Raw genomic sequence first — 243,793 nt, forward strand, 5'->3', positions numbered from 1 at the left:
AAATACGAAGTTGTAAGCGGCGTAGCTCCTAGACAATCGCCCGATTGTGTTTGTTTTTTGAAACAAATTGAACCGTGTTGCAGAATGCATCGACATGGCGCGGTTACAAACTTTCGACTGTCAAATCTAGCTAACACCCGTAACGCCAACAAATAGACTGACAGTAACTGTTCTCAGATGATTAATTTTTGATCAGGTGACATATTTTCCTTGTTCTTGAGCAAGCAGTCTGCAGGTAGTTTGGGTTGATTTTTAGTGAAATTTGTGAATTTTTATCGATATTTTCCCTTGTTCTTCACAGGAAACCGTTCATTCAATATGGCTCTATTATCCGCTGTAAAGGGAAAGCTCATTTCCGTCATCGGCGATGAGGTAGGTTGAGATAGGTGGATTTATGATTTTTAGAGTCTGCGTTTTCACCAGAATGGGGGACTTGCGTAGTAGATTTTATGATTTAGGAAACAAATCGTTAAATTGGATTTTATTTCAGGACACTTGCGTTGGTTTTCTGCTGGGAGGCATTGGTGAGATCAATAAAAACCGTCACCCCAATTTCATGGTTTGTGATAAGAGTAAGTTTACATCGGATTTGGCTATCTCCTATGGATCATCTCTCAAACTAGTTCGTTAGCTTGGTTCTAAACAATTGAATTCCCCCGATTTGCCACAGACACTGCCGTCAGCGAGATCGAGGATTGCTTTAAGCGCTTCATCAAGCGTGACGACATCGACATCATCCTGATCAACCAGAACTACGCGGAAATGATCCGTCACGTGATCGATGCGCACACTTCGCCGACCCCGGCCGTGCTGGAGATTCCTTCCAAGGACCACCCGTATGACGCGACCAAGGATTCGATCCTGCGACGTGCTAAGGTATGTGTTTTGATGGTGCAATTTGAATTCCTGTGGAATTATATTTTGAATTTTATCCTTTCTCTACAGGGCATGTTCAGCCCAGATGATTTGATTGCCAACCGTGGTTAAGATCTTCCCCAATGGTATTAAGCTGATCGCTGTTTGTTGCTTATTTTTCGGTTCAAGTGTAACTGTTTAGATCAATAAAATCATTCCATGTAATGGTGTATTAGATGTAAGCGTTTGGATTCACTGATTTTCGAAACACGGATTTCTCACTTTTCTAGTAACGGAGATGTACGCAAAAGAACCTTTCTAGATTATGAGAGAGTAGTATGTATTACAATGAGACGAAGATATACACCCCTATTCTGTATTTCGTTTCGAACGAAATTCTCATACAAAAAAATATTTTTTTGTATGAGAATTTCGTTCGAAACGAAATACAGAATAAGGGTGATAAAGTAGAATGCATACCTTAAATATTTACTTAACCATCATGGATCGCTTTAGGAAAAGATTCTGCGCTTCGCGTTCCAGGTTGGCCAGTTCCTTGACAACCGGTGTCAGCTGTTCCACGTGATCCTTGTAACCGGTGCCGGTGTTCTTTCGTTTCTCACCGTAGGTCACCTTACCATCGAAATCATTCAACGGAACCTTCAAGTTCTTGTCGATCTGCTGGATGGTCACGTTCAGGTGGTCTTCGATTTCCGCCAGGTACATCTTCTCATCGTACCACATGCAGCATCCCTTCACATCGGTGAGATTGGTATTCCAGCAGCTCTTACCACGTGAACTACACCACTGACCATGGTACCAGACCTTTTCCGGTACGGTTGATACCAACGAGATGGCCAGACCCATACGCTCGGCACGGCCAACGCGACCAATCCGATGCACGTAGTTGCTCTTCTCATCCGGCAGTGTTACGTTGATTATGAACGGAAGGCCTGAGGAAAATTATCAAAACAATTAACCGTTGTTCAGATAATTGCAGCAAAGCTTATCGATCAACACCTACATATATGCTAAACATCCAAAAGGCAATAGAAATGCATCAAATTTACTTAAGCCTACCACTTACCAGAAACATCCAATCCACGCGCCGCCACGTCCGTGCAGATAAGGAACTTGACCTGCTTGTTCTTGAACTTCTCCAAATTGGCTTTCCGCTCCTGGGGTTTCCGGTCGCCGTGCAGACAAACGCACGAGTACTTGTTGCCGCCAACCTGCCGCAGATAGCGTTCCATGTTGTCACAGTCAAGCTTAGTGCGGCAGAATATGATCGCCCGGTCCATGTTGTGCTCATTGATTGCATTCAGCGTGTACTCTCCCTTGAGCATTTTGATCGCTTCGGATAGGGTTTCGGCCGTATTGGACCCCGGGCGAACGTTATCCTTGGCGTGAACCCCATCGGTCTGAATGTGCTGTCGCAACGATTGCCAACCGTTGTCCTTCTGCGGATCAACCATGCAAACTACGTGATGGACTGTTTCCGGAACGGCGTCCTCTCCCTTCAAGTCTACCCAAGTAGGGAAATGCATCAGCCGTTCGGCTAGCTTCTTGACTTCGAATGAATGCAAGGTGGCACTGCAAACAACCATCTGCAGTCGATGGCCATCGGCTGTAATTTTTGGAATTTGCTTATGCAATCGTTCGATCAGCTCCGTGTAACCCTGCTTCAGCAAACCGTCAGCTTCATCCAACACGAAGAAGCGGCAGCCACTCAACAACACATACCCATTGCTTATCAAATCCTCCAATCGACCCGGAGTTGCTACAATAATATCCACACCACGCTGCAGCACCTCCATCTGATCCTTGATGCTAACTCCTCCGATCACCAGCAATTCTCGAACTTCCGGATCTTTGAGATGTTTTTTGAACTTCTGAATCTGATTGAATGTCTGTTCTGCCAACTCTCTGGATGGTTCAATCACGATCGCTTGCGGTGCATTCGGCTTCGGTTTCGAATCCTGCGAAGCACTATCGCCTCCCGTATTCGGATTAACCGCCAAGTTGTCATGTGGCACCTTGCAAACCGCAACGAATCCATCCGGAATGGCATACTTGAAATCCGTTTCGCCAAAGTTAAAGGACATTTCGGCATTCTTCAGTACCACCGCTGGGTAGAAACTTGAGTTCTTCAAATTTCCATCGTTGATCTTGAACGCCAATCCCAGCATCGTTCCGTTCTTCGCGAAACTGATCTCTCCGCGGTCCAAATCCAGCATACACCCGATCGTGTCCATCTTTCCGAATGCCTCTCCATAGCTATCAAACTGCTTACTATTGGACTTCTTTCCGGTCCCGCCGAATCCAAATCCAAACTTGTCCGTTCCCAGATCCAAGCTCGCATGTTCCGTACTCCATCCCACACGGCACAGTCCCTCGTCCGTGACCGTAGCCTCGTAGTAGTACTTGCCCTTACCACGCACTCCAGTGGTCGCTCGGGATCCGTGCCATTCCTTAAACTCCCGCGACTGACAGCGCATTCCATCCGGGGTCACCGCCATTGCATGACCCCGATCCGTATAGGAGAGAGTCCATGGTTTTGTCTTATGTCCTACCGGTTTTCCAGCCTTTCCATCACGAATATCTCGTAACGTTTCCCAAACAATCTGCAGAATGGGCAAACAGAACGCACCCGTCTTGCCACTGCCGGTCTCCGCTGCCATCAGCACATCCCCACCGCCCAGAATCAACGGGATTGCTTCCGCCTGTACGTCCGTCGGTAGCATCCATTCCATTTCGTCGATCGCACTGCCAATCTCCGACATTACGCCGAACTCTAAATGGGAGCAGAACCACGATGTGTAAAAATCATTTAATAATGCAGTTTTGGCTTTAAACTTACCTTCGAAAGCAGTCATTTTCGCTGGGGAATGGTTGAGTTCACCGGGTACCGTAATGAGCGGTGCGTTTTTTACTGAATTTGCAGAGTAATTTCACAATTTTTCCGGAATTTTTCAATCAGAAAGCCGACCATAAAACTTGTAAATAAAAATGAGCTATTCTGTTATCAGGGCCGCAATCAGGAACATGTGATGTCAAATTGTTTGATAGAATGTAACAAGAGTAACGCTATGATGTTATCCCAAAAAAAAACAAAAGTTTTTATTTATTATACACTTATAAAACTTCAAAGGTTGTTTTTATGTGTCCCACACATGAATTTTTGCAATGTGATCAACCAATATGTGTATACATAAAGGCCATGTGTAACCACACATACTATTCATTTTAATCATAAATTTCATGTGTGCTTCTGGGTGGATTCTGTTTATGTGTGGTCACATGAAAAGCATGTGAAATTTCACATGGAAATTCTTCAATAAAAATGTGTGGAATTGTATTAAGTGGACCGTACACGACTGTTTGTATTGACAATAATCGTATTGTCAATACATTCTATATTGGCGTCAATACACCAGTGTTGACAATATTTCTGTATTCACATCATCAATATGATTGTCAATACTTGTAAGTATTGACCTCGGTATTGACAATATTTCTTACCGTGTGGGTTAGCTTTAGTGTAGAGGCTTTAAGCCAGAGACTGGTTCAACAATCACGCATTTCGGCGGAGCTCACATCAATGTGATGAATATACCCGCATAAACAATAACCATAAGAAGCGCCTAACCATCAATTGGGTTCTTTAAGGGTATTGAGGTAAATGCATATTCGTAATCTGCATTAAAAATGGAACCCAAGCCCAAAATTTCATCAATTTTGGTAGACTGGAACTATTTTAAATAACAACGATTAATTTTGCAAAAATCACCTTATTAGCGCCCCTCGGTGTCACTTTGTATGGGAGCGAGCTGTCATTTTGTCAGTTTAGTGTCAAACAGTGAAGTTATTATTTTGCTTTAAATCTTGGTTTAAAAATCGAGATGAAAGTTTGTGGGTTCGAAAAAAATATCGCTGTGCTCAGAAAACGAAGCTTTTTCAGATGATATATAAAAACCAATATATTTTTTCAAAATTAAAGAACCCAATTCGGGATATCATCCCAACTTTATGTGGGATAGTCGTACCATCTATGATTTCGTTAGAGTATGGTACCCGTTTATTAGGGTAGTGGTTGAAGATGACTGCAACAGACTACTCTTTCTATAGCATTCAGCACTGCGATACAAGTGTGAAAGAGTAAGCTGTTTTGTTCTGTCCTCGGTTCTGTCATACCTTCGTTTTAGGTTTTACTAGAGTCGGTGTATAATGAGACACGCTAAAGGCCGGCGTACAAAGCATATACGTTTTCGGGTTTTTTGACAGATAATGCATGGGCTTACTGTCAAAAAACCTGAAAACGTATCTATTGTGCTCCGGCCTTAAGAGCGAAGCCAAGTCTACCTATTTAACAGTCAAACCGGCTACCTATCTGTAGATAATGGATGGAAATGAACTCTTAAAGCGAGCCAAAGTTATTTCACTTTACTATAGCCCAGTTCCATTCATTCCCTACATACTATAGCCTAGTATACAGATCGAAGCGAAACGAAAATTGAAGCACGCGAAAAATCATGAAATTCCGCTAGCGAAAAAGGTTGTGAAAAAATGTTTGTGGAACATTTTCCAGTTTCCTTTTTTTCGCAGTTTACAGTTCATGTGAAACGAAATCGATCAGTTTACACCTCCGGTGAAGTGAAAATCAGACAGATACGCTCTTTCTCGCAACGTCAACTTTTCACTTAGATGCTGCTCTTTTCGCTAGCGCTGCATGCGCGAAAAAAATAAAAGTAAGCGAAAAAGATACGATCCACAAAATTAGATTTCGCTGGATCGTATCTGTTTACAGTTCAAAGCGAAACGAAATATTTGCCAATTGCGTTTTTCACGCAGGTGAAAAATGTAGTATTTTGTATGAGATTTTTGCTTCGCTTCGATCTCTATACAGGCCTTATCGTGCAAAGTATATAGACAAACATTACGATGCTATGAAAGGTCCATGAAAAGGTATTGTAATGAAATATGAAATATAATCGAAGAAATGATCATAAATAAACAGTGAGCATTGAATTGTCATGAGATACTTTTGGTAATGATAAATAATGAGAATTTATGCTATTTTCTGTTAAGATAATTTGACAAAATCACTGATATAATTCAAGGTTGCAAATACTCATTTCAGCTAAAATAATGTTTTTCGGAATAATAAAACCAAAAGATGGTATGATCACCGACAAACCGACATGACGCTTAATTCTGACTTATGCCCTAAAATCATACACGGCCGATTTAAATGTGCAGTGATCCGAACTGTCAAAACCATAGGAGTTTTTGATCTAGATCAAAATAATTTGTCCAGACACGAACCAATTCATAACTTTTACATGCGGGTTCATGGTTTAGCTAAATATTTCCCGCGAAAACGGAGCCAGATGTCAGTAGCGTACTTTGGTCAGAAATTTTATTGAATTAGCTATGGTCATTCATGTCGGTTTGTCGGTGGTATGATGACATGTTTTACTTGTAACTTACAAGAAGAGGTTACAAAGTATGCGTTTGAAACATAAAACCGATTTGCTGATCGCTGAGTGAGTGTGTGATCATAGCACTAGACTCGGACAGATGGATTTTCAGCTTCGCGCGGAAAGTTTGCCCGGATTCGGTACCGGTTCAAACCAACGTTCGTGATCGTCCGTCGGGTAATAACGAAATAGATTCCCCGTTTTCGATGGTGGAATTCTCACTTGCTCTCACTTCATGTAACAACTCAGCTCCCGGAATGGATAGAATCAAGTTCAACTTGCTCAAAAATCTCCCAAACGTCACGAAGAGACGCTTGTTGAACTTATTCAATCAATTTCTGGAGCACAACATTGTTCCGGATGACTGGAGGCAAGTAAGAGTTATCGCACAGAACAGAAGGGGAAGTGCAAACAAATCCGTGAATCAAAACGTGGTTCATTTTTCTGCTCAACAAGCGATGTGTTGTGGTAGCGTTCCACACGGGCATTCTATGTACACTCACACTATCATAGCATGCTGCCTATCTTAACTGCAGGCAGAAGATGCCTTCTACCGCTAGGTGCGCTAGTGTTCGCAAATGACAAATGGAGCCACTTTCTGATCCGAAATTCCACTCCTGTGGTTATCGCCATTCGAAAACCCGGTAAACCCGCGTCGGATTATAACTCGTTCCGTTCCATCGCAATGCTGTCCTGTATACGGAAATTGTTGGAGAAAATGATTGCAGCTTGCAGATGACGGGGTTGTGTCCGTTATAGGGCCAAGTGCACCGGACCTGCAAGGACCATTGCAAGATACCTTAGACAATTTGTCTACTTGGGCTAAATATGAAGCTGGGTATCGAATTCTCTCCGGAGAAAACTCAGCGTGTACTGGTTATGGATTGAGATTCGATCCGGAACTTGTGAGAAATGGAGGCCAACTCCCCTGCACTCGATCTCTCTAGGTCACGTCTCCTTGGTGGTTGAACGTCGTTGATAAGTTAATGCATTCTACTGGAGAGAATCGCCCATGAAATATGCTTCCACCTGAGAGTTCCTTCCTGACATCTTCAAGTGGTGGAATTTTTTAGTATTATATTGTATGATTATTGACTGCACGGAAAAGGTCTGCATTAAGCGGGATTTAGATGAGGCAGGTGAGTTGAATTCAACTCAAACCGATCTGGTCGTAGGCGTTCAATTGACTTGACAACGAATAGAGCAAGTCCGATATCGGTCAGATTTCTGGACGTTCATTTCGCAGTTCAAGTGAGTTGAACGCTGAATTGAACCATCTTAACCCAGCTTTAGAGAGGGTCTAGGATAAGAGATGAGCGGACGCGGATTGGCTGGTTTTGAGCCAAACGAACTGTCAAAGCCAGAGCCATACGAGCAGTGCCTATCTTGATTACATTGGCAGTGTTGCTGTCTCTAGTCTGCATGCTTCAATCAGATTTATTTTTATTGTTCGTGAGGTAACCCACAATGAAAACACACCAATATTTAATGTAACAACAATTTTTATTGTAATAGAGTTGTTCATTATTGTTCATGATCGAATCATGTTAACAATAAAATAAATGAAAAATACGATAAAAATCATTGTAACAACATTTTATTATGTACATTCATTGTACAGCTAGGTAGCAGTTTTGCCGTTTTCGGAAGAGTTCAATATTTTAACAATCATTTTTATTGTCGACAATAAAAATTAATGTTAGAGCATTGTTTCCACTGAAAATTTCACTGTAATTTTTTTTCGGGAAGCTATTAACAAATGAGCAGTGGGTATGTACAACCATAGAGGTAACTCTAAGACTAGTAGGTCCCGAAGAAACTGCTCTGGTACTATCTTCGGTCTCAAGTTAATCGATTCACCCCTCGAAACATAGTAAAATCCACGAACCCCTCATTTTATCTGTCAAACTTTCATAGCAAATCAAAACAAACATTGTGTAGTACTAGAATTTTGACTAGAATGGGGTTCGTTAATCGATTTACTTGGGACCAATAGGCTATAGTCAAGTAGTAAGCCAATTTAAAATCGTTAGTTTCGAATTGATTGTTGGTACAACCATAGAGGTAACTCTAAGACTAGAAGGTCCCGAAATAACGTGCTCAACTTTTAGGCTCAGATCTGGTACTCTCTTCGGTCCCAAGCTAATCGATTCACCCCTCGAAACATAGGAAAAACCAATCACCCCTCATTTTATCTGTCAAACTTTCATAGCGAATCAAAACAAACATTGCGTAGTACTGGAATTTATACTAGAATGGGATATGTTAACCGTTTGCTTGGGACCAATAGGCTAGTAAAGTAGTGAGCCAATTTAAAATCGTTAGTTTCGTATTGATTGTTGGTACAACTGTGTATGCCAAGCATGCTGTCGGATTTGATCGATTCTCTTCGTCGACATTTTCTTTCGTTAATAACTTTGCTGCAAAAACATTGCCTGATCACAGAGAACAGACATGGAGGCTCGAACAAAATTTCTCTGAAAACTTGTGTAAAGATTCCTATTTGACTTAAGCACCACTAACGGCGACTTCCCCACTTAAAAACCCTCATTGACAACATGATGGCGCTGGCGTTGCACAAATTACACTAGACACTAAGTGCTAGTAGCGCCAAGTGGCAATTTTCAACAGAAAATTTATCGATACTATAGCGCCAAATTGGTCGAAAGTGGAAAATTTAGAGAGAAAATCAGGAGATGCTAACACCACGTAACGGCGACGTTCCCACTTATTTTACACAAGTTTCTGACCGAGCTTCAACGTCTGTTCTCTGTGGCCTGATGTAGTATTTGACACGTCGACGAAGAGATTCGATCGAAGCAGATAGGACCTTTTGAAATGTTCGTCTTTCCATTATCCTCATCAGGCAAATGGAAACCTAGTTTTGTCTCAGTGTAAATATAGTGTACACACTGCAGAATCCACCTTCCAGCTTTGTTCCGCTTCTGTCAACAGCTGTCAACCAGACGTGAATGTGTGCGTGATTTGTGTTCGTTTTTGAATGTGGAAGCAGCAGGAGATCGTTCGCCTCTCCGCAATTCTCTCGTCGTGCACACACAACACAGAAGTTCAGCAGCCAAACCAGCCAGCCAGAGGAGGTTTTTACACCAACAGCGTTATCTTTTCAAATCGAGTTTGTGTCTAGGCAGGTTCACATCGTGTGTGCGTTTTGCGGGGATTATTCAATAAAAAAAAATCAATTTCTAGCAGCAGAAAATCCAGCTTTTCGGCTCGTTACCAATCTTCCCAACCGTTTTCTCTCCGGGTGTGTTCCATTGAGCCAAGTTCGGTGAAAATTCCGTCGCAGTTTTGCGCTAGCAGAGGTTTTCCGGTGACCAAAGGTGCAAAATCAATTACATCAGATTAGTGCAGAGCATAATCCAGCTATTTGGTTGTGGAGAAAGAAAAAAAAAAGTTGATTGGCGAAAAAAATAAGTGTTGCAAAGAAAGGCGAGTGAGCTGAGTGGAGGAGGAAGAAAAAAAAAAAGTCAGTTCCGAATAGTGGGGTGTTTCTTTTTGTGCGCTGGCAGCAGCATCGGTGGGTGCTGTATAGTAAAAGAGCAAGAGTAAAGTGAGGTTTTTCTCTTTTGGCAATATTATAAGCTGGTTGCGGACAGCTCCCTAAACTGCTAGAAAATTCCAAGTACTCCCATCCGACGATATCCGGCAGCAGCAGCAGCAGCATCAGCACCATCAGCGGCGATAGCAGATTCGGTCCTAGACGAGCAAAATAAAATAGCTTCACCCGCCCGGTATCTCTGCAGGGGAACACCACAGCGTAAGTAGCTTTGCATGGACCACACATAGCTCGTAATATGCCTTGTACACCGACTGTTATTATGTTCAAGGGAGGTGGAATGTTCTTGATCTCTAAACGATATTGTTGTTGGACGGTGTTTTGATTGGGAGTTTTCACTTTTAAAGAAATGTCAAAAATACTCCGGGTATGAATTTATGCAGGGAATCTGCAGGAGATGTACTTGGGAAGCGTCCAAGTTCCATGAACTACTATTCTTAGATTGCCTAACGTCCCCGAAGTCTCGCGTAACTATTAACTCGCGAGAAAAGGGCATTGATCGATTGAGCGACTGCAATTGCATTTTCGATCAAGTGTTGTTTTAGGCACAAGTAAACATCATCTTTTGTCGAACTGTCTTGCGAGCATAGCGAGAAATTCGTGTATGTTGCCGTGGTAAGCTAAAGAAAAAGTCGTTGAAGAGAATCGATCAACGAGGATAGGAACTTTTCAAATGTTATGCGAGAAGTATTTTAAATTTCTTTTAAGTTTTTTAAGGTACCCTGGAGTTCATTAACATTCTCTGAAGTTTCCTGAAAAGTAAAATTTCCTTGACGTTTTTTTGAACTTCCGTAAAACTTCTCTGAATGTTGCCTGAACTAACCTTCTGCGTTGTTGCGTTATCTAACCTTCTGTCACATTTAGAAGACTTCTAGAAAGTTTAATGAATTACAGGAAACTTTTGTAAACTTCAGAGATCTTCAATTTCAGTAAAAGTCACAAATTTTCTGCTTCTTTTTAAAGTAGTTTTTACTAATGACTACTTCGTAGTTCCTGCGGCAGACTTATTCGAGAAGATAGGTATGTTGAGCAAGATGGGTTATCTTATTGTTTTTTTTTGTGATTATGATCATCAACGGGCTCAATGTAGCCCCAATGATGGATTGAAAAAGCAAAGCATCATTGAGGTTGGTAGCATTGAACCTGTTGAATAGGACAAATAAATAAATCAATAATGTAGCTGTCCATCTTGCCCCGTGACGCATCTGGCTCCACCTTACCCTACTACAAAAGCATGAGCAGCATTCCTTCAAAATCGTGTTTAGTAGAATAGCCATTTCTTCGATTTACGAGGGTTATCAAAGTTTCCTGCTCGTAATTTTCAATCAGGATTCTAGCCAAAAAGTAAAGTAAATTTAAATAACTATTCAAAACTCTCCCTAATATGTTTTCAACCAGCTACAGAAACCGTATCTACATGAAAATATAGCAGTACGTGTAAGAAGCTTTCAGTGCCCTGCTGAAAAGCAAACTCCCCAGGTCAACGGGAACATAGAGCCGCTGCCATAGCAAAGCAAAGCCTTTCTCGTAAATTATTGTCCTTGGGCTGTGTTCTCCAGCTCCGGAGTAATACACAACGCCTAAACGTTCATTTATTTATGCACGGTCCACGGTGCAAAAGGATCGCAGCAAAACTTTGTCCACCTAGAAATTGTAGAGGCCAGCAAGCAACTCGACGTACCAACAAAGGCTTACCGAGCAAATAGGAAAGTTTCACTTGGATAAATCACACAGTTAACGGTCGGTGGTAGTGAGGGAGGAGGAATGCAAATAAAATACAGGTTGACATTTTTCGATTTTAAAGTTTTGCCTAGCTGGGAAATCTAAGCTTTGTTAGGAATCCTGGTATGTAGGGGAAATGGATGTAATGTCGGCCTAAATGCCCCTAATTTGGGCCCATTCATAAATTCAGCAATCGACTAAAATTTCAATAGCGACCAAAAATATCCATTAGTACCGTCCCAATGACGCGTTCAGTAGTAGTAAAATTACGGCTATTTTTGTTATTTGTGTTTTTACATTGTTTTAACATTTAAATTGGCTCTTCATATTTGTTCAATTTGTTATTCTAATTTACGTATTCACTTTTTTCTACTAGTCTACAGAGTACCCCTTGGGCGGAGTGTTATGTTTGAATTGAAAAAAATGTGATAACCTACCACCCTCCTCTAATTGTCACTGTTGAGGACAAACTCGTGCGTGATTTCGGCGACTATACTGCTACGGTTTCTTATGACTTCCGTAAAGCTGACCACCGTAGCATCATAGATGTATTGTCTAGCATGGTATGGGAGAACATCCTTGATCCAGATGACGTTGAGGCTGCAGCGCAAACCTTTTCACATGTCTTGGCATATGTCATTGACAGACACGTCCCGAAAAGAACTCACCACAAAGTGTCTCACCCTCCCTGGCAGACGAGAGAGCTACGTAGGTTGAAGTCAATCAAGAGAGCAGCATTGAGAAGATTTACGAATTATCGCACGCTTCCTCTGAAACTACATTATGTGAGGCTGAATCACATGTACCAGCGAGTCAGTCGTGAATGCTTTTCAAGTTTCCAACGAGGCATCCAGCGCAAACTTAAGCTACACCCGAAATCCTTTTGGAACTACGTGAACGAGCAACGCAGGGAATCCGGCCTCCCATCGTCTATGGAATTCAACGGAGAAGTTGCTGCCACTGTTCAGGATATATGTCACCATTTTTCCGAAAAGTTTGCCAGTGTATTCACTAATGAGACACTAACTGACGACCATATTAACCTGGCTGCCAGGAACGTTCCAGTAAACGATCAAACGCTGGGTGCAATTGATGTTAATGCAGAAATGATTTCTAAGGCCGCGACTCTGCTCAAGTCATCCTTCAATCCTGGACCTGATGGAGTTCCATCTGTATTTTTGAAGAGACATATTGCTAGCTTGTTAATTCCGCTTCTTCGCCTGTTCCGAATATCTCTCTCAGGTGGCATATTTCCATCTTGCTGGAAATTTGCGCACATGTTTCCCGTCTACAAAAAAGGAAGGAAACGAGCTGTGGATAACTATCGAGGAATTACATCGTTAAGTGCCGTTTCGAAGCTATTCGAGCTAGTGATTATGGAACCGTTGCTGTCCCATTGCAAGCAGTATTTGAGTGCTGATCAACATGGGTTTACTGTCGGCCGCTCTACAACTACCAATCTGCTGTTTCTCACATCGTATATAACCGAAAGCATGTCGGATCGGGTTCAAACGGACGTTATTTATTCAGACCTATCCGCAGCATTCGACAAGTTGAACCATGCTATTGCGATTGCTAAACTCGGCAGGCTCGGTGTATGCGGTAATCTTCTGAGTTGGTTTCGATCATATCTTACCGGTCGGCAACTAAAAGTTGCCATAGGAGATTGCAGATCAGCTAGCTTCTTCGCCACATCAGGGTATACCTCAGGGAAGCCACATGGGACCGTTAATTTTTATACTGTACTTCAACGACGTGCATCTGGTCATCGAAGCTCCTCGGTTATCATATGCAGATGACCTCAAAATCTTCCTACGAATCTGCTCCATTGCTAACTGTCACTTTCTTCAACGTCAACTGAATGTATTCGCTAGTTGGTGCAGGTTAAACAGAATGGTAGTGAACCCAGCCAAATGCTCCGCTATTACGTTCTCACGAAAACAACAACCGATAATATTTAGCTAAGACCTGCTTGGCTCGACAATGGAACGCGTGAATCAGGTGAAAGACTTGGGTGTGATCTTGGATTCACAGCTTTCATTCAAGCAACACATTGCATATGTTGTTGATAAGGCGTCAAGAACTTTTAAAAAGAACGTTTAGAACTGTCTAAAATCTCTCTATTGTTCGCTTGTTCGATCGACGCTTGAGTATTGTTCAGCGGTTTGGAACCCAAACTACAACAACGGTGCCGAGAGAATTGAATCTGTTCAACGTCGCTTTCTTCGTTTTGCGTTGCGTAGATTGCCTTGGAACGATCCGTTTCGATTACCAAGTTACGAAAGCCGTTGTCAACTTATCGACCTAGAACTTCTCCGGACTAGAAGAGACACAAACAGAGCCCTAACCGTGGCCGATATCCTACGACAGATTGTGAGGCTATCCTTAGGCAAATTGACCTGAATGTTCAACCCCGACCGCTTCCTAATAACCTTATGCTAAGACTGCCTCTACGTCGCACAAATTATGGAGCGTACGGTGCGATTTGCGGACTGCAGAGAACATTCAACAGAGTTGCATCTGTTTTCGACTTTCATCTCTCCCGTGATGCGCTTCGTCGAAAGTTTTCTTCTGTTTTTCGCCGACAGGAGTTAAGATATTGACTATAAGATATACGTTTTTTAATGTTTTTTTTATGTTATGACCATGCTTGAATGTATTTTTTTTACCATAGTTGATAAGGTTAAAATCATTGGGGCTTCATCCAGCCTGTTGATGTAAAACAACAATAAACAAACAATACTACGAGTATAACATAACCTAACGTGCTAGATCACGTATGATCTGATGATTTGATCTCAAACAGGTGTCTCTGAACCTTTCCCGGATAAAAACTCTACGTTCTTCTAATGTCTGAATTCCAGCCAGGAGGTGGATCTCAGAATTTCTAGTTCTCGGGGGACTGTTTAGGATCATCCTAAGGATTTTGTTCTGGATCCTTTGGAGTTTAAGGTGATGGCATTTGGCGCAACTCTCCCAGATTGGCATCCCGTATTCTATTACGGGAAGGATGATTTGTTTGTAGACAGCAAGCTTATTTTTCAGGGACAGGGTAGACCTTCTGTTGATGAGTGGATACAGTGATCCTATCAGAATGTTACACATGGTTTTCGTTTTATCAACGAGCAACCTGAAAATCAGCTTGCTGTCTAGTGTTAAGCCGAGGTAGACTACCTCTTTCGATCATTCCACCACTGTGCTGTTCAGGGAGATCTTATTATTCTCCGACGGAACAAGTCTGGGAGATTTAGAGTGTGGGTCTTTGCCGTGTTAATACGGATCTTTCAGCTGTTGAAATAATCAGACAGGACGTCCAGACCTCTCTGAAGTTTGGCAGTCAGAGCTCCGACGACCCTACCCTTGTAGAAGATGGATGTGTCATCTGCGAACAGAGACAACGATACACCACCAGGGAGAGCCGGCATATCGGAGGTGAACAGGTTGAATAGAATGGGGCCAATGATGCTTCCTCGTGGAACCCCGTTGAAAGCATCCGATGTGATGCCATTCAGAGAAACTCGGAACGTCCTTGCACGAGTACGGATTTCCGGATAAACTGACGCGATTGGTCAAGGCGACGATGGATCGAGTGATGTGCGTTGTTCGAGTATTAGGAACACTCTCGAGTCCCTTTGAATCTCAAAGAGGGTTACGGCAAAGCGATGTGATCAGAAGAGCTGGGTTAGACACGAGTGACACTATATTCAAGAAGGCCATCCAGCTCCTTGGCTTCGCCGATGACATTGACATCATGGCACGGAACTTTGAGACGATGGTGGAAACGTACATCAGACTGAAGGCTGAAGCTAGGCGGATTGGACTTACCATCAACGCATCAAAGACAAAATACATGAAAGGAAGAGGTTCTAGGGAAGACAATGTTAGCAGCCTCCCACCCCGAGTTCAGATTGACGGTGACGAAATCGAGGTGGTCGATGAGTTCGTGTATTTGGGCTCACATTGGACCGACGAAAATGATACCAGCAGAGAAATTCAAAGACGCATTATGGCAGGGAATCGTGCCTACTTTGAACTCCGGAGGACGCTCCGGTCGAATAAAATTCGCCGCCGCACGAAGTCGACTGTCTACAAGGCACTAATTAGACCGGTGGTCTTCTACGGCCACGAGACCTGAAGGTGTTGCGTACCATCTACGGTGGAGTGCAGATGGATGACGGAACGTGGAGGAGGCGAATGAACCACGAATTGCACCAGTTGCTGGGAGAACCATCCATCGTCCACATTGCAAAAAATGGGCGACTACGGTGAGGTGGGCACGTCGTAAGAATGCCGCACGACGACCAAGTGACAATAGTTTTCGAAAGCGACCCAACAGAAACAAAAAGAAGAGGCGCGCAGCAGGTAAAGTGGATCGACCAAGTAGAAGGCGACCTGCGGACCCTTCGCAGACTACGAGGCTGGCGAAGTGTGGCCATGGATCGAGTTGAGTGGAGACGAGTTTTTCGGACAGCAGAGGACAACAAGGCCTTAGCCTGATTGGTAAGTAAGGAACGTCCTTTCCGATAGATAGTTATTTATTATCTTCACTAGGAAGATTGGAAGATCGTAGTGCTGCAATTTGAACTCCAGGCCATCATGCCAGACATTGTCGAACGCTTTTTCAATGTCCAACAAAGTCATGGCAGATGTTTTCGAAACAGACTTGTCCCGTCTGAGAATATTTGTTATTCGAGTCAGCTGGTGGACGGTCGAACGACCTTTCCGAAAACCAAACTGTTCCTCGAGTAACAAGTTGTTTTCTTCGGCACATGTTAGGAGCCGGTGTTTCGAACAGTTTCGATAACCCTGAGAGAAGGCTGATTGGTCGATAACTTGAAAGAGAGGACGGATCCTTTCCAGGTTTCCAGATGGGTGTGACTTTAGCTGACTTCCAACACGAGGGGACGCAGCCAAGTTGGAAGCACAGATTAAAAACCAGTGGTTGGAGAATGTGGAACTCAAGTGTTTGAGTTCCAGATTTAGGATGTTGTCGAAACCTGGGACCTTCATGGTTTTAGATGATTTGATATAGGCAAACAGTTCGTCAGTCGTAATCTCGGATTCCTCGGGAATGGCGCGTTCATCTAGATAAAATTGATAAATAGCAGATTTTTAGCGATGGGCCCAATCTTAGATCCATAGGCCAACATTAGAGCCATTTCCCCTACTAGGGGAATTTACGTATTCTCGTCAATCTAAGCAGCGTCCACAGTTCTATTAGCAACCGTCACGCAAACGTTTTTACAACGCTCCAAACTTCTCAGATGAGTGTGACTATTGTTGGCAGTCTCTTTTTCTTCGGCAACCTTTCCATTTGAACTGCGTGTTAATCAGCTGTTCTATTATCGGCAACTCGAAATCAGCGGTATTTTGTAGTGCATATGTTTTATTTGAAGAAAAACCCCTAGCATAACAGGTTTGCTCAGTCGTAAAAACGTAACCAGATTGAAGCTGAAAGACTAATGAATCGTTTAAATACGCTCAGCGAAGTGTTTTAGTGAGCAAATACAGCGGAATAAACGTATTAATTTTGGCTGTCGAAAACAGTGAATGGGTGCCGAAGCCATAATTTACCCTATCAGAAATAAATTAGTATATCACCATGATTCAGATTGGCTTTCTTTAAGCAAGTTTAAGTGCGTTATAATTAGAGAACCTTCTGCCCCGTTTCCGCTTATCTTATCTCGAATTTGTGTCGTGGCGGCGAAGGCGACGATTTGGTTCTAGCGTTATAGCGCTTCTTCCAGCAGTTGTTTTTTCAGCTCTTCCTTGTTTGTTTGTTTGTTCAGATGGATATTTTGCTCGGTAAAACACTAAAACAGTGGTATGCGTGTGCAGTAGCCGGAATCATAATAGATACCGTTAAAGGGGGGCAATTTGGCATTGAAATCGAAAAATGAATACATTACATTGATTTAACGTTTCAATTGATTAGCCTACCTGACTCTTCATCTTGATTTCATTGGATATTTTAATTTAATATTTCAAGACCAACAATTGAAATGGCCCTAACTCCATTTTGTAAACAAACCTTTTAAGGCCATTTTCTCGCGAACCGAAGTCCGCAAAAGCAAACCAACATAATGAACATCATTGTGAAATGATTGACCTAAATATGCCCTCAACAGAATTAAAAATATATTTCAGAACCCTGCGAAGCCATAGAACATAAGTCCTAATGTTAATATGTAGTCTACGATTTGATTGATTGACGAATAAATAAATAAATAAATAAATAAACAAATTCTCCTCTACCCGATTGTGGTTTAGGTTTGCGAATGAAGGTTTCGGTTCGCGAGAAAATGGCCTTACAAGGTTTGTTAACAAAATGGAGTTAAGGCCATTTCAATTGTTGGTCTTGATTTGCGTTTTTCATCTACTACCAGAATACTGTTTTGTGTGTTCGTTCGGGTGTGTTTCGTTTTAATTGAAAAATGTGATAACCTACCTAGCAAAGTGTGTTGCGTGAATTTACTATTCGGATTTCACTGAAGCTACTCGTCTTTGTGATAAGATCAGCTCAAAGCTGCAAAAGATTATTATTTAGCAACATTTTAGGTAAATTTAGTTTAATTTACTCACAATTAGTCTCCTTTTAAGTATTTAATTGTAATTAGTTTTAATAATTATGATTTAATTAGGTATGAGAAAATATAATTTAATTCACTTTATCAATTCTTCACTACAACAATTGATGACAAATCGTTTTCTGATTGCTTACTGCTAATTGACAACCCATGTCCTCTTATCTGCTAAGTTAATTTATCTGCTAACTCTTCCTCATACACACACACTCTCATGTGGATTCGAGGAACTGTCCAGTGGCAACGTTCTCCCCCTCGTGACGCCCGGAATCCGTTTCGGCGTCACCATCAGGAACTACATCCAAAACCGCAAGTTTGCAAACCGGTCACCTCAATACGCCGCTAGATGTCTCTACGTCGGCTCGACGTTCTACTCCATCTTTGCCCGGTTATGTACGGATCACATGGACAAGTGTCCACTGGTTACGAACTCCTTCGTTTGCTATTACCACTATCGCTCCTTCCCTGACTGGTACCACGTCTTGAAACCACTTGGTTCTGGGGGAGATGATTGGTAAGTACTCAATAATACAACATCGCCAAAATGCATCCAGCATATGTTGCAGTAGCTTCCAACTCTCCAATAGAGCTTTTCTTTCATCCACGGGAGCCTTGACCGGCTGTCGAACTCCGCTCGACCTAAGTGCTGGACGAGCCAGACGGAAGAATTGACCTTCTTGACCACGTCCCGAATCGAAAGGTTCGGATTGCGCTTGAAGTAATCCCTAACCTTCCTTGCGTTCACGGGGTCGGTCGTCTTCGCTTTTCTTCCGCTGCCAGCTCGCCGCTGAGTCTTCTTCTTCTTCTTCTTCTTCTTCTTTCCTTTATTTAACGTCGGTCTCTGTTCCGCAATCTAGTACCAATCACCGACGGACATCGATTGCCATCCATTGACGGCAACCGAATGTGCAGGAAGGCAGCTTCCACACCACCGACCTCGGCTGGGATTGAACCCAGACCCATACATACATTTATTTGTACAACATCACATTTAAGATAAGACATAATCAACAATAGTACGCCACAATACTCGGTTTGCGGCTGCCGCTCTCCATCCTCGGTCATGCCATCGTGCTCTCTGCGCTCCACGCCTTCTTGTGCCAACCGGATCAGTAGCGAACACCAACTTTGCAGGGTTGTTGTCCGACATTCTTGCAACATGCCCTGCCCACCGCATCCTTCCGGCTTTGGCCACCTTCTGGATGCTGGGTTCGCCGTAGAGTGCAGCGAGCTCGTGGTTCATTCTTCGCCGCCACTCATCGTTCTCCTGCACACCGCCGAAGATCGTCCTTAGCACACGTCGCTCGAAAACTCCGAGTGCTTGCAGGTCCTCCTCGAGCATAGTCCATGTCTCGTGTCCATAGAGGACCACCGGTCTTATTAGCGTTCTGTACATGGTACATTTGGTACGGGGTGAATCTTTTTTGACCGTAGTTTCTTCTTGAGCCTGTAGTAGGCACGACTTCCACTGATGATGCGCCTTCGTATTTCACGACTCACATTGTTGTCAGCCGTCATTAAGGATCCAAGGTAAACGAATTCCTCCACTACCTCGAAAGTATCCCCGTCTATCGTGACATTACTTCCTAGACGAATCCTGTCATGTTCGGTTCCGCCTACTAGCATGTTCTTTGTTTTTGACGCACTCACCACCAGTCCTACCTTTGCTGCTTCGTGTTTCAGGCGGGTTGACCGGATTGACCGCATTTCGTGAAAATCGTACCCCGGCTGTTGAGCCCGGCTCGTCGCATTACACCTTCTAGAGCGATGATGAAGAGTAGGCATGAGAGCCCGTCACCTTGTCGCAGTCCCCGGCGAGATTCGAATGAACTGGATAGTTCACCCGAAACCCTTACGCAGTTTTGCACACCGTCCATCGTTGCTTTGATCAGTCTGATCAGCTTCCCAGGAAAGCCGTTCTCGTCCATGATTTTCCATAGCTCTGTGCGGTCGATACTGTCGTATGCCGCCTTAAAGTCGATGAACAAATGATGCGTTGGGACCTGGTATTCACGGCATTTCTGGAGGATTTGCCGTACGGTGAAGATCTGGTCCGTTGTCGATCGGCCGTCAATGAAGCCGGCTTGATAACTTCCCACGAACTCGGTCATTTTAGGTGATAGACGACGGAAGATGATCTGGGATAGCACTTTGTAGGCGGCATTCAAAATGGTGATCGCTCTGAAGTTCTCACATTCCAAATGGTCGCCTTTCTTGTGAATGGGGCAGATTACCCACTCCTCCGGTAGCTGTTCTGTTTCCCAGATCCTGACTATCATCCGGTGCAGGCAGGTGACCAACTTTTCTGGGCCCATCTTGATGAGTTCGGCTGCGATACCATCCTTACCAGCTGCTTTGTTGTTTTTGAGCTGCTGAATGGAGTCCTTAACTTCCCTCAGCGTGGGAGTTGGGTCAGTTCTGTCCTCTGCTGCACTGACGTAGTCGTTTCTCCATTGCGCTGGTCTCCCGTGCCTACGTTCTCCTCGCCATTCAGGTGCGCATCGAAGTGCTGCATCCACCTTTCAATCACCTCACGTCCGTCTTTCAAGAGGCTCCCGTCCTTATCCTTGCTTATTTCGGCTCGCGGCACGAAGCCGTTGCGGGATGCGTTGAGCTTCTGGTAGAACTTCCGTGTTTCTTGGGAACGGCACAGCAGTTCCATTTCCTCGCACCCCGCTTCTTCCAGGCGGCGTTTTTTCTCCCGAAAGATGCGGGTCTGCTGTTTCCGCTTCTGTTTATACCGTTCCACGTTCTGTCGGGTTCCATGCTGCAGCATTACCGCCCGCGCTGTGTTCTTCTCCTCCAAAATTGCTCTGCACTCCTCGTCGAACCATTCATTCCGTCGACTTTTTTCCACGTACCCGATGGTGCTCTCGGCTGCGTCGGTGATGGCTGCTTTTACTGTACTCCAGCAGTCCTCTAGAGGGGGCACATCGAGCTCGCCCTCCTCTGGCAACGCTGCCTCGAGATTCTGCGCGTATGCTAAGGCGACATCCGGTTGCTTCAGTCGCTCTAGGTTGTACCGTGGCGGGCGTCGGTACCGTACATTGTTGACGACGGAAAGTTTTGGGCGCAGTTTAAACATCACCAGGTAGTGGTCAGAGTCGATGATAGCGCCACGATAGGTCCTGACTTCAATAATGTCGGACAAGTGCCGTCCATCAATCAGAACGTGGTCGATTTGCGATTCCGTCTGCTGTGGTGATCTCCAGGTGTAACGATAGGGGAGGTGGTGTTGGAAGAAGGTGCTACGTATGGCAATGTTCTTGGAGGCGGCGAAATCGATGAGTCGTAGGCCGTTCCCGTTCGTCAGCTGATGGGCGCTGAACTTTCCAATCGTCGGTCTGAATTCCTCCTCCTGGCCTACCTGAGCGTTTAGGTCTCCTATGATGATCTTGACGTCGTGGCTTGGGCAGCGATCGTACTCGCGTTGCAATGCTTTTTTTACGGCTGGCTCGCAGGGCCTGACACCAACCCCCTAACTTTCCGGAGGACCAGGGTGCACAGTTGTGCTTAGAGTCCTTCACTGGCACTCGGACGTAGATCAGCCGCCCCTAACATGGGAACAGACGCTGTTGTGAGCCGCTCCTCCTGGAGAACAGACGCTCAGGCTTGCCGAAGCAAACCCCCCCCCCCTTCACTGTCAGCCTATGACCAAAGTTCCCACCGGGGTTGGTTACCCGATCTTCCCTAAGGTTGCTCACAGTTCCGGCCGGTACCATGGGGAGGTAGGGATAGGAGTTGCTGGGAAGAGGCTAGTGATCTCAATGGGATCTGTATTGCGCATTACCCAGCATTAACCGACCAATTGGGGTGTGAAAGCAGTAACGCTTACCACTACACCACCGGCGCCGGCCGCCGCTGAATCGTCTGGGTCTCCTTGAACGATTTTACCACACGGGACACGGTCGAATTGTCGATTCCAAACTGTTTCGCGATGCACATGTGGGACTGGCCTGGATTTTCCACGACCGCTCCCATATTTTTTTGTCGAAGCACTTCTTGCTTAAAAGCCATCTCGATAACCACTGGACAGATTGTAACGAAATTTTGCCCATGTAAACATTACACTCTAAACTAGTTTTACTCAAAATTTCGTAAATTTTACCTATGCAATATGCATTTTTTTTCGAGTACAATATTCACAGACATTGTCTCAGTCTCGGTTGATCTAGTAGATTAAATTATCTGAACTCCAGGACGATTCGAAGAATCTGGAACATCTGAAATAATCGGAAATAGGTTATGCATGATCTTATTTTGTCCTTATGACTACAATAATCATTACCATTGAAGTTCTTAAAACATAAATAGAAACGTTTTAATATAGTTCCCTTTTCGAAAATGTATGGAGATTGGTATGGTCCAGTTGCAATAAAAAAACAGAATAATTAAGTACAACTGTATCCCCTGAACGTTTATGTTTAAGTTCCATATCAGTTAAAGTTTAGCAGGGATTAGGTCTGTCCCGTACTTGCTTCTTTGATTTTGGTTTAAGTTTGCTGTAGCTTTCTGTAAGTTGCATTTTGTTGCTGTACAGAATCTTACAGAAAAGCAAGTATTGGAACAGACCTATTACAAACCATTTTAAAACATTTTTGGTAAGGTCAAGTTATGGTTCGCGTGTATGCGGGAGGCTCTTGAGCAGTTCCACACAGATTCGCAAATCGTTTCGGATCGACCTTCTACGGTTATGATGAAACTTTGCATAGTTGTTTGTTATTGCCCAACATGCTTACTTACTTAAGGGTCCTGTGCACCACCAGCGGTGCAAAGGGCCAACGTGAAAGACTTCCATGCTGGGCGGCTGCTCGCTTTTGCCTTGACCTGGGCCCAGGTCAGATTCCTATCGACTTGCTTAATTTCCTTATTGAGGCTCCGCCGCCATGAGCCCCTGGGTCTGCCTCTGCTGCGATGTCCTGCCGGATTCCAATCCAGCGCTTGCTTGCAGATTTCGTTTCCGCCCCGTCGAAGTGTGCGGCCGACCCACCTCCACTTTCGTTCTCGAATTTCTGTTGCTATCGGCTTCTGATGACATCGACGATGGAGCTCGGCATTCGAGATCCAGTTGTGAGGTCACCAGGCACGAATTATATACCGCAGGCATCGGTTGATGAAGACCTGCAGCTTTTGAGTGTTCTCCGCTGATACACACCACGTCTCGCTGGCGTATAACAGCACAGATTTCACGTTCGAGTTGAAAATTCGGATTTTGGTGCGTTGACTTATGTGGTTGGATCTCCATACGTTTCGTAAACTCGCAAAGGAAGCCCTAGCCTTCTTGATTTGTGCACGCTATGTCGCCGTCCGACGCTATTTGGCTGCCAAGATATTGGAAACTTTCGACCTTCTCCACTGCTTGCCCCGCTACCGTAAAGTTGGAAGGGTTGCCCGTGTTGATATCCAACGATTTGGTCTTGTTGACGTTGATGGTGAGACCCACCGCAGAGGAGCGTTCGGCTAGGTCATTGAGCTTACATCAGAGCGCCGTTGTGTTAGTAGAGCAACATCATCAGCCAAATCGAAGTCGTTGAGATGCTGCATGGTGATAGGCTGCCAAAGCAGCCGGGACTCCCTTGCGTCTTAGGGCGCCCCACAGATTCTCGTGATTGAGACGGTCGAAAGCTTTTTCGTAGTCAATGAATACCAAATAAAGGGACTCCTGTATCCGATTCAGGATAACTTTGCAGAGAATTTTGAGAACAATCCACAGTACATGATGCCTCGCCAATTGTCGCACACAGTCAGATCCCCCTTCTTTGGGACCTTCACTAAGACGTCCTGCATCCAGTCGGCCGGAAAATTCGCGGTGTCCCTGATATTACAGAATAGTTGATTTAAAATTTGAGCGGATAGCATGGGGTCAGCTTTGAGCATCTCTACTGATATGCGATCGACCCCTGGAGCCTTGTTGGATTTCATGCTTCGGATAGCTGCTTCAATATCCTGCAGTGATGGGGCCTCGGAATTGACGCGAGTGATGTGCCGCACCCTAGGCGGATCATGCCGAGATGTTGATGGCTGGTTGGCCGTCGAAACTTGAAGAAGTTGTTCGAAGTGCTCGAACCAGCGTTAAGCAATTGTCCAGTCGTGTCCTTCACTGTCATCCTCGGGTTCATCCTTGCTCCACTCAGGCGTCGTGAGATATCGTAGAGGAGGCGTATATCGCCAGTGTTTGCGGCTTTCTCCCCTTCGTCGGCCAGGGAGTTCACCCACGCTCGCTTGACTTCCTTCTCTAGAGTACCGTTGACGGGCTTCGTTCTTGGCTCCTCTGGTTATCGCCCGCTCTATCGCGGCTTTTGCTTCTCTACGCTCCTCAATCTTCCGCCATGTTTCATCTGTGATCCACTCTTTCCTCTGGGTGCGCAGCTCACCCAAGTTGTTCTCGCTTGTTTCTATAAAGGCATTCTTGATGGCCGTCCATTGTTCTTCTACGTTGCCACCTTCTGGAACGTACGCAGATCGAGACTCAAGTTCTTCAACAAAAGACCTATTTACCACTGGATCTTCAAGTCGGCGCCCGAGTCTCTCCTCACGTCGCTGGATCCGCCACATGCGTAGGCGGATTTCGACGATTAGAAGGTGATGGTCAGACGCGATGTCGGCGCTGCGTTTATTCCGGACATCAAGAAGGCTCCGACTCCATTTTCAGCTGATGCAGATGTGGTCGATCTGATTTTCGGTATGTCCATCACGGGAAGCCCACGTGATTTTGTGCACTGGCCGATGGGGGAAGAGCGAGCCCTCGATCACCATGTCGTTATTGCCACAAAATTCTGCAAACAGCTCACGCTCATAGTCCGTGTTGTCGGAGCCGATCTTCGCATTGAAGTCGCCAGTGTAGATCTTAATGTCGCCCTTTGGAACCTTATCCACGACGGCATTAAGTTGACTGTAAAAATTCTCCTTGTCCTGTAGCTCGGCAGCATCGGTTGGCGCATAACATTGGATTATGGTAAGATTACGAACCCGCGTTCTAAATCTGGCAACGATTATCCTCTCATTAACAGGCTCCCACTTGATGAGCGCAGCACTTGGCTGGACGCTAAGTAGGAGACCAACTCCACGATGGCGGGGAGCGTTTTCACCTCGAATACCAGAGTATAGTAGTACCTGTCCCGACGGCAGTTTGTGTTCTCCAAAGTTTGGCCAACGAACTTCACTCAGTCCCAGGATTTCTAGCTTCATGCGTCGCGCCTCGTTGGCGAGTTGTGCCAGTTTACCCTGCTGGGCTAACGTCAATACATTCCATGATCCAATTCGTGTCCGTTGTTTTGCGCTAAAAGTCGTTGCCGTTAAATCAGTTCGATGTCTTTCTCTGTTGGTTTCTGTAACAATTGTAAAGGTTTCAGAGACAGTAGGTGGTTGGCCAAAGGTCTCCTATCCGCCGTGATGGGGCTGCCATCTTAGGTGTAGCTTCCGGGGAAGAACATTTCTTATTCAGCCGCTGGATGCCAGTCAGACGCTGTTTGAGCCGCACCTCCATGGTGAACAGACGCTCGGGTTGGCGAAGCATTTCCTCTATCACCGTGCCCAACATGCCATTTTACATAAATGCATACTCGATGACCCTGGAGGGATCGTTTTTGCTTACTGAGCAGAAAATCATGGGTTTAATCCCAAGCTCTCCGTCATGACTCTTAAAATTCATGATCACTAAACAAAATGAATATTTTCTTTCGATAGCCGGCTATCGAGAGATTAAATAAACAACAAATAACCAACACATACTTTTGGTTGCATCGCCAACTTGAGGTGAATCCTAACCAAATACCCTACCCAACCATCCAACTCCGTAGCACTTATGAGGGTGTCGCTAAGTCGGTGGCCTCTCGTTAAGTAAGTACTACATCAACATTTCCTTCCCTATCCCTAGTTATGGTAAAGATGGGCGTGGCCGGGAATAGCGACACTAGCGTTGCCAGGTCATTTTCAGAAAAATCAGGACCAGTTAAAATAGAAAATCTGGAAAAATCTGGAATGCTCTGTTTTAAACTTAATGCTATTGAAATCAAATTGATGTGCCAATCTCCCGTAAAAATCGGTCAGTGTAATCATCTGAAATTTGTTGAAAGTACCAGAATGTTTATGAATTACATGTTTAAATAAATTATATAAAGCAAATAACTTGTTAGCATCAAAAAGTTAGGAAAAGTATTGTGCCCAAAAAGTTTAAATATCCATTACACAGAATTTAAAAAAAATTGAGTTAAATTTCGGGTAAAATACTGCAGAAAATATTTTTAAACTTTTTTTTTTTAAAAGTATGAGAAGCGAACAATTAAGCAACAGTTTTAAAATAATAGTCGATGTAGTCCTTACTATTTGATGCAGTACCAGAATATGTCTGAATTTTTTTATTAGTTCTAAATGGCTCAAATATTTCCCTGAGGTTGATCAGACTTACAATTTAGCTCTTGACAACATACAACATACAAAACCTAGTAGACCAGCAGGCAATTTAAATTTTATGAAAAATTCACCTGGCGAGAACCAAAGCCTCACATCGTGGTACTCATACACATTTTACCTAAACTACTCCACTATTGGCATGACCATTACGAATAATTTTATGTCAAAGAATAATTTTATTATATGACTCAAATGAAAGTCTGAAAGCTTCATTTTTTGAAGGCTTAGGATCTTGAAATGATTCTAAATTCTGGAATTTATATTTTTTCTGGGTCTCAGATCATGAAATTTTTTGTTAGTCTGAATTTACTTGGAACTTTTCACACGATATCTTCGTCATTTTTTCAGAGTTTCCTTTGAATCATCCTAGAATTCCATCATACTTCTTTTCTGGATTCCCCTAAAATAATCGTGATAATCTCCAAAATTTTTCCTCAGCATTCTAGAAGTTCTCAGAAAAACTCTCTTGATACGCATTATCTCTTGTAATTTCTTAGATATCATTCAATTCCATAATTCCCAATAATTCGCATTATTTTGTCTCCATTTTCTCGATGAATTTCCCTTAGAATATTGTTAAAAATTTAACTCTTCAGAATGACCGTCACACTCTTTCTTAAAATTTAATTAAAATGAATCTCCCTAGAAACCTTGGACAGAATTCCATTGGAATTATTCTCACGATTCGCATCAGCATACTCATTGTATTGCTCCCAGTAATTCAATTAAGTATCATCTTAATAATTTTCTGTGTCTTCTCTTCTGATTTATATTAAATTTCTTCACAAAATCGCCAAGCAATTTTCATCAAAGTCATGAAACTCTACTCAGAATAAGCTTGAAATCCTCTTATGATTTAACAAGGAATTCACTTCACACTATATTGTCAACTATTTTCAGAATTACCTTAAAATTATGAAATTCTAGAGCAATTCAGAATTCTAAAGTAATACAGACTGCTAAGATAACTCAATATCTACAGGTACTTCAAAAAGTGGTAAGAATTAGCAAATGTTTTTTTTTAATTCTTAAATAAAATCCTCAAAAATCTCAAGAACATACTTCAAAGTCCTGGTAGTTGTCTAGATTCAAAAGCCTTGCTAATTTTCCAAAGCTGAATTTATTGTTTTCAATCCCGAACAGTTTTCGATTTCTCGAAATTGCAAAATTATGAAAAGTCCCACATATTGAACTTTTGATTTTCTAATCCAGGATTAAAAAAAAAACAAATTATAGCCAAAATCAAAACAAAAATTACCAGGCCCGATATTTTAAAAAATTGAGGGTTTTTTCAGCAAATAATCTTTAGGAAATGTCTCAATTTTCATGATTCTGCAACCCATTAACATGCAAACATGTTGTAACAATTCCATGTACGATGCAATAATTTCCAGCGTTTATGGCCTTTAATAATTAGAGTAGCAAGTTTAACTTTTTTATTTTTTATTTTTTATTAGAAAGAAAATCAATTGCAGTGATATTTTAAAGCAATTTGCTTAAACAATCTGGGAAAATCTGGAAAATATTTTAAAAATCTGGAAATATACGTGGTCTGTCTGTGTATCTGGCAAGACGACTGAAAATCTGGAAAATCCAGATAAATCTGGAATACTGGCAACGCTGAGCGACAGTCATGCTTCTGTTACTCTTGTTTAGATTGGAACCAATGTTTACTCTCCAGCATTATTCTTGAAAGTAGTCTAACTGAGAATTTCAGAAGAGACGTGAGTGTCACTAGTATCCAATCTACGAAGTATATCATAACAACGCTAACGCTAACAAGCCATTTTACGTATATGGTTCCCTAGTTTTGGACACGACTAACACTTGCAAAAATGATACGCATCAATAGAAAAATATATATCTCGTGAACGATTTGTTTGATCAAGATGGTGTCTTGGGCGATGTTGCGGACAAGTATTGTGCCTTCCAAGAAAAGATATACACTGTAAAAAATTATTATTTTTATAAAGAAAAATTACCAAAAACTACTCAAATTGCATTTTTTTTAATTATTTTTTTTTTTATATTTATTTTGTAGTTTAGATAAAGTATTACCTACTGACACTGTACATTTGCTCGGTAAATCATGAACAAAAAAGTTATGAATTATTGAAAAAAATAAGCATTTTCCAAAATACCACCTACAGTTATCGAATATCTTTAAAATAGTGTTAATATTAAAACATAATAAATTTACAACAAAAATGCTCATAATGCTTAAATTGCCCAAAGTTGTTATTTTTGAGATATTCGTAGGTTAAAATACACTTATCGCATAATTTGAGCAATTTTCGCTCTTTTGAGATGTTATTCGTTAGTGTTCAATCTTGAAAATATTTTTAACAAAAAGCCCAATTAATTTCCTTAAACTTTGCTCCTCACAGTTTTTTAATCATACGCATGATTACTTGTCATACTTCAAAGTTTCCAAGTTTGCGGCACGAAGTGGCCCCCTCCAACGGTACACTGATAATTTTCCGCATTGTGCATAAATCTGTACGTATGCCTCCCACGCGCTTGCGATAATTCGGGATGGTTATTTCCGTAGCTTCCGTTCCACTCGTATGTCGCAGATGAGATTTTATATTTTCGCTCGAAATAATTTATGACGTCATCTAGAAGATGGTAAATAGGCATACTGATGATGAGATGAGCGGAAACCCTTTGGAAGGTCTAAAGGGCCTCTATTGACCTTGGATGATGACAGCATATACTACTAAGAATCTCATCTACGCTTCCCAGAATCCCATTTCCTGCTGCAGTTATGATGTTTCTTTCTCCCGCATTGTAGGAACAGTGCTGCGCTACTTGACGTGCTTCCAGAGAAACACTTAAGAAACACGATTAGCTAACCGCCAAGGCACCTATGCAGAAGAAGCAGGCTGCAAAAGCCCTTCGTGTACAAACATCATTTGCATTCCGTTGTCGTCGTCGTCATGAGATGAGAGAAGTCCTCACAAGTGCACAGTCATTCCGCCCACAAGCTCCACTCGAAAGCATCCAGAACCTACATCAGCTAGCATAGAAGAGCAGCAAGAGTAGTAAAAGCTTCCGCTTGTGGGGAACTGCTGTTGCTGTTGGTCCTTCGTAGTAGACTACCACCAACACATAGCCAGGGTGTTCTATGCCCGAACCCGAACCAATACCATCTCCCCCACAACGACACGTTCCAAGCTAGAGAGGTATATACAACAGAAAGTGACCGACGACGAGTGACGGTGAATGAAACGCGAACACTCGCTCGCGCAATGCCACCTCCAAACCTAAACGCTGACATGGTGGGGTAGGTATCCGATCGATAATTTAATTTTCACGCTCGCCCCGTTTCCAGCAGCAGCAGTGTTCGGATGATGGGAATGCCCTTTAACGACTTGTGCTGTATAATGAGAAATGAGACTGTGCGGGTAATCGTTATCTAGGTAGGGAATACCTACCCAGAGCGCCTTTGGTGTCGGGTACATCCGCCTACGCAAGCTTTCGTTGATTTTTCCGGTTGTCATTAACACGTCATGTAGGCAGACAACGGAACAGCTGGGGCCGCGGGTTTTTTTTTTCTATTTTTTCTTTATCTTTTGGGGTGGTTAAAAAAAGTTCTCGGGCAGTGGTTTTTTCATCACTCAATGCATTAATCTTCAAAATCAGGACGGATCAGTTAAAGTTTGATAGCAGTTGATGAGAATGGCACACCCAACATGTGATTAAGGATTGCTAGCAATAAAAGATGTTTTAAAAAGGATATGTATCATTAATCGAGGGTTGGGGGGGGGGGGGGGGGGGGGGGTTACTAGGGCGAACCTGCCTTGCTCAGAAGTAAAACGTAAACTTGCAAAAATATATACAATTGCTTCCCTTAAATACTCGATTAGGACAATCAAATAGCTTACAATAAATTCAATCATCAGAAAACAACAGTACAACAAAATTTTATGAACCATTTACAATACAGTGCGCACTTACAAATAAGAAGCAAACCGTCACACAGTGGACGATTTCGCCTGTGTTTTGAAGATCCTTTTGATTAGCCTGCTCACTCAGAGAAGGAGATGATTTGCCAACAATACGAATCACATCAGATTCAGAGGAATATTTTATGCGAAATTGGAGGTGCATTCGATAGGAGTTCAGAAAATATCTTCAAGGGAATACTGGGATTAATTTCATAGAAATCATAGAGTTCCATTTAAATGCCGAAGAGAATGTTAGAAAATTTATAGAAATATTCTAAGGGAGTGTGATTTCAAGGTAATTTTCTTGAGAATTTCAATATAATTGAGAGAAGACTTCTTAGGTTATTTTGAAGAGTATACCTAGGGATTTCTGAAGAATTTACAAAGGGAATTTAAAAAAGGATAATTGAAGAACTTTCACTTATGTAAAGTGCTGTTCGATATAACAGCAGCGCATGCAAATTTTCATATTTCTTCTTCTTTTTCTTCTTCGCATTTCAAGCTTATTGCGTATGGCATTATTAGCTTATTGCGTGCTCTCAACTTAGTGTTCTTGATGCACTTCCACAGTTATTAATTGAGAGTTTTTGATGCCTGTACCAATTTTTGCATTAGTATAATTGTGTGGCAAGTCCAATCATACTTTTATGCCCAGGGAAGTCGAGAAATGTTCCAACCCGAAAAATTCCTAGACCAGACCGGGAATTGAACCCAGCCACATCCAGCATGGTCTTGCTTTGTAGCTGCGCCTTTACCGACTGAGCTAAGGGAGGCCCCATCATGATCTTCTTATAGTAATTTATTTAAATTTGTACTAAAAATTAGCACATCCTAGAATGAGAAACTTTGCATAATTGTTCGCTATTAGCAATCATTCAAATTTGTGCTGAAAGTCGGACATTTTGACTCGCGCTTTATTTTATAATGTGTTGGATATTTTCAATAAATCATAGCACGAAAACGTCTCGTCTAATCGTAACAAATTTCCAAATTCTTGAGAGTCGGAGAGGGTGGTCTCTGATCGGTTCGTTCGTTGGCATGGAGCTGCTCTTTGGCGTTCCAATATGGCACAACATTTGTCGTTCGCGAGCCTATGCAAATTCTCGAACTGGGTCGCAATCAACGAAAGTCTGTTAATCGATGAACTAGGCACATTTCAGCTTCTTTTTGTTTTCAATGTATAAAAACTCCAGTAAACGCTGGTCTCCTATTATTCATTGTTTCGTTAAAGCCGTGAATATTCCTAGTGGAACAATACAATCAGACAAAGCCACCCACCGCACAGAGGAGTAGTTGGCACAAAAACATGGCCAACATTATTCAGTGAAGTTTGTAGAAATGTCCTGAAGAGTGGGCTCTAATAAACACATGGACTTTCTTTGAATGAAATAATACTGCTCTACATGAAAATATAACGAAATATACTTTATTCATTACATCAGTCTGGATGCATACTAGGGTGGGTCTCCGTTATGATAGTGCATGATAGTGGTCTTCCACCAATGGTAGGACGGAAACTATGTCCGATAGCAATGGGCTCTCTTCTCTGTTTGTCTTGATCAAGCTTAAGGCTCAAGACACCGTCACTCAATTCGCCTCTTAATAACCTCTGATTGTCCTCAAAATGTCGCTATATGAAGGGCCAAAAACGGATTAGGTCGATGTATAGGCAAAGTTGTCGATACGCATCTACGGGACAGTAATGAATCTCCTTCCAGCAAAATGATCGCACAATTGGTCAAAAAGACGAGCCCCCAAACAGGAAGATGTCCCAATGAGTGGGGAGAAGAGCCCGCCTTTTATCCACGAAATGTTATCCAACCAGTTAATGGAAGTAAAGCTTCAAACTGAAATAACTTCGGTGTTTGTCATATTGGCGGTATGTTATGATGTGTTATTCAAACAAATTGTCTCAATATTATAGGCGTATTTGGATAAGGTGGGGGGGGGGTGTGGCTTTCTGTAACTCCGGAGTTAATTCAGTCTGTAACTATACTTTCATTGATACAAGTGAGGAGACGGAAGGGATATAGTAAGCCTCCTTCCCCCTATACAACTACGCCTCTAAGTGCACTTATTTTTGAATAACGCATATCTAGGGTTCTGAACCAATTTTCCGAAATGCACTAAAAAGATGTATTAGCTAGCAAAAGCAACGCACCGAAAAATTGTAAATCTCCCAAAAGTATTAACAAAAAAGAAAATCAATGACGAGAATCGATCATCGTAGTTAGGCCCTATCATTCTCTTTCTTTCCTTTATTTAACGTCGGTCTCTGTTCTGCAATCTAGTGCCAATCACCGACGGACATCGGTTGCCATCCATTGACGGCAATCGAATGTGCAAGGAAGGCAGCTTCCACACCTGCGTAGGATATAGCACCCATTCAAACACACATGGGCCGGGACCAACGGCTTTACTTCCCTTCCGAAGGAAGGCGTGACCAGAGATTTTTATGCCTCAGAAAAAATCCCACCGACCTCGGCTGCGATTGAACCCAGAGCCATTGGGGTGAGAAAGCAGCCACGTTTTCTACTACACCACCGGCGCCGGCACCTTATCATTCTGAACGCTAGATCTCTACATACCAGCTCGATAAGATAAAAAAAAAAACACCGAAGTTATTTCACTTTACAGCTTTGCTTCAATATTAATATGAGTAAGGGGGCGGGGGTATAGTAAGCCCCCAGCTCTCTAACTACACTTGTTTTGAAGAGAAGTTGTTTTGGAATAATTCATCTGAACATACTAAATCGATAAGATAAGAAACTCTGAAATTATTTCAGAAATCTGGCTTTCATTGGTACACCGGCAGTGTTGGCAGGAAAAGTGATTTTTGGCAATTAATTCGAAATGTCGAACTTTGAACCGCTATAACTTTTTTAAGAGATATTCTAGCACCATACATCCTTCGGCAAAGTTGGACTATATTTTTACATAGTTCATGCAAAATTGTGGTCTCTAGGAATGAAAATGCAAATGTTTTCCCATACTAATTTCCATACAAATTTCAAACGCAATGCGGAAAGCCGGGCTACATCCAATCGTCGCCACATTTGGCACAGTTGTTTTGGTCTTTGAATGGGACCAAAAACACATTGATCTGAAAAAAATATCGCATTCGAATACGGAACGGATCAACGGATTCACCAGCAAAGGACGAGACAATTTTAGAAAATGACTGTATTAAAAATAGCGGCGCCGGTAATGTAGTGATAAGCGTGATTGCTTCTCACCCAAAGGGCCTGGGTTAAATCCCAGTCGGCGCTGCCGGGATTTTCTGAGGCATAAACCTCTAAAACCGTTGATCCCCGGTCCATGAGTTGATGGCTCGATAGGTAGGGTCAAGGTGTAGGTTCTGCATTTACGAAACAAAGAAAAGAAAATGAACTCTCCGCAAAATCGCTTCCTTTCGAGCAATATAATTTTCGTGTAAGTCATCATGTTTCTTGTTATCGAGTCACGATGAACATTCCTCTTTTCAAACATGACAGGACTATTACTTGTTTCGTTCGTCAAGTGCTTCAGTTCATTTCATTTGAAGCAAAGACTTGTTTCAATTGACGCAATGAATGACTCGAAAACTGCTTCCTTCGTTTTTTTCCACTTTCACTTCAATTCGGGGCTCATTCGACTTGTCACGACCTGACGACGCAGGCATCTAAATATAGTATCCGGATAGATAGGATCCGCACAATATAGGTTGTCGATAGGGAAGGCATCCAGATTAGGTGTAGTAATAATATATTATTTTATATTGAACGAAAATTAAATTAACGACGCCATTCTGGACTCCAAGATGGCGACCATCGGGGTCAGGGAAAGTCTCAAATACCCCACAATATGGGTATTTTAAGAACGAGGACGACATGAAGGTGCGGAAAATCGATATTGGACGTTATTTTGGAATCCAAAATGGTGGTAATCAAGTTTCCTAAAACGTGTCAAATACCCTAAGATATGGGTATTTTCGGAACGGAGACAACGCGTGGCTGCCAAAAATCGATATCCGATGCTATGTTGGACTCCAATGTGGCGTTCGTAGGGTTTCAGAAAAGGTGTCAAATACCCTACAATATGGTTGGTTTCAGAACAGGAACAACGCGTAGATGCCGAAAATCGAAATCAGATACCACTTTGGAATCCAATATGGCGGCCATAAGGGTTCAGAAAGTGTCAAATACCCTACAATATGGGTATTTTTGGAATGAGGACAACGTGTACATGCCAAAAATCGATATTTGATGCCATTTTGGAATCCAATATGGCGGCCATCGGGTTTCACAAAAATGTCAAATACCCTAAGATCTGGGTATTTTCGGAACGGGGACCACGCGTAGATGCCATTTGTAGGCTATTTGACACTTCTTCTTAAATTGAATTTCAAGATGGCGTCGCTCATCAATTTCTGGCTTCCAGATGTCAGCCCGATTCCAAAAAAGACGGTGTGACATCAATTTTCGGAATATATGTCTCATCCCCATCCTGAAAATACCCATATTTTAGGGTATTTGACACTTTTTCGCAAATCGGAAGCCGCCGTTTGGATTACAAAATGGCGTCGGATATCGATTCCCGGCTTCTAGGCGTTACCCGGATTCATAAAAAAAACCGTTTGTATGGGTATTTGTTGGATTACAAAATGGCGTCGGATATTGATTTCCAATCTCCAGACATCACCCCGATTCCAAAAATACCCATATTGATGGGACGGCATCAGCATTTCCCATTTTTTTTTCTGAAATAAGAAGCCGTCATATTGGATTTCAAAATGGTGTCGGATATCGATTTCCGGCCTCTAGACGTCATCGCGATTCCAAAAATACCTATATTGATGGGTATTTGACAATATTTCCCACTTGTTCTGAAATCGGAAGCCGCAATCTTGGATTTCGAATTGGCGTCGCATATCAATTTTCGATCTGTAGATTGATGAGTATTTGACTGTATTTCCACTTTTTCGTAAATCGGAAGCCGCCATCTTCGATTTCAAAATGGCGTCGGATATCGATTTTTATCCTCTAGAAATTATCCCGATTCCAAAAATACCTTTATTGATAAGTATTTGGCAGCATTTCCCACTTTTTCTTAAACTGGAAGCAGCCATCTTGGATTTAAAAATGGCGTCGAATATCAATTTTCGATCTCTAGACGTCACCCGATTCAAAAAGTACCCATATTGATGGGTAAACAAACCACCCAACAATAATAAATTTTACAACCACGTGCACAGATCTATGCGCATACGCTTAAATGAACCGAGTGAACAATCAACAAAAGTCATAAAAAACTGCGCGAATTTGGATCAAACAGCTTCGCTTCAATGCAAAAGTAAGTTCATTTGACAATGAAAGAAGAAATGAACACGAGTCAAGCCAAAACAAACAGCATGAAAACCGATCGAAAGTGGTTCTGTTGATGTTCACGGGGATCTGCTCGAAGAGAAGACAGAATGACTTTCAATTAAAAGTGATGGTTGAGAGCTTCATCGTCACTTGAAGATTTTCGATTGAAAGTGACTTTGTGGGGCCCTGGTAGGAGCTGCCTTCCTGGCGTCGATAGGTGTAAGAGATGAACTAGACATATGACTGAAAAAAAATGGCGTCGATAGCATTGGTACTCAGTCCGCAAAATAAGATCGACGGAAAACAAATCAAGGAATTTCTCGAGTAACATTTGAAATGGGCCTATGTCCAAAACGTAAACAAATCGGGTTTTAATACCATTCTTTAACATCGCTTGATAGCCACTAATCGTTTAGGAAAATTCCGCATAATCGAGAAAAATCATTTAAAATAACTCGATTTTCGAAACGGCCGATCAACGAAATTTTTCGATTCGCTAAAACGGTCAACCATTAATTTATTTCATTTCTTTGATGATTGAAAATTTTCATACCAATGCTAGGCCCTACTGGTTGAGGCAGGGCCGATGATTTGTTTTGAATTTATTTGACGTTGCGAAAAGGCTTAGCAAAGGGCGTACCATTCGTGAAGACAAGCACAACGGCTTAACAAAAAGGGCCTATCCATTGAAAGATTCACAAAAGGCTTATTAATTTATGAAATTAAATTGTTATCGATTTTCATATATTTTTGAAAGCTTTTCGCATATTTAGGAGGTTGTATACTGAGATACAGTTACTATTGTTATTGTGAACAATATAAATGCCTAAAATACTTCAATTTTCTTAAATATGAATTGAATAGCGGCGGAAACATTTAAAATTCATTTTCTGGTTTGTTTACGTTTTGGACATAGGCCCATTTCAAATGTTACTCTAGAAATGTATTTTTTCATTTTATTTTTTTCATAGGGGCTATCCTCAAATTATGCAAGGATTTCTTTTGATATTTTAAAGCCGCCCCCACCTGCTTCTGCATTGTAAGATTTTGTTAGTATATATTATCTCTTTTTGTATAGCATGTAAGAAAATCTAAATCGACTTTCCTTGCTTACATAGTTTGTGGATGATCCATTTTGTTTGTATTTAAATAACACTAAATTCTAATTGTGATTAGATCGTCATGCAGTTTTAAGACAAAATATATCACACAATTGCACTTAGTCCGGAATTCAGTTGTCAGACTTGGTCGGAAGATTTCTTCATTAAAATGTATTATATGGTTGCTGAACTATCTCGTAACGTCATCTAAACTACCTGACAACCCCCGACACATTAATTTTTTAACTACTAATTTGTTTTTTTTTTAATAATTACTTTATTTGTACAGTCTCAATCGAATAAACTTTACAGAACCGAGTTATCATTTTCGTTATACATTATTACTGTCTTATATTTAAAGTTAAAGGAACTGTACCGAGTTGTCTCGAGTACTAATTTGTAGTACTCAAACTTTTGATTAGGATTCGAAAATTTACAACTTTTGCTGTAGAGCTACGAAGCACCTTATTGACCATGAGAATAGTGAATATTTCTTAATAAATACTTGTTACTACGCATATTACACAAGTTCGACGCAAAAAAGGGAAAATATTATTTAAAATTGTTCCAATATTTCGTCAATTTCCATGAACTGAAAACTGAGGAAACAATTCCAAATTTGGCTCCATGTAATAGATTGAACTCTATAGAACAAAACATGGATTTCTCGATTTTTTCATTTTGAATTTTGACCACGTTTCTGTACCAGTTACTCCTACGTGCACCGTCCAGTGTATCCCGGCTCACTCCAATTTTCCATCATTCCGCTGAGCATAGCGACTGACGACAGCAACAAATGAGCTCTGGTTGGTCACAGGACTCATCACACCGATGCTAATGTGGTGGGAAGCACAGTAAGGCGCATAAATCTGCCCCACCTCCAATGAGATGCACATTGGCATGCTCGCTCGGTACGTTGCAATGTAGGTTACCCCCACAAAGTTTCAAGGTTGATTCCTGTGAAACCCATAAAGCGTGGTCCCTAGTGGAATGGTGCCAACCGGTTTTTTTTTACCTCGTCCTGCCCGATGACGACACATGCGTACTAATTTGCTTTCGTTCTCCTCCTGAAAGGGAACCGGGCTCTGCACTGCCTGGCTGATTTATGTGACATGCACACGCACACTCTTCTAACGATCTGGTTGCTACTCCACCGGAAACTGCAAAATCGATGGGGACTCTTGGTAGGTAGTTAGCTGAGCTGGGCATGTTGTTACCTTGTGCCTGATGGGAGATGTGCATTGTTCCCATTTATCCGGCAGCGGAAGCGAAGTAAATGTGATTCTCTGCCACCCTGGAGTAATCATGGCATCGTCGTCAACGCTGAGGCTGCAACGATCTATCGATTATGCCTAAGTGCACCCTTGCTTGACTTTCCGGCGTTTGCTGTGATTGTGACTTCTCATCTCCTGTTGCGAATGGCATATGATTTCAATAGTGATGAGCCACCCTCTCTCACAGGGAGAGTCAGCAGCATAAATTGGGCTTGACGCGTGCATCACCTTGACCTTTTGTTATCGTCTGTGTTCGTGTAGGTACATACCGAACATTCATCCATCCATCCGGTGCTAGTTGAATTGGAGCTCCGTCGTAGTCGTCGTCGTCGTTGTTCAGCTTCAGTTGCTCGGGATCGTTTCTCATAGCAGAGCAAACTCAGGTCGATTCGGTTGGCGTATGACGATATGGTTTATTAATATTTAACGCGTGCCAAGAGTCACCGTGCTCGAAATGTGATTCAACCGGGAGAATACGAAATGTCTATTGATCTCTGCGCTGCTGGAATGTACACATTGACACACGAACAGCGGAGCAGCTTGTTCCCATTAGTATTGATTTCTCTTCTTTTCGAGTACCTACATGCATAATCTTGTATGTATGTGCCATGTTTATTGGATAACGCTCCGTAGATTGTCCCCAAGGGGCTTATGTTGTTACAATACGACAAAGGACACGAAATTGGATTCATTTGAGAAAGGGTATTTTCGGAGTTTATTTCTGATAACTGCTTCGCCTGTGCACTGGTACAGTCAGGTACGATGGAAATCAAATTCTCATCTATATTTAATTTAAAAACTGCTGGGATTTAAAAGCTACTACAAGTCGACTGCCCTTCCACAACACTTTGCAATTCTAAAGCCCGAATCATCCCCAGATTGTGACCGATCAGCACACGTGCGAGCCAAACTTCACTTCCGATAAGGCGCAAACCTTCCATTACCAGCCAGCTACCTCAATTACATTGTTTACACCGAGCGAACAACCGTGTTCATCGAATTGATCAAGTACCTAGGATAGACAACTTTTATTTTCTTATCACACGGTTATGATACCTTACTAACTAGCAAACTGCCAGCTGTTTTGTTTTTCACAGCAAGCTCGCTGAGGGAGGACTTGACTTGGAAACAATCTCGCACATGGCCGCGGCAAAAGGCAGTAATTGGCCGTGATTTTTAACGGTGGCTGTCTACCGGCAATAACGCGCTGTGTAGATAGATTGTTTTCGCTTTGCTACATTCTATGCCTCCACATATTGGTGGTGTTGGTGGTGGTCAATTTGATTATCACCGTTTTACCCTTGTACGAGTGGTTCTAGTTGAAGTGCGTGTGCGTTTGTTATTGTTAGTAATTCCTAGCAGATTCACTGGGTCGAAGACTTTTTTTTAAACTCTTTATTTGTTCCAAATTCAACATAAATTACATTTCATTATAACCTCTAGGTGCTCCATTTACTACAGTAACATGTAGTAACTGTTATGATATTTACTTATTACTTGTTATGATATATATTTAAGTGTTTTTACATTGTTCCTGTCTTGGCAATTCAGCATTTTAAACAGGTTTTCTTTACCCGCATGTCAGTATAACAACTGAAATCTTAAAACTAAATCTTATCAGGTATAAAGGGAATTAATCATTGCAATTGAAGATTGCAGTGATTTCTGCCTGAAATTATTAATTATTTTGTTGGACATTTGTTCTAAAGTCTAAACATTCGATATTCTATGAACCTCGGTAGTACTGTACCAGGGAGGCAACTTCAAAATCATCTTCAGAACTTTGTTTTGAATCCTTTGTCGCAAAGCAGCGGTCCCGAAAGCAGGATACGAATCTGCTCACAAAGTTCGACTGTTTCGTCATGGACGACGAAACTTATGGGAAGGCGGATTTCAAGCAGCTTTCGGGACAGAAGTTTTATACCGCATCAGGAAAAGGGAAGGAGGCTGAAATTTTGAAAACCATCAAACTATCGAAGTTCCCGAAAAAATATCTCGTCTGGCAGGCCATATGCACGTGTGGTCTAAAAAGCGGCATTTTCATTACTACGGGAACCATCAATTAAGAGATCTACGTCCATGAGTACCTGGAAAAGCGGCTGGTACCATTCCTAAAGCAACATAATAGACCTGTGCTGTTCTGGCCGGACTTAGCGAGCTGCCACTATGGGAAAAAGGCAATCGAGTGGTACGATGCGAACAACGTTGTTGTGGTACCCAAAGACCACAACCCTCCCAACAGCCCAGAACTCCACCCCTCCGGCCTTGGTCAAACGGAATCTAAAAAAAACTAATAAATCCATGGAAAACGAGGAGCAGTTTAAATCTAACTGGCGTTCGACGGCGAATAAGGTCGATGGGACCACTGTGCAAAATTTAATGGAAGGGGTTAAGTGGGAGGCACGGCAGTTCGGATTTGGCAAACCAAAAGAATAAACGAACACTTTTTTTTCTTTAAATATATGAATTGAACTACAAAAAAAAAGATTTTTGTGATATGAAATTTGACTGAAAGAAACGATTTTTTGTCGACCAATTTTTGCGCGTTCCAGTCTTTATAAGAGGATACAAACATTTTATATATTTATTACATTTGGCTTGAATGCCCTCAATGTGATCTTTAAAAGTTAATTTTTGGTCAAGTACTAATCCTCGATATTTCATTTGGTTTAACCAGGAAATTGGAGCTCCGTTCATAGTGACTATGTGACTACTACTAGGTTTCAAAAAGGAAACTCTAGGCTTATGTGGAAATGTTATAAGTTGAGTTTTGGAAGCGTTGGGAGCAATCTTCCATTTTTGTAAATAAGAAGAGAAAATGTCTAAACTGTTATGAAAATGTTATACAATATAGGCCCAAGAATTCTTTCCTGAGGAACTCCTGCTCGAACAGGTAGTCATTAAGATTTGGAATTTTTATAATTAACCTGAGGAGTTATGTCAGTTAAATCCTTTTGAACCAATTTCATAATAGAGAGTGGCAAATTAAACCTTTTCAATTTAGTAATCAAACCTTCATGCCAAACACTGTATAATGCTTTTTCTATGTCTAGAAGAGCGACTCCAGTTGAGCAGTCTTCAGATTTTTTTTGAACGAATTAAATTGGTAACTCTTAAGAGTTGATGAGTAGTTGAATGCCCATGGCGAAATCCAAACTGCCCATCTGCAAAAAAATTGAGTTCGTATTGATGTGAAGCATCATTCTATTTAAAATTATCTTTTCAAAAAAGTTTACTTATTGAAGAAAGCAAACTTATTGGGCGGTAGATAGAAGCTTCAGCTGGATTTTTATCCGGCTTCAAAATTGGAACAACTTTTGATTTTTTTCATTTATCTGGAAAGTATGCCAAATGGAAACATCTGTTAAATAATTTTACCAAGAAAGACAAGGTACTCTCTGTGAGTTTTTTATGAGGATATAGAAAATGCCATCATCACCTGGAGCTTTCATATTATGAAACTTTTTAGTTATAGATCTTACGTCGTCCAAATCAGTCCCCCAGGAATCATCGAAAATATTTTCCCGAGAGAAAAACATTCAGATAATCCCGAGCAATTTGATTCTCAATTGGACTAGTAAGACTCAAACTGAAATTATCGGAACTCTCGAATTGCTTAGCATGTTTCTGAGCTTTTTCCGAATTTGTGATCAAAATTTTACCACCTCCTTTAAGCGCTGGAATAGGCTTTTGAGGTTTTCTCAAAACTGTTGAGAGTTTCCAAAAGGGTTTGGAACTCGGGTCCAATTTAGAAACATTATTTTCAAAAGTTTTGTTCCTCAGGGCAGAGAATCGCTTTTTAATTTGTTTTCGCAAATCCCGCCAGATAACTTTCATGACAGGATCGCGTGTTCTTTAATATTGTCTCCTACGGACATTTTTTAAGACGGATCAAGAGCTGAAGATCGTCGTCTACTATAATTGAATCGAATTTAACCTCGCATTTTGGTACTTAGGCAGCTTTTGCTTCAACTATAGAAGTAGTCAGAGATTCAAGAGCATAATTAATTTCATCTTTGGTTTTCAAAAAAATGTTTGGATCGAAGCTATATTCCATAAATGTTCGATATTGCTCCCAATCAGCTCTATGGTAATTGAAACTAGAGCTGTTGGGATTAGAAATTATTTCTTGGGATATTTCAAAAGTTACTGGAAGGTGATCAGAACCGAAGTCAGCATGGGTAACCAATTGGCTACATAGTTGACATGAATCAGTTAAGACCAAATCAATAGTGGAGGGATTTCTTGCTGAAGAAAAGCATGTTGGGCTGTTTGGATATTGAATAGTGCAGTAACCTGCAGAACAATCATCAAACAGAATATTACCATTGGAATTGCTTTGAGCATTATTCCATGAGCGGTGTTTTGCATTAAAATCACCAATAATGAAGAATTTAGACCTATGACGGGTAAGTTTCTGAAGGTCACCCTTGAGACAATTTTTTTGCTGGCCTACGCATTGGAATGGCAAATAGTGATGAAATAATTTGCGTCCCTTTCAACCTTATGGTCAGGTTTAAGGAACGTTTCTGTTATAACGGCAATATGCACGTTATGAACTTTCAAAAAGATAAATAGCTCGTCTTCATTATCTTTAAGAGATCGAGCATTCCAATTTAAAATATTTAATGATTTAAAATCCAATGCTGAATTTCAAAGTCATGGCAATATTGTTCGCAATTTTTACTCCAGTTTGACAAGCATCAAACCTGGAGTTAGATTTAAGCATATCAGTAATCATGCCAATTAATGATTTCTGTAAAAATTCAATTTTAGAAGCAGTAATGCTTCCTAAGTAATTTTTTTTTAATTTCTGTTCTAATTTCGTTGGCTAGTAGGGTAAATGTTGGCTTCGGCACCCATTGACTGTTTTCGGCAACCAAAATTTAAACGTTAATTTCACTATGTTTTCCCATCAACACACTTCCCTGAATGTATTCAAACGATTCTTTAGTCTTTCAGCTTCAATCTGATTATATTTGTATGACCGATCAATCCTGTAATGCCAGATTTTTCTTCAAATGAAGCATACGCACTACAAAATGGGGTTGATTTCGAGTTGCCGATAATAGAACAGCTGGTTAACACGCAGTTCTAATGGGAAGGTTGCCGAAGAAAAAGAGTCTGCAAACAATAGTCACACTCACCTGAGAAGTTTGGAGCGTTGTAAAAACGCTTTAAAACCGTTTTGAAAAATTCTATCGATTGGAATGGATAGAGAAGCAAGCAGCAAATGAATGTAAACAAACAGACACGTCATATATGAGCGTGACGCTGAGAAAATGCTAATAGAAGTGCGGACGCTGCTTAGATTGACGAGAATACGTAAATTCCCCTATTAAGATATCTACCCGTTGCAATAGCAGCATAGGTAGCGCCATTTACTCGCTGAACATTGTAAGCAGCAAGGGGAGCAGGTATAGGTGAAATTTGTACATACGGGTACAAATGTAGAATTTATTCCTCGCTGACCGTTGTTAACAGCAGAGGAATGTACCTGTTCGAAAACGTGGAGCGTTTCCTACCTGTCGCTTAGAACGAGATTGTAGGATCGCTTTGCGAGTCTTACATTCCCAAAAATTGGATTTGTGGTTTTCACCACAATTTGAACATTTAAATTTCTTAGGATCTTCCTTCACAGGACAGTCGTCATTTGCGTGAGAGGAATCACCACAATTCATGCATTTAGCTGGCATGTAGCAATTTTTAGTTCCGTGACCCCATCCCTGGCACTTACGGCACTGGGTGAGGTTTTGGAAATTTCCTCCAGTCTTCCTGAAGTGTTCCCATATCACTCGGACATGGAGCATAAGGCTAGCTTTTTCCAAGGCTTTAAGGTTGTTTAGTTCACTAGACTTGAAGTGAACTAAATAAAAATCATTAGAAATCCAGTTGCGCGAATCGCCAGGACGGGATTTCATTTTCATTTTGATTACTTGGAGTGACACAAGTCCAAGTAATTTTGCCAGTTCATCTTTGATGTGATCCAGGGATTCACCACTGGGCAGCCCTATCATGACAACCTTGAACACATGTTCATTTTTGGTGTCGTAAGTAGAAAATTTATGCTGCTTCTCAGTAAGATACTTGAGGAGACATTTGAATCCGTCCAAGGTTTCAGCCAATACGGCCAATTTTGCAATGAAAACTTAAATTTCACGAAGTTTAAAAGTTCCATGCGAAGAGCATGGAAATCGGAAGTGGTTATCTCAATAGGGGGAATCTTTTCCTTCTTGGCATTAAGCCGGGAAAGTTTACTAGAATGTTTCCTGGATGATGGATCATTCTCATCATCCGTGAGTAAATCAAATTGATTGCTCAAATTAATTTCATCAGAAGGTGGATCAAGAGATTGCCCTTTTCTTTTGCGCTTAGGCGCCATGGCGGCAGTAATTTTTTTTTATCCAAATCGACTGCCAAGCAGATTACTATAAGAATCTGAAGGATCGAAGAGGAATTTTCCAAATCGATATCCAAGAAGGATTACCTCGGGTAGGGTCCAAACAAGGATCGAAGAGGAATAAGCAACGATGCCAGATATACAGACTTTTGTACACGATAAAAGTGGACACTATCTTTTTTAAACCCTTGTAATTATAATTATAATGACGATTTTTCTAATCTCAATAAATATAAAAATAGTTACAAACATTAACTAGTGCAATACATTGTAGCTTCACGAAATACTTCATTTGATGTTTTTTGGATACAATTAAAAAAGGGTGACCACTTTTTTCGTGTACAGAAGTCTGTATATATGGCATCGTTGGGAATAAGAGTCAAACAAGGTAGAACCTAAGGTAGTAGTAACACTTCCTTCAGCAAAAAGCAAATAGATCCTCACGGCAGAGAGCACGATGCGGACACGAACTTGACTCCGTTCATAGTGACTATGTAACTACTGCTAGGCTTCAAAAAGGAAGCTCTATGCTTATGTGGAAATATTAAAGTTGAGTTTTGGAAGCGTTGGGAGAAATCTTCCATTTTTGTAAATAAGAAGAGACAATATTTAAACTTTTCTGCAGTCTGCTGCAAATAACATGAAGACTGCTTCCTTTAGCGGAAATGCCTGTGTCATCGGCGAACGAAGATTTGTGGCAACCCTGAGGCAAATCAGGGAGGTCCGAAGTGAAAATGTTACACAATATAGGCCCAAAAATGCCACCCTTAGGAACTCTTGCTTTAACAGGTAGTCGTTCAGATTTGGAATTTTGATAATTTACCTGCAGAGTTCTGTCAGTTAAATAATTTTGAACTAATTTCATAATTTAAAGTGGAACATTAAACTTTTTCAATTTAGCAATCAAACCTTCATGCCAAACACTATCGAATGCTTTTTCTATGTCTAGAAGAGCAGGAGTTTCCTTTGATACGATGGTTTGTTTAACGTTGTCTCGTTGATGCTTTTGGCAGACTCTGCCTGCAGGCGTCGAATATTTCCTGGACATCAGAAGTCATGCTTATCCAAAATAGGGACTGTTTCGCATGCTTTACACAACTATGTAGTCCGGGATGTCCGATATGGATAGCTGTTAGCATTTTTTTCACTGTGATCGTGGAACTATTACTTGATCAGTTTTGAACACTATTCTCGCTCATCGCGGAAACACCAGTATTTACGCAGGATAGGATTAACATCGTCTTGGTGTTGCATTTCATGATCAATCGTGACGTGATCTCGAAGCTTGGTAGCTGCTCGCTTAGACATAAGAGCTCTTCCTCAAACTCATCTTTATGTTGATTCAAGACGTCCCGACTGAGTATATCTGGGATTGGTATGTCCTTGCCTCTTACGCAGACGACACGTGGATTATAGGTGACTGGCTGACCACCTTGCAATAACACTGCTCCCATCGCTTTGGATCTGACATCTCGACAACATAACATGTGCATTGAGGTCGTAGAAGGCTGGTATGAGGGGAGAAATTTATTTTCAGAAAGGCATCTGTTGGTCTACATTACAATCCCATGCAACGTTCTTTGCTGAGAGCGTTCGAAGTAGACTTGTAACCTCTGACAGGTTTGAATGAATTTACCGAGGTACGCAATCATGCTTTCTGCAGCTGTGCATACTAGTAGGTATCTGAAGATTCCGTATTACGTCAAGTTTATCATCATCTGTTTTTAATTCGTCGGCCGACTCACGGTTCTTCGGCACTTCTCACGGTTCAACATTAGTCCTGCAGTATGAATCCGTTTCAATACGATGTTTGTAATTTCCTGCAACTCCCTTGAGCTCCTGGCGTGAATCAATATATTATCCATAGAGCATTCAACGCCATCGATACCCCCAATTACCTCTAGCATAATGCGTTGGAATACCTCGGGAGCCGATGCCAGGCCAAATGGTAGTCGTCTACAACAATAACGACCCCACGGCGTTCCAAACGTGAGGATTTTGATGCGCGGTCAGTCACTTTTATCTGCGGGAAAACATTTTTACATTTCAAGATTGTGAACCGACTAAAATGGTTAAGGCGTGCTGCGATTTCCTTAATCGTTGTTAGTGGGTGATGTCTTCTTAAGAGATTCTGGTTAACCTGCTATAGATCTATGCAGATCCACAATTTCCCCTTCTTTCGAACAATAACCATGACATTAACAACGGAGGATGGTTCATGTATCATTGCAATCACTCCTAATGTTGAGCATGAGCATGATTGACCGCCCACGGTTGCTACTCTGTTATTGCCAGACCAGCTGTAATTACACAGAGAACCAATAGACGATGCTTGGGACTAGCAATCATCCTCAATGTGTAAAAACTGCTGATCTCGAATTAGGCAATACCAGCACCAGCCGCGCCTGAACGTAGGTCAAGAAATGAATGGGTAGGAATGTGTTGACGTGACACTCGCTTTGATGGAAGCCGAGGAGTCCTCTGCACTTCCACGAGGAATCACAGGGATGTTGGGTAAGAGGGTTGGGTTAGCAGCAGGGTTCGTTTTGGTAAACGATAAGCTGAATTGATGTCCTAACGATCGTATAACGCGAAGGAGCTTGGTATTGAACCCACGGTCTTCTGCTCAGTAAGCAAAAACGTTTGCCACTAGGCAGACGAGCTCCTTTTTAATCATTGACGAATCTTGAATGTGGATGGGCTTGAGATTAGACTCATGATGTTCTGCTCAGTAAGCAAAAACGGTTTCTCTAAGGACACCGAGCCTCTCTTATCACATTATAGCGTTACTCAAGTTTTTATAACTATTCAAACCCGGCACCGACGACAACGAAAAGTTTTACAAAATACACGATAAACAAGCGATATTTTGATATGAAAGGATCTGGGACCGCGTTTTTCTCCTCAGTAAGCAAGCCACTGCAACCGACGATCTTTGAAATCCTAAAACTAAAAGCTACGAAAGAGTACTTAGGCCTTCATTAAGATCCACTTTCACGCGACGTTCAATGTTTCGATTTTCTCTTTACGCATTGCAATCACTCCTAATGTTTCCATACTAGAAAGTTCTTTCTTAACAACCTCTCTGATGCTGTGGGATACGTTTCTCGATGGGCGGATTTCCCATGCTGGATTATCAACGAGATCATAATCATAAAGGTAATTTCACAAACATCCCAGGTCTTCGTCCATATCACTTTCCTTTATTTCAACAGTGTTAGTCCTGGCTATCAGTTGAAGACAATGCAATGTATCCCTAAATCCCTAATTTTTCAAGTTCGAGATTTTAAGTTCTAGACGCATGCAGCATTTTTATGTCAGTGAAAATTCTCCTCGTTCCAGATTAATGAGATTTCGTCTTAGACTGCTATCTGGAAAAATTGTCTAGGTTCCAGAGTTATTAAAATTGGTCTATGTTTGAGGTGTTACTGAAATTTCTATATCCTAGATCTTTAAAATTGCCAAAATTTGTCTTAATCCGTGACTTTGAACATGTTTTACTTATATCGAGTTCAAATTGATGGGATTCTCAAAGGAAAGGGGACGTCATTAATGTTTGGAAATTCCAAAGCAGTTTTTACGTTTAAAACCGAAATTCTTTCAATAAAAATGTGCTCAGCAAAAAAGGTAATCTTCCATTTAATTCCACTTAATTAATTTTGGTATCCATGACAGATACATATTTAGACTAATGTGCAATCTTCATCAGTGTCATTCCTACTAAAGAACTTAACAAAATCTAATCTTTTTTGCTGTTTTATTTAAAACATTCCGCTAACAACCCTATTTCATTACTTCACTATGATGGCTACCAAGCCTTTGTGAATTTCCTTATTAGAGATTTGTATAGATTTGAATCCTTTAGTTTACTTAAATCTTTGGGTTTTCAGTTAGGTAGGTTCCGACTCTACACATTGTAGTTTCATTTTAATACCTGTAATCTTGACATTTGTACCTAGGGGATGAGTACTTAAGGGGGTTAGGTTTTGATAAGTTCTTTAGTGGGAATGACACTGATGAAAACTTCACATTGTAGCCCTGGCATAGCCCTTTTTACATCTTTTCTTCAATAATCGTAGAAGTTCAGAGCGATTTTGGCTTCTATTTAGCGAGTACCACACCCACATTTTACTTCCCTGTACGTAATTAACCTACATTTGGACGTGACCGGTCTTCTGTATTTGTAGTTCCATGGGATCATCAGTTATAAAGGAGTAGCAACTACGAGCGGTTTATCTAGCTCAAAATTACTCCAATCAGTTGTGGTACTCGCTCATAAAAAAAATAGCTCTCTTTGTTTTCAATAAATTGTCACAGACTTGAAACCCATTGAAACCATAAATTACGCACCCACAACGATCAAGCTTTCATTGTCTATTGGGATTTTATTTATTAGTTTCATCGTTATTTTTAGCTCGCATTCCACCATTAGACACATTTTTCCGTCTATTCTCCGTCTCGATTAGCCTCCAATCGTTTGCCAATAAAACAGATTCAATCATTGCGGTTGCCGAAAAAGAACAAATCGATGATATGCTGTATGCTCAAGTGAAACCCATTCAAGCTTACGCCACCACCGTCGGACGTTCATATAAATATATATATATATATATATATATATATATATATATATATATATATATATATGTGTGAGAAGATAGTTCATTGTTGTTTGTTTTCAAGTGAGCATACAATTTTGACCGCCCTCTATTTTTATACACGTTTCGATCATTTTTTTTTCTCTCGAAATCACATCACCGATCCTATCGGGTTTTCTGCGTGTACCTTCTCAAAACGAAACCACACGCCAAGGTTGAATATAAGTGTTTGGCACATACAACTTGTCAATTTTGCATCCTGACGGTCGCAATCAGCGAGCTTATCAATTTCATCAATTTTTATTTATTTTCTTTAACAGGTTTTTTGTGACAAATATATACTTTTAAACCTCTTCTTGTACCTTACAAGTAAATCATGTGATCATAGAGCAGTTCCACACCACATGACGAATCGATCAGACCCGACCTATTCCGGTTTGCATGAAGCTTTGCAAAATTGTTTGTTACGTATTTTAAATATTGTTTTATGTTGTTGCTTTTCATTGTTCCGAAAAAACATATTTTCATGCGAAATGAGCATTTGCAACCTTGCACACAACCATACCGCCAAAGCCAGTCAGCGGGCGTCGACGGAGATGCGATCCGATATGAAGATGCCGCTTCTCTTCTAAACGCAATGGATGCATCGCGTTCCGTTTTGTTTTGCTTTGCTTTTAGTTTGGCACCGGAGGAAAACGGTGGCTGGTTGCTGGGATGGGAACACGGAGATGACGCGAAATTGACGTGTCTCGCCGTTTACTCAATGCAGTCTATTTGTGATGACGACGATGACACGCAACGGTTGCGCAAACGAACAATTTCGAGTGCATCGAACCGGTAGTTTCATTCGAAAACTTTAACCCTTTCGGGATGCTGACAGTTGGAGGCCGTTTGATAATGTCATTACTTGATTTGGAATCGTAAATCGTGGATTTTTACCGGGAAATACTGGGAAGACCAATACATCCATACAGCGAAAACCTGAAATCTTTGTTGCAAAAAGTGCATCGCACTGGTGATGGGATTTTCCACCTATCTCACTTCGATAAAATTTTTGCCTGAGCGATACCGCTATCTACCTACAGGGCCTCTCCTCGTCAGACGGGGGTCGCTCGCGAAAAATTCGCAGGCAGCGTAGTGGGGTAGACAACGAGCTGCTGGCTGGCGGACGGAACTCGCGGCGAGTTTCGCATTCGCGAGAGGTGATGTCTAATCAAGGTCAATGTTGATGAGCACATTGCGAGTCACGCTCTCAGAGGCCTGCTGCTGCTTCTGTTTGTGTCTAGTCTGATGATGGTGGTGGTGTTGGTGGTGGTACTACGGTGATCAGTCAGAGCGTTTATTGTATTGATTTGTTGTGCTGTTGGCAGTTTGTATTGATGGTGATTGGTTGATTCCCTTACCGGTTCGCTTAAAATATCTGCTCAATGCTTGAACATAACACATCGGTTTTGCGCATTGAGGCGTGACAAAAGTACAGTGTCACCAACGGTCGTGAAATTGTTCGAATCGAGTTTGGATAGTACCGGTTATGGTAGCCAATAGATAGTGGCGGTTATCTTATCTGCGGATCGACAATGTCATGTTTTCGAACGTACAGCTGAGCCAACATAAATTCGATCCATAACGTTTAGAAGGTGACGGCGTGAGGTCAAACTTGATGTTTGGTGGATTTATCTAATCGAAAATTAGGATGCAACTAGAAGGCAAGTGATCGAAAAACACTCCTATAGGATTCTAAAATTGGATGCAGATACCCCATTCAACGGTCAAGGTTCCTAATGTATGTTTGATCCGTACGGTACTAAAGAGCCGGCATGAACGAATATTGGAATAATCCATAATTATCCGGATTATGAAACAGATCATAAAGCCTCGGTATTTTTTAAATGCTTCACACTTAATAAATCACGAGACGATCCGCCAGTAGGTCCGAAATAATCGGTCAAGTTATTCAGTTTACTGTTTTTAGAGCTCCACGTTAGTTAAAAATACTATGCACAGTACTCTGTGTATGTATGCGGCTAGGAATTAGCAACCTATTTTCATTGTGCAAACTACGGCGAATCTTACTTATGGGGAATGTAACCAGAAAAAAAACCCGGAAAAACTCAGGAATTTGAAAAAAAAGAACCAGGAAAATAAATAAACTTTAACATACGAACAAATTTCCATGTCAGAATTTCAGAACAGAAGAGTTTTTTTTTCCAAAAAAATGCTTTAACTTTTTGTTACATAATTTACACATGTTTTTTTTTTCAGTTTTTTAGGACTTAATAACTCAGAAATATTCAAAATTGATTTTTTTCTTATACTGTAACTGAAAAGTACCCATGAAGAATGGGTACAATTTCACCCATTTTGAAGTAAAGTAGGTTAACCCATTTTGAAGTAAAAAGGTTACCCACTCATGGGTAACTTGTATCCATAAATGAGTAATTGTACTCTTTAATGGGTACTTTAAAGTTAGAGTGTATTGTAAGTTCCGATGAAGAGAAGAAGAAAATATTGAAAATGTTTGACTTTGGAAAACATATTTGTAAAAACCGATACTGAACTTATGTGCATCAAACATGAGTCATAGAAGTAGTCGAATTGAACACAAAAAAAAAAATAAAAAGGAAAAACCGTGAAAATCGGGAAATATCCGGAAATTTGAAAAGAAGGCGAGAATTTGACGGGTGAACCGGGAAAAATCAATTTACCTTTACATATTCCAACATAACAGTTGAATAACAGCTTTAGCTTAATCAAGCAAACATATGTTTCTTCAAATCAAAAATGATTTATTTAGCTCCTTTAAATTATTTGACCTTTCGCAAAGCTCTCCTCGGAAATCATTTGGAATTCTCCTCAGAATACCTTGGAATTCTGTGCTGAATTTTCGTGAAACTTTCTTAAGAATTCAATTTAAAATTTTCAGCATTTTTCTTTATTTACCTCAGAACACGATTCCTTCGGCATATTTCTCGGATCTAGCTTAAAGTTGTCTAGTGAATCTTTCTCAGTATTTCTTTCAAATTATTATCAGAAAACCCTTTAAATTCTGTTTACATTTCTTGTTTAAATTCTCCTTAAAATTCATCTGCTATTCTCCTCACAATCCGCAAACAATTCTCTTCAAAATCACCTAGGAATTTTCCTTGAAGTTCTTCCCACAACCCAGTCAACATTTTGATCCGTATAGTTCCGGATATACACAGTGATATACTAACCAAACAAATCGTATAAGATGCGCAGATTTGCTATATACGTTCCAAAGTGGAGGCCATATACATACATTCTGGCTTTCCAATAACGATTTTGCCGATTTCAATACAACAGAAATACGATCATCCATATAAATAAAACAAAAAAAAACTATTCCTGCAGCTAGTTTCCATACCTCTACCTTTGTATCCAGAACCCAGAACTAAATCCATTACACCATATCAAGTCTTGTAAGTACAGAGGATTATACCAATGATAAGTTATACGCTTCAAAAAGCCTACTTGGACTTGGAAAGATTTCGATATTGATGAAAAGCATCAGATTATGTTAACGATTTTATCTTGAGTTGGTTGGTTTAGATTTCACGGCACCTTCTTGCACATCCTGTGACAATCATATTTATTACTATACAAATAGTCGCATATTTTGATGACACGCAATAGAGCGGTGTAACCATTTACGATCTTTTGATTTTGATCGTATTAGTTTTGCGTTAATTTCAACTTGAATTGCAACAGGATGGAATGCTCTTATAGTCTTATTGATCTTATCTTGAAGCAAACTCAAATGCTATCTAGTGTGCACATTCTTATGATATACGAGTTAATTGACATTTAATTTTCATCAATTTGATTAAACAAAATTTACGATCTAATCTGTAATAACAATTTCAGTTTCAAAAACCTTACAACTTCATCCGAGCTTATTTGTGATACGGTACGATACAAAAATGAATCATCGCCAAAAGGTTGAAAATTTGCATTCTTTGCGACTTAACCTAAACATTATACGACACATCTCATTCTTGTATGCAATGTTGACTTTATCAGTCGCATTTTACGATTCTATTTGTACGCTGGTATACGACTTCTGGTTGTCTGGGAACTCCCTTGTAATTCTTCTAAGAGTTCGTTAGGACTTAAACTAACCAGAAAACTCTCAACGAAATCAGAAACTTTAAATTTCATTTGAACTTTCTTTGGTAACCCTTCTAAAAATTATGAGAATTCTATTTGTTTGATTTTTTCTAAAATTCTAGTTAAAACTTTTTTCAATGGTCATTTTTATGACAGAGAAATTATTAATAATGAATCTTTTACTAATAATTGTAATCACAAGAAGCAAAAGTACATTATTTTCAAATACTTTTTGACTTACGGTTTAGCGACTTGCAGTCAATTTAATTTTTTGTAAGAAAGTTTGAACATACTGAGAGGTTAGCACATATCATCGGTAAGAGACGTGTGTGTGAGAATATTTGCGAAAAAATCTAAGGGCACCGGTGGGATTCGAACCCACAATTCCCATTCAGTACACGGGTGCATTGCCAATTATACAACGGTGGACCTATATGGTCTATGGATGTATTTGGCTAATAACATTTGAATCCGTGTATTGTGGATTTGAATCCCACCGGTGCCCTTAGATTTTTTCGCAAATTTTCTCACACACACGTCTCTTACCGATGATCTGTGCTAACCTCTCAGTATGTTCATACTTTCTTACCAATTATTCGTTCGGTTTTGGCACGGTGCCAAAATCAATTCTCGAGCCAAAAACAAACGGGTACTGTACTTCCTTTCATCACCAAAGAGTTTCATCTAACACTATCTTAGGACTTCATCTCAGAATAAATTGCAAAATTTTGCAGGAATTCTCCTCCTTTTGATATCGACACTTTAATCCACAATAATCCGGATACCTTAAAATCACATTGCTTTGAAATACACAGTTTGGGTACCGCAAGAGCAAAAGAACAAACTATTGTCTAGCGCTGCTTTCCACAGATATTCAACTGGCCTTTGCGCACAAGGAGCAGTTGGCTTCAGTATTCTTGGACATTAAGGGGGCTTTTGATTCAGTTTTCATCGAAATTCTGTTAGAAAATCTGAACACATGTCGACTTTCTGGAATTTTAAATAATTTATTGTACAGTTTGTTGTCAGAAAAGTAAATGGACTTTTCCCGTGGACAACTGACAACTTCCAGAATTAGTTACATGGGCCTGCCCCAAGGCTCATGTCTCAGCCCTCTTCTTTATAACTTTTATGTCAAAGATATCGACAACTGTTTGGCAGAACACTGCACGCTAAGACAACTTGCAGATGACGGTTTGGTTTCCGTAAGAGGTCTACATGCTGTGGACTTGCAAGGACCATTGCAAAGTTCCTTAGATAACTTGCCTTCTTGGGCTAGGAATCTAGGGATCGAATTCTCGCCGCAGAAAACTGAACTGGTAGTGTTTACTCTAAAGCGGTACCCAGCTCAAATGCAGCTTAATCTTTTGGGCAGAAACATTATTCAATCATTGTCTTTCAAGTACCTTGGGGTCTGGTTTGATTCAAAGTGCACTTCGAATACCCATATTACGTATTGGAAGCAAACATATCAATAGAGGATCAACTTTCTCCGTTCAATTTGCGGCACATGGTGGGGTGCTCATCCGGGAGACCTCATCACGCTTTATAAAACAACAATTCTCTCTGTTCTGGAATATAAGAATATAAGAATTTAATTCGTTTGTCTTTTGTATCTCTTTATTAGTTTTTGTTTGTCTTGTCCTCCGTCTCAATGAATCCCATCGTCGCCCACTGGTCACCATAGCTGATCTAACCCCAGACGAATCTAGAACCACACTACCGTTCATACTGGCGACATCGCTCTGATGAGACAACGAAACCCTACCCTCAAGCTCCTCCCCTTTTCCTATCCTTCGATAATGTACCCCTCTAATCTCGGGTAAGCCGCGAGTATTCGGCCCAACTCCTACTAGACATAGAATTAAGTGAATTTTGTTACAAACAAAAAACATTGAATTATCGACTCCGTATAGCTAACGCGATTGAGCCTTGCAAATAAATGAACTAGATAAAAAAAAACTTTAAAATCACTGCACGTAGAAGTGAAAAATTCACTGAGGTATAGCTGGGAGTCATTGATGAAAAAGACTATGATTAGTGTTCAAGATGGCGACGAATGAAAAGCACGTGCACGAGCGGATTTTGTACGGACGTAATGCAAATCAAGACTTTTCAATACGGGAACTTGCAAAAAAAAAATTGGATTTACCTAAATCCACTGTAGAGATAAATCATAAACCAATAGCGTCAAAAGTTAGATTTTTTAATTTCAAGAAATTTTCCCTAAAGACACCACATACTTACAATCAAGTTTTCCCACTCAAATTTGATACGATCGCATTTTTTTCGGTTTTCGACCACTGAGCATCGGCCACACAAGCTGTTAAACGGAGCCAGAATTTGACGTAAACTGACCAGAACACATAAGAATTATTTTCATTTTCTTCCCTGAATGCAGACTTGAGAAGTTTTGCCAGAATTAAAATAGAATCAGATCTCACCATGGGTTGATACATTCTGGACCAATCGAGTACCAGGGAGGCGACTTCACACTTGGAACCTATCGAAACCATCAACACGGAACCAACGGTTTTGCTTCCCTTCCGAAGAAAGACGAAATCAGAAATTTCTTCGCCTCAGAAAAATCCTAACGACCTTGGCTGGGATTAAACCCAGACACACTGGGATGGGAAAAGCAGTCGCGATTACCACTCAACCACCGGCACCGTCTGCTCAAACTTTTATAGTTGATAAATTTTGGAAAACATTTCTATTAGCACAAGCTGACAGCTAAAGCCTACTGCACGCCACTTTAGTTTTGATGGTCAAACGCAGTTCCCTATCCCAGTCTTGAATACCAAACTTATGGAACGTAATTTAAGTATGCCCCCTACTATCTATGTATCCAACATTCCCATTTCGAAACTAACATTGCTGGATCCCGCATGAACCGTTCTCATACCACACAAATCATTACCATAAGCACATAGTGCGCTTCAACACCTACTTCTGTGTGACACTATAAATAACCTTCAGCATGTATGCAAATTGAGCGCTAGGGGGTAACACTGAGTGCACATTTCTCCACATTCGTCAGAAAATAAAAAATCTGATGAGATGACGAAAATAGCATCCACTTCTGGCGCCCGGAGTGGTGCAGCAAGCATGCCAACCTTGAACGCAATCAACCGAGCACCGCCGATAAATCCTTTCGGATGCTGCACAAATTGTATTTCCGATTGCAGGTGTAGGTTGCACATTTTATTTTCCATCATACCTGACTAACTATGTGAGTTCCCATTTTTTTCCCCCGAAGGCAGATGCAGAAGAAAATGGTGCAAACAAACACCCCGATAATTAGCCCCTTATCGCGCGCAACCGCTGAATCCACCTTCGCAAAAAAGACGAATGGCGGTGTGTGGACGCAATTTGTAAAAAAGGAAATGTAGTCTTGTGGGGGGGAGGAAGTTGGGTACGAACGGGTGGATTATCATTCGTTGTAGCACTTTTTCCGGGTCGTGTTACGTCACACTGTCCCACTGCGATGAAGCAGGTAGCGCGTAGATCTTATTACTTGGGGTTATATTTGGAAACGAGTAGAATGATAGAAGAAAAGGGGCTGGAAAAAGGTACATGATGCATAATCTTTATGTATTACGACTGAACGATGAATTTTGGCGGGAACTGAGCCCACGCTACAGGGGTGTAGGGGACTGTAGCTTGTATTATACGTAGGACTACGTCTTTCGGGTAGGGTACCAATCCAGGGAAATGCAACGAAAATTGTTCAGACTTTAAATGCTAATAACTTTGCCAATAATCAATGGATTTTGATGATTTGTATGTCGAACGATTCGGCAGTTTTATAAGATTGTGTGGTATGTCACACATTATAAATGTTGAATTTTTAAATAGCTAAAAATTAAGAAATATGAAAACATTCAAATTGCTCATGCATTTACTTCGACCAAGGTGCTCACTAGACTGATGCAAAATTTGAAAATTTCGCTCCACAGTGCTCAAACGGTTTCAAATCAGGTCCTGATTAGCCTCCCAAAATTTAAACTCATTTGGTAAGAAACTGACTTGGCACAAACTATTCAAAGTTTATATGGAAATTACTATGGGAAAACCAAACTTTTTGTTCATTGTCTTATACTCATTTTCCATATTGCTTTTTCGAAAATTTCTATAACTATTCTTACGGGAAATTTTCTAAGCTACAACTTTACGCAATATCATTTTTCAGCCAAATGTCAGATTAAATTGTTATTAATTTTTTAAGAGATTGATAATCTTATTGCATGATCAAGCAGCTGTTCTGTGGGCAACACTGTATTCTGCAGTGTGACATAGTAGCCATGATATTTGTGTTCTATTCTTCACACCAGAAATACCAATGTTGCCTGCCGAACAGTTGAATGAGCATAATCATAAGACATTAGTGACTTGAATCATTAATAACTTTTGATCCTTACATTTGATTGAAAAGTGGTTTTCAACAAAGTTGTAGCTGAGAAAATTTGCTACAATCACTGCTATAATTTTTAAAAGCATAGTGATGTGGTGAATTGTTAGATAGATATGAACAAAAACATAAGTTTTCCCATAGTAATTCCTATATAAACTTGAAATGGTTTGTGCCAAGCCAGTTTCTTACTAAAGTAGTACAAATTTTGGGAGGCTAAGGAGGACCCAATTTGGAACCGTTTAAGCACTGTGGAGCGAAAATTTCAAATTTTGCATCAGTCTAGTGCTCACCCCTAACACAGCCATCAGAAATGTGGTCTCTAACAACACAAGCCGAAGCCGCATAATCATTCAGCGTTTCACGTTATACGGATCGACGTCGAACTTGTTCGCTGCAGCGTGGCATCGTAGCATTTATTCTATTAATTCACCTACATCTGCTAAATACAGAAAAAAGGAGGAGCATAGGATGATTAATTCAAATGCTTAAGTAAGCGAAACGTAGACAGTTTGACTGCAGTCATCGTTTGGCTGCCGATTGATAAACAGGGGTGTTCGTTGCGTTGCACACAGAAAACGAAACTAACTCAGAGAGTGGATAACTTTTACTCAGTTGTGAGTTATTTTTACTCATTCGTATGCAAAATTTTCTTAAAGCGTAGGTTATTCAACGCATGAGTAACCTACGATTTAAAAAATTCTCCATACGAATCAGTAAAAGAGACTCATTTTTTATTCGTTTTCAAAGAATTTAGCTTGAAATCTCGGCTAGAAATTGGATATCCATTGACTAGCCAAGGCCAGAAAGCAGGTTTCTGTTTTCAGTGAAGTTATGCGGATGGACAATACCTATCGCATGTTTGGCCTCTTAGTTCAGAATTCCCTCACCATGCAGCGCTAGTAACATTTGTTTCAAAAGGCTTGCTTAAGCGGTCTACATTCACTTTAAACGAATCTTATTCAGAGAGTGAGTCACTTTTATGTAGGTTACTCATGCGCTGAGTGACCAACGCTTTTAGAAACGTATCCTTACGAATGAGCAAAAGTTGCTCACTCTCTGAGTTAGTTTCGTTTTCTGCGTTTCGACTAGATAGGAGATTGCTGTCTCTAGTAATGTTATTCAGATGGACAAGACCTATTGTTTACTGGACACAGGGTGACCAGAGAACCTGGAATTATAAATCAAGTTCGTGAATTTCGATGATTTTGAGAGGAAATTTTAGAATGAATTCTAGAGTTAATAAGGTATGTAAGATACAAATTCCAATGGAGTTTTTCGAAGTATTTTTATAGAGTTTTGACTACAACGCCAAGTCAATTGTTTAAGATCAAAGTAGAATTGTTAGGTGGTTTTGTGTGAAATTACATGACGATTGTAAAGAGGATTACAAGTTAATTTCTAATGAATATTATAAATAAATTCCGAGAAGAATGTAAAGAGAATTATTATGAGAACTTCAAAAAAATTCCGAGAGTATTGAATTCTGATGGAATTAGAAAGATAATTTCAAGTGAATTCTAATGAAAGTTCTAAGGGGCATCCGTGAAAAATATCAAGAGTTTCGAATTTTCAATTAAATTTCTAAACCATTTATTTTGTCATCGATATATTATTGAATGTAACAGCAAAATAAGCTCGTAGTTCTACGTCAATAATGCGGTCATGCTTTAGACACAACCCTCATCTTTTTTTCAATAATCAGCTTAGGGTACGTCATATTTATCTTCTTTTCTTTCATGTTAATTGAAAGCAGAAAAAAGTAAAGGAAACGGGTAGTTCAATCGAATAAATGTAGATCCTTAGGACACAAAAAAGCAGCCCTACATCCCTGCCCACGTATGCTCTGATGTGCCAATTTGTTGGGTTATAAAAGGTTCGCCAAGATTTCGGTTCTTTGTTGCGTTTTATGACGCGTCGTTTGGTTGGCTGTTTTGGTGAAATTATGTCTTTCTGCTTACATCTCATCCGGTCGATTCAAACTAAACTGATGGAGTGGAGGAATTTTATGGAAGGAAACGATATCACGATGATTTTTCGTGCCAGAGATGGTGTGCATGTGTTGGTCGCATTGAACTGTGAGGTCGTCTGATGTCGTGTCTGATGTCATCAGTTCACGCTGGTTCTGTCTTGGGATGTTTGTGTTGAAGTAATTGCTCACCAATATGTGATTCAAGTCCAATGAATTTTTTGATATGGCAATTGTTATTAATCATAATTGTTTTTCTTTTCTTTGCAGGTTACGCAGGTATGATGCATTTAAATGTTGTCCAAATCGGGACTATAAGGTATGAGGTGTGATAAAAAAGAGTTAAGTTTAAAAACAATAAAATAAACTTAAAACGACGAAATAATCAAGATTCCTATGAAGAAGCCTATGATTTAACCCACAACCTTCAGCTTAGTAAGCAATACATTACTTACGATCGTGTTATTATTGTATCCATTCTAAACCGGTGACAGCGACGACGACGGTAAATGTCACACAACACACGACGAACAAGCAATGTGGCTCTAGAACTCTGCAATATGGTAGGACCTGGGATTGAACCACATACAATATGTGGAACTTCGAACTAGATGCCTTTCTTAACAGTGAAGTTATTTCACTCTCCTTACCTTTTTATAACTCGAATAACTGCAAATCGAAACGCTAAATTTGAAATAAATAACTGAACTAAAAGCAAGTTCGATAAGCTTAAATTTGATAACTGAACTGGTTATTTGAAGAAGGTTCTATCAGGCAAGCGAAATCAGAATTATTTTCCTATATCTGAAACTCGCGGACGATCAGAAACTATGTGTGATTGTGGAAGAGAAAGATTATGTTAACGTTTTTATTTCCTCTGTTCGGGACCTAACACCACTGCGAGCAGTAATTTGATCTATTGTAGTATATCTCGTGTCCTTAGTTTAGTGCATGTCGGATTACTCCATCACTATTGAGAAATGATGCAGTATTCGATTTTTTACAGTGCTCATTCTTGCATTTATCGCTATGATCCGTCTCTAATTGAAAGGTTCCGCTCTTTATACCCTTCGGAGTGTTGAAACACCCACCAAAGGCGCGCCCCTTTGTCAGATAAAATTGGATTCCTTAGCAACAAAATTAAGGAATGACACCGACCATGCATCAGAACCCTAGTCTTAATCACTTCGAACTAGGAACCAACGAATAGAAGTTTAGGAATCACATGGATGAAGACTAACTAACTCATTTTTCCTTGTTCCAAGATCATCCTCGGTCCAAGCAACTCCACTGATCTTCTCGGTGTCCGAGGACCACCACTTCTTCTTTCAGGACTTCAACCACTTCCTCGTTTAGTGATGCACCTCCAGTCAGTACATCAGCGTGGCTGCTTCCGATCCTTTCGCTTGGGGCAGGAATTAATCGGAAGTCCCTCCGTCTTACAAAGGAAACACACATTTTTTCCCTTTCGATTAGAAGCAGAGGAGGAAATGCAGCGAGTTTGTGATCTCCTTTTTTACATCCACATACTCCTGTGTGCATATCGAGGCCCAAGTCAGCTGGAAATTTCTCCCGAACTAAACGCTTCGCATCCCCGTATATTCCTAGTATCAATGCTTAATCGCTATCCGGGACTTCTGGTGGAAGGTTGTCCACTCGCACGTATTACACGGTGCATCCAGCAGGCGACATGCGGACCTCGACTGACAATGCTACCGAAGGAAGGCGTGATCAGAGATTTTATGCCTCAGAAAATCCCGACGGCACCGACTGGGATTGAACTCAGGCCCTTTGGAGTGTGAGGTTCCACCGGTGAAACGCTTCCGCTAACGAGATAAAACCGGAAAAACCAGGAGGTCAGACGGTAAGGTACCCGCTACAGTCATAATCGCTGGAATCAGGCTGGTGACGTACGCTCCAGAGGCGAGTCGGTCCGACGCAGCCTAGAGTCGCATGTAGTTTAAACTGTCTTGCAATGTTGTTTGAAAGTTAGTATCCAGTCGCGTCGGCTTCCGTACAACCACCCGATCGATGCAGATATCGTTGCTGGGCTCCCGGCGGGCGTTTGGACTGCAATAGAAAATGTTGGATTTTGTTGTGGAGCTTTTGAAACCGACACTATTAGCCCACTTGTCGACAGTTCTCACCGCAGCTGGCAGATCATGATACAGAAGTTGCTCCTTATTCCTCCGTACTACGAGCAAGGTATCATCTGCATACAGGAGTACGGGAACTGTATGCGGCACCACACTGGAGGTCGGTTGCACTGCTACCAGGAACAGGGTGACCGAAAGTACTGACCCTTGAGGAACGCCGTTATCCAATGGCATGAATGATCTGTCGGCGAGGAAACTGTTCAGTACGTTAAACATCCGTCCCGCGATCTGCCACTTTCGTAGAGTACCCAATATGCCGAATCTCCAAGCGGTGTCGTATCCCTTCGAGAGATCGAGAGATGTTATCCAACAATGTTCATCTCTGTTTAGCAGTGACCTATCAGACTCTGCCAAGCTAGTATCGGTGCCCCGACCAGCTCTGAAGGCGTGTTGCCTTTTGTCGAGCCGTCCGTTCTACTTTAGCTCGGTTGTTAATCTTCGGCTCCCGATACGCTCGAACACCTTCACAATACAGTTTGTCAGTGTGATGGGTCGGAAAGCGGCAGGGTCAAACTCTGTAGAATTCGGTTTCGGGATTGGTATTATTATTCCAGTTCGCCAGCCGGTCGGAAAAACGTAGGAAATGTTTTAATAACTAACACATTGAAAATATTATTCAGAGATCACGAAAATGGGAACATTTTCCGATGAGGAATATTTAGCTTTTGATTTTTCATAGAAGGATTCATGATGAATCTCTTCTTCACTTAAAAAAATTGGTTCGTAAATATCAGCTCCAACAATAAAAATATGAAAATTGATCCCAAAGTATACTTCAGTGTAGCAAACATGGAGTTGTATTTACAAAGCGTGAAGTTTATGCAGTTTCCGAGGTTTATACTCTGGAAGTGATAGTGCAATTCGGCCATATTTGGACTCCATCAAGTATGTCCTCAAATTGGAACAACGCAGATGACGAATAGTGAACAACTATAACAAAATCGGCCTAGTGAACCATTTGGTCTAATGGCCCATCACCTACAATCAGGGAATCAAGAAAATGCTATCTTCCTATGCTTACCGACGATAAAAATACTAGTTAATGGAATCATGATCAGTGTACAGTAAGATCATGGATTATCATTTGTGTTACACATCATGATCAGCAACAAAAACGATAATCTTCTGATAAGATAACAATCACTTTGTAATGTATCTCAAAATCTAGGAACTTGCTGTCTTCGGAAAACTTGTTCTAGAGGTCAAATACCCTACAATACGGATATTTTTGGAATCGGGATGACACATATATTTTGAAAATCAATGTAGGTCGCCATTTTGAAATCCGTCATCTCGGCCGTTGGTTTCGGGAAAAAAACGGTCAAATATCCTTCCAATATGGGTATTTCTGGAACTGGAATAATGTGTAGATGTTGAAAATCGATGTCAATCGCCATTTTGGAATTCAATTTGGCGGCCTTTGGTTTTAAATAGAACTGGCAAATACACTAGTCAACCTGGTGGCCGACATCAATTTTAGACATCCACACGTCATCCCGGTTTCAAAAATGCCCACATTGCAGGGAAAAGTTGTTTCTAAAATCAACAGCCACCATCTTGGATTCCCAAATAGCGGCAGATATTAATTTTCTACATCTGCATGCTATCCCTGTTCCGAAAATACCCACAATGCAAGATTTCCAAATGGTGGCCATCAATTTTCGACAGTTTTTCTTAAATCGATGGCAACCATCTTGGATTTCATAATGGTGGCAAACATCGATTTTCGATCTCTATACGTCATCCTCATTCCGAAAATTCACATATTATAGGGTATTTGATTAGCCTTGTCTTAAATTGGCAACTTTCAGTGACGAGAGCTGATGATGATGATCTGAGATTATCGCTATTTCATATGATCATGATCTGTTACACAAATGATAATCGCATTATCGTTTCCAGAACTGTCCATTGTGATTTATGGATTTGTACTAATCATGAGTGTAACCAAAATGAGAATTCCATTATCTTTATCTGAATCGTTCATTTTGATTCCCTGCCTACAATACACAACGAGCAAACAATGTTAGCATAAGTATACAGCATGATCATACATGATATATGATAGTACAATTTGCAGGCGCTGCTCAACGACTGACCAGATTCAACAATATCCACACAAAGAACCAAATAACCGGGGTTTGGGATTAGTAATTAATCCACAGTGTGAAAACTTCTGTTAATCAGTACTTTCAAGATCAATAACGGCGCCTGTCACGTTCTCACAGGGCAGTTTCCTGCCTCCTCTACCGCGTGCTGTTTTTGCCCACAAACTGAGTATATAAGAGAACCTTTTAAACTGGAAAAGTCTTGGATGTGACTCTTTCAACTCAGCAATGTAAATGGACCTAGGATAGAATTCATGATGTTCTGTTCAGTAAGCAAAAACGGTTGCCACTCAGCAACCGAGCCTCTTATACACAATAAACCAATACGATAAACGATCAAGCCCAAAGACATAAAGCTACAAAAATGCACTTGGATGATTAATCAACTTTTCCAAACACAACGAATTTATCATCAGACTAAGGTGACTTTTTATGCTAGAGAAGATGTTGAAATACAGAACGGGTATTTTCGTTCGGGTACGGCAGTAGGAAAATATTGCTCATTTTGCCCTATATACAATTTTCACACTGATGATGAAGATGATGATTGAGACTGCCACTCATGTAGCAAGGCGCTTGCACACATAGCAATGGGCAATCCAATCTGGACGGCTTGATCAAGTGCCACTGACAAATCATATTCAGCTTGGCGCTGTATGAAGTGCCAAAAACGGAGGGGTGGACCCGTAAACAGAACTCTCCACACGAAACCCACCGGGAACAGAATAAGAATCTGCTTCCAGCAACCAAGATCTTATAATTCGCAATGGAACAAGCCCTCGTCCTGAAGGATGCCCCATGAGTATGAAGAAGAGCCCGCCCTCTATCCACGAAATGTAAGCTACAGGAAGATGGCAATCCCACTCTCCCTATCCAAATCGCTTCAATCGGTTGCCCTGTTGGACCTTCCCTTCCTTTTTGTATAAGTATATAAATGTATATTTAAATTTATATGTTTTATATAATGATATAATGACTGTTATTTAAGTCACTTACCTTGATAGCAAAATTTTAGAACGATCTTACCATGTATAATTTTTTTTATTGAAACCATTTTGTTCTTCATTTCTCATAAGTAGTGTGCAGCCCAAGTCTATGTCTATTTTTCGTTTTAACTAGTATGAATTTCACATCAATTTGTTAATTTTACTTTTATCTCTACATATTTTTACTTGAATTTCGTGTTTATTGATCCTCTTTCATATCTCATTTCCTCTTGAATTTTCTTTTCCAATGTTTGTATTTATCTCTTTCAGTCTCGTTTTCATCCGTAGATTCCCCGTCTGATACTGCGCTTGAACTATCTTTATAAATTGTTTCACCTGCTTTTTTAAGTTTTTCTCTATATTTAACTAACTCTATCCAATCTATCTCTGCTAATTCTCTCTATATATTTTTATCTTACTCCAAAGAATCCTTCCAAGTTAAACTAGGTCTTCCTTCTTTCTTTTTATTGAAGTTTAATTGAAATGCTTTTCTAAGAGGATGTTCCCTTTCCCTGCACATAATGTGTCCGAAGTAGTTTAACCGCCCTATTCTTATTTTTCTGTTGATCGTTTTACCCTCCAATAGGTTTTTTTTTGCATTGAATCTAATATTATTTACTTTTTTACAATGATTAAATATATTTCTCAGTATTAGTTTTTCAAAATTTGCCATCGAAATTCTACTTTTCTTAGTCAAAACTAACACTTTTGTACCATATGTTAATGAAGGTGCTATAACAGTTTTATAAATAAGTTTTCCTAGTTCCCATACTGGTTTGATTTTTTTACAGAACACTTCTATATACAATTTTCACACTGCCGTAAAACCATGGCTCCTCACAATTGTTAGAGTCAGAGGAATTCTAAATCATAGGGGAAATGCAGGTAATGTCGGCCTAAGTGTCCCTAATTTGGGCCCATATATAAATTCAGCAATCAACTAAATTTTCATTAGCAACCAAAAATATCCATTAGTAACGTCCCAATAACGCGTTCATCTAGATAAAATTGATAAATAACTGACTTTTAGCGATGGGCCCAAATTAGGGACATGTAGGCTGACATCCCGAGCAAAGTCTGAGATCAAATTGAAATCTAAATTTGATGTTGTGATTTCGCTGATAATGATTACTCAGGTTGCTGTCGTTTTGGTCGTTTTAACGGTTAAAATATCAAAATTGAGAGCAAAAAAATCTTCCTGTGACATCACATTGAAAACTATTTCTGCTATCAGTGAGAGCAAACTGAAAACCAAATTTGATATCCATTTTTCCTGTTGATAGCAAAACAAGTATTCAATTTGATGTTATGCTAAGGCAATGAAAACAAACCCACAACAACATATTTCTGGACAGCAAATGTACAGCAAAATGAAAACAAAATTAGGTATCAAATTTGTCAATTGCGTAAACTGAAATCAAATTATGATTTCAGTTTGATGTTGATATCAAAACTTGATTTCAATTTGCTGTCATTTTGATGCTGTACTTTGCTCGGGATTACCTACATTTCCCCTATGTGTCTGGAAGCCACACTGAGCAATTCCACGCCAAATCAGGAATCGGAAAAACTCGACCTTCTCCGATTTGCATAAAACTTTGCATAATTGTGTGTTATGGGCAATCATTCAAATTTTGGCTAGTACGCTTTTTATATAATTTCTATACAGTAAACAATATTTGTGACTTTAGAATGTCGTTTTCTGTGCAAACATTACATAGAAAAGTTAGTTAACAAGAAGTTTAAAAATATGACCAAAAGTTGATGTTCTACGATTGTTGTCAATTTTCCAGTGTTCGTGGTTTTAAATACTCCTAAAGCTTGCGTTTCTCATGAGCTATATTCAAAAATTATAAATTATAAATATAGAAGATATAGGGGAAATGGCTCTAATGTTGGCTTATGGATCTAAGATTGGGACCATCGCTAAAAATCTGCTATTTATCAATTTTATCTATCATTGTGACGGTACTTATGGATATTTTTGGTCGCTATTGAAAATTTATTCGATTGCTGAATTTATGTATGGGCCTAAATTAGGGGCATTTAGGCCGACATTACATCCATTTCCCCTACTACTCTATGAGATACTTCACTTTTTATAACTTTTTTAAATTTTTATACTCCGACGTCATTTCGCATGTTACGCATTTGATCACAAACGTTTGGTTGCTGGGTACATTATCAAAGAGATTTGGGTATGATGTGGCTGGCAGCAAGGTTAGCGAACGTTCAATGAAAATTAACTCTTAAACAACAATAATTCATGGTGGTTCTAAAAAGAACACTTCTGTCGTTAGGAACCAAGGTGTTCAACACGAATGAGGCTGGCGAGCTGTATGTTGTTTGGAACGAGGGTGACGCGCGTGGCATAGATGGCCCACAGCGGCTCCCGACGAGCAACTGAATCCGATCAGTAGCGGTGCGGCTTCTTCCTCCTTCTTCGGTGAATCGAGGGCTCTTGAGGGCAGCCTTGATACACATAACATGTGTGGAATTCGATCATTAAAAGTTGACCTCATTTCAGTGATTTCAAGTGGTATAGAAGACATAAATCTGTCAAATTGATTATACCAGCTGTAAAATGAGAAAGGGAATCGAGGGGGTAGGGTCTAAAAGGACCCAGACTGCAACTCACTTTCAATAATCCATGTTTGAACCGATTCTTGGTCTATTGGCTTCAAAAGAAAGATAAAAGTTCCTATAATGGCACCCTGCCCAGGATTTTTCAAATTTGGCCATTTATGAAACCTGGCACCAGTTCCTATGGGGCACCAATGGACACTTCCAAAACGTCGTGTACTGGTACCGTCCGACGGCTCAAAATTTATGATTTTTCATCCAGAAGTAAAAAGACATCATGTCATGGACCGTAAGGTTAATCTGGCCACATTCGGATACCCAGAACCGGTTCCGATAGGGCTTAAATTGACACTTCCAAAACTTCATGTACTGGTACCGTCCGTACCGTAATTTTTCATCCAAAAGTAAATAGACATCGTGCCATGGACCGAAATGTGGATCAGGCCACATCTAGATACCTGGAACCGGTTCCGGTAGGGCGCCAAAAAGGACACTTCCAGATCCTCATGTACAGGAAGCGTCCAATGGCTCAACATTTATGATTTTTCATACAGAAGTAAATAGATATGATGCCACAAGCAAAAAATGAATGTTTCATTATTTTCGTTAAACTGTTTCTAATTGTTTGGAACCAACATTTAATTTTTTTTTGGATTCGTAGTAAGTCCAAAACTTTGCAACAAGTGACCCAGTTTATGCGGAAAATATGCAGTGTTTTGAGCTGACGCAATAATTTCGCAAGTAGAACGATAAATCATATCGAGCGCTTCGAAACCTGTCATACCCGAGGAGTCAACCCCCGATAAGTGTTTTAAACTACGGCCAATTGAATTTTTTTGATCTAATCCCAACACAAAGATCTACTCCAATTACTTTGTACTAAAAAACAAGGAGAGATTGATCTAAAAGGCAAATGATGGGCTAAACAGGATCCTAATAAGCTTTTTTCGACCACTGTGGCTAAGGTTCCAGGCTGAAACTTCCAGCTAGCTGCCTCAGTGTTACCAGGAACGACAGTAAGCACTATTTACAAATGAAAGTAATCGTTTGGATATATTTTACGTAGGGTTAGTGTACTATTGACACTAGTAGTCCTGTTTTTGACCCTAGGGCCTAAATCAAATTTGAAATAAATTGTCATGGTTTTATTTCCGTAGATTTTTGGCAAAACATATGTTAGAACCTTGCATCGAAAATAAAATTGAAAATAATGTAAAAATGTTTAATATAAGATTGAATCAATCCGAGGCCTAAAACTGGCACACTTACCCTAGTTTTATTTTAAACTTAAAAAAAAATCCAGTTTTTTATGTAAACGTTAATATTTATTAACAGAATATTTCGTGCAGAAATCCTAACATTCATAAGTTTGACTTACACAGTGAAATAATATTACTTGATAATAACGCTCTTGATTGGCTTCTTATCGACTTGAAAATACTAGTTTAAAAATCCATTGCTAAGCCCCCTGTAGAGCTAGTCGAAAAAAGAATTACCGCATTACCTTGACAATTTACAAATCGCCTTTTCGGCCACTCTGTAACTCTTTACTCCTATGGTAAAGTGAACGTCAGTATGTGCGTGAGACATGGTGGACATTTCCTTACCCTTTCACTCCTATGAAAATTCTATAAGATAATGTCAAGCTTTGCGTGCCTCATTAGTACCATTGAGGAGTGAAGAGATAAGACAAAGTTCGCTTGATTTCATGCACAGATTGTCAGATACTCGTGGAATTTTACCATAGGAATAAAGAGTTGCAGAGTCGTCGTCAACGTCAATGCTTACTGAGCATACAACCATATATCTGCTTCTCTTTCGTTAGAGCCAGTGTCGTAAACGTAAACAATGTTTTTCCGCGAATTTTTCGAGAATGAAGAACCACAATTAGAGGAAGAGAATTGCTTGCTATAGATTGACTTGGAACTACGAAAAATTTGCGAAAGAAGCCATTGTTTACGTTTTCAACGTTGATCCTTGTGAACGCTCAGTGTCGATATCATGAGAATTTTATTTTGACAGATGGATGGCCAACTATACTAGGCAATACAAAAAAGGGGTCAACTTATTTTGCATGAAGTAATTTATTTGTCAGTTATTTTGCATGAAGTTCCACATATGTTATGTGCTTGATAGCTAGCTGCTTGCGGGGAGCTATTCGCTGTGAGTTGGAAAAAATGTACAACGCCACGCGCCGAAAGCACTTCTACAGCTGCTGCTGATGTCAACTGACCGGACACCACCACGCACGGTGATTGAATAAGCACCGTTCGGTGAGACCGGATGGAATTCGATTTTGAAATCTGTGTTAGGGGAAGTGCTTTTTGCAGGGTGATCGGTGATAATTTCGATCACCATGGCATCAGTTGGACATTAGTGTAATTTTCAATAGTGACCTATTGGAAATTGATAAAGTGTTAATTTTAGCAGATCTGCTGAAAAATTTCCAATCGATTGGCTTGTTTAGAATTAAAATCCATCCGCTATTGACCAAGTTATAAGTGGTCAAAACCGGACCACTTTTCGTAACGCGATGGATTTTAATTTTTTGAAATTACGCTCCCAATATGTTGTCGAAAGACGTCAAAAATACAAGATCCAAAATGGTCGAATTTTTGCAAACATATGAATGATTGCCCATAACACATAATTATGCAAATAGGAGAAAATCGGGTCTTACACTTTTAAATTCATCCTATTTGGCCAGGAACTGGTCCACTATCATGTTACAATATAAGCGCAATAAAGAACCATGGGGGAAACCAATGAAAATATACATATTTTCCTTGATTTCAATCAAACAAAAGAAGACCAAAAAGGAAATCTCTGGGCGTAATTCTTCTCTCACAAAATTTGCGAACGATGAACCAAAGCGGAACAACAAACAAAAAATTCCGTGGGTGTATTTCCAAGGCGTATCACCAGTGTTGGCAGTTCAAAGGGTGGAAGCTCCGGTTGTAACAAAATGTAAGAAATTATCAGGGCGTATGATGTTTTCTTCTTAATTTCACGGCAAATAAAACACTTTTTTTTTAGTTTTTACTGATGCATGATGATAGATTACACTATTAAATATATGGTCCACAAAATGGAAAGTCGTGAAATAGGATTATTATTTAGGTCATCAAATTCAGAAGTGATTTTCTCGATATGGTGATTTTGGAATTCCGCCCTTTTCAAATGTTAGTCTAGAAATAATCATTAAAGTTCTCAATACACACGAAAATCACTGGTTTTGCCGGTATTGAATTTCTCACTCGTTTTCTCAAACCCGTTATCGAAAAATATACCCGGTAATGTTAACCCTAGTTGACTGTACACTGGAGTCGCTTTTTACGCGGTTTTTTTTACACGGTTTTTTTTACGCGGTTTTTTTTTACGCGGATTTCGGAATTTACGCGGTTTTTTTTACGCGGATTCCGGAATTTACGCGGATTTTGGTTTTTTTACGCGGATTTCAGAATTGACGTGGTATATCGCTTTTTACGCGGTCTTTTTTTACGCGGTCTTTTTTTACGCGGTTTTTTTTTACGCGGATTTCGGAATTTACGCGGTTTTTTTTTACGCGGATTCCGGAATTTACGCGGTTTTTTTTTACGCGTTTTTTTTTACGCGGGACGTATCACCCGCGTAAAAAGCGACTCCAGTGTACACCGTTTGAAAAATTCATGTAAATTTTTGCGATATACAGCGCACACAAAGTTAACGCTAAATTTGGCATTTATACGATATTTCATGTAAACTTAAGCGCAATATCGCATAAATTTGCAATATTGTATGCAAGGTTGTAAACGATTTCGATGTTTATGCCAGCTATAGCTGAACATTAAACAGGGGATATTTTAAGCGATAGCTAAAATTCTGAATTTTTTAATGTGTATCAATCGATGTAGTTGTCTGTAACAATAAAATGAATTTCCTATACAACTTTTATTAATAATGTTGGGGTGTAACCATTGTTTCCAATCTTAACAAGAATATATGATGATTCCCTTTTATGTACCCGTCGAAACTCAACCCCTCTTTGTTGATTTTGTCAATTTTGCCACTATTTCTGACGGTGCCCGTTCAACCTGTACCGGTGCACCAAACAAGAACTCATCCGATAATCTGTAATTCTTTTGCTTTGGTTTAAAGTTCCTGCTGCGTAACGGCGACTCGTCCTTGTATAATTTCTTCTTCTGTACTTCTTCCTCGCTGGATCGATCCTTCCTTACTACGGTAGTTTCAATCCCTCTGCAATCGTCTATTCGAATCTTCTTCGTCTGCCTTCTTATTGGGGATGCTGATCGCTTCCTTCCTGACTGCTCTTGCCGTGGAAATGACCCTCCTTGCCCAATATACGTCCTAAACTTGTTTGCAATTAGGTTTGTTTGTTGATTGAATCGGAACACGACATCCAGCGTTGGCAGACACACTTGACACGCTAACTGTGGGAAGCCTTGATCATTTTGGTGGAACAGTTCCATTAGGTCTTGCAGCTGAGGCATCTTTTGGAGATCGATGAGTTGATCCTGTCGCAGACAGAATCGGCAGATTTTTGCTTTTCGCAACTTTTTGATCCTTAGAATGCTGTCCATCTTGATTGGAGAGTTTATTAATTATGTAGAAGTATTTTTTCTCATTGATCTTAAATACCACAAGGTAGGTATTGATCTGTCTACCTTCGCATTTAGGTACGATACGACGGAGTAGGTAGAACATTCGAACGTATTTTTCCGCTTTCGACAAAGCCACGTGGTGTATGCCAATTTCCGATAGACGCAGTGTCTACTGTCTGCTTGATTTTTCCTCTGCCTTAACCGATCTGAAGTGGGCTAGCAGCAGCGACAATTCCGTTTTATTCGAGTCGATTCGCTCTGATTCAGATAAGCTTCTGATGCTGCAGGAAAAAAAAACTATAATGACAACAACCCAGCTACTAACTGCTATATCGTCACTAAAGGCGCTCCACATTTTAGACATGCAGACGCCTCGAGATCGGCTTGTGTTTTGTACATCCAGCTAGGCTGTATACATATGCAGTGGTAGGTTGGCTTCAGGATAAAACGCTTTCATCCACTATTTTTTGCTTGTTTATCTTGTTCTCGAAAATATCGATCCGGTTTCAAGCCATGGGACCAGTGTCATTCGGATTCAGCCACAAGCGTGGAACATTTTCCGCCAGTCGCCAGCTACGAACCAGGATACCAGGTGGAAGCGTTTGCTACTGGGAAGGTAGCTGAATCGTTAAATTCAATATCATGCTTATAAAATCATTATCCTAAGTGTTTTAAAACAAGCTACACAAAGAGCGAACCTTGTTTTCAGAGCTTCTTTTCGCTGAATTTAATCACTAATGAACTTTATAAACAAAGCCGCGTTTCATCTGATCATGCTAATTAGACACTTCTTATTCTTCTTAATTCCTTTATTTAACGTCGGTCTCTGTTCCACAATCGAATGCCAATCGCCGACGGGCATCGATTGCCATCCCTTGACGGCAATCGAATAGCCAACGGAGACAGCTTCCACACCTGGGACCAACAGCTTTACTTCCTTCCTTCCGAAGAAGTAAGACGTGACCACACATTTTTACGACTCAGGAAAATCCCAACGACCTCGGCTGGTATTTAACCCAGCCACTCTGGGGTGAGAAGCAGTCACGCTTACCACTACACCACCGGCACCGTCTACGTCGACACAAAAGCTGTAGTACCATGTAAACAAAGCTGCTACCCACGTTTGAAACCACATAGAAACGTGACAGCCAAATCGATCGAAAATAAATATATCGTCTTTGAACCAACAGAATGCCAACAGAACTTCCATTCACAAGTTTCTTCTACCATCGACATCCGTGGGCGGAATAGCTACGACAACGTCGTCGGTAGTCTCAATTTTATCAAACGAAGCCAAGCTTTTTTCTCATCACCTTGTTGGGTGGATGGTGGCCGTAAACGCCCACACGGGAAACGTCTACTTTTCCACCGTTCCACCAGAGTCACCACCTGAATACCGAGAATCCAGCTGCGAAAAAGTTCCATTCACATGTTTTCAGCTTGGTTGGTTCTAGTAGAGGACGATGAATTCTGCCTTCTTATATTGCCACTACACCCTACAATGCTAGCACGCCAACGCAATAATGTCCAGTCGAAAGTCGGTTTGAGGGTTGTGGAAGTTGTACTATTACTCTTCGGTTGGGGGTGGTCGTAGTATATTGGGCGGTCCGTCGCATCGCACTGTAGGAGCATGCAATCATCAATCATTTGTGCTTCATCAAGAATACACATGTGAGCGACGTCCTGGGAGTAGGTGAATGGTTTGTTGTTTGCGTAGGCCTTACTTGTAGTAAAAATCAGAGAATTACTCTCGACACGAATAAGCAGCTGCTAGAAAATTTCTTTTTCTTCTTCTTCGCATTTCAAGCTTAATGCTTATGGCATTTTAGCTTATTGAGCGATATCAACTTAGTGCTCTAGTTGCACTTCCACAGTTATTAATTGAGAGCTTTCGATGCCTTACTATTTTTGCATTGGTATAATTTTGTGGCAAGTACAACCATACTCTATACCAAGAAAATTCGAGAAAATTTCCTACCTGCAAAACTCCTAGACCGGACCGGGAATCGACACTACGCACCTTCAGCATGGTCTTGCTTTGTAGCTGCGCCTTTACCGACTGAGCTGAGGGAGGCCCCAGAAACTTTAAGAGATTTAAATGCCTACAGTACCGGTGATATGTTTGTGTTTTTTGTACTCCTAAATGGTACCGTACATCGGACTGTTTGAGCTTGGCCTTTGGCTGAACGGAGTGAATGACCAAGAAAATTTGAGAATGATATGAGCTTCTAAAATATGCTTCTAAAAGAAGCTTCTTTTGATAGCTCATTCTTGACGTTTCTCCGTCGCTCCGCTCCTCTGACTAAAAAAAAATCGAAGTTGCATTTTTCAATGGTTTAAGAAGTATGTTGTTTTTGTTTATTAATTTATTTGATAAGGCTTCAACGAATTAACTTTACAGAGCCGAGGATTCTTGGTCACTATACAATACATCTTACAACTATAGTCAAAAGGTACAACACAATAAACACTTCATCTACCGCTATCCAATAAGCCTCCTCCATCAGAACGAGAGCCGCTTCCAGTGGTTTCATTGTATGGCAGTTACGCCATCGGGGGGCAGAGCGCTTCCATTGTAGCAATGGACGCAAAACGTGGTCAGCACTCACACACTCATCACGAAACGGTTGCTTTCCAAAGTCGACGACGCATCGACCGAAAAAACTGCTGATGAAGAACAATGAAGAGGACCACACAATGCTTGCTGCCGAGAATGAAATGGCAGCTATAGAAACGTTATATTAAAACGATTAAATCCAGAGAACTTTGAGATTTGGGTGTAATTGCTTTTGTAAACAAACACGACAATCACTGATTTCTCGCGAATGAAAGCACAATCTCGCAAACAAACCATACCAAATGATAAAGGAATCATTCCTCTACCTGTTTGTGTTATTAGTTTTTTAAATTGAGCTTTAAATCGCGAGAAATCGGCAAATGACGTGTTTGTTTACAAAAGCAATTACGCCCGAATCTCAAAGTTCTCTGGATTTAATCGTTTTAATATAACGTTTCTATAGCTGCCATTTCAGGATTTTCAACTAAAGTTAAGTGCAGTCAACTTTCGCTCGTTGGGCTAAACTCAGAACCCACTTTATGAAAGGCTTGCGTTAGTTGGGCTCAGCTATCTAAGCCGAACATTTGTTGAGGGATACACCGATTGTTGATTATCATCAAAATCGTTCAGAAACTATCCAAATTGTTCATCCATGAGCCCCTAAAAAATCAGCGCTGTCAAAAATGAAGTTTGACTTCGATGTAGGGGCGCTACAGTCCAACTAACGGGAGCTCAACTAAAACGTAGTCCACTTAAAGATAGTCCAACGAGCGAAATTCGACTGTATACAACATGTACACTTAGATTATTTCCCCGTAGCGTGGGTAGATCACCTTTTCGTGGTACGTTACGGGATGTAAGATCTACCACCGATTCCTAGTCCTGACTACTTCAAACTAGGGGAACAGGATTTTTCAGTAATCCAAGGAACACATCTTAGTCCTTGTTACTTTTTATGCCTTGTTTGATAGTGACAAGACTAGGCTTTGTCTACCGAGGATGATCTTGAAACAAGGCAAAAAAAAAATGAGTTAGTTGTCTTCATCTATGTGATTCCAAATCTTCTCTTCGTTGTTCCCTAGTTTGAAGTGGTTAAGACTAGGGTTCTGATGCATGGTCATTATCGGTGTCATACCTTAATTTTGTTGCTAAGGAATCCAATTTTGACTGACAAAGGGTCGCGCCTTTGGAGGGTGTTTCAACACTCCGAAGGGTATAAATAGCGGGACCTTTCAATTAGACTCGGATCCTTGCGATAAATGCAAGAGTGGCAACTGTAAAAAAATCGAATACTTCATCATTTCTCAATAGTGATGGAGTAATACGACATGCAATAAACTAAGGACACGGGATATACTACAATAGATCAATTTACTGGTCGCAGTAGTGTTAGGTCCCGAACAGAGGAAAAAAAATAGATTATTTTACCGGAGTCAATCTATTTTAACTGGGTTTTTGAATTGCTGAAGTCGGTAAAATTTTAAACGACCGTTATCCGTAAAGAATCAACTAATCCGATTTTTTTTAATTTTATATCATTAAATGAAGTTAACAGAACTAAGTCTGCACAAGTTCGGAATAAGTTTCCTCATTACTGCTCTGCTTGTTTAGTACATAGTCAATTAAGCCATGCTTAAATAGTACATTCAATTCTGTCATAACACATTTTTTTGTTCGTATTTTTGATCGTGTGATCTTAAATCGCAACCAAATTTAGTGCAAGTTGTTTCGAATATTCAAGAAAAACAATGAAAATTATGATTTTTTTTTTTATTATTATAGCCACTTTAACACTCTTGGGTCATTCGTGACTTGTCCGGGGGTGAGATTTGAACTCGTGACTTTGGCGTGAGAGGTATGGATGTTAACCACTACGCCGGGGTCGCCCCCGAAAAATATGATGGTATTACAATTTATGTCAGTTAGGGCACTAGTGCTCCCCTAATTGGCCATACGGCCTAACTCATGTTCAAAATAAGTTTTTATATAGTTTTCATCATAAGCATACAGAAAAGCATGGAGACTAACTTCATGAGGAAGAAATTTTGCTTTTAATGTACAATTCAAGATTTTATGCCGTACGGTCAATTAGAGGAGGTTGTGGAACAAATGGTCGAAAAACAAAAAAAGAAAACATCAAATGACAAAACATCGAAAGGAGAAATGGTAGAATAGACAAAAGATCGAATAATGAGAAGGGGGTCAAAAGGTCGAATGAACAAAGGGTCGTATGATGTAAAGGGGGGCAACAAGTCGAATGGACAAAAGGTCGAATGATGAGAAGGAGGACAGAAGGTCGAATGAAGAAATGGTCGGATGGTTCCAAAAGGGACAAAAGGTCGAATAGACAAAAGGTTGAATGAACAATAGGTTGAATGGTTCAAAGAGGGACAAAAAGTCGAATGACCCAAAGAGGGACAAAATCTCGAATGTGTGTGTGTATTCCCTCTAATCCCCACTGGCCGGCAGTGTTATTATGGAAGAACTCTCTCTACAATGTCGCATTTATGGTCACAGCTTTAGTTCGGGAGTTAGAAAGTGATAACTCTATTGCAGATCCAGCAACCCATTTCAGAATGTCTGGAGAGTCATGCCCATTCCGAGGTTACTTTCACTTACAATAATGGATATTGGTCTTACATACACGCTTCCAAGTTCGGAAAATATTCTTTTCAAACCTGGCACGTATTTAGTTTATGTTTTTTAAATTGTAAAATGTACTTGGACTGGTCTCACCATGTTAATTTGATCCTCCAATCAATGGGTTTCGTAATTTTGATTTTCTCTAAGCTTTGCATCTAATTTCGTGATGCACCTTTGTCGTAATACTTCCTTTAACGAACACCAATTTTCTTGCATTGTCATGGTCATGTGGGAGGAGGTTCACGTGTAGTGCTTTCCCCAGGAACAGTTCGCGGCCACCAGCTGCCACCCGTCCAGTCTTGGGCGTATCCAGCGAGGCATCTTTCATATTGCTCGCAATCTCCGACACCGGCGAGAGACCAGCAGCCGAGCACTTTTGCAAGCGGAAAACTTGCTGATTCGCGGCAACATCGGCCACCGAATCACCACCAAAACTCGCGACGGACACATTATCAACACGTTCCCGGGCTAATTCACCAACCGGACCGATCTCTCAATAGAACTACATGCCGAAAGTGTAGCATCCGAACTCGGAGAATCGGGCTCCCGGGAGGCAATGAAAACAGACACCGATCAATGGAACTGAATCTGCGTTGTATGTTTTGGAGGTTAGATTTAAGTTCAACCGAGCCACTTAAGGCAAACCCAGGCAAAACACGATATATCACTAAATGATAGTTTTATCAACACTTGCAACTAAAATTCAGCACACAAATTGATAAATTTAAAGCCAAAATGTGTTTAATTCACTTAGAGGGACAAAATCTCAAATGATCCAAAGAGAGACAAAAGTTCGAATGAACAAATGGTCAAATAATTATAAGGGAGAAAAAAGGTCGAACGGTCCAAAGAGGGAAAAAAGGTCGAATGACAAAATGGTCGAATGGCACATAAAGGAAATACAATATAATAATACACACATATATCTGAAGAAAATAGATGAAAATATTATTTCTTACAAACAAGCACAGTTCTTTCGATCAATAATGTTGCTATGATTTATGACACTGGGTATTAAGATCCCATTAGAATCCCATTTGAAAAATTCTTTCAGCACTGGCCCTGACGAAATCGCTTCCGCGGTTATTAAGAACTGTATTGGAGTGCTGGCCGCACCTTTAGCATCCATCTTCAACCTCTTTTTGGATTCTGGGATCTTTCCCGACTGCTGAATTGCTGCTTTAGGTGCAGTCTTAAAACTTGTTGAACTATTGGTGCTAGATTATTTATTTGTCGTCCACTATAAATCTCGTTCAATACACATCATCAATCATAAGCGAGATGGAAATAGGTCATCAAATGGATGCTATCTACACCGATCTTTGTGCTGCTTTTGATAAAATCAATCACGAGATTGCAGTGGCCAAACTAGAGCGACTTGGCTTTCACGGTTCCCTTCTTGATTGGCTTCGCTCATACCTCACCGGTCGACATATGTCAGCGAAGATTGGAGATCATTTTTCTCAACCGTTCGCTGTTTCTTTTGGTGTACCTCAAGGCAGTCATCTGGGACCGTTCATATTTTTATTGTATCTGAATGGCGTTCACTTTTCGATCCGTTGCTGAAGCTGTCTTATGCTGAAGATTTCAGACTATACTTTGTCATCAAATATCGAAGTGATGCATTGTTTCTTCTGCAGAAGCTGGACGTTTTTGCTGTTTGGTGTGACAATAACAATATGGTATTAAATGCTTCTAAATGTGCCATTATAACGTTTTACAGCCTGCATGAGCAAATATTATGCCGTGAATCTACCATTAAAGACTTAGGCGTCCTACTTGATTCACAGCTAACCTTCAAGGACCATGTGGCTTATGTTTCCGCTAAGGCATCTTCTCAACTTGGTTTCATTTTTCGTTTCGCCAAAGACTTTAGGGACATTTTCTGTTTAAAAACACTCTATTGTTCGCAGTTCCGTAGTATGGGCTCCTTTTTACAGCAACGGGGTGAATCGCATTGAGGCCATTCAACAGATTTGTACGTTTCTCTCTTCGTTGGCTACCCTGGAGTGATCCTTTCAATCTCCCTAGTTATGAAGGTCGCTGTAATTTGATGTCCCTACAATTACTTAGTGTTCGCCGAGGCGTCTCTAAGGCTACCTTAATCGCTGATCTCCTACGATCGGACATTAATTGCGGTTCACTTCTGCAGCAGTTGAATGTCAATATCAGACGCGTAAATTTACGTTCTTATTATTTTGCAATATTCCGGCTTCCCGCACAAACTACGGAATGAGCCGTTAACTAGCATGTGCAAGATTTTCAACAAATGTTATAACTGATTTGAATTTAATATCTCCCGTGTGAGGCTTAAGAATCTGCTTTATAATGTGCTTCTAACTTTCTGACGGTTTCTGTTTTCTGTATTTAAACTAAGTTAATTGTGTTATCATTATTATCTTTTTATAAAAAAAAAAAATTGTCTACGTAGTTAACGAACAGCCTCTTATCATTATTTTCCTTTTTTCATATCTGCTCGTTCTTTCTCATAACCTCTGGATGAATCCTGTGGAAGAGTATTCCTATTGGAAGGACTTCATTATATTGCAGATTGTTGCACTATTTTTTTCCCTTGATTTGTTTTTCCGCCGATCTTTTTTTCCGTGCTGAGCAGGTAGACAGCACCCACACCTGGACCCTACATATCGACCCATCAACTCATGAACCGGGGACCAACGGCTTTGCCTCGCTTCCGAGGGAAAGCGTGATCAGAGATGTTATACCTCAGAACATCCCGGTGGCGCCGACTGGGATTGAACCCAGGCCAGCTGTGGTGAGATGTAATCACGATTACCACTACACTATCTGACAGAACTCTTTGATATTTGGAATGCATTCGAAATGTAATACCTAGTTGGGAAAATGCTTTTGGTCAGTCTACGTTGGTCTCTTCTCAAAATAGTAATACGACATACTAATAAAGCAATATAAAACGGGTAATATATCACAATCAAGGAATCAAACATATCTTTTTTTATGAATTGATTTAATTGTACAGGCTCAATCGAATAAACTTTACAGAGCGAAGTTATCAATTTTCGTTATTGTACATACTTAATCCTAATCTTAAATCTAGAGTTACAGGGATTGATAAACATATCTCCAAATGACAAAACGACAAACGATCAACACGAGCGATAACGCTTTGTCACAAATGGAAAGCAGTAATGAAATATTAATTTTACTTTTTTACATGACAAATAGCCTCTACAACACAGCTCGCTTGGGCCGATAGAAGGAAACGACCAAATAGTTGGTAAGTTGCTTCACGAAGTAAAGCCGAAGATGATATAGGGGAATTTACGTATTCTCGGCAACCTAAGCAGCGACCTTCTTTCTATAGCCTTTTTCTCTAAGGAACGCACACATATGCAGTATTGGTTTGTTTACAATCTTTTGCTGCCAGCTGCTCTAACAATTTCAGTCGAAAGAATGGTCAAAAACTGTTTTGAAACGCTTTTACAAAGCTCCAATCTTCTCTAGTGAGAGCGAGTATTGTCGGCAACCAGTTTTTCTTCGGCAACCGTTCCATTTGAACTGCATGTAAATCTACTGTTCTATTATCGGCAACTCGAAATCTGCTACAATTTGTAGTACGTGTGTTGCATTTCAAGAAAACCTTGCTAGATTGCTTTTTCTCAGTGGTAAAAATATAGTCAAATTGAAGCTGGAAGCATAAAGAATCGTTTGCATGCATTCAGCGAAGTGTTTTCGTAAGAAAATCCAGTGAAAATAGTGTTTCAATTTGCGTTGCCGAAAATAGTTTTTCATGCCGAAGCCGTCATTTCCCCTACGTGTTTTAATAGGATTTGTTTTATTATGTCTTTTCTCGATTCCGATTAAGCTATGTCCTCAACAATGTATATTGCAACAAAGCAGACAAGCAATATATCATTATCCTTCTACCACTCCGATCGAGCAGTGTTGCAGAGAGAGTTTGTCATCGTAGTCGTAGCAAGCGTTGGTTGCTTCATGTGTTTGGATTCGCCGATCACAGTAGATCAAAGTGGTCGCAGTGATGGATATACTCAACACGGAAAAAAAAGTCAATTATATAATAAACTTCGCAGATCCAAGCAACATCGAATCATAAAATATTTATATTCATTAGTTCTCCTGGGAGGTGACTTGAGCTTCACTTCTGCTTTCTACCGTGCATGCAACTCCCTTTTTTCTTCGTAACTTTTTTCACTCACCAGTGCCAGCCGCTTGACTTTCTCGTCCTTTAACCGCTCCTTACCGGTATAGTCTACTATCCCAAATTTGTAGAAATGAGACGCGTCGTTACGATGCTCAACTTCCTATCCACTGATCTTTTCAACCTACGGGGCCGTTACGTACATTACCACCACTTCTTGTTCCTCTGTTGTCCAACGATGTACCTCCAGTCAGTATACCAGCCCCTTCATGTTATGTAAGAAACACTTGTTCTTGATCCCGTCATAAAAAAATCGTTCCCATTCTGATTTTCAATTGAGGAACAAAAGAGAGCAAGAAATCTTCTTTTCCACGTCACCACGACGACCATGTAATGTCCCGAAAGCTAGATAGCTTTCCCAAGCTGTAGTATTTTGAAAATTTTCAAACATCACAATCTTGAATTGTTTTCAAAATCCGGTATTTTCGAATTGTTCATCTAAACATTTTCATCCATCAGATTTTCGGCAACCTAATTTTGATAAATAACTCAGACTAAAATTTTGTTTAAAAATATGTTAATGTACCGTAGTCTTATTTCATGTGCGCATCCAATCATACCCACTAAACCCACGTTTATCAAAAATCCAAAAGATCATGTATACAATTTATTTCGATAATCCTCTTCAGTTCCTTTCAGTTTTCTACGCAGTCATCTAAGAAAGAGTTACTGTTTCCGACGACGGGGTTGTGAAAAGTCCTAATCCCCGCCTCAGCGGACTCTATGAAGGACAAAAGAAGCGCAATTTAAAGGCCACTGTGTTGTGGAGTAATCGACCATCAACCCGGCCCGAATAATATGTGCGTAGTCATTCGCTCCGGATTGCCGTCTTTGGCGGCGGTGCTATCAATTTTAGTTATATTGTGCTGCCTATTCGTTCATGATGAGGTTGGAGGAGGAAGTCCGTACTGTTTTTCTCACGCAGAAAATGCTTGTGAGGGGACAGGCTGGCAGTGGGTTTGGGTTGATGAAGCAAACAGCTTACATCAGACGAAAAATATTAAACTATTCTTTATTGTCCAGTGTGACTGTCGTCGTCGTCCTCGGGTGGGAAGCTTTCAATGCCTTTCCTTAGTGCGCATGCGGCCATTTTTTGTTTGCTCTTTTCCGTTCCCTATATTAGGATTTCAGTGTGAGAATGGTGAGTGATGGTGGTAAGAAAGGCATTTCTCCCCCGAATCAGTCATCATTGTAATGGTGCAGACGACCGAGAGCTGGTTGCGGAAAAGGATTACATTTGTTACCGGGTGTTTATGGATGGCAATAATTCGGTTCAAGATGAGGCTGTTTGGCCCATTTTTCTAACTGTGCTGGTCTGTATTGTCTGTCATTGCTTTTAGAAAACCACTTAAAACGCAGTAGGATTTAAGTCGTTATTCGTTAAAAGAGGAACAACTATATCAATTAAAAATAAATTTAAATGTAAGCCCCAGAACCTTGATGATTTTTTGTCAGTCAATCAATCAATTTAAAAAGCATTATCTAATACGTATTATGTCTTTGTTCCTGATGAATGTGAGCGTCTAAAGTGAAATATCTGTATAAAGAAAAAGATAAGGATTAGTAATTTCTATTTCATTACACTACCTTAATTGCTTATCCTTGACAGATACGCATATTTCGTCTACAATGCACAAACTTCTTTAGTGTCTTGTACTAATACTCGACTACAAGACTACAAGAAGTCTGCACAAAGCAGATTGCATCTTTCAAATGTAAGCAATTAACATAGTAGAATTAAATGGAAATTACTAATCATTTTCTCTTTCTTTCTACATGTATTCCACTGTAGATGCTCAATTCATCAGGATTCCAGTGAATTATTTAGCGTATTCTGATATAAAGCCATGGTGTATATTTAAGGTTGATAAAATTCACCTTCGTGGTGGTAAATAGAAGAAAAAGCTTTTATTGAATATTTATGGTGTAAAAATAACATCATGAAGGGGCAAATCAAAGTGAAAATTGGAAAAAAATGAACCACGCTACAAATTTGGAGGTGCACATTTAACTGAAAATTTCTGGTGGAAAGTTCGCTACACTGTGGTGAATGTAGAAGCAAGGTTTATTTAATTTTCTGGTGCATAATTTGCATCGTTCTGATGAATTCAAGCTTCATTGAAAATTCATGGAGGAAAATTTGCAGCATTCTGGTGCATGAAGAGGCAAAGCCTGAAAATTGCACCACAAAGGTGCATGGTGAAACAAACTTCCCTGAAATTTTTTGGTGCACCGTTCTGGTGAATCGAGGAGCATGCTGTACTGAAAATTTCAGTATTATTATATTAATTTGCATCGCTCTGATAAATGAAATGAACGGAAAATTTTTGGTGGAAAACTTGCACTGGTCTGGTAAATGAAAGCACAATTTTATTTAAAACTAACTGAGTGTACCCGGCCTTGCTCGGGATTCAATATTAGCTTAAGTTTATGCGCCTATTAAAAAAGCATGCTATATTGTACAAGCCCCCCCCTCTTATCTAAGGGGCTACCATGCCAAATTTGGTTCCATTTGCTTGATTAGTTCTCAAGTTATGCAGAAATTTCTGTTTCATTTGTATGGGAGTCCCCCTTTACAGAGGGGGGAGGGATCTCGAACCATCATAAGAACCTTTCCCCGCCCCAAAAACCCCTGCATACTAATTTTCACGCCGATCGGTTAAGTAGTTTCCGAGTATATAAGGGTCAGACAGACAGACAGAAATTCACTTTTATATATTTACATAGATTAAGCTATATTGAAAATTTCTGGTGGAAAATCTGCACCGTTCTGGTGAACGGATGGGCAAGCTTTTTGGAAACATGTTGGTCTTAAATTTGCATCCCTCTGCTGAATAGAGAAACAAATGTTACTAATAATTTCTTGTGTAAAATTTGCACCATTCTGATGATTGGACGGAAGCTGCTTTACTGAAATTTATGTTTAACAATCTGAAAATAGAGGCAAGCTTTATTTGGTGGAAAACCTGCAACATTCTGTTGATAGAAGAAGCAAGCTAGGGGAAATGCAGGTAATGTCGGCCTAAGTGTCCCTAATTTGGGCCCATATATAAATTCAGCAATCAACTAAATTTACAATAGCAACCAAAAATATCCATTAGTATCGTCCCAATAACGCGTTCATCTGGATAAAATTGATAAATACCAGATTTTTAGCGATTGTCCCAACATTAGAGACATTTCCCCTAAATTGAAAATGTCTGGTGGAAAATGGAAAAAGGAAATCTGCACCAATCACAAGATTGGAGAAGCAATTTTTATTGAACATCAACGGTGTAAAATTTGTATCGTTCTGATTAATTTAAATTTTCTGGTGTAAATTTGTATGGGGGCAAGTTTGTTTTGAAAATTTCTGGTGTAAGATTTGCAACAATCTGCTGCATGGAGAGGCAAGCTGAATTGAAAATTCCTGATGTAAAAATTTCACAGTTCTGGTGATAGGAGGAATAAAGCCTGCCATTGAACATTTCTGGTAGAAAACTACAACGTTTTGGTGATTGGGTGGGCAACTTAAACTTGCTACCGAGGAGAACCTCAAGAGTATTGAATTCTGAGGACAGTTCTAAAAGAAAAGATTTCTAGGGATGATTCCATGAAAATTCTGCGAATAATTTCTAGGGAATCCTGCAGATAGTTCCAAGATAATTTCGAAAAGAATACCGTGAGAATCAAATTTTGAATGAAATTCCAAAGGGTGTTGAGAAAAATTTCTAGGGAATTCCAAGGATAATTTCAAACGCATTCTGGGAAGAATTTTTGGAGAATGCAGAGGAAATTTTTCTGAAACTTTAGGGGAATTTCAGTTCCAAGGTGTTGTGAGAAAAAAAAGTTCTAAAATATTCCGAGAAGATCCTCATGGATATTCAATTCTTATGACAGTTCGAAAATATTTCTGGGGAAAATTCAAAGAAAATTCTGCGGACAATTTCTAGTGCATCTTGCAGATAGTTCCAAGATAATTACAAAAAGAATACCGAGAAAGTCAAATGTTGAGTGAAATTCCAAAGGGATTTTAAGAAAAATTTAAAGCGAATTCCGAGGATAATTTCTAGCTCATTCAATTCCAAGGTGTTCTGAGAAAAAATCATAAAGAGTTCTAAATATAATTCCAGTGGGCTTCTGAGAAGAATTTCAAAAGAGCTCTTAGAAGAGTTTTTAAAAAAATCCGAGAAGAACCTCAAGAACATTGAATTCTGAGGACAGTTCCAAAGGATTTCTGCGTATAATTTCTAGTGAATCCTGCAGATAGTTCCAAGATAATTCCGAAAAGGATACCGAGAAAATTGAATTTTGAGTGATACTCCAAAGGGAAGTTGAGGAAAATTTCAAGGGAGTACCGATAATTTCTGGCTCATTCCGGGAATAATTTTTTTGAGGAAATTCTTCTGAAACTCTAAGGGAATTTCAGTTCCAAGGCGTTCTCAGTAAAAGTCAAGAAGAGTTCTAAAAATAATTCCAGAGGACTTCTGAGAAGAACTTCAAAAGAGCTCATAGAGTTCTAAAAATTTTGAAAAGAACCTCAAGGAATCCTGAGGATGGACGGTTTTTGCAACTGTACAAAGTTTAAAGACAGCGTTTAGATTCCCTAATTGAAAAGTGAGTATTAGTTTGCCATTGAACCTTGGTCTTTTGTTGTCTTACTAAAAAATCGTCTAAGAATCTTCTCTGAAAATTTGAAGTCATTTGTTACCGTGGTTAAAAAGTTACAGCTGTTTATGTGCGTTGCAATAAATTCGTTGCAATTGAATGTTCGGCACCATTTTCTGTCACCTCGACTGGCCGTACTTTGGGACGGGTCATCATCGACATCGTTGATGGGATTAAATTGCCAATTTCCATCGGTTGTCTGAAAGCAGTTTGCATTGCAGAAGATAAACCACCACCGAAGCAAAAAGTAAATAAAATTAGCTAAATTAAACCGTAGGGAAACAGTGTTGGGTGGACAGCACCATCTCCCACGCAATTTGGAGTACTCTCTTAGTACTGGTGCTTGAATTGCTTGATTGACACAACTTTCAAATCACATTTTCCACCAATAATGGTAAGACGTTTACACGAAATTTGCGCTTTTTGGGCCACGTACAATGGATTCGGTTGCGTTGCGTTTGTGTTAATTTGACAGTTAACCCATGGGTTATCTGTCAATTTTACGTCAACGCAACGCATCCGAATCCTTTATTAAGCGGCACTGGTGATGTAGTGGTAAGCGTGATTGACATGACATGACATCAATCAGGCTAAAGCCTTGTTGTCCTCTGCTGTCCGAAGAAGTCGTTTCCACTCTACTCGATCCATGGCCACACTTTGCCAGCCTCATAGTCTGCAAAGGGTCCGCAGGTCTCTTACTACTTGGTCGATCCACTTTACCTGCTGCGCGCCGCTTCTTCTTGTTCCTGTTGGGCCGCTTTCGAGAACTATTTTCACTGGGTTGTCGTTCGGTGTGATCAGCCCAACGTAGTCGCCCAATTTTTGTAATGTGGACGATGGATGGTTCTCCCAGCAGCAATTCATTCGCCTCCTCCACGTTCCGTCATCCATCTGCACTCCACCGTAGATGGTACACTATACCACCGGCCTAATCAGCGTATTGTAGATAGTCAACTTGGGCACGATTCCCTGCCATAATGCGTCTTTGAATTTTCTCTGCAGGTATCATTTTCAGTTGTCAGTGAACCCAAACACACGAACTCGTAGACCACCTCGATTTCATCCCCGTCAATCTGAACTCGGGGTGAAAGGCTAACATTGTATTCCCTAGAACTTCTTCCTCTCATGTATATTGCCTTCAATGCGTTGATGGCAAGTCCAATCCGTCTAGCTTCAAACTTCAGTCTGATGTACTTCTTCGCCATCGTCTCAAAGTTCCGTGTCATGATGTCAATCTCATCGGCGAAGCCAAGAAGTTGGATGGACTTCCTGAAGATCGTGACACTCGTGTCTATCCCAGCTCTTCTGATCACACGATGTTGAATAGCAGATACAAGAGTCCTTGCCGTAACCCCCTTCGAGATTCAAAGGGACTCGAGAGTGTCCCCGATACACGAATAACGCACATCACTCGATCCATCGTCGCCTTGACCAATCGCGTCAGTTTATCCGGAAATCCGTACTCGTATATAATCTGCCATAGCTGATTTTGATCGATTGTGTCGTATGCGGATTTGAAATCGATGAACAAATGATGTGTGGGCATTCGTGGCATTTCTGCAGAACCTGCCGAATCGCAAAAAAATTGGTTCGTGGTAGCGAGGGCACCCATGAATACAGCCTGGTATTGCCCCACGAACTCTCTTGCAAATAGTGACAGGCGACGGCAAAGAATTTGGGAGAGCACCTTGTAGGCATATGACACCTTCCATCCACTCCTCCGGTAATATCTTCTCCTTCCAAGTCTTGGAAATTACCCAGTGCAGCGCTCTAGCCACTGCTTCACCACCGTATTTTAATAGCTTACTTGGTAGTTGATCTACACCAATTGCTTTGTTGTTCTTCAGTCGATCGGTCTCCTCCTCAACTTCTTGGAGATTAGGGGCCGATAGCCTGTCGTCTTCTGCGCGATCTTCAAGATCTGTTGCCGTGCCACTTTCGTTTTCTGTTGCATGACCGTTGCGGTGTTCGTCTTAAAGGGTGATACGGTCAAAATTTGGTCAATATCAACTTGACGTATTTCTTTCAATTTTGCATTTAAAAAACCTGAACACCCCTCATTTTGAAGGTGTGTGTGTGTAGAATGTTGCTCCTATTTTGATTTTGGAATTCACTCTTCAGTTGTCAAAATGCCGTCCAAGCAAGAAGAGCAGCGTATCAAAATTTTGCTCGCGCATCGCGAAAATCCGAGCTACTCGCTCGCAAAGTTGGCAAAATCGCTAAAAGTTGCCAAATCAACCGTTACAAATGTAATTAAAGTGTTTGGGGAACGTTTGTCGACAGCCAGGAAGTCTGGATCGGGGGGAAATCGAAAACCGGAAGCCGCTGAGACGACAAAGAGAGTTGCCGGTAGTTTCAAGCGAAACCCTAACCTCTCTCTCCGAGATGCCGCAAATAAGCTGGGTGTATCGTCTACAACCGTGCATCGAGCCAAAAAACGAGCCGGACTATCGACTTACAAGAATATAGTGACTCCAAATCGCGATGATAAACAAAATACGACGGCCAAAGCGCGATCCCGGAGGCTGTACACGACGATGCTGACGAAGTTTGACTGCGTGGTAATGGACGACGAAACCTACGTCAAAGCCGACTACAAGCAGCTTCCGGGACAGGAGTTTTATACGGCAAAAGGAAGGGGAAAGGTAGCAGATGTTTTCAAGCACATGAAACTGTCAAAGTTCGCAAAGAAATATCTGGTTTGGCAAGCCATCTGTACCTGTGGCTTGAAAAGCAGCATTTTCATAGCTTCCGGGACTGTCAACCAAGAAATTTACGTGAAAGAGTGTTTGAATAAACGTCTGCTGCCTTTCCTGAAGAAACACGGTTGTTCCGTACTGTTTTGGCCGGATTTGGCATCTTGCCTTTTACGGTAAAAAGGCCATGGAGTGGTACGCCGCCAACAACGTGCAGGTGGTTCCCAAGGACAAGAACCCTCCCAACACGCCAGAGCTCCGCCCAATTGAGAAATACTGGGCTATTGTCAAGCGGAACCTAAAGAAGACCAAAAAAACTGCTAAGGGCGAGCAGCAGTTCAAGGCAAACTGGCTTTCTGCGGCGAAGAAGGTGGACAAGGTGGCTGTACAAAATTTGATGGCAGGGGTCAAGCGTAAGGCCCGGCAATTCGGATTTGGAAAAGCGGAAGCCTAACTGAATATTTTTCCTGAATTTTATACTAATTGAACTTGAAAAAGAAATTTAATTTGATTTTTTAAATAAACGATTTCACCGATTTACACGCGTTTTCCCTTGACCAAATTTTGACCGTATCACCCTTTAGTACTGCTTCCACCTCTCAATCACCTCACACTCGTTCGTGAGAAGGTTACCGTCCAAGTCCTTGCACATATCGGCTTGTGGCACGTAGCCTTTGCGTGAACTATTTAGCTTCTCGTTGAATTTCCAAGTGTCGCGGTACAGATTTTCCATCGCCTCGCGATCTCGGTTTTCCTGCTGACGCTTCTTTCCTCGAAAAACCGAATTTTGTCTGTTCCGCGCTTGTCTGTATCGCTACACATTCAATCTCGTGCGGTGTTGCAGCATTCTCGCCCGTGCATTCTTCTCCTCTATTAACAGTTTGCATTCGCCGTCAAACCAGTCCCATGGTATTTATCGCAGAATTACCGTGGAATTCTGCTCAGAATCATCATGGCATTCTAGTTGAAAATAACAAAAAGCTCTTCTCGTAATACCTTGGAATTCCTTTGAAACTCGCCTAAGAATTTCCACAAATTCCTTATTTGAATTCCTTTCAACTGTTCAGAAATTCTTCTCAAACTTTTCTTTGAACTCTAGTCAAAACTCTAGTCAAAGTTTTAGTGCGATTATTTGTTAACCAGAGAAAGCTCTGAGGAGGATAGATGGATAGTTCCGCTAGAATACAGCAGTGTAAAAATTGAACAGAAGTTGAAATTGAGCGAAGGGCAATTAATGCGACAATACTAATCAAATAATCAAATGCGCACTCTTTTACCTAACTCATCTTCGATGGATAAGGGGTTTGAGGTATGTCGTCAAATCCACAGGCAAAAGAGTGCGCATTTGACCTGCTCTAATACTGTCTGCGGTTGTGAAATAATTCTTGCAACGTTTATACCTAAGTGCGCTGAAGTCTGAGATTTGATGAAAATTGACCAATACTTGGAATTTTGGTACGCAAATGAATAGGATCGTTCCGTTTCCCATACATTTTACCCTTACAAAATTTTTAAGAGATGAACTAGCCTATGGCTAAAAATCTCTATAATAAAGTATTAAAAAAAAAAAACCTTACAAAATTTAAATTTTCCCGTAAATTGAGATTATAACCAAATTCGTTCCAATTTTACACTGTTGTTGGGGACCTCAAAACGCATTGAAAAAAAGTAGTGGGTATAAATTATTTGTCTATGGCTGCTTCGACATGATGCGTTGACATTTCAAAGGTACTGAATTCAATTGCATCTCTTGGAGTACCATCGAGTGCAGAAAAGCAGCCTTGAAATGTTCCGCAAAGCTGATGAATTTACCTTGCAGCGTACTGGTGCAGGTATCTTTAAGATGCATTTCCACAGGCAACCCATTTTCTTTCCTTTTAGAATTTACGAAGCACCAAGACCGCTTCGGGTTCCTACGCAGGCTGTTCTGCGTCCGAATCACGTATCGTTTATAATGGAAGCGATTGTACAGTCGATAACTGTTACTCGCTTGAGTGAATACGCACTTTACAACTGGATAACGAGAACGCCAGAAATTGCGTAGCGCATGTTATCTTATTCGTTTCAGCTGTCGTAAACGAGCCCTAGTAGCACACTTGTTGCAAACTTGGTGTGTAAACTTCAATATGACTAATTTCAGTCATAAACAATTAGTTGCAACTTTCTGTGACTAAAGTGTGCTACTCGGGAGAATTGGACCACGGTGCCTTTGTGGCAGGTCGGCGAAGAGAAATACAGCTGATAATGGCTCGATTAACCTTTTCGTTGAAATAATCCACTGCAACATCCATACAGGCTCCACCTCAAGAGTCTGCCAATCAATATCAAAAATTGTCTCACGCAATGTCTTGTAATCAGCTTGATAAAAGTCTAAGCTCTGAAGATCAACGACATCCTCGAATACTGTAGGGAGCAGCAGTTGAACGGTGACCTCAAGGGCAGGATGATTCCTATCGAGGTCGATCAATGGTTCTGTAGCATTAGACACAGTACTCCCACGTAGTTATGATATTGTCATTAGCTAACACACAATCAAGAATATGAGTATTTTGATTAGCAACGGAATTGATTTGCGTTAAGCCATGCAGACTGAATCCATCCAACAAAATTGCGCTAGGTGCCGAGAGATACGATTGCTGATCATCTATGACCGGAAGATCATTCGGTGAAGAAGACCAAACCAGATTGGATTGATTATAGTCTCCGAACTGAATTACGATGCCTGAAACTTCCAAACTCGTTAGAATCGTTCCAATTTGCTCTTCCGACAGGTGGTAAGTAGATCGCTTCGATGCTAGCGTTACCAATGGGGGTTTTAATCTTGATCCATAACTGTTCAAGTGTATCACAGACAGATGTAGGATCTAAGCAGCAACTCAAGCACGAGGAGATGGCAATAAGCACACCACCTCTCCAAGATTTAGTGCTGTTTGCTGGATTGCGGCCATTTCGGAAAACAGTGTACGTGCTGCCAAACAGTTGCGTAGATGAAACACGATCATCAAACCATGTCTCAGTGAGAACGATGACATCGTAGCAGGAATCCGGAGCGGCAAGGAAGAAGTCGTCAATCTTAGTGCGTAGACCGCGAACGTTCTGGTAGTAGATATTTAGTCGACGTTCACCTGAAACCAAATTTTCTCTAGCAGGGAGCTGTGGTACTGGATCGCTGCAAACCAGAGGCGCATGAGGGATGGAAATACTGTTGCTGCTTGAGTACTTGTCTGGAATAGCAGGCTGGAAGACCCGTTCTCCGGTTCCGTACACAGGAGCGAGACGACTTCGACTGCACGACTGTGACGGACGAAAAAGGGGCTTCCAAAGTGCCTAGGGCCGTGCGTCCCGGGGATGATACCATGGAAACCATTGAGCATTATCTCGTAAGCGGTGTCATTAAGCATTATCTCGTAAGAGATTACGTCGGAATTACTCGGTGACAAAGCAAAAGAGCGCAGTGGATGGTTTCCATGTTGAGCTAATGGTAGTTGCTTTAATGAAGAGGCCATGCTGGAAAGTGGAAAACTATCAGGGCCGGTAACGCGAATATTTGCCTGTAAGTGCAGGCTGGAAGACCTCGCCACCATCTCCGAACACAGGGCCAAGATGATTCTGAAAACTATGATCAGCTTCACGCTCGACTGGTTCAGTGGATCAAAAAACATAGTTATTTTTTGTTTTACTTTATTTATGAGATTTTTAGCCGTACGCTGGTTCAACTCAAACAAAATCATAGCTCAATAGACCATTAAATTATCGGGTTTTGTTATGGCATTAAAGAATTTTGATGTTTTTTTTAAAGTTCTGTAACTCGATACCTCCCTAAGTCGATGTTTTCTTGAATATCGAGTAAGGGAGAGTTTACTGTGTTTCAAAAATAACATTTACTTTTTGTATCTTATATTTAATCACTTCAAAGTTTAGGATCGCTTCCAGTCAGGGGTTGGAACTGTTGACGTTTTTTACTACACTCGCTTCGTTTCCGTGCGCGACAGTGTGTTTGTATTCGTACTCGCATGCTCTATGAAAATTATCAAATAACTATCATATGACATGTGTGATTTCGTTCTAATTCCTCAATTTGGTGTAAATTAAACCATTTCTGATCAGAAATGTTATTACTAGGACATCGTTGCTTGCTATTTTCAGAAATCACACATGCGCAATATCAGCAACTGTTATTATGAGAAAAAACTAAAATACATACATTCGTGACGGTCTTCGACGACAGGGTCGTATGACAGAGCCTGTCATATGACATTTTAGTTGGGTACTGTAATTTGATAGCTTTCTTTTGCAAGTGTCGGAAGCAAAGGCAGTCGATTATCAAAGAAAATGTGTCGGCTACGGTGACCGCTTACAAGACTGCTTCCAGTTGACTAACATGTTGAACAGACTGATTCATAATTATACTTAGCTGTATCGCAATTGATGAAATAACTGTCTCTCTTACCCTGTCTATAATATTCAAAATGGTAATAAAAAATACAAAATGACCTTAAAATCGTCAAAAAAGCCTGAAACCCATCGTTATTGTTTTGAAAATTTTGTAAATTTAAATGAAAATGGCATTGAAAACACTAACATAACGTAAAATCATCATAGCCCTAAAATCTACAAAACAGCTTTGAAAATTGCAAAATAGTCAATGAACAACACATATTGTATTGAAATTCTTTTTGTTTTGAATCCTTTAGGAAGGAAGATTCTGTTAAGAGGTTTTAGTATAAGAAAATTGAAGTGCTTCCTAATTTCTATCGATTTTCAGCAACTTTTTAATAATTTGAGGATGTTTTACTAACAAACAAAATATAAATCAATAGCTCCAATGTTGCTAACCCAACAAGAACTTAAAATCTGATAAATTCTAGTGGAAGACGGGGTAAAACCGCCATCCTAAGCAATAAATTTAGTAACTCAAAATGAGCAAGAATTTTAACATTTTGCTAAGCTACATATGAATAAGAATTCATTTATCTATGGACAAAAATTATGAAATTTTATGATTCATCACATTATTTATGCTTTTTCATAAATTTTGGAACGATAAAAAATACTCTTTCTTTTACAAGCGGAGTAAGAAGGACCACCAATGATGACTGATTTTTCGACAACCATTCCATTGCACAAAAATAGACGCTATGATCACTTAGATCATAAGTGAATATCTTTGGTCAACTGTTTCCACAGGTATGGCCGGAACAGGTTCCAGTAACCATAAGTCCTGTGAGCAAAGATCTAGAAATGACCGAAAACGATACAAACCTATATTTTGACACATAAAATCGTATGAGAATTAGAAAATATGACCAATAGGAGTCATATTGTGTGCATAGATCCTCATTTTCTACACCCTGTCATGTTCCGGGTACCACCGGGGAAGTGGTAAAAATCATATTAACTCGAAATCCATCATGCGACACGTCAAATCACATGAGAACTCTAAAAAAATATCATTGGTGCTTAAATTGAGTATGGTGGACCACATTGGCCACTCATGGACATGTTCGGGATACACCCCGGGAGCAAAACAAAATTTATTTTATTGTAGGAATGTAAATTAATAAGAATGGTCAAATCTCACCATAGATGGACGAATCCAGGTTTTTATTCTTGGTTATAGGTAAGAGAAATCTATGACATTTAATACTTGATCTGGAAAAAGATCATTTCAGTTTCAATCAAAGTCATTTCGCAATAAAGAAGTGTGACGCTTTTACCTCTGGTTTACATTTTTCACAATATGGTATATTTTCACATGTTTCATGCAAACATTTATCTATAGTCACAGAAGCAGTACAGCCTACTGAAGGAAACAGTTTGTTTATCAAAAAGTCTTATATTTGTATCTTTCAAAATTAGATCGTGAAAGCTCCACCGAACGAGAAGTTTGCTTTCATTTATTGTTTTGAAGCTTCATAAGTTCGGGGGCTACAAGGAGTTTCAGAATGATATAACCTTGTTTTTTTTTTATCTTTTCTGTATTGAGTATCGGTAAAAATCTTGAGGATTTCATATAGAACTGACTGTGGTCCCTCTTACCCCGCCGGGCGTTCTTACCCTGGCTTCAGCTACATAAACATTTAAGAATGTATCTGAACTCCTGCGCCTCATCTAAGGACAGTTCACGGCCAACCGTTGGATCGTAACCCATAGGTTAAGAAACGGTGATCTAACCTAACCATGTTAATTCAGATAACTAAATAATAAATAAGAAACAGAAACCATTTTTTCCAGTCGTTTGGTTTCGGTGTTGAGGTATACACTTTTAAAACCATTTCAACGCAAAAGATACCGACCCCTCCTAGAAACACCCCTGTTATTTTTCGTCCAAATTGAGCATGCAGAGGTTACACAATTATGACTAGCAATATTTTTCCAATGTTTCAAATATATTATACCTAAAGCTACCGATTCCATTCAACTGAACTATTGCTATTAGGTGAATTGCTCGGATACCATGAATGACCGTGCGTCTCCATGGAATACGGTTCGTGCTGAGTGTGTGCATGGTTTCCAATATCACAACATTCGGAGCTTTTTCTCCACTGTTCATGAAACGCTGTTCTGATTGTGGTAGTTGTATGCTCTCATTTTCCACGAGAGAACAACACCACTCACACATCCCAACGTCGTCTTCATCGGTCTGCTTAGAAGTTTCCGAATTCGCTACTGAAACCTTCTGTAGCACTACTGGTAGGTCGAATGACCGTGATCCTTGCCTTCCCTCGTCCTCGTCGTCGTCGTCGTCATCGTTTTGAAGGGGGCTTTGAGTGAAACTTTACTCTGCAAAATTTTCTCCCATCTGCTCGCATCCTTCGCGCAAATTGTAGAGAGCAAATCGCGACAGATAACCGGAGACGCGTGGATTCTGCATCATCGGCGAGTGGAAATTTTAGTCGCATTTTGGAGAGGAAACTGAACGGTGCTTAAACTCAAGTAAACGGCAATAGACAAAGTGTCCCCTCGAGGAAAACTACGCGTTTTTGTTCTCTGCCAGCCCAGGATTTACCATTTGGAACGCCTACCTGAAACACAGAAAGGAGGAATTGTGAGACGCGTCACGTTTTGCGAAGGAAAAACCTATTCACACGTGATTTCGGTCATTGAAAGTCGGGAAAACCTTCCGTGAAAATTTTCATCGTACACTCCAGCAAAGCGTAAGTATCCGTGTTGGGAACCCCACCCCACGTGTGCGTGCTTTTTCGTGCATTTTCTTTGCTGCCCAGCAGCACTGGCAGCAGCAGTTCCACGCAACAAGAAAGTAGGTGCCTCTCTTTTCCGAACAAGGAAAATTGATTTTTCCAACCGTTCCATCGTTTCTGTACCGTCGTCGCTTGGGTGGCTGGCAGCCATCCGTCCAAAGTGATACCGATAATGGTTGGTATGTTGCGTGGTTGTGGTTGTAGGATATCGAACCTGGCATAACATGAGTCCGCGTGGTTCCTTGGAAGAATATGGAAGACATCAGACAGGATGTGGGTTCTTGCGTGTGAAGGAATTTGCAACCTACCGACTGCATTGAGCCCCTCTTTTTGTCTCGATTATGAATGGATGATACAATTACACTCGTACCGTAACTATATTTTTTTCCACTGTCGTGAATGCTTGTCTTGTTAGCTAGGTTCGAAGTGTGATGTACACTGGAATGGGAATTTCTTGGGATGAAAATGCTTATAGAAATGCCAAACGGTTCTGTCCAATCATGGTGGAAGGGGCCGGGGCAGCTCGCTCGTTTCGTTGTCTTGCGGCCACATTCACGTCAAATGAAGAGTGAAAGCTTTCATGGTTGAGAATGATGTCCTTCTTTGGCTTTTACGCCCCAACAGGAACATGTGCTTTGAGCACTTCTCCGGTTGTTAAATGAGTCTAGACAATTTTTGCATGCGTGCACGATGGTGCTATGCCCATGGAAGTTGAGAACTTTTCCAGCTAGAAAAAAATATATCCGATAATCGAACCTTCGGCCGCATCTTTGCTAACTAGGCTATCGTGATGCCCTAGAAGAATGACGTCCTATGCTGATGCAAATTGCTAGAATTGGAAAAACGATATTATTTTGCTTCAAAGTAGCTCTCTGCATGTTATTTTGCAAGTGTATCCTTGATTCCAGAGAACTAGTGATATAAATACCTTGTTAACCTTGTCTTCTGCTATCGATTGATTCTGATATCGCAGCAGATGACGTGATTGGAAGAATTGAGAATACTTGTTTGGAACAGTTGCGCTTTCCTCCTGCTGAGCGTGTCTATTTGCTTCTCAGTATTTTCTTGCTTAAAAATACGGGCATTTAAGGTAGGAACTAGATAATACTGGTTAGAGAATACCACCATAAATCATGTATAAATGAAACTGAAAAAAAAACATGTTCTATATTTTGGATTTTTCATATGTTGATGACCCATGTAGTCTAATGTATTTGTTATGGGTGATGACCCATTTAGTCTAATGTATTTATTTAAGCATATTGACTTGACGTTTCGTAGGACTGTATAATGGTCTAAGTTCACATTTAGCGGAAAAGCAGTACATGAACTTTTGTTTTAATATTTCAACGTGAAGTTTCTGTGATGAAAAGTTCCTTCTTTTGTTGATTGTAAACATTAAAGATCACGCAATATCCATTTTTTTTTCATTTATAAAATACGCCCTTTTCAAATGTTAACTACTAAGCATGGGGCAAAAACACACACATTTTGAAATTAGTATTTGAAAGGACACAGCGTTAAGTACTGATACAAAAAAAATGGAGATATGTAATTTTTAAACGCATATTAAATCAATTTAAATATTGAGGCGAACCAGCAAATAGCTTATAGTCTCTTTAATAAAGTAAGCTATCCTCAATTTGACTATAGTTCAAGAGCAAATTTTCATTATGTCGTAATTAACATTCACACCGATTCGAGAAAAATAAAGTTTTGTTTTGATGACCGAAAAGTTATTCCCATTTCCAATTAAACACATATATAATCTCATAGTGATAGCAATGTTCAACATATTTAGCAGGGTTTCAATCATACAAATGCAAATCGCTAGCTTTCATGCTAAAAAATACTGGTTTTTGAGGCAAAAGTTATTATGCGTCGTTTGGTGGCCACTATTGTTACTTAAGTCAAAGTGTATTTACCAGGATATTCGGGAGCATTAACAATTACGTCTCCTTACGTGCAGCCCATTCATCATTTTAGGACCACCGAAATCATCTTAGCAACAAACAGTTCGATTTATTCACTTTAATAATGAGAAAGCGAAACGATGAACGTACACTTTTCACGGGTTTCTCTGCGCTGTTACTCAAGACAAACGGCATCTCCATAGAAATCGGGTGACTTAAGTAACATCGAAAACTATTTTGATCGGAAGGTGATTACGTCAAAAAGCAATTTGACTGGTAAATAAATCTATAAAAGGGATGTGATCCTATATTCGGACAGTATATACTGTAATAGCAGGAGCATCGATTGACACTGATAGCTCGACTTTGTTTACCTTTGTTACTTTCGACGTAAGGAAAATTTGCTCTTGAGTTTTTATATAATTGAGTATACTTTCTTTATGAAAAGAGATACAGACAGTTAACAGAATATGCGTATTAAAAAACTTCAAACGTCTCTGAAAGATGACTTGCATGAAAAATTTGAAATAACAAGGTTACAGGCAAAGCTAATTTTCAAAGGTCCACCCTAAAGACGAATTTAAATAACATTGGCTAGTTTTTTTGTTTTAGTATTTAGACGTTAGGCTAATATTAAAATGTTTGGTGTCTCGCTGAAGTTTATGTCTTTAAAAAGTTCCTTCTTTTGGTGGTTGTAAACAATAGGGTGGTCCTCAAATTAATTGATTTTCAAACACTGACTTTCTTATTTTATAAAATTAATACATATCTAGATAGAGCTGGAATTAGGGCGTAACAGCTTTTGTAAACAATGACTTCTCTCGATGATTTCTCGGAAGCCATGGCTCTCCCTGGCAAATCAACATCACCATCGAGTAGAAGAAGACTTCTCCTACGCGACGGATATATTGGTTTGAGTAGGCGTGCCTTGAATTCCGAGAAATCAACGAGAGAAGTCATTGTTTACAAAGGCTGTTACGCCCTAATTCCAGCTCTATCTAGATATGTTCTCGAGAAATGCTGTAGCTGAGTTAATTTCAAGCAACTTTATTCAAAAAATATGCTTTCTATCGCTCAAAGTTCTCATTTTAGAATAATTTTTCGGAATTGACTAAGGGTGTTCCTAAAAAAAAAACTTTTTTATTTAATTTTTCCCATGAAAGTAATCTTTAAGAGAGTTTTGAAGCTTTTGAAGACGTATTTTTAAGAGATACTTTTACTAAACAAAAATGTGTATTTTAATAAGTTCAAAACGATACTTGAAAACATTTACGAGAAATTTGAAGCAATAGATTTACAGCTAAAAACCAATTTTTTTTAGATACACCCTAATATAACTCTAAAAAAAATTGGGTTGGGTTTGCAGCAGGGTTCGTTTTGGCAAACGATGAGCTGAATTGATGTCCTAACAATCATATAACGCGAAGGAGCTTGGGATTGAACCCACGGTCTTCTGCTCAGTAAGCAAAAACGTTTTCCACTAGGCAGACGAGCTCCTTTTTAATCATCGAGTTGCTGTTATTACCATGTAGTCATGTTAACAAACAGGGTTCCTTCCATTCATTTCGGCTAAAAAATGTTTTATTGAATTATGGAATAATAAGATATTATGATAATAATTGGTTTGCGTAAGCAACAAGACAAGATTGTAAAGTTTGTGTTTGACACATAATACTTGCAAATTTAGCTTTGACAGAGCCACAATGAGTGGTTTTCTGATCGCCTTTTCGCGAAGAGTGAAGAGCGAAGAGTGGGTGAGATAAATGACAAAATCGCTTATTGCGACTCTCATGTAGCAAAATTGGCAGGTATTATGTGTCAAACACAAACTTTACAATATTTTCTTAGTACTTACGCAAACAAAATATTATCATAACATCTGATTATTCCATAATTTAATAAAACATTTTTTTTTGCCAAAATGAATGGAAGGAACCCTGTTAACAAATAAAACGATTGACGAATCTTGAATGTGGATGGGCTTGAGATTAGACTCATGATGTTCTGCTCAGTAAGCAAAACCGGTTGCTCTAAGGCCACCGAGCCCCTCATATCACATTATAGCGTTACTCAAGTTTTTATAACTATTCAAACCCGACACCGACGACAACGAAAAGTTTTACAAAATACACGATAAACAAGCGATCTTACCATCCATTTTTAATATGAATGGACCTGGGACCGCGTTTTTCTGCTCAGTAAGCAAGTCACTGCAACCGACGATCTTTGAAATCCTAAAACTAAAAGCTACGAAAGAGTATTTCGGCCTTCATTAAGATCCACTTTCACGCGACGTTCCATTGTTCGATTTTCTCTTTACGCATGGTTCAGGCAATCATAACAAGCTATGACCGACGTGACGATTGTTTAAGACCTGGTTAAACAAGCTATTCAAATGAAATTCCGTTCTAGAATTTCACTTGGCATGTAATGAACAACAGAAATACGCGATAATTCATATTTTCAGTGGTTGATGGTTAATTTTAAATATACTAACGGTACTGCCTTCGACTACGACGGCGATTACGACAGCGACTACGACGGCGCCTACGACAACGACAACAGCGAATTTGTAACTTACCATTTGTCTAGGATAAACACCTTTGCCCGGCACTTCCACTGGTTCTTCATGTCCGCTATCTGTCACTGTTTGCAAAATATCTAATAGTAATTACCTTTGTTGTAATACTTCCTGATAAACAATTATAACGGAATTAAAAGGAAATAAATCAACACACTCAAAAAGCTCTTCATGTCTCATGCTAATGTTATAAATTTGAAGATTTATATTTATTAGTGTTCTATTCTTTCATTGCTTGATTCCGGGCAATAAGAAGGCGGACTCGTTTACAAAGGTGGGCGCTATGGAAGGTAATATTTACGATCGACAAATCGCCTACGACGAATAAATGGTGTGAAGGGAGTTTGGGAAGATGGCTATATTCGATCATCCCTAATGTGTCGAAGTATCCTTGGTTTAAAGGGTTGGAGGTGGGTCGAGACTTCATTCGTGTGATGTCTCGCCTCATGTCAATCACTATTCGCTAAGCGCTCACTTGTTCCGTGTTGGGCTGGGGGACAGTAATCTCTGTGAATGTGGACAAGGTTACCAGGACGCAGATCACATTATTTGGTCATGTGCTGAGCACCGTGGAGTCAGATCCGAGTTGTACGATTCCCTTCAGGCTCGAGGTAGATAACCTAATGTCCCAGTTCGGGATATTTTGGCTAGATATTCTGGAGATTATGCAACTCATATATGTTTTCTTTAAGAATATTACCCATAGATTGAAAGTTTGATTAACCTTGTGTTGGGTTTGTATTTTGTGTGTGTGTGTGTGTGTGTGTTTTTTTTTTGTATATTTATTTCTGTAAAAATTGTATAATTACAGAGTTGATCAGTGATGGAAATCAAGCGAGCATGATCCGATTTCCAGTTTGTCGTAAGCTGTACATATCGTGATCTGCGTTATCATGCGGTGCGGTTTCTATAGGTGAGGAGGATGCAAACAAGGCGACTATTTCGTTCTCTCGGTTTTGAATGCACCCCCAGACGTGACGAAACGTCTGCTGCTGTATTATAACGCGATGAGAATGAAAGAGTCGACTAGTTTCCTTGCACCTCACCTGTAAATAGCGCACAACTGGCTCGGTAGTTCATCTGATAGTTCTTTCAACACGGTGAACTGTTCCTTTCTTTTTCACTCCACCGAAAGGATCAATGCCGTCAACGCGAATACATGCGTCTTTCCTAATTCACAGACTGAAAAAGCAAAAAAAAAAATCATGATCATTATGGCAATGATCATGATCTAATCAAGATTGTTCATCAGTCATAATCGGAACAACTTCTTGTACTCAGCTGTACGCATTGAGATCTATAGTTTGTAGCGTGCACTCACAAAAAGCCTTGCATAGTATTAGTAATGTATCGTGAGTGCACACAGCAATGATGTTGTTATCGTCTTGCTCTCTTGAGATCTTGGTAACTCACTGTTCGAAATGCTCTCTGCGTATTAGCGTTAAGAGTCAGATTGCATCGCTAGCTTATGATGATGCCAATAAATCTTATAGCAGGTGTGTGCGTATTCATTGATCGCTAGAAGCGATTTTTTTACATCACTGGAGTTGATATAACGTCGATAGGATTAAGTACATGGTTTAGAAATAGTAAAATCATAAATCATATTCCAACTCTCCTTTTCCCTCTCCCGGTCCAAACAATTGGCATCCACTAACCTCGAGAAGACCGCGAGTAATCGATGAAATCCTTTAATTTTAGATTTAAGACATTTATAATGTATAAAGAAAATGATAACTTGGCTCTGTAAAGTTTATTCGATTGAGCCTGTAAAACAAAAGTAATTAACAAAACAAAAGTGTTCTATTCTTCAACATTGCGATACTTTTCGCATGACTTGTAAAAAAATTCAATATTACTTGCAGAGCGTAAAATTATTGACTGCTTAGGCTGTGCGTGAAAGCACTACTATATTCAATTCATTGCTCTATCCTGACCGTATATACCAAACGGTAAAAGAAGAGGCCTTGAAAGAGCCAGCAAAAACATTCAGTCACTCACGAACAGGCGACTCACACCGCTTGCTTTCACTCACACAGCATGTAATTGAAACCGTTTTTTTTATAGAAAATATACGCTCAGTCATTCAAAACAAGATTTGGGTACCATAACGGAAGAATAAACGTGCTGACTGAGCTACTGACTGAGTGCTCTGCTGTCAGTGACTCGTTTACTTCTCAATCATTTAGACTCTCGCGAGGCAGTGAATCATCATTGAAGCTGACTGTTTTGCGCACTGATTACATGATCAGAATTATCATGGAATTCTCCTTAAACTTACCAGAAAATTCCCTTGAAATTCTCCTCGCAATTACTAATAAGAGTAACCCAAATTTGAGTTCAATTTTATTCATAATCGCAAAAAGTGCAGGAGCTCAGCGATGAGTAAATTTGCCTCATGTTTTCCTGTGGAAAACCTCCAAAATCTCCGTAAAATAAGGAAAATTGACGAACACTTTACTCAGCCTAGGAGTAGTTCAGGGGAAACATGTCAGAAGGGTATAACTCGAAACGTAAACAATGACTTTGAAAGTCGATTTTTCTTGAATGACCACACACTCACAAAATCTGACTACACCAGGTAATAGACCAAACATTGCTCTGTCAGATGATTTAGTTAGTTGGAGTGGGTGTGTTGTTATTCGTAAGAAACCGACGATCCAAATCATTGTTTACGTTTCGAGTTAGACCCTTCTGACATGTTTCCCCTGAGTTCCAATAGACTGAGTGAATTCATTCTTTACTTTTGTCATATTCGGGATTTTTTCCTGGAAAAACATGAGGCAAATTTAATCATCGCTGAGTTCCTGCACTTTTTGCGATTTTTGAGTAAACTGAACGTAAGTTTGGGTTGATCTCATTAGCCGTGTGGTCAGAACACCTAAGATGTTTTTCTAGAATTTGGTAAGAATCCTTTTCAGCATTTCTTTGAAATTTACACATAAATTTATTTTAAATTTACCTTAATTCCATAGGCGTCAGAACTTTATAAAAATGACTGGAAAATCTTTTATAAATCCTTTATTTTGAGTATGCGTCTCAGTCCCAAATGGATGAGCGAAAAATTACAATTCTAGTCAATCAGATTTGTATGAGTCACATATCTCGAAAAAAATGCATAGTCTAAGACTCAACACAACTGCCAAAGTCTATGGAAATTGTCTTCCATCCCTATTTTTTGTATATATTTCTATTTATAGGTACAGACTACGGAGTGCTTTTTTTTTTTTTTTTTTTAACTCTTTATTTGTTCCAAATTCAAAATAAATTACATTTCATTTTAACCTAAATAGGTGCTCCAGTTACTACAGTAACTTACCAGCCTTAATTGTTATGATATATATCTAAGTATTTTACATTGATCCTGCCTTGGCAATTCAGTATTTTAAACAGGTCTTTTAAACCTGCATGTCAGTATAACAATTGATATCTTAAAACTAAAAACTAAAACTAAATCTTATCTAAGTATAAAGGGAATTAATCGTTGCAATTGAGGATTGCAACGATTTTTGTCTGAAATTATTAATTATTTTGTTGGACATTTGTGCTAAAGTCTCAACATTCGAAATTCTATGTACTTCGGTTGTACTGTACCAGGGAGGCAACTTCAAAATCATTTTCAGAATTTTGTTCTGAATCCTTTGAAGTGCTTTTTTCCTGGTAGTGCAGCAACTAGACCATATTGGCACAGCGTAAAGCATGGCCGGTCTAAAAACTTGTTTAAATATTAGAAGTTTATTCGTCAGGCAAAGTTTGGATTTCCTGTTTATAAGAGGATACAAACATTTTATATATTTGTTACATTTGGCTTGAATGCCCTCAATGTGATCTTTAAAAGTTAATTTTTGGTCAAGTATTAATCCAAGATATTTCACTTGGTTTGACCAGGAAATTGGAACTCCGTTCATAGTGACTATGTGACTACTACTAGGTTTCAAAAACGAAGCTCTAGGCTTATGTGGAAATATTATAAGTTGAGTTTTGGAAGCGTTGGGAGAAATCTTCCATTTTTGTAAATAAGAAGAGAAAATATCTAAACTTTTCTGAAGTCTGCTGCAAATAACACGAAGACTTCTTCCTTTAGCGGAAATGCCTGTGTCATCAGCGAACAAAGATTTGTGGCAACCCTGAGGCAAATCAGGGAGGTCCGAAGTGAAAATGTTATACAATATAGGCCCAAGAATGCTACCCTGAGGAACTCCTGCCCTAACAGGTAGTCGATTAGATTTGGAATTTTGATAATTTACTTGAAGAGTTCTGTCAGTTAAATAATTTTGAACTAATTTCATAATATAAAGTGGAAAATTAAACTTTTTCAATTTAGCAATCAAACCTTCATGCCAAACACTGTCGAATGCTTTTTCTATGTCTAGAAGAGCAACTCCAGTTGAGTGGCCTTCAGATTTGTTTGAACGAATTAAATTGTTAACTCTTAAGAGTTGATGAGTAGTTGAATGCCCATGGCGAAATCCAAACTGCTCATCTGCAAAAATTGAGTTCGTATTGATGTGAAGCATCATTCTATTCAAAATTATCTTTTCAAAAAGTTTACTTATTGAAGAAAGCAAACTTATTGGACGGTAGCTAGAAGCTTCAGCTGGATTTTTATCCGGCTTCAAAATTGGAACAACTTTTGCATTTTTCCATTTATCAGGAAAGTATGCCTAATGGAAACATCTGTTAAATAATTTTACCAAGAAAGACAAGGTACTCTCTGGGAGTTTTTTGATGAGGATATAGAAAATTCCATCATCACCTGGAGCTTTCATATTTTGAAAATTTTTAGTTATAGACCTTACTTCGTCCAAATCAGTCCCCCAGGAATCATCAAAAATATTTTCCCGAGAGAAAATATTCAGAAAATCCCGAGCAACCTGATTCTCAATAGGACTAGTAAGACCCAAACTGAAATTATGGGAACTCTCGAATTGCTTAGCAAGTTTCTGAGCTTTTTCCAAATTTGTGATCAAAATTTTACCACCTTCTTTAAGCGCTGGAATAGGCTTTTGAGGTTTTTTCAAAATTTTTGTGAGTTTCCAAAAGGGTTTGGAACTCGGGTCTAATTTAGAAATATTATTTTCAAAAGTTTTGTTCCTCAGGGCAGAGAATCGCTTTTTAATTTGTTTTTGCAAATCCCGCCAGATAACTTTCATGGCAGGATCGCGTGTTCTTTGATATTGTCTCCTACGGACATTTTTAAGACGGATCAAGAGCTGAAGATCATCGTCTATTATAATTGAATCGAATTTAACCTCGCATTTTGGTACTGAGGCAGCTCTTGCTTCAACTATAGAAGTAGTCAGAGATTCAAGAGCATAATTAATTTCATCTTTGGTTTGCAAAGGAATGTTTGGATCGAAGTTATATTCCATAAATGTTCGATACTGCTCCCAATCAGCTCTATGGTAATTGAAAGTAGAGCTGTTGGGATTACAAATTATTTCTTGGGATATTTCAAAAGTTACTGGAAGGTGATCAGAACCGAAGTCAGCATGGGTAACCAATTGGCTACAAAGTTGACATGAATCAGTTAAGACCAAATCAATAGTGGAGGGATTTCTTGCAGAAGAAAAGCATGTTGGGCTGTTTGGATATTGAATAGTGTAATAACCTGCAGAACAATCATCAAACAGAATATTACCATTGGAATTGCTTTGAGCATTATTCCATGAGCGGTGTTTTGCATTAAAATCACCAATAATGAAGAATTTAGACCTATGACGGGTAAGTTTCTGGAGGTCACCCTTGAGAAAATTCTTTTGCTGGCCTACGCATTGGAATGGCAAATAGGCAGCTATAAACGTAAGTTGTCCAAATTTTGTTTCAACAGAAACTCCCAAAGTTTCAAAAACTTTGGTATCAAATGAAGAAAGAATTTTATGTTTGATTCGTCTATGAACAATGATGGCAACGCCACCACAGGGTCCATCAAGACGATCATTTCTATAAATCAAGTAATTTGCGTCCTTCTTAACCTTATGGGCAGGTTTAAGGAACGTTTCAGTTATAACGGCAATATGCACGTTATGAACTCTCAAAAAGTTAAATAGCTCGTCTTCATTATCTTTAAGAGATCGAGCATTCCAATTTACAATATTTAATGCTTTAAAATCCATTACTGAACTTTAAAGTCATGACAATATTATTTGCAAATTTTACTCCAGTTTGAATAGCATCAAACATGGAGTTAGATTTAAGCATATCAGAAATCATGTCAATTAATGAATTCTGTAAAAATTCCATTTTGGGGGCAGTAATGCTTCCTAAGTCAAAATTGTCAAAATTTCCGTTAGAACGGTGGTTAGTATTTTGATTTCTACCCGCTGCAATAGCAGCATAGGTAGCTCCATTAACTCGCTGAACATTGTTAGCAGCGAGGGGAGTAGGTACAGATGAAACATTTGAAGCAGGGGAGATATTTGTACCTACGGGTACGAATGTAGAATTTGTTCCTCGCTGACCGTTGTTAACAGCAGAGGAATTTGTACCTGGTCGGAAACGTGGAGCGTTTCCTACCTGACGGTTAGAACGAGATTGTAGGATCGCTTTGCGAGTCTTACATTCCCAAAAGTTGGATTTGTGGTTTTCACCACAATTTGAACATTTAAATTTCTTAGGATCTTCCTTCACAGGACAGTCGTCCTTTGCGTGAGAGGAATCACCACAATTCATGCATTTAGCTGGCATGTAGCAATTTTTAGTTCCGTGACCCCATCCCTGGCACTTACGGCACTGGGTGAGGTTTTGGAAATTTCCTCCAGTCTTCCTGAAGTGTTCCCACTTCACTTGGACATGGAGCATATGTAAGGCTAGCTTTTTCTAAGGCCTTAAGGTTGTTTAGTTCACTAGATTTGAAGTGAACTAAATAAAAATCATTAGAAATCCCGTTGCGCGAATCGCCAGGACGGGATTTCATTTTCATTTTGATTACTTGGAGTGGCACAACTCCAAGTAATTTTGCCAGTTCATCTTTGATCTGATCCAGGGATTCACCACTGGGCAGTCCTTTCATGACAACCTTGAACACACGTTCAGTTTTGGTGTCGTAAGTAAAAAATTTGTGCTTCTTCTCAGTAAGATACTTGAGAAGACATTTAAATCCGTCCAAGGTTTCAGCCAATACACGGCATTCACCCCGACGTCCAATTTGTAGTGAAAACTTAACTTTCACGAAATTCAAAAGTTCCATGCGAAGAGCATGGAAATCGGTAGTGGTTATCACAATAGGGGGAATCTTTTCCTTCTTGGCATTAAGCCGGGAAAGTTTACTAGAATTTTTCTTGGATGATGGATCATTCTCATCATCCGTGAGCAAATCAAATTGATTACTCAAATTAATTTCATCAGAAGGGGGGTCAAGAGTTTGCCCCTTTCTTTTGCGTTTAGGCGCCATGGCGGCAGTAAATTTTTATCCAAATCGACTTCCAAGCAGATTACTATAAGAATCTGAAGGATCGAAGAGGAATTTTCCAAATCGATATCCAAGAAGGATTACCTCGGGTAGGGTCCAAACAAGGATCGAAGAGGAATAAGAGTTGAACAAGGTAGAAAATTTTTACAGGTTGAGCACTGAAAAGTGCTGTTTAAATTTGTTGTAGCTTTAGGTAGTAGTAACACTTCCTTCAGCAAAAAGCAAATAGATCCGCACGGCAAGAGAGCACGATGCGGACTGACTACGGAGTGCTAATTTTTCTTCTTGCTTCGTGGTCTCCAAGAATTTTCGCTGGATCTCATTTGAAATAAAGTTAAAGACTTTCAAAGCAATGTTTTATTTTCATTCAAAATGTTTTTATGTTACTTTATACGTGAAGTTTAGGATTTTCAGAGTTGGTTGGAAATGATATCTAACATGAAGCTTTAGTGTGATAATTTATTAGCTAGAGAAAGGTCTGAAGAGGGTAGTTCCGCTAGAGCTCGGCAGTATGAAAATTGAATAGAAGTTGAAAATGAGCGAAGGGCCACTGTGCGTCGGTAGCATTGGTTCTCAGTACGGAAAACAAGATCGACGGAAAACAAATCAAGGGATTGATTTTTAGCAATTCAGGCAAGAAAAAGTAGTTTTTTTTTTTTTTCCTTTGGTTTGTTTTTTCCGTCGATCTTGTTTTCCGTGCTGAGCACCAATGCTACCGACGTGCCAGGAAGGCAGCTCCCACACCTGGACCCTACCTATCGACCCATCAATTCATGAACCGGGGACCAACGGCTTTACTTCCCATCCGAAAAGAAAAAGTAGTTGTAAGAATAATTTTCTCCTACAAATGTGTCCATTTTACAATGTGTGGACAACTTGTAGATAATTAAGTTGTCTTGCTTAGGCATGGAAAATCATTTTCATTCTCTTCGTGCATTCATTTACATTCATTTGACTCTAACTTTTTCCATCAACAGAATTCCGTTAAACTATGTATAAAGCTTTTGTAGCTTTTGGTACTACAACTTTTGAGAATATCTCCTATTTGTATCTCTTATGCATGACGAACTAGAGTGGGCAGAACTTGTTATTGTTTTTCAGTGAATGTAATTTATATTCACTGAAAAACAATGGTGGGTTCTGTTCGCTCTGGTTCATAATGAATAAGAGATAAAGATTTGAGTTATTTACAAAAGTTGTAGCTTATATTAAAACCCACAAAAGTTTCATACAGTGTACCTCAAAATTGATCGAGGACAATTTTTTGAAAAATGGTGAATAGATATGTTTTTTTTTTAATCGTGGCTGGTGGTTGCTCTAACTTTGACATTAACCACTGGTCGAGTTGGCGTGAAACCCGTCATATTCTTTGCACAAAAGTCCAAATGGGCGGCTTGTTCTCCAAAGCTTCAAAGTTCTTTACTCTGATGTCAGCAGAGAAAATAAATTGACACACCCATCACCCTAGTTACGCTTTGATTGGGAAAAATTGACCACGAGCTTCTCTCATAATACTGTGCTGGTGAGCTGATCTCTTCGAAGCGAGTGATTGCTTCCACTTGATTCCTGAATTTTTAAAATCTCAGCTAACCTTTCTCGAAAAGGCGGCAATACCATCTACAGACAGCGAGCAATCTCGAACCCAATAACCGATTCAAGTGTTCCCCATTTACATTTTCTCTAGATCTAATTTCTTTCTCTCCCTCTCGTTTTCTTTCCATGTATCGCCTGATGCCTGATCCTGACGCTGGATGCCGCCGTATCACGTGGAAATGATACCCCAATGATTGCAATTGAACTCGTTCCGTAAATACGACGATCTTCGATTGGAAATGGCAGTAGAGCAGTAGCAGTAGCAACAGCAGCAGTGTTTGATTAAAATAAAATAAAAAAGCTCAAGAAGAGAGTACAAACGGCTGATTGATTGTGTGCAGTGCGAGATTGGCAGGTTCCGGAAGTTAGTAAAAGTGCATCTCATCGTCGCCGAAAAGAAGAAGTAGTGAAGTGTTTGAAGCCTGTTGGTGATTGATTTGCAATCGAAGAAAGAATTGCAAACGAGTGAGTGACAACAGTACAAGGTGCAAGTTTTTGGTGCTACATAGTCGGTGACCACGCTAGTACGAAACTAGCAATCGCTCAGAGTTTGAGCGAGACCACATTTTTTCGTGAAGACCCGTCAAATAAAACAGCCTCAAGATTAGTAACATGATGGCTTTCGCTGGTCTGAAGAAGCAGATCAATAAAGCGAATCAGGTAGGTGTGCCGATGGATTTTAATTGTATTTTAGAAAATAGGATAGTGTGCATTTGTCGTGTATGTGAAGACTCTCCAGTGGGTCGTTATCTGATGTGGGACTTTATGCTAGAAGCAACGGTACCCTGGGGATGATAATAATTTATGTGCAAGTGCTTGACATTTTTTTTACCGTCTTGGTCTAGGTCTAGGTAGATTTTTAATCACACGATAGCACCAGTGTGGCATGTGCAACCCCTCGGCTACCACAGCTCTTTCGATTCGTATTGGGATCCCCAGCAACTGTGCCAAGTTTGAATGTATTCGGATCTGGATTTGCGGGAGATATTTAAAATTTGTTTGGGACTTAGCTTGTAAAAACTAAATAGGACACATTGTCCAAGACCGGTAATCGATTCGACTTCTGTGCAAAAAGTTATTATTTTTTGACGTAGGATTACGTCTTTCGGCAACATATTGGTGGTGCAATTTCAAAAAATCAAAATCGACCTCGTTACGAAAAGTGGTCAGGATTTAACCACTTATAACTCTGTCAATAGCGGATGGATATTAATTCTAAACAAGGCAATCGATTGTAATGTCATCTACGAATCTTCTAAAATAAACACTTTATACATGTTCAAAAGGTCACTTGAAAACTGCACGAATTGAATTGCAGAAACATTTCAAATTAAGGTAAGGCTTTCTCTAGGACGCTAGAAAAAGCAAAAAAAAAAAACTCGAATTTATATGGTTGATCGCGAATATCTCGCGATTGGAAAACAATAGCAAAGAAATTCCTTCAATCAATTTTCGATTATTTTTATTATCTATTAATAAGACAAAAAATCCGTGCGTTTGTGCACGAAAATGCGTAATTTTGTCATCAGAAAACGAGGCGTTTCGGTGATGGGAAAAGTGATTTCCCTAACACAGTCGCCGAATATTGATACCGAACACTGAGCATGTTAGACGGTACCTATCTTTATGCCTCTTGATGCAAATTTTAAGACCCTCCTATTAAGAAAAGTATGCCCAAAAAAAAAAAAATCTTGCCGAATTCTCTTAATAGAAGGGGCTTAATATCTGCATCAAAAAGCATAAACGTAGATATCGTCCGGTATGCTCAGTTTCTGTGATTGATGTGTTTTCCCTAATACATATTTCATTTCCGCACCGCTATAATCTTCAAGAACATCGAGGAAAAAGTTCTACAGCATTATTCTAAACTGGCTTCCAAGCTTCCAACCCATCGGTCCTTTTAGGACCACAAATTACTGATAAAAGAGTTATACAACCTCTTACTTTTTTACTGTCTTCCTGGTACTCCGCGCATATCTACAAGCTTATATGCACCCCAGTGTATGCGGGGATCATATGACCATAAGTAAAAAATAAAAACTTTTTCCACAAAACCCGAATCGATTTGCGGTCGGCAAAGAAGTTGTTCAGTATAGTCCCAGGTTTGGTAAAAAATGAGCTATTTTTGAATTTTTGACAATCAATTGAACAGTTTTAGGACCGTTTCCCACAAGGCTCTCTCGCAAATCATGATCGTAACCAATTCGTTAAAATTTGGCACAGTTGTTCGAGACCTTAAAACGATTCGAAAGAGCTGTGGGGAGTAGAGGGTTGTTAAGTTGAGTCTCCCTAATGCCCATACCTCATTTAGATATTGTTTGTGCATATAACAGAGGACATTATGGAACTCGACAGTGATATTATACTTATGATAGACATACCAAATAGTACCGTTGTACTGTTTTAATCTAGTACGTCGACAACGGTACTAGATTAAAACAGTACAGCGGTACTACTCGGTATGTCTGTCGATGGTACTACTAGGGGAGCTTTTGAGGTTAGGGGCAGTTAAAAATGATGTCCACTCTTTGAAGTGGGTGGTGAGAAAGTTTCAGAATTTGTAACTGTTTATTAACTATAAGAGAATACGTGTCACAGAGAGGGAGGAGAATACAAATTAAGGCAAAGTTGTGAATGACATTTAAAACTTAAGGACAATATTGATGGAATGAATGATTGTACAAGGCAAATTTTGCAATGACAACGGCCAGTTTTGATTCTATCAATCTTGTTCCTAAGCACATACACAAACTTTTTTCAAAATTATGAATCTCAGATTATATTTTTCCGATTTGTGTTTTTGTATCTTTGGTCACGGTACCTCATAAAACCAAAATTGTTGCTCGGGATACGTACTGATTTATGATCATAAGTTGTATAATTGAGGTCTTATTATTCGAGCACTTAGCAATTTTTAATATTGCGGTTTTCTGACGCAGGGGTTCTGGTACTCTGACGGTGGCGGATTCCTTAGCGAGGCTGTTTCTTCAACAGCTTGCTGTTGTTATACCGCTTGATCAACAGCTGTAGTTTGAGCATGTGATCTGGAGCGAATCGATCAAAGTTTTCGGTTCCCCTCGTAGACAACCCTTTAAGCAAACACAGTAAGCACAAATTGGAACGAAGGGTCTGAAGATTTTATAAAATTGTGCCCACAGGTAGAGTCTATGGTTTTATGTTTCGTTCAAAATTAAAAAAAAAATGAGTTTTCAATTTTGCCGGAACGTAGTTTAGTTAACCTCAGAATTTTCAAGAAAGTCTTATCAGAATTTTATAGGAATTTTCTTCATGATTCTCTTGCCCATAGAGTTCACCCTAGATTTTCCAAAGTATTGTCTCAAAATTACCTTGGAACTCACATCAGAATTCTCAAAGTACCTTTGAGAGAATCTATTGAAATTTCATTGTAATGCTTTTGAAACTCTCCTTAGAATTTCCTTAGAACTATTCTGAAAAGTCGACTGGTTCAACTCTCGTTTTAAGTTTTATGGCATACTGATTGTAGAAAAGTTTAACCCGTACTCGAGTGTCAATTAGAATTGTGCGTAGATGCAGTTATACATCCCTGTATTACATTTATGGGCGCTTTTGAATGGGCGCATGGATTTGAAGTGGGCATGGCGCGCACATAAAAAATCAGAGAATAACCAGGTCTAAATTTACCATGACAGCACCCAAGAGCCATTTTACCAATCTACTGTTCTTTCGAAGATTCAGGTTTGAGAATTTGGTAAGAAGTAATTTTTAGGGAGTTTTCCTTCTTTCAAACAAGTTCGTTTGACTGTTTTCGTGATTTTTGGCTCCTTCATCAAAATATGCAATCTCTTTAGTGTAGCTTCTTTTCAAAGCTCATATTGACTAATCCTATTTATCCTCCTATTATTTGCTGCTTGTTTTATTTTTCGAACCAGCAAATTTTCTTTGCTAAGTGTTTTGCAAAATTTGACCTAGTGACCGTTCGACCTAATAATTTTTTTCCTATCGACCTTTGACCTAATGACCTACGTCCAGATTTACTTGAGTAATTAGAATGTTTGAAAGTCATTGCTTTACCGATTTTGCCGATACGACACCGTGACCCATTTCTCATGAACTTGCCATATGGGAAGCCATGGTGGGGCAAACCTTGATACCCTCGCTACCTCATCGTATTCCGTCGCTTTCTGCGCCGGAAGTGGGAGTATATTTTTAGAATAATCGCATCCCACACGCTTGGGATGCCTCCACCGCACTCATAATCCTGAATCCGTGCTGCAAGCACCCAACAATGCAATGAGCGATGTAGAGAGGAGACACATGTTTCCTCCATCATTTTCTGCAAATGTTTACCGTAATTGAAATAAATGAAAAATCGTTTCCCATTTGTTAAAGTGCTGGAAGCACGGTGTGCGGGAAAGGGGGAAAATGTTTCCCTCATAAGCCACCGAACTCAACTGAGCAGCATCATATTCCAGTCTGTCCCATTTGGTTCCAACAAGATCAACCCGGCAGGCAGGTCGATGGTTGCAATGAGAGTGCCAGCCTTCGTCGAACGTCGTCGCTTGTGTATGTGTAGGTGGTAGGATAAAAGCTCTTTTCTGCCTCTCCATAATGGGCCACCATGGGTGGGTGGGTCGCATCCTTCATTCTCTATGCACCCGATTCGTTCCAGTGTCCTGATGTTCGTGACCTATTTCTTGCATTATTCGTGTGGTTGGCGATGATGCACACAGCAGCAGCAGAGGCAGCAAAATCAGCACTGGTAGAGTGACTGGGTTGTGTGGGAGATGGTACTGGGTGGGTGGTTGTGGTCACGTGTTGAAAGGGCAGATACCGGTGGCAGGTGAGAATTGCAGAAGATAGGAGGATGATTGTTGATGGCAGCCTCAGTGCTACAACTCCCTTGGTGATGTAGCTCCGTCGATATGGGTCATGGTTGTTTCTATAACTATTTCTATATAGAGGGGGTGCGTTTGAAGTTGTCGAACTGTGCTCGGTCATCGTGTGTGATTACATTTGGTGCCAATTTTTTGCAGCCAGCTATGCGGGGAGTGCAAGGAATCGCATTTACTGCCAATGAAAAAAAATATGCGGATTACTGTTTTTGCTATATCGAAAATAAACTGAGTTGTTACTAACGATAACAGAGATCGATTGTTTTTCGGTTCGAACGGCTTCCGATTTTAAACTAATCTTAAGCTTCAATTTCCCGGTGCTTTTAATCATCCCGGGATTCGAGAAATATTTATTTTATTTCCCGGAAAATCCCGGAATCACGGGAAGTTAATAAAGATAGCAGGGCTGGTAGCAGGTCACTATTTTCAAGTCAGTCACTAAAAAGTCACTTTTTTCCTTAAAAAAGTCACTACAGTCACTATTTTTTTTTAAATTTAGTCCCTAAAGCACTTTTTTTACGACCAATGTTGAGGGTAAATAATCTTTAAAAAATTTACTTTAAATCAAAGTTTTAATTGTGAACAAATTTGTGTTAGAAACATTATTAAAAAATCAGTGTGTAATATGTCTGAAAAGGTGTTGACGAAATCACTTAGATTTTTTTAAATCCCATAATATAGGCGTTTAAGTCTGTTGTTATCTAAATTTGCCCAGGTTATGATTTTTTTAACTCTCCTGTGATCGTGAATTGTCATAGACCTTTCACAAAATTTTATTCTTGTTAAGCTCTCGACATTTTTTAAAACGACAGAAATTAAAAACAAAAATCTTGTAAACAAGGTATAGAAAATATTGTCCCAGAATGTGGAGTGCCTTTGGAAAGTCCATTAAACTGAATAGTACTTTTTCTGAACTTGTACGGATTACAATTAATTTACCTTCATTTGTTTGGAATATCAGGGAATTCTTTTTTGGACCTGGTAAATCAGGGAATTCAACTCAAATTCAGGGCAATATTTGTTTATAGCAGAAACTTATTAATAAGTATGACTGACTTTGGTAGTTTCAAATAACTTCATTACTTGGTATAGTTTGAGGGTTTTTTAAAATTTTAAATAGAGTTGCGAACTTGTGTTGCTTGATGTTGCATTTTTGCAAGTTGAGCAAAAGTTACTCAAATAAAAGGGTATTTCGATGATTTTCAGCCTATTATAAACTCAGTTCCTACTAGGTGTTGCTACATTTCTGAGTTGAACTAAGATAAACATCCATTTCCGTAGACGCTAGACGTTGTTAGTTGCTGCAAAATGTATGCTGCTAATGGGTATGTGCGTCTCTTTCTAGATGTTACACCTAATTGCGTCTGACAAAATTTAACCATCGAGTAGATTGGTGCGTCTGCTCGATCCAGCTGTGTCCAACAAAAATCAATCCGTTTAGTGCATTGGAGCGCTTTGAGTAAATGCAAGAATTGTAAAGAGTTAAGCTGGGTTTAGACAACACAAGTCATTGATCAACTTAGTTTAATTAAATTTGTTTGAAGAGTTGAGCCTGGTTCAACTTTTTTCAATTCGAGTGAGTTGATCAAGTCAGTTGAATGGCATGGTTTAAACTGAGTTGATCAATTGACTTCCCTTGTCTAAACGCAGCTTTAAGAAAAGATGGTGATTTTTTTTCTGAATACTTCTAGTTTTTGTTCCTTATTGTGTTCTTAACACTGTAACGGAAAACTTGTAATGTTTGAAAAATCGTAGCTCAGCCATTTATGGACTAATTTTAAATCTATTGGATCCATTTTAAACTACAGACTTTAACTAGATTTTTTCGGTATCAATAGATTTAAAGTCTATAGATAAATTGCTGAACGACAATTTTTCAAACATTGCCAATTTACCGTTACACATTTTTCCGGAGGCTTCGTGTTCGGATTGTTAACAGCTTGATTAGCTCATAGAACTAACTAAATGGGAATTTAGGAGAATGGCCTTGCTTGGGAGAATTATTTTATTGCTTGAAATAGCGCTTTTATCATTGAATAATGATTCAAATATACGTAGACAGGCATTGCATTGACATCATAGAGTGGCTTTACTGAGTATTCTAGGTCTTCATTAAAACCTGGCTAGCTCGTAAATTTAGCTTCTCAGTTAAGTTTTAGTATTGTTATGTTGCTGCTGTTGCAATTTAGATAGAATTAACGTACATAATTGTGGAGATGATGCGCTGTTTTTACGATTTCCCACTATTGGTTAAGCGTATTATCCGGAATAATTTTCTTGTTGAGCTGGGTCTCAAAGTAAAAAATATAATGGGATTAAAAACAAGTGTTTCATATGTAAAATGCAGGGTGACAAGTGAACCGGGAAAACCGGGAAAAAGCTGGGAATTTGAAGTCACCGGGACAAACCCGAAAGATGACAAGCTAACATCTGGAAAACTATACATCGTCCTCTCTTCAAAAGCAATAAAATTTCAAGACCAAGCCACCCTTGGACTTCACTAATTTTCAGAATACAGTCACTTTGAAGAACTATCAAAAGTTTTTTTCAGAAAATATTTTCTAGAGAGCTTTACGAAAATATCTAGACGCATTCATTCTATGTCCGTGATCTTTCTATCTGGGAAAATTTCCCTCGTTCCTGAATAATGAGATTTTTTCGAAGACTGCGTTTTTGAGGTGTTACACAAATTTATATTCTCGGGAGGAATGGAGCAAATTTATATGTGCCTCAATTTTGCGATCTAATAATTAATTCGCGATCTGCATCTAAAATCAACCGTGGCACCTTCAGTACGTCAAAGTTTTCGATCTACCACCAGAAGTCCCGGATAGCGATTTAACATTGGTTCTAGGGAAAAACAGTGATGTAAAGCGTGTAGTACAGCGGAGATTTCCAGCTGCCTTGGGCCTCGATTTGCACCCCGGTGTGCGGGGTCTATATTACGAAGTTCACTACTGTTCTACTAAGTTCGCTAAGCTGCTACAAATTTCGCTGAGCTTTCTCAAAGCTAACTGAATTCCTATCTGCTGTACTTCTAGTTTCTATGACTTCTACGTAGATATCTCGTCGTCGAAGATACGTTGATTCCAGCAATTTCCTTGTTGATTAGTTCGATGTTATGCACTTTTGAATACTCTGGAATTTTGCTGTTCTGAGACGAGACTGATACGACCGAAGTTGCTGAAGGTTTTAAAAATTTAAAAATGTGATGATGTCGGTTGAAGCATGATATTCAGTATGGCTAAAATTCGATTTAAAACGGATTAGCTATGGTAGCCAAGATAGAAGCCGGCGACAGATAAAAGTTCCTCCGGGAGGAGTAGAGCCCGTTTACACCTGATCAGTTCCAGGCCAAATAGGATAAAACATAAATATGTTAAGACTTGACCTTGTCCGATTTGCATGAAACTTTGCATAATGATGTGTTATGTGCACATTTATGGAAAAATTTGGCCATTTTGGATCTTGTACTTTTTTTTCAAAATGACTTCAGAATTTTTCCAATACACTGAAGTTTTTTTTTACACGTTTTTTTTTCACGCGGTTTTTTTTTACACGGTTTTTTTTACACGGTTTTCCACGATTTACACGGTACGTTTTTAACGATTTCTCGACAACGATACAACCTATCGACTTGATTCCAATCACATTATCCGTTTCAAGCTATTTGTAATCAAATGGCATACTTAAAAAAAATCACAATTTTTGGTGTAAATACAGAAATTTTTAAAATATGTCTATATGGACCATATCATGCTTTAATTACAAATGGTATCAAAATCCGATTTTTTTAAAACATTTAAGCATGCGAAAAATCAAAATCTCGTAGGTTTTTTTTTACACGGTTTTTTTTACACGGACCGTATCCCCCGTGTAAAAAAAGACCTGAGTGTAAATTGTAGCATTACAACGTCAATTCTGTTCGAAATGACGTCTGCAACAAAGTTATTTAGTAAAGTTAAGTAATTCTGAAAAAAATATACACGGCATTTTTTTAGTATTTAAAAAAAAAATAAAAATCGAAATTTCTCAAAAACTGTATCTTTAATATTTATAACTTATTTTTTAAATAAAGCTCATGAAAAATGTGAACATAAGAGTATTGAAAACCATGTACTACACTGACGAAAAACGTAGAACATTAACTGTTCATTGTTAACTAGATTGTTTATGTCTCAAATATTGTTTTCTGGGTAGAAATAAAATAAAAAGCGTACTTGCAAAAAGTTCACATATTTCACTAAAAGTTCTTGTTCAACGATTTTTTTCAATTTCGTAATTCATAGAGTTCATAATTTTAAATATTCCAAAAGTTTGCATTTTCAATGATTTTTTTAAATTGAAGATATGGTTTTGAGATATTTGACTTTTTAACACCCAACCGTGCCGATTGAAAAAAAAAAACAAAAAAACGTCATGAAATATGTAAACTTTTCGAATGTTTAAATAATGGAAACCTGGAAATTGATTATTTTCGAACAAGAACTTTTGGTAACATCTGTGAACTTTTTGTTAAAAAGTTTTTTGATGAAATTTATCCTCAGAAAACAATGTTTCTGGCATTTAAAATCATTTTCTGTGAAAAATATACAAATAAGCGTTCCAACATAAAGTTTAAAAATTTTACCAACATTTCTTACTTCACGTTTTTTTTTTCAATTTTCATCTGTTCATGGTTTTAAACATTTCAAAAGTTTAAAAATTTTATAAGTTCTATTTTAAATACAAAAAATAATAAAATTCGGGCAAGGGCATTCGGAGTTATTTGGGTTTTGAATATTTAAACAAAAATATACTTAAAGTAAAACATTGATTTCTTAAAGAGACATAAATTTTCTCTGCTTGTTTTTTGAAAAAATTCAAGGATACCATTTTGAAAATTTTACATGATGCAATATTGCATTTTGTTTTTATAGAAATCGCTATTTTGCCTGGAACTTCTCAAATGCGGTGTCTATGTGCAATACTATCAATCAGAACAAATGCCAACAGTAGGGAAGAGATCAATTTCATAAGTAGTCTCTTACGATGAAAATTCCGGAGTCAAATGCTATAAAAGATAATCCAACAAATGTTTAAAGGAGGAAAAGTGACTCCATTTAAAAATTCCGGGATGCATGGGATCCCGAGATTTATAGGTTTATTTTCGAGGACATGCCGGGATGGAAGCTCAAGATATGACGATACGTTACTCTCCTTACTCTAGACTTTTTACGCTTCTTTTGTGCTATGTATCAGTGTAGTGTTCTTAGGGCTGGTAGCGAGTCACTTTTTAGTGACTTTTTATTTAAGTCTCCCTTTTTATGGCCAAGCCACTAAAGTCACTTTTTCTTGTAATCAGTCACTATTTTAAACTTTTTTAACGTGAATTTATTTCATGATTGATCATTCTTCTTGCATTAAGTAGGATATGCCAAATTTTCAGAGAATTTTAGAGATGTTAAGAAAATTATTGAGGTTTTCACATAAGTCCAGAAGTTCACGGAAGCTTAAACATTTTTAGACAGCTCAATTAAATTCAGGCTAGTACAAGAAGCTTCATGATAACTGCAAACACTTTAGAGAAGTTTTGAGAACTTCAAGAAAGATATTGATCTCACTTAAAAGCTAAAAATTAACTTCAAGAAATAACAGATATTCTCAGAGCAGAGATAACCCAGAGCACCAAAATTACATAAATTTTAAAAAGGTTTCGAGAAATTCAGTGAATTAAAATCTTTAGAGAAGATTCATGATCGTAAGGAAAATTGTAGAAACTTTAGGAAGCCCGAAAATGTTTAGAGAAGTTAAAAACAATGATGAGAAGTATTGAGAGCATCAGGCTAGTTTCTCAAACTACAAAAGAACTTCAAGGCTTTAACTTCGGGAATATTTTGGGAACTTTCAAATTTTTCTGAAGACCTAAGAATAGTCCATTACATATTTAATGGAGATTTCTAATGAAAATCCACTAGGAGTTCTCCTCATCATTCACTCGTATTCTCCCGAAACTCTCATGGAATTATTTCAGAAATTCACTTGGAACGGTTCTCTGAATTCTCTAAAAAAAATATCACAAGAATATAGTTAGAATACTTCTCGCAACTATCCTCCGAATGGAATTTTGTTTTAATTTTCCTAGGAATTGCCTTGAAATTTTCGTCACTAAGATATTAATTTCAGATTTAGTTTTTAATCTCACTCATTCCCTTGGAATTTGACTCACATTGAAAGCCTCCTAAGAATTTATTTTCACTTCTCCTCACAAAATCCTTAGATTTCTCCCCTTAATTTGTTTGGCTATCTCTCCTAGAATTATTTTTTTATTTTTGAAGATCTCCTGAAGTTATTCTCAGACTTAATTGTAATCCTCCTTTTAGCATCCCCTTCACTCCCTAAGTATTCACCAAAAAATTACAAGGACTTATGCTCCGATTTAAGATGTGTGAATGAAAATAACTAGGATTATTTAATGTTTTTATTTTAAAATGCACTCTTTTCTTTGGGATATCCTTAGTAAAAAATATATTAAATTTCTTGAGTAATGATAAGATTCCCTGAGACTTCCATGTATTTTTAGGAGAAATAAAATTCCCTGAGAATTCCCGGTTTTTCAGGCAGTACACTCTTGGATGTTTAGTCATAAACTTTCTATTAAATCTTTCGCTTTAAAGGTTCCTATCGTACATATTTTATTGTTTATGAGATTCTAATTGACTAAGTCTAAAACATCAAACATTTATTTGGTATATCATCAGAACGACTAATTTTCTTCCCTCAGGTCACTTTTTTACAACTATAAGTCACTATTTGGTCACTTATTTCTTCAACATGGTCACTAAAATCACTATATTTGACAGCATTGATCACTACCAGTGTATGAAATTGTATATTGTGTGGCAAGCACAATGAAAGTCTCAGCCCAAGGAAGTCCAGAAAATTTATAAACCGAAATATTTCCTTGACTGGACTGGGAATCGAACCTAGCCTTTATTGACTAGGCTATCTGAGGCTCAGCGTCATAAGACTCTCGAGAAACTCGACCTGCTTCGATTGAAGCATTGCATAATTCTAGGTAGAGCTGGAATAAGGGCATAACAGCTTTTTTACACAATGATTTCTCTCGATGATTCCTAGGAATTCAAAGCACACCCACACAAACCAACATAACCGTCAAGTAGGGGAAGACTTCCCCTACCCGATTGTGATGTTGTTTGCGTTGGTGAGCCTTGACTTTCTAGAAATCTTCGAAAGAAGTCATTCTTTACAAAAGCTGTTTCGCCCTAATTCCAGCTCTATCTAGAAGTGTTGGTTATGGGAATTGATTCACATATATACTAAAATTCGTTCATTTTGGATCTTGTATGATTTTCAAAATGGCGTCCTTCGAATTGTTCAAAAAATTGTAGCAAGGAAATGGCATTTTTGATCGAAATGATGCTTGAGACAACCCTAAAAAACCCCAATATTATCAAAATGTCCTTGCTCAATTTAAAAAAAGTTTATAAAAAATGCAAACTTTCGGAATGTTTAAAAGTATGGACACTTGAAAACTGACAAAAATCGTAAAACAACATCTTCTGGTAATTTTTTCTATGTTTTTGTTAGTACGCTTTTTTGTGCAATTTTTTAACATAAAATGATTTAAAATGTTTCAATTTGTTTTCTGAGTATAAATTACATTGATAAATGTGTTAACAAAATGTTCAAATTTTTACACAAAGTTCTTGTTTTCCCTTAACAAACATATCTAGAGTAACATATGAAATAGGCCTATGCCCAAACTGTAAACAAACCAGAAAATGATAGTAACTGTATCTCAGTATACAACATTTAAAATATGCGAAAAGTTTTTAAAAATATATATAAATCGATAACAATTTACTTTCATAAATTAATAAGCCTTTTTGTGAATCTTTCAATGGAAAGGCCCTTTTTGTTAAGCCGTTGTTACGCCCTTTGCTAAGCCTTTTCGAAACGACAAATAAATTCAAAATAAATCATCGGTTCTGCCTCAAGTAGTAGGGCCTAGCTTTAATTTGAAAATTTTCAATTACTTTTTAAATCAATAAAAAAATGAATGGATGGCCGTTTTAGCGTGCGGCCCTATTGATGAATCGAAAAATTTCTTTGATCGGCCGTTTCGAAAATCGAGTAGCTAACAAGCGGTGCTATAGAATGGTATCAAAACCTGTTTTTTTCGTTTTTGAACATAGGCTCATTTCAAATGTTACTCTAGAAGAACCTTAAGCCTGTGTATTTGAGGAAAAACCTCAAATCCCCTCATCCGTTAATGTATGAGCTAGGTAAAGGAGCGTGCGTTTGACTAGTACGGTCGGATTAATGGCCCTTCGCTCAATTTCAACTTCTATTCAATTTTCACACTGCCATATTCCAGAGGAACTATCAACCTATCCTCTTCAGAACATTCTCTAGGTAATAAATTATCGCACTTAAAGCTTAATGTTGATATTAGTATAGCATTTCCAACCAACTCTGAATTATTCAAAGTTTCATGCAAATCGGAGCAGGTCGAGTTTATCCGATTCGTCATTTGGCGTCGAACTGTTCATAAACAAGAGTTGTTTTTCTTTAAAAAAACATAATGAGTCTATTTTATCACCATAGGTTTGTTATTCATCAGTCTCAAAGCTACTTGTTTCTAAACACCTGATTTAGCACTCTGACCATCTTCCCGAGCAAAGCTGAACATCAAATTGAAATCAAAATTTGCTGTTATGATGTAACTTATTTTGAATACTCAAGTTGATCTCATTTTGGTTGACTTAACGGTTAACACAGCAAAAATGAGAGCAAAATTTTACACTGTTGAAGCAAACGGAAAACTAATCCTGCTTTCAATGAAATCAATTTGATTACTGATTTTGCATTCATAATGTTTAACTGAATACGGGCCTAGAGTAAATGGTTACCATTCATGTTTCTCAAGCTGAAAGACTTAGGCTCCAATCTCACCGCGGGCAAGTCACGAATGACCTAAAATGTGTTAAACAAATCAGATAAACGATAATCATTAGTTCAACGACAGATGAATTTCAATTAAATTTTAAACAAGACGTAAACAGCAGAACTTCAAGTTAAGTTGCTTTCATTTAAAACGTCTTGACTGCATAATGAAAGCACAATATGATATCAGACTTATGTCGCAACATTTGAAATCAAAATGAGTTTTCATTATGATAGGAACTGCACACTTTAATATCGATTTGCTTTCATTTTGTTAACCGACTTTGCTCGGGTTCTTGTCCTGTGCTTTAATGATGCTTATCACACAAATGGTGGGAAGGGAAACAAATAAGTTTTGAACTTTTTCTTTGCATCGACGAAGAATAAAGATTTTATATTTTATAACGAGCCAACAATAAACGACCCGTTCATTAGATAATCTTATTAAATTTGACGTCCAACCATTTTCCACCGTTCGTAAGTTTAATTATTCAGACGCTGGCTATTGTGCACGCTGCTTCTGGTCCACCTAGAAAACCAGATCCTTGCTGCTGCTGCTGCGGCGCTACGAATTGGATGCACTCTGCCAATGCTCCTGGTTTCCTCCGGTTGTCCGTGACCTGGTGTACACTCTAGAGCAGGAGGCATCTTGCTTCCTAGGCGATAAAGAGTCCAACTTGGTGCTGCGGGTAGTTCAATAATAACGAGCATCATCGTTGTTGCTCTTTGCAACGAACTGGCGCCGGGAAAAGCCTGGAAAAGAAAATGAATTTCTGGCGTTCGCATCGTTACCTCTTACCTAACCCCTGTGTGGCACCATGGGGCTACTGCTGCTGCTACTGCTGTGCCGCAAGTATTAAATTTTCAGACTGAAATTTATTCCTGCGACGTGATTGTGGAGCGTTTTCCTGTCCTGTCCTGACACCTTCTCGCAAAGTTGTGTCTCCCCTGTTGTGCGTTGTTCAAGGTTAAAAAGCTAGCGAAAAAGTTGAACTGCTGCTCGACAGTCGCCGTTCTTAGATGAGTACATATTTCGTGGAACAATCATCGCGCTCTGTCTCGTTATGGCTCCTCCTAATGGTCGATGCAAATAGCAGACGCGTGCAAAATTACTCTTGTGAGCATTTTTTTTCGTCCCCGTTCGCTTTTGTTAAGTTTTGGCCCATTGTATTGCGCGTAAAGCGTATTAATTTTCAGAAATTAAATTTGGAAGGTAATTGTGGGTAAATTAAATTTTCACATGATGAATAGCGCGAGCGCATAAAATTCATGAAAAACAGAGCGGACACAAGGTACTTTGTTCGGTTGTTGACTCTAGGGAAACGATCTTGATTTGCCACCTTGTGCAAATTTCAAGCAAATCCAAATGTCGATGATAATTACCTCGTCCTCAGTAAACGAACGGGAAGTTTGAACTTTTTTCAGATGACCTCTGTCAGACGTACTCTAGGTGAAGATTAATTTTAGCACACACCTACATAAATTATTCAGTTTCTCATTTCGCACTGCATGAAATTTTAATAAATCTGTATAGAGTCTACTTGATGACTTTGCTTATGCTGCTTGCCACCACACAATCGATTCCAGTTATCAGCCAATATCAGCTAGCAAGTTTCGTTTAGTACCTATGATATGGGGCGCCAGCAAAGAAATTACGCAGAATTCGTATGCCGGTCTGTGAGTGTCATAAATTTTCCGCAAATGTCTTGTCGTCGTTGCTATTCACTCGGCAACGCTGTGGTGTTGAAAGCACTCATTTCCGGTGCGTTTCCCTTCCCGAAAGAGGCGGAAGCAAACGCGAAAGAGGTGGTGTAGCATTTGTTGACGGGTCCTTGTCGTGGTCGCCGATGTTAGTATGTTGACTTCTTATGTGATAGGGCTACCAGGCAGGCTTGCTTCCACTTACTTGATATAAAAACAAGATTTTCTGAACTTTGAAATCATAAGATGTTATAATGATATTTTGTACTTGTTAGAAACAAGAAGAGGTTGAAAGGCAAGTGTTTGACACATAAAACCTGTCAAATTCGCTTTCAGATCGTCACAATCAGCGATTTAACGACTCGCGAGCGCTCACTCTGAGTGAACGCTCACGAATCATAAAATCGCTGATTGTAACACTCTGGTAGCGAAATTGACAGGTGTTATGAGTCGAACACTTGCCTTTCAACCTCTTCTTGTTTTTAACAAGTACAAAATATCATTATAACATCTAATGATTTCAAAATTCAGAAAATCATGTTTTTATAGCAAGTGAGTGGAAGCACGCCTGCTACCAGGCATGATTTTTTGTTGGTCTTTCATGAGGCACATTTTTTTTCAAAACTGCATGCATGGTGACGAAGTTTTCAGCAAACATGGGAAAATTCATCCACCCGCGTGAGCACCACAGAAACAAAATAGTCATCCTTACCTACAAATAGATTGCCGAACGAGTGTAAATTCTTCCAACTAAGTGACTCTGCAGTTTTTTTTTGATAAATACATTTTAAAAATCGAACATGAACATTTATTTTTTTTTTTTTATTTATTTTATTTGATAAGGCTCAACCGAATTAACTTTACAGAGCCGAGGATTCTTGGTCACTATACAATACATCTTAAAACTATAGTCAAAAGGTACAACACAATAAACACTTTATCTTCCGCTATCCAAAAAGCCTCATCCATCAGAACGGGATCCGCTTCCAGTAGTTTCATTGTATGGCAAATTGTTGTACGCCAACGAGGGTCAGAGCGCGTCCATTGTAGCAATGGACGCAAAACGTGGTCAGCACTCACACACTCATCACGAAACGGTTGCTTTCCAAAGTCGACGACGCATCGACCGAAAGAACTGCTGATGAAGAACATTGAGGAGGACCACACAATGGTTGCTGCCGAGAAAACAGACGATCGCGTAGCACACATCGAGAGTGGCCTGCTTCTGTCGACAGCCGAGTGAACACTTGACATGAACATTTAGAGATATTAGAGAACTTAATTAACGCCATTTTGAAAATTTTACATGATCCAAAAAGGGGAAGTATTAACAAAAATATGAATCATTTCCCATAGCTAACAATTGCGTATTCAAAATTAAAATCCATCATCTCTGAATCAAAATCAGACCAATTTCATGCCGTGACCGACTTTGGTTTATGAAATTGCACCCCCAATGTTGCCTTAAAGTACATGGTATGTTAGATTTAAACATATCTACTAAATAGAGCTGGAATAAGGTGCAACAGCTTTTGTAAACAATGATCTTTCTCGATGATTTTTTTTAGGATTTAAAGGCACGCACCCGCAAACCAACATCACCGCCGGGTAGGGGAAGTCATACTCAACCCGATGGTGATGTTGATTTGCGTGGGCGAGCCTTGACTTTCAAGACATCATCGAAAGAAGTCATTGTTTACAAAAGCTGCCAGCTCTAGCTTGATATGGATACTGTCATCCGATTGATGACCTTGACAAATGTCCAAAAACTACTCTTTTACAAATTCATTGTGGTCCTGAAAAGGACCGTTTTATCGTGTTGGTTGAGTAATGCTGAGCAATTAGGGTGTTAAACATAGATGAGGCTGGTGAGCTGTATGTTGTTTAGAATGAGGGTGACGCGCTTGGCATAGATGGTCCTCAGCGACTCATGAAGAGCTACTGATTCCGATCAATAGCAGTGCGGCTTCTTCCTCCTTCTATGGATGCTCATGTGGGCTGCAGCTTTCGTTGTGTACTGGAGAACAATGTTCAACGCCACGCGCCAAAAGCACTGCTGCTGATGCTGACGTCCAGACTCCACCACACACGGTGATTGGATCTGAACCCGATCTGCGGTTGATGCCAGCCTTGATAGTTAGCAGGTTGCGGGGAGCCTTTCGTTGTGTACTGGAAAACACTACCACTCGCCACTTTTTGGTGAGACCGGATGGAATTCAACTTTGAAATCTGTGTTAGGGAAATCGCTTTTCGCAGGCAATCGGTGATAATTTTAATTATCATAGCAACAGTTGCCCATTCGTGCAATTTTCAATAGTGACATGTTGAAAAATGATGAAGTATTAAATTCAACAGATGCATAGAAATATTTCTAATCGATTGGTGATAAAATTATTGAAATTGGTCCAGGGGCAGCTGAATTATTAACGTTCAAAATCTTTCATAATTTTGTTACATGTTCCATTTTTGGTTTTCATAAAGTGTACCCCCATGTAGAAATCACAGGCGTAGTCTTACGTCAAAACGTATCATTATCGGATCGTACTCTGTCCGTGTGTTCTACATATTTATCGCCGCCTGTTATGTGCACCAAGCCAATTATTGTTCGGTAAAGGGATGGAAGCTCTGATACTTTTGGACTACCAAACTACTAATTATAGCCACAAATCATGGCAGGCAGTCAACGGACGTGTGTGTGGTTCAATCTCAATTGAACCTCCGATACAGTCACACCAAGTAGAAGCGACCGAAGGAGTACTCCATTTAAAGCTCGGAAAAGTTGATGATCACAGTCAAGCAGACCAGTTTTGGTGAGATCATTCCATTTTTATCCAAAAATAGGAATTTGATGAACATTGCATTCATTCCATGTTTGCTAATTGTCACTATCACATAACTCGGAGCGTTTGGTACGGTATGTCCACGCTGGTCTAAATGTTCGAGCAAGAAAAGGCCACCGAATGACTTCTTCGCTGCAATAAGCAGCCACCGAAAATGCACTAAGTCCGGTGTGCACAGAGTCAAATTATTATTGACCCGGCGGCTTGGGTCGCCACAAGCCCTTCTATGTCCAAGAAGCACCACAATTCTTCAACTTCAGGTCACTTGAGCTCGTCGACCTTGTCACTAAGATAGGACTGACGCACTAGAAAATGACTAAGTCCCTTCGTAAAAGGGCACTTTGCAAATATCACGCTGATGAATTACCACTGACACCGTATCGCACAAAACGACTAAGTCCCTTTTTTTTTAATCTTTAGAGGGCTGGATTCGGTGAAGCTAGCAGTGCGATCCTTGCTACTGAACGAACGATGTCATTGCCAGGTGATGTCCGTAATGTGATGACTCGGACGACACCATCCTTGCCCGGATGAAATTTAATAATTCTCCCGAGCGGCCAACTGTCTGGATAAACGTTGTCCTCCTTAACGATGACGATTCTGTCGATTTCAGCTCGTACGATTTTAGGCGATTGTCAGGAACCCCACGCAGGTCGGCTTCCGGAACAGCTTGCAAATTACTTCCAACGAGAAAGTGTCCTGGCGTAAGGACCTCCATATCGGATGGCTCACAAATTTCTACCGGATCTATCCGAATTCTAGGAGCACCAGTTCAGGACTCTCTCACGGTCGGAATCGTGCACCTTCAGCATCTGGTAGACCAGCGTGTAGATTCGCGAAATGCATCGCTGTTTAAATATATTTATTTAAACTCGAATCCGACAGTGAGCATGCATAAGGGCCTATACGCGATGATCGATTCTCTTCGTCGATTTTTTTTTTGTTAATAACTCGCTAGATTTCACGTTTCTCGGTGCGTTTGCTGTTGCTTTTGATAGCCAATACAACCTGTTACTACTCTGCATTGAACAAATTCTAGAAAATTGTTTCGCTTAGCTGTAGCAATGCAAAGAGAAAATCGATGCAGAGAATCGATCATCGCGTATTCGCCCTTATGCATGCTCACTGTCGAATCATTTCACAGAATCATATTTGCGGCAAATACAACGCAGTAGGGCTGGCCGTTTTGATGTTTGTGAATGACTATTATGAAATTACAAAACACATCAAGCATTGCATGTTTGGTCATTCCACATACTGAGGCTGTGTTCCATTTGGCGTTTTTTACTTAAATTTGACAGATGGAAAATTTTCAAATAAACCTGCTACTGTACCAGACTTATTTCTGACAGACAAGGAATCAATTTTGACGCACACCTTCTCGAAAATCGGCCGATCAACCACAGAGGGATTTTCGAACATCTTAATTTATTTTCGAAGATTTATGTGAAAATTCACCAAATGGAACACAGTCGAATAATCTTCGTCAAACGATCCACAACACTGGAGCAGTTGGCTCGCATGATTTCTTCAGAAACAACGTCTCAGGCTCTTTGTATAGCTACCATAAGAGCGTCCTTATTGATTTTTGGCTTAGTCGCCAACATCGCGAAATCTAGCGGCTTAATATCCGGAGAAGAAGGAGGTCACATTTCCTTCGACCAAAAATGATCGAAGTTTTGCTGACACCACGCTTGAACGCATTTGGCTGCATGGGTAGGTGCAGAATCTTGAGTGAAGCAAATCTCTGTGTCTGTGAACTCCGGCTGGACCCATGTGTTGCACTTTCTGTTGTAAAAAGTTCAGATATACCTCCGGGATGCGAAAAACAGGAGATTTCTTCCCATTCGATGCAACTGCTGCCCAAATCGTCATCGAATCTGGTTTTTGCGCTTTGTAGACGAATTTATTGTTGGGATCAGCTGAAATTCGATGCTTGCATAGCACTCTGTCATTTTGACGGTTAAATTTGCGGCCGACAAAAAAATTGTGTGACGAAATAGTGTCAGGTTTTGAACGCTTATAACTTGACCAATTATGAATGGATTTCGAATCTTATTACACCAATTGATTAAGACTTGATGTAAGTTTCGTTTGGTGTAAAGATTATACTTGTTTATCAATAGTAAACTATTGAAAATTGATCAAACATTTTTACCATAATCTTTCTATGATCATCAGGCAGATATCCGATAGCGAGGTTATAAAAGAGCGCACCTGTTATTGTTTGTGTTAGTTCATCTGCGGATATATTAACGCAAGAGAAAGTCAGTGAAGCGAATCGATCAAAGCAGAGCGAACTTTTTAAAATGTTCATCGATATTTGGCTTATAGTTTTTACACGCCCGTTCGAAATTACCCAACAATGTGTAGAATAGGATGAATTATTTTCGGAGTAAACTAGGGTAATCCAAAAATAGGTAACAGCTTAACCAACAATAAGGTAAAAACTTACATAAAATTAATTAATGTGTCGAATTTTTTGCGTGTAAACTAAACAGAAGGTTGATGTTTTGACCAAAGTTGTTCAGATGAATAAAGCGTATTGGATGGTGGAATGCTCAGTTCAGAACTCGCTCACCCTGTAGTGACAGTGTGCCATTTGATCTCTAATTACTTACTTAACATGACATGCCAATTTGATAGATGGGAAAGTTGTGAAGGAGATTTTAATGCTAGTAGTAAACTGTATTTGTTTTTGTGTTGTAAAAATGAGGTGAGAAATGCTCACTACACATCTCGGAATTTAAGTGTTAAATTGATTAGTGTTGATTCAAATGTTAAGCTTTACCTAATCTTCGCATATCTACAGTAAACTATGAGCGTAATCTATCAATTACGTTAAAGAAAAATAAATTTCAACATCTGAGTGCAAAGTTATTACCAAATGAGCAGTTGGTGTGTACAACTGTGCATGCCAAGCATGCTGGAATGTTATATGAAATGCATTTTAACTTACGATTGATTTTTTTCTTTGGTTTGTTTTCCGTTGATCTTGTTTTCCGTACTGAGTACCAATGCTACCGACACCAGGAAGGCAGCTCCTACACCTGGACCCTACCTATCGACCTATTAACTTATGGACCGGGGACCAACGGTTTTACTTTGCTGCCGAAGGAAGGCATGATCATGGATTTTATGCCTCAAAAAATCCGGCGTCGCCGACTGGGATTGAACCCAGGCCTTTTAAGAGGGAGAGGCAATCACGTTTACCACTACACCACAGGCGTCGCTAACGATTAATTTTAATTATTATTCAGTTACAGAACGTTTAGTGGCCATGTTTGGAACCTTCTAATCTAGTGAATATTATTGAATGGAGCAACAACAATAATCGTGTAGTCCTACGTCAATAATGTGGTTGTGCTTCGTACACAACCCCTAACTTTTTTAAATGTGTGGTTTTCTACAAAAAATATATTTTTAACGAAAAAAAATAACCTTTGAAATCAAAAAAAAATGGTTCAGAAAAGAGCCAATTTATAAGTAAAATTGAGCTAAAAAACACGATTTTAGATTACCTCTTCTGTATTGAAAAATAACTTCCCCTTTAATTATTTCACATGAAAATATTTATCAAAGCACGTAAAATTTGATCACGTTATTCGTTTAAAAAACTGGTTGCCCCAATTGGCAAATTATCCACCGGAATATCGTATGTTTCGAACACATAAACGCTCTTAACATGTTGCATTTGTGAGGTAGCGTATTGAAGTATTCTAGAAAGTTGCTGGTTTTGGTAAATGAAAAAACTCTTTCTAACATAGTATGCCATGAAAAAATCAAATAAAAAAGTTATAGCTAAAAGAACGATTCTAAGGGACCTTCCTTAAAAAAATACTTCATATCTCAATGAAAACGACGATTTAAACCAAGGTTGCAAAGACTCATTTCAGCTAAAATAATGTTTTTCGGAATAATAAAACCAAAAGATGGTTTGATGACATGTTTTACTTGTAACTTAAAAGAAGAGGTTACGCAGTATGCGTTTGAAACATAAAACCTGTAAATTTTGCTTTCTATGAGTCACAATCAGCGATTTGCTGATCGCTGAGTGAGTGAGTGAGTGAGTGAGTGAGTTTGTGAAAAATCGCTGATTGTGACTCTCATGAAGTGAAATAAACAGGTTTAATATGTCAAACACATTCTTTGCAACCTCTTCTTGTATCCTACCAATTCAAAATTTGATCATGGCATCTAATTATTTCATAATTTAGAAAAACATTGTTTTAGCTGAAATGAGTCTTTGCAACCTTGATTTAAACCATTGATGTTTCCAGCAAAGTTTGTAGAAATGGTGCAACATTTTATTTTTCTAAACCGCATAGAAAAAAAGTTAGGAATTCTATTTTTTTTTGTCCTTAGAGATTTAAATTATGAGCGACAAATTGCCTTCAACGAATTTTTCTCCATTGCTCGTCAGCAAGTCCTCATCAGTTGACAACAAAAATGGAATGATGGTGATTTGGGAACATGGTTACATTCTATTCTCCCTCAGTTGTCGAACAAACCATGGTTCAAAGGGTTGGACATGAGCCGTGACTTTATACGCGTTATGTCAAGGCTTATGTCCAATCACTGTTCGTTAGACTCGCACTTCTATCGAATTGGACTCTCAGGCAGCAATTTATGGCAGTGGTTATCACGAAATCGAGCATGTTGTTTGGTCATGTACCCTACACCGTGTTGCCAGATCTAAGCTATCCACATCGCTCAGGGCCCGAGGAAAACAACCCGCGATACCCGTTAGAGATGTCTTGGCTAGCCGAGATTTCGACTATTTGAATTTAATTTATGTGTTTTTAAAATAGATAGATCTGAGGATTTAGTAGTTAGTGTCATCATGTGTTCTCCCAAGCTGTTAGCTGCCCATCGGTGTACCCCCATATTTGTCTTTTTCATCAGTATGTCGCTTAGTTCGAGATCAAGAGCACCTGCCATCCATTTGTTACAATTTGTTAACCCTAGCCTCGAGATAGCCACGAGTAATCGGCTTCCGCTTTACTAACGTTAGTTTTAAGAAATTTTGTTATCTAAACAATGAATATCGGCTCCGCAAAGCAACAGCAAATGAGCCTGAAAAAATAAACGCATTATTAAGAGATTTAAATTATGGACGACCCCTTCATCAGATGCGCCTTTTTGCAAATCCAAACTTGTCTGAAGATACCAACTTGATTAAACTGCATCTTTATGCACTTTTTTTAGTTTTTACCTGAAAAACTCCCTCCTGGACCACTGTGGAATGGTAACCCTTCTGCTAAGACTTATATACGTCAAATCGTAATAGCCCTCGACTTAACACGTTAGACCAGACGACAGTCAAGAGGATAACCGTTTGAGTTTCGCACAAATCAGACTTCCATTTCCAAGCTGAGAGCCATTATAGCGATTATTTGTGAAAAATGATTCACATTCATAGTACATATAAGGCGCCGTACATTCTGGGCACGTCTTCCGTATCCACCATTTCACGGTTCGCAATTTTCCACCCAAAACCACCATCATCATCCCATCACATGATGGTTGCGTGTTGAGTACTCTCCTTCTCTGGAGATAAATATAAAAAAAATAATACGAAGCTTATTTTGATGTGTATTGACTGCCAGCCGGCTAGGGTTGCTGGTGATTGAATTTCATCGCCCGGATTGCAGACAAGGGACCTAGGACAGTTGATACTCGTGAGAAGGGTCCGGTGTGGGAAGTCGGAAAGATTAATGGTTTTTTGAAGCCTTGCTGTATGTAAATTTGATCGGAGGAGTGCGATACATTTCACATTTAGATGTTTGGTCGAGTAAATATGATACTCATAAGAAGATGGAGTTATTGACTGTTACGATTTCATTAAATTCATTTCAAAAATATGATTTATTCGAACCGCTGCTGCTGCCAACTGTGTGCAACTTTCCTGCTAAATTTATTTCCGTTCTGTTGACACTTGTCGCGCTATTAATTTCTCTACCCTTTTTCCCCTTCTTGTATTGCAGTATGTTACGGAAAAAATGGGAGGTGCGGAAGGCACCAAACTGGACCTGGATTTCATGGAAATGGAAAGAGTAAGTTTTCGGTTCGGAGTTTTGTCAAACTATCGGAAAACTGATGCTTTTTTTCCTCTCGCAGAAAACAGACGTCACGGTAGAGCTGGTCGAAGAGTTGCAAGCAAAAACGAAAGAATACTTGCAACCGAATCCGACGGCCAGAGCGAAGATGGCAGCGGTCAAAGGTATTTCTAAATTATCAGGTCAAGCTAAAAGTAATACTTATCCACAACCAGAAGGTATATTGGCCGACTGTATGCTGACATACGGTAAAAAGCTCGGTGAAGACAGTATCTTCGGTAAGTACGAGCGTTTTGCTCCATTAAATGTTTCTTCGTCACTTACTTACTACTTATAAGGTTGGCTTTTCTTTGATTTCTTTTTTTTTTCAAAAATAGCTTTTATTGATATATATATCTTTATATATAATACACATAATCCAAAAGCAAAGAATCGCAAAAGTGTCCTTGTTTTTGAGTGTGTTTTATCGGTTTTCGTTTTACTTGTTTTTGTTCTGTGAACACATTTTTGGTTTATATTGATTTTTGGATCTTAGCGTGGCGACTTTTTTCTCTCTTGTACATATGACATACATACATGTTCTTCGGCAATGGGTGTGTGTGCCTGTGTGTGTGTGTCTAATTCTACACTATATTGTGTCTCTCATATGCATAAGAGGAAAGAACGAGTACGCGATGGATGCTTGATGCAAACTATTACTGGAAGCTGCTGCTGGAAATGGCGGTGTGTTTGATTGGTTGGACATCGACTTGGATTAAGGCACCGAATCTGGCGAGCGAACAGCATGCATAGATCATTGAGCGGAAATCAAGTTATGGTGAATGTTAATTCAGGTTGCATTGGAGAATATAACGTTGACGCAGTGTAAACAACTCGTTCTTACTAATGAGGCGAACCAGTCTCAGGCTGAAAGCCTCCTAAATAAAGATAAATCAATCAATCAATCGTACTTACTAAGGCGCGTTCACGTTCAAAGATGTGGGTAGGAAATGGTACTATAGGCATAAATTATGCTTCTGAATATTTTTGGAATCGGTCAATCGATTCCGGAGATATGACCGAACATGTTCCGGATTGTATGAGCCATGAGACTAAATCCAACCTGAAACGAATAGAACTCATGTGATTTATAATCAAATGACATGAGGATTAAAAAAAAGCATTTCAATGATAGCGCCAAAGACCACTCTGGCCACATCTAGACATGTTCCGGGTAAATTGTCAGTTTTCGACTAGGGTCAAAATCCATCATGCGATACCTTAAATCACATGATAATTCATCCTTCACCTCAGCACTTCTGTAGGAATTTCTATTAGTACAAAGGGTCAGATCTCACCATATGTGGATTAATTGTAAAATTGTGGGTATGCTTTGACTGTCCTACCCAGGTATTTTGTGCCTCAAGCCTCTGCGTATTTACTTATATCGTAAGCGACTGAATCAACATGACCAAAAAAACATGCAGCATTTTTTGTCCAAAAATATTCCATTACATCGAATTTTAATGAGATCAATTATTCTATTACGGCGACAAGTTTATCTGCATTGTTTGCACATTCTACTCATCAGCTGCCTACACCGCGTAGCGAGATGAATTTGGAATAATCTTCCTTCCAATAAGTAAGCCTTGTCGAAGACAAGAACCTTCTATCTACTGGAAGTCCATAATCACACTAGCGCTGCCTAGTGGGAAAATATAGAATCAAACAGACTATCATTAAAGTCTTCATTGATAAATAGGGGAAACGCTTCTATAGTTGCGGTACGTTAGAAGCGTTAGGTTACTATAGTTGTTCATGGAGACTCAATACACAACTATAGGAACCTAACGCTTCTAACGTACCGCAACTATAGGAGCGTTTACCCTACACCGAAGAGAGTGTAGTCTTATTTCAGTTCAACATTATTGGTGAGAAGTTCATAGGCATACTAGCTCCACCTAGTAGTAAAATGCAAAAATAGGCCTCAGGCAAACCAATTTGCTTAAAACTGTAGCATCATGTCGGGAGATAAATTTACGATACACGTCTAGTAGTCGGGCTGATGCTGAACAGCTCTCTTCATCCAGCTCAATCGATTACTAATTAGGTCCTGATGATTCTCCCAAATTCTGAGCACATTCGGTTGCAATTTCTACTACACTGGAGGCGGCCCCAGCATAGAGGTTAACATCCATACCCCTCACGACAAAAACACGAGTTCAAATCTAATCCCCGTGTTAAAGTGGCCATTACAAAAAGAAAAAAAAGCTCTTGCACTGGCCCATTAAATTTTATATGGCTATTACTATGGGACAAATGAACCTTTTGTTCTCCTCTAGTGTTTCCACCATATTGCTCTATGGGTAAGCTTGCTATCTATACTTATAGGTAATTTTCTCAGCTGCTATTATGCAGAGAGACTACACAGACTGGGGCCTCCTTTAACTCAGTTGGTAAAGGCACAGCTACAAAGCAAACCCATGCTGGAGGTGGCTGGGCTCGATTCCCGGTCCGGTCTAGGAATTTTGCGGGTTGGAAAATTTTCGGAATTCCCTGGGCATAAGAGTATGATTGTACTTGCCACACAATTATACTAATACAAAAATGGAGCAGGCATCAATTGCACTCAATTAATAACTGTGGAAGTGCATCTAGAATACTAAGTTGAGAGCACGCAATAAGCTAATAAGCGATAAGCAATAGGCTTGAATTACGAAGAAGATGAAGATTATATTTTAATTGAACTTCAGGAAAATTAGTGAACCCCTTAATCGATATGGCGAAATTGCTGTATGACATCTCAACCAAATGAGGTGAAATTTTCGAAGTATGATCAGGACTTTGTTTGGAATCGATTGACTCCTAATGGTTATTTTCTTTACAATAGTATTGTCCATTATCATAGGATAGAAGAGTGTCCTATTTAGCCTCGTTCCTGAGGATTGAAGAACGAATCCTACCATATCAATAAGAGATGAACCAGGCTGAAAGTCTCGATTATAAAGTTAACCTAACCTAACCTACAATATGAATTCAAATCCAACAAGGATTTGGAAGTGCACATTTCTATACGATATTTGGAAATGTATATTATAGTTGGGAGGAAATGCTATATTAAGATCAAGATCAAGATGAAGCTTTAGTGCTATAATTCATTAGCTAGATAAAATTCTGAAGAGGATAGATTGATAGATCCTGTAGAGTACGGCAGTGTGGAAATTGAACAGAAGTTGACTTTTAGCGAAGGGCCATTAATGCGACAATACTAATCAAACGCGCACTCCTTCACCTAACTCATACATTGATGGATGAGGGGATTTGAAGCGTATATGTTGTATGAAATTGAAACGATTTTAGTAGTATCAAGTAGTTGCAAATCCATTAAGCTTGATACATAGCAGAACGAGTTTTGATTCTAAACAGATGACTTGCCTGGTAAAAAAGCAGGAGACCATCAGTACTGAATTGAATTGAATTGAACCGTTTGAACAATCTTTAGATATAAAAATAAGTCTCTTAAATTGCTTTTCCTTCTCTTTAAAATTCCCATGAAAAATTCCTCGACAGTCCCTTCAGAAATGCCTTGGATTTGACCTAAGACTTGTCTTGGAATCCTGTTTGGAATTAAAGTGAAATTCCCCAAAAAATCCCTCTTGGGATTCTCTTTATCATTTGCTTGGAATTCTCCTCTAAATTGCCATGGAACTCTTGTCGAAATCATCTTAGCATTCTCCCAAATATACTGTATTAACAATATAGTTCACTCTTTTGTTTTTTAGGAGACACAATTTTCAGCCAACAAACGCGCCTTTGCGTCAGAAAAGGCAACTCATGTATTATATAAACTTTACGAAGGATGCTTCAAAGCTACAACAGAGATTTCATTCAAAACCTATAGGTCTAAGCACAGTGCACAAATTTCTACCCTGATTGTAATTATTGTACTTAAATTAAATTTTTCATGTGTAATAATTGCAGCTCATTCACCCCTTGACTGTACAGGGTGAAAGGTAATTCCTGTCAGTAAAGTATATGGTCATAAAAATTAGGTGAAATTTAATTTTCAGTGTATTTTCCAATTAAAATCTTTCTCCCTTTCCTTTAATTACGAGCCGCATCCGTTTTTGAAAATCGTTACAGCTGGCATGCTGGATATCTTGAGGCATTTCGTTCCATATTCTCACCAAACGTTGCTTAAAAGTTTCCACGGTTAGTCCCTTGGCATTCCCTAGTACGCCTAATATGTAGCCCCATGCAAAGAAGTCGAGAGGATTCAAATCGGGTGAGGAGGCAGGCCACTCTTTCGACGAAATGAAATTAGAGAAATTGGCCCCACACAGTAGAATGGTGCATTCTTATAATGTTTTTGGACGAAGGGAAGCAAGTGGTTCTTCAAAACATTATCGATGTAGTATTTACTGTTGATTTTAACACCAGGTTCAATGAACAGCAATGGAACATTCAATGTTTTGGAGAAGCATCCCCAAACCATCACCCTGGAAACATTCTGCAACCTTTGAACAGCCAGTTTGTCACGAGGAATAGCAGCAAGATAGGCAGCATATACCCGATCATTTTGCTGGTTGTGGTGATCCTGTAGCAGGAACATTTTCTCATCCGAAAACAGAATTTCGCAATCACCGTGCCGTTTGAGCAGTTTCCGACATCTTTCGACTCTAGCTATCTTTTGATTTCCGGTCAAACCATGTACCCGCTGTTTTTTGTAAGCATTCAATCCGAGATCATCTTTCAAAATACTCCTGATCGTTGGCTGCGACATTCCGAGTTCTTTGGCCATCTTACGCCCAGACTTACAAGGATTCCGCCGAATTCGCTCTCTCACTCGTTTGATAACTTCCGGAGTCCTGACACTGCGTTTTCGGCCTGGTCTGCGAGGGATTTTCCACGAACCGATTCCCTTGTACCGTTTAATGGTCTTCTTCTTCTTCTTCTTCTTCTTTGCATTTCAAGCTTATTGCATACCACATATTTAGCTTATTGCGTGCTTTCAACTTAGTGTTCTAGGTGCACTTCCATAGTTATTAATTGAAAGCTTTCGATGCTTGTACCATTTTGCATTGGTATAACTGAGTGGCAAGTCCAATCATCCCAGGGAAGTTGAGAAATTTTCCAACCCGAAAAATTCCTAGACCAGACCGGGAATCGAACCCAGCCACCTCCAGCATGGTCTTGCTTTGTAGCTGCCCCTTTACCGACTGAGCTAAGAGAGACCCCGTTTAATGGTGCGAAAGATGAATCTTTCGTTTATTCCGAGTGGTTTCAGCGTCTTCAAAATAGAACACGGTCTATGATGCTTCAAAAACAGGTTTATCACGAGTTACCTTTTCACGTCCATGATTATCACGAGTATCAAACGAATGAAAATTCAAAACAAACTTGCATGCCGTGTTGACATTTGAACACACTCTAAAAGAAAAATATGCAGACATGTATGTGATTAAACCATTTGATACTACAATTGCTTAAAAAACACTGACAGAAATTACCTTTCACCCTGTAATCAAATACATGCTGGTTGCATTTTCTGACGTTAGGTGGTGTGTCGAATAGGAATTTTCTGTTACCTTCGAAAGTTGAAGAGTGAGCTATTTTGTTAATAACGTATATTCGATTATTCTAGGAATCCTTTTGAAATTCTCTCAAGAGTTCTTTAATAATTCTCATTAGAATTCATTTAGAACAAATCCTCAGAACTCGATTCCCTTCAATGTGTTTCCCTCTGAATTTTCTTCTTCTTCTTCTTCCTCGCATTTCAAGCTTATTGCCCATGGCATATTAGCTTATTGCGTGCTCTCAACTTAGTGTTTTTGATGCACTTCCTCAGTTATTAATTGAGAGCTTTCGATGCCTGTACCATTTTTGCATTAGTATAATTGTGTGGCAAGTACAATCATACTCTATACCCAGGGAAGTCGAGAAATTTTCCAACCCAAAAAATTCCTAGACCGGACCGGGAATCGAACCCAGGCCACCTCCAGCATGGTCTTGCTTTGTAGCTGCGCCTTTACCGACTGAGCTAAGGGAGGGTTATAACATACGTAGACAGTTTTTGAGAGGTTTTAGATCCCCTCGCCACACCCTCAAAGGGTGGCTACAGAACCGAGATTAACCGGGAATCGGAAACAAAGTACTATATCTTGAATATTTCTCTTAGAATTTTGTATCCAGACTAGCCTAGATAATCTTGAAAAGTTTTCTGTGACCGGGATTATTAAATTTGTAGACAACTGAAGTCTCAGAATCTCCATTATGTTAATCCTGAATATTGAATTTATGTATGCGGAATCTAAAGCATAACTAATAAATTTAAAATTTATGTCAGAATAGCTTTGCAAATTTCTCAAAGATTTACTTAGGCTTCGTGCACAAATTACGTAACGCATGGAGAGAGGGAAGGGGATCAAGCTTGCGTTACTTATGGTCACATAGGGGAAGGGGGGTTATTGGTATATGTTGTAACATAATAACAAATGAAAAATAAATCTAAATCGTTGAGGGGGGGCGTTGAGTGAGATCGCGTTTCGTAATTTTAGTGGAGAGTATTGTCAATCGTTACTTATTGTGAAATAGGGAGGGGGAGGGGTACAAAATCTGGATTTTTGCGTTACGTAATTTTTTGTATCGTGCTTCAGGAGCATTTCAAAATGTCTTGAGAATTATTCTTACTTTTAGGATTCCCCTCAATAATCTTATGATTTTGTCCGATATTCTCTAGAAGTTGTCTTCATAATAAATGAAATTCAGTGCAGAATACTTTAGGAACTTTCTCCAGAAAACTTTTGAAATTCACTATACATTTATCTAGGGATTCTTTTAAATTCTCGTTGGAATTTACAATTATTCGTCTCCATTATATTCTTTAAAATTTGATTGGAATATTCTTGGAAATCTCTTGGTATGCCATTTAGAATTCGAAATAGTATTTTCCCAAACTTGAAGAATACCATATAATTTTTCCTCAGAAATTCCTTTAAATGATTCTGAAAATGCTCTTGAGAAGCGAAATTCTCCTGAATCTCTCTTTAGAATTTCCTTGAAAGTTTCTTGAGGAGCTCTTTATTTTAGTTCTCATTAACAATTTATTTAAATACTTCTCAAAATTACCTGACATTTCTAGTCAAATTCCATTAAAAATATCCCTAGAATTCCTCTACAATTCTCCTCATAACTAACTAATAATCCTGAACTATCTTTTAAATACAATTCTGAGGTTAATTGCTTGGGAATTTTAAAGAGAATTCAAGCAAATTTTAAATAGCTTTGAATAAAATCTAAGGATGAATTTCATGCTTTATAAATACTTTTTTTAGGAACTCCCAGAGGGAATCTCAAATTTATAGTAGAAGAATTCTGAAATAAACTCTGTGAAAGGAAATGATTCCAAAGTATTAATGTCTATCGCAAACCGGGAAAATTTCAAAAATTCCGGGAAAAGGATTGGGAAATTGATAATCGGCATTTACTGGTCACCCTGTAATTTATTTTGTTTGAAGATATAGAATTTCCTAGCATTGAAAACTTGGTCCAAAATCTCAAAAAAATTACCCAGAATATTATTTATTTTGGAGATCGAGATTTTAAGTCCAAGAGGCATGCAACATTTTCTATGTCATCTTGGAAAATTTTCCTCGTTCCAGAATGACGAGATTTTTTCTTAGACTGCTATCTAGAAAAGTTGTGTAGGTCCCAGTGTTATGAAAATTTGAGTTATTGCAAAAGTTTCTATAGCCGTAAATTGTTTTTTTTTTGCTTTATTATAGAGACTTTCAGCCTGTAGCTGGTTCGTCTCTTAGCCGTAAATTGTAAATAAATTGAGACTTTGAACATTTTGCTCTGCGCCTCAATTTTCATTGTAATAACAATTGGAATCTAAAATCTTCTTAGTAAATTGGTAAGGTTGTTGCCATACATCGATTTAGAAAAATGAGTACAGAGGAAGGAAATGGACAATGCACTTGCTTATTGAATTTATAAAATTATTATTGGATTGCCTAATAAATCCTTAAACCATTATTTGTTTTATTTCAGAAGAGCATGAAAAATGCTCATGATGTGTTGTGTTCGTAAGTTTGTCGTCAACGAAATATTTGAACATTTAATAAATGTCACTATTAGTCACTTTTTATTGTTTTAAAGTCACTATTTGGTAACTATTTTCGTTAGTTTAGTCACTAAACTCGATATAACGTAACTGTCACTTTTGACTTCCATTGCCGATTTCTCGCAAACGAGCATTATGAGATAATCCCCCATCTATTGGTAATATTAATTTGTATGGTTCAATTGTTATTAGGGGATGGAAGTCAAAAGTTACAGTTACGTTATATCGAGGTATACCTGTATTATATTACACACACTACCAGCCCTGATATATAGGGGTTACTAAAAATAACTAGGATAGGCAAAATTTTGGTCAACTTTGGAGTGTTGTAACTTCGGCAAATATGATCCGATTTTAAATCTTCCAATAGCATTTGAATGGAAAACTAATATTGTTTTACGGTGTAGCCACGAAAATAATCCTGGTCACCGCGTACCGGAGAAATTCCGGGTTTTCGGAGGGCTTGTCTAACTTGCTAAATTTTTGGTGAAATTTTATATATGATGCTGATTAAATATATATATATTTTTAGTAAATACAACGAAAGAAGAACCATTTCTAAAGCGAATCATATGCCAAGAACTAAAATCGGCTTATAATCAACCGTGATATGGTCATTTCCCTGGAATCGGTTCTGGTGAAGGGTTCTGAATGCGGGTAGATCATTTAATCACTCAAAACAGCTCTTTCTTCATGGTTTCTCGTCAATAGACTTTCGATAAACTTTAAATGCATCATTGACCACATTGGTCACTCTCGGAACATCCAGTATGCCTCCGGGGGAACCTGGAGCAGGGGACAATTGCATTTTTACACCAAAACATGCCGTGCGACAGCTCATTCTTCATGATTTTTCATGATAGGCATTCATCTTATAGAACTAAAGACTGGACTCGGAAAAAATGTGACACATTTTTCAAAAATTCATGAGACAAATTTTTCAAAATTCATTTTAAAACGCATACTTCTCAAATTTTCAGGGATTAAATAACTATATATGAGCTATGTTTTGGCATAATTTATTTATTGAATTTCCTCCCCCAAGCTGAATGGTCGTAAATTTCTCTTAACACTGCTCATGAGATCTTGGGCGAGGCTTTGCCCATCTTCCTTACACAATTTCTCCCAGTTTTTCTTCAAAGCTTCATCGGATTTGAATGTTTTTCCGCTTTTCTTTAACTTCTTCTTTATTATCGCCCAAAACTTTTCGGTCGGACGAAGTTCTGGTGTATTTGGCGGGTTCGCCTCCTTCGGGACCACATTAACGCCCTTCGCTTCGTACCAATCCATTACAGGCTTGGCGTAATGGCACGAAGCGTGATCCGGCCAGAACAGCGTGGGACCACGGTGAGAGCGGAGGAAGGGCAGCAAGCGCTTCTGCAAGCATTCATCTCGATAAATCTGCCCGTTTATGGTGCCGGTTGTAACGAACGGCTTGCTGTACCGTCCGCACTCGCAGATCGCCTGCCACAACAGGTACTTCTTCGCGAATTTGTCACTCTTTCACTTCCGGAACTTTTCCGGAACCTCCATGCGGGACGTACCGACAAAAAACTCGAGGCCGGGGATTTGTTTGGTGTCCGCCTTGATGTATGTCTCGTCGTCCATGACGAGACAGCCTAGCTTGACCAGCCACTCACGGTACAGCTTCCGCGCACGCAATTTGGCCACCGTGTTTTGCTTGTCAGTCCGGTTTGGCGCCTTCCTGACCTTGGACGAACCACTTCGACGAATTGACCTTTTTGGCCACGTCTCGGGTGGAAAGGTTCGGATTATTCTTAAAGTACTGCCTTATCTTCCGCGCCTTCTCTGGGTTTATGCCGTTTTCGTGCTTCCAGCGCGTCGCTCGATGGTCTTCGTCTCCTGGAACATCTTCACAACGCGGGACACAGTGGAATGGTGGATTCCAAGCCTTTTGCCGATCCATCTGTGTGACTGACCATGATTTGCTGCTTGTTTCGAATGCATCTTGAAAACTACTTGACAGAATTTTGCACACATATACATAACACTCTAAACTAGTATTACCCAAAATTTCATTAATTTTTACCCACGCGATAAAAAGTTACACCCAAAACAAAGTGTCGCATTTTTTCCGAGTCCAGTCTTTAGAAATAATGTTGTTGGCTGTGCTAAAATTTCTATTAGTGTAAATTGGTTTTCAAAAATATTGAAATACTGCTCAGGATATTTAGAATTGATATCAACACTACTATCAACAAATTCGCAAGTACATATGAGGAGTCGTAAACATATTTAGTTTATTCTGTTTAAATGTGTATTAAAATAAATGCAGGTTAGAGAAATAAATTTAAACGGCAAAGAATTGTCGCAAGTACCTATTTTTATTCCATGTGTGCTAGAATTTGAAAATTGATATCAAATCATAGAGGTCCCCGCAATAAATAATAGACCAGGGGCCCAAGGATTGGTAAAGCAGCCCTGCATACAAATAATTCTGTCCACATAGGAGCTCTTAAGTTATTATGGATGTTTGCGTTTTGTTTTCCCAGTGTGCCCTGGGTTGAGATTTATTTTTCTTTTCATTAGTCTTGAGACTGAGTACTCATCGAAGATTGAATAAATCATCGTTTATTATTATTTATTTTTTGCCAAAATGCTTACACGTTTTTTGAGAAATTGCATACCAGCGTCAGGCCTTCAATTTTCTGCTTATAACACATTAAAAGCCTTGTGAAGTTCGTTAATGTTATGCAAATTTAAGGTTAAATTTTAATCATAGGTTAAGTGGCACCCACTGTTAAAATTTTAAAAACTTTTGAAATGCTGATTTGATGCTTTGTTTCAATGCTTATTAAATATTTTACAGTTAAGCTTAATCGAAGCATTCGCATTGTACCTAATATGGTAATGCTTGCATTTTAAATTTATTTGAAACGCTTTAAATTTCTGAAACTAGCTGAATATTGAATATATTTGAATACATTATTGTTCTTTAATTTCAATACATGGTTGATGCCGGTAATTATTTCCAGGTTTTGCTAGTTTCCTATCTCAACTTACTGTTTTAAACATCACATGAGTTTTTCAGTCTGATTTTTTAGCGAAATGTTCCACGAAAAGTTGATCAAAGATGAAGTGCGTGCTATCGGCCGACCAATCAAGCCTCCGCCATTATGCCATCGTCTATCAACCAATAAAACCCTAACCCTTATGCCTCTAATCAACTCGCAGAAATGTGTCCAAATATTAACCCATTTCTTATCAATCAGCAAGACTGAGACAGGTTATCGGGCTTGACAGAAGAAGTAAAATTTTATCATTTTCTATCTATTTTTTGCCTTTTTGCATCTAGATACCAAACCGCAAACAATAAATGAAAATAAGCATTGTTTGAACCTTTTGTTTTTCCTAGTACGATCATGTTTTGATTTTTGCATCATCACGACTGCTTGCTTGGTGTGTTTATTTTTCTTCGAATAGCTTCCATACCCTTTCGCCATCAGCAGCCCCGAAAATTCATCAGAATCCGGTTACTATTTTACTCCATTTCATCCGCCCACCCCCATGCTCATCCTTTTTCTCTCTGTTTGCTTCCATTAAGTTGATACGCATTCGGGTGGAACTTCATTCGCCATCCATTCTTCAACATTGTCATTGCTTGCACCTTCTTTCCGTCGATTGGTTCATATAATCACAAAGACAACATATCGAGAAGATTGGCAGCTCTGTCGGAATTCAAGGGGACACGGAAGAAGATGGCTATGCTATGAGATTGGTCAGTCTCCTTGATATTGTGTCTTTGATATAATGCAAACAGACATTTGATTCGCTTATTTTCTCATTTTGTGTTTGCTCAAGATAACCGGGCGTTTTCCTCATTCCATGAAGATAGGGACCAATCTACACGGAATTTGATATTTCGGTTTTGTTTTTGTCCGTTTCGTTCCACCGTAAAACGACTTTCCCGAATCGGATACGAGTTTGTATACTCTGTCTACTGCATTTCTCTTTACCATTTCGTCGTCGCTTAGTTTAAGGATCCTACTATATCTTTTGTATTATAAATCGAATTAGGCTCACATTTAATCCTAATGGGCTGTTCATAAACCACCTAGTCAATATTTGAGAGATTTGAGATAACCCTAAAATATCAATTGTTTTTTGTTTAATTCGGAATTGTGCCTAATTGCTCTTTATGTGATTTATGGACAGCCCTAATTATGTACCCTGTATCAGTAACTCTACACCTCAACTCATCACTTTATTGTAGAGTAGCCCACTGTGCCATCACGGATCACTTGTTATGTTTGTGCCATTTATCGAAGACTGCATATCAAAAAGTATCACAATTCAGGCGAATCCAATTCGCGTTCAATAAATTTGCTTGCGACTGATCTTTTCGATGTGCAATTTTCGATTGTGTTATCCAGTTTTCGTTTGTTAACAACACTGAACGATTATGTCGATATCGTGTGAATTGTCTCTCGTTATACTAGTCTATTATTATGGCCACACATTTTCATCCCGAAGGATGCTTCTCGTGTACCGTCCCGTATCGAACTAATGCTAATTTTTCGTTTCTTCTTCGATATTTCCTATCCGATATCCGATTCGTCGAATTGTTGCTGTGCTGTTTGCTGTGTACCTGCACTACCAACCACTGCCGATGTATGTATGCAGCCAGTGCCCTCGTTGAGATGGGCGATTCGCTCAAGCAGATGGCCGATGTGAAGTACTCGCTCGATGATAATATTAAGCAGAACTTCCTCGAGCCACTGCACCAGCTGCAGACCAAGGACCTGAAGGAGGTTATGGTGAGTATTGTTATTATTGATTATTGATTATTGATTATCCCACACATTTATATCTTACTTCATCGGCCCTAATGTCCCATATCTTGAGGGTTTTAACATGACACAACAGAGAAGGGCGTCTGCCTACTAGGGCTAATGTCTCTAATGTCGGCTTAAGTGTCCCTAATATTAAGCCCACACATAAATTTCGAAGGAATGCATTTTTAGACAACGTTTCACTAGCAAGCAAAAAGATCAATTTGTATTATCTGGATGACGCATTGTTCTATGAGAAATCGAAGAACCGCAGTTTTTTGTTGATGCTGCTAATCATAATCGATAGATTACGGTCTTAATTTTCGTTGTGTTGTTTATTGAGAGCTCTTTAAGTAGTTACCATTCTATTTACAACAGATTGAGCATGAGCATGATTGACTGCCCACGGTTGCTACTCTGTTATTGCCAGACTAGCAGTAATTACACAGAGAACTAATATACGATGCGTGGGACTAGCAATCATCCTCAATGTGTAAAAATTGGTGATCTCAAACAAGGAAATACCAGCGCCGGCCGCACCCGAACACAGGTCAAGGAAGGAAGGGTAGGAATGTGTTGACGTTACACTCGCTTTAATGGAAGCCGAGAACACCTCTGCACTTCCACGAGGAATCACTGGGATATTGGGTGATAGGGTTGGGTTTGCAGCAGGGTTCGTTTTGGTAAACGATGAGCTGAATTGGTGTCCTAACGATCATATAACGCGAAGGAGCTTGGGATTGAACCCACGGTCTTCTGCTCAGTAAGCAAAAACGTTTACCACTAGGCAGACGAGCTTCTTTTTAATCATTGAGTTTCTATTATTACCATGTAGTCATGTTAACAAATAAAACGATTGACGAATCATGAATGTGGATGGGCTTAAGATTAGACTCATGATGTTCTGCTCAGTAAGCAAAAACGGTTGCTCTACAGCCACCGAACCGTACTCAAGTTGTTAAAACTATTTAAACCCGGCACCGACGACAACAATTTTTTTTTACAAAATACACGATAAACAAGCGATCTTACCATACATTTTTAATATGAAAGCGGCGATTACGACAGTGACTACGACGGCGCCTGCGACAACGACAACAGCGAATTTGAAACTTACCATTTGTCTAGGATATAACACCTTTGCCTGGCACTTGAGTTTCATGTCTGCTATCTGTCACTGTTTGCAAAAATATCTAATAGCAATTACCTTTGTTGTAATACTTCCTGCATTGCCATGGTCACCTGGGAGGAGGTTCGCGTCTAGTGCTTTCCCCAGGAACCGATCACGGCCACCAGCTAACGCCCGTCCAGTCTTGGGCGTATCCAGCGAGGTGTCCTTCAGCTTGCTCACAATCTCCGACACTGGCGAAGGACCAGCAGGCGAGCACTTTTGCAAGCCGTAAACTTGTTGATTCACGGCAACGTCGCTAATTTACCAACCGGACCGTGTTCAAACTCGCAAACGGTGACGAGACTCTCGATAGAACTACACGCCGAAAGCGTAACATCCGAACACGGTGAACCGGCCTCCCGGTAGGCAATGAAAATCACAAGCACACTTACACACCGCTGATTTCAAAAACCACCCGTGCAAAGAAACGGATTCAATAAACGTCATTCTCGCGAAAGCAAACCCGTCGTTTTCAAACGGTAAAAAAAAGGAGTTCATTGGAGGAGGAATTTCCACTGAAAAGCAACCGGGAATGCACGAATTTCACCAAACCTAACTGCGAAACACGTTCAGATGCACTTTTTATACACTTTCGGTATCAATTTCGGTCGAAAACACTTAATTTTTTGCAAAAATAGTTGTCAGCGAACCAACATCAACACCGACCGTGGCGAGCTCTTTCACGCACCTTACAGCGCGTAAATAAACTGAAATTAATAATTATCTCTCGCGATGCCACAAATTTCTGGTCCGGGAGAAAAAAATCAAACAACGCAGATAGCGACATCTCTTCTGATGCTTGCAAACATGATGAATCACGGTTTCTTTCTCGATGCTAAAATTTCCCGGAAAGCGAGATAACCACCAATCACACACGTATAACCGTCCGGGAGGCAGAACCGAAAACTATGAAAGCGAACGCACGCACAAAACAGAGAACAAACTTAAAACACAACCGTATCCGAAGGGGTTCGAAACTGCACTCTTTACCATTATATTTACAACAGATTGTTCGTAAAACGACTATTACAATACAATCGAACCCGGTAAATATAATTTCAAGCATTAATTTTTAATCGTACAGGACAAAGAAAAAAAAAACCCCTGAGTAAGATCAGTTAAAAAATTTGTTGAAGGATTTATTTCAAGATTCGATATAAAATCGCACTAAGGATTTTTTTAGGTGACGAACTCTCATTTCAGCGCCTCTTTCCTAGGCTTTCAGTATTACAATGAAGCATTTCCAGGACAAATAGCAAAACAAAAAATTGAATTTCCTACTCGAACTAATAGCATGAAACCTTGCATAATTGTTTATTATAGTCAATCGTTCACATTTGAGCAAAAATTCGGACATTTTAAGAATATGATCAATTGGTCAATTAGTCACAGAACTACAAATATGTTCAGTGTTACGATTACACAATACCAAACTTTTGAAGCACCTGCCGGAAAGTGAGATACTAGGTAAAATTGTTCGAAATAATAGTACACACCAACTTTAAATCGCTGAAAATCAGCAAAGTTTTGCTGATTTTGGACTTGATGAATGATCAGCAAACTTTTCAGCAAAATAATGCTGCTGAATCTACCAGCAATTTCAACTTCTGTCAAAATGACAACATTTTACTGAAAATCAGTAAAAATTTCAGCAATATTTTTTACCGATTTTTTTCAGCATTCCAAAAATCTGACATTTGCGAGGATTTTGCTGAAAATATCAGAAAAGGTTTTTTTTCATTATAAGCGTGATGGGTGTTCTTGAATATTTTCTTTATTATGTTAAAAGAATATTGCATGCACTTTTCCATGCTTAATTAATTTGGTGCTGTCAGTTTTCACGTCAATTTATTTGTTATGGACTGATACCTCTATCTCCATCGTATTAGATGAGGTATTAGGTAGGTCCTTGAGAGAAAATTATTCTTATCAAGCCGGGAGCGTGTTTTTTGATAGTTGTTGAGATTAACCTAGTAAACACGTAAGTTCGGCATGTATTAAAGTATATTAACAATATTCATACATGAATTACTGGGCAACTTACCATTTTAAATCACCGAAGAATTTGAGATATAAATTCGCGGCAACCTCTAGACACCCATTTTTATTTTTGATTACTTGTGACGCTAACAGTTTGACAGCTCTTCATTGATTTCCAGCAGATCACTCATGTTTTCTGTAGTATTCAGTAAAAAACAATTATTAGCTGATTTTCGGCAAAACTCATGATTTGCTGATCTTGTTCCAGTAATCCGTTTTGCTGGTTTTCAAATCTGAAATTTGGTATGTAGTTTTAATAATTTGAATTGAGCTCAATTTTGAGATTTTAAATTTTACATTTCTCAAAATTCAAAAAATTCCCACCCGATCAACAAATACACCAAATTTCCAAAAATCGCTGAAAATCAGCAAAATTTTGCTGATTTTAGACTTGATGATATATCAGCAAACTATCCAGCAAAATAATGCTGCTGATACTTCCAGCAATTTGAACTTCTGTCAAAATTGCAACACTTTACTGAATCTTCAGTGAATTTGTATTTTGTTTGCTGAAGTTGCAGCATAAGAATAGATGACAGCTTTTAACTGATTTTCCAGTAATTTTCAGCAAAATTTTACTGAATCAACAGCAAATTTATTTATTTTCGTTGTTACTGATTCTTCAGAAATCTTCGGTTTTATATTGCTCTCCCAGCAGGATTTTTGTTTTCCATTTTATCAATAATAATATTAAAACACGGTTCATAGTATAACAAAGCATATACGTATTTTATTGGTTTATTGGTTTAAAAAAATAACTGGAGCATGTTTGTTTTGCCGTCTACATTCTGCAAACGAAACCTGTATAACCATAAGGTTTTTAATTAATAAAATAGCTTAACCAAATGATTTCTTGACATACCTGCTATCTGCCGTGAATTTATGGACAACAATTAACATTTCCAGTTCAATTTTTACACGAAACTTCATACCTTTCTATAATTATAAAAAATACACATCATGTCTGGAATCGCGGGAACGAAAAAAAAAAACTTCAATGACCAACTTGAAGCTTGTTGTCAGATAGCGTAGACAGGTTTTGCGTGATCTGTCATTTAAGTGCTTGGCTTACTGATCATCAGCAAATAATCTGACATTTGCCTGTTTTACTGGATTTCGGCAATGCTAAAAATGCTAATGCTGAATTCCAGCAAAAACTTATTTTACTGAACCCATTTCAGCATTTTTTGTGCTGAAACTCAAAATTGAAATTTGGTGTGAATGTACATAATAATTAAAAATGTTTCAAATATTTGCGGTACCTACTTAAATTTTCAAACAAAAAACTGTTATGATTACGAACAATTTTATCTAGTATCTGACTTTTCGGCAGGTGCTTCAAAAAATTTGGTATTTCGTAATCGTAAAATTGAACATATTTGTAGTTCTGTGGCGAACGTTTCAGCTCAATTCATCTTAAAACAACAAAGATACATCTTTTCAAAGTTGTCAATTTTGTAAGAAAATCGGCATACACTGGCTTATATCGAACATACCGCTTTCTGATATTTTCTTATTATTTTCCCCATGATACTCTTGAAAATCATCCGCAGAACACTCTTTGGATCCAATTTGCAATGCTCTTCAAATAATTAATAATGCATGCAGTATTACCTAGAAATTTCCAAGAGATTTCTTCGGAAATTTCACTTAGAGTTCTCATCAGCATTCACTTTGTATTATCTAGAAATTCATATGGAACTTTTCTAGGGACTCTTTTCAAGTTTAAGCTCAGAACTCCCATACATTCTTTGAAATACTCCTCACAATTCCCTTAGCACTCTCCTTTGAATACTCAAAAAAAAAAAAAAAAAAAATCACCGGAACATGATTACAATTCCCTTTTGAAGTTTCTTTGGAATCATCCTTGAAATTCAATTCTCACGGAATTTTCCTCAGAATCACCTTGGAATGCTCCTCATTAAAAAATCCTTTTCAATTATTCTCAGAATTTTCAATGAATTCATTTCAGAAAGCCCTTTGAATTTTACTCCTTCCCTTGGCTACTTTCCTAAGAATTCATTTGCAGTGCAGTAACAAATTCCAGATAGGGGAAATGGATGCAATGTTGGCCTAAATGCCCCTAATTTGGGCCCATACAAAAATTCAGCAATCGACTAAATTTTCAAAAGCGACCAAAAATATCCATTAGTAACGTCCCAATGACGCGTGCATCATAAAATTTGATAAATAGCAGATTTTTAGCGATGGGGGCCCCACCTTAGATCCATAGGCCAACATTAGAGCAAATTCCCCTATTTCGGTCTCTGTTCCGCAATCTAGTGCCAATCACCGGCGGACATCGATTGCCATCCATTGACGGAAATCGAATGTGCAGGAAGGCAGCTTCCACAGCTGCGTAGGATATCGCACCCATTCAACACACATGGGCCGGGACCAACGGCTTTACTTCCCTTCCGAAGGAAGACGTGACCAGAGATGTTTATGCCTCAGAAATATCCCACCGACCTCGGCTGGGATTGAACCCAGTAACGCTTACCACTACGCCACCGGCGCCGGCTATGGACAAAATTTCAATACATCTTATTGTGTTAATTTGCAATGCTTGTTGGTATTGGTGCATTTTGAATTTGGGTGTGGAGTCAGTATCAACGGAAAAGCGTTAACTTTCACCTTAAAGCCATCGTTCAGACATTTTGAGCCGTTTGTCTGTGATTTGGGTGAAAAGTGAATATCGAGAGGAAAAAAAATCGATTGTAGCCAAGGATTTAGTTTTCTAGTAGTGTAAGATTTATGTGGAAAAGTGCATTCAACTTCAAATTCTGTGCTTTTTCCGGGAAAGTGGCTTTCCTCCGATAGAGAATATGCACGTGGGGTGTTTGATACTACTGGCTATTTCTCCCATCAGTTTATATGTGCTCGCAAGGAAATGCATTCTTGCACCTATTTTTTTCTCGGGAATTTCCCAAGAAAGTATACCAAATTTTTATATCAACACATTCTTCGCGGTATGTACAACATGATGGTATACATAAACATATGATTTTCTAAACTTTGTAGTGTAATTTTTCCAAATTTGTAAATTCGTCTCGGACATCGTAAAAAAGTACACATTTTCTTGTTCTTTTGCTACCGGATCACATGTTCGTAGGTGCACGCGTTCTTGTTTGCTAGTTCAAATTATCAGAAATTATTTCGAAGACCTTCGACTGATAGGAAAGTGAAATTGAGTTCTCCATATATTTCCTCATCATATCAAATGGATCAGAAATTCTTCTCATTTCGAAAACCTTCAAATGATCGGTAATTGAAATTAATTCCTTTGAATATTATCCCACCATATCAGGTTGATTAAGAATTCTTCCGAAATATCAGAAATCATATCGAAGACCTACAACTGATCGTAAATTGAAATCGAGTTCTGCATATATTTCCTTAGCATATCAAATTTATCCAAAATTCTTCTGAAGATCTTTGGTCAGTTAGAATGTATTTTAAAAATATAAGTGTGATCAGGAATCATGTCGAAGATCTTCGAATGATCAGAAATTGAAATTAAAACCTTTGAATATTCTCGCATCATATTAAAGTTGATCAGGAATTGTTCCGAATTATCAGAAATTATATCGCAGACTTACGACTAATAGAAAATTGAACTATTGAAGGAAACTCAAATCTTAAAACGCCTGCATCTGTCTGGTTGCTTACAACGGAAAAATTAATATTACGGGTTGAATTTTTTTTCGAAAATAAAGCTAAAATGTTGCTTAATTTTCAGAATGTTATTCCGAATTCTTTATTAGAATAATTTCTTCTTATGTTCTAAAAAAATTACAAGAAATACCCTTTTTTAGAGATCTCAACAGGTGTCCCCACTTACGACGTACAACACTCTATAATATTTAAATTTTCTTTCATTCAAGCCACTTTTCTACCACTCAGGATTTTTTTTTTTTTCATTTTCCACATCACTCAACTGAAAAGTGTTGACTGTCTACAAAGACTGGAGAGCAAACACTTATTTCATTTCGCTCCACAATCTCAAATGTCATAGCCTTTCTCATTAACCTTTGTGAGTCGTCAGTGTGCCTCTGGCGCTTGCACTTTCTGTTCTTCTTTTCAACAGCCGCTTGAATAAATGCAATAGCGAAGGCCAAGTCACATTTTTCCAGGCTTCTTTTAAAGAAACTGAACCTCATTCCTACGTTCTCCCAACTAAACATCATCTTATCTTCCCGGGAAAAAAAAAACTCCCCGAAAATAGTAACTACGGAACAAAAATGTTACCGTGACCTCCCCCCGGCCAGCCCCCATTTTATGCAGAGTTAATTAATTGTTTCCGTTTTTCTTTCTTTTCTTTAAACACCATTCAGCATCATCGCAAAAAATTGCAAGGACGACGTCTTGATTTCGACTGCAAAAAGCGACGACAAGCAAAAGGTAAGATTTTTAGTCGTTTTCTTACGTCATTTTTAGGAACTCTTGAATATTTTCCCCTCCCACTGAATCCTCTTACAATTCCGACCTCTCCGGCTTTGCACTGCCTCTGCCAAGTACGAAATCCTGCCAACTAGGGCTTTTTTTTTCTTTTTCTTGGCAATCTACTACGGTAAAGAATTTCCCTCCTTCCTAAACAAGAAAAAGCATCCAGAGAGGAAAGATCGGACCAACATTCCAACGGTTTGCTGTTGTTGTTGTTGTTGTTGTTGCAGTTGTTGATGTCGTCTGACGTGATCTTATTGGAAGGAAAATCTGCGATAACATCCTTACTTTACCGAGCGATGGAATGCTGGAACGGAACACGCTGCTTGATATTACGGAAGTTTTTCCGGCTGCCTGACTTTGGTGGCAGGGTCGAGTTTCAATGCGAACGGACACAGAACGCGGAATGGCGAATGGGAGACGTTATCTTAATTACCAAAGTATTTGTGTGCTGAATGGGGTATTTTTTTTGTTTTGGAAGCTGGTAATGGTATAAGTTATGGGTTCAATGGTGTTTGAATGTCTAGAAAGCGAGAAAGTCGGGACGGCGATTCTCGCTCTTAAAATGTATCATTTGAAGAGCACTCAAATTAGTGCTCTATAAATACATCAATTGGGTCCACAAAAACAGAATGCCATATACATTTGCTTCCAAATCAGATATTTATACACAAATGATAAAGGGCAAAGTTTATGTTTGAGCTTCGAAAAATTATTAACATCACAAGAAATACTGCGGGGCCTTCGGATAGCCTAAAATTGGTAAAGGCGTGATATACTATACCGAAGGTACTTTGTCCTGTTAAAGAAGATTTTTGGCTTGGAAATTTCTTCGACTTGAGGGCATGATTCTCAAGTAAAATTTTAACTGGGTGACAACTACTTGGGACAATCAGGAAGATCTGGAAAACTTAGAGGTAATCTGATCTTGAGTGACCCTTCGGAGGGTGGTCTCACTTTTTGAAGGGTATGAATAGCGGAACCTTACATTTATTTATTGTTGTTATGTATCATTCTTAATCCTTGTTCAATTGAATATATTGTAAGGATCGTAAACGTTGTTTAAAAGTGTTTGTAGACATATTAAAATCAAATACATGATACTCTTCTTGGAACCGTCTGCGGGTCATTGGAGCCGTATAAAGTATTGCTCGGAGTTGGTTGGATTAGTTGTCGTGACCGCAACACTCGCTCTGGGGCATAAATTCTCATACGATCCAGTGAGGCTGAACTATCAATCTCTGCGCAAAGAATCTTATCTTACAGTTTGATCCATCTTACGACGATTTGCCAGCAGCTCGATACTCAGCAATGCACAACGATGCTCATAAGGCGGTAGGTTTACTTGGCCACGCCAATGTAGACTTCGTATTTTTACGAAGTCTACACGTACAAATTTACGTTGCTCAGATTCGATCCTGGAGATCCACACAGCTTCATACGGCGACCAAACAATCGATGTAAATTCTAGTATTGATTAAACTAGAGAACAATAAAGAGCACGCAAGCAAATTGGATTATTGAAGTCTTTCGCGATTTTTAAAATAAATTCTAGTTGACGGTTGGCAGCTGAATAATGCATCTTGAACGTGAGTTGGTGATCCAGCAAAACATTCCAAGATCCTTCACGTTATCAACGTGCTCAAGTTCCGTGTAGTTTTTCAGCATAGGCTTTTTGCGCCACCGATACGAGATGATGCAACACTTTGAGGAAGCTGGAGTAGTACCAATTGGCGAATCGATTCACTAACTCTTAAAGTTGCCTGCAATCGGCTTCAAATCGTCCGCATAAATGAAAAGTTCCCCATTTGCTAAAAGGATCGTCACGTCATTGAAAAATAATACGAATAACAATGAACCAAGGTTGCTACCTTGAGGCACACCAGAGCACGGAGTAAACGGAGCGGACACTGTTGTTCTGATTTGAAGAATAAAAAACAGAAAGCTCATAAACTATACAAAAAAGAAAAAAAACTGAAACCAATTTGCGAAACTATCACAACTTATGCAACCAACTAAATACAGCCATCAACTTTGCATATGAGGATTATAACCGCAAAGTCGAAAATGAAGTCAAGTCATGTCCTAAAAACTTTTTTAATTATGTAAACACGAAATAAAAAAAAAAGTAGCAATTTTCCTTCATGAATTAATTTGGATGCAAATGTAGGTGAGAATTCTTCTGAAATTTGCAATCGCTTTACAAAGTTCTTCCAAGAAGTATACACCACTTTTTCCGAAGAAGATTGTGACCGTGATTTATTTGCATTCATTCCTGAAATTTCTAAATACATCTCTGTCAACCAACTTTCTCAACATGAAGTCCTCAATGCACTAAAAAACTTAAACGCGTCGAAAGGGTCTGGACATGACGGCATTGCACCCATATTTTTGAAAAACCTTTCTGAAGAACTTGCATTTCCTCTAGAGCGTCTTTTCAACATGTCTCTGAAAAATGGGAAATTCCCTGCAATTTGGAAATCATCTTATTTGGTACCTATTTTCAAATCAGACATTCGAAATTATCGTGGAATTGCTATTATTTCTTGCATTCCAAAACTTTTTGAATCAACCGTAAACGGCAATATTTTTCAGCAGGTGAAACATCTAATTACAAGTAAACAGCATGGCTTTCTTAAAGGTCGCTCAACTACCTTTAATCTTTAGCGCTATACACCGACTTCAGTAGACCATTTGACCGCATCGATATACCATTATTAATCCTCAAATTGTAGGAAAAGGAATGGAACCTGGAATTTTGAATTGGCTTCAATCATACCTAACACATCGTAAACAAATAGTCCGCTTTCAAAATAAACTTTCAGAACCAATTTCAGTCACCTCTGGGGTACCCCAGGGTTCTCATTTAGGCCCACTTCTTTTTATTTTGTACATAAACGACATTTCCTACATACATAAAAAAATAAAATTGCTTGTATATGCAGACGACATGAAGCTCTTTATGAAAAGAAGTAATTCTAGCGATGCAGAAGAATTCCAGAATGAAATCAATATATTCCACACCTGGTGTACTAAAAGTCTACTTCAACTGAACGTAAAAAAATGTACTGCATTTAGCATTTAGCAGAAAAATTGAAACACCGCATATTGAAATATCATTAGGCAACCAAATAGTAGAAAAAAGCAAAATTGTAAGAGATCTAGGTGTAATCCTAGACTCCAAACTAACTTTTATAGAACATTATAATACTATCATTAGTAAAGCAAACAGAATGCTAGGCTTCATCAAAAGGTTCAGTCATAATTTCGAAGCCCCTTACACTATTAAGCTATTATATACCACATATGTAAGGAAAATTCTGGAATACTGCCACCTAGTATGGAATCCATACATTTCCATACACGAAGAACGCATAGAATTTGTCCAAAAACAATTCCTTTTAAATGCTTTAGGTAAATTGAATTTGACTGCATTTCCATTATCATCTTATGAAGCGCGCTGCATGCTCATCAATATACAAACACTTAAGGAGCGCCGCCAATTTGCAATGCTTTTCTTCATCAACGACATTATTTCAATGCGCATAGATTCGGCAGAAATTCTCGCACAATTAAACTTTTACACACTTTGTCAATATCTTAGAACACGGAATTTATTTTCTGAAAAATCGTACAGAACAAACTAGGCAAAAAATAGCGCAATCAATGGAATGATGCGCCTGTATAATTTGCATTGCGGAACTATTGAAATCACTATGTCCAAGCAGCAAATAAAAACTAAGCTAAAACAGAATATAATTAATGCATAGTATGTAAGTGAACATTGTAATAATCATTGTATGTAGCCTACACTGGCTTGACGAAATGAATAGATAGATCCTATTTTAACAAAGAGTTGCCTGTTGCTTAAGTACGAACGAAGCCAATTACATACTCTGCTAGAAACGCCTAGTCGAAGGATTTAGCTTGGCAAGAAGCATTAACCTGAGCTCCATCACCCATTGTGCCGATGCAAAAAGACGTAAATTGGTATCGGTACCTTATGATAAAGGCAACAATAACAACTGTATCAAAACCGAATAGGGGAAAATGGGGGTACAGCCATCGTAAGATTAAAATACAATTAAACCATATTCATGCAAAACTTCAGCAGCAATCTAAGTCAATATTGATCTTGGGATTATTTAAACTACAGCCAACTCTCCATAACTCGATATTCTATAACTCGATATTTTCTATTACTCGATGGATTCTGCAGTCTATTCATTTTCCCATGTGTCGTACTACCTGTCGTGACGGCAGCCTTTCCGTACTTCAATGCACGTCCAATCGTCTCAACTATCGTTAACAGAACCCTCGAAATTCATTAAAAGCTTTCCGTTGATACGATGTGCGGGTCGACTTTCACGAGGTTCGAGTTCAGAGCTTTTTCTCTCTCTTTATTTCAACACGAACATAAAGCTCGATAGTATCCGTTATACGGTATTCGTTTTCCGCATATAACAGATTATCATTCAGTTTCGATCGTTTTTTTCGTTGTCGTTAGGGTTTGAATAGCGCGTTCGTTGCACGTTCAAATAAATAACATCATGTTATTCATAATATAACCTACATCTACTACATCTACTACACTACCCATAAGTCGATATTTCTACAAGTCGATGCCTGCTTTAGTCGATGATCAATGTAGTATTATTTTGATTCTAAAGGGTGTTGTCGTGGAAAATGGCACACACATAAACAGCTGTTTGACTATTTGGTTTAACTATTAAACCAAATGATTTGAATTTTTTAGTAAAAATGTAGTGGCGCCCATATTATTTTTTTATGAGAGTCTGAGCGGTAGTGCATCTCGAATAATGGTCATGGAAACAACATGCTGTCTAATAAATGCTGTACAACAATATTTAGAATCAGCGGTTATAAAACGAAATTCTTTCGTAATTGTTGTTGAAGCTTGGAACCGAACCATTGTTTTGTAAAATATTATAATTCAAAATATTGTGCAGTTAGTCAGAAATTTCACCTTAAAAATTTGGCTCATTTTGACTCAACAAATCAAAACCTTTCGAAACAAATAAAAACTCAATACTTTTATGCCAAACAAAACCTGTTTTTTTTTTCGGTCACACTTTAAATATTCATAATCCATGAATAAATTGAACAAGGAGTTCAAAAAATAAGTAAAATTAAGCAACATGCACTTCTTTGACACACTCAAATCAAAGCTCATATTTGAATCATGACATATTTTTTTCTGATTTATTACTATCTAAGGCATCATTCTTGAACATTCCAAAGTCATTTGGTATGCTGCTGTGTTACCTGACTTATAACGAATATACGTATAGTTCGTCTAATTTTACATTGCAAATGTTATGCAAAATTAGACGAGTCATACGTTGTATTCGGGGTACTCGTATGCAACGTATAGTCGTTATAACTCAGTTAAAAAGTTACAGCTGTTTATGTGTATCCCATTTTCCACGAATACACCCTTTATAACTCGATATGTCAAACGTAGAGCTTCTGGATTCTTTGATGTTGATGTTCAAATCAAAAGAACTTTAAAAACATGATAACTGCCCAAGTAACCAACAAGACCGCTTATTCGCCTTTTTGCAATATAAGGCTGATACACGACTTACATAGAGCATGCTAAGCTTTAAATTAGCGGGCTTGTTGGTTACTTGGGTGGTGGTCATATTGAGTACCCAGGACCCATCGACCACATCAGAACATGCTCCTGGTCTTTCGGGGAAATGGTCCGCATCTTTAATGTATACCTGGACATATCATGAGATATATAAAACAGGTTATATTGAATGCTCAGGGCGGATGCTGGGTCATTAAAGGGTGTCCAACATCAAACTGCATCACGAAAAAACAAAACGCTGTAGAAAATTACCTAGTTGACCGATCCTTTTCAAACTTTCAGACAATAAAATATAACCCATTAGTAAGCTTTTGACATATTTATTTCATTCAACTTCAATACCATAACCGTACGCTCGCACCTTACGCTTAACTCCATTAATTAGGCTGCAGCAACATCTGGCTGCAGCTTCTTCTGTACGGAAAACATTTGAATAGTGGCACGAAGCTAGATCCGGCCAGAAGATCATAGGGCCTTCGTGTTGCTTCAACAGAGGAAGCAGACGCTTCTGTAGGCACTCCTTGAGGTAGATCTCCCCGTTTACAGTCCCGGTAGTCACGAACGGCGCACTCCGTTTGCCACATGAGCAGATCGCTTACCCAATCATGTATTTCTTGGCAAACTTTGAAAGTTTCTGCTTCCTTACTGATGTGGGGTACCCTTTAGGCTGTATTCCGGGAAATTAGACAAAAATAATACCAGCAAATAATAGAAGGATAAATAAGGCTCTTCCATATTGGAGTCAAATAGCCATTAAGTATTTCGTATGATGCCAGGAAAAATAATAAGAATAAGAAGAATAATAAGAAGAAGAAGAAGAAGAAAAGACTACTTTAGAAATTTTGGGTGTCTACTATCTGAAAAACCAGGAATGCTCAGGTAATTTTATTTCTCCTGGAAAAACCTGAAATTCTCAGGGAATTTCATAATTACTCAGGGAATATTCAAATTCCCTTATTCAGGATTTTTTTTAAAGAATAGAATACATTTTATTATTTTATTTATTTATTATTAAAAATTATATTGAGGAAAATTTCAAGAACCTGTAACGAAGAACCGTATTCATTACGTCGTACATCACAGATTTGGAAACATCAAGGTTAAGGACCATGTATAATTTTCAAGGCTCATGAAATTTGATGATAATTTCTAAGGAACTCATTCCAAGAACTGTGAAGAAAACAACCAGTAAAATCTAATTTCAAGGTAGTCCTGAAGAACTTCAGATAGGGGAAATGGCTCTAAAATTGGCCTATGGATCTAAGATTGGGCCCATCGTCAAAAATCTGCTATTTATCAATTTTATCTAGATGACGGTTTATTGGGACGGTACTAATGGATATTGTTGGTCGCTATTGAAAATTTAGTCAAGTGCTGAATTTATGTATGGGCTTAAATTAGGGGCATTTAGGCCGACATTACATTCATTTCCCCTATCTCTAATGATAACTATCGGGCCAAATTGCTATTTAAACAAATGCTAAAAAATCAAACCAAAACCGATGTTCACCTTCCTCCAGCTAACTATAATGATGAAATGTATATTTACTTTTTACTTTTCAACGAATGGTTCCAAAGTGTAATACTGATAACTCTACGATCGCTAACTGAAACATGCTTACTTTTCCCTACCGAATGTGGCAAGCCAGTTGGCAAATGCATTTAAAATACATCAATGTTAATTTTCGTGACCATTTGGTTCACCTTGACATTTTGAAATGAACATCTTTGCTAGATAAATATCCATCTTCTGAAATTTGTTTCAGTTAGGGTAAACGCTCCTATAGTATCGGTACGTTAGATGCGTTAGGTTCCTATAGTTGTGTATGGAGACTCAATACACAACTATAGGAACCTAACGCTTCTAACGTACCGCAACTATAGGAGCGTTTACCCTAGCGGACTTTCAGTTAATGGTCTTTCGCTTAGTGAACGTTTAGTTTATTCTACTAACACATTTACCCACAAATAAAAAAAATAGCCTAAAATTTCCTTTATTCGGGAAAACGGTACACCAGATAGGACCAACCAAACGATTTGTTTTATAGTTAAAGTAATGACCCGATTTTGTCAGTTCCCTTTTTAATAAATCTTTTGTAATGTTATATATGCTTTTCAGTGGCTATTACAGCAAAGTATTCTTCTTCTTCTTCTTCTTCTTCTTCTTCTTCTTCTTCTTCTTCTTCTTCTTCGCATTTCAAGCTTATTGCGTGCTCTCAACTTAGTGTTTTTGATGTACTTCCACAGTTATTAATTGAGAGCTTTCGATGCCTGTACCATTTTTACATTAGTATAATTGTGTGGCAAGTACAATCATACTCTATGCCCAGGAAACAGATTTTCCAACCCAAAAAATTCCTAGACCGAACCGGGAATCGAACCCAGCCACCTCCAGCATGGTCTTGCTTTGTAGCTGCGTCTCTACCGACTGAGCTGATCGAGGTCCCTACAGCAAAGTATGGTATACCTTAAAAATCCATCTTGAAGATGAATGAGGAAGATTTGGAATTACAGTTATGTAAAATTATTGAAAGATAAAAGTCTGCTGCGTGGAGGGCTGAAAAAATCGGGTTATTACAGTATTTCAATTAATAATTTCATTGCAAAATCGAAGGATTTTAGATGTGACGCGAGCCTTTAGGTTTTGTACAAGAATAATACAATAATACAAGAATCAATTCAATCGCTTTTTTTCGTTTTTGAGTTATACTTTTTGAAGTTATCAAGTTTTGTGTTTTCGCTCAATACTCCTATGTGACTATACTACCATGTGTCTCCATTGATTTTCGATTTTTTGGACTACTCCAACATGGATATGGTCACCGTAATAACAACATAAAAAATACGGGTCTAATATTTTGCGATAAGGAACAAAACTACCAATTTTTACGAAACCACTATATCGTTTTGCTATGGAATGACTGATGATGCCAGAAAATAAATATTCAACATGGAACTGGCCTAAACTGACCCTGAGAAGCCTGATTGTACATCAGAGCTGAAATCTGGATCGGCATCAGAAGGGTAAACAACCAACTGGTGACCAAGCCATCATTACCTACAAACAGAATGCCGAACGAGTGTAAATTCCCCCAATCAAGTGACTCTACAGGTAGACCCGGAACAGCTTATACCAATTTAAATGTGTCAAGTTATGTTTAAAGTAGAAAATAAAAAGTAATTTTTTTTTTGAAAACTTTTTACTCAGCTCACTCAGCAGAATGAAATCGTACAAGGCTCAACATGCAAAATTTATTAGCGAGGAATCATCCACACTAATACACTCAAAATGATTCATTCGACTCGCACAAGCTACTGCTCGTTTCTGATGTTGTATGCGTGTGAGTGAATAGTAAATGCAAAATAAAACGATTCTTCCCATGCTTGCTGGTGACAGTTCTCTGATAATACAACGAAACCCCATTTCAAAAGTCCCACCGAGATCTTATTCTGAACACTGTAAACCATCTGACTTCGAATGAGCCGTCAGTAATCAGTCCCAACACAAGATACGTAGATTTAAGTGATATTTATAATGCGTACGTTAAGCCTAATAGCGTTAAGTTCTCGCGATAGGGTCTTTTGAAATATAAGAAATGAAAACAAAAATGTAGTATAATGTAAAGTAGACATAAATTCCTCATTTACTCACAAAGCCACATTATCCAGTCGCTCCTTTATCAAATGTGCTCCTTTCTCAAATTCTACTCACATACAGGAAGGTGATTTTTGTCTGCTGATTTCGTGTTTACTCCGTTGGATCGAATAGGTTAAATAACAAATGTATTATTTTTACTGTACACAGATAAAAAATGACTTGAAATATGGCTGAATCTACGTGAATCACGGGGACAAAATTAATTTGGCATACCGTGCATATGATTTATATATATGGTATGTGTTGAACAGTAATTTGTTTAAAGGAATGCTTGTGAGCGGTGATGGGTCATTAGGCCGATAAAATTTATCTGAGTACCCAAATTTATAAAAAGTATTCTAGCTTGTGATCTTAGAATCATGATAAAGTTTGGGATCCTAATTTTTTTTTTCTTAGAGAGAGATCTAAATAAAAATAATTACGATTTTTTGGTTTTTTAAAAACTGCAAAATGTTTACAACATTAAATTCTAGATTATGTTATGTATTCAAAATCCCTTCTCTGATAGAAGTCTTGAAAAATGAACAAAGTTTAGTTCATTTTTTTTTTCATAATTCATCCATTTGGCCTAATGCAGGGTGTCCATTCAACCGCGAAAACCGGGTAATCCGGGAAAAAACCCCGAGAATTCGGATTTGCAATAGTTATGGCCAATGGGGCAATGATGCCACCCGCTTAAAAATCAACTTATTGAAGATATTTTACAAAAAAATCTGTAGCAGACTTAATGTTTGAAGCCTACTTCATCTATCCATTTGGTCCATTTTTCTCTAGAGCAAATATTCGAAAAAAGTTAGTCTAGCTCAAAATGTCAAAACTGTTGTAAGATTTCTGAATTAGAAAATAAGGTCTATCAGTAGTTTCTTATAGCTTATTGTTGATATTCCTTCAGCAGCTTTATAAATGGTCATTGGTTTCTTATATGACACGATGTTTTTTTTTTCTAGTTTTTAATAAACATTAAAGATTTTCTTAGCAAAATATTATTTAAGTCCATTCGGGAATATGAGCACCACTGATATTTCAACTTAAATTCTTCAATTGCAATATTCCTTTCATAAATATGATATGAAATCACGTTTTAAAGCAGCTTCTTTGGTTAAAAATCAGTCATTCACAGGACTGAAAAAATATAGCCCTAAATAGCCAGTACTTCTTAAATTTAATTTATTCTACGGAAAAAAATCTTTTTGTCCTAAAACTGTCCATTGTTGACCCTTCATAAAGCCTCAAGAGAGCAGCCCGTTGTTTACAAGGTCGCTCATACCACCTTTTCTTATTTGTTTTCTTACCCGTTGTTTACAAGGTCGCTAATACCACCTCGACAGGGTGCTCATTTTACCCCAACGGTTCGAACTAAAAAAAAAGTCATGAGATGATTGGTCCAGAGATAAATTTAAAAATAATTTCTGCACTTCGTGCTAACCAGGTACATAAGGGCATCGTAGAATGCCGTAGTCAGTCTGTAAAATATAACGATCTGAACCCATGCCTCTCACGTCAAAGACTTGAGTTCAAATCTCACCAGGGTTAGGCACGAATGATCCAAGAGTGTTAAAGTGACTATAATAAAAACATAAAGATCTGCACTCCAGGCATTTTGGAAAACCAAACTAATGATATTATGGGGCTTCAACGATGATTTACTCATTCTATACCTTGTTAAATGTGCAGAACTTCAAGATCAGGTATCCGAGATGATTTTGGTATTTCAACATTGTTTTTTTTTAAACACAGAATCAATAACTTTAAATGATGTTATGGGTCGCCATGAAGTACAAAATGCTCATAAATTTATTTTAATCATATTTTAGTAACACATCTTTGTACACTGGAGTCGCTTTTTACGCGGGTGATACGTCCCGTAAAAAAAAACCGCGTAAAAAAAACCGCGTAAATTCCGGAATCCGCGTAAAAAAAAACCGCGTAAATTCCGAAATCCGCGTAAAAAAAACCGAGTAAAAAAAGACCGTGTAAGAAAAAACCGCGTAAAAAGCGATATACCGCGTAAATTCTGAAATCCGCGTAAAAAAAAAACCAAAATCCGCGTAAAAAAAAACCGCGTAAATTCCGGAATCCGCGTAAAAAAAAACCGCGTAAATTCCGAAATCCGCGTAAAAAAAAACCGTGTAAAAAAAAACCGCGTAAAAAGCGACTCCAGTGTATTGTGGAAAATGTTGTTTGGCTTTCAGAACTTCAAGATCTAAATTCCAGGAAGATTTGAAGAACTTTGAATACTCAGTTTTTCCTGCTCGGGCCTCTTGTGTTGATATAGGCTATTTCCGATGTACCAAAACAACATATAGATTCATTGTTTGCAGTGAGACTCTTTGTTTTCATACGAATTCATGATTCCATGAGATTTTGGCCATGTTAATGTAAATCTCATCTCATATTTTTTCTACAGCGTAGACTGTTCAAAAAATTATATAATTATCTCTAAACGGTTATTTTTAAAGGCGTTTTTTTTATAAAAATAGGGATGATGCTTTTTTTTAATAACCGGTTAAAAACCAGGAATTGCAAAATTGGATTTGATTGAACTTCTGCTAATGACGTTCGGCCTAATGGCCCTACACCCTTGTAAACAAAAAATTGTCACGAAAATACAATTTATATCGGTTTCTGGATTGTAACTGTACTTAAAAAAGTTTATTTTCATTTAGGGGAAGCGGGTAAAATGGGCATAGCAGGTAAAATAAACATTTGTCTGTCGGTATCACCAAGCCGGAGGCGACGGGTTCGATTCCCGGTCCGGTCGAGGGAATCTTTCGGGTTGGAAATTTTCTCGACTTCCCTGGGCATCATTGTGCTTGCCACACAATATACAAATTCATGCATTGGTAATTGGCATCGAAAGCTCTCAATTAATAACTGTGGAAGTGCATTTAGAACACTAAGTTGAGAGCACGCAATAAGCTAATATGCGCTAAGCAATAAGCTTGAAATGCGAATAAGAAAAAGAAGAAGATGTTTTAAAGGGATTATATATTTATCAAAATATTAACCAATTTGGCACACAGGAAATTCAATCGATGCGTCTTCTATCTCTTCCTTGGTTTACATTTACAGAAAAAAAGTCATGTTCATTTTACTACTGTTAATTTCACGCCCACTTCCCGTATGCATTTAATGTTGCAACATTGAAGTTGGGTTGATTTTCATAACCGGGAATTGAAAATTGGATTCGAGCGGTCTCGCTGCATTTCATACCGGGATTAAATACAAGTGTTTAATCTGCAATGGCACTTAATGAATACCTGGTGGTATGGCCGGAAACAGTCGAATAAGCAACTACTTGGAGTGTGAAAACTGTCATGTCAAGGAGAGAGAACATAGAGTAAATTGATGAATAGAGTAAACGGACCATCAACTTTCTGGCGATTAGCATCCTAGTGTTGAAAATTCATGTTCGGGGCACACTTGAAAATAACTATTTTTACACATGACGTAATTCATCTTTGACGTAAATCATGTAGCGTAAACCAGCATGTCATGTAAAATTATGTGTTCCGAAACCGATACATTCGGAACTCGACGAAAAGTGAAATTTAATGAATTGAATTTCTCATGTTGTTTAAACTGATTCTTAATTCAAAAGTGCCGCTTGCATGTCTCAGGGCACCGAAATTAACATGACTTTTTCGTAATGTGGGATTAAACTTTATTTGTTTTTTGATAACTTTATCGCACACAGATAAAAATTCTGAATTTCAATTGTGATGTAAACATTCAATCACGTAGACTTGTATTTCATTTCACGCAACCGAGCAACTTGCAAACAATATATTTGCTACATTTCATGAAATGTGTCAGAACTTTACATGATATATAATGTAAACGTATATGATATGTGACGCTCCATTTATGTGCATCATATTGAACAGAAATTTACACTATTTTTCCGAACTGTGCATTTAATTGCAAATTTGCAAGGATTATTTTGTATTACGAAGATAAGATTTTTTTTCTTTGATTTGTTTTCCGTCGATCTTGTTTTCTGTACCGAGTACCAATCCCAAGTAACAATTTGGGTTTTATGAGGGTTCTGTAGACAATGATTTAGACTCGTAGATTGCTATAAAACCACGATAAAACTTGCAATGTTGCTTGGGAATGCTACCGACGCCAGGGAGGCAGCTCTCACATCTGGACCCTACCTATCGACCCATAAACTCATGGACCGGGGACCAACGGCTTTACTTCCGAAGGGAGGCGTGATTAGAGATTTTATACCTCAGAAAATTCCGGCGGCGCCGACTGGAATTGAACCCAGGCTCTTTGGCAATCACGCTTACCACTACACCACCAGCGCCGTTAAGATAAGATATTGGGGATGAAGATAGCAAGCTGATTGCTATTGAGATGGTTGCTCTTTCCTTTACATATCGTTATCAATCATAGTAACATCCCGGTTACTGCTCAAACTGATTACCTGGCCCTTACCATGCTTTAATTTTTTTAATGTGCAACGGTTTTCTGTATCTGAAATTATTCTGAAAAATACAAAAAAATCAGGGAATTTATTTTTTTTCATGGAGTTGACTCCATGTACTATATCAATCACAACTGGGACAATGTCCTTAGCAACGAATGATATCCAATTATGTTCATTGAGTGTATGCATATCACTTACGATCCATTTCTGTGTTTATAAGATGTTCTAGGTTCTGTAAATCGTCCTGGACTTCAGACCTAATGATCAGCTCTAGCAGTAACATACCAAAGTTGACAATTTGTATGAAAATCCTCTTGCATAGGCTACCATCCCAAGTAACCAACAAGCCCAATAATCGCCCTTTTTGGTTTGTAAGGCTGCTATCCTATATCCTATATCCTATATTTACCTTATATCGCAAAAAGGGCGATTATCGGGCAGTTAGCGGGCTTGGTGGTTACTTGGGATGTATGCTCACAGGCTTGTCAGATAGCCTGTCACAGTTTTCAGCAAAATTGCGTTATTTTATGCTATTAAAAACATCTCCAAACATAAAATGTCATTAGAAACTTAAATTAAAGTGTTGCAGAAGAAATACAGATTTTTAAGCCATAATTACACTGAACATTTCATTATTTTACTAACTAATATATAGTAATTAACAACTTTCTCTCCACTATTGTTACATCAAAATGGTCATTCAGGGCTGGTAGCGATCACTGCTGTCAGAAATAGTGATTTTAGTGACCATGTTGAATAAATAAGTGACCAAATAGTGACTTATAGTTGTAAAAATAGTGACCTAAGAGAAGGCGCATCAACTAAATGTTTGATGTTTTAGACTTATTCAATTATTATCTCATAAACACTTATGTACGACATGAACCTTTAAAGCAAAAGATTCAATAGAAAGTTTATAACCAAACCCATGGTATTAGTCACGGTGTCTACTAACTTAAAACAATCTAGAAAACCGGGAATCCTCAGGAATTTATTTGTCTCCTTATAAAACCTGGAAGTCTCAAAGAATTTAAAAAAATTCTTACTAAGGATAAGGATATTTTAAAGAAAACAATGAATTTTAAAATACAACCGTTTAATTTTTCTCGTTATTTTCATTCAAACTATGAACTTTAAAGATTGAAAGTGGATTAATCTTCAATAACAAATAAATTAAAAAAATATATTTTTTTTGGTTTTGGAACATGCATATTTCCAAAAAAAATAAATTATTTGAACTAGTTCTGCACTTAACAGCAATAATACTACAAGAAATTTTCAAGAATCTGGTGTCAAATTCCATGCACAATTTTAACGACTCGAGGAATTATATTATAATTTCTGAAGACCTCATTCCAAGGGAGCTCTGGGAAAAAAATCATTCAGAAAAACATCAAATGCAATCGGCTTTCGAGATAGTTCTAAGGAATTTTAGATTTTATGAGAAGCCTTAGTTTTGAGTAGAATAAAAAGAAACCCTGAATTGAGTTAAAAGTAAATTTTAATGAAAAATGGGAGCACACTTCTTGTAAACTTCACCGGAAAATTCCAAGGGCGTTCCGTAGATAATTTCATAAAGTTTGTGGGTAAAAATTAATACGGAGCACAAGTCCTTGGAATTTTTTGAAAATACTAAAAGGAGGATTACAATTAAATGTGAGTTTAACTCCAGAGCATCTTGAAAAGAATTCGGAAAATTAATTCAGGAGAGTTTGCCAAACAAATTATGACAAGAAATCTAAGGAATTTCTGAGGAGAAATGCCAATGTGAATAGAATTTCAAGGGAAGGAGTGAGATTGAAAAGGAAAACTGAAATTGATTCAATGAATACTCGGAGAATCTTTCCAAAGGATTTCTAATTGTGGAGCATTTCATGGTGATTCCGAAGAAAACTAAAAGAAAATTCAATTCTGAAGATAGCTTCATCGAGATTTTGAGGAAATCTCCGTAGAATATTGAATGGACTATTTTGAGGTCTTCAGAACCACTTGAAAGTTTTCAATTCTTTCCAACTGCCTTGAAGTTCTTTTGTAGTTTGAAAAACTAGCCTGATGCTCACAATACGTCTCCTCAAATTCTGAACTTTATATGACTTCCTAAAGTTTCCTCAATTTTTCTAACGATCATGGATCTCCTTTAAAGGTTTATCAATTCACTGAAGTTCTCTAAACTTCTTTAAAATCTATGTGACTTATCTAATGTTGACGGAACTGCTCTGAGGTTCTCTGTTCTTTTCTGAAATTCTCAAAACTTTTCTAAAGTTTTTGAAGTTTTCATGAAGCTTGTTGTACTGCTCTGAATTTAGTTAAATCGTCCTAAAAATGTTTAAGCTTCTGTGAACTTTTGAACTTATGCGGAGACATCAAATAATCTGAAAGTTATCTGGAAATCTGGGAACTGCTATAAATTCCCCACTAATTCTCTTAAACTAATGGAGCTTACTAAACTTCTTTCAAATGCTCCCGCATAATGTTCATAAAAATTCCTGAAGTTCGCGGATCTCATCTTAAGCTCCATAGATTTCTATGAAGTAATGTTTCTGAAGACCACTGTCCTTCTGTGAAGTTTCCGAAGTTTTTCTAAATTTCTGGAACTTTTGTGGTCCCGCAATTTTTATGGAATTAGAACGAAATAGGGGAATTTACGTATTCTCGGCAACTTAAGCAGCGACGTTCTTTCTATAGCATTTTTCTCTATGGAACGCACACATATGCAGTATTGGTTTGTTTACAATCTTTTGCTGCCAGCTGCTCTAACAATTTCAGTCGAAAGAATTGTCAAAAACTGTTTTGAAACGCTTTTACAAAGCTCCAATCTTCTCTAGTGAGAGCGAGTATTGTCGGCAACCAGTTTTTCTTCGGCAACCGTTCCATTTGAACTGCATGTAAATCTGCTGTTCTATTATCGGCAACTCGAAATCAGCTACAATTTGTAGTGCGTGTGTTGCATTTCAAGAAAACCTTGCTAGATTGCTTTTTCTCAGTGGTAAAAATATAGTCAAATTGAAGCTGAAAGCATAAATAATCGTTTGTATGCATTCAGCGAAGTGTTTTCGTAAGAAAATCCAGTGAAAATAGTGTTTCAATTCAGGCTGCCGAAAATAGTCTGTAATGCCGAAGCCGTCATTTCCCCTATTTAATATAGTTCTATGATTTTCACTTAGGTTCAAAAGATTTTTCTGAAGTTAATAAAATTTCCCTTAAATTATCGACACTAATTTAAAACTTCTTCAATAGTCAAGACTTTTTTTGGTGCCTAAACGATTACTGAATTTCTTCTAAGTTCTCTAGACTGCCCTGAATTTAGCAGTACTTTTTAAGAACCCTCAACTTTACTGAAATTAATTGATTTGCCTTGAAGTTTCCCTGAACTTATCTATGCTTACCTGAAGTTCTCTAAATTTGTTTAATAATCCAGCAAATTTTCTGATATGGTAGAGAACTACTTTGGCGTAATCGCCCATTTTGGGCCTATCGAGCAGCTACGGAACGAAGCCAATGAGAACGCGTGATATGAAGGTTTGCACTCATTATTCCCAAAAACAAAAGAAGCACTCCGACCGAATCAATTTTTATCTTCTTCCGATAGGCCGAAGTGAATTCATTGGCGTTTCAATGCGTTAGGCCGAGTTTAGAATCCGTAGGCCGAGTTTGGCGTCAAGAAGCAGTGTTAGGCTTTTGACAATATCTCAACGATTGATTTCTCTTAATCAAATCTTACGGTAAATGAATTTGGAAGCCATCAGTAATAATCACATTCCGTTTGGTGCTAAACTGCGCTGGATTAAGCAAAACTAAGTGCTGGTTGTGCTTAATAGGCCGGAAATGGGGTAGGTAACCCTATATATTATAATTCCCTGACGTTTTCGGATCAATCATAGAATTCTTGGAATACCCTATAATTCCACGGAACTCCTTGTAAGTCGCTGCAAATTGGCTTCAGTAATGGAATTATTCTGAAGCTATCTGATCGTCCTCGAAGTACTCGGAACTTCGCTGAATATCATTAAACTTTCTAAAAATATCTAAATTTAGTTATCTGGATTTAAAAAAAAATTCAATATCTTGAACTTGTACATAGAATACGAAACTTCACGACGTTGAATATTTTTAAATCTTGAACTTACTTACTTGGAAAACTTAGGTAATTTTATCCAGAAAAATGTGTAGTCATCCTATGTATAGAGAAAGACGATTAAATGTCACAATGCAAAGAATAATCAATCTTGAAATAAATTCACACTAAAAAAGTTGTAAATAGTGACTTATTACAAGAAAAGTGACTTTAGTGACTTGGCCTTAAAAAAAGAGACTTTTTAGTGACTGACTTGAAAAAAGTGACCAAGTCACTAAAAAGTGACTCGCTACCAGCCCTGTCATTCAAACATGTATAATCTCATCACGGTATTAGTTTTTGAAAAAAATGACCCCATTTTAAGATTTTAAAATATCTTATTTTGAAGAAACAAATCCATGTACATGGATACATTGACATTGCTAGATAGCGTGTTACTGTTTTCTAGAAAATTAAGCGCTTTAAAAAAATTTAATGAACATAGTACGCCTTGGATAAATCAAAATGGTAGAGGCTAATAAATCATTTTTAAGGGGACTTCCATAAAGAATGCTTCATATCTCAATGAAAATACCAACTAGAAAATGTGTGTCCTCAGCAAAGTTTATGGAAATTATAAGTTCTACAGCTTTGTAAAATATTTTAATATCGTAGTTCATAAACCGTCAGGAAGAAAGGTAGAATTTTCAAGTCGCGTCCTAATGAGTTTAAGTTGCTTTTTTTTATCTAAAAACCTCTCTGAAGATATAAACTTGATTAAACCTCCATTGCCTTGACAGCATAAAGTGGCTTTATTGAGTATTCTAGGTCTTCATTGTAATCCTTTTTAGCTCGTACAATTAGATCCCCAGTGAAGTTTTAATACTGTAATGTTGCTGCTATTACAGTCTAGATGGAATTAAATTGCATAATTTTGGATGTGCTGTTTTTACGATTTCCCACCGGAGGAATCCGCCCACGAATGAGCGTTTGGTTAATCGTATTATCCGGAATGATTTTCTTGTGAAGCTGGGTCTCAAAATGTGCTCAAGGCAAACACATATAAACAAAAACAAGTGTTTCATATGTAAACACCAGTAACCAGTAAACCGGGAAAACTGGGAATTTGAAGTCACCGGGAAGAATTTCGAAGGAACTTGGACCCTTTTCAATTCATGGTCAAAAACCTGAGGTAAGTTGCATACGAATTCTACGGAGAATAAAAAAATGAAGCTCTACGTTTAAATTCGATGAGAATCTAAGTATTTCGAGTGTTCTACAGACAATTTCTGGACTGTAATAAAAAAAAATCTCATTGCACTTCCAGAGAGAATAATAAAAAATAATTTAGAAGAATTCTGAACAGATCAGTGTTATCAGTGTGAAAAAATCTCCAGAAAACACTAATAAAGGGGAAATGGTTCTAATGTTGGCCTATGGATCTAAGATTGGGCCCATCGCTAAAAAAAATCTGCTATTTATCAGAAAACAGCAAAAAAAAAAAAACAGGTGATCTTCCATTTAATTCCACTAATTTGAATTAATGAATGAATGAATGACACTGATGAAGACTGCACATTGTAGTCGAAATACGTATCTGTCATGGATACCAAAATTAACTAAGTGGAATTAAATGGAAGATAACCTTTTTTGCTGTTTTATTTAAGCATTCCGCTAACAACCCAATTTCTTGGTGCCTCTGCTTACGGGTCCACCCCACCGTTTTTGGCCCTTCATACAGCGATATTGTGAATTCAGATCGGTAGCTCAAATTGATCTTGCTATTAAGTGGAGCTGCATACAAGACAAGATCTTCGAAGGGATGGTGGCTACCTTATTTACATACATAAAGGGTGATACGGTCAAAATTTGGTCAAGGGAAAACGCGTGTAAATCGGTGAAATCGTTTATTTAAAAAATCAAATTAAATTTCTTTTTCAAGTTCAATTAGTATAAAATTCAGGAAAAATATTCAGTTAGGCTTCCGCTTTTCCAAATCCGAATTGCCGGGCCTTACGCTTGACCCCTGCCATCAGATTTTGTACAGCCACCTTGTCCACCTTCTTCGCCGCAGAAAGCCAGTTTGCCTTGAACTGCTGCTCGCCCTTAGCAGTTTTTTTGGTCTTCTTTAGGTTCCGCTTGACAATAGCCCAGTATTTCTCAATTGGGCGGAGCTCTGGCGTGTTGGGAGGGTTCTTGTCCTTGGGAACCACCTGCACGTTGTTGGCGGCGTACCACTCCATGGCCTTTTTACCGTAATGGCAAGATGCCAAATCCGGCCAAAACAGTACGGAACAACCGTGTTTCTTCAGGAAAGGCAGCAGACGTTTATTCAAACACTCTTTCACGTAAATTTCTTGGTTGACAGTCCCGGAAGCTATGAAAATGCTGCTTTTCAAGCCACAGGTACAGATGGCTTGCCAAACCAGATATTTCTTTGCGAACTTTGACAGTTTCATGTGCTTGAAAACATCTGCTACCTTTCCCCTTCCTTTTGCCGTATAAAACTCCTGTCCCGGAAGCTGCTTGTAGTCGGCTTTGACGTAGGTTTCGTCGTCCATTACCACGCAGTCAAACTTCGTCAGCATCGTCGTGTACAGCCTCCGGGATCGCGCTTTGACCGTCGTATTTTGTTTATCATCGCGATTTGGAGTCACTACCTTCTTGTAAGTCGATAGTCCGGCTCGTTTTTTGGCTCGATGCACGGTTGTAGACGATACACCCAGCTTATTTGCGGCATCTCGGAGAGAGAGGTTAGGGTTTCGCTTGAAACTACCGGCAACTCTCTTTGTCGTCTCAGCGGCTTCCGGTTTTCGATTTCCCCCCGATCCAGACTTCCTGGCTGTCGACAAACGTTCCCCAAACACTTTAATTACATTTGTAACGGTTGATTTGGCAACTTTTAGCGATTTTGCCAACTTTGCGTGCGAGTAGCTCGGATTTTCGCGATGCGCGAGCAAAATTTTGATACGCTGCTCTTCTTGCTTGGACGGCATTTTGACAACTGAAGAGTGAATTCCAAAATCAAAATAGGAGCAACATTCTACACACACACACCTTCAAAATGAGGGGTGTTCAGGTTTTTTAAATGCAAAATTGAAAGAAATACGTCAAGTTGATATTGACCAAATTTTGACCGTATCACCCTTTACATACATTCCGCTAACAACCCAATTTCTCTTCTTCATTATGATGGCTACCAAGCCTTTGGGATTTTCCTTATCAGAGAGTTGAATAGAGTTTTTCTTCTTTAGTTTACTTAAATCTTTGGTTTTAATTAGTTAGGTAGGTTCCGATTCAACACATTGTAATTTCATTTTTATACCTGTGATCTTGACTTTTATTCCTAGGGGATGAGTACTTAAGGGGGTTAGATTTTGAAAAGTTCTTTAGTGGGAATGACACTGATGAAGACTGCACATTGTAGTCTGTCATGGATACCAAAATTAATTAAGTGGAATTAAATGGAAGATAACCTTTTTTTTCTGTTTTATTTAAGAATTCCGCTAACAACCCAATTTCATTACTTCATGCTATTTATAAATTTTATCTAGATGAACGCGTCATTGGGACGGTACTAATGGATATTTTTGGTCGCTATTGAAAATTTAGTCGAATTTATGTAGGGGTCCAAATTAGGGGCATTTAGGCTGACATCAGATCCGTTTCCTCTATATCTGAGGAAAGTAGTAGCTGATGGGGTGTGTTTCCAAGAACGGGTAAGCACTGCACCTGGAATTACTGGAAAATAAGGAAATTTTGTTTTATTCATTGAGTCGACACCCTGTGTTACACCAGGTGCGAATCTCGTGATTTTCGCAGATTTGCCGTGGATTTGAAGTGTCAGTCGTGAAACCGGATAGATAATCCAATAACAATGATCGAGCTATTTTTTCGGACAGTTTAAAAGATGATGAAAATTAATTGCACTGGATTTATGTGCCCAAATTGAACGTTTTATAGCGCTCCAACAGCTGCGAGGATGCATAAAGTTCTTTCAAAAGACCATTAAAATGGTCTTGGTCAAAAAAGAAGATGGGACATTTCCGGCTGACTCTTCCATTGGAAGAAATGATAAGGACTCACTTCCCAGGGTCGACTCCTTTGGCGACTGAAGAAGAACAGGACTTTGACCAGGCAAGACATGCATGGTCTGAAGATGCCTATATTATTTTTTTTATATATTTATTTGTCGTCAATCAGTGTAGACCGTTTTTTTATATAAAAGCTTGTGAAATCTTCACACCATTTAGAGTTGAATGGGTGTTGAGTTCTTTTCAACCTTTCAACTCTGCCGGGAAAGATGAAATATTCTCAGCATTACTTCAACAGGGAAAAGAAGTACTCATTCTCCTCTTAACGGAACTATTTAAAGTCAGTGTTTCTTTGAGTCACATACCAAAAACATGGAGAGAGGTTCGAGTTGTCTTCATTCCAAAAGCTGGAAAAAGGGATAAAACGACTCCGAAAGCCTTCAGACCCATAAGCCTTTCCTCTGTTCTGTTGAAGACAATGGAAAAATTGTGGATGGCTTCATTAAATCAACAAGCTTGGCAAGGTTACCTCTTAGCAAATTTCAATTCGCTTATCAATCAGGTAAATCTACGATAACGGTATTACAATCGCTGGTTAATAAAATCGAGAAATCGCTTGAAGCCAAGGAAATAGCCGTGGTTGCTTTTTTTGATATTAAAGGAGCATTCGGTAATGCATCCTACAGTTCAATGCGTTCAGCTAAGGGGCTTGGATAACTGCATTATCGAATTGATAATGGCGATGCTCACCGATCGAGAGATTACAGCTGATCTTGAAGGTGCGCAACTAATTATAAGATCGATGAAGGGTTGTCCTCATGGAGGGGTGCTATCACCCTTATTGTGGTCTTTAGTAGTGGACGAACTCCTTAAAAGTTGAGCGGAGCAGGTGATTGGTTACGCAGACGATGTAGCCATTATAGTGCGGGGAAAGTTTGATATTTCGATTTCAAATCGGCTACAAACTGCCCTAAACATGACCTTCCATTGGTGTAGGAAAGAGGGCTTAAATGTAAACACTTCAAAAGCTGTCATAGTTCATTTCACCAAAAGGAAAAGAAATATGTTGACACAGCCTACTCTAGATGGAGTTCGAATTCAGTTCGCGGATGAATTTAAATACCTAGGTGTTACTTTGGATAGGAAACTGAACAAATGCGCTATGGAGCTGTAGTAAAGCTGTGGGGAAAACGTGGGGACTACGACCGAATATGGTACACTGGATATATTCGGCCATAGTTCGACCAAAAATTACCTATGCTTCACTGATATGGTGGCCCAAAACAAATTAAATAACCGCTCAAAAGAAGTTAAGAAAAATACAAAGACTTGCTTGTATATCAATGACAGGAGCGATGAGAATCACATCATCAGATGCTTTGGATGCCATTCTCAATATTTTGCCCTTACACCAATTTGTTAAACTGCAGGCAGCAAAAAGTGCTTTACAGTTTAACCGTCAAAATAAACTTTTAGATGGTGACTTGGTAGGAAATCTGAAGATCCTTAAGGATTTCAAGTTGAATTCAGCTGTAAAAACAATAGAAGATTGGATGGTAACAAAGACAAACTACGATGTTCCCTTCAAAGTGGTTAAACCAAGCCGCCATACATGGGAGTCTGGTGGGACAAACATACGTCCAGGATCTATTGCATTTTACACCGACGGCTCGAAGATGGGTGAAGATACTGGAGCTGGGGTCTTTAGCCCTGGAGTTATTACCAATGGGACATAGTCCCACAGTATTTCAAGCAGAAATTCAAGCAATCATAGAATGTGCAAACATCTGTCTAACAAGAAAATACAGGTTTGCTAAGATCATTATATTCTCGGATAGCCACACTGAAAATAAAATTTCGTTTATACAACGAAATCGCTCGTTTGTTCTATGAATTTATTCGTTGTTTTCTGCAACGAAATGGATTTGTACATTGTATGAAGCTAGTTTCGTTAGAACTGCCACACTCGCTATCGCTACACCCAAAAATAAAATTAGACTTCAGACAGGACTCGACTCATGAACCTTGCGATCGTTAGATCTGTGCTTTATCCATCGCTCTATCTGTGCTATGAGAAGAGGTAAAGCTAAAGGCAAATAAGAAGCACTCATGGAGCGGTACTTCGATTTCTCTTGCTTTTTCTGCTGCTTGCATGTATTTTTTTTTCTCTAACATAAAACCACCGCGATGATTTATTGTGGTAGCTTGCATGTATTGGTCAAACCGACAATATTTCTAAAAAAAAATATCCCATCTCCAACACACAATCAGCACTTTAGGAGACAATAAGGTTCAATTTACTTTGATACTTTTTGGAAATATTCAAAAGCAGTTTTTTCCGACGCATTATTTTAGATAGCAAAAAGCTCGCGTCATTTTGTGTAAAATATTAAAAGGAATCGAATAGTGCGAGCTTTTCGCAATCTGAAATAATGCGTAGGAAAAAACTGCTTTTGAAATTTTCCAAAAAGCATCAAAGTAAATTGAACCATAAGCGGAGTTGTTGGTTTGATTGTACGAAGATGTATTTGTATATTATACGAATAAGGCGTAATATTGACATTGCGCCAGATGACAGGAAAAACGAATGTTTCGTACCATTTATGAAAGATGTGTTGGATGCACGATATTCATTTTTACGAAACGGTTTTCAGAGAAATAACGAAAATACATTTTCAGTGTAAGCTGCTCTCAATGCGCTTAAGGCGTTCACATTTCGATCGAGGCTAGTGTGATAATGTATTCTTTCCTTAAACCAATTGGCCGAAAAGAACGAAGTCATATTATACAGAGTGCCCGGCCATTGTGGCATTGAAGGAAATGAAAATGCCGACAGTCTAGCAAGACGAGCTTCTGCATCGAACTTCATCGGTCCGGAACCATTTTGTGGAGTCTCTGAGTATACTAAAGTTCTGTCCAGTTAGAATCCGGAATCACTTATTGTGTTGCAGCGGCACGGAAAGTGGCCGCTGCAAGAATTATTTTACAGCGGTTTGTTTACCTAGGCGCCCCCTTTCTGTGGTATAAATTCCACGGCGTTTCGTGCAGTGAGTCAAAAATTATTCCAGATGGAAGCCTAGAGGAGAGAAAAAATTCTGCACACTCACGTTGATAATCCAACGGTGGTCCGCAATAAAAATCGCAAAAACGTTGAAAATCGTCAAATCAACCGTGTATGATGTGCTCAAACGTTTCAGGGAGCGAAAGAGCGTGGATCGAGTGCCTCAAGGTAAGCGTCGTAGTGGAACATATGCCCGCAAGCTGAACCAGAAGGTGTTGAGAACCGTCAGAGCAAACCCTGGATTATCAGATAATGAAATCGCACAAAAATACGCTGCTGCGCGCAGTACCGTTCGAAGAATTCGTTTTCGAGCAGGATATCGTTCTTATCGAGCCAGCAAGCAACCAAACATAACTTTGAAGCAAAGTTTCGTCACCTCGGAAATTTACCAGCAGGTTTTGACGAAGTACCAAGAATGCTTGATCATCGACGATGAAACCTACGTCAAAATGGATTTCGGACAGCTTCCTGGCCAAAAATTCTACATGGCGACGGCACGAGGAGATGTTCCTGCGAAGTTTAAGTTTGCTTTTATGGACAAATTAGCCAAAAAACTGATGATTTGCAAGGGATATGCAGCTGCGGAGCAAAGACCAAAGTGTTCGTGACGAATAAGACGATGGACTCGAAGCTGTACAAGGAAGAATGCCTCAAAAACCGCGTACTACCTTTCATTAAAACCCATAAAGGTCCCGTGAGGTTTTGGCCAGATTTGGCGAGTTGCCACTACAGCCGGGAAGTCATCCAGTGGCAAGATGGGAAATGACAGGTGGGCAGGAACTCACGGTCTCCCAGTGTTGGTGAGTTCTTTGCCGTTAATGTTCACGAAAAGTTCACTATTTTGCTATACAGAAATTCAAAACAAAAATTTTAATCTGCGGATTTGGACAGTTTTTGACCTGTTTCATACAACCGGAAGGTGTATGCTGGTCACAAATGTCGTGCCAAACTGATTTCCTACTCAATTAATCAATCTTTGATGTGAAATTCGCCAATAAACACGAGGAGCATTTCTTATAGCAAACATGCCATAACAAAATGGGCACACTTTTTCCGACTGTGGCACTTCTCTTACTCGCCTGGATCCAGTGGTACCGCGATAATAACGTCGATTTCATCGATAAAAACATAAATCCACCCAACTGCCCGCAGTTCCGACCCATCGAGAGATTTTGGGCAATAATGAAGCGGAAGCTTAAGAAAAGTGGGAAAAACGGCTCGGGACGCGATTCAGATGACCAAAATGTGGAACAAATGTGCCAAGGAAGTTGACTCCGGAGGTGTGCAGCGTTAATAAGGAAGGAAGTGCGAATTTTCATTATAAACGAAGAGAAATGATTTGTATTGATATTTTTTCCTTAAAGTATAGTGAATTACCTTTGTTTTGATCTATTAACCTTATTTGTACGTCAATCAGTTACCGAGATACAGATGATTTTATTATTCCTGACATAGCTTTATAAGGAAATTCGGTGTAAATGAAAAACTTCGCATGTGATTCAAAATGTTGTGTTCGTTTGTAAAAACAACGCGGAAGATTTTTTCGATTTTCTCGAGAGAACAAACCGGTGATTTTTCGGAGGCAGAATTTGGTGACATCCATCTGATTATAAATCAATCATAAATGCATATTTCCATATATTACTAAATACGCGCCAGATTTCGAAACATCACATTTAGAAATCTGGAAGTCTGTTTGCAGTACCATTATTCATATGATAACGGTAGTGTATGTGAAAGTAGCCTCGGAATGGACGTGAATTACCAGGCATTCTGAAATGGGTTGCTGAATATGAAGTAGAGCTATCGCTCCAGGACTAAACTTGCTTCAAATTATTACATCAAGGATTGTTGTAAGCAAATTTCTTCCATAATACCACTGCCGGCCAGTGGGGTTAGATTGAATATAGACTCATACACTTTAAGTCTGATATTTGACGTTAAGCATCTCCAACCAGTGATGGCATAATCATTGGCAAATTGATATTTTTCCGCTCTCATATGCTCTCATCATCACGCGTGATGTTGAAGCAAAATATCATGCTTGATATTGATTTTACATGCTCCTTTGATATTGCGGGACTATTCACAACGTGTAAAATTGAAGCTGAGAGTTGATTCGACGCAAAAATGTTTCCGTTGCATCTCGTTTTCTTAGAAAGAGAAGGTATATTAATGCTATCTACATTTTCTTTTCACCTATGGAATTCACGAAGTGACTGCTGCCAGCCGTTTTAGAAGTTTCGGTTGCGTTCGGGTGTAAAGCAAAAATCATGAAACTCAATCTCACCACAGTTTGGTGAGATTTGCAAGCTTGATATTCCAAGCCGCGATACACAGTTTGCAATATCAACCGCAGCTGTTTGTTTGTTGATTTTTGTCTACGAATATCAAGCGTGATCTTGTTCTTTGGTGAAGTAATACAAACATGTTAAAGTAAAAAATATATGTTAAAAACTTAAATATCTCAAAATGCCCTTTTCTGATGTTTAAAATTATGAACACTTAAAAATTTGCAAAAATCGTAGAACAAGATCTTTTGGTACAATTTGTGGTCTTTTTGTTAAATCGGTTTTCTCATGTAATTTATGCTCAGAAAACAATGTGTTTCGCCCAGCGGTAATTCAGGACCCTACGTTGTGATTTAAATAGGATAACGGCGACGGATACTCGACAGTCGGTACGAAGAAAAAGGACAACAAAAAAGTCCAAATTACTGCTTTCCGAGAGATAGTGTGCCTCCTCGGAGATTTGAATGTAAACTGTGTTTATTCAGAGTTGGTTGGAAATGCTATCTAACATGATAATTTATTAGCTAGATGATAGTCTGAAATGGGTAGGTAGATAGTTTCGCTAGAGTACGACAGTATGAAAATTTAATAGAAGTTGAAAATGAGCGAAGGGCCATTAATGCGACAGTACCAGTAGTCAAACGCACACTTCTTCACCTAACTCGTACAATGTACGAGGAGATTTGAAGTATTTATTCAAATCTACAGGCGAAACAGTGCGCGTTTGACTTGCTCATATACTGTCTGCGGCTGTGGAATAGTTCTAGCGACGTTTCATCATTACCTAAAGACCCCCGCTGCCGAAAGTAATTAAGCTAAGTTTCATACAAATCGGAGAAGGTCTTCAAAAATTGTTTTTTTTTTCTATTTTTTCCTGGAACGATTTACTTAAGATATTGTATGGCCCAGTGAATTAATCTTGAGTGATGAGTCTAGGGTTCATGAACATGTTTGAGCATGTACCATAGATTTTTTTACCGATAAAGTCAACGATTTGTACTCCAGGAGAGGCTGTATTCATTGATACTACATTCATTTTTACTGATTCTGCTTATTTTTGAAAATCTATAATTTTACATCATATTAGACATACATTTCTGAAAAACAGCAGTAAATCTAATGAGTCTTCTCATGTATGCAGAAAGACAGCATGAGCTGTATGTAGTTTACGAACATTTCTAACAAACTCATTATGACAATGGCATTCATTGAAGACAATACTCTACGCATCCAAAATCAAAAGAAGTTTGATTTTAAGCTTCAATTTTTTCTCCCATTCCCTGTTTTTTTATTTACTACAGGAACAGAAAGGGGCCAGGGTCAGTCAGGAATCGTTTGTCAAGAATGTTGTCATTTGTCTTGGATAGTCCATCTGATTAAAAAAATGTAATGAAGAATTATTGTTGAACATATTGATGTAAATATTCACTTGCCTTGTTGAGTGCACTTGAAGTCCCAGAAGATAGTTTCAACAAAATTAGATCTTATATCAATTCAAGCTCAAGTAATTTTCAATATTTTTTAGAATGTACGTGAACTAGTCATGCACGCAAAACAAATGGTATGGACATCAAATGTGAGGGTCGATTCCTTAAATCCTCTGCATGTCTTCCAGGGTGTCCATCCAACCGGGAAAACCGGGAAATCCGGGAAAACACCGGGAATTCGGATTTACCGGTTATTTAAACTTATAATGTTACTTGGAATCAATCAATTTTATAACACATACATCATTATATTATCTTGCTTACAACTTTCATATTATTCTTTTTTCTCACTCACAATTTGTTCGTGCCCGGATCAAGCGGTGATTTTGTCGTTGTTCCTACTACGATAGCTAAATTTATAGAATTTAATATGGTTTCATTGGAATGCATATGGTGTCATTGCTTGAATTCTTTTGCTACAGTTTTCCAAGTGAAGTAGTTCTAGTATAAAGGTTGAGCGAGACATATCCTGTTACGAAGCTACTTCAAGATAGAGAAGCAGATTTATGCCGTCTCAGACTCCTTGCAAACTCCGATCATACTTGGTATGCAATTGTTCGACGCCGGACATAGAGATAAATTAACCAGATACCAAGATTAGGACATCTTTGAATACCGAGGTTGGCCTGTAAAACATAAAGATCTGAATTCATACCTCTCACTCCAAAATAATGAGTTCAAATCTAACCAGGATAAATCACAAATGATCCGAGAGTGTGAAAATTACTATAAATAAAAAAATACTTTTGCTAAGCATTCTCCAATCATCCTCTTGGAATCCTGTAAAGATTCTTTTAAGATTATTTAAAAAATCATTATTGGAATTTCCTCTTCTCAATTCCAATCCCCAATTGCAAATAACATGATTTGACCTTACTACATCTTACATACTGTATTCTTTAGGGTGAACAGTTAAGCGAAATAATAATCTATGCTTCAAGTAAGGATTTGGGTTTTATCATGCGATAAAAGTTATGACGGTACTTGGGATATTTTACCATATTTAACTGTTTCAATTAAACTGGAAAACTAGGTTAGACAACTGAAAAAAAACCCGGAAAAACAGGTTTTTAAATTCTTAAATAGAATGGCCAGAGTGAATTTATTTCAAGTCCGTTATCTTCAAGAAAAAATAGGATATACATTTTTTTTCCATTGTCTATGGTTTTGAAAAAAAAAATAAACTCTGGTTCCGATATCTCTTCGTCATCTTGAAAGTTTTCCAAACCTAATATGTTGTAAAATGGTCTAGGAAACTTTCCAAGCGGTAGAGATTTTTTCAAAGACCTGAATTTTGATAAATCTTTGAAGGGCGGAAGCTTTAGTATAGGCAAAAATCGAAAAATCATGTAGGGGAAATGACGGCTTCGGCATGACAGACTATTTTCGGCAACCCAAATTGAAACATTATTTTCACTGGATTTTCTTACGAAAACGCTTCGCTGAATGCATGCAAACGATTCATTATGCTTTCAGCTTCAATTTGACTATTTTTTACCACTAAGAAAGAGCAGGGTTTCCTGAAATGAAACACACGCACTACAAATTGTAGCTGATTTCGAGTTGCCGATAATAGAACAGCTGATTTACATGCAGTTCAAATGGAACGGTTGCCGAAGAAAAACTGGTTGCCGACAATACTCGCTCTCACTAGAGAAGATTGGAGCTTTGTAAAAGCGTTTCAAAACAGTTTTTGACAATTCTTTCGACTGAAATTGTTAGAGCAGCTGGCAGCAAAAGGTTGTTAATAAACCAATACTGCATATGTGTGCGTTCCATAGAGAAAAAGGCTATAGATTCCGTAAATTCCCCTAGTAAAATCGTCTTTTTTTCAGAAATTCTTTTCCAAGCTCATAAAATTGTATTTCCTACAAGTCCGGAATCAGCAAATTTCCAATCCCAGATGTTAGATAAATTCTATGTTTAAAATCATGAAATATTTTTATATTTTAGAATCATTAAATGTTTCTCGGACTGTGAACTTACATTCTAACATATCGTAAATTATTCTACGTTTTCTTAATTTGTTTGAATTAAAGATAACGAATTACTAAGTACCATACACCATAGTATTACAACTTTTTTGAAGATCGAGATTTTTCGAGAAAATTTTCCTCGTTCCAAAATAATGATAATTATTGATACGATCCAGAACACTTGTCTAGGTTCCAGGGATATGAAAGTTTGTCTATGTTTGAATTTTTACAGAAGTTTCTATATTCGAGATCTTTAAAATTGCTTGCCTTAAAATTGACGAATTTGTCCAAGACGTTGAACATTTTTCTCTGCGCCTCATTTTTTTTTTCAATTTCAAGATTTCCTAATAAATTTCTATGTTCAATCTTTCACATCCCGAAATTCAACCAATTCGCGATCTGAATCTAAATTCAACTTATTCAACGGTTGGTTTCAAAAAATCGTGGCAGAAAAATGATTACTGTGTGAGGAAATGGAGGTTACAAATTAACCTATTGATTATCCAATTCATTCTGATTTTACGAAAACAAATTTATGAGACCCTTCAACCAATTGTTTTATTTTTTTAAAAAAGTTTGTGAAATGCTCTTGATGGTTTAAGAATTTATAATATTTGTCACAGCGGATCGCATTCAACGACAGATTAGATTCATATCTTTAATATCTTTCCGATCAATAAATGTCACTCTTGGTAACTTTTTAATTGTTTTAAAGTCACTATTTGGTGACTTTTTCCGTTATTGTAGTCAATACTATTTTATAACCCACTACCAGCCCTCTGCTGAATAAATTTTATCATTATCTCTAAAGGGTTTTTTGAACGCCTTTTTTGTTTAAGGTAGAGTTTTTTTTTTAATAACCGGGAAAAAACCGGGAATTGAAAAATGGAATTTGAATGGACACCCTGGTCTTCTTACAACAAATATAATGGCAGTCATTACAATGGACTGTAGAGTACAACAGAATGAATATTTTTGTTTTAAATCTTCACGAGATGATTTTCTAGCCACAGTACATTATTCGAAAATTTGGCTAATATTAAAATTATAACATGATTTATAAATTCTTCCGTCAACCACATTACAGAATCTCTTAATGTGGTGAAACATTGTAATAGAATGTCGCATTTCTTGGTTGGGTGTAGATATACGTGTATTCGGAAATTCTATGAACCGTAAAATATATACACCTTCATTAGGAACGCATAGCCATGATTGAAACATTTACGTTAGCCTACACATTTAATCAAATAAAAGTTAATGGTTTGTCAATCTATAGCTGTTGATGTAGATTAAATCGTTAAAAATCAAATTTTTAAAAGTTCATTAAAAATCCCAAGTATGCAAATTCAAATTTACAGTTTATTCATAACATAAAATGAATAAACTATAACCCAAAACCGTGGTATTTAAATCCAGAAAAACGTGTCTCTGCCATGAACTCAGTCTATGGTAAAATCTAATTACAATCACCATCAAAATGGTAAACAAATCAATCATGTGGGTTTTCTCTCCAATCGGTTAAAAGCAACCGGCATTTGTCAGAGGTTCCTACCCACGTTCCGGTCTCTATTGTTTTTCAACAGTTTGTTTCCTTTTGTTAGTCTGACTCCCCGCAAGGAAAGATTTACAGGCGGACACCATCCGGCATACGCAGTCAGTGTAAAACAGTTCATTTAATTAGCCGTAGAGAGTTTAATCATCCATTAATGGGGGACTCTCCTTGCTTCCCTGCCCGTTGGCTATATCGACGACGGCGACGACGACAACAAACAACAACAACAAAAAGACAGTGGCTAACTTTGTGTTTGTCCTTTTTCCTTGTTGCTTATCTTCCTCCACCACGGTTCCGTCCTGCAGCGCGCAGTGTTGCTCAATATGTAATCCCATTAATTCCTTCCAATTAGGATCTTTAGTTAAGCTTATATATTAGAATTGACATTTTAATTTGATTCGATATGGTTTCTTTTTTATTCTTTTATTTTCATGTTTTGCGATAATTTTGGTTGTATTTACCTTTTGCCACCATGTATCCTGATTCCTGATTGTTTGCTGTATCCCGTTGATGCTCGTTTTGAATGCTTTGCTGTATACATTTTTGATTTTGGAACACTGTGGTCACAAAAAACACGTGCACCGTACTGAACAATAGGATCTCAAATTACAGATGACGAAATCCGGAGCGCTGAGGAGAAGTTTGCCGAGTCCCTGCAGCTGGCACAGGTTGGAATGTACAATCTGTTGGAGAATGATGTAAGTGCCTGACGATGACAACATATCGCCGTCTCGTACGGTTTGATCCCTGAGTTGATTTGGGTTCGTTTTTCTTTTCACTACTCCTCCCATGCCCCGCTGCTTGCCGTGGATATCACAGGTGGAGCAGGTTTCACAGCTAGTCACGTTTGCCGAAGGAATGTTGGATTTCCATTCACAGTGCTCCGACATCCTGCGGGTACTCGTCGAAACGTTGAACGAGAAGTAAGTATCTACATTGTTTGGTTGGGGTGGGTGTACTCATTGGTTGGTTTTTGGTGTTCCTTTAATTAGTCCCATCTTTATTTGTTTAAATATATGGTTCGGTTTTTTATCAGTGTGTTTAAATATACATTTAATATTCCTAGTGTACTATTCATATTCCGATGAATTCATGTGTGTACAATCAGTGGTAAACAAATTGTGGCGAATCAATGACTGTGTTCAATGACACAGCTTGAACTTGCTCGCAACCTGTTAACCTACTCTGAATAGAGTCGGTGTATAAGAGTCATTTCAAGAGAAAAAAAAAATTGGAAACCCGCATCACGGTTTTCGAAAGATTTCCTTCCCTTTCACTTGGCAACAGAGAACTTTTGCATCAACTTCAAATGACTTCTTGCGAGAAAGAAAAAAATGGCGGCTGTAGTAAATCTTTATACCAGTGATTTTGTCGAATTATCATAACAACAAATATTACAAATTTTCATTACTGATCATTACCAAACGTATCTCATGACAACTTAAAACTCACTGCGTTTTCTTGATCATTTCATCGAATATATTTTATATCTTATTGCAATACCTTTCGTAGAGCTTTCATATGCATCATGACGTTCATTTATTTTGCAAGATGGGAAGCTGATTTGACTCTTGGCGTGACTCTTATACACTGACTCTATCTTCAAACTGCTTGTTTCAATGATCACATTTTTGCAAAAGGGATCATGCAATAATTACGTAAGCACTTTATGTAGGATTTTCAAATCTATCATCCCCACATTTTAAAACTTAATAATGTTTAACAAAACCACTCCTCCTCCTTTGTAATCGAATATTTGAATGGTCTGTATATGACTTGTAGACCCCTCGCTCCCATGTAAGAAAACGAAAGAACAGTGCTTGCGTAATTATTGAACGGCCCCTTATGCAAATTTACAATTAGAGATAGTGGCGATTGTTCTACTTCTTTTCCAAAATCGTTCTTGTCATACGTCAAAATCTCGAGTCAGTTCGAGCTGGTTTCGGAATAAAACTCATGAGTAATTTCTACCTATTCGGAGTCACGTGTTCAAATGTCATCCGCGGATTGGTCACGAATGTGTTGAAGCGTCTATGACAAATAAAAAATTTCGCATTTACAACGAAAATCAGTAGGGGTACTAGGGGTGAAAAGAACACTTTTCGATTGCTTTTTCAAAGAAACGTAGGGTAAATTATGGCTTCAGCACCCATTTACTGTTTTCGGCAATCGAAATTGAAACGTTAATTTCACTGTATTTTCCCATCAAAACTCTTCGCTGAACGTATTCAATCGATTCATTACCCTTTCACCATCAATCTGATTACATTTTTACGACTGAGCAGTCCTGTTATGCCAGATTTTTCTTTAAATGAAATATACACACTACAAAATACGACTGATTTCAAGTTGCCGATAATAGAACAGCTGGTTAACACGCAATTCAAATGGAAAGGGTGCCGAAGAAAAAGAAACTGCCGACAATAGTCACACTCACCTGAGAAGTTTGGAGCGTTGTAAAAACGTGTTCAACCCGTTTTGATCAATTCTGTCGATTGGAATTGATAGAACAACAAGCAGCAGATAAATGTCAATAAACTAACCCGTCATGTATGTGTGTGACGCTGAGAAATTGCTAATAAAATTCCGGACGCTGCTTAGATTGACGAGAATACGTAAATTCCCTTATCTGCTTTTGTAAACAAAGCATTTCATCGTCAGTTGGCGTAACTGGTAGCTCGCTAACGCATACTAACACTACCATCAGACAGGGGAATTTTTTTTTCAGAACACAAGGAGTTCCAGATTACTTCCTTGGAGGACGCCGGAAACGTTCGTGAACACTTCAGAACGAGAAGCTCCAATCTTAACGCAAAGCGGTAAGGTAAGATTTGAACCACGAGATGAAGGATCCAGACAGTTTCCAGTTTCTCAAGCTTACTCAAAAGAATGTTGAGGTCTACTCGGTCAAATGCAGCCTTGAGATCAGTGTAAACAGCGTCGATTTGTTCGCCAGAGTCCATGGTCCGAACGCAGAGCGACACGAATTCAGTTAAATTGGTTGTAACTGACCGTTTTGGGTAGAGCGTCTCATTGATGATGATCTCGAATACTTTGGAGCAACAACATAATGATGTGATGCCTCTGTTATTCTGGACATTCCTTTTATCGCCGGGGAACATATACGAACATTTCCATGCCTCAGGAATGTTACTCTCCTGTAGTGACAGATTAAATAGCTTCACCAAGGAAGTGAGCAAAGACTTCGAACACAGCTTCAGAACGGACCCAGGAATGCCGTCTGGCCCGGCAGCAAACGAGAGTTTCAACCTTTGAAGAGCTAGATTGACGGTATGTTCACTGATGTGAAACGGACGGAGCTCAAATGCATCTGTCGGAGAATCGTTTATAGCGATCGTGACTTGGTTTAGTGAGGCCGAAGGTTCATTGAACGAACTCATGAAATGTTGAGCAAAAAGGCGGCATTTCTCCGGTTCAAATTCAGCGGTTTGCTCACCGAGATGAACTGACAATGGCAAACCCACTTCGTTCTTTTATGAGTTTACAAACGACCAGAAACGCTCAGGATTTCTGCGAAGAGATGATTGCATACGGAAGACATAGCATCGATTTAGCCATGTTAATTTGATTGAAATATTCAACGGCATCGTCAACACATCCAGCTGATTCTTATGTTCGCCAGTCGATGCCGGAAATAGCAGCACTAATCGCAGCATAGTCGGCTCGACGGAAATCCAGTGTACGGTTATTTTCAGAGCAATCCTCAAAAACGATTTGCGCTGGGAGTTTCATCAGGACGTCTAAAGTAGAGTGGGGTGCTTCAAAGGTTCTATGGCTTCCGAAACGTCAGAGTCGCAGAGTCGCAGAGTCAGAGTTGCAGCTTCGTTAGAAAGAACAAGGTCTAGAAAGCGAGCATTCCCATTGATCTGCGTGAGGCCATGTAAAGCGAAACCTTCGATAAGCGTCGAACTAGCAGTCGATGGAACCAATTGAGGCTCAACCTGGTAAGACCCATCGTCCGACTTACTCCATCAGAGTCGAGGCTGGTTATAATCTTCGAACTGCAGAGCATAGTCATTGTATTCCAAATTGGAAGCAATAGTACCGATAGAGTTCACATTGTCCTGAATACTAATGACATCGTTGCGGCGGTCAGGAGGGCAATAGATCACGCCTACAATAATAACTCGACTTGGCGTTGGGATTCTAATCCACAGCTGCTCTAAAGCATCCGAAACAGGTGTCGGATCGATTAGGACACCTCCACCACGGGTGTTTGCACTGTTGGAGGCATTAAGGTCTGTACGATACACCGAAAAGGCATTCCCGAACAGCTGAGCACTGTATAAACGGTCATCGAGCCATGTCTCCGTCAATACGCACTCATTAGTAGATAAAAAGAGCGAATCCACCTTGGTCCGTAGTCCTCGAACATTCTGGTACCAGAGGCGCAGGAGATGAGCTACATTTACCGCGCTAACTGCAACAGATGCGTTGTCGGTCGATGGAGGTGAAGAGCTGCATACAATACCACTGGAATTCGAACAGACATCAGGAAGAGGCAATCCTACATTAACGTGGTACTTGCCTACTAAAGCAGGTTGGAAGCCCTTCTCTCTACTGCAACAACGGGTCCGGGAGGACTGTGAAGGACCGTGTCGGAGAGATCGAGGGCTTTCAAAGTGCTGTCTACGACGAGTTCCGGGAATCCAATGTTTGAAGCATCTTCAGCGTGTTCAGAATGAAGTACAATGTGACAGGTACAGTGTGCAGTGACAGAACAAGTAGTCCAACTGTGGGGCGAAACATTTTCAGTGTAGGGAACACACTTTATTACATTATTACATTGATACTTGTCTTGATGAGCAAGCCTCTTCTCGGACTGAATTGACGAAGAAACGGAGTTTCACTTTCAACTGCTAGATCAGGATGACTGCAACTACAATACTACACGAACCAGCGCGGCAGAGTTCAGTGGAATAGGGACCAGCGTGATAGTTTCTGAAATGTGTTCTAGTGCAACCAGAGCAACCACTACTGGTAAGGGGAATATCATCAGGAGATATGTTGCTGAGCGACTTTTGCGAGTGCTTGCCTAGTAGTGAAGTCTGGAAGACCCTTTTCACAATCCCACACAGGGCCGGGAAGACTTCCATGGTGGACGGAGCAGGATCTTCCATATTACGGTCTACGATGCATCCCGGAAGAGAAGAAACAGCGATAGGTAATCTTAAGGAGTATCTGGATCCGACCCATTCGATGGCTCTGGAGATGCGGGCGCCTGCGCGTTTTTTGCACGATTGTCTACGAATTTCCCGAACAGGATTCTTTCCGGCAACATGAGTTTAGGTCTGCGCCATTTTGCACTAATGGAATCACTTTCACAGCATCATTACAATCCAAAGCTTCTTTTGCGAGCATGGAAACGGTATCAGCTTTCATGGACGGATGGAAATGAGAGAGGTAGATCCAGAATACATCTTTGGACGTGGGTGGAGCAACGATGATGCCATCACCTTCCAGAGATCTTGTACCTCAAATAAGTGGTTTCGCCGATTTGCTCCACTCGTTGCTCCTTGACTGGGACTTGTTACTGCTGTTTTCAATGAAAGACCTGTGTGCTGAATTGATTACTATAATGATAAATAAGCACTCAAAATTGTTAAGTGTTCTTTTTACCCACTACATATGGGCTTTCTCGTGACGCAAGTATAAAACATATCATGATGATGATTGTCCCAGCACTTACCCCTACAAATGATTGAGCTAGACGATTTATCTTTAAGATAATTAAGTAACTTACCTAGATTAGCAAACAAAAATGAACTGGTTACTATTACAGATATAAATTCCCTCAACGCTTCACAGCGATAAAAATTGGCCACGGAATTCTGCTTCATGTGCCGGTTCGGATGTTTACTGGCTTTGTACGACTTGTACACTTCCTTGTATAGGATGTTCCGCATCGTTTGAAAGTTGGCGTTGTACCGTCTGGCCACATCTCGGATCGAAAGCGGGGTTGGCTTTAACGCATCTCAACACCTTGTTACGCAGCTGACGATCCCTGGTACCAGTTTTTTCGTAGGTCCGCTGATTCATTTCCACACTCAGGGTTTCTTTGTAGGTTTCGAGGACTCGACAAACTGTTGTTTTCGGCATCTTCAGCACTTTAGCCAGCTTAGAATCGGACCACTCCGGATTTGCCAGGTGTTTGTGCACAATATTTTTTCTTCTTTCGAGTTCCATTTGACGTTATTTCTGAACGCAATCGACTACTTTGATCAAACTTGCACCAGTTGTTCTCTATAGAAGTGTAAATAGACCACTGTCAAAGATTTTCGATTCCGAATACTAGCGGCGTGCTAGCGGAGCGCGAGGGGCATACCAATTTACTTTTAGCCTTTGAACATATAAATTAAAATAAATATTTACAGTAATAAGTGATCCCCAGCTTAAGGTGTTTCGCTGAGAGATCCTTATTTTTGCTACCACTTCGAAACTTTAAGTGCACAAATATCAGCTTCCACGACACGTACTACAATGAAACTGTTACTCCACGTTTGCTGCGCTGCAGCATACATGCAGTAGCAATTTCAGGTTTTTCCGAGCAATTTCCGAGGTTTGTGTAATTGAAAATTCGAGGTGGGAGTGCATTTATAGCCTACGTGGCGGTCATTTGAAGACTCTACAAGGAATCACCTTAAGGTAGGCATCTTATGTACTGGTTAAGCAAGAACATTGACAGGCAATTACTTTTTTTGAGAAGATTTCATGCCCTAAGTAAGCATACTCATCATTTAGCATAAGAAATCATGACATATCATGATGTCATGGTGTGGAGAAAATGTGGCTTTCATAGACTGACAAAATGAACACGGAACACCCATAAATTAGGTAGCATGTTTTTGACTATTGTAGACCCCCACTCCCCGCTCGTAACTTTTTTTTGCTATACCTACATCACCTAGATCACAACTTCTGAAACTCCCCTCTTCCCCTCAAATGCTACATCATTTGTGGATGGACTATTACTTATACATCTAGACTACTAGATTACAATCCAAATTTATCGTTTTTTCCTGATTGGGGCGCAGCCTAGGAAGCAATCATTGTGTATAAAATTTATAAAAAAATGTGGATCTTAGAATGTGAATCAGCGGTTCTCAATCTTTTGTCGATGGTGGTGACTAGAGAGGGTCTAGTATAAGAGAGGAGTGGATTCAAAACAAACTGCCTTGGCAACCTATGCCTGGGTGGTTTCTAACAACACTGCCAATGCAATCAAGATAGAAGCTGCTCAATTAGCTCTGGCTTTGACAGTTCGTTTGGCTCAAAACCAGCCAGTTCGCTTCTCTCTTATACTAGACCCTCTCTAGTGGTGACCCTCTTTGAGAAATTCGACCCATCAATATTGAATACACCTAAATGACCTTTCAACACTCCAAAATGGATTTAAAACAACAACGAAAAAAGTTTGCATGATTTCTTGATTTTAAAATGGTACTGGAATGGCTTGAACACTCCAAAAATATTCCGAACATGTTAAAATAACTGAAAACAACCAAATTGCGCTAAAACACCAAATCAATCCAATATCGGTCCTAAATGTGCGGAAATTTTGTGCACACTCATGAGCCCAAGAGTCATCGGTATGACTTGTATCAAATCAATTACGGGTCAACTTTGAACGCGTAAAAGAGCTTAACATGCTTTTAATCGCGAGTAAATTACTTTTCAAAACGCGAAAAAAAATTCAGTTGTTTATGTTTTTTTGTTTTCAAAGTTTTAATCTTCCTATTGCATTGGGGTTATTTTAGCCTGGAAAAACTGTGAAAATTTTTCGTAATGGGCAGTTCCTTGTAACTTCACATAGTAGTAAAATTTACATTCATTTGCTGGTTTATGTTTCAACATTTCGGTTAACATTGCAATTGGTTAGCCTTTGGCTCTTCATCTTTTTTCTACTTAATTGTTTATTCTAATATGATGATTGCGTTTAGCGCTAATTTACAGTATACTCTTTTAAGGGCTTGTTTTCGTTTGAATTTAAAAAAAATGATAACCTACCTACTTGAGCACAGGAACCTACCTAACTACTTGAACTAGGTTTGCCAAATCACGAATGATCTGGTGGTTTGATCGCAGACAGGTGGCTCTGAACCTTTCCAGCGTGGACGTCTTTCGCTTCTCGAGTGTTTGAAGACCGGCCAGGTGGTGAATCTCAGAATTACGAGTTCGCGGTGGACTGTTAATGATCATTCTGACGATCTTGTTTCGGATCCTTTGAAGCTTTAAGTGGTGGCACTTAGCACAACTCTCCCAGATTGGCATACCATACTGAATAGCCGGCAGAATGATCTGCTTGTGGACAGCAAGCTTGTTTTTGAGGGACAGGGTGGACTTCCTGTTTATCAGAGGGTAGAGCGACCTGATGAAGATGTTACACTTGGTGGATGTCTTGTCCACATGGGATCGGAATAGTAATTTGCTATCGAGGGTGAGACCAAGTACTTCATTCGACCATTCAATGGGAGTGCTATCAAGATGGACCTTGACGTTAGCAGTCGGAACAAGCCGAGGTGAATTCGACTGTGGAAAGAGAATGGTTTGTGTTTTAGCTGCATTGATTCAAATCTTCCTGCTCTTGAAATAGTCGGACAGAACATCCAGGGCTGATTGTAGTTCACTCGCCAGAGCACGGATCACTCGACCCTTATAGATGATGGAGCTGTCATCTGCGAACATTGACAGGATACCACGGCAGGGGAGGAACATCTGATGTGAAAATGTTGAATAGGATATGCCCAAGCAGGCTACCCTGAGGTACCCCTGCATCAACGTTGAAAGTATCAGAGGGGACATTGTTCAAGTATACCTGGAATGATCTGCCCGACAAGTAGTTTTTGATGATCTTCACGAGGTAGATCAGAAAGTAGTATCGATGCAGTTTGTACACTAGGCCATCATGCCAGACATTGTCAAACGCCTTCTCAAAGTCCAACAATGCCATAGCAGATGTTTTTGAAACGGACTTGTTCCGCCTGATGATGTTAGTAACTCTACTTAGTTGGTGGATCGTTGAATGACCTTTCCTAAACCCGGGTGTCAGCGACTCTAGACATTGCCTCCAGTACGGCAGGCTCATGGGGGCTCACCATGGTTTGGCCAAGATTATGTGAAATCACAAAAGGTTGACCAAGAGCATTGGTCTTTTTAACTGGGGTTATGAGTAGGGATGGGTCCGAGTTCTGGTCAACAGAGAAAAGCGGAGGGATCGGTCTCGACTTATTTTTCAAAATTTTGGTCATCTTCCAAAATGGTTTTGCACAATCTGGGAGAGAACGAGCCTTTTTGGCAATATCGTTATTTCTGAGTTCCACCATCCTGGCCTGGACCATTTTGGTTAGCCTATTGACATTGGTCTTGAAGTGGGGCAACTGCCTACGAATGGTGTTACGGAGCCAGATAAGATCTTTGGTTGGGCTGTCAAGGTTCAGAGTATGACTCACCTGTCTGGATGCTGGTACGTGTTGCTCCCTGGCACGGGATTCGCATCTTCGATGGTTTGCAGACACCGATCGACTTCTTCGAACGACTCCGGTAGGACGCCTTACTCGATTGCTGTCTCCACACAGCGCTGGTACTGCTGCCAGTTGACACGATGGTAATTTCGCCGGGAAACTTGAAACCTATTGGCCGAGGAACCTACTTCGGCCACCATCGGATAGTGGTCCGAGCTCAGTTCCTGATAGGCGATAGGTTGAGAGATGTTATCGCCAATGTTACTGATGATGATGTCGATGGTGGCATCAGTTCCGGATCTACTCAACCGGATGAGAGTGTCCTGACACAGGATGTTGCAGTGGGCTTCCTGCAGGGACTTCGAATATTAATCGAAATGCCTATATAGAGGTACCAGACATGTTTTGCACTGCGCTGTCCTCTGTGAACAATTAACGGAAAACAGATTGTGCGTAGTTTCCGATAGATGTCACCGCAAACAACAGCAGTGACATCTGATGGAACATGAATGCATAAGCTTGACAAAATGATTAACTCGTCGCTATTGATGTCTGATTGTAGCAGTATCAGAAGAAACAACGAACGCTTCTGGAGATAGTTGACCCTAACTCTGACTTTGTCTACACAGCAAAAAAATAATTTTGATATCACGTCAAAGTGGATGCACTACAATCATGTCGAAAATATGGTGTAATATTGCTTGCTAAAAAGGACAAAATTATCATTAATACAATGCATGAACTGACATTACACTGCTTTTACTGCATTTGTTTATTTATGTGGTCATAAAAATTACATGAAATTTTCGACATGATTGTAGTGCATCCACTTTGATGTGATATCAAAATTATTTTTTTGCTGTGTAGCTAAATATTCTCAGAGATTTATATCCCTCTTCCGTTATGAATGCTTGTAAATAAAATGTTGCTAATCACGGTACACCGTGATTATTAATTATAATTATTAAGGATGAGTTTCCTCATTACCGACTTGTAGTGTCCTCTTTGACCGATTGTGTGAGATTGAGTATTAATTTTCATGAGCTAAAAATAATTTTCTGAAAACATTTGCCGAATTCCAACTTCATTGGTCTTGAAATCACACCACCTAGTGTTTCCTAACCGGGAAATTTACCAGAATTATCATTTCCCGATTCCCAGGAAACTAGTTTGACTTCCCGAGAATTATTATTTTTTTTTGGTACAAAAGTCATACTAAACATATTTTTATTAAAAGTTACCACACAACCCAGGATTTGCTTGGGGAAGCCAGTAGACACTTCTAGGGGACGTTAGAGAAAACTGCCGGGAAAAGTCGAAAGTAATTTTCAGGGGAACTCTGCCAGTTTCTGAATCACATTAAAATTCAACAACCAGTTCAATGACAGTTATTTGGAATAGCCAGGATCCAGTCAATTTCCGGAAACCCCTAGGAAAGTAACCAGTTTTAGACTTGGATTAAAATCCATTATGCGATGCTTCAAATCACACGAGAATTCATCTACTTCCTCTTAAGAAAGTTGTGACTAGGAAAGTAAACAGAAAATTATGTTGCTACGCGCGAAGGAAATTGTAAACAAACCGAAGCACGCTTAAAAACCAATGCAGGAAATAGCTAGGTCCAACAATGACACAAATATTCATTAGGAATTTTGCCAAATATTCAATTTTTTCAATAAAAATAATGCAATAATAGTCTGCTAGCATGAAGTTTACATATTTTAGTAGTATTATACTGCACAAAAACTTTGAAAATGTGAGTAAACATTCCTCTTGTCGACGTTCTAAAGTGAGCCGATGGGAAAACTAGTTCAAAGTGAGCTATTTTTGAAAACATAATAAATCCAAAATTATGTTAATCATCAAAACAAATCTTTTTCTTTATAGTAATGAGCTTTTAGAAAAGTTTCTTAGACTTTCTTGGACTAAATTAGCGCTGGTAAAAATAGATCCAACATGATTCATGTTTGGATAGGTCCAACCAAAATTCATAACTCCAAAGGATGTTACAAATTAATTTGATTTTCTCCAGCGTCCCAACCTGTAGATAGTGAATACACCATCGTTAGGAAAGCTGGAAGAAACTTCAGGAGAAAGTTGGTGAAGCTAAGACAGGAAAGCTTCCTGGCGTAGAATCTATCAAACAAAACCGGTAGATGCTTCTGAGACAATCTGTGAGAAATTCCCGGGTGAAGTTAGAAGAGACTTTCAGAAAAAGTTGAAAGAAATTTTGGGAGTCAGAAGACACATGCAAATTAACAGAATAATTCAGAAAAGTTTTCCGTGGGAAGTCCGTTTGAAATTGGAAATAATTTCCTCTTCCAGCGGTAGCCAGTAGGACTTCTGAGGGTAATCGGAAGAGACTGGTGGAACGGAAAGTTGATGAAACTTCCGTTGAACGATGGACGAAATTTGATGGAGAAGGTGGAAGATTCTTCCAGGGCAAGTTTAAAAACTTCCGGGAGATGTTGGAATCAGTGGCGTTTCCTTAACCTCAATCAACCTGTGCACCAACTATCAAAACATAAACAATTATCAAAATATTGCTTGCAATGGATAGATATCGAGTAAACTAGAAGCTTAAATGTATTTTTCAACCGATTCGAGTATGAATATGGCATTAAATCTGGTTTTGAAAGTTGGTGCACAGGTAAAAAGTGAGGTTACGGGACGCCACTGGTTGCAATGAACTTCCATGTAAACTCGGACGAAACCTCCCAGAAAAATCATAAGAATCCTTCCGAAGAAGCTGGTCGAAATCTTCAAGGGGAAGTTGGAAAAAACTTCCAAACAATATCGGAAAAATCTTCCGGGGAAATCCTGGCAAAGTTCAAACTTAAATATATATAACTACTGAAAATTATAAGTGGTCACTGGATAAAAATATTTCCCGATTACCGAGTATTCTCGGGAAGAATCTTCAGCAATTTTTAAATTCCCGGGTAGCTAGAAATGGCTGAGGAATAGAAACACTAGCACCACCACATCACCAAAAAATTCAAAGACATTACACTTTAGCCATCGATCCCTAGAAAACAAAAGAGGCCAATGCATCCCCTGACTTGGACAAGAGCCAGCTAACTTGGATGAAACTTAATCTTGAAATCAAAGCATTCGGTCCGACGGCGATTGTTTGAACATTATTAGATGAACAATATTAGACTACTTTTTTTTATTTTGAAGCAAATATGAGTAACTCAAATTTACTAACTGCAAATATATTAACTCTGAGTACAGTTTTCGTACCCTTTGGAGTACGAGTTATCTCTAATACCTTGTACAGACATACAAAGTGCACTGTTCTACTACCGTTGTACTGCTATAAGGTAGTACCATAAATTGTACATTTTGAGGTACTAGATTAAAGGAGTACAACGGTACTAATTTGTATGTCTGTCTGTGGTATAAGTGTTGATTTTTGACAGATGATTTCGTGTAAGGGTCTATTATTCGTCCTCGTGGAAAAAAAAACTCGAATGGATGGACTATCAGAAGCAAGATAATTTTCCGTTTGTCTCAAGGCTCTGAGGGGAGTGGGGAAAAGGTCCACCCCCCGCCCCCCTCATTCAAAGTGCCTCTTTTTTTTTTTTCTTTATTAAAGAGACTTTCAGCCTTGGGCTGGTTCGTCTCTGAATCAAAGTGCCTCTTCTTTGGTTGCATTATTTTGAATTACCTATACTTTAAACCAACCAGCATACTTCGCATCCTAACGACTCTATTTCAATCCATTTCAGACGAGAGGAAGCCGCCTGTCGTCCAAAATCGGAATTCGTCCCCAAGACGCTAGCGGATCTAAACATCGAAACGCTCGGTTCTCAGGACGGAATGAATGGTGGGCCACATTTCCTTAATCCCAATAGAGTAAAAAATTCCCATCATCACATGTACAGTTCTCAGCAAAATTTGTCCACCCAACAACACAACAACAACAACTACAAAAGTGGCAGTAACAACAACAATAATAGTAATTTTAACCGGAACAACCTGTACGGGTCACAGCAGAGCCTATCGTCGATGTCGACGAGGAGCGGCGGGGGTGGCAGTACCGGTGGTGGCGGTGGAGGAGGCAGTATCCACAGTCGCGATGATAGTAATTCGTTTTTGAAACCACCACCCTACGGATCGGTTAATACGCAATCCCCCGTCGACGGCTGGTTGAATGCGTGGGATCAACCGGGTGCGGCGGCGGCGGTGGCGCCCTCGGCCACCACCGGTTCTGCCGCGCGCAGAAATTACAATAACCATGGGAAATCCAATTTTAACAGCAGTAACAGTGTGTATAATACTAGCTCCACTACTACTACCACTTTCTCCACTAGCAAGTCCGGGTCAAAATTCGCTAACAACAACTTCAATGATCCCTGGTCAGGTGATTTATGTTTTACTTTCTTTTATTTTATGTTTTGTACAAATTATGTTTATTTTTATTCTATACGGTTAAATTGAGGATGGAACAGCGCAGCATTATTCTAGTACCACCAAAGATGCAATTTGTTACGTAAAATGCATGATGCTGGGTTGTTACTGAATCAACCGCGAAACGACGACTTTATTCTTAAGTTATTTTAGGATACGTATCCAGGGAAATCGTTTTACGTTTCGCGATATCATTTGTTTTGTTTGATTAGGCAATGAGCTTCCGCTTGTAATTGTGGTGATGGTGGTGGTGGATTTACTTAGACTTGTAACGATATGTAACCTAGCTCCTTCCAACAACATACGCGACTTGAGCTTGGAAGAGAAAGGATTATTTTGTACATTAGGAACCTGCTGAGACAAGTGAGGAAGCGAACCATAGCGCATGTTGGTAGAGTAATAACAGCACGTATTCACACCGGGAGGTAGGTGGAACTCATGTTCTAATACTTACATGATCAATCTTTGTGTACAGTATCTCAAATAGTTTGTGAGTGGACATGATTCCTATAGGCGAAAAACTTCCATCCAAAACCGCAGATGTGTTGGCCTATGCATCTAAGATTGGGCCCATCGCTAAAAATCTGCTATTTATCAATTCTATCTAGATGAACGCGTTATTGGGACGTTACTAATGGATATTTTTGGTTGCTATTGAAAATTTAGTCGATTGCTGAATTTATGTATGAGCCCAAATTAGGGACACTTAGGTCGATATTACCTGCATTGCCCCTATATCGTTTAGGCACTTTTTCCATTCTGACGACTCTCCCCGGACACCGAATCGTCATCTGGCTGCTTCATTCGTTTCCGTGGCAGGGAAAATTTCTCGAGGTCAACTGCATCCTCCTTTGCACTTGTTAGGTTCTCTTCCGTGGACATGTGTGGTGGCGTCTGCGAGATTCCTTGTTCCGAGGATTCCTGTTTTGAGGGTTGCTGGAGACCTGTAGAATAATCAGAGGTGGTGGAAGATGATGCTGTAGATGGCCACTTTTTCAAGTGAGCAACTGGGCGCCGATATTTCACTCCGCCTTCGTTAACAATGATTGTATCATTACCGGCTCGCTCAAGGACAGTAAACTTCTCCATTTTGAAGGTTGGTTCGAGCTTGCCAGATTCATAACTCTTTGTCATCACTATGTCACCGGTAGTTATATCAGACTCTTTAGCATGTCTACGATGATCTGCGTAAAGTTTGCCTTGCATTTTTTCAGCGCGTCTTTGTTCCGAATGTGTTCATCTCGTCTCCAATGTGGATCTGTCCGCAGTGATGGCAACAGGTCCTTAAACTGGCGTCCATGTAAGCAGCTCCAGTGGGCTTTCTAAGGGGGGGGGGGGGGTTGGTATTATACATGTGTATGTATTCCTAGAGATTCTTCCTCCAATCTTTTTTAAGAGCTTTTGAAATCCGTAGCGTCTTCAAAATCCCGTGGTGTGGTGTGGTTTTCACCATCTTCCTGCTGACACAAAACAGAGAAAAAAAACTCTTCGCTGGAGAACGGTGGACCATTGTCCGACCGAATCGTCTCGGGATATATGTGGTCTTTGAAAATCCGCTCCAGCGCTTCCATTGTCTTGCACGCAGTCGTGCTCCTCATTTCAGCTCCACTACAACTAAAAACATAGCGAACTCTTTGGCTGACAGAAAGTCAATGGCGATATCTTGCCAAGCCCTTTCCGGCATTGTCTTGCGACTCATGGGTTCTACAGGCTACTAACAGCGGTACATCCCACACATTCCTTCACAGCACTGCAGACATCTCTATCCATGCATGGCCACCATACGTAATATCGTAAATTCCGAAGCATTGCTACAATCCCGGGATGTCCACGGTGTGCAATCTCTAACGCTCGACAACGTAGCTTCAGTGGTAATACAATCCTGTCCTCACGTACCACGACACCATCAATCAATCCTAATTCTTTACCTAATTTACAATACTGTGACTTCACAGCTTCAATAACTCCAGTAAGCATCGAATCACGTACGGTCTCATTACGGATCTCATCAAGTGTGATAGCCGCCGGCGATTCTCCTACCGCACAGAGAAAGTGTTGGGTATGTTCATCAAACGGTGCATCTTTCTTGGTACACAAACGAGATATCACATCTAATAGGGTAGGTGTACCAGTTATGGCCATACCTTATGGTGTGTTCCAGTTATGACCTATGGAATTCCCATAGGCCATAATTGGGACACGCCATAATAGGAACCTACATATAGCCATAACTGGTCATTCCCCGAATATACTTAATTTGAAAGTCGTAGGGCTGAAGGCGTAAAGCCCATCTCTGCGCTCGTGAACAAGCTCGTCTTCCATCTCTGTACTTCCCTTCAAATATGTATTCAAGCGTTTTATGATCCGTAAAGATCGTAAAACGAAGTCCAAATAAGTACAAGTAATACTTTTCAACCGCCCATACTACAGCTCTGCGTCTGAGGATACATTCATTCAGCATTTGTCAGACCTTTCGAGGCAAAGCTAATGATTCTGGGCCACCCTGCCTCGTCACGTTGGATTAGCATAGCTCCCAAGCCTACTAGGGAGGCATCTACATAAAGTTCCGTCGTGTCTTTGGGATCAAAAAAAAACCCCCAACTTCCTTACTTTTGTAGTTCATTCCTGTTGAAGATCATCAAAAGCAGCTTGCTGACTTTGTCCAAATGCTTCAGCTTCCCCGCGGATGAACTTCCGAAGTGGCTCGGTACGGGTGGACAGGTCTGGAATGAAGTGACCTACAAAGTTCACAAATCCTAAAAAGCTTCGAACTTCCTCTTTTGTTTCTGGCGTTCGGAAGTTCAGAATTGCCTCATATTCCCAGGGTGCTCACGTTGAAGCCCAGTATTTCCAACTCTGTCACTCCAAATACACACTTCTACACATTCAGTTTTGCATTGTTGCTTTCCAAGACGGGCAGGACTTACTGCAACCTGATGTCGTGTTCCTTGCGCGTGCTTCCGGCGATTACAACATCGTCTATGTAAACTACAACTCCGTCGATCCCAGCCAATATTTCCGTCATCACCCGTTGAAAAATTTCCGGGGCGCAGTTTATCCCGAACATGAGTCGCTTGAAATACATCAACCCTTGGTGTGTCATGAACGTTGTTATTGAACGGGAATGCGGATGCAGCTCTATATGATAATAAGCCGAGGTCATGTCCAGCCTTGAAAAATATGTTGCTCCACGATGTTTGTTTAAGAAGGTTTCAATCGCAGGAATCGGATAGTGCTCTCGTTGAATTGCCTTATTCGGGAACTTCATTTTCACACAGAGCCCACATGAGCATCCATGGAAGGAGGAAGAAGCCGCACCGCTATTGATCGGAATCAGTAGTTCTTCGTGAGTCGCTGGGGGTCATCTATGTCAAGCGCATCATACTAATAGAGTATAAACAGAAAGAACCCTGCTGAAATTCCTATTCCTACACAAAACACAAGCTCCTGCTGCAGTTAACAAATAAGATTTATCATATAAGACCACGTAGTCCTACGTCACCATTGCGTACAATCCAATAGGGCTGTCCCTTGTAGTTTTTTTTCAATATAATTTATTTGTAAAGGCTCAATTGCGTTAGCTTTTCGGAGCCGTAATTCAATGTATAACAATATTTCTTATGACTAAACTTTGTATAATCGGGACTGAATACTTGCGGCTTACTCGAGGTTAAGGCAAACAATTTTTTAACAGGTCGGACGTGGACTTGGAATAAGATACATGGGGGTGAATTGTCGTTTCAACTCCGTCACCGTTGCACTGGTGAATGAACGTGGAAGAGCAGTGCGGAAAAGTGCTCTGAATCTTGAAAGTTGAATGGACAATTGATGAGACGACTGAAACGAAACACAAAACCCGAATTTATCCACCTATGGTGTGATCAGACCCTTCTTACTTATTCAAGTTTATTTATTTTATTGTCATTATCAGTGACCAAGCCCCCCACCCCCGTGTCATCCAGTGACGCTACGCCACTGCCTGGGGGTACCCGGAATATATCCGGGTGTAGTCTATTTGGTGAGGCTACCAATCACCTTATCATCGTATTTTAATGTGATTTAATGGGTTTTAATTCAATTCATATTCAAGCAACTTCCCCGGGGTACCCGGAACATGTCCAAGTGTGTCCAATGTGGTCTGGGACACTTAACACGACTTGCATTGATCTTATTTTTGAATTCTGTAGTAATTTGATGTGTCGCATGATGGTTTTGATACGTTTTCCGTTAAATCCAGCGTGAAGGCCCATATTCACCGGATCTTATTCCGACCATATCTCCGGAACCGGTTCACCGATTCCAAAACCGTTCAATAGCGTTCAATGGGACCCCAAGACCTATCATTTGGCGCCGAGTTTGTCCAAATCGGTTGAGCGGTTGCTGAGAAACGTGAGCGCATTCATTTCGTTACATACACACACACACACACACACACACACACAGACATGTTCCGATCTCGTCGAGCTGAGTCGAATGGTATATGACACTCGGCCCTCCGGGCCTCGGATCGATAGTCGGTTTTTCAAGTGATATCTATACCCTTCTTTGTAAGAAGGGTAAAAAGGTGCTATGTTGGGAGAACGATGAAAGGACTGACACATCAATTAAAAAAAACTGCTAAATAGAAAATTGTAAATCTACTTCATATATTCGAGATCGCGGCTAGCCAGAACGTCTCTAACGGGTGAAGTAGGTTGCTTTCATCGGGTCCTAAGGGATTCACACAACTCAGTTATGGCAACACAGTATAAAGTACAAGACCAAACAACATGCTCGATGTGGTGGTAACCGTCACCGTCTGATTGCTGTTTGAGAGCCCAATCCGATAGAGATGCGAGTCTAATGAAAAGTGATTGTTCATGAGCCTATTCATGACGCGGTTAAAGTCACGGTCCATGCCCAATAGACTGATGCAAATTTTGACATTTTCGCTCCACAGTGCACAAACGGTTCCTTATCGGGTCCTTATTAGTCTCCCAACATTTGAACTTCTTTGATAAGAAACTGATTTGGCACAAACCATTTGAAATTATTATGGGAAATCCAAACTTTTTGTTCATTGTCTTCTTACCTATAAGCTATACTTATGGAAAATTTTCTCTGCTACAAGTTAATATTAAAATAGTTATTAGTTGTTTAAGAGATTGATAATCTTATGGCATGATCAAGCAGCTGTATTGTGAGCAACACTGTATCTTACAGTGTGACATAGTAGCCATGATTTTTGTGCTCTATTCTAAGCGCCAGAAACACCAATGTTGCCTGCTGAAAAGTTGATTGAGTATAATCATTAGACATTAGTGGCTTGAATTATTGATATCTTTTGATGCTTACATTATATTGAAAAGTTGTTTTGGACAAAGTTGTAACTGAGAAAATTTTTTCAAAGCATAGCGATATGGTAAATTATTAGATGGATATGAACAAAACATTTGGTTTTCCCATAGTAATTTCCGTATAAACTTCAAATGGTTTGTGCCAAATCAGTTTCTTATCGAATGAGTTCAAATTTTGGAAGGCTAGTCAGGACCCGATTTTGAACCGTATGAGCACTGTGGAGCGAGGGGGGCGACTGTATCTACGATGCAGTTGCTGAGATGCTGAGTAGATAGAAGGAAGATTTTTGTCGATTTTGAAAATTTCCTGCTAAAAGATGAAGCACGATGCAAGTAGATGCGAGAAATGAAAGATGATTTTTCGAAGATTGATTCGCTAGTGTGAGATTTTTTGAGCATCTAGAATTGAGATTTAGATATGTCGCCCCCCTCGCTGTGGAGCGAAAATGTCAAAATTTGCATAAGTCCAATGTTCAACCCTTTAAACCATGGTTTGTTCGACACCTGTGGGCAGAGTTGGCAAAATCAGAAATCAATTGATATTTTTCCGCTCTCATGCGCTCCCAATATCACGCGTGAAAGTGAAACAAAACATCATGCTTGATATTGATTTTACAAGCTCCTTTGATATTGCGAGACTATTCAAAACGTGCAAAAATCAAGCTGAGAGTTGCTATCTCTTTTTTATCTTCACCGATGGCAGACGCGAAGGGACTGCTGCAAGCCGTTATGGATATTTCGGTTGCATTCGGGAGTAAAGCAAAAATCATTAAACTCAATCTCACTACAGTTTGGTGAGATTTACTGTTGGTGAGTTTTGTTAGCTTGATATTCCGAGCTGCGATATCACAGCTTACAAAATCAACCGCAGTAGTTTGCTTGTTGATTTTTGTCTACGAAATCACGAACCTTCCCAAATCACCATCATTCCACTTTTGTTGCCAGTTGCTGAGGACTTGCTGACGAGCAATGAAGAAAAAATCATTGAAGGCGATTTGTCGCTCCAAAATGTTGCCTTCCGCTATGGACCACCTTATCCAACGAGTCCGCTTTCTCGTTACCCGGAATAGAGCAATGAGAAGGGACCCAAACCAAGGCGATAGTGTAAGAGCAATTAGATAAAGCACTCAGGGTAGATCGTATTCCAAACAGAAAATACGTCGAGTGCTTTATCGGCCTCATTGAACGAATAGCCTCCAGTTAGCTTAGACTGTCCGTGTAAATGAAGTAATGGTCAGGGGAAGTTAGGCAATTTGCTCTAAAGATACAGCTGCTAGCTCCGCACCGTAAACTGAGCAGGGTTTCTGAAGTTTATAGGAGACGCTATGAAATTCATTGAATACTCCAAACCAGTGGACGCATTTATGGTTGACCCATCTGTGAAAAATCTCTTCTCTTGACTGACGTGGCGGTACTTGATAGCGAAAATTGAGGGGACAACCATCGAACGATGAGGATCTGGTATTCCATGGATTTCTTGCTTCATAGTCAAATCAAAATGTACAGAGTAACTGTAGAAGTCTTCGAAGCCTGCACAATTGGAGTTGAACGAAGACGGCCCAACCTCCAGCGTCATGTATTCGTAGTACAAATTCATGAATCGAGTTTGCGGATTTCGGTCGGGCAACTTCTCAAAGTTCTCTATTACCAATGGATTCATAACTTCGCAACGGATGAGAAACTGGAAAGACAGCTCAGCGAAACGATCTGTTAAGGGAAGTACAACCGTTGCAGCTTCAAAATGTGTGTTTTTGCCGCCTATTGAAAACAAAAGTTACCGTACTCTAAAAGATATAAAATGGTTGTTCGGTACAACCTTATCAAGTCTTCCAGATGAATTATTTTATGAAAAAAATGACAAACATAAAATAACAGTAACGTTACGGTACACAAACTCCTATAAATATTCACGGTATATATAAACGCTCTAACGTTACGCTGACCTTTCTTGCCCCTAGTTCCCTTATGTACTCTTGATTATGTAGGCACACCCAATTAACCAGAGGCCCGTTATTTCGCCATTTTGGATATATACAGCTGAACAATGCTGATATACCAGTGTTTGTAAGTTCTGATGACGCACATATATAGTCAAAAAGATGAAAGAACGTGCCTATGGTTACTTGGGCAGAGTGCTTGATATGAATGAAACCAGGAATTTTATACAAATATATAGCGTTAGATCAGCGTTTTAACGTTTATTCCGTACTTGGGTGCTTCATGTAAAGTTAGTCTTAAAAAAGCTCATCTGAGTACTAAGTTGGTTTAAAGAATGTCAGGCTTCCAAATCAGATGATTGCATGTCACAAAGCTCGCGAAAGAAAAACCTTCCGTAGTTTAATCCATATCGAGCAGTACTCATTAGATTATATTGGCGTAGGCAGACATTTTTTCAGGTTTTCTGTTTCAGCACCGGCTTGTATGCACTAACGCACACATGATAAACATTGAAGGTGGAGTAATGTAATGTAACAACTTAACTTTTTACTCCTACAGCAGCATGGAAAGTCATGAATCATCAGAATTTATTGATAAATTGCAGTAGCTTCATTGCTGGTGGTACATATGGTGATGGGAATTTTGTCCACATTTGTCTAACTATATTACCATATTCAATCCATTAATACAGATTCATGATAGACGTATTCTTATAAACTTATTTCACCTCAAATAGCATTTTTCGTTCATGTGTAACATTTGTTTTCCAAATATTTATTCATAGTTTACTTTAGTTTCAATTTATTTCAATCAAATTTTGCAAACTTCTTGATTTATCGCCAGTCTGTCCCCAAAAGATATACGCACCTTCTTCATGTCAATCGTCAGTGTTTTGAATCGAATCTTCGAACAATCTTCAACCAACTTGTTAGAAAATCAATGTTTTCGAATTCATACCTTTGACTAATCTCTCTTTCGAAACGTATTTTTTTTTCTTTCGGTGTGAATGAATATGTTCTTTTATTGTTTGTCTTCTTGAAAGTTTCATATAATTTCCTTGTCGACCTTGTGTTTTCCTACTCAAAGTATTTTCTTCCGGAAAAAAAAAAGTTTCGATTCTTCAACACCCACAAACAATATCCAAAGAAAACGAAACAACCCCCTTATTCTTCCACTATTTGTTTTCCGTTTCACGAGTCCTTTCGTCTCTCAATCTCTGTATCTCTCTTTCTCTCTCTATTTATTTCTCTGGACCTACATAGGCGGTTCATCATCACGTCTCAATTCACCGGTCAATAAACCGACTCATCTGGAACTTTTGGGTAACGGTCAAGCGCAGGCGCGTTCCACCAATGGTAATCAAAATTCAAAGCCCATTTCGTCATTCATTCTCGTACGAGCTGAGTTTTACTTTTCGTTTTTGCGCTATGATTTCCGTCTCCGAACTACACACGCATTTTTATCAATCATTGAAAATTGAAGTTTGAATATTCACCAAAATTTCGTTTGCTTTTATCTAACACCCAAATTGTAACTCATAGTTTGTGTGGTCTTCAATTGGATCTCAAGCCATTTTTAGTTTGGTTTGAATCGATCTTGCTATAGGATTAATTTCTCAAATTGAATTGCATGCCTAAGTTATAATGAATTTGATTAATTTTGTACAAACCATGTTCTGTTTGGTAATAATCAATGACAGTAACCCACTTACTTGATAGTTCCAGCTGCCATGTCTAAACTACGTAGTGGTACCATAAAATTTACCATAGCTGCTGTCTATTATCTGAACTTTCCTCCCGCATGTTGCCATCAGTTCTAATTTTTTGTGACGACATTTTTCATTTAGGTTTGATGTGTTTCTGCACCATTCCATATTTTGTGGCTTTACCTTATGTTTCTATAGTATTCCGTTTCCATTGTCGTTTGTGTGTCGTCTTCATTCTGTGTAACACATTCCTACATCCATACAGGAATAGTTTGGTTTAACCCCGTTAGAATATGAAATCAGAAAGTGACGTAGTTGACAGTAGAAACGTGTCCCAAGCAGTATTTAGAAAGTGTAAACGTAGCCAATAGAGACTAGATCTTACGATTACGAGTGATATTAGTGCAAGTTGAGATTGCATTGTTTTTAATTTAGCAACTTGATTAACATTTTCTTTTCTGTTTCTCGTTTTGTGTAGCTTCACCATTGCCATCGCCGATGCGCTCGCCTGCGAGGACACCGATGCCAGCCAAACCAACGCAGCCATGCTGTACGGCACTGTACGATTTCGATCCAGAAAACCCGGGTGAACTGGGTTTCAAGGTAAGCTATCCCCGACACCATGAACCTTCACCGTTTCTTTATCGAGTAATTTTTCTAATAAGTTTTAGTTATCTGAGTCGGTCGCTTCTCCGGATGCATTCAGAACATGTCAGGATTTTCCAATGTCGTATTTGCGGTCACCGAATAATTATGTTGGCAGTTTTTTTGGGATTTTTCAAACACACTCTACTTTACAGTATGGTGCTGCTGTTTAGAACCCATTCTATCAAAATGAAGCCTAGCGAACCTAGTCAGTTCAACGTAGATTCATTCGCTACGCACTTCGAGGATAACCCTAAAATGATCCTTTTAGACTGCCCACCTATGAGGAACGTTGCTTGTTGATCCATCTATATTAGGGTGGTTCAAAATATCGATGTTGATCCACCAAGCTCAATCGATTCCAAATTAGATACTGATCATTCTCCCAAAATTTAAGCTCATTTGGTTGCCTCATACTGCGTTGGGAATTATTATGCAAAAAGTGAACTTTTTGTTCTCCTCGTACTAGATTTGCGTCATATTGATTTATGGATAAACTTGCTATCTGTACTTATAGGACAGTTACAACTTTGCTGAAGAACACTTTTTAATTGAACACCACCTGCTCAGCAGGCAACATTGGTGTACTTGGTGCGAAGAATAAATCAGATAAATCCAGGTTATTATGTCTCAGTGCAAGATGCAGTATTACCCTGAAAGTTATCGGTTTCGATATCAATTAATAACTAATTATCTTGAAGTTCAATCAGAACGTGATCTTCGGCAAAGTTATAGTTGATCAAATTTCATATAAGAGCAGATTGCAAAATTACACGGGCCAGTGCAGTATGAGATCGCAACCAAATGAGTTCAAATTTTCGAATGATGATTAGGACCTGATTTAGAATCGATTGGAGCTCTTCTCTGGGTTTGCCAAAGCCGTTTGATGTGACCATCATCTTTATCTGTAGTCTTCCAGGGTCGTCCAGATGCCATTCGCACTTTATGGCGAATCAATGGCATTGTACACAAATATTACCTCAGCATTCCGGCAATCTCTCGTTGGATTTTCCCTGCCTGTGCTTGCTGTTAATCCAGTTTTGCTGCTGATTTGTGCAGTGATAGTTCCGGCCCATGTTGTTTTAGTCGATTTCTTATATATTTTGGAACTGCTCAAAAATAAAAACAAATGATAGAAAACTTCAAATTTTGTGTCGATTGTGATAAAGTGACATTATTTCAAATTACCAAGCGACCTACCTCAAGAATTCAGCGATATTTGTTGCACAATCAGTCAGAATATTAAAGTGGTCTAATACTTATGTCGCACGGATTTCGCACTCAACGCAGCTTTTCGATGCCTATACCAGCGTTGCCAAAATGTTTTAAAGAAGGTTTAAAAAAATCGGTATTTGTCGGTATTTACTTTTTTAATTAATTTTATACTTTTGCCGTTTTTGAAAGCGGATTTGGATTATGATCGGAAAATTCCGAAACAAAACTCCGGGGAATGTTTGAATTAGCTTCTGGAGGAAGCTGAAAACAACATCCAGAGAAAGAAGAAAGTTCAGTTTCCTGGAGGAAAGTTGAGGAAAGTTCTGAGAGAAGTCGGAAAAACATCCGCGGAACTTCCAAGACATAAATTGAGAAACTTCTGGCGAAAATTTAAAGAAACTTTCAGAAAATATCGGATTTCACATTCAAAGAGGAAGGCAGATAAGTTTCGGAAATCGGAAGTAAATTCCAGAAGTAGCCATTTCCAGGGGAAGCCAGAAGAGGCTCGGAAAAACCTTCCAATAGAAGTAAAAAAAAAACAACTGGACAAAATTCCAGAACTAGACAAAAGAAATTTCTGAGGAAAGTTTAATTGAATTTGCTGGAGAAGACAAAATAAATTTCCTGGAGACGCTGGCAGAAACTTCCTAGAGATTGAAAAAAAAAAAATATTCTTGAGAAAGTCGGAAGCCAGAGCGTTTACGGAACAGTTGAAAGAAACAAGGACATAATTCCGGAAGAAAGAGCTCCTGGGGGATGTTATAATGATCCAGAAAATTTTCCAAATGGTCATAAAACATCCCTGAAGACCCCGCAATGTCCCTGAAGTTATTGAAACATTCCTGAAATGTACTTAGGAATATTCCGTATTTCCTCGGAATTCCTTAAAAGTTCTTGTAATTTTCCTTAAGTTGATAGGGCTGTTTTTGAGTACTCTGATCATCTTTGAAATACTTGAAACTTTCCTGATTGTAATGAGGTCTCTAGACTTTCTTGAAGATTACGAAATTTCTTAAGCACTCTCACCATTTTCTTTCTTTCTATTGTAACATCAGCATTGAAGTTCTCTCTTCTCTTTCCGATTTTTCTTATTTTTAAAAGTTTTCAACACTGTCATTAATAAGCACGGAACTTCCCATAAAATGTTCTCACAATGTGCTTACATTTCTAAAATTTGCAAGAGCCCCTCTGAACATTGCTGAAGTTTTTGGAAATCGCCTGAGTTTCTCGGAATTTCTTTAAAATTTCAGCGATTTCCTTGAAGTTTATTGATCTGTCCTGATGTTCTCGGAGCTTCCTAAAGTTCTCTCAATTCTCCTGAAACTAAACTGTCCTGAAAAACCATTAAATTTTCCGGGAGTTCTTTGGACTTGTGGAAGTATCCAAAATATTTATGATATTTCCTTAAGTGCACTAGAGTTCGCGAATTTTAACAGAAGTTATTGAAAATTACTTAAAAGTCTGAACTTTTCTGAAGTTTCAGAACTTCTTAAAAGTTCCTGCAGCTAGTGTGGATCCGCAATCAAAATCTGGAAGCATCCCTGTAGTTCCGGGAAAGTTGAAAAAATCTGGCGGGAGAAGATGGAAGAATCATTCGAACGAAGACTGAAGAATCTTCCAAGGGAAGGCGAAATAAGTTTCCGAGAGGAATCGAAAAATAATTTACGATGTAAGGTGGAAGAAAATTCCAGGGGAAAATTGGAAGAAAATTCAGGAAATTAAATAATGTTTAAAAAGTATTTCCCGATTCCCCCGGAATCAACAGAAAGAGCCATCGACTGTTTATCGATTCATGGGTAGTCAAAAACGGTGAGGAAATTGAAACATTAATCGACAGAGTATCCATAAGACATTTTTGAGGATATTTTTTTTTAGAATTTTAATGGCTCAAAAAATTTGAGATATTCAATAAGATACAAGTCTCTCATAATAATTTTCTCCAAAATTCGAGCGCGGGCAGGCAATAATCATTTTGGTTAGTTAAAAAATCGGTATAAGATCTCAAAAATCGGTATTCTGAGGAACCTTCTCTGTATATCGGTATCTAGTTCTGAAATCGGTATAAATACCGATAAATCGGTATATCTGACAACGCTGGCGTATACAGTTCGATTGTTTATTTGCCATGCGGCAGCGCAATCACACGTCAAGTTAATAGAGATGCTCGCCGCTAAGTGTCGTATGAATTTAATTCGAATTGGCAGTTAGTGTGCTTCTGGCAAGTTTCCATCTGCTGGTAGTCTTATTGTTTTGTCAGACACTGTAAATATTAAATAAATAAATACATAAATAAATTAGTGTAGTGGTAAGCGTGATTACCTCTCACCCCAGCAGGCCTGGGTTCAATCCCAGTCGGCGCCGCCGGGATGTTCTGAGGCATAACATCTCTGATCACGCCTTCCTTCGGATGGGAAGTAAAGCCATTGGTTCCCGGTTCATGAGTTGATGGGTCGATAGGTAGGGTCCAGGTGTGGGAGCTGCCTTCTTGACAAATTAATTTATTCATAAATTGAGAAATTTATAAATTGATCAATTGGTAAATTGATAAATTGGCTATCGATTATTGACAATTTGATAAAGTCAATAACGGACAACTTGATACATAGAGGAATTGAAAAATTCATAAATTGATTAAGTGATAAATTAATAAATTGACAAATTGATAAATTAGTAAATTGATAAATTAATGCATTGATAAATTAATGAATTGATAAATTGAGTGTATCAGTTTTTAAAATAATAAATTGATAAATTGATAAATTTATAAATTGATCAATTTATAAATTGATAAATTGATAAACTAATAAATTGATAAATTGATTAATTGATAAATTGATGCACTGTCAAATTGGTAAATTGATAAATTGATATTGTGGAAATTTAATAAATTGATAAAACGATACGCTTATAAATTAATAAATTGATTAATTGATCAATTGGCATATTGATATACTAATAAATTGTATGTTTGATAAATCCATGAATTGATTAGTTGATAAATTGATAAATGATTGATAAATAAATTGATTAATTTTAAAATTGATAAATTGATAAATTGGCAAATGGATAAGTTGGATAAATTGATTAATTGATACTTTGATGAAGTGACTATTTAATAAATTGATTAATTAATAACTTGGTACATCGGTAAATCGCTAAATTGCTAATTTGATAAATTGATTATTTGTTAAATTGAATGAATTGATTGTTTGACAATTTTGATAAATTGATAAATTGATCAATTGGTGAATTTATAAATTTATTAATTGAAAAATGCATAAATTGATAAAATGATCCACTTATAAATTGATAAATTGATATATTTATAAATTGATTAATTTAAGAATTGATAAATTGAAAAATTGATTGATTGTTCAATTATTATTTATTTATTTATAATTTATTATTTTTATTTTTTATTTGATTTATTAATTTATTTGTTTATTTATTTATTGATAAATTTATTCATTGAATAATTGATCTATTGATTAATTGAAGAATTCAAAAAATGATAAATTGATAAATTCATTAATTGATGAATTAATTAATTGATCGAATGAAAAATTTATAAATTGTTTAATTGAAAAGTTGATAAATTAATAAATTGATAAAATTATAATTTGATAAATTGATGATTTAATCAATTGAACTTGATACAAAGATAAATTGATAAATTCATAAGTAAATTAATTGATACATTGATAAAATGATAAATTGAAAAATAGAAAAAAAAATGATAAAATGATAATTCGATAAATTTAAAAATGGATACTTTTTTTAATTGATAAATTGATCAATTGTTTAATTCATAAATTGATCAATCGTTAAATTAATTAATTTATTAATTGATGAATTGATCCATTGATACTTTTGCAAATGTGTAAATTGACAAATTAATTCATTCATAAATTGAGAAATTTATAAATTGATCAATTGGTAAAATGATAAAATGATTATTTTATAAATCGATTAATTGATTTATTGACATTTGATAAATTCAATAACGGACAACTTGATACATATACAATTTTTTAAATTGGTAAATTTATAAATTAATGCATTGGTAAATTCATGAATTGATAAATTGATAAATTGATCAGTTTGTAAAATGATACATTGATAAATTGATTAATTGATAATTTGATAAATTGATAAATTGATAAATTGATTGGTTAAAAAATAATTAATTATAATTGATAAATTGATCGATTGCTAAATTGATAAATTAGAAATTTAATAAATTGATAAAATGATACGCTAATAAATTAATAAATTGATAAATTGACCAATATGTATATTGATATACTAATAAATTTTTAGTTTGATAAATCCATGAATTGATAAGTTGATAAATTGATCAATTGAAGAATTGATAATGAAATAAATGGATAAATGGATAAATTTGCAAATTGATGCATTCATAAATTGATAAATTGATAATTCGATAAAGTGGCTATTTGATTAATTGATTAATTAATTCGATAAATCGCTAAACTGCTAATTTGATAAATTGATTAATTGATAAATTCATAAATTGAATGAATTGATTGTCTGACAATTTTGATAAATTGATAAATTGATCAATTGGTGAATTTATAAATTGATCAATTGAAAAAATAATAAATTGCGAAAATGATACACTTATAAATTGATAAATTGATAAATTGATAAATTGATAAATTGAAGAATTGATAAATTGAAAAATGGATTGATTCGTAAATTGGTAAACTGGTAAGTTGATAAATTAATAAATTGATACATTGTTAAATTGTTAATTCATAAACTGATAAATTGGTTAATTGATAGATTGATAAATTGATAAATCGATAAATTAATATATTGATAAAATGATAAATTGCAAAACTGATAAATCGATAAATTAATAAATTGATCAATTGTTCCCCTGATAGTTTCACAATGATTGATACTATTTGAGTTCATTTCTTAGGCACCAAATCAGTTTAGTTACTGTTTTATTAGCTACTATCATGTGTATCGGGGATAATCGGGCAAAATGGACGCCTTCCTGATATCTGCACAAGATAGGACCAATCGATTCATTATATTTATTTTACATAGGTACAGACCAAGTATCATTTAACGTTTTATGAAGTACTAAAAGGCTTCTATAAAACAACATTCATAAAACCCTAGTCAAGATAGCTTTGCCTTTATTACATCCACCAAAACCTCATTAAGACTAGAATCTGTCTTGGTCCACCCTGAAGAAGGTTCTAAAGAGTGCATTATCGAGACATTTCAAGAGTGACTTGCAGCAAAAAGGTTATATGACGAATGCATTGAGAACCATTTGAAATCCTTATTAAAAGTACAATAAAAGCCATTTAGCACCAATACTTGTGCCATTTGCCTTTGACGCTTGCTAAGCGCACTAAAAATAAAGCATCACTTAAGATTAAAAAGGAATAGGGGAATTTACGTATTCTCGGCAACCTAAGCAGCGACCTTCTTTCTATAGCCTTTTTCTCTATGGAACGCACACATATGCAGTATTGGTTTGTTTACAATCTTTTGCTGCCAGCTGCTCTAACAATTTCAGTCGAAAGAATTGTCAAAAACTGTTTTGAAACGCTTTTACAAAGCTCCAATCTTCTCTAGTGAGAGCGAGTATTGTCGGCAACCAGTTTTTCTTCGGCAACCGTTCCATTTGAACTGCATGTAAATCTGCTGTTCTATTATCGGCAACTCGAAATCAGCTACAATTTGTAGTGCGTGCGTTTCATTTCAAGAAAACCTTGCTAGATTGCTTTTTCTCAGTGGTAAAAATATAGTCAAATTGAAGCTGAAAGCATAAAGAATCGTTTGCATGCATTCAGCGAAGTGTTTTCGTAAGAAAATCCAGTGAAAATAGTGTTTCAATTTGGGTTGCCGAAAATAGTCTGTCATGCCGAAGCCGTTATTTCCCCTACATAAATATCGTCCGATCTTGCCAAATTCATTGTTCAAAAATGAATCGGCTTCTTCAGTGTCATTCCCACTAGGGACCAGTTTTGACGTATCACAATTAAGTGCTAAAATCTCTTCCCAGACATACAGAATGCACATGTATTCAAAGTTGTTTTTGTGATATAACATTATATACGATTTAATCTTTAATAACAAATTGTCGGAAATTTGCATTCATACGATTTAACTTAAACATGTATGTACGTTAGGCCGAAGAACGCTTAGGCCGAAGTTCAACAGCAGTCACGAATGACCTTTAAAGCAGGCCTGCCCAATGTACTGCTCGCGGGCTGCAACCGGCTCCTGGAAACATTTTCTGCGATCCGCAACGAGTTTACAAAAAGTCTTCGCTCCGGCCCGTTGGTTGTTCTATTCTCGTGCATCTTTGTCAGATTCATGTTTGCGGATTTCCGTTAACCATTTCAGAGATCAATATGGAACGAATGTTGGAGAGCAAAAAATGTTGAATTTTAAACATTGCTGAACCCTAGTAGCAGGCTTAAACCCCCAATTTCATGACTTCATTATGATGGCTACCAAGCCTTTGGAATTTTTTCCTTATTAGAGATTTGAATAGATTTTTCGCCTTTACTTTACTAAAACCTTTGGTTATTATTAGTTAGGTAGGTTCCGATTCTACACATTGTAGTTACATTTTTGTACCTGTGATCTTGACAATTTTACCTAGGGGATGAGTACTTAAGGGGGTTAGGTTTTTGATAAGTCTTTAGTGGGAATGACACTGATGAAGACTGCACATTGTAGTCGAATTCAATTTCAAATTATATACAATTTGTAATAATTTTATAAATTTTCAAAACTGCCTGGAATTAAGCCTTAGGTGTGTAGAATTATGGCACTTTACGGTATAAAAAATCGTTCGTTAGGCCGAATGGGTAATTAATACTGGCGGCCTCTCTTGGAGCCAGGGGAGTTTGTCAGAGTAAGAGATAGAGGCAACTGTAGGAATAGGAATTTGAGCGGGGTTCTCTCTGTTTATACTCTTTAGTATGACTATGATTGCCCTGAAAAGAACCTTTTGATATGAATATTGGGATATGTTCAGAAATTTAACTCTTGGAAAATCTTGGTGGCCCTGAAAAGGGCTTGAAGCCTTTGGAAGAAGATGATGACGTGTAGGCAGCTGGATCAGCAAATCGGTTCAATGATTGGGCACTCAAGATTGGGCACGCAAGAGTATCGGCCCGTCTGCTGCTGGACAGGGGTTGAACTGGTGTCTGCGACAGGTTGGAAGGCCGCAGAATATAAGTGTCTACCCAGCTAAAGCTCCTCCTCTTTTTAGTTTTTCTCGTTACGCTCCTTCTCTCAACAAGTTGGTAAATCTTAACCTTTAGCAGAAAGGCGCTGAACACTTTTACGGCTAACTTATGATCCTGTTTCATATGTTATTTTATTTATTTTCTCTACAGCGCTAAATCAAACGAGTAGAAATAAGAAGGGATGTCGGTTACGCGTTCGACTAATTGAAAAATCGTTAAATATTTAATCGAATAGCTGGAAAAATCTTTACGAATAATCGTTAATCGAATAATTGGACCTTTATTTTTTTTTTTTTTTTTTTCCTTTGGTTTGTTTTTTCCGTCGATCTTGTTTTCCGTGCTGAGCACCAATGCTACCGACGTGCCAGGAAGGCAGCTCCCACACCTGGACCCTACCTATCGACCCATCAACTCATGAACCGGGGACCAACGGCTTTACTTCCCATCCGAAGGAAGGCGTGATCAGAGATGTTATGCCTCAGAACATCCCGGCGGCGCCGACTGGGATTGAACCCAGGCCTGTTGGGGTGAGAGGTAATCACGCTTACCACTACACCACCGGCGCCGATAATTGGACCTTTATGAATCCCTGGAAAAATGTTCATGTTTTTTGGTGGTCCTTCAAAAATGTCGAACAGCAGAATTGCGACCAGCAAGTGCTATGACGACGACTGAATTAAGGGGCTTAGAAGCAGGGTTCTGCATTTTCGAAACAAAGAAAAGAAAATGAACCCTCCGCAGAATCGCTTCATTTCGAGCAATATCATTTTCGTGTAAGTCGTCGTGTTTCTTGTTATCGAGTCACGATGAACATTCCTCTTTTCAAACATGACTGGACTATCACTTGTTTCGTTCGTCAAGTGCTTCAGTTCATTTCATTTGAAGTAAAGACTTGTTTCAATTGACGCAATGAATGACTCGAAAACAGCTTCCTTCGTTTTTTTCCACTTTCACTTTAATTCGGGGCTCATTCGACTTTTCACGACCTGACGACGCAGGCATCAAAATATACCCAGACAACCAGAAGTCGTATTACAATGTACAGACAGTATCGTAAATTGCTACAGTTTAAGTCAATATCGTATTTAAAAATGGCGTACCTCGCATTATGTCTAAGTTAAATCGTATAGAATGCAAATTTCCGACCCATATGCGATGACTCATTTTTCCGTCATACTGTATCACAAATTAAATCGGATTACATCGTAAGACTTTTCAAAATGTATTTGTTATTACAGATTAAATTGTATATAATGTTAAATCAACTCGTTTAAAATTAAATTAAAATATGCACGTATATGGCCTCCACTTTTGTACGTATAAGCCATTTATATGCATTCTATACGAATTGTTTGTTTGTATATGTGTTTATATATCACGAAAACAACTTTGAATATAAGTGCATTCTGGTTGTCTGGGTAGTATCCGGACAGTATTCGCACAATATCGGTTGTCGATAGAGATGGCATCCGGATTATATGTAGTAATTATATATTAATTAAATTAAAATTAACGAGGCCATTGTGGAGTCCAAGATGGCAGCCATCGGGGTCAAGGAAAGTTCCAAATACCGAATGCCGAAAATAGATATTCTACGTTATTTTGGAATCCAAAATGGCGGCCATCGGGTTTCAGAAAAAGTGTCAAAATAATACCCTACAATATGGTATTTTCGGAACGAAAAACGATGTCCTAGGCCATTTTGGAATTCAAGATAGTGGTTATTGGTTTTATGAAGTGTCAAATACCCTAAGATATGGTTATTTTCGGAACGGGAACAACGCGTGGATGCCAAAAATCGATATCCGACGCTATGTTGGAATCCAATATGGCGGCCATTAGGATTCAGAAAGTGTCAACTATCCTACAATATGGGTATTTTCGGAACGGGGATGCCGGCAATCGATATTCGACGTCATTTTGGAATCCAAGATGGTGGTGATCAAGTTTCATAAACGTGTTAAATACCCTAAGATATGGGTATTTTCGGAACGGTGACAACGCGTGGTTGCCGAAAATCGATATTCGATGCTATGATGGACTCCGATATGGCGGCCATAGGGTTTCAGAAAAAGTGTCAAATACCCAAGGGGTAAGTCACGCAGCACATTGTGCCGAAATTATATTCGGCACAGCTTGGGAACATCCATCGGCACATTTTCATCATACCTTCGGCACAATCTCGTAGGCATTAGATTGTTGTAAATAAAATGGGAGCACTGCTGGACAACTGTCATTGAAGCTGTTCAGAACATTACGTGCTGTTTGACTGTATGCTTAGGAACATCTTCTTATTGAATATACCAGAGGAACTCAGACCAGCAGTTCACTTATAGATCTAAATACGAAATGTAGGTTCCAGAGTGGGCTCAAGAGAAAGAGGCATTTAGTCAGACCTCATTAGTACCCTTAATTCAAATAATGCTGCATCTCCCACAAAACAAACTAAAGAAGTATATTCATCACCCTATATAGTCGGTCTCCAACAATGCTCCCCACCGGTTCCAACTCTTTCCGGCCGAAAGGCTAGGTTTCTGGTCTGCCTTTGAGGGCATTATAAAACACTAAAACATAGGACTTTTATTACCCTATGGATCACAAAACACCGACATTTCGCACACTCGCCACTTCCGCGTCATCCTCAATCCGATTTATCCTTGCGATTTTAAACCAAAACATTCAAGGTGTCAGAAATACCGGATTGGGATGGGTGTTTTACAAACAATCGCAGCTTGCTCTATGACCGGCACAATCGACATACTTGAGGCACACTGACAAAAAAGATGACCCAAGATTGGTGTGCGGAGTGACCTAACCCTTGCAAATACCCTACAATATAGTTATTTTCGGAACGAGTACTTGTGACAACGCGTAGATGCCAAAAATCGATATCCGATGCAATTTTGGAATCCAATATGGCGGCCATCGGGTTTCACAAAAAGTGTCAAATACCCTTAGATCTGGGTACTTCGGAACGAGGACAACGCGTAGATGCTGAAAATCGATATTCGATGCCATTTGTAGGCTATTTGACACTTCTTCTGAAATCGGAAGCCACCATCTTGAATTTCAAGATGGCGTCGGACATCGATTTCTTTGTTCTAGTTGTCAGCTCGATTCCAAAAAACCCACATTGATCGGTATTTGACAGTATTTCACAGTATTTCTGAACCAAAGCCGCCATCTTGTATTTAAATACGACGTGACATCAATTTTCGGCATCTACGTCTCATCCCCATTCTGAAAATAACCATATTTTAGGATATTTGACACTTTTCCGCAAATCGGAATTATTTGGATTACAAAATGGCGTTGGATATCGATTTCCAATCTCCAGACGTCACCCCGATTCCAAAAATACCCATATTGATGGGACGGCATTAGCATTTCCCTTTTTTTCTGAAATAGGAAGCCGCCATATTGGATTTACAAATGGCGTCGGCTATCGATTTACGACCTCTAGACGCCATCTCGATTACAAAAATACCTATATTGATGGGTATTTAACAGTATTTCCCACTTAATCTGAAATCGGAAACCGCCATCGTGGATTTCGAAATGCCGTCGCATATCAATTTTCGATCTGTAGACCTCATACCGATTACAAAAATACCAACATTGATGTGTATTTGACTGTATTTCCACTTTTTCGTAAATCGGAAGCCGCCATCTTCGATTTCTAAATGGCTTCGGATGTCGATTTTCATCCTCTAGACATCATCCCGATTCCCAAAATACCTTTATTGATAAGTATTTGACAGCATTTCCCACTTTTTCTTAAACTGGAAGCTGCCATCATGGATTTCAAAATGGTGTTGCATAACAATTTTTGATCTCTAGACGTCACCCCGATTCAAAAAATACCCATATTGATGGGTAAACAAACCATCCGACAATGATAAAAAGTAGTGTAAATTTCTGTTCAATATGATGCACATAAATGGAGCGTCACATATCATATACGTTTACATTATATATCATATAAAGTCCTGACACATTTCATGCAATCTAGCAAATATTGTATACAAAAGCCCATCTTTGTAAACAACATTGTTTGCAAGTTGCTCGGTTGCGTGAAATGAAATACAAGTCTACGTGATTGAATGTTTACATCACAATTGAAATTCAGATTTTTTATCTGTGTAGTCAAGCCAAAACAAACAGCATGAAAACTGATCGCAAGTGGTTCTGTTGATGTTGACGGGGATCTGCTCGAAGAGAAGACAGAATGACTTTCAATTGAAAGTGATAGTTGACAGGTTCATCGTCGCTTCACGATTTTCGATTGAAAGTGACTTTGTGGAGCCCTGCTTAGAAGCAGAAGGGTGAAAGTCAATTCTCTTCATCGATTTCATCTTTTGATGACCATATTTATGCTATGATATTCTATCATCCAGAACAACAAAGGTATCAATGCCGTCAAGTTATTAACGAAGCACAAATTCGATGAAGAGAATCGATCAAAATCACTTGCACCCCTGCTTCCAAGTTTGGTTAAAAGATTACAACTATGGAGAGCATTTTGTGTGGTCGTTAGGGGCGTGTGGTTCTGAATATGACGATGAGTGTGCAAAATGTTACGCAATTGCATCCTCTCTATTCGCACACGCCCGAAGATCGGAGGCGAATGCCACTTCGACTTGTTTCGTCTACTAAAGACTCTCTGATGACAGTGTTGGGGAAGCAGCAATGCTACAGCGACATTTTTCGTCTAGAAACGATTCTCTGATGACTGTGTTGGGGAAGCAGCATATGCATGTACGTAATTGGTGGATTTATTAGTTATTTCAACGCTTTTGGACAATGCTTAACATTTACCACTTTTTCAATAGTTTCTTGTTAAAAACTGTCCGAAGCTTAGAATTGGTGATAAAAATATTGAAATTGGGGCAGCTGAGTTATTAACGTTCAAAATCTTTCATAATTTCGTTACATGTTCCATTTTCGGTTTTCACAAAGTGTACCCCCATATCGAAATCACAGACGTAGTCCCACGTAAAAAAAAAAACCTGAAGACTTCCAGGGGCGATTCGTGATTAATCATGAGACTTTATTATGTACATTTTAAAGATTATTTATACAACAGGGCAATTCGTCGATCAGCTTTTTCTGCGAATAAGTATGTTACATTGTCATAGAAGCCTGGTTTATGTTGTAAATCTGAAAGCAAATCTTTTTCCACAGCCATTCATAAGGTAAAACAGTCGATCCTCTCCCATAGTCGTGTGTGTATAATCTTTCACCCGACGCATTGCGGAGAAAGATCTCTCCACGGTAGCAGTTGTACTCGGTAATGTGAGAATCAACTTTGCCAGTCTCGCTGTTTCTGAAGACACATCCTCCAACTCTTCTTCGGCAATTAGCATTGCCATTTCCTTAACGGATTTTCCCCTAAACTCGCTTCGTGAATAAAATACTTTGAGCTCATTACTCAATTTTGTTACATCAAAATTATTGCCGAATAATTTGGCCAATGAATCGAACAGCTGTTTAGGAAAACACTCATAGTACTCTCCGAATTTAGAACTATTGAGCAACCCTACATAATTAATGACTTCCAATGATTTGAACCAACTTTTTCAAAACGCGATCAGTTATTGTCTCATAAAGTGCCTGATAAAAGGATTTTGACTTTTTCCGCAACATGTCGTCACCTCCGTGAACTTGAATAGTGGCATCATACACATTTTCGAAATGTTTGATCGATTTCATCACGTCGATCTCGTTGCGGCGAAGAACGGACATTTTTTATGCATTCTATTGCATCCAAGTCTTTCTGTTGCAATACGCTGTAGAGTACGTCAGTAAAGCTGAATAGTGCTGCAAAAACCTTCAGAAAAAAAAATTAAAGTGTTGTGTCCTATACACGACCGCAGTATGACGTAGAACCACGCAAAATTGATGTATGACTATTATACTTTATGTTAAATTTTTCAAGTATTTTAATGTTTCGGTTATGGTTCACTCTTTTTTCCTTGATTTGTTTTCCGTGCTTAGCACCAATGCTACTGACGCCAGGAAGGCAGCTCCCTCACCTGGACCCTACCTATCGACCCATCAACTCATGAACCGGTTTGGCACCAGCGTTACCAGTATTCCAGATTTATCTGAATTTTCCAGATGTTCAGTCATCTTGCCAGATACACAGACAGACCACGTATATTTCCAGATTTTCCCAGATTTGTTTAAACAAATTGCTTTAAAATATCACTGCAATTGATTTACCCTCTAATAATAAAAAAAAGTTAAACTTGTTACTTTAATTATTAAAGGCCATCAACGTTAGAAATTATTGCAACATCGTACATGGAATTGTTACAACATGTTTGCATGTTAATGGGTCGCAGAATCATGAAAGTTGAGACAATCCCTAAAGATTATTTGCTGAAAAAAAAACCCTTATTTTTTTTTAAATATCGGGCCTGGATTTTTTTTATTTTGAATTTTGGCTATTATTTTAAAATCCTGGATTAGAAAACCAAAATTTCAAAATGGAGGAATTTTCATAATATTGCAATTTAGAGAAATCGAAAACTGTTCAGCTGTTGAGCTTTGGAAAATTAGCAAGGCTTTTGAATCTAGACAACTACCAGGACTTTGAAGTATGTTTTTGAGATTTTTGATTTAAGAATTTAAAAGGCATTTTTATAACTCTTAGCATTTTTTGAAGTACCTGTGAATATTGAGTTAGCAGGCTGAATTACTTTAGAATTCTGAATTGCCCTAGAATTTCATAATTTTAAGGTAATTCTGAAAATAGTTGACAGTATAGTGTAAAGTGAATTCCTTGTGAAATCATAGGAGGGTTTCAAGTTTATTCTAAGTAGAGCTCCATAACTCTGATGACATATGCTTGGCGATTTTGTGAAGAAATTAAATATAATTCGGAAGAGAAATCATAGAAAATTCTTAAGATGATACTTAAGGAACGTTGATGGGAAATTCAAGGAATTGCTGGGAGCATGTATAATGAAATCTGGGAGGAATACAATGAGCATGCTGATGCAAATCTTGAGAATAATTCCAATGGAATTCTGTCAAATGTTTCTAGGGAGATTAATTTTAATTAAATTTTAAGAAAGAGTGTGACGGTCATTCTTAAGAGTGAATTTTTTAACAATATTCTTAGAGAATTTCATCGAGAAAATGGAGACAAAATAATGCGAATTGTTGGGAATTATCACCAGTTTGAGGGAATTATAGAATTGTAGAATGATATTACAAGATATAATGCGTACCAAGAGAATTTTTCTGAGAAATCCTAGAATGCTTCTGAAAAAGTTTGATCACGATATAGGGGAATTTTAGGGGAATCCAGAAAAGAAGTATGATGGAATTCTAGAACGATTCAAAGGAAACTCTGAAAAAAATATGATAGGTGGTCACGCCATGATCTACCTTAATCCGCTGACTTGCTCCTGTTTGCTGCAGGACCACGTGCCGCGCCGTCCGAAGCGGTAATGAGCAAAAGCACGACAGTAGCGCTGTTTTATATCTTTTTCAGGTTCAAGCAGAACGATGTACAACCAAATGGTACTCGATTATGACGGCTGGGTTAGGGAAAATCGTTTTTTTTTCATGAAAACAGAGCTAAAATAATCATTTGTACTTTTTTCAAATGTTTTTTTTTTGTGTGAAAATTGAACAAACAATATTCATTTCAGCAGATTCGTGATGTAATATCCTATCGATTGGCGTATTTGGACTTTATTTTCATCTATAAATGACAAAGTTACAAGCGTTCAAAACCTAACACTATTTCACCACACATATTTTTTGATTTGCACCCCAGTATAGTCGACAAAGACGTAGTTCTACGTCAAAAATCGTTTCAAAATCCAGCAAGAATCCGTGCAATCCTCGAGCATTGGTGCACGTATCTCCATCCCAATTCATATCGCCGAGATACAAATCTCCGAGGCACGTTATAATACCGGCGTAGTTATCGTTTACAACGTTGACCTCAACACTTGGTTCTACATACGTTGGGGATTTTAGCTTCAATATATTTCTTTAATGCTTGATTTCGTTTGGTGGATTGGGAGAAAAATGCAGCAAGTGACGATAGCGTTTTGAAAAACTTTGCAGTTCTTTTTTCTTCTGAACAGGAGTGCAGCAAAACCAAGTTTAGGGTGTGTGCTTTGCAGTTAATGTACTCAGCCTTTGGGAAGTTTTTCTTCACCAAAGCTTGCGTCCCTCCCGACTCACCAGACATAACCGCGGCACCATCGTAGCTCTGTGCGATAAGCTTGTCAGCATTTAGACCAAATTCGATAGCAATTGAGTCCACTTCACCTGCCAGAGCGGGGGCCGTTTTATCACTACTTACGTCACAAAGACGAACAAAACGTTCAACAGGAGCACCTAAACAAACAAATAAAAAAAATCAAAAAATAAATAAATTTATAAAAGCAAACAACAATGCTAAACGTACATACCGCACATGATAGCTGAGCCAATCTTCCAGAATCGGTCGTTTCATCCATCGTGACAGCAACGTATGGAGCTTCATCGACTTCTTTGTGGATTTGTAGCAGTAGGCATTTTCCAACGCACTCAATAATGTCGTTTTGTATAGCACTTGATGTTCCGGTGAAGACGCTGGATTTTCTAATAAACTCTGTAAAACTAACATCACGCAATGCAACGAATCAGCAAAAATCTTTATAATTGCCCCTAATGTTAGAAACCTCTCTTTCGTCATGCCCACGAAAGCTCAATCCGTGGGAACCTAGGCAACACACTATATCGATGAGGGTTCTCAATCCTTTCCGGTTCTTGGTCACCATACAATTGTGATTTGTCTTGGCAACTTCCCGCGCATGGTCAAGAGCTTAATCGATTCTGATCCTTCCGAACGTTGTATGGGTCATGGCATTATCGATGTGGTCCTTCGATGACGAATGAACTTTCAATGCCGCCGACAAATGGTTCAAATCAGTGAAGTCTGTTTTTGACCATACACCATGGTCTTGGTTGCTATGGAATAGCAAGCACGACCAACAGAATATTTTATTCAATTTTTCCGATCCGCATAGCCACCTGTGACTGCTGTACGATGATCTGTTGAAGTTTCTCGTCATAGATTTTCCTGACTTTGAATAATACGACTTCAAATTTTTCATGTCAGGTTGGGGGGTGCACTACCAGCAACTTTTCTTCCATGGTTAGCGCAGAAATTTTGTCGAACAAGAATATTCGCTACAGCACATTCAATTTGGACTTCTGATGCCATCTGAAATATAAGTACAATAAAATTATTGTATAGTGTATACATAGTAAAAACTAGCTATGCAACTTACGTCTCACTGTTTTAGAAACCGTAAAGCTGCTAAAAATTCGAAACCACCACTGAGCTTGAACGTTCTAAAAACACTTTTTCAACAGAACCATTCATAAAGGGTGTCCACGATGAAATTGCCACACTATGAAATTGCTCTAACTTTTTAACCGTTGGGTAGAATTTAATGAAAATTTGGGTGGATTTAGTTCATAGTGCATTATTTATATCCTGCAAGTTTTAAAGTCCTGTGATCAAAACTCGCGGAAATGGAGTCGAAAGAACAGCTCGTGCGTGATAAAATCTTGCGCATTCATCACGAGAACAAGGATCTCTCGCATCGTTCCATCGCTAAAACGTTGGGAATCGCGAATTCTACGGTGTCGCGAGTGATTAAGCGGTTCGATTAACGGTTGACCACCGATCGGAAGCCCAGAAGTGAAGGAAAAAGTATTCCGTACAACACCAAAAATCACAACCGCGTAGTTGGGGCCTTCAACCGAAATCCGAACGCCTCCGTTAGGGATGTGGCTAAGAAGCTGCACCTAAGCCGAAGTTTTGTGCAGAAGGCCAAAACTAAGGCTGGGCTTCGAACGTTCAAGGTACAAAAGGCCCCTAATCGCGACGAGAAGCAGAACAAGTCCGCCAAAACCCGTGCCAGGAAGTTGTACCTCAACATGCTGACGAAAGTTGAATGCTGCATCATGGACGACGAAACATATGTGAAGGCCGACTCCAAACAGATCCCCGGCAACCTGTTTTTCACGGCCAAGGATAAGTTCAGCGTTCCGGAGCATGTCCGCACTCAGAAGATGTCCAAATTTGCGAAAAAATTCCTGGTTTGGCAAGCCATCTGCACGTGCGGGAAGCGGAGTGCACCTTTCGTGACCCAGGACACGATGAACGGACAGGTGTACATAAAAGAGTGCCTCCAGAAGCGGCTGCTTCCTCTCCTGAAGGCCCACAACGTCCCAACAATCTTCTGGCCGGATTTGGCCTCATGCCACCACTCCAAGGACGTGCTGAAGTGGTATGCGGACAATAAGGTCAATTTCGTGCCGAAAATGTTCAACCCTCCCAACACTCCGGAGCTCCGCCCCATCGAGAAGTACTGGGCGATTATGAAGCAGCACCTTCTTAAACGACCTAAGGTATTGAAGACAGTCGAGGAACTGAAGAAAGTATGGGTTTACATGCAAAAAACGGTTGATTCACAGGTTGTGCAGAATCTTATGGCCTGGGTTAAGGCCAAGGTGCGGGCATTTGCGTATGGACTGTAAATAAAATACGAGTAAAATGGTAAAATGAAGTTTAATAGTTATTTCTCAATCCCTGAAAATTTGATGGCAATCGGATGAAAACTCGAATTTTGCGAATCAATTTTGTGTGCGGCAATTTCATCGTGGACACCCTTTAAAACTGACGGTTCAAGCTCTTCGATGCATACTGAGGGCGTTTTTCGACAGAGAAAAACCACGCACGCAGTGACAGATTCTTCCACTGTATTCCCATTCATACGAAAAAATGCCTGTTCATCGTTGCAAATGATGATGCTACAAAATATTGCAGCCTGAAATGTCAATTAATCATTTTGTTCGACCATTTTCCACAGAGATGGCGCTGTTCCGCTGGTAGGAAGTGATAAAAATCCCCTTATAGAAATTGAGAGAAGTGGGAATAATTCGCTTTCGGTGCATATTCAGGTCAAAAAAAGTGAACGACAACCTAAAGAAATTAGTCAGAGGCTTTGTCGTTCAGTTTTTTTCCGGAAATTAATGCTAAACAAGCTACAATTGAATAAAAATGATTTTTCCCCATATAATTTTAACTGCTTTACTACCAGTCTCCAGAGAGCCAAAAAAATCAAAATTTGAGAGAGAAATCCTCAAACGACCTCAATCTCTCAACATGTCAAGTATTTTGTTGACACTCGATTTGTGATTTCCCTTTCACAGATTACAAAATAGAGTACCTGACACTACAAAACATGGCAGGTACCTGTATATATGCATTTGCTTTAACATTTGAAGTCCCTCCTTTTTTACATATTCTGCGCAAAAGATACTTTATGCTCCGCCCCATACATGAAATTCGGCGGGAAATTCTGTGAGGGGTGAGCTATTTTGTGTGCAGAATGTGTAAAAAAGGAGGGACTTCGAATAATAATCCAAATGCATATATAGAGGTACCAGACATGTTTTGCACTGCAGTGTCCTCTGTGAACAATTATAGGAAAACAGATTGTGTCTAGTTTCCGATAGATGTCACCGCAAACAACAGCAGTGACATCTAATGGAACATGATTGCAGAAGCTTGACAAAATGATCAATTAACCGACAAATGCGACAAGCACGCGGAGGATACGTGCAGTGCTGAGTTGCATCACGGTACTGACAGCCTTTAGATTGACAAAAGAGATTCCTACGGTTAATAATCAAAACAACAGAGAACCCTCTCTCTGTAAAACTTCTCACCAGTATGATACAACAACCGAGAGATATCGTTTTTTGCTTTTCTCACTCATTCGCAATATCACTAACATCTATCATGTGGTACCATCATATCACCGAGGAAAAATAAAAAAGACATATAAATTGACCGTCATCTCATTTCGAGCATAAATACGGTTATGACGGTCATTCCTCTTTCAAAATCACGGATAAGGCGATAGTTGGGATGTATCAAGGAAGTCTTACCAGAAATTATTATTGTGAGAATTCATATCTGCATGAACACGTACTACCCTCTTTAATGCTTACACAATTCAAGTCCAACAATTGAAAAAAACCTCAACTCCATTTTGTAAACAAACCTTGTAAGGCCATTTTCTCGTGCAACGAAACCTACATTCACAAACCTAAATCACAATCGGGAAGAGGAGAATTTTCCCTACTTGTTAATGTTGTTCGTTTGCGTTGGCGGACTTCGGTTCGCGACAAAATGGCTTTTCAAGGTTTGTTTACAAAATGGAGTTGAGTCCTTTGCAATTGTTGGTCTTGAATTATTGCACGGTGCATTATAAATACACATTTTCTTCACTTGAGGTTTCAACAATCAAAGCAACCATTGGTATCCATCAACAAATAAATCTGCAATTCCGTAAGGAAACGCAGTGTATTTCAATAAATCATCGCTAAAATTAATAGCGCATTCGTTTATTATACAGTTCCAAACTCGGTTCCAACCTGGAACGGGTATCAAGATTGGATCAGCTTATTTTCTGACAAACGTCAGTTTGTTCGTTTGCTTTTAAAACCCAGCTCAGGTTGAGGTTACTGACAAAAATTTCGGTTTCGCACTGATTTTGTCGAAGGTCCAGCTGTTGGTTCCATGATTTTTCGGAGCAATTTTGAGATTTATTAAGCATCGTACGCAATAACGCGTACGTAAGAGAGAATTGATATTGCCGATGGAACATATAAAAGTGATAGTGGCAAGTTAAGAAATGGCATTTTTGAAGATAAACGGATATTTTTCTACATTGTAGCGTAACAGCGCCCACATATTTATTTGTTACAAGGAAAATGAAAATCCAACGTTTTCGTCAAAATGTTTCGTATGTTCTGAACTTAACAACTTTTAGCAAGAACAGGAAAATGAGGGAGCATTATTCTCACTTCCCACTTATAAATGTTCAACAGAGATGATCAGTGAGTGAATGATTTTGCTACTCTCTCCTTGTCATTTAATCTAACTGTCATGGATGGCTTTGATGAAGACGGTCTAGTGAGGTAAAGGTGTTTCCAAGTGATATGCTAGTTGACCGTCATTTTTGATATGTGATGGTTATATGAGGATGACCGTCAAGGTACAATAACCGTAATGATAATGCACAGCACTGGATACGTGTATTACTTCTCATCTGTATACGTGTATGAGTGTATCAGTACGACGGATAAAGTTGAACTTGTTGATTTCACGACACACGAAGACGTAGCGTGAGACATGCTGTCGCATAGGTACCTATATTTTTCGTGATGATACAATAAGCGCTTGGCGATACATCAACATGGAATGGGCAACTGTATGACTACCGTGGTGCATTCTAACCTTTCTCACTATAGTGCAATGCGGTCATTTTTGGCCTGGAAGCAGTATGTAAATATTTTCGAGTTCTTGCCCTTCTAATTATGAACATTTTAATATTTAAATATTTTCTGAAATAGTCATGAGGTCCACGTGTGCAATGAACAGGTTGGACATATGGAGGAATCGCCCCTTCAAGTGCCAAATATCGGAAGAACAATCGTCCTCGGAAGAACTGTTCAAGAAGGAAAAAAAGAAACGAACAGTAACGTTCGATTGAACTGTTTTTTTGTAAAGGAAAATAAAATGTCGGCATAATGGCCCATTCGGCCTAACAGACTTCGGCCTATCGTACTTTGGCCTAACGTACTTCGACCTAATTGTCTTCGACACCGGGTCTCCTAGGGTGGTCTTAAGATTATTGAATCCCTTGAGCTTACCCACAGGGCACCTTTGAAAAGACTGAAGAGGCATTCTTGACATTCCGCACTATATAGAACAAGAGTTTTTTTTTATTTGACCTCGGGATCTTCTGCAAATTCCTTGTATTTTTTCAAAGACTTCTTCGAAAATCTACTGGCCCGCTGAATTACCACATGATCGTTTTAATAATCCTCCGGGGTCCTCCACACTTTCCCATTGAGTCTGCTTGATGATTTGACTATTGCATCAAAATATACCGTGAGACTAAACTTGTAAGAATCGGTCCTCATTTCATATATTTCTTTTCGTTTTAGGAAAACGACGTCATCACACTCATCCAGCGTGTGGACGAGAACTGGTTCGAAGGCAGCGTGAACGGCAGAACCGGCTACTTCCCGCAGTCGTACGTGCAAGTCACCGTTCCAATACCGTAAGCTGCTGCTGCAACCCCGGTACGGTACGGTTTTTAGGTTTTTATCATTTATCGGTTTTTCGATTTTCTAATTTTAAATTAAAAATCGTAATTTAACGTCTGAAGTATATCATTGTAATCGCGCCCCCCTCAAAAACAGTCCCCTCCCCATCCGAGACTCTAACTAATATTGACATATTGACTATGGAAAACAACAATCTGAAGGTTACTGATCAATTACCCCGACCCCCGAAAGCAAGCTTAAACTATTGCTGCTGACAAAAAAGGAGAATGCTTTCGAAAAGCAGGAAACAGCGTCATCAGCAGCAGCAGCAGCAGCAGTAGTCAGTCACAGGAAGTTGAATAAGAATATAAAACAGATTTTACTAGATTACGAAGCAAGATATTGAAACTAAGAAGTATTTACAAGAGATTTATTGCAATCCAGTCGAAATTTAACTTATTCTGTTTTACGTGTGAGCAAGGGCAAATGAAAAAGAAAAGAAAAAACGAAAACCTATTGATGAAAAAAGGAAACCAACCTATATATGTAAGGTGTTAATTATTATCTACTGGAAGGAGAGGAAGCAGAAGAAGAAGAAGAAGGGAGAAAATCTTCTACTTATAAAGTTAAGTACCAGCGGTGAGATTGATTGTTGAGTTTTGTGTTTGTCCCGCGGCGCGAGATGTAGCACGATTGCGAAAACAAGAAGATACCTACACTTACACCACCAGTCACACCAACACACATACACACCTAGATATGCAGTAAACACACGCTTTAATGCCAACAACCTTAGCAAGGATATGAAATAGCCGATTTTCAACTGATTTATGTTGACATTTCACCGTGACAGTGACGACGAACGCCTCTAGTAGACCTTAGTTTTAGTGAGAGATTGAGTTTTAAACAATACAAACAGATTTTATTCATATTGAGAAAAATCTTTAAATCAAAACGCCTGTTAGACAAAAGCTCACCAGTTGTTAGGTTTTAACAGAATTTAGTTAAAACAGAAGGAAGAAGTAGAAGAAGAAGAAGAGGAAGCAAACATCGATATTAGTCAAAGCGGTTTATTATGATTATATTATGATTTGAGCCAGCCAAAACGTGCGCGCGTGCGTGTGTATGTTTCGTGACGAATGTGTTGCGGGTTATAGAGAAAGGTTTCGTGAGAATTTTCCTGTGAAAAAAAAAATACTAAAGACTTGATGCAAGCCGAAGACAGACGACCATACTATGCACTGACAAACACAGACACACACACATCGGTGAGCGATGATGATTGTTCCCAAACACTCACACAATGTTCTATTTTTTGCGGTCTTGTTGTTGTAGTAGTTGTTACAGGTTTCGGTTTTTCCGTTGAGTGAAATTTTGGTTCTTTGTTCATCTTTTTTTGGTTCGATCAAGTCTTCTTTAAATTAAAAAAAAAACACTCACGCAAGGAGCTATAATCTAAACGAGTATTAACTGTGTATATAATTTTAGTAAGTTTCGTTGAATAAACTTTCAAATGCTAGTCGCCGATCTGCGACTGAACGTTACATTTGCGCTTGGGTTAGTTTTTCCTCGGTTTCTCGGTTGTGTTTCCATTCTACACAGGAAAGAAATCCTTATTTCACATCGTTTTACAGTCTTTGTTATTAATTTTGTGTTTTGTTTTTGCTTTGTTAGTGTATCGTTTCGAAATTGAAGAGGAAAGGAAGAAGAATCCAGAAGAAGACGTATCATCAATCAAAGAAAAAACGTAATACATTCGAGGTCCGTGATTCAGTGAGACAACTTTAGATAGGATATTTAAGCAATTTTCGATTAGTATGATTGGATCATTTATCATGTTTAAGTGTCTAGTTTTATGAATGAGATCGTTTGATTAAATTATTAGGTATAATTAGCAATTGATTGGTTACTTGTTAACAAGCTTCAATATGGATGTTTCATTCGGTTTAGATTTGCGAACTTCTTCAAGTGATACCTTCTATACATAAAACAAATCTTTCTTAAACAGAAGTATAAAGAAATCCAAGGTTACCCATCTGTTTAGAAGAGTGCATTGTTTGTGGTGATGTAGCGAGATAATAATTTAAATCTCCCTTTGGATATATGGGGCTTTCTGAGGCAAAACTGCCCATATCTGAAATGATTAGACACTAATTGCCGTATTCCCGCTTACGTTCGACCCGTACTTTCAATACAAACATTTATATGAAAAATTCTGTACGAACGAAAACGAGACAACAAACAGACATAACTCTTGCATGTTGTTCATCGATCACTCATTTAACGATCAATTCAAATTTTTCTTAGTTGGTAGAATACTGTGAAATTCAGGAAAGAACCTTAAAGAAGTTCAGAGATCATTCGTGAAGTTAGAATAACATCAGGAAAACACGTAGTGTCTAGACGTTTGGGCAAGTTCTAAGATGTTGAAGAATCATTTTCCATAATGTATGGGCAGTTTCGTGAATTTCTGGAAAATGTAGATTGAAAATCTAAGAACTACATAAATGATTTCGTATTTATTTTTGGAAAATTCAGGCAACCGTAAAGCAGTGCCACAAGTTTCAGGGGAATTTAAAGAACTTCGGGAATGTTATCAATTTTCAGGTTATTTTCGAGAACACAAGAGTCCAGAGAATATCAGGAAAACTTCGGAAACTTCATAGAAGTTCAGAAAATTTTAGGGGAGATCCGAGAATTTCAGGGAAACTCCGAGATGTCCAATAAAGTTTAATTTTTTTTCTCTGTTCGGATCATAATCACAAAGACCAATACGTCGATCTTCGGATAAGGTTATTTTCCATCGGTAGCTCTCCTAAAATACAGCAGATTTGCATTTTTCAAACTTAAAATTAGCCCAAAAATGGCGGAAAACAAATGATTTTCCTTAAGATTTTGACTCCTTAGCACCTATAGTTGCGTTCGTGTTCCTATAATAGTGGAACCCATAAGAAACCAATGTGTTCCACTATTATAGGAACCAAAGTTAGCAACTACGACTACATTAATGGAGGACAAGTTTTCGAAAAATGTGTACAATTTAATTTAAGCATTTTTCTAGTAGAATAGAGATTGACAGCTATAGATTTACGTATACAAATTGTATGTACATCGTTGAGTTATTTTTCAATACATAAATCTGCTTAGTTCCTCCACTACTGGCTCACCCACCCTAGTCGCTTTCGATACATTAGATTAGATTAGATTTCATTTTTAAAGAAGCTTTCAGCCGTGGGCTGGTTCATCTCTGAAAACACCAGAAAGAGGTTTTCCTAGTTAGCAGTGTGGGTAAAATCATCAAATAATATTTGTCTGCTCTCATACGCTCTGAATATGTGGAATGTGTATCCCTGCAGTATTGCTTCTCATAGGTACTACAAATATCACGATTGGAACAAAATATCATGCTTAATATTGATTTTACAAGCTCCTTTGATATTGCGAGTAGAGAGTAAAATTATTGACTGCTTAGGCTGAGTGTGAAAACTGAAAGCACTGCACTATTCAATCCATTGCTCTGTGCAGACCGTTTGTACCAAATCTCGATTACTTTTTCGAAGGGACGTATCAGCTTTTGTAAACAATGCATTTGATCGTCGATTTGGCGTACCTGCTATCTCTTTTTACTCTTCACCGATGGCAGACACGAAGGGACTGCTGCCAGCCGTTATGAAAGTTCGGTTGCATTCGGGTGTAAAGCGAAAATCATTAAACTCAATCTCACCACAGTTTGGTGAGATTTGCAGTTGGTGAGTTTTGTTAGCTTGATATTCTGAGCTGTGATATCACGGCTTGCAAAATCAAGCGTAGATTGATTTTGATGATTTTTGTCTACGAAAATCAAGCGTGATCTTGGGCATTGGTGAGATTTGATTTGTTGATATTTTTCGAACACTGCTAGTTAGAAAGGAATTCCAGAAGGGAACTCCCCAAATTACAGACTTTGATACATACTTACATACATTTATTTGTACAACATCACATTTAAGATAAGACATATTCAACAATAGTACGCCACAATACTCGGTTTGCGGCTGCCGCTCTCCATCCTCGGTCATTCCCAATGCTCGCTAGATCACGCTCTATCTGGTCCGCCCATCGCGCTCTCTGCGCTCCACGCCTCCTTGTACCAACCGGATCAGTAGCGAACACCAACTTTGCAGGGTTGTTGTCCGGCATTCTTGCAACATGCCTTGCCCACCGCATCCTTCCGGCTTTGGCCACCTTGCAGATCCTCCTCGAGCATAGTCCATGTCTCGTGTCCATAGAGGACCACCGGTCTTATTAACGTTCTGTACATGGTACATTTGGGGGTGAATCTTTTTTGACCGTAGTTTCTTCTGGAGCCCGTAGTAGGCACGACTTCCACTGATGATGCGCCTTCGTATTTCACGACTCACATTGTTGTCAGCCGTCAGTAAGGATCCATGGTAAACGAATTCCTCCACTACCTCGAAAGTATCCCCGTCTATCGTGATATTACTTCCTAGACGAATCCTGTCATGTTCGGTTCCGCCTACTAGCATGTACTTTGTTTTTGACGCACACACCACCAGTCCTACCTTTGCTGCTTCGTGTTTCAGGCGGGTTGACCGGATTGACCGCATTTCGTAAAAATCGTACCCCGGCTGTTGAGCCCGGCTCGTCGCATTACACCTTCTAGAGTCTAGATGTTGAAGAGTAGGCATGAGAGCCCGTCACCTTGTCACAGTCTCCGGCGAGATTCGAATGAACTGGATAGTTCACTCGAAACCCTTACGCAGTTTTGCACACCGTCCATCGTTGCTTTGATCAGTCTGATCAGCTTCCCAGGAAAGCCGTTCTCGTCCATGATTTTCCATAGCTCTGTGCGGTTGATACTGTCGTATGCCGCCTTAAAGTCGATGAACAAATGATGCGTTGGGACCTGGTATTCACGGCATTTCTGGAGGATTTGCCGTACGGTGAAGATCTGGTCCGTTGTTGATCGGTCGTCGATGAAGCCGGCTTGATAACTTCCCACGAACTCGGTCATTTTAGGTGATAGACGACGGAAGATGATATGGGATAGCACTTTGTAGGCGGCATTCAAAATGGTGATCGCTCTGAAGTTCTCACATTCCAAATGGTCGCCTTTCTTGTGAATGGGGCAGATTACCCCCTCCTTCTACTGCTCCGGTAGCTGTTCTGTTTCCCAGATCCTGACTATCATCCGGTGCAGGCATGTGGCCAATTTTTCTGGGCCCATCTTGATGAGTTCGGTTGCGATACCATCCTTACCAGCTGCTTTGTTGTTTTTGAGCTGCTGAATGGCATCCTTAACTTCCCTCAGCGTGGGAGTTGGGTCAGTTCCGTCCTCTGCTGCACTGACTACAGAGTTTGATATAGTAGATAAAAATAAGTGGGGCCCCAGAGAGGGGTCCCCTTCATACAGAGTGGTTCTTTTATAGAGTGTTTTCCATACTGTTGAATCATACATACTTGCTCTTCTCACAAGAAGCCTCATTCAATTGTGATGTTAAGCATTATTCGAAGTGTTCTAGGACCTTTCTAGGATCATCAACCAAAATAAGTCTTACATGAATTCTCATTCAACTGTGACATCACATAATTGTATGTTTGGAAACCCGGTATTTCGACAGTTCAAATCCTTTGTTTTGGGTATGTCAAACCGTACGATCGGTCGAAGGCAATGGTCACGTCAACGTCATATCAACAGAAACGACATTCGGCCGTTGGAACGCTTCCGATTCCCTGTGGACCTATTCGGATGGGAAGTACCTCGAGGAAGTGATTCACTACGATGGCAACGTGACCGATATACTGTACACCAGTTCGAATCAGATGCTTCCCTGCGAGCGTATAACAACCTGAAGGATGAGAATAAGGATAGACAATTCGCTTGGGCAAGCCATCTGCCATCAGCACTCGCATCGGCCCGTATGTCGCAGTACGATGAAGATTTGATCCACGGAGAGTACAGCAAATATTACACGCTGGTGTGGAACATCGGGAAAGACGCGTACGGGTATGTAAAGCTGAGCTACCGGAACTCGGATAGGTTGCTGGTGATATCGAAGCTGATACTGAAGGAGAAAATCGTGCCGCTGTTTATGAAAATCGTTTTGACACATGTGAAGCATCCGAACATTGTCAACAAGTTCGATCGGTTAGAGAACGACAAGTTCTTCCAGGTTGTGATGGAAATCTACGGTTCCGGGATGGATCTTTTCGAGTTCGACAGATTGCTTATGCGGTCGCTTTCCTACATTTGTTGAACACTCTGCACCGGAACATCAAAGACGAGAACGTTATCATCGATCACAATTTCCATATCAAGCGGATTGACTTCGGATCGGCAAAGTTCGTACAGGAAGGGCAATTTTTTTCTACCTTCTACTGCACGACCGAGTACTGCACTGCCTATAATCGTATATCAGTCCCATATGGATTGTTGATAATTTTGAGATAAAAATGCTATCCACTATAAATTGGCATCTTCACTGTACGTGTTGATGTTCTTCGAGAACCAATTCGTGGACGTTGAGGCAATCCTGCAATCCTGAAGAAATCCTGCAAAGAATTGAAGAACCGTGTTAAAAGCTCGGATCATCATCCAGGAGCTACTGGAAATCAATTCGTCACAGTTCAATTTTTCTAAAGTCGTCCCCTGCTAACCGTACGAAACCAATCCGTAGAATATCTGCTCCCGCCAGACAAGACTGTCAACGTCGCCGCAAAGCCTTTCGATGGTGAAGATGACGATGAGCATGTCCACATGTTCATTTTGGATGATTATATTTGTCCTCTGTCGCACAATGGTGAAATTGGTCTAACGATATCTCCGGCAGAGAGATGAATATTATTTCCACCGGTCTCACCAGTCTGTATCTGAGGGAACCGGGCTGAACGTGCATCAGTCTAGTCGATGGCGATCGGATTGGCCAACAATAAACAACAGGAGCTTTATTACTACTAGAAGACAATTCCGGAGTGATTTGAGATTTGGGCGTAATTGAATTTGTAAACAAATAGGTCAATCGCCGATTTCTCGTGAATAAAACCTCAATCTTATCAACAAACTATACCAAATGATAGAGGAATCATACTTCTACCTCATAGTGTTATTAGTTTTCAAAATTGAGCTTTTATTCGCGATAAATCGGCGATTGACGTGTTTGTTTACAAATACAATTACGCCCAAATCTCAAATCACTCCGGAATTGTGATACAGAAGATAGTGAGATACTGCTTATTATAAGGATAAGGCTGGCGGTGGTTATGCTGCTGCTGACGACCGGGGAATAGAACTATCGGAAGGAATACTTTAGCACGATCCGTCCAGTAGCAGCAGTTGCGTTGGTGGCCGAGCAAAAGTAACCGTCAGAGGCGGCAGCAGCAACAACAGGGACGAAAGTCTGCTTGGGAAACAAACCACCCGGTCGGCATCTTCCGTTGCTCCGGTTGCGGCGGTAATGGTGAAAAATTGTTTGAGTTAACAATCAAATTTTGAAATATCCGCACTGACATAGTGCAGTGATGCCACTTACTTTAGAGATCATACAAATTAAGTACCATGGGTTCCAAACAGTGCCAATGAGAATGCCATTGTGTGCCCTACTGTGTCTTTGGCACACTGTGCTGAGTGACCTACCCCTTGGTCCACATGGACGCAACTACCAGCACCTTCACCATCATCATAACAAGCAACAAGCACATCCCCACCGATGCTAGCCGCATCGATGCTTGCTCACCTTCCATGCTAATTCTAGGGTCCGAACAAGCGGAAAACATAACCACCGCCTCTGGGGCAATCTTCGGCCAGCATGATGAACTCCACTACCATTCTGACGATATGGCTCAGCTGAATGCACTAATAAGCAACACACTATTCTGGACGAACCCGAGCACTCAGTAGGGATAAGTTTAACAACAACCTGTAAATGACAGCTGCAGCTTTGCATAAGACCCTAGTTCAGGATTGCAGGAACGAAAATCACAATTATGGGTTCATGGTATCACGAAATCATGGTTTTATTTTGTATTATGCTTAGCATTACGAAATTGCCAGTCACGCTGAACAGGTGTGAACTGACTTCATGAATTTATGAATAAATTCATGGAAATTCGATTTACTTGATCACGTTTACGTCATGAATTCGAAAGAACTAGTAGTTCAGTTTATCGTATGATTTTCCTTACCTTTCTTCCTTTCCCCGCAGGGGTGCTCATCTTGCCCCGGAGTGTCTGAGAACGGTGAAAAAAAGTTTCTTTGTTGATTTATATTTAATAATTAAATATTGTATCAATGCGTAGGTGATAGAACAGACATGGACGAACTAGGGTAGACAATGTTTGAATTGGTATTAATTGCAAATATTACATATAAAAATGATGTCAACCTTAGAGTGGTCATCTTGCCCCTTCTACCCCTATCTACGAAAACTAGCAAAATTAACGATTTGATTGATGTAAGATGTCAGGAACATCCTTCCATCCTTCTATCGATAGCTAAACTGGCATGATGATTAGAAAAATGATAGCTATTTTCAACATTACTATTTGTTACTCCTTGTGAAGTATAATTTACTGATGTATCCTGCACACCCCTAGTGGTGCATAGGGCCAACGTGAAAAAATTCCATTCTGGGCGGCTGCTTACTTTTGTCTTGACCTGGGCCCAGGTCATAAAACGAAGAGATCGAAGAGTGCTGTGCTTGTAGATGGAAGCAAACAATTTTCCTCCCGTCAATTTTTTGGATTTTTCGTTGTTCCGAATTCATTTTTAACATATCAAGACCAACAATTGAAATGGCCTTAACTCCATTTTGTAAACAAACCTTGTAAGGCCATTTTCTCGCGAACCGAAACCTTCATTGGCAAACCTTAACCACAATCGGGTAGAGGAGAATTTCCCCTACCTGTTCATTATGTTGGTTTGCCTTTGCGGACTTCGGTTCGCAAGAAAATGGCCTTACAAGGTTTGTTTACAAAATGAAGTTAAGGCCATTTCAATTGTTGGTCTTGATATGCGGATAGTATCAGACGACCAATAGGGTTTCAAGACTACATTCGTTTCATAACGTGCAAGCTCTACCTCAAACCGGATTACCCCGTGAAGCGAACCGTCTACAATTGCGACTTCCCCTCTAACACATCAAGCCAGCTTGTTAGGTTCACTTGACCAGATTTGGTGAGTTCGTTCCATTTTGTCTTTCATAATATTTTCATACTCAATTTCCGAGCACTAGTACTAGTGATACTACAAACATTTCCAACTAATTAAATACGCGTCAATCAAGCAATACAATGATTCCCACATTGAAATACATTGGAGCGGGGATTATCGTATACGAAAATAGCTTCGGAATGCTTGCGTTCTTGAAATGGGCTTTTGGAGTTGCGATAGAGCTGTCACCTTCTAACTCCCGGATTTAAGCTTCTTGCAATTATTTATTTAAAAGATGGTTGCATAAGGATTTTATGCATAACGCCACTGCCAGTCAGTGGGAGTCAGATTGTAAATACACACACACACACACACACTGGGTCCAGGTCAGATTCCTGTCAACATTTTTTATTTCCTTGATGATGCTCCGCCGTCATGAGCCCCTGGGTCTGCTTCTGCTGCGATGTCCTGCCGGGTTCCAATCGAGGGCTTGCTTGCAGATTTCGTGTGGAGCATAATGCGACCCGCGAATTGTAGGGTGGAATGCATAACCATCAGGTGTTAACTTTAGAAGCTTAATAGTGGAAGAACTTAGATAATGCCTAAATGTATGCTTCCTTGGCATGGAATCAGTATCAGCATTTTATGCCGCACACTGGAAACGAAACTCCCTCAGAGAGTCAGTCACTTTTAATCAGTTGTGAGTCAATATTACTCATACGTATGGAGACATTTCTAAAAGCGTAGGTTACTCATCGCATGAGTAACCTACACGCTAACGAAAGTATCCATTAATGGAAAATACCTATTTCAAAGAAAAGTTACTTAACTCATTAAATGCGTAAAACCGATTATACTAATTAATGTGTATTCGACGAATACTTAAAAAAATGGGAATTTGGTTTTTTCTCTATACAAGGGTAAAAATTACTAATTTTACCATGACATTTTAAACATGTTAAAACTAATTTAAAATTGTCAAAACTTTTCATATTTTTTATTGGTGAACATTTAGCTCGAGGGGTAAGGCACATCTAAATCTCGATTTTAAATGGTCGAAAAATCTCACACTAGCAAATCAATCTACGAAAAATCTTTTTGCATGAAATCTTCAAAATCATTATCAATCGTATTTCTATCTAGCGCGAATGCATCTCACAACAGCAAAGCAAAAAATTTCCTGCATCTTAGATAGAGTCACCCCCATCGAGGTATCTCGTATACAGCCAAGATTCCTCTAGTGCGGATTCGTTCTTGCCGGATTCCTATAGTACTGATGCCACTGGATTCCTATTGTACGGCAATCCGGCATTAACGAATACACGTAGCATATGGGATTTGAGCTAATTGGGACCAAACACTGATTGTATGACAATTTTAAGGGATAAGTTCCTGATGCCTTTGGAGAGGTTGTTAAACAAGATAGTTGGGTTCCTTTTGGGAAGAGTCAATTTCCGGTAGGAGAACTGACTCGTCCTGTGGAAGATCCGGAACATCCGTAAAAGTGGTGAATTCATGAAACTGATCCTAGAGCTCCGCGAATTTTTCGGAGCCACTCATAGACGTTTTATCACAACAAATTCAGAGTTTTGACCAGACAATGGATGCTGGAGACCATGGGATGGTCCACTTATAGATCCGGAACACCCGTAAAAGTGTCAATTAATAAAACTGATCCTAGAGCTCCGCGG

At 39.0% G+C, this 243,793-nt stretch overlaps 3 protein-coding genes and 1 pseudogene across 9 annotated transcripts; 3 read left to right on the plus strand and 1 right to left on the minus strand.

Annotated features, from left to right (window-relative positions):
- Positions 1 to 157: 157 nt before the first annotated feature.
- Positions 158 to 1,087, plus strand: Vha14-1 (V-type proton ATPase subunit Vha14-1). The gene is made up of 5 exons (XM_065221825.1): positions 158 to 235; positions 302 to 372; positions 491 to 572; positions 671 to 876; positions 946 to 1,087. Exons 2-5 carry the CDS (start codon positions 319 to 321, stop codon positions 985 to 987), a joined length of 384 nt encoding a protein of 127 aa, XP_065077897.1. The 5' UTR covers positions 158 to 235; positions 302 to 318; the 3' UTR covers positions 988 to 1,087.
- A 236-nt stretch (positions 1,088 to 1,323) lies between these two features.
- Positions 1,324 to 3,819, minus strand: Ddx1 (ATP-dependent RNA helicase Ddx1). Its single transcript, XM_065221826.1, has 3 exons — positions 3,716 to 3,819; positions 1,943 to 3,649; positions 1,324 to 1,808 (listed from the first exon to the last, which is right to left on the minus strand). Exons 1-3 carry the CDS (start codon positions 3,729 to 3,731, stop codon positions 1,345 to 1,347), a joined length of 2,187 nt encoding a protein of 728 aa, XP_065077898.1. The 5' UTR covers positions 3,732 to 3,819; the 3' UTR covers positions 1,324 to 1,344.
- Positions 3,820 to 95,876: 92,057 nt separating this feature from the next.
- On the plus strand, positions 95,877 to 234,498 carry EndoA (endophilin-A). 7 transcript variants are annotated; one of them, XM_065221926.1, is made up of 12 exons: positions 95,878 to 96,137; positions 109,927 to 110,340; positions 134,032 to 134,100; positions 134,165 to 134,267; positions 134,319 to 134,381; positions 146,852 to 146,985; positions 154,546 to 154,612; positions 187,423 to 187,523; positions 187,645 to 187,748; positions 200,042 to 200,676; positions 210,181 to 210,305; positions 232,853 to 234,498. In XM_065221926.1, exons 2-12 carry the CDS (start codon positions 110,293 to 110,295, stop codon positions 232,970 to 232,972), a joined length of 1,569 nt encoding a protein of 522 aa, XP_065077998.1. In that variant the 5' UTR covers positions 95,878 to 96,137; positions 109,927 to 110,292; the 3' UTR covers positions 232,973 to 234,498. The 7 variants fall into 7 exon arrangements, with proteins under 7 accessions (XP_065077997.1, XP_065077998.1, XP_065077999.1 ...); XM_065221929.1 differs by adding an exon at positions 209,260 to 209,352 and having other exon boundaries at positions 95,882 to 96,137; positions 134,165 to 134,381; positions 187,438 to 187,523; positions 200,042 to 200,139; XM_065221928.1 differs by adding an exon at positions 209,260 to 209,352 and having other exon boundaries at positions 95,884 to 96,137; positions 134,165 to 134,381; positions 200,042 to 200,139.
- A 4,058-nt stretch (positions 234,499 to 238,556) lies between these two features.
- LOC135701099 (PAS domain-containing serine/threonine-protein kinase-like) lies at positions 238,557 to 239,887 on the plus strand (annotated as a pseudogene).
- Positions 239,888 to 243,793: the final 3,906 nt, after the last annotated feature.

Source organism: Ochlerotatus camptorhynchus, unplaced genomic scaffold, assembly GCF_037179485.1.
Source record: "Ochlerotatus camptorhynchus isolate MF236.1 unplaced genomic scaffold, CSIRO-AGI_Acam_v1.1 ptg000150l, whole genome shotgun sequence".
Lineage (NCBI taxonomy): Eukaryota > Metazoa > Arthropoda > Insecta > Diptera > Culicidae > Ochlerotatus > Ochlerotatus camptorhynchus.

Excerpts from the sequence above, each read along its gene's own strand:
- Vha14-1 (XM_065221825.1), top strand. The coding sequence starts at position 319 with ATGGCTCTATTATCCGCTGTAAAGGGAAAGCTCATTTCCGTCATCGGC. Across the intron at positions 573-670 it reads TTTCATGGTTTGTGATAAGA|ACACTGCCGTCAGCGAGATC; the intron begins GTAAGTTTACAT and ends GATTTGCCACAG. Across the intron at positions 877-945 it reads CGATCCTGCGACGTGCTAAG|GGCATGTTCAGCCCAGATGA; the intron begins GTATGTGTTTTG and ends CTTTCTCTACAG.
- Ddx1 (XM_065221826.1), bottom strand. Across the intron at positions 1,809-1,942 it reads GCGTGGATTGGATGTTTCTG|GCCTTCCGTTCATAATCAAC; the intron begins GTAAGTGGTAGG and ends AATTTTCCTCAG.
- EndoA (XM_065221924.1), top strand. The coding sequence starts at position 110,293 with ATGATGGCTTTCGCTGGTCTGAAGAAGCAGATCAATAAAGCGAATCAG. Across the intron at positions 110,341-134,031 it reads AGATCAATAAAGCGAATCAG|TATGTTACGGAAAAAATGGG; the intron begins GTAGGTGTGCCG and ends CTTGTATTGCAG. Across the intron at positions 187,524-187,644 it reads ACAATCTGTTGGAGAATGAT|GTGGAGCAGGTTTCACAGCT; the intron begins GTAAGTGCCTGA and ends TGGATATCACAG.